The sequence below is a fragment of the Pleurodeles waltl genome, chromosome 3_1 (assembly GCF_031143425.1).
Source record: "Pleurodeles waltl isolate 20211129_DDA chromosome 3_1, aPleWal1.hap1.20221129, whole genome shotgun sequence".
NCBI classification, from domain to species: domain Eukaryota; kingdom Metazoa; phylum Chordata; class Amphibia; order Caudata; family Salamandridae; genus Pleurodeles; species Pleurodeles waltl.
Genome location: NC_090440.1, coordinates 890,729,134 through 891,017,491, shown reverse-complemented (window position 1 = coordinate 891,017,491; position 288,358 = coordinate 890,729,134).

Sequence of the window (288,358 nt, the reverse complement as noted above, 5' to 3'; positions counted from 1 at the left end):
CAAGAAGACACAGCAGATTCTTCAGCTCCAGCCAAAGGATCCTGAACGCGGCTGATGCAGCCTCCCCAGGGACCGCACATGACTCCAGAAAGTCATGTCTACAGCCATCAGTATTTTAATTTGGACTTTCCCCTTGAGGTATCTTGTAATCACACCCGACGGCCATGCACAGAAGTGCTTTGTGATTCTTTGGGACTGGGTCGCGTGGTCCACCCTTTCATTGAAAGTGCCACTCTTGCCTTAATCTATTGATCCATGATTCCTTGTGATCTAATGATCAGAATGTTCTCATTTTGAGTGCAACTACCGCCTTTACCTTAATCAATTGAACAGTGATACCTTATGATCTATTAGTTGTAATATTATCATTTTGGTCTCCTGCTATAAAGATAAATACTTTCTATTTTGTCACACAGTATGGAGTCTTTTATGGTGTGTTCAATGTATTGCTGTATGAGAGACTGCACAGGTATTTTACACATTGCCTTTTAGGTTAGGCTTACCTGCTCCACGCCAAGCTACAAAGGGTGAGCACAGCATAATTTAGGTTGTGTGGAGACCTACCCTGGGTAGAATTCTGGTCCCTACTTGGACAGGGTGCATTCCTCTGCCAACTAGAGACCACGGTTGCTAACATGGTATATAACACATTCCCATTTGTCAAAGAGTTTACCAAGTTCAAAGGTCAACTAACTCTAATTGTACAAGAGTCACCCTTCTACTTCATCACCTAACATTATTGGTGTATGTTCTTCAAGACATGTCCATGACATTATGTTGTTTATCAAAAAATGTGCCTAAATCAAATCTATTTGTGTCGTGCATTCCAATGTATAATGTGTTCATAAGAAACCTTCGCAATTAAAGGAAATTTATTCACTTCAATGCTGCTGTTAATGGACATCCAACTCACTATGGAGGTCCATCAAAGCCCCCTTCCACACCCTTTCCTGCAATGTGGTGAGTCAGGAATGGTGTTTGTCGCAGGAATTGGGGACCTCCCCATTTCATCCTGGGCCTTTATCCGCAGCAAGTGGTACAGGTCCTCCCAGCACTTGCTTACTTCCCTAGTAGTTTTCATTACAATCTTCAATGCAGAGTACTTCCTAGTGATCTTTTTCTATTTCACCAGGTGCCCATTATGAACCTGTTAGGTATGAGCACTACCATAAAGCTGAGGTGCTGAACCTTTTGGGTACATCTCCTCGATCTGCACTTCTTCCTCCACAAAGTCAAAGGCCACATCAGGTCCCTTCTCATACATTTTCAGGGTGGGTGTAAGTGTCAAGAGCAACAGTATTGAGGTGGACCTATTTGATGTGATGGCTTAGAAATTACTGGTTTGGCACATCTGGTATTTGGCATTTGGACACGTGCAGGTGACGGATTAATGACAAAGATGCATGAACATACATTGTGTAGTATCTGAGAAAAAGCAGAATCAGATGTCCTAAAAATTGACGGATGCCACATGTCTTTCAAGCTTGAGGAATCCCCAGGGATAACACAGAGTGACTCCCCCCAACTAATGCTTGTTAGTACGTAGGTCAGATTTTTAATGGAAGTTTGTTTACGTATACATTAGGTGTAGTATTCCACACAAGATATGGATCAAATTTTAGGCACAAATTAGCCTTACTAATGCGCTTGATATACATGACAGAAATTATTCTCTGCATATTAAATTTCTCTTTTGGAACGTGTTTTCACATGTCTCTGTGTAGCTATAACATCACGACAGAGAAAACAGCAGTCTCTTAGTATCGTGATCAAAATGTCATCATTGACTTGACAGTGTCCTACCACCGTGATGCATTTACCCCACATGTATCTCGGGTATAATATGAAGTTTGATTGGAATGCTCATAGTGGTGGGTTATGCTCTGTATTTATTCCCTTCCGCAAAAAGATTGTGAAACACACAACAGGTGAGGATGTTCTTGTACGATACTTAAGTGGAACACATAAGCGGTCCCGAGCAATGAGTTTACCTGAGGTTTGATTTGAGAATGCCAATTGTGCTCTCTCTGATGCCTCGTGTCTGAGTGTGCTTTCTTATAACTTTTTTTGAGGGCGAGTAGTAAGACATCTGAAGTCAGTGAGTAGATGATGAAAGAGGCCGTATGCACTTTCACCTGCAAATAAGACATGGTTAAGTAAATTGGAGTTGCTATATGTTTTCTCCTCTTCACAGTTCCTTCAGGAATGTACTGTCAACTTTCACTAGAGGTGAAGTTGCGAAGAGTGCTGTGAGGAGTGTCAGGCGAAATTATGCATTCTCCGTGTATTTAAAGCACTGAATAAGCAGAAACATTTTGCCATAAAATGAAGTTGTTGTGTGTTAGACCAGGAAAGGCAGTGTACAAATACGTAAAGAGCTCCCAGACATTTACACTGATGAAATGCCACAGGTGTTGAATATGATAATGGTGTCCCCTTCGTCAGTTTTACAGGTGTGCAGTCGATGGGGCAGTGAATGAGACTTTTGCACGCATCCCACCCATCACCTTTTGTTGCATTAAAGTGATGCTGAAGTTGCAATGGATATGTTCAGATATTAGCCCGGTCCTGGCTGTTATAAAATCTAATCTGTACCCCACTGATGAATCCCAAAAAGTCTAAACCCCGAGACTCACTTGTACATGGTTGCTCCCTCGGCAGGAGTTTGTCACCGAAATCCATACGCAATAATAAGCAGAAGGGCAAACCCCCTGAAATTAATTACATGGTCAACCGTTAGGACATGGTCAGAACCGGCTAGTATAAAAGAAAGAACATTGGCTAATTGGATCGGCTAGACCACTAATCACCGTTAGGGTGGGACTTCCCAGAATGAGGGCCGTTTCTGTGGCACCTTTAAAGACTGATCTGTGTCTGGCAACATCTTGTGGTTGCATTGGCTTTTCTACATTTCGTGCACTAAGCATCCTTACCTTATTTTGTTCTCCATTTTCAGCTCCCTTTCGGTTCCCACAGCGCTGATATCCTGGGAGATCACTGGTCTCAGCACAGCAACATCTATTGCAAAGCAGGGTTAGAGCAGTATCTTCATATTTATTATACCTTAATGTACTCACATACCTTGATGCAAATTTTTCGCTACTTACAATTCCTATCCAAAGCTCACATCCCCATCACCCCCTCGGGCCAATAGTTTACTCTTTACAAGTTGACACCCATCCAGGCTGAGTTGCACCATTACCATTCTCCAACAGCAACAGCTCTGAGGTCTCTTCTCCCTTTCTCCATTCACCCTAACTTTTGTGTTTAGGGTTGTGAGTTAGAAACACATCATAGAGATTAGGGAGAAACTGGGATTCACAGCAAGTCCATGTAACATACTGCATTCCTGTCTGCAGTGGTTCAGGTGTCAAAAACACTATGAACTGGAGCATAGCACAAGTAATTGTAAGTGAAGAATCTTCCTTAACTTTCCTTGTTTTTTTAATATAAAACCTTAGAGGGTTGTGCATGCACAAGCACGCAGTACTTTGCTCGCTATGCAATAGAATCCAAAATGCACCTCACGGATAAGGCCCAGAATGACTGTTTTGAGCAAGTGTTGCTTTCGTTCCTACTCAATGGGCACAATGACAGTTTTGAGCATTCCTATTGGAGCAGGACCAATACTGAATGGCACGAAGCTGGTACCTGTTGGGAGTGCTGCTGGGAAAACAGTGTACTGGAATGGAGCTTGCACAGTCACCAAAGGCTGAGACCTTTCCAGTTTCCACCCATTACATTATGTATTTATTAATGTAGGCACCTTGTATGCCTGTGAAATTCCAGTTATGTTCCCACTAGTCCTCTCGAATAATGCAATAGATAGGAAGTGGATTGAACTGAGTACTCTTACATGGGCACGGATTGAATGGGAGCAACCTACTGGCGATGGCAGCGTCTGCTTCTAATTTGAAACCATTGGTGAGGATTACATTTGTGTACTATTATCTCCTTAAACTACCTCGTACTCAGACTAAATAATACAGTGATCCTATGTGTCTGTAAGTCATCTCTTTCCTCCCCAAATAGTTTTTTCTTGAAGCGGCATGCAATGCCACAAACGCTGTTGATGTGTATGAGCTCATCATGTCTTGCTTAATATCTGGAAATATACTTTTCATATGTGTTAGACTTTTCATCCTTGGCATGGTCTCCCTTAACCTTTTGCCTCTGTTACCCAGGTTGTTGATGTGTGCTGGACTCTGTTTTTGCTGTTTTTGTTACTCTGGGCACTTTACTAAGGCTATCCAGTGCTAAAGTGCAAGTGCTCCATTACAAAATGGGTATGTAATTGGTTGATCCATGATTGGCATATTTGATTTATTAGTATGTCCCTAGTGCAGTGCACTAGAGGTGCCCAGGGCCTGTAAATCAAATGCTACTAGTGGGCCTGCACCACTGGCTGTGCCACCCACAGAAGTAGCTCTGTAATCATGCCTCAGACCTGCCACTTCAGTGTCTGTATGTTCAGTTTTAACTGTAAATTCGACTTGGCAAGTGTACCCACTTGCCAGGCCTACACCTTCCCTTTTCTTACATGTAAGGACCCCCTAAGGTAGGCCCTAGGTAGCCCCAAGGGCAGGGTGCAGTGTATGGTTAAGGTAGGACATATAGTAATGTGTTTTGTATGTCCTGACAGTGAAATGTTGCTAAATTCGTATTTCACTGTTGCAAGGCCTGTCCCTCTCTTAGGTTAACATGGGGGCTACCTTTAGATCTGATTAAAGTGTAGATTTCCTTTGGGAGCGGATGGACATGTGGAGTTTGGAGTCTCTGAGCTCACAATTTAAAAATACATCTTTTAGTGAAGTTGATTTTAAGATTGTGTGTTTGAAAATGCCACTTTAAGAAAGTGAGCATTTTCTTGCTAATACCATTTCTGTGAGTCTGCCTGTTTGTGGATTCCCTGTCTGGGTCAGTTTGACAGTTGGGCTGGTTGCACCTCACACTAGACAGTGACACAAAGGGAGCTGGGGTGTAGTCTGCATTTCCTGATGAGCCATCTGTTCTAGGAGGGAGGGGAGGAGTGGCCACTTACACCTGAAAGGGCTGTGCCTGCCCTCACACAATGCAGTCTCCAACCCCCTGATGAGTGTCTGGGGCCTGGTCTGGGCAAAGCAGGATTTCACATTCAAGAGAGGCCTACTTCAAAGGAGAAATTGGGTATAAGAAAGGCACCTAAAACCACAGACTTTGGAACACTTCTGGAAACCAAGAGGAACCTCTGCCTGGAGAAGATCTGAAGAGCTGAGAAAGAAGAGCTGCCCTGCCTGTGACTGTGCTTTGTGGAGCTATCCTGTAGTTGCTGCTTCTGCCAGAATAAGAGGGCAAAGACTGGACTTTGTGTGCCTCCCATCTTGTGAAGATCTCCAAGGGCTTGATTTAGAGCTTGCCTCCTGTTGTTTGAAGTTTCAAGGACAGCAAAGACTTCTCCCTGCCATTACCTGGAGTCTATGGAGAGACTACTACTCTGCCAAGTGGTGCCCATCCAGTTCCTGGGACCCAGAAAGGAGAAGCTAGCAGTCTAAGAGGAAGAAATCCACGCACAAAACGCCGTGCAGGAAAAAGATTGACACAACTCCGATCTGTGGCTGAAAAATCGACACGCCGCCAGCTTTGCGTCTGAGAATAAACACTCACCTGTAATACGACCGAACAATCAACACACAGAGCTGGAGAAACGACGCACAGCATCGCTGACGGACGCTGGTGAGATCACAACCCGCGCTGCGTGGTTTTCGTATCATCGTCTGGCTGGATTTCGAACGCAAGTATTGCTGGGCGTGTAAAAAACAACGCAAGGCCTGCCCGGACCCGAGAATGCTGACCGGATTGACGCATTGCTCTCCTGCGGAGAGAAGAAATGACGCGCCCGACCCGACAAAAGGAGAAACGATGCAAGGTCTTGCTTGTGAATGAAATTGACGCATCGCAAGTCCTTTTTGACGCACACTCACCTGTGCAGGATTATTTTTGATGTACCCAAGGTACATTTTCACGCTAACAGTGTTAGTGTATGTTTAAAATTAAATGAAGACTCTTTTTGCATTTTTTGTGATAACTCGACTTGTGTATTGTGGATTTTTGTCATTTTGATCTTGTTTTGATAAATATTTTCCATTTTTCGAAACCTGTGTTGTGTCATTTTGTAGTGTTTTCATTAAGTTACTGTGTGTGTTGGTACAAATACTTTACACCTAGCACTCTGGAGTCAAGCCTATTGCTCGTGCCAAGCTACCAAGAGGGTATGCAGGGGTTAGCTGAGGATGATTCTCTTTTACCCTGACTAGAGAGAGGGTCCTTGCTTGAACAGGGGGGGTAACCTGACTGTCAACCAAAGACCCCATTTCTAAGAATATGTATGATCTTTTCTTTCATGCACATTTTTGGGTACTGTGTATTGTATTGAAGCCTGTTTTTATGTTTATGCAACTAGCCACTGTGTTTATTCGTGTATTATGGAGTGCAGTATGTGCACATCAGTGTTATGCAATAGTGCATATTAATTATTTTCTTTGCCTACCTTGTGAGTGTATTTACCTTAGTGATGAAAAGTTCCTGTGTACAATTGCAGCAGTGGCCTTTTTACCACATTCTAATAGCATTCTTTCCTACTTTTATTGATTTATTTGTGATAACTTTGCAGTTCCTTAAGAGTGGTGTGGTGCGGGACCCATTTCAAGGACAGAATTGATTAATGTTGAGCTTGTTTTTCCTACAGTACTACTTAAGTAGATGTGGACTGAGCTAGCACATGGGTCCCCAACTTCTACTGTAACAAGAGCAGCTTAAGTTGAATGAAACTCTTCAAGAGCTGCTAATATTATTTATCAGTGTTGTAATAGTTACCACATCGGACAAGATTACATTAGTGGCCACCGACTGCAAGATCACTATCGGTAATTACCTCAGTGCATCAAGCATGGTTGCCAGCAGTATTGTAAACATGCTTTGTCAGTTTGAAATGTCTCTACATAGGTAAAATATAACAGCAATAGCTGCGATGTCTCCGATCTGTGGCTGAAAAATCGACACGCCGCCAGCTTTGCGTCTGAGGATAAACACTCGCCTGCAATACGACCGAACAAACAACACACAGAGCTGGAGAAACGACGCACAGCATCGCTGACGGACGCTGGTGAGATCACAACCCGCGCTGCGTGGTTTTCGTATCATCGTCTGTCTGGATTTCGAACGCAAGTATTGCTGGGCGTGTAAAAAACAACGCAAGGCCTGCCCGGACCCGAGAATGCTGACCGGATTGATGCATTGCTCTCCTGCGGAGAGAAGAAATGACGCGCCCGACCCGACAAAAGGAGAAACGATGCAAGGTCTTGCTTGTGAGTGAAATTGACGCATCGCAAGTCCTTTTTGACGCACACTCGCCCGTGCAGGGTTATTTTTGATGTACCCAAGGTACATTTTCACGCTAACAGTGTTAGTGTATGTTTAAAATTAAATGAAGACTCTTTTTGCATTTTTAGTGATAACTTGACTTGTGTATTGTGGATTTTTGTCATTTTGGTCTTGTTTTGTTTAGATAAATATTTTCCATTTTTCGAAACCTGTGTTGTGTCATTTTGTAGTATTTTCATTAAGTTACTGTGTGTGTTGGTACAAATACTTTACACCTAGCACTCTGGAGTCAAGCCTACTGCTCGTGCCAAGCTACCAAGAGGGTATGCAGGGGTTAGCTGAGGATGATTCTCTTTTACCCTGACTAGAGTGAGGCTCCTTGCTTGAACAGGGGGGGTAACCTGACTGTCAACCAAAGACCCCATTTCTAAGAATATGTATGATCTTTTCGTTCATGCACATTTTTGAGTACTGTGTATTGTATTGAAGCCTGTTTTTATGTTTATGCAACTAGCCACTGTGTTTATTCGTGTATTATGGAGTGCAGTATGTGCACATCAGTGTTATGCAATAGTGCATATTAATTATTTTCTTTGCCTACCTTGTGAGTGTATTTACCTTAGTGATGAAAAGTGCCTGTGTACAATTGCAGCAGTGGCCTTTTTACCACATTCTAATAGCATTCTTTCCTACTTTTATTCATTTATTTGTGATAACTTTGCAGTTCCTTAAGAGTGGTGTGGTGCGGGACCCATTTCAAGGACAGAATTGATTAATGTTGAGCTTGTTTTTCCTACAGTACTACTTAAGTAGATGTGGACTGAGCTAGCACATGGGTCCCCAACTTCTACTGTAACAAGAGCAGCTTAAGTTGAATGAAACTCATCAAGAGCTGCTAATATTATTTATCAGTGTTGTAATAGTTACCACATCGGACAAGATTACATTAGTGGCCCGTCTGCAAGATCACTATCGGTAATTACCTCAGTGCATCAAGCATGGTTGCCAGCAGTATTGTAAACATGCTTTGTCAGTTTGGAATGTCTCTACATAGGTAAAATATAACAGCAATAGCTGCGATGTCTTTGGCAACAAGGTAATTGATTTTGTAAAAAGCCACATGATTTATCACTCAAAAATCAGCTTTAAAAATATTTTGGAAATACAGGATTTCTCTCCAAGTATCAGCTAATGAGTTCTGAAAAACACAGTTTAGTCTCAAATACACACTTACAATTTTGGAATATGTATGTTAATTGAACAAAGCAAAGCGTCTAATTTATTAGGCTGGGCTGCACATAGGAGAGCTACTTAAAGGTAGTTTGAGAGTCACCAGTTGCTCACAAGCTATTTGTTGGGGGATCATGGACTAGAGTGTGGGGACAAGTTTTGTTATCTCCCTTGCACCTCTCATTTCGGAAAATATATTTTCATTTTTTGTCTCCCACCTGGCTAGAACTGAATTTACAAATCTGCTGTGCATATTATTCACCACTCAAAAATATAGAAACTACCTTTACATGTGGTTCTGACTGGGCCTTTGTAAATTGCCTTTGAGTGTCCATAGAATTTACATGGGCACATTATTTTAGCTCTGGGAATGTGGTCTGTGCCCTTTCACCTATTTAAATTTCATTTTAGGAGATGTTTTATTATTGTTATTAGTTGCCCTTCTATTCAGAATTTATTATTCATCTCTTTGCACAACTTTTTCATCCTCTGCTCAGCCCAAGGCTGCACATGATAGTTTTCCGGGTATTGCCGCTACAAAGAGTACAATGTCTACCCTACACAGAAAATACATGTTGTCACATCTGGTCAGTTCTTAGAACATCCATTGTTTTATTATAAAACATCACACTGCCCCCACCACCTTAGAGAAGACATTCCATCCAGTTTGCCATGTCATGCTGCACATTTTTGTCACAGTTTCTACTGAAACTCTCTGCCTTCTCTTCATCCACGTTTGAGGACTCCTAGCATACCACCAGACCTCTTCTCTATCTATTGCACAGGTATGGGCATCGATTTTCCTTCCGAGGACTAGACGGGCAGATTTGGGCTGACACTGATATTGCTCTCATGTAGAATCTTAGTAGTGCAGACAGGGATTTTAGAATCACTGTTGTGACAGTATTGTGGGACTTTTCCTCTGTTTCCCTTTTCTAGTTACAGCTCTAATTATGTTAAGCTTCATTATCCTAATAATCTCAGTTCATTCCTTTTTACATAGAATGCAGTTGCTTCAATAAAACGCATTGAACTAAATCCTGCTTCTGTTTGTCTTTGCATGTATGAGACATGTTTAAGTGAGAGGAAGGGGTAAGCTCTGCTCCTCCATGACTTCCCTGAGGAGTCTTTAAGTGTCATGCGATAGACTGCCACAAATCACCTTTACTCTTGGGTTCTAGTGAGGTACTGCTAGCTAGCTGAAAGGGTTAGGTTGACAGCTGTCACACGGTATGGGATTAGACCTAATGCTCAGCACTCATCCCTCCAACAAGAGTCCTGCAACGTGATTATACCATGGCGTTGCTGCTGTTGTACTATTTCTCATGGTCAAAAGTGGCTTTATGAATCAGGCTCACAGAATTAAAAAACACCTTTTACAAAAGCATAGAAACCAAAACAAAGAATGTGGAAGTTTCACTTACCTAAATAGGTACATATAAACATTTCTACCCATATTTAGTTTCTAACTCTAGCCAAATTCACTTCCCACTTGTTAGGACTTGCTTAATTCACTGTTCCAGTACTTGACTGTGTTAGGGAAGGTGTTTGATCGTGGGCCTATGTGCAAGTCGACGTTTTGGGTGAGAGATGTTTTAGGTAGGATCTTGTTAAACTATGTTTTGGAAGTAGACTGTGATTTTGCAAAAACACATTTGTGCAGTCCACTTTCAGCACTGTACCCCAAAATTAGTACTTAGCCCTACAAGTGCAAACTTTCTTACTTAATCAGATACACTTTTATTCCACAACAGTGTACACTGAGTACAGGTTTAGTATAAAGAGGTTAAGAGAAGCAACTGAAATGTCATCAAATAAAACAATGAATATGTGTCATGCAACTTTCATTGTGCCACAGGATGGGGATATGGTCTATTAGTGTAAGATGCAGAACTATGAATCCGCAGGCTGACAAGTGGCATTCTTGACATCCCTGCTGAGCTAGAGCCACCTAACTTTTGGTCACATCCTAAATCTTAAGGTCTAGATGGTGTTCACACTCCTTGAATCAGAAGCCCATGAATACCTTCGTCCTTGTACACAATTGAGAGAGTTGTGGAAAAGGCCATCAATGCACCTTGCATTTATTTTCTGAATATTAGTATTTCTATGCCACTTTAGAGTGCCCTAGCTGTTCCTGGTGCTAGGGTATGCCAAGCTACCCAACTAAAATTTGAATTTGCACATTTAGGACTGGAAATGGTCAGGCCCTTTCTGCTAGTGAACAGGGACATAGCTACTTTTGGTACAGCAGGTGCAGTGATACCGGGGCCCAGAGCCCAATAGGGCCCACTGAATCTTGAAAATTGCTGTAGTTTACTACCCCAACAACAGCCAAAGTGACAATTTTTCTTTATTTGCTCTAGGGCCAGTGGCATCTTTGCTATTGTACCGCTAGTGAATTCCCACTGAAATGCAATAATTGGCCAGCAGACATGATCCTGGTATTGTACAAGGTTGAGGCTATGTTGAGGCATAAGGACATAGCTATTTAAGGTCTTCTGCATTGGCTCAAGGAGGGGCATGCCCAATTACACTGGGTCAAACACGCCTAGAAAGTTTTGGCATAAGCACAACTAAGCCTTCAGTGGTGGATCCTGGGGTACTTGTCTGACATAACTTTGTACGTGCCGTATTCCTAGGGATCGGGCCTTTAATGTCCGGTATAGCCCAGCTACAGCAGTCTATACCAAACATTGAGAGTAGACCATTCTAATTAAAAAGTACAAAGACCTCTACAAGCCGGAGGAGGTTGAATTCCCCCCCCCTGGGCTCCGAAGCCTTTGAATCACAGCAGTTGCTGCAAATGTTATACAGCTAACAGCACACACATGACCAAAGCTGTTAACTGTTGAACAATCACAGGGTATGCAGATAAAATATCAAATTTAAAATATTGAGACACAGAAATATCGAGTTTTAAATATCATGATCCACAAATATCATGATGCAGGAATATCGTTGACAAGAATATCGATTTTAGAGGTAAGTAATATCGATGTTAAAAATATCTATGTCGTTAATATCATTCACAAAAATGTTTATTTTAGTATATGTTTTAATTGTATATGTTATACATTTTTTGTATAAATATGGTTAATGCTTTTTAATGTAATTGGTAAATTTGTTGTTGTTTCTTAATTTAATTTAATTGTTTATTGTCATTTTTAGTGTCATGGCAGATTGTGGGTTTTGTTGGGGTATAGAGTTGGAAGTAATTTATTTATAAATAAGTAATAATTACTTTGTGATTATTAGTCATTATTTAATTGATATTTAATTATGTAAATTCTCTAATCAAATTCTTTTTTCAGTTAAGTTTTAGGCATGGGTTGTGGGTTTTGTTGAGGCATAGGGTGGTAAGTAACTTAATAATAATTAATTATTTTTGAATGATTAATAATGATTTAATTGATAACTGATAATGTATATTCTTTCATTAATTACTTTTTCAGTTGTTTTAGGTGTGGGTTATGGGTTTTGTAGGCGTTTAGGGTGGGAAATAATTTAATTATAATTAATTACATTTAATTATAAATGTATTACTCAAATTCTCTAATTAATTTATTTTTTCAGTTAAGTATTAGGTGAGGGCTGTGGATTTTGTAGGGGTATGTGGGAAGTAATTTAATTATAATTCATTATTAATTAATTTGTAATTATTAATTATACAATTGATAATTCATTTTGTAAATTCCCTAATTTATTTGTTTATGTTATGTTTTAGGTGCAGGTTGTGGGGTTCACAAGGGTACATGGTGGGGAGTAAATTAATTGTCATCAATTAATAATTTGAATTACTATTAATTATTTAATTGATAATCAGTAATGTAAATTGTGAAATGATGATATTTTTTAGATTATGTTTGGGTGTGTGTTGTGTTTTTAGGGTTAAAAGTTAATTAATAAATAATGTAGTGATTTATGAATACTTTAATATTTATTTTTTAATTGATAATGATGGCACGTTATATTGTAGGTGTCTGTTGTTTAGTTTGCAAAGTAATTGGGGAAGGTATTTAAATAATTATAAATGTAAAAAAGTTTTTTTTTTTTTAAATGTCTTTTTGAATTATTTCATAGGTTAATTGTCTTATGTTTATTTTGATTACATTTTAATTGTTGATTGTTATGTTTTTGGGAATATAGTGTGGTATTTTCATTATATTTATGATATTTATGTCAATTGATAATAATTATTCACATTTGTAATAGCTATAGTATTTTTTAATTTTTTACATTTTTGTTAAAATTAAGAGATTTAGGGCCCTATTATGAGTTCGGTGGTTGAACCGCCCAAACTCCAATATGGCAGTGGGGAGGCAGCCACCAAGCCAGAGGCCTGACCACTGTCGTATTACTGTGCTTCCGCCAGGTTGACCTGTGGAAACTCCCCATTAGGACATTCCCATCGGTCAGCCTGGCAGAAATAGTGTGGGGGTATTGGCCTCAGCATGGTCGTCAGCAGTGTAGGGGCTCCCGCTGTGGCTCCAACTCTGCCTTTCTGCCAGCCTTTTCATGGCAGGGACCCCACCATGAAAAGGCTAGCGTACAGGAAAGTGTGATCAGCACGAAGGTGCTGAACTCAACACTGTTGTGGCTGACCGCAACTTCCACCATCATCAACCGATCAGGACCCTTGATCCTGGGAGTGGCAGCGGCTTCCTAGTTGTCCGACCGCCAGAATCACAATCTGGCTGTTAGACCACCAGGATTGTGATGGTCCGACTGCTCGAGTGAGTTTTGGCAGTCTTAGGACCACCAAACTCATAATCAGGACCTCCATTTTTTTAATTAGAAGTTTACATTTGTGCTTCTTTATACTGTGCCAGTGAGTGGGGTAAGAATAGTAAATTTTACCTTTTCTGAGTCTAATGTTTTCTATACTGTTGCATTGACTGAAGTGGGAATAGTGAATTTTACCCCTCTTAAGTCCAATCCTTTCCCTACTGTTGCATACACCGTAGTAGGAATAGTACATTTTACCCTACTGATTACAACGCTTTCCTTACTGTTGCACTTACTGGAGTGGGAAGAACAAATTTACTTTTTCCTGAGTCCAACAGTATCCCTACTGTTGCACACACTGGAGTGGGAATAGTAAATCTAACTTTCCTGAGTCATATGCTTTTCCTACTGTTGCACACAGTGGAGTAGGAATAGTAATTTTCACCTCCTGAGTCCAACACTTTCCCTAATGTTGCACTTACTGGAGTGGGAATAATAAATCAAACTTCTCCTGAGTCCAACAGTTTCCGTACTGTTGCACACACTGGAGTGGGAATAGTAAATTTAACTCTCCTGAGTCCAGCACTTTCTCTACTGTTGTACATATTGAAGTGTAAGTAGTAAATGTAATCCTTCCAGAGACCAACATTTTCCCTACTGTTGAACTCACCGGATTGGGAATAGTAAATTTAAACCCTCCTGAATCTAACAGTTGCCTAGGGTTGCACACACTGGAGTGGGAATAGTTAATTTGACCTGTCCTGAGTCCTAGACTTTTCCTACTGTTGCACACACTGGAGTGGGAATAGTACATTTTGCCTCTTTTGAGTTCAATGCTTTCCCTACTGTTGCACATTTACATTTACATTCTGCCAACCTCAGCCTGGCTATAGTTCCCGAGTGAGGAGAACCAGAGTGGCGGGTCGTCATTTTGTGCCCTGGCTCCTCTCTGGAATGCACTTCCTTGTACTATGAGAAACACTCAGGGGCAGATTTACAAGAAACTGGTGCATCAGCACTGATGCATCAGTTTTCTTGCATCATCCATGCCCCATCTAATGACACCATGGGTGTGCCGTATTTACAATATGGCGCACCAAGGCGCATGTTAGGCAAATAGCACCGAAATGTTTGATGCTATTGTGGCACTTTGCTGAATACATTTTTTTTATGCTAGTGTGACAAAGTGCAAGAAGGCACAATAATTAAAATGGGTGCATAACTTTAACGCCTTCTTTGAGCAGGAGTTAAAAATTATGCCAATAATGGCGCAGTAAAATCTTGTAGATTTCACTGCGCCATTTTTGTGGGTCTCCTAGCGCAGGAATGTACCCTTTGCATACCTCATGTCTGGCACAGGTATAATGAGACACAAGGGTTTGCAAAGTGGCACAATTAGCATAAAGAAATGACACTAGTGTGACACAAGAAGGTGCTAGGGCCTTCCATATCTGGCCCTCAGAATAATTTCCTCTTTAGGAAGTCCTTTATGACTTGGCTGTTTTCCATCTAGTCTCCCCCTCCTGGGTCACAGTTTCAGCAGCAATTCGTGTATTTAGGCCAGTGCTAGGAAGTCCCTTTGTTGGGGCAGCTATGCACTTCACAGATCTGTTAACATAACAAAACATTAGTCTGAGGATAGGGTAAAGAGATTGGAAAAGTATTTTTTCCAAGCTTCCAAATTTGGTTATGTAGCATCTTCCCCAACCAGGAGCACCTGCCAATAACTACACCACACACCTAGCTGTGTATTACAGGAACTTGTTCCTCTGCGTGTAACCGTGAACTCAACATTCTACAGCTGCATTCACTTCATTAAGTTCTAACACTTACGTCATTCATAACTCACACAGCAATACATCTCCCTCTCTGTTAAATAAAAAACTGCAATTCTTTTACAAATTATACACAATCATAACTCTTCAATGAGCTTTCAAGGCACTCTAATCACTCATCCCATTTGTGCCTTTGGAAACTGAGAAACGGCAATAGAAATAGAAATTATCTGCATTGGCGATGCAGGAGCAACAGCAGTCTGGGGTTTGTTAATTGTCCTTTCTGAACCAGTCTCTATGTGGACATCAGTTTGTGATGAGTGGTCGGCCAAGTTTAAAAAGAAAATAATCTTGTGTAATGGATTTCACAGTTGGGCAATCACCATGTGTCCTTTGGTGGTTATGACATAAAATGGCTCAGCATCACAAGGAGCATCAGACTTATGTTTTTTTAGCTGACAGACAAGCACTCAATCTCTTCTTACAAAAACACATACTGTGGCAAGGTGCCACTTGTCTGAATAGGCCTTCATTTTCTTTTTACGATCCAAGTTTTTGGTAAGGGTTTCTTCCTTAGTATATGATCTTACGTTGTTCTATTGAGGTAACATGCCCGACTTGCTCTCCCACACACCAAAATTGCTGGCCTTTCACCTGTGGTTGAGTGATGAGTTGAATGGTAGGCTTGTAGGGTAGATATCAAGACAGTGTTAAGATTGAGCTTTTCCAATACGGCACACTAAACAGTTTTCTTTAATTTAATCATGAAATATTCGACAAGGCCATTTGCCTGTGCCCAAAGATCTTCTGATGCTTCACATTAACATGTCTGAGAAAAACTCTGAATTGTAGACTGTTGTTGCAGCAATGCCGTCTAATCTCTCAATGACTCTCTCTTGAGTGATAGATGAGAGATCTTGTACCAATGGAAAACAGGAGTATTAATCAATAATCATCATCAGGTGATGTCCATTGTCAAGAGGACCAAAGAAGTCAACAGCAATTCTTTCCCATGCATGTTTTGGCAACTCTAACATGCTTAAGCGGTGTTGCATGCTTCTCGATGGGAGGCAGTTGCACGGATGTCAGGTGTTCAACTCTCTTTTAACCCTTTCACCGAGTTAAGGAAGCCAAACTTGGTCTCGGAGAGTTCACTTTGTAGCAGCGATTCCACTATGTCCTTAATGGGCCACTTCAATTATCTGTTATCAGAGCCTCTCCAGGATAACAATTATTGAACTTCTCGGGATAATGCCTTCTTGAGTCACTGACAGTTCATCTTTGATATCATTGAGCGTCTGGTATTCACTGTTACTGGCAAGAGGTTGAGAGCGTTGGTTCAAGTACTGATGTGTGAAAATGTCTTTTAGTTTTAACGTGTCTCTATTTTGTTTCTTGGCAGTGATTTTTCTCTAACACTATGGCAGCTGGTGGGTTTGATTTTACAATGAAGTTTATGTGAGCTCCATGACACTGCATAGGCTCCCTGGAGAAAAAGTCAAAAGAAGTTTAATCCTTCCTTGGACGATGCACAATTGTGTAGTTGTACTCTTTTCATCGTTGAACCTAATGTTCAATGCAAGGAGGCATATTGGCTTTTAGAGAGCCAAAAATGGTCAACACTGCTTGATGATCTGTCACAAGCATAAAACTATTTTTATAGAAGAACATGTGGAAATATTCACAAGTCCAAACCACTGCTAAACCTTGTTTTTAGGTTGTAAATAAGCATGTTCAGTTTTGGGTAAACCTTTGCTTGCATATGCCACAATTTGTCTTGGAGCATTTGGTTGACTGCAGTGCTGTGTAAGGGTTGTGCCTAACCTGGCTGGGCTAGCACCAACAATTACTTCAGTGTGGAGCTTTGGATCAAAATATGCCATTTTAGTAGCGACTCAATAGCTTGTTCGATTCTCTTAATGTTTTGCTCACATTCATCTGAAATTAAACACTCTTTTCTACCAAGTCTCTCAATGGAGAGCTCACAGTGGCAAAGTCTTCTATGTATCTGGAACAGTACCTGGCCATGCCAAGGAATGAACGTAACATGGAAACATCTTGTGGAGGACTTGCTGTTCACAACGCTTGTACTTTAGCGGGATCAGGTGTCATACCTCCATCAGAAAAGATATGGCCAGAAAAATTTAGCTTTGGCTTATTGAATTTGCATTTCTCAGAATTCAAAGTTAAATTGTCATCAACCAATAAATGACACACTTGCTTGAGAACTTTATTGTGCTCCTTCTGTGTAGCTCGAAAATTAATATGACATCAATATAGTTGAAACCATTCATACAGGCTGCATGATATGTAGATTGATATCTTGAAAAATCTCTGAAGCTGATGCACACCATAACTTAGGGCCTGATTTGGATTTTGGCAGTCTGGTCTCGCCATCGCTATTGCATCAGTTTCCTAGTATGACTATTAGGCAGTCCATCCGCTCTATTTACATGCTGGTTTCGTCGATGAACAAAAGCCCTGCTGAGTGCTGCCATCTCTGTCAGAATTTTCCTCCTGCGTCAACACCGCCATAGGCAAAAGCAGTTGTTGGAAGGAGTACAGCCAGTTTTTCCATCAGGCCAATCATGATGTGCCTTCCTCTGACATAACTGTAGTGGATAAACCTCCATACCTGAGTTGGTGGATTAGAAAGGATATACGCTTGAATTTAAGTTTTTCTCATTTTGAATTCACTTGTCATTATGGACCTGTTCAACAAAGTCCTTTCTTTGGTCCTGCAACTTGACCACAAAGCAAATCAACCCTGTTGTCCCCAGAAATGAAAGTAAGTGTCATTCTTACCTGTTACCTTGTGAGTTGTATGTTTACATTAGCTCTGGACTCATGCATTTTTACTTCACACTTGCAAACTATATTTTAGATGTGCAATGCTTAGGTGAATAATAAGGTTGTTTAGGAAATTTAAAGAAACACATTTGTATAATTTTGTTTCATTTACAAACCTGGTGCAAGCTGCCTTCATGCTAATGGATTCCTACACAAAAAGTGACATTAATCACAAATTCAAACTGTTTACATACAGGTGTGTTTAATCATGTGTTGTAAACTATCAAATCATATACATATCTATTACAATTTTTTTTAATAATACAGATTTAATGAAATGTAGAAATTGTACAAGACAAAGGGGGTCATTCCAACCTTGGCGGTCGGTGTTAAAGCGGTGGCTAAACCGCCAACAGTCTGGCGGTAAAAAAAATTGAATTCCAACCCTGGCGGAAACCGCCAACAGAGACCGCCACTTCAACACACCGCCCACCACGGCGGGACAAACAAACAGCGCGGCGGTCACCGCCATCAGACAGGCGAGAGTCAATGTACCGCCCACCCCATCACAACCTACCAATCTGCCACCTTTTCCGGGGCGGTAGCCCAGCCGATAAAAACACGGCGGAAACAGCCATTTCTAACGGAAAACGCTCACCTCCATACACCCCACGAGGAATCTGGACAGCATGGAACCCGAACTCCACATCCTCCCAGCGATTGTCTTCCTGCTCCTCTACCAGGAGCACGAACGCCGGCGCAGAAGACAACGGTGAGTACTGCACCTACGACACAGGGGAGGGGGGATGGAAAAAATTACGGGGACACACATACGCGACACACCCACCCCCACCCTCACCCACTACAACACACACATCAATGCATAGCAACATCTCAGAGTTACACCCCCCAAACCCTCCGGAAGAATGCAAAGACAAAAGGAAATGATTCTAAACATCGGAATATATTGTATCACTGGCTTAAAAATATATCACACATCTAAAACCTTTATATACATAAATTTTAAAGTCCGATCATTGTAGCAGGCATTGTCCGTGGACCACTGGGCCCAAATCACATGGGCAAAGCCCACACAGGATACCTGACTCCAACGGAGAGAACACTGCAGGGGCATCAGATAGCAAAACTACAGGCACCTCAGGGGGAAGGGAAGGGTGGGCACCTCAGCCAGATGAGTCCACGACGCCAGATCCACGAGGGGCCTCCATGGCCACTGTTCCATCCTGGGGAGTGCAAAGCCACAGTCTCTCAAGTCTCTACATTGGGTGGTTTGCCCACTGTTACATCCTGGGGAGTGCAAAGCCACAGTCTCTCAAGTCTCTCCAGTGGGTGGGTTGCCCACTGTTACATCCTGGGGAGTGCAAAGCCACAGTCTCACAAGTGGATAACAGTCTCCACTGGTTCTGGAGGGGGACTGGTGCCCAGAGTGCTTCGTGCAGCTCTGCCCGACACAGAGGCGGGCCTGCCCCTTTTGCCAATGGGCCAGCGGTGCTTGAGACGGCGGTGCCCTGTTCAGCGGTGCTTGAGATGAAGGGCCCAGTTCAGCGGTGCTTGAGACGGCGGTGCCCTGTTCAGCGGTGCTTGAGATGAAGGGCCCAGTTCAGCGGTGCTTGAGATGAAGGGCCCAGTTCAGTTCTGCTTGAGACGGCGGCGCCCTGTTCAGCGGTGCTTGAGACGGCGGTGCCCAGTTCAGTGGTGCTTGAGACGGCGGTGCCCTGTTCAGCGGTGCTTGAGATGAAGGGCCCAGTTCAGCGGTGCTTAAGATGAAGGGCCCAGTTCAGCGGTGCTTGAGATGAAGGGCCCAGTTCAGCGGTGCTTGAGACGGCGGTGCCCTGTTCAGCGGTGCTTGAGACGGCGGTGCCCAGTTCAGCGGTGCTTGTGACGGCGGTGCCCAGTTCAGCAGTGCTTGAGACGGCGGTGCCCAGTGCAGCGGTGCATCGGATGAGTGTCCAGCTCAGCGGATCCGGCCATGGCATGGAGGTCATTCGCCACCTGACCTGTGGCTGGCGGTGCCTTCCTGCCCATCTGTCGTGTGGCTGGCGGGGCCCTCCTGGGCTGCAGTACCGGGCCTGTGGTTGTCCTCCTGCCCACCTGGGATGGGGCTTGCGGGGCCCTCCTGGGCTGCAGTACCGGGCCTGTGGGTGTCCTCCTGCCCACCTGGGATGGGGCTGGCGGGGCCCTCCTGGCCAGCTGGGCTGCTGGCGGACTTGTAGGGCGTGCTGCCCTTCCCAGCCTTCCCTGTTCGCCTGTGGCCCTTCCCCACCTTTGGCGTTGTGCCAGGTTGCACCACACTTCCTGCCGAGCCATGGTAGGGATTTTGGTCCCTGGTGTCTTCGGCCTCTCGCGCTGGCCACTGACAATGTTCGGATGTTTTACCGGGGGTGGGCTGGCCGTGCCTTGACTCCTTACTGAACTGGCTGCCCTTGAGGGTGGGGGACTCCACAGCCCATGGCACACTGTCATTACAGGTCCCGCTTTTGTGGTGGCTGAGGTGCTGACTGGAGTCCTATGAGATGGACAGGGTGGGGGAGTTGTTGGAAAGAGGTCAAGTTTGGAAAGGAAAAGCAATTTAGGAACAGAGGGACGGGTAGGTGTAGTGGGTATGGGAGTGGAGGAAGAGGTTGTGGTTGTAGGAGTCTTCAGTCTGGTGTCTTTGGGTGCAGGTGCTTGGGCTGGATGCTGTCGTGAGGTGGATGGCTGTTGGGTGGGTGGCTGCCTGCGTTTGTGTAGCTTGGAAGAGTGGGTCACAGACACAGTGGGAGAGGACACAGGGGACGTGTAAATGGTAGTGGGGGTGGTGACTGCACGTGTGCGGGGGTTCTGGTGGGTGTGCTGGTGATGGACGTAGTGGCTGAAGATGTTGTGCTTGCAGGTGTGAGTGGAGACGTGACAGGGAGGGAGGAGGGAGACGAGGAGGAGGGGGACACAGTTGAGGCAGTGGGTGTTGGTATGTCTGTATGTGGATGTTGCTTGTGTGAATGCTTGTGTGATGTGTGGTGCTTATGTCTGGATGAGCTTCTCTTGGGTGTTGAGGTGTGTGCAGGCTGGTCTGATGGTGTGTCTGGGATAGGCAGAGGTACAGGTGATAGGGTATGGGTGGAGGAAGTTGGAGGGGGGAGGCTAGAGACAGGGACAATTGCTGCCATCAGTGCTGAGGCCAGAGTGTTGAACGATCGCTGATGGGCAGCCTGACCAGAATGAATGCCCTCCAGGTATGCATTACTCTGGTGCACCTCCCTTTCTACACCCTGGATGGCATGCAAAAGGGTAGACTGCCCAACAATGAGCATCCTCAGGAGGTCAATGACCTCCTCACTGAGGGCAGCAGGGGTGACAGGGGCAGGGCCTGAGGTGCCTGGGGCGAAGGAGATGCCCACCTTCCTGGGTGAGCAGGCACGGGGCAAACCCTGAGGGGCTGCTGGGAGGGCAGTGCTGGTGCGCTGGGTGGGGGCTGTACCTGTTGGTGCGGGGGGCACGGATGTTGCCGCCACCACAAGGAAGCTCCCTTCAGAGGACGAGTCCGTGTCACTAATGTCTGCACAAGTCCCCGCTGTGGAGCTCCCCTCGCCCTCCGTCCCACTGGTGTATTCGGAATCCGTTGCATGGCCCTCCAGGGCCATGTGGGATGCAGCTCCCTCGTGCTCCGATGCCACTTCTCCTCCGCCTGATGATGCTAATGCACACATGAACAGGAAGACCACAAAAAAGGGGGGGGGGAATAAAGACATGTTGAGTGCATGCATTGGCGACACCGTTGGCGGAGAGGACAGACACAGAAGCCCCCTGCACTGCGCCGCGCACTTGGGGTCCACTACTCAATCCGTGGGACATGGCCTACAAGCCTATGGACGACAACTGCACACATAGATGACACAGGGCCATGGATAACTGTACTTGGCACCCTACATAGGTGGGGGGTGGGGGCACAGGGCCATGCCTTACGGAGGGGCCCAGCCTACAGAAATCGCCTTGGCCTAGGGATACCCACAGCCCTCCTCCCCCACCCAGACACCTCCACTGCGCGCAAAGTCAGCAGAATGAGGTTGTACTCACCCCCTTGTGTCTGCTGTGATGTCCTCACGCGCCCATCCAAATCGGGGTAGGCCACCGCCAGGATCCGGGACATCAGGGGGGTCAAAGTACGACTGGCAACCCTCCCACGTTGGGAGGCCATCCCCAGCTGAGCCTCCGCCGTCTTCCTGCTCCAGCGTCGGTTGTCCTCCCATCTCTTCCGGCAGTGGGTGCCCCGTCTTTGGTGGACCCCCAGGGCCCGGACTTCCTTGGCGATGGCACGCCAAATGTCTATCTTCTGGTGGGCGCTGACCTATGTGAAATGTACAGGGGGAGAAAAAGAGTCATCACCTTCTGCACCCTCAATGTGAGTGGCCCCCCATCCCTACCCTTGCCATGTGGCACATCCTGTCATCCGTCATCTGATGCATGCCTCATTCGCTCCCCTCCCCACCATCTTTCATCCACCCGACTCAACACAGGCATTGGCCACAAAGCATGGTCCCAGTGTACTTACCTGTTGGTCTGGAGGACCGTAGAGTAGCGCATACTGGGGGAGGACCCCATCCACGAGTTTCTCCAATTCCTGAGCAGTGAAGGCAGGGACCCTTTCCCCAGTCGCATGAGCCATTGTCTCTTCCAGACCGAGGTCACAGCAGCACTTGCAGTGTAGGTCCTCTCCTGTCAAAGATCAGGTATCGAGTGATTAAGCAGGTAGAAAATGTCGGTCACGCCCGCGGCGGTGCGTACCGCGGCGGTGCGTACCACGACAGCCGGCGCTCATCGTCATTGGCTCCTGAGACCCATAGGGTTCAATGTTAACCAATGTTGCTTTGCGCCGCGGTCTTCGACCGCCTTCCGCCACGGCGTGCAACGCCAGCGCATTGACCTCACATCCCATTGTCACACTTCACAGGTCAGGCAGCCGCCATTTCAAGGGCCCACATGGCTTACTTTTAACTGCGTCACACATACCTAGGCCTTGCATCAACACTCCTACAAACCATTCAATGCATTGGGAATTGTGTTTTGTGCAAACTGTGGTTACGTGCCTGTGGGCTGATTGACTCTGTGCTCGCTGTTGTCCTACATATGCACCGTCCGCTGGGACATGCGAGGAGATGGAGGAATCTTCCTGTGTACAGACCGCTGGTAGACCTGTCAACAATGGAGGAAAGACATGTCATACTGACATACAGGCTTGACCGAGCCAATATTCAGGAACTGTGTGCCCAGCTGGAGCCAGACCTGATGTCACCCATCCGCCAACCCACAGGGATCCCACCTCTAGTGCAGGTGCTGTCAGTACTCCATTTCTTTGCAAGTGGGTCATTTCAAACAACAGTGTCCATATCATCAGGGATGTCCCAGCCTATGTTTTCCAAGGTGTTGTCCAGAGTGTTGTCTGCCCTTCTGAAATACATGCGGAGCTACATTGTTTTCCCTGAGGTGGAGGATTTGCCTACAGTGAAAGGTGACTTCTATGCCCTTGGACATATCCCCAACATCATAGGTGCCATTGATGGGACACATGTGGCTTTAGTACCCCCCAGCAGGAGTGAACAAGTGTACAGAAACAGAAAGAGTTATCATTCGATGAATGTACAGATGGTGTGTTTGGCAGACCAGTACATCTCCCATGTTAATGCCAAGTTCCCTGGCTCTGTGCATGACGCCTACATCATGCGGAATAGCAGCATCCCTTATGTGATGGGTCAACTCCAGAGGCACCGTGTGTGGCTAATTGGAGACTCTGGTTACCCCAACCTGTCCTGGCTACTGACCCCAGTGAGGAATCCCCGCGACAAGAGCAGAGGAACGGTACGGGAAACATCCTTTTTTACGACTTTTTTATTACGAAAGTCGTGGTTAACGAAAGCGTAACAACGCTTTTTTTAACCACGACTTCGGATTTTTGTGCCTTAACTACGTATGTTCTGAACAACGAACATGCGTGGTTAAGGTACAAAGAAGGGAGTTGGCGAAGGTAAGTGGTGGGTTTAGGTTTTGGGGTGGGGTTAGGGGGGTGGGGCGTTTTTGGTTTTGGGGAGGGGTGGGGGTTAGGGGGTTTTAGGTTTTGGGGTGGGGTGGGGTTGGGGGGGTCGGGCGTTTTTGGTTTTGGGGAGGGGGTGGGGGGTTAGGGAGTTTTAGGTTTTGGGGTGGGGTTGGGGGGGTGGGGCGTTTTTGGTTTTGGGGAGGGGGTCAGGGAGTTTTCGGTTTTGGGGTGGGGTTGGGGGGGTGGGGTGAGGGATGTAGGGTGAATGGTGCCTATTGCTAATGATTTTATCAGGAATGCCTTTACAACGAAATATCGTTGTTAAGGCATTCGTGGTAAAATCATTAGTAGTAAGGACGAGGTCGGTGTTCCGACCTCGTTGTTAAGGTTAGTAGTTGTTTTTAATTCGGTGTTCCGTCATATAATCGAACGGTACAATGAGGCCCAAGGGAGAACTAGAAGGTTGATCGAGCGGACCTTCGGCCTTCTGAAGGCCAGGTTCCGCTGCCTCCATATGACAGGTGGATCCCTATTGTACTCACCAAAGAAGGTGTGCCAGATCATCGTGGCCTGCTGTATGCTTCACAACCTGGCTTTGCGACACCAGGTGCCTTTTCTGCAGGAGGATGGTCCAGATGGTGGTGTTGTAGCAGCTGTGGAGCCTGTGGAGAGTGAAGAAGAGGAAGCCGAAGAGGACGACATAGACAACAGGAACACAGTAATATAGCAGTATTTTCAATGACACACAGGTAAGAGTCCAACCCATCATATTACATATGCTTAACCCCTACTACCTCTCTACTGTCTGACCTTTTCCCCCTGTGTATGGTAACTGAGTTGTGACTTTCCCTTCCAATTTCAGAGATGTGGGCCATACTGCGTGACATCTGCTTTATTTCCCCATGGACTACAGCTGTGGGACAGTGGTATGTTGGCATCACAATGTAAATATGCATTTTGGGACGGTAATGTCTAATACATTAGTACAAAATCACAGCCAGACTCCTGATTGTTTTGTCGAATAACTGTTTATTTCAGTGTCCTATATTGGTGGGTGGTTGCAAGTCGGTGAGGGGTGATGGTGGAGGATTGTCCATGGCAGAGTCCAGACTATTAGTCTCACAGGTGCAATGTCCAAATGCCTGTGGAAAATTGAACATGGGCAGTATAAGAATGGACAGGGTGTCAATGTGGGACAGTGGGATGACAATCAGGGAGGTATCCTTTCCTGGCGGGGGTCTAGGCATCTTACTCTGTCTTCTTCCTGGATCTCAGGGCTCGCTTGCGGGGTGGTTCTCCTTCTGCAGGGGGTGGGGTGCTGGTGGCCTGTTGGTCCTGTGGCGGGGCCTCCTGTCCACTAGCGCCGGCGGAGGTGGTAGGCAGTTCCTGGTCCATGCTAGTGTCAGGGGCCCTTTGTCCTGCCACAGTGTCCCGCAATGTGGTCACTACCTGATTCAGAGCCCCTACTATGGTGGCCAGGGCGGAACTGATGTTTCGTAGTTCCTCCCTGAACCCCAAATACTGTTCCTTCAGCAGAAGCTGGATCTCCAGAAACCTGGCCAGGACCGCCGCCATCGTCTCCTGGGAGTGGTGGTAGGCTCCCATGATGGAGGAGAAGGCCTCGTGAAAAATGGGTTCCCTGGGCCTGTCCCCCCCTGTCGCACAGCAGCCCTCCCAGTTCCCCTGTTTCCCCGTGCCTCTGTCCCCTGGACCGTGTGCCCACTACCACTGCCCCCAGCTCCCTGTTGTTGGGGTGGGGGGTTAACCTGGGTGCCCTGTAGTGGTGGACACACCGCTGATTGACGTGTCCTGGGGACTGAGGGATGGGCCCGCTGGGTGGGTGCTGTGCTGGTGTTGCCAGAGGGGGGAAGGTCTGCTATAGGCTGTGGCTGTCTGAGGGGAACCGACTGTCCTGAGGTCCCCGATGGGCCGGGCTGGTCATCTAGATCCAGGTCGACAGAGGTGCTGTCCTCACTGTGGGCCTCTTCTGGGGGTGGAGTGGACATTTGTGGACCCTCCTGCGCGGTGACGTGGCGTTCGGGTCCTGCAGGGGTATAAAAGTATGGTTATTGCATTTGTGTGTGCCATAGCGTGTAATGGGTGGGTGCCCTTGTACCCCAGTGCTGACATTCCCGTGTGGGGGCTTTTGTGACGGTGATTTGGTGGGGGATGGGTATGTGCAGTGGGCATGCTTTGGTGATGGGTGTCCATGCTTTGTGGTCGCATGCAGGGCTTGGTGTCGGGATGGGTGGGCTGTGATGTGGAGACATTTGCAAGGAGCAGGATGTGATGGGGGTGAGGGTGGGGGTATGAGTTGGCATGCTGGTGGGGTGGGGGGGATGAAGTAGTGAAGATGAGACTTACCAGAGTCCATTCCTCCGCCTACTCCTGCGAGGCCCTCAGGATGCAGAATCGGCAAGACTTGCTCCTCCCATGTTGTAAATTCTGGGGGAGGAGGTGGTGGTCCACCGCCAGTCCGCTGCACTGCGATGTTGTGCCTGGATACCATTGAACGCACCTTCCCCCGTAGGTCGTTCCACCGCTTCCTGATGTCGTCCCTATTTCTTGGGTGCTGTCCCACAGCGTTGACCCTATCGACTATTCTGCTCCATAGCTCCATCTTCCTGGCAATGGTGGTGTGCTGCACCTGTGTCCTGAAGAGCTGTGGCTCTACCTGTACAATTTCCTCCACCATGACCCTGAGTTCATCCTCGGAGAACCTGGGGTGTCTTTGCGGTGCCATGGGGTGGTGTGGGTGATGTGTGGGGTGGATTGTGTGGTGATGTGTATTGGTGTGTTGTGTGAAGTGCATGGAAATATTGCTGGGTGAAAGTAAAATGCGCGTCTGGGTGCTCAGTTCTCTTTTTCTCAGTGCGTGGTCCCGATTCTGTAGAAGTGGTGGTTTGTGGGTGATGTGGGTGTGTGTTTTATATTGTGTTGGGTGTGTGGGAGTGGTGTGTGTATGTGTATCAGGTGTGTGTTTTTCGATTTGTCCAATGTGGATGTGTTTTGTAAATGTGTGTGTATTTTGAGCGCGGCGGTGTGTACCGCCAATGGATTACCGCGGTTGAAAGACCGCCGCGTGGATTCGTGGTTCGTGATAGTGTGGGCGTATTTCTGTTGGCGTGACGGTGGAGGTTTGGTCATCGCCAGTTTCTCGCTGGCCTTTGGTGTGACGGACTTTTGTGGATGTCTGCATTTTGGCGGTTTGCCTGTTGTGGGTCAGAATGACCGTGGCCGTTTACCGCGGCGGTATGTTGGCGGTCTTCTGACAGCGGTAAGCGGCTTTTACCGCCAAGGTTGGAATGACCCCCAAAATGTTTTAAAATAAATGTAAAATCAGTGTTTGTGCAAAACCTAAAGCTTCTTATATATTTATTCATGTCACATTTCCCCTAATCTAGTGTATTTTCTGTATATAAATATATTTTCATTTACTCTTAGTTTTTATTTTTTATTTGTGTTGTGCATATGTGTTTATTCTACCACTTATTAATTTAATTTATTTAACTGTTTCATCTACAATAGTGTGAAACAATACACATAAGCAATGAAAGAACTTAGTTTACAAATAAAATCAATTAATCATTATTTAAAAAAAGCAAAGCAGCAGCAAACAACTCCACACAGGCAATTCATTAATCATAGAACCACATCTATCTGTGCAAATAAGGACCCACCATTTACAACTATAAAAATAACAACCCCCATGCCAAAAACTTTGCTAAAGGGATCCCGAGAAAAAGTGCTTGTTGAAATAGCAATTACTAATGAGATACAGCAATTTTATTGCAGCGAGGAATTACATAAGGCTATAAAAGCCAGCACCACTTACGTAGATGGAAGTAAGCAGTCCCATCTCACAAGCATGAAATTGGGGCCTTATTAGATCTTAAAGTTCAGTCAACTCCAGTTTAGTTGGTAGCTCCCTCAAGCACTGATGTCATCCGGCCTTGCACAAAGTGCAAATGCAGTTTTGGTGCATCTCGCTCCATTAGATCTAAAAAATAGGGTACAGTCACCCAAGCCGCGCCAAGTCAAATTTCCTGCAGAACAGGGTAAAGTGGGCAACATATTCTACCTCCCCAGGACTACAGTCGCAGAGCTCCAGTCCAGCCGCCAGCCTATGGATACGTACCAGATAGCCTCCTAGAGGCAGCACAAGCAACCTGTATTTTATATACAGAGAGCGGTCAATTTGGGGTACAACAGGCCCAGATAATCTTGGAGGGCAGGGTCATAGACAATGTTAAAGTAATAGCTTGTAATTGAATCAGGCCTAACTTCCTGGCATACCCACGTCTTATTGAATTCCCAATAACAGTTCTTTACCTGACCCACAGTTACCTGTTTGACTCTACCCGGATCCACAGACAGAGCCTTTAGATGGAGATTTCCTAGAGTCTTTTCAATGTATGTCCCCACGTGCGCTCCCCATATCCACTCACAGTGACCTCTTCAAGAGTTTCCAAATACACTGCTGCCTTGGGGTTGCGTACTAACCTTACCCAATATAATACTGGCCTTAGGACATCTAGGGCCAGATGTAGCAAGACGTTTGCATGTCGCAAACTGCGAAAATTGCAGTTTGCGCCATGCAAACAGCCTAACGCGATGGTCATTCCCAAATTGCGAGTCGGTACCGATTCGCAATTTGGGAATGCGACTCGCAAATTGGAAGGGGTGTTCCCTTACTATTTGCGACTCACATCGCAATTCAGAATTGAACTCGCAAAGCAACTCGCAGTTACCACCAGTGCCACACTCATTCGCAAAAGGGAAGGGGTCCCCATGGGTCCCCTTCCCCTTTGTGAATGTCGACAAAAAATGTTTTCAGAGTAGGCAGTGGTCCTATGTACCACTGCCTACCCTGAAAAAACGAAACCAAATGGTTTCGGTATTTTTTTCATTTTGCAACTCGTTTTCCTTTAAGGAAAATGGGCTGAAAAATGAAAAAAAAAACTGCTTTATTTAAAAAGCAGTCACAGACATGGAGGTCTGCTGACTTCAGCAGGCCACCATCCCTGTGAATGCAGGGACTCGCTATGGGGTCGCAAAATGCGACCCACCTCATGAATATTGATGAGGTGGGTCTTTGCGACCCCATAGCGAGTCGCAGACGGTGTCTGAGACACCGTTCTGTATCCGAGATTGCGACTCGGAAATTGCGAGTCGGACAGACTCGCAATTTCCGAGTCGCAATCTCGGACCTACCTACATCTGGCCCCTAGTTCTGATATTGGTACCAGGCTGAGCTCTGTGAAGAAAGCCTTCAAGGGGGTTCCCGGCCCTAACCCCAATAAAGTTCTCAGGATGTTATTCTCACCTACCTGCAGCACACAACTGTTTGCGTATCCCCAGAGCTCTGCCACTTAGAGTGCTGCAGCTACTGCTTTTTGGGCATCTAATTTCAGGATAGTGCTGATACTTCTAGCTCCAGCCTTATGCTTAAACCTCAGTATTGCCCCCGCTGCTTGCTTGAGGACTATAGCTGCCTTCTGTACATGGCTGTCCCAATTTAGGTTATCTGAAAACTGCATGACCAGGTAGTCAAAGCGCTTAGTGACATCAATTGGTACATCATTAATTGCAAATTTTCGCCGGAGGCTGGGAGATGGCCGCAAGGTCATCCCCATGGTCTTACTACAATTATGGCCAGTGACTTTTCCTCACAGTATTTTGCAAACCAACCAAGTAGCCTATGGGCTGCATTTTCTGTACGTGCCGTAAGCACAGCATCATCTGCAAATAATAAAATTGGGACCCTCCTCTGGCTACAACAGGAACATCTAACTGTTCTGCTAGGAAGTAATAAAACACGCCATTCAGAAAGAGATGGAAGAGTAGGGGTGCCAGCACATAGCCTTGCCGGACAACTTTTTGTACCTGGAAAGGATCTGTACACTCCCCACCCATCCCGCACCTCACTCTGGCCGTGTTATATGAGCGCAGTGCTAGTATAGCTTTTACTATGTAAGCACCAGCCCCTAAACCCAGCAAAGACCTCTACTGAATCGAAAGCAGCTTTTAGGTCTATAAATGCCAAATACAGTGAGAACCTCCTAATTACTGTGAATTTATATGAAATCATGTGAAGTCGGATGGCCTGGTCAACAGTTCCCACGCAAGAACGAAAGCCAGCTTGCACTTCTGCCAACACATCCTTGACGTCTGCCCACCCCTGCAGGCAATTAAGTAAGGCTTTCCCTAGAACCTCCCTGGCTCCAATGAGGAGGGAGTTAAGCCAATAGTTAGCGGGGCAGCCTCAAGCACCCTTCTTGTAGATCGGGACAATAATGGCAGAGCTCCAGGACTGGGGTCCTGCATCTCCCCTCAAGGGCTGCATTAAACACCTTAGTGAGAAGTCTAGTCCAATAATAAGGTGCCTCGCAATAAAGGTCCACAGGCACCAGATCGGGGCTAGGAGCCTTTTGCTTCTTCATAGCTCACAATGCTCTAGTTACTTCCACGATTAATATTCCTATTGCATTGGGAGAGGTGGGCAGGACATCTTACGTCTGCTTGGAATCCAAGGAACTAACTGAAGCAGTGTTATATAGGATACTAAAATGATGAACCCAAACAGCTGGACCTTTGCAGGTTTCTACAGCAGTCACTGTCCCCTTCCCCACTCTGGCTTCCAATTCCCAGAATTTCTTAGAATTATTCTGAGCTGCGGCCCTTCTCAGTATTTTGATACAGCCGTTTCATGGCAGCCAAAAGGCACTTATAATCTCTTCTATACTCTGAATTTCTCTTCACTAGTGCAGCTATCATGGAGCCGTATGAAGGCATGCAAAACATCTCTTTGCTCTCATACACTTCTTATCAAACCAGCATTTACCCTGACCCCCCCTTCTGCTATTACCAGCTAACTTAGATGCTGCAGGTTTAGACCACAGGGCCCTCAACTCCCCTTTGATCATGTTATAAGTAGCTAGAATCAAAGGACTATCGTTGGCCAGACATTTATAATAGATTGCCCGTAGTTAGCCATTATATATTCAAGTTGCAGGAGTTCCTGCAGGTACTTCTCACCATCCCACCTTATTCTCCTACAATTAGACAGAGCAATCTTGTATTCATAGAACCCTGAGGCCCAGCTTGTCACATTTTCTAACCCCCATTGCTCATACTGAGGACAAATGGGTTTTGGCCGCTCTCCACTCTGTTGACCACAGCCATATCAAGAATGGATTTCCATGCTTCCAAGTTTACAATTACATAATCAATAACTGAGGAGCATCTTCCATTGTGGAAGGTTGCCTTAGCAGCACCATCTGACTTGGTACGTCCATTGGCAAAGCGGAGACAGTTATTTAACAGAAGATCAGTAAAAGCCTCAGCCTTTTTTGTGGGCTTGAAACAGCTCATAGGTGTCTCAGGGATTCCTAAACTGTGATCTTCCATCAAGATTTCACTATTATTGATGGCATCACAGGATGGTGTGTTGAAATCTCCACAGATCAGCATCACATTCCTGCCTCTTTCATCCCTCCAAATTAGTTTATCACCTGTCATACCCCTTCTAACTCTTCCAATATATGCAGAACACTATTTCAAGAGTGCCTGGATCTCTGGGGACCATCCTGGCAGGATGTATACATTCAGGAAGTCAACCACCCCCACGTTATCACCCCCAGACCTGAGTCTCACATGCTGAATATTGGCAGAAACCAACAAGGGTAGCAAATCTACTTGCTCTACTTTGCAATTTAATTTACACAAAACCCATATTGAAAGACCACCAGTTTGCCACCTCTTCCTAGAGCTGGCGGCCAGCGTATTAAACCCCAAGAACCCAGTGGTACATATTTCACCTACAACCTGGGTTTCTTGGAAGCAGCAAATATCATATAGGCTAACAAATTTTAACCAATCATTATCTTCCATTTTACTAACAAGGCCTGCTATGTTCAAAGTCTGAATTTGTAATCAGTCCCCCTTTGAGTTATTACAAGTGGGATCTGTGGGAACGATGTGTACAGAGGGAGTGGCAGAATAGATGGGGTGTTCCTTTAAACTCAGTCAAATTTCACTCTGAGAGGGGCTCCTGAGTCTCCAGCCAATACAGCTGCTACTCATGACCAGTCCTCGCAATCGTTCCCTTTTTTCTTCTTGTTGTAATTGGGGATCCTAATTTGCCTGCTGCTCTTAAGGGTAGTGATGGTCAGGGTTTCACACACTCTATTACCATAGCCTGAAGTCTTCCACTTTTTCCCCCACGATGCAGATCCGTGTCCATATGTGTTACCAGTGCTTGACATATCTGTATTACTCCTGCACTGCTCATCCAAGCCAATTTCCTCTTGATTGAGGTCATGGCAGCACATCAACCCACATTACATGGAAACAGTCTGCATGATTGAGGATATGTCTAGCTATACCGGCAGGGCAAATTCAACTAAAGTTGAGGGACAGGAGATGACAGGACCACTTTGGAAGGCAACGGGGTGGGCCCACCTCCTACCATGGTCAAACCCCTGTTGCTTACTCCCCAACTTCACTAGTTTCACATCGCTGGAAGAAATGACTCTCAGCTCTGGTACAGCGTAAAATCGACCTAATAGCTGTGATCTGTTTAAAGGTTGATTTAACACAACATCAGGGAAAAGAACAACAAACTCCAGGCAATGGCCACTGTTCCTTCTTTCAGGAATGGTGCCAAGAGGGGCAGCAATGCTGTCATAACACAAATCAAAATCTCCTCGGCTGTCTCTGCGTCTAATTCCTGGGGGCACAATAAATGGTAGGGCGTCTGGGTTCAGACCGGAAAGCAGCCTCAGTTTACTAGGGATACATGCATCTTCCTGATCAATTTGGGCTGTCATCATCTCCTGAGTGCAAGGCGAAGGGCTACAAGCCTTAGCTTCTTTTTTTACCCCCTCCTCTCAGCCGTTCTCTTTCTAGAGCCTTTTTTATTTTTTCTAGGCATCCTTGCCAATGAGGGGTACTCATTTATTACTAATGTGTGCACTGAATGAATATGTTATTTAAAAAGGTTTTTGTGTTCACTGTCATAAATGTAAATAAGTTTATGTATCTCACATTTTCATAATCAATATTTTTTATTAGAGAATGACTTGTAAAGAAATAATAATGTCAGAACAAACTTTGTGAAAAGAAAATAATTTCACTAAAAAATGAGATACCTCTCAGAAAATCTTTCTAACAATGAAACATAATTTTGAATGCAAACATGTTTTACAGCATCAACTTGTGGGATTTTAGGCCAGAACTTCCCTCCTTCATAGAATGCCAATGGGTAACCTCCTCAGGAAGTGGCATCTAGTGGACACAAGGCAGGCATCTCAAGGATCCTTCTTGCAAGGGTTGGGTATGGGTTTCATAGGGGCCAGGGACAGGTAAGATGTCAATCCAGGTAGGGGAGTATGGGTAGGAAGGGTGGGAGGGGATTGGGTTTGGGAGGCAGAGGAAGCTGGAGTGGATAATGAATATGTGTGTATGTGTGTGTGTGTATTTCTGTTGTGGAGTTGTATGTGGCTCTGGTGTATGTTGTGAATGTTTGCATGTGCATTTTTGGAAGGTGTTTTTTGTTCGGTGAGTTTGTTAGTTTTCATGTTTGATTGGTATTGTTGTGGGTGGGCTTTTGTGTGAGTGTCTTTGGGTGTGTGTGCTGTTGAGGGGGTTACTGTGCTTGTGGTGGCAGTTGTGGTGCTTGTGGGTGTGGTGCCTGTGGGTATTGTGTCAATAGTGTGTGTATGTTGTTGTTTCTTTAAGGGTTTGTGTTTATGTGTGTGTGAGAGTGTGCTGCTTATGTCTGTTAGAGTGGATGCATGCAAAGAAGTTAGTGTACTTGGGTAAGGGTGGGACTTAGGATGAGGGAGGGACCTAAGTTGGGGCTGGTTGGGGGGGCTGGGGGGATGGGGAGGGAATTTTAGCAAGTGATCTCTGCATGCCAGACACCAAACTATGAAAGTCATCTAGAAAAGCAACCATTTATTTCATTTGGCAACTGTATGGCCTACAGAGATGCCACATAGGAGGTTAATAGCCTCCTAACTCAGCACCACTGGGGGGCCAAGAGCAGGGGGTGTGGTGCCTGCAGCGACAGAGATCTCAACCCCCTTTTGGGAGGGTTCTGGTTTGGCAAACAACTTCAGAAATCATTTTGTCACCGTTTTTTTCCTTTCCCATTATTCCTCCCATATTATTTATAAGTATTTTTCTAAATCATTTACATTTTTCCCTAGGAATTGTTTAATTCCCCTGAATGGTTAAAATTAATTGTTTTGAATAGTGAACGTATGTCACAAAAATCAATATCAATCAAAAAAACCTTTGTGCAATGTCCATGTAGAAAGGTCCCTTTAATTAATCTCTTTTTCTTCAATATTTACTTATCATCTAGACATAACAAATGACATAAAAAAGTTGCTTTGGGGTATGTCACCAATGTGTACACAGTCCTGTCTGTTTAAATAAAAAATAATTGCCTTTCAAATTCATTTTTCCAAAAACAAACTGGCTTAGATGCAAATTCACTTGTAACATAAATTAAAAAGTATTTGCTAGGAAAAAGCATTATTGTAATAGGTTTTTACAAAACATCTTGCCATTTATTCTCATGTTTCGAGACTTTAGGCTCACATGTTCACTATTGTTTCTTTATAATATGAACTCACCAATGTAATGTTTGGAACATCCACTGTATCATAACTGCATTTCTGCTATGTCGCCTGGGGAGGGCCAACATAACCTCCTTCACAAGGAGCATCACACCAGACAAAATCATAAATTGTGGCATGTTTGGTACAACTGTCCCTTTCAACATCAAACAAACTCATGTACCTTTTTTTGCTTAGTTAGGCATATGTCTGCTCAGAAGAGTTCTTTGATAGTGATCATAAATAGAGTGTCATCATGTTCAACAAAAAAATATACAAAACACATCATCATATAACTTATAAACTTATATCTCCCAGTAGTCCTCTTGTGTGTTGGACGTGTGTCAAACTTTATGTTGATGCCATAATTTGTTGCTGTAACAAAAAATAGTCATTTAAAAAAAAAAATTACCCTCTTGCTGTTGCTTTTGGGCTCTCAACTGCCCATTAAGTTGCGGATAGGCCACCGCAAGTATAAGGACCACTAGGGGGTCAGGGTGTGGTGCACGTGCTTCCCATGTTGCGGGGATTGGCTGAGCTAGAGTTCTGCTGACATCTTGGTCCAGCATCATAGATGATCTAATCTTTTGCAACAATGGATGCTGCCCCACTTATAGACCCCAGAGTCCGCACCTTCTTTGCAATGGCCTTTCGGATGGTTTCCTTCTGATCGGCATTGACCAGTATGGATATGAAAAATGGAATAAAAAAATGTTTTGTGAGTTTTTGTTTGTATTGATGTAAAACAATTTTAGAATAAAATCACAAACACTTTGAACAACTTTTAACAGCATAATCATTTCTTATTTTCTCTTACATAAAACCTAAAATTTGTAGTGACCTGTTGAGTGCCCTCATCCCGCCTCATGTCTTTATTTTAATAATCTAGGCCACTTGCACCATCTAGGCCTGGGGTCTCCACCATTTTTTGTTGTGAGAGCTACTTTCGATAAGTGAAAACTCACTGTGAGCTACTGAGGAGAAAACAACTTGCACATTGTTACCAGACACCCCCACTCCCAGTTTCAAAGACTTTGATCCTAGTGCCCCTACAGCCAGGCACTATGGTTTGTACCTAATACTATGACTAAGGGCACTACGAAAAGGCTGCCATGTGTGTCATTAAGAATGTGGTCTTGGGAAATGTATGAACATGTGTGTATGAATTGGATATATTTTTGCAGATGACTGATAGCCTGTGTTGTATGTACTTCCAGCACTAGACATACCCTTCCCCAAATGTGGCACAATTACATGTATTTTTTCAAATGGGAGAAAATTAAAGTGCAGAAGATATTTTATAAAAAAATTCATGATACTGAAAATTTTTCTGCACTTAAAATTTGTATCATTAAAAAAAGGTTGTATTTTTCCCTTATACTTATGGCACAGATCATTTTTTCAACTTTTATTGCAAATATAATGTATTTAAAAAATGACATAATTTTAATTTAGTAGATTTCACATTAAAATGTTAGATATAAACATATATATAGAACTACACACCAAAACAAAACAGGACACCTAACACCTACTTTCCTGAGCATGTGGCTCCCAGAGGTTGGAAACAGTAGCAGAAGTGGAGGTGGTGTTGTTGGCTGCAGTGTTAGGAGGCATGTGAGCTTTTACACCGCATACATCTACACGAGGTGCGCGATAAATAATGGAGACAGGCACACCCAGTGGCTTTCATATATTGCTGTCACACATACTAGCCTATCACTGTGACCATTGTGGAGTTTACACCCGCTACCTTGTGAACTTTTGCAGACGGAAATGTCCTGATGGCAAGGTCAGGCACCCACCATTTTAGACTGTGAAATAGTGTGTTTATGCATGTTAAATGTGTCACCACCACTCAAAATGGTGGCTAGTTTGTTTATATAGACTAAATGCTAATATTACTTGTTTTTTAAGTGCGTTACTGTGGTTACATGCAATAGTTGTGAGGTTTTGTTTATACTTCGATTGATGGAATTTTTGTAAAAAAAAATGTACAAAAATATAATGTGTACATGATACATTTAAAATGTATTATTTACACATTTCTAAAAAAAAGTAATAGACATTTCAAAAACGTTATCTGAAATTGAATAATCACTAATAAATGTTTTGTACAGAAATATTAAGAAACCAAATAGCTTTTTTGAAATAAATGACATTTGTGTTGAATATCAAATAGAGGGTTGCAAATGTTCCTAAATATTTTTCTAATTTTCTAATGCAGACATATGAACCGAGGAAGAGGAAGAATACAACAGCCTCAAGTGTTTCTACCATTTCCAGACCACCAGGGAAGAACAACATCTTATAAAAAATGTCAGAAAGTACTTATTATAGCACACGATTGAAAGTTGTTTGCGACATTCCAGCAGATACTGCCACAGTGTATGGGAATGATCCGGTGGTCACAAAATGGAGTACTTCCATGATTTTCACTAATAATTTTATTGATGTGGGATTCCTATTGTGAGGCACATGTTCTGGCTCCAGCTGATGACAAAATTCAAGATTAGTTTTCCTATGAAATCTGTGATTTTTCTTAATATCCTGTTCTTCCATGGTGTCAAGGTATGGATCTGTACAGGTAAATATAGCCTGAATTATTGTGATGCTGCATAGATAATAATGTGTTTGGATGATTTGGAAACATAAAATTAATTATAATTTAATCAAACAATTTCTTATGATGTGTGACTTTTGTCTTTGATTTATCATCAGGGAGCAAAGCATTATCTACATGTTATCTCATGTTGCATTCAAAATATCTTTTATGGGTTCTTTTCAAAATGTATGCTGAAACATGCAAAAAAGAACAAATTAAACAAATTAGTATAGCACCAGTCTTTGAATATGTGATTTTTTTTACTGAAAACCAACAATAGGTATTAGTGAGGAAAAAGGCAAAAAGAAAACAAATAAATCATAAAATCATTTGTGGTGGATGAGATAAGTATTGTAGAGCTTACATTGTTTGAAGTCCAATGTCTAAAATAAAACTGGCATCAAAAAGGCAAATATGTCCATATAATTGTCCACAGAGTGAATGGTGGTCACACACTGGAGGAATTTAGGCCCTGTCTCTGTTGCTGCTGGAGGTCTTGCCTACCTCTCCTCCTGGTCCAGATGAAAGTCTGTTCCTGAGAGTAACAGGACCTCCATGACTATGACTGAGGCAGATGTAGTTTGGCCAGATGTTGACGGACCACAGACAGGGGAAGATGGTACTTTGAAAAATCCAGCACATATGGTCATAACAATCCTGCACCACCCCATTTAAAGAGCCCAAATTAGAGTTCAGATTTTCCATCTCATAATTGTGCTCCCTCTGCTTCATCTCTCGGAGCTCAGTGACGACTTGGCCCATCATGTTTTAGGACGTATTGATAGCTCCCAAGACTTGGTCCGTGGTGGTCTGGGTGACAGTGAAGCCAGTGGCCTCACTTTGCTGGCTCACAGATTTTCTCTCACAGACCCTACCCCCACTACCCTGTGCCCTTGATCCAGTGTGCCCCATCCCACTGGGCCCTGACTGAACTGGAGGTGGTGGTGATTGTGTTGCCTAAACAGCAGCCAGGACTGGGGTGCACACAATTGGTGTTGCAGTGATTTGGGCACAGGAGGTGGTATCCAAGGCCTGTGATGGAACAGCTGAAGGAGTGGTGTAGGTGTGGGCTGAGTGAAACTCACTGGAGCTGTCTGTCCAGGCAGACCAGATGGACTGGGCTGCTCCTCATCATCCCGACTTGCAGGAGTAATAGCCTCACTGAAGGCTTGGTACTGGTCTGGAGTGTAGGTATCCTCTGGTGTTGGCACAGATGATGTCCAAGTGTTATTTGCATTGGACCTATGATTAAGTGAACAGTAAAAATAATTTAGAAGTCTGGATTGTACATCATGGACCATATTTATAGGAAAAAGACGGAGCGCAACGCTGTTCCAAAATTGCAGCGCTGCACTCCGTCATTTTCACAATGCAGGGATGTACTGTATTTAATTGAATACAGTGAAACCATGTTGTTACCTTAACTGGCGCTAATTTTAGCTACCAGCACCAACGCAGGCGGTCTTGTAACATTGTGCAAGGATGTCTGCATTGAGGGGTTTGATTGGTTATGTGTGGGAAGGTGTCCCTTCCTGCACATAAACAATCAATAATGGTGATTTGGCACTTCAGAATGCAGCACACACAGAAGTGCAAAAGCGTTATTTTGAAATTATTGTTTATGTGACACCTTCCTGCACATAAACAATCATGTCTGGCATTTTGCTCTTTCTATGGATGCTGCGGAATGGTGCATGTATTAGGAAAGCAAACAATGAGGCAAAATAAAAGTAGTCCTCCTCATTGTGCCTTGCTTACGTCACCCCTGGGGTAGTGTTAGAGTTTGGCGCTGCCTCAGGTTTACGTAAATCTGAAGCAGTGTCAAAATGCAGCACCAATTGCACGCCTCTTCCATGCAAAGGGCTGCGTGTGATGGGGTCATATTTACAAGGTGGCGTTAATCCACAAAATGTGGCTTAATGCCCCCTTGTAAATACGACAAAGGGCATAGCACCACTGGAGCATCACAAAAAGTAACTGCTAAACTTACAGGGAGGATGCCACTGCCATGGTGGTGGCATCTCCCCTGAGCGGATTACAATGTTCCTGCCAGGCTGACCGGCAGGTAAATTGTAGCACATGATTCCCTTCGGGCTGACCGCTGGGAACAGTACTACGATATTGGTCTTACCTCCCTTATGGAAGCCAAGGCCAATAAGGTAGCACACAGCACTCTTGGAATGCACACTATCTGCAAAGCAGACAGTGCTCATCCCTACAGTGCTAGGCAAGGGGTCCCTGCACTGCCTAGGCACCCATGCCATGGGCATGGTTAGTGCATGGCCCTGCTGGGGCCCCCAGCACTGGCTTTCCATCAACCTTTCCATGGTGGGGTCTCCACCATGGAGATGCTGGTGGAAAGCTGAGTTGTAATCAGTAATCAGCCAGGCAGCACTGAGGTCACTGCCACAATGACTGAGTGCAATTCAGACCTCTGTCAGCCTGTTGGGAACAATGTTCCTAAAAGGGACAGTGTTCCCCTGGTGGCTCCGCCTGTCAGTGTTTAATGTGGCGGTCAGACTGTCTGGAGTGCGGCGGTCCTCAACCTCCACACTTGTAATGAGGCCCTAAGAGTTTCTCTCAGCATTGGTCATCTGAATGCATCCATCAATACCTTAAAGACGTGTTGCTTCCTCATCCTTAAGTTCAATAAACCTACATTGTTTGATGAATGTATCCAGTCTCTCAGAAAATTAGACTTGGCTTCACCAACTCTGTTGTCCTTGACTAGAAATGTATCTTTCATATATTGGACATTAGTCATTGGATTGAACTTGAGATTCAAGGTTTCTTTAACTTGACAGCCTGCAGCTTGCAGCATTTTCTTTATGACTTCTTTTACACCTTCACCTGCAAGATTCTTGACGTATTTGATATTCTTCGTGTCATCTGTTTCTTCTAGTGCATCAATGAAATCATCAAACGTCTCTATCCTAGCAGTCAATCTATAACCAATATTTTGCTGGAGTTGGTTTCAGGAGGGCATCAGCATTATAACTGCCTATGGGACTGGCTGACACTAAAAATTAACTTCTCTCCAACACTGTCTGCTGTCCTATAAGACCCAATTTCTCCATGCCAGCTCTAAGGCCCTGGGATGTGCGGGCCTCTGAGTCATCTTAGACAGACTGTGGAACTGTAACCTCTTTCTTAATCTCCATTGGAGCCCTTCCCTTTTCTGGAAACTTTTGGAGTTGTGTTGAGCTGCTTCTTGGCAGCTTTGGTGGTGCGCTGCTTTAGCTCAATAAGCATAAGCCCTGTGCTTCTTCTTGGTTCTCCTTACGTAGTGCTGAGGTCACAGAGCTTTTCTTCTCAAGGCTCTGGTAAGTGTAACATCAGTTTACTTTATTATTAATTGTTCTCTCAGCTAATGCTTTTATGTATCCTACTCACATTTGAGTATGGTAGTTTCAGCCACTCTTAGCTGTATCTGTTTGTGGCTGCCTTTAGCATTATCACTCCCTCTGATGTATAGCTTTCTGTTGCATAGAAGTGCAGTGCCTCTCTTTATGTTTTTGCCAGTAGGTTCTTAGCCACTGATGTACAGAACTATAAGTGGATCTCTCTTTATCTTCACACCAGCTGGAGCTGCACTTTGACTCCACATAGGCCACATGTCGACTCTGCACTTTGACGGAGGCACATATAGCACGCAGTAGCAGTTTGCTTGGACCACAGCAAAATCTCTAGGAGAGCACTGTAGATTTTAGGTTACTTATGCTCTATCTCGTCACTAGTTGTATGGTACCAGGGATAACCGCCAATAACTACGTCACACACGGAGCTGTGTATTACACATCTTTAACCGCAAACTCAACATTCTAAATCTGCATTCACTTCACTAAGTTCTAACACTCACGTCACAGTTCTATGGAGTCCTTCAGGCGACAAAAGGGTTCTGTCATTCATAACTCACACAACACTACAAGTGGACATGCATTTGTTTTGAGAGACCAATTGCCTTCAGAGTCACTAGATATGTATGTAGCCTAATTACATGTGCAATCAGCCAAATGTGAATATGCAAACTTCCCAGATAAATTGATTAGAGACCAATTAGTAACTCGTGCCACAATAAAAAATATGAGAAAGGCTGATTTTCTGTAAAACTTGCCATTTAACGAAGCTATAGAAATAGCTAACATCATTCAGGGCTCAAAACAATCTGACAAAGAACTTAACAAGATGGATGACTCAGTTTTGCTAGTTAAAGAAAAAAAACTAATATGAACAAACCCGGACAAGAGAAGAACCTTTGACTCTGGAAATATTTATTATCAGTGTGGATGTAAATTTCCCATAGCTTCTTCCAAACAGTGTCCAACAGTCGTTAAAGAATGCAATAAATGTGGGGTTACTGATTAATTTGCTAGAATGTATCACACCAATACTAAGAAAGGTAGTGTGAATCTTTTGTGTTAGGACAGTGACCAGAAGTTGACTTATAACATGAATAGGTGATTACTAGGTATGAAAGTACACGAGAATCACATATATAAATCCAAAGATTTAGTGGAAGATTTAAAGTGTGAGGGGTGTGAAGTATCTAATGTTATGAACAGCTAATTGTTATATGTGAGGGTACATGAGGTTGATGTACCCAAATCTGATGATCCTGTGGAGGAATTCAAAATTGGAGAGGTTATATTACTTTGCTAACAGACTCTGGACCCAAATTCACCATTATATCTAAAGACACGTGTCTTAGTAGCAAGATAAAAGATATTCTGCTGCCACCTGATGTCACTCCTTAGGGATATAATGGTATTCCAATTGATTTGGTGTTTTATTTAACTGTAATCCATTTTAAAGGTCGTGAGGTGCAGGGGAAATTTTATGCCTCACTCTGTGGGACGGATATTTTAGGTTGGCATCATCAGACTATTGTTGAAAGTGATGAAATGAAAATTTATAATATACATTTTCTGTTAGTGCTCAGAGTTGGCGCTTTTGCTTTTAAGCATCAGTTCTATCGACACTTTTAAAATTACATACTTCTGAATCTATAAATTGAATTTTTGTTATTTTGGTGTCAAATAATATTTTACATTTTAAATTGGTGGGGGATATTTCTTGTGTTGTGGTTTCGCTTTATTATTGTCCGTGTGCTATATAAATACTTTACACATTGCCTCTAAGTTAAGCCAGACTGCTTTTGTGTCAAAACACCAGAAGGTTAAGCACAGGTTAGTTTGGGGGTGTGCTCACGTTTCACCCTGACAAGAATTGTGGTTGCTGCCTGGTAGGGGTTCACCCTCCTCCACCAGTAAACCAATTGCCTATACTAATCTAATCATAAGTGAACTTACTGACATAATGAAACTCCATGTCAGTGTTATAGGAATGCTCATGATAATTGATCAACCAATCAGCCAATCAGCATTTCAACAGCACAGCACTATCAACCTTAGGGGCATCTGGGCCCGGGGGTGTGAGGTCTCTGTCTAAGAGCCAGGTATTGAGTTTCTTCATGAAGTCTGCCAAGGAGCGTGCAGTTAGGGCATGGGGGCAGGTTGTTCAAAGCTTTGTCTGTGATGTAGGAGAAGGAGTGACCACCCATGTAGATGTGCCACATACAGAGGATGTGTGTGAAGGTCAGTAAGGAGGACTGCAGATGTCTGGTAGGTTTGTGGAAGCACAGTTGATGATTGATGTAAGCTGGTCCTTGATCATGTAGGTCATTGAAGGCGTGCATGAAAATCTTAAACTGGCATCTCATCTGGATGGGGAGGCAGTGGAGGTTTCTGATGAGGGGGTGGTGTGGGCCCATTTAGGGAGGTCCAGATCGAGTCTGGCTGCTCCGTTCTGTAGTCTTGTCTGGAGTCTTTTGAGGAGTTCAATTGAGATGCCAGTGTACAGTTCTTTGCCTATGAGGACCTGAGTGAAGGTTTTCCTGGTTTTGACTGGGATCCACCTGAAGAGTCTGCAGAGCATCTGCTAGATGTGGAAGCAGGAGGAGGAGACTGCCTTGATCTGTTGCTTCATGGTCAGTTCGCTGTAGAGGAGGATGCTGAGATTGCATGTATGGTCTATGGGCATGGGAGTGGGTCTGAGTTTGGCTGGCCACCAGCTGTGGTCCCATGTGGATGTGTATCCCCCGAAAATCTGTATTTATGTTTTGTTTGAGTTGAGTTTGAGGCAGTTTGCTCTCATCCAGTTGGCTACATATGTCATGACATTGTGGAAGTTTTTTCTGGTGGGAGAGGAGTCTTTGGTGAGCAAGAGGATGAGCTGTCTGCTGTCTGCATAGGAGATGATGTTGAGAATGTGTGATTTGACAATGTCTGCAAGGGGGTTCATGTAGGTATTGAATAACGTGGGGCTGAGGGATGATCCTTGGGGCATGTCGCATAGGACTTTCTTAGTTTCAGAGGTGAATGGAGGTGGCCCAGTCAGGAAGGAGGTGATCCCTTTGAGGGCATTCTTTGGTATGGCAATGTTATGGAGTCTGTTGATGAGGGTGTGGTGGGATACAGTGTTGAATGCAGTTGAAAGAGTGGGGAGGATCAGGGCATCAGTCTTTCCTTAATTGAGAAGTGTTCTGATGTCATCTGTGATAGTGATGAGTGCAGTCTCAGTGCTGTGGTTGCTGTGGAATACTGACTGTGAGATGTCACGTGGGTTGTTTCATTCCAGGTACATGGGGAGCTGTTGATTGATGGCCTTCTCTAGTACATTGACAGGGTATGGGAGCAAAGTGGTCCAAGAGGGTGTTGCAGAGTTCCTGGGAAGGGTTGATAGTGTTCTCTGTGGCCAACAGGTTTGAATATTCTATGACTTTTTTTAATAGTCCTTTGTGCGGTCGGCTGCTGTGTCGTTGCATGCTATGATGGCTGCCCTCCTGGCTTCCTTGATTTGCGCCACTTTGTAACCCCTTGCGCTACATTATGCCTGCACCAGGCATAATGTATGCAAGGGGGGCATTCTCAATGCCTGCACAGAGCAGGGATTTAAAAGGGGCAAACCATTATTTTAAATGGTCCTCTATGTGCTTTGCAGGATTAGCATCAACATTTTTGACACTAATCCTGCAAAGCGCCAAACTAGCATCAAAAAGTTTGACGTGAGTTCTCTAACTACTGCCATGGTGCACCGTATCTTAAATATGGAGCACACATGGTGGCATTAGGGGGGCTCTAAGAGGAGCAAGAAAAGTGGCACTGCATTGGATGCAGCGCCACTTTTCTGAAATCTGCCCCTAACTTTCTTACCTTGGAGCCTCCCGATCTGCTTTTTTGGAAACTGCACTGGTATAGTATTAAACAGGAAAGTCACTGTCTGGAGAATCATGATCTTTATGAGATGTACCCTACCATGCATACTCAATTGTAGATTCTCTCACTGTTGAAGTAAGCCTCAGCAAGGCCTACTAGTGCAAGGGGTTCACCTTTCTCTGCACAAAGTCCTCAGACCATGTAGGAAGAAGTTGGCACAGAAACTGGAATAAAAGACAAAAGTTTATTAACCTCATGAGGTGGTACTACAGTTCAGACAGCACCCTTGGGTAATGTCTGAAGTAGCACACTGAACTGAGAGAGCATGGTCCTTTTATACCCACACAGGGGCTAAAAGGAAATGGTACAATTATGGAAACAAGACTTGTATACATGTAAGGTCATGTGGAAAATGCAGTCGACAGGTAGGAGGAGCTAACAGTTTCCAAGGACTAACAGCTGCAGACCTTACTGAGCATGTGCGAAAGTAAGAGATGCTAAATATAACTTGTCACTAGGCAGATTTCAAGAGCAGTTAACAGAAAGGTAGGACAGAGCACATGGCGAGCACATGGCAGCATGTAGCAGAGAAAATGGCTGCCATGAATACAAAATGGATTCCGCAAAATGTTCACTATAGTTACTAAATACAAGATGTCCTCCGCTAATGCTTAATCTAATCACTGCTAAATTACAACAGACGACCCTTTCAGCATTAGCTGAAGACATTCGTCTTTCTGGGATAATCTAAATATTGATCCTGTATATTTATGCTCATCATTTCAGCTATTTCCTTATCTAACATATGTTGTGCCTTCATTTCTGTAATATTTCTTTTGGTAGGCATACAAGCAGTAATACACCTGGAGCAGAACATTGGACCACACTGAATACAGATACAGCATGTAAAAAATATTGCAATTATTACACACAGGACCTTCCAACAGGTAGTTGGTAATATCCATAGTTACCACAAACAAAATATGTATTATGTGAAGCTGTAAAACTACTATTATTTACACCCTCAATAGTTAAAATCAAGGTACAATCGCTTATCCCTACTGGAATTCGTCCAATGCTTCATATACATAAATCTGCTTTAGTTTTTGTAATAGAAATCACAAATTGTTCTTTCTTGTCAGAGTCTCGTATATTTGTGAAGACATATGGTATTGAAACATTGTCCGGTTGATACTCTTCCGATTCCCATTAAGTTCCTTTAGCTTGGGGATACCCATCTTTGTCTTGGTAGCATACTTTATTAAGGCGAAAAAGAAGTCCGCCCTCTGTACATTTTCCAGATGCAAACAAAAGCATGAACCAAGCTTGACAAGAACCATTGTGTGAAAAAGGAAGAGGAATGAAAGGTGTTCCTCCTTTCTTTTAATGCGCAGGTATCATTCCACATACCCAACAGTTAGTAGTATTTGTAGCATTATGAGTATGATGCAACATCTGAATGAAAGTATTATTGAAGTACGATTGACAGTGCTTCTGCTCCTGATAGGGAAGCGTAAAGTAATAGTGATCCTCTGGTACTGGAGTAGTGGCAACAAAAAACTCACGAGCAGGAGACTTCTTTTCAATAAACCAGGTGATTGTTGCTGTAACCACCAAAACAACAACAAACCCCATAATACTAATGATCAATTTGGTATTCATTTTAGCAACAGTGATAATCGACCCTTTCAGAAATGAATTAAAAACAATCGTTGGAGCTCTTATCCCTGGGCAGCCGCTGATTTCTTCACCACGGGCCAAGACGGGTGTCACTACTCTAATGCACGGCTGATCCACCCCCCTTGCCACATTGGCTCTCCGTTTCACTAACCCAGGGCGGTAGCTCAACCAGTCTTTTCAAAACAATTTTCAGATTCTTTCCTTGGTCTCAAATTATATCGCAATACTCCAGAAGTCGTATGGTCCGGGAAGACCTCTGCAGATTCGTCAGGTGATATAGCACGGCCTTTCTCCGTAGTCAAAATCTCTCGATGATCGGTCAGCACAGCAGGTTCCACCAAGGTAGGTAGCACTCTCTTGCAGTGAGTACTATGGACCCAATTCTTTCGGTTCGTCACTCGAACTTCTGTCCTTGTCGCAAGGAGCACCTGTTCTGGGCCTCGCCACCTTGGTTCCAAGCTGCTTGATCTTTCAAAAGACTTAGGGGGTCATTCTAAGTCTGGCGGGCGGCGGAGGCCGCCCGCCAGACTTCCCACTCCGAAATACCGCTACCGCGGAGGGTATTCTAAGTTTTTCCCTGGGCTGGCGGGCGGTCGCCAAAAGACCGCCCGCCAGCCCAGGGAAAAACTCCCTTCCCACGAGGATGCCGGCTCGTAATCGAGCCGGCGGAGTGGGAAGGTGCGACGGGTGCTGTTGCACCCGTCGCGTATTTCACTGTCTGCCAAGCAGACAGTGAAATACTTGTAGGGGCCCTCTTACGGGGCAGTGGCATGGGCACTGCAGGGGCCCCCAGGGGCCCCGCGACCCCCCCTACCGCCATCCGGTTCCCGGCGGGCGGACCGCCGGGATCTGGATGGCGGTAGGGGGGGTCGGAATCCCCTCGGCGGCGCAGCTAGCTGCGCCGTCTTGGAGGATTCAATAGGGCGGCGGTACACTGGCGGGAGACCGCCAGTGTTGCCGGTCTGACCGCGGCTTTACCGCCGCGGTCAGAATGCCCTGCGGGGCACCGCCGGCCTGTCGGCGGTGCTCCCGCCGACCCTGGCCCCGGCGGTCTAAGACCGCCGGGGTCAGAATGACCCCCTTAATCATCACCTGGTCACCAGGTCGGAGTTCATGGCCTTCACCTGTAGATCTGTCAGGAAGTGCTTCTCGAACCTGTTGATGAATAGAAACCAAATTGTCGGTTAACTGTGCCAAATAATCATTCATCAGGACACAAGGTACATCATATACAGATTTTGGTTTAGGAACTCCCCAAATATTCATTGGTCTCCCAAATACTACTTCTTAGGGGCTAAGGCCAAGTCGGGAGTGTGGCACTGACCTAATAGACAATAATGCCAATGGTAATGCATCCGGCCAAGTTAAGGATGTGGAAGCCTGTATCTTTGCTAACTTCAGCTTCAATGTAGCATTATACCTTTCTATCAACCCTGCTGATTGTTGGTGGAAAACCGCATGGAACTTCTGTTTGATCCCTAATCCTTTCAGGACATACTTAATAACTTCCCCAACAAACTGAGGTCCGTTATCACTCCATAAAAGTCTGCAAACACCAAACCTAGGGAAAAATTCTTTCAAAAGCACCTTTGCTGTGGTAATGGCAGTATTATCCTTTGTGGGGTACGCCTCTATCCATTTACTGAAGGCACAAACCACCACCAAGACATACTTTGAATTGTTGCAGTGTTCAAGCTGAATATAATCCATTTGTAGAACTTCAAAAGGTGCAGTTGGTGTAGCAAACCCTCCTGCAGGAGTACGTGTCCCTTTTCCACGATTGTATTGTAAGCAGATCAAACAAGACTGTACTATTCTCTTAGCTGTACTGGAAATTTCTGGATGCTCCCAAACTTGTGTAAGCAACTTCGTTATTGTTGAAGCTCCAACATGTGCCAGCCCATGTGCCATCTCAACCATAGGTTGTACAAAAGCTATAGGCAATTTCCATTTTTCCATCTGCTTATTCCACCAACAGCCCTCATCATCCAATTCTCCATCTTTAGACCATTGCTCACGTTCTTTCACAGAAGCAGATTTCTGTATATCTAATACGTCTTGTCTAGAATTATGCCAACGTTCAGCTTGTGACTTCACTACATACATAGAAGTAGTACTTCGCTGCATCGCAGTCTCACGTGCTACACAGTCTGCAAGAGCATTACCTTGCCCTTTCTTATCGGTCACTTTCTTATGTGCACTACATTTCACAATAGCTAGTTTATTTGGATATGTCAATGCAGTCAAGAGGTTATGCACTAATTCTCCGTGCATTATCTGCATCCCGTGGGATGTGAGAAAACCTCTCTCCTTCCAAAGCAAACCAAAATCATGAGCCACTCCAAAAGCATAGCGGCTGTCTGTGTAAATGTTCACACTTAAATCAGTACTAAGCTCACATGCTCGTGTCAAAGCTATTAGTTCAGCTGCTTGAGCTGACTTCTGCGGTATACGAGCTGTCTCCACTACCGTGTGTATTGTGGTGATTGCATATGCAGCTGAGGTCGTACCATCTGGCAACTTCAAACAAGACCCATCAACCCACAGTTCCCTGTCTACATCTAAAAGGGGCGTATCTTGTAAATCAACACAACCCTTTGTCTGTTCTTCGGTAAGGAATATACAATCATGTGTTTCTTGTGACTGAGGCTGAGTCACCGGATATGGCAACAAAGTAGCTGGATTTAGTGTTGCACATCTCTTCAGTGTAATGTGAGGAGCCAACAATGTCAACTCATAACCTGTCATACGGGCGCTAGTTAAATGTTGTGTCATTGTTTGATTTAAAAGAGCATCAACCGCATGGGGTACTAGCACCAACAGCTTATGTGACAAAACTATCCCTTCAATCTGACGTATTGAGACAGCTGTTGCGGCAACTGAACGAAAACACCCAGGCAACGCTTGAGCGACAGGATCAAGTACTGCTGAAAAATATGCACAGGGACGCTGCTTATTGCCATGTGTCTGTACTAAAACTGACAATGCACATCCATCTTTCTCGTGTACGTAAAGTGCAAAAGGCTTCATGTAATCTGGAGTACCTAACACTGGTGCAGAACAAAGGGCTTGTCGCAGCTGCCGGAAAGCAGTCTCACATTCATCTGTCCATGGGAGGGGCATTGGAGTATCTTTAGTCAAAAGTGCTAGCAAAGGTTTGGCAATGTGTGAAAACCCTAATATCCATTGCCTACAAAAAGAAGTAAGACCAAGGAATGCACAAACATCTTTCTGAGTAGAGGGTACTGGTGTGTCTAAAATTGCTTGAATATGATCTGATGTAAGTGCATGGCCCTCCTTAGACAAAAGGTGACCTAAATAGGTTACCTTTGGTCTACAATATTGTAATTTCTTTCGTGACACTTTATGATGGTGTGAAGCAAGAAAAGAAAGTAAGGACAAAGTGCACTTTTCACATAGCTCCGGGGTATCAGCTGCCAACAAAATATCATCAACATATTGTATGAGAGCCACACCTTCAGGTAAAACAAAAGAATCAAGGTGTCCAAAGTCATAGTACAAGAACTAATTGCTCCCTCAACTTCCTCATAAAAGGCGGCTGGATTTTTCCGCGGGTCAGGTAATGCTGTTTTAACTGCCATTACATCTGCCCTATTCCAAGGAGTATACACCCAATTATAAATAAAATAACCCTTAGCATCAACAGAAGTTTTATCATCACTTGTACCCAATCCTTTAGGAGGAACATACAAAGGCACGGCCTCCCGCATTGGTTTCGTGTGAACTATCATAATCTTATCTGTTTCAAAGATGGAAGCTTGCGCCCCTTCGGTCTGAGATGCTCGTGCAACTGCATCCGCAGCCCTTTTCTCTTCTTGCAAACGGACTGCCACAATACGTAATTTCATTAAAAGCCTGATTGCATCAGCCACCTGGGAGAAAACAAAAAGACCATCACGCATTTGCTTATGATCAGCTGCTACATCATCGGGCTCTAACTCATCAGAATATTTCCGATATAGTTCAATAACTTCTGAGCCAAATGCCTCAGTAAAATATAGCTGCTCCTTTTCCGTCCACCCTTTCATGTTTTTTCAGAAGCAGAAACAACGCTACGAATTGTTTTACGAGCAATAGATCTAAGCTCCGACGCACGGTCAGCAGGCAGCATAGAGCGACTGTCCCGCATCTTCTGTTGCTCCGAACTGGGGACTTTAGGTAACTCATGAGGGGCAGAAGGGACGACATACGGAGGTGGAGGGCGATCTAGTAACAATAAATCATCATGTGGTTTATTAAGGATAGGATAGAGAGGTTGCCTAACAGTGTATTGGCCAGTTACCTGTAGCTTACGTTCTTTCTCTTCTAGCTCCTTTAAGTAATTTATTTCTTTCTTTCTCATTTCCAATGCTTTCACATATACATTCTTCCGCTGCTCTTTCTCAAGCAAGGCTTGCTCACGCTTCACTCGTCCACGCGCTTCTTTCTCCCACATTCGTACACAGTCAAAACATATCTTGCCTAGACTTTCGCTTACACATACATTGTTCCACATACTCAATCTTTCGCAAATCAAATGACCCATGCATAGGCCAACGTAACTCAGGATCCGCGCGGGTGTATTTATTCCATAATGTGCCGTACATTATAGAAGAAAGACCATGTTTAACATACATATCTCTATTTGGCGTCCCCTCTAGGGGTGCCGGTTACAATTCTTCCAGTCTCAAATTGGTACCATTACAAAAGCAACACATCCTACGAAGTGCGCTAAAAACAGGCATGCCAAAAATAGTGCAGAATATGCAATATTATAATCAAAGTAGCACTTAAGGTGCCGTTCAAATCAAAATTAAATTGGAGAAAATTCTCCTCATTACCTGCCTATATAAATTGCAATTTAAATATCAAATCCAAAGAATACAAATTGACTAGTCACCCAAATCACGAAAGCCACAGTAAGTAGTGCTAAACTACATTACCAAACACAGGCATCAAAACCCACAGCAAGTGCCGTAAAATGGCTCTTACCAATCACAGGGTGTCCAGGTTCCAACTGCCAAGTTCTAAAATCGACCAAATGGTCACTGCATGACGAATGAACAAAAAGGATCTCAGTCGAGGACCGGCGCCACCTGGATGGTCAAGTCAGAAGGAAGGGAAAAACGCTGTGGTTGCAAAGACTAGGGTCTCCTCAGGCATTGATCATCCACAGCGAGATCCCAATCCTTCGTCGCGACCAATCCGTTGGGCATCCGAGTCGCCGATGAGTCCCTGTTCGGGCGCCAATTTGTTGAAGTAAGCCTCAGCAAGCCCTACTAGTGCAAGGGGTTCACCTTTCTCTGCACAAAGTCCTCAGACCATGTAGGAAGAAGTTGGCACAGAAATTGGAATAAAAGACAAAAGTTTATTAACCTCATGAGGTGGTACTACAGTTCAGACAGCACCCTTGGGTAATGTCTGAAGTAGCACACTGAACTGAGAGAGCATGGTCCTTTTATACCCACACAGGGTCTAAAAGGAAATGGTACAGTTATGGAAACAAGACTTGTATACATGTAAGGTCATGTGGAAAATGCACAGTCGACAGGTAGGAGGAGCTAACAGTTTCCAAGGACTAACAGCTGCAGACCTTACTGAGCATGTGCGAAAGTAAGAGATGCTAAATATAACTTGTCACTAGGCAGATTTCAAGAGCAGTTAACAGAAAGGTAGGACAGAGCACATGGTGAGCACATGGCAGCATGTAGCAGAGAAAATGGCTGCCATGAATACAAAATGGATTCCGCAAAATGTTCACAATAGTTACTAAATACAAGGGGGCATATTTATACTCCGTTTGCGCCGAATTAGCGTCGTTTTTTTCGACGCAAATTCGGCGCAAAACTAACGCCATATTTATACTTTGGCGCTAGACGTGTCTAGCGCCAAAGTATGAGTAAAGAGCGTCATTTTTTAGCGTGAACGCCTTCCTTGCGTTAATGAGATGCAAGGTAGGCGTTCCCGTCCCAAAAAATGACTGCGACGCAAATGCGTCGTATTTATACTCCCGGGCAAAAATCACGCCCGGGAGTTGGCGGGACAGAAAACCCCGCATTTGCGCCACTTTTTAACGCCTGGGTCAGGGCAGGCGTTAAGGGACCTGTGGGCTCAAAATGAGCCCACAGCTGCCCTCCCATGCCCCCAGGGACCCCCCCTGCCACCCTTGCCCACCCCAGGAGGACACCCAAAGATGGAGGGACCCACCCCAGGGACATTCAGGTAAGTTCAGGTAAGTATAAATATTTTTTTTTTAAATATTTTTTTGTGGCATAGGGGGGCCTGATTTGTGCCCCCCTACATGCCTCAATGCCCAATGACCATGCCCAGGGGACATAAGTCCCCTGGGCATGGCCATTGGGCAAGGGGGCATGACTCCTGTCTTTACTAAGACAGGAGTCATGTAAATGGCGTCTGGGCGTCGTTAAAAATGGCGCAAATCGGGTGGAGGCGATTTTTTGCGTCAACCTGACTTGCACCATTTTTAAGACGCCCTAGCGCCATTTTTCCCTACGCCGGCGCTGCCTCGTGTACGTGTTTTTTTTCCACGCACACCAGGCAGCGCCGGTCTGCTTGCGCCGGCTAACGCCATTCAATAAATACGGCGCCCGCATGGTGCTTCAGAATGGCGTTAGCCGGCGCAAAATTTTTTGACGCTAAACTGCGTTAGCGCAGTTTAGCATCAAAAAGTATAAATACGGGCCAAGATGTCTTCCGCTAATGCTTAATCTAATCACTGCTAAATTACAACACCACTTTCTCAATAACCTATCTATTTCTTTACATGATTTGGCTAGGTTTTGACGCGCAATTCATCCATACCTTGATTGATTTGGACTGCTAGATATCTAGTCTGATCCTTTAATTGAAGGTTCGAACTTGCACTTGCCCACGTCATCACCTCCGTCTTGTCCTTGTTGATCGGATACCCTGATAACTCCCCAAATCGCTCAGCATGCTACTCAAGCTGTGGGATTGAATGTTCTGGATTGGTCATGTACATGATTCATTTGTCCACATACAGTGCAAGCCTAATGGAAAGCTCATGATGCCTAAAGGGGAGCATGGATCTATCTTGTCTGATTGCCTGTGACAAGGGTTCTATATAAAGGTTAAAGAGTACTGGCAAGAGAAGGCACCCTAATCTAGTGCACCTCATAAGTGGGAAAGGGCATTTAAGTTCCCCAAAAAACAACACCAAAGCTATAGGGGCCTTAACTAGCAACTGAATGGTCTTCACCCAATTCATAGTGAACCCGAAAACCTCTAACACCTCCGAGAGATATTTCCAGTTAACTTGATCAAACCGTTTTGCTGGATCCATTGTGGCTGCAGTCAATGAGGATGTTAGAAATTGGGTGTCTAGCTTGCAGAGGTATACACCCTTGTCCAAGTAGGGACTGCAATTCTAGTCAGGGTAAGTCACTACCCAACCTAAATTATCCTGTGCTCGCCTTCTGGTAGCTTGGCACAACGCAGGCAGGCTTAACTTAGAAGGCAATGTGTAAAGTATTTGTGCAAAAACTCAGACAGTAGCACAGTGATAATACCACAAAAACACCACAAAAAATCCTACACCAGTTTAAGAAAATAGATAATATTTATCTGAATAAAATAAGACCAAATCAATATAAATACAATTCACACAAGTCAAGATACCACTTTTTAAAGGTTTAACTCATGTATCAAGCCTTAAGAATCAGTGGTTGTACCCTTTCAACACACAGTACTTGGGATGAGTCAAAAATAAAGATGCATACAGGCTGCAGAGGAGAAGATGCATTGAAAAGTAAGGTGATGTGTCACATTTTCCTGTGCAGCAAAGAGATGAGTTGTTTCTTTCCACGCTACATGTCAATTTTCAGGAGCACAGCCTTGGTTCGTCACTGAGATTTGGGTATATTTTGATTCCCAGGGACAATGTGTTGAAAATCAAGAATGTGCTGGTAGGAAGGAGCAGGCGCTGCACAATCTGGTAGGCAATGCAGTGATTTTCTAACCACGAGGCAGGTGCTGTGCCAATTACTTCAGGTGTTGCATAAAATGTATCCATGCACAGGGATTTTCTTATCTTTGGTGAAGTTTTGTTGGCTCTAAAACTTCAGAACAGGAGGCAAGCTCAATCCAATCCCTTGGACAGCACTTGTGGAGAAAATCAGAGTCCTTCAAGCAGAGTCAGGGGAAAGCAAGCAGCAGGGCAACAGGCAGGAGAGCAGCCCTTTTAGCAAAGCAGTCTAGATGCATCCTTTGGGCAGCCAGGCACTCTCTCTGACAGATTTATTTTGCAGTTCCATGAGTGTCTGATTTGGTAGTGTCACAGACCCAGTATATATACCCAAATGTGCCTTTAACCCCTTTGCTGCCAGGCCTTTTCCCCCTCCTGTCCCGAGCCTTTTTTTGGCTATTTGGGGCAGTTCGCGCTTAGGCTTCATAACTTTTTGTTCACATAAGCTACCCACGCCAAATTTGCGTCCTTTTTTTCCAACATCCTAGGGATTCTAGAGGTACCCAGACTTTGTGGGTTCCCCAGAAGGAGGCCAAGAAATTAGCCAAAATACAGTGAAAATTTAGTTTTTTTCAAAACAATGGGAAAAAGGGGCTGCAGAAGAAGGCTTGTGGTTTTTTCCCTGAAAATGGTATCAACAAAGGGTTTGCGGTGCTAAAATCACCAGCTTCCCAGCTTTCAGGAACAGGCAGACTTGAATCAGAAAACCCAATTTTTCAACACAATTTTGCCATTTTACTGGGACATACCACATTTTTTCGATTTTTTGTGCTTTCAGCCTCCTTCCAGTCAGTGACAGAAATGGACATGAAACCAATGCTGGATCCCAGAAACTGAAACATTTCTAAAAAGTAGACAGAATTCTGAATTCAGCAAGGGGTAATTTGTGTAGATCCTACAAGGGTTTCCTACAGAAAATAACAACTGAACAAAAAATATTGACATTGATCTGCAATTTTTCTCTACGTTTTACTCTGTAACTTTTTCCTGCAATGTCAGATTTTTTAAAGCAATATACCGTTACGTCTGCTGGACTCTTCTGGTTGTGGGGATATATAGGGCTTGTAGGTTCATCAAGAACTCTAGGTACCCAGAGCCAATAAAGGACCTGCACCCTGCCTTGGGTTTTCATTCAATACCGGGTATACAGCAATTCATTTGCTGAAATATAAAGAGTAAAAAATAGCTATCAAGAAAACCTTTGAATTTCCAAAATTGGCACAAGATAAGGTGTTGAGGAGCAGTGGTTATTTGCACATCTCTGAATTCCGGGGTGCCCATACTAGCGTGTGAATTACTGGGCATTTCTCAAATAGACGTCTTTTTTACACACTCTCCTATATTTGGAAGGAAAAAATGTAGAGAAAGACAAGGGGCAATAACACTTGTTTTGCTACTCTATGTTCGTCCAAGTCTCCCGATAAAAATGATACCTCACTTGTGTGGGTAGGCCTAGCACCCGTGGCAGGAAATGCCCCATAACACAACGTGGACACATCCCATTTTTTGACAGAAAACAGAGGTGTTTTTTGCAAAGTGCCTACCTGTAGATTTTGGCCTCTAGCTCAGCCGGCACCTAGGGAAACCTACCAAACCTGTGCATTTTAGAAAACTATAGACCTAGGGGAATCAAAGATGGGGTGACTTGTGGGGCTCTGACCAGGTTCTGTTACCCAGAAAGTTCTGGAATCTGAGAGGAGCCACAAATTTTCTTCCACCTAGCGTTCCCCCAAGACTCCTGATAAAAATGGTACCTCACTTGTGTGGGTAGGCCTAGCGCCCACAAAAGGAAATGGCCCAAAACACAACATGGACACATCACATTTTTTCTCAGAAAACAGTGCCTACCTGTGGATTTTGGCCTGTAGCTCACCCGGCACCTAGGGAAACCTAGCAAACCAGCACATTTCTGAAAACTAGACACCTAGGGGAATCCAAGATGGGGTGACTTGTGGGGCTCTGACCAGGTTCTGTTACCCAGAATCCTTTGCAAACCTCAAAATTTGGCCAAAAAAACACTTTTTCCTCTCATTTCGGTGACAGAAAGTTCTGGAATCTGAGAGGAGCCACAAATGTCCTTTCACCCAGCATTCCCCCAAGTCTCCCCATAAAAATGGTACCTCACTTGTGTGGGTTGGCCTAGCACCCACGAAAGGAAATGGCCCAAAACACAACGTGGACAAATCACATTTTTTCACAGAAAACAGAGGTGTTTTTTGCAAAGTGCCTACCTGTGGATTTTGGCCTCTAGCTCAGCCGCCCTCAGGGGGGGCAGAAATGGCCTAAAATAAATTTGCCCCCCGTCCCCCAAGGGAGCGACCCTTGCCTACGGGGTTGCTCCCTTGGTGTGACGGCGCCAAAAAAAAATCCCCAGTGCTTAGTGGTTTCTGCCCCCCTTGGGGGCAGATTCACCTAAAATCGTTCGATTTGCCCTCAAGGGGGGCAGAAATGGTCTAAATACAATTTGCCCCTACAGGGGAGCAACCCTTGCCCAAGGGTCGCTTCCCATCTCTAATAAAACAAACAAACAAAAAAAACAAAAAAACAAATTAGCCCCGGCGCCTAGAGGTTTCTGACCCCCCGGGGGCAGATCGCCTAATAACAATAGGCCGATCTGCCCCCGGGGGGGCAGAAATGGCCTAAAATAAATTTGCTTCCTCCACCCCCCGTGGGGAGCGACCCTTGCCTACGGGGTCGCTCCCCATGCGTGACGGCGCACAAAAAAAGATCCCTGGTGCCTAGTGGTTTCTGTCCCCCTTTGGGGCAGATTGACCTAAAATCGGCTGATCTGCCCCCAAAGCGGTCAGAAATGGCCTAAATACAATTTGCCCCTCCAGGGCAGCGACCCTTGCCTAAGGGGTCGCTCCCCATCTCTAAAAAAAAATAAAAAAAAAATTAAAAAAATTAGCCCCGGCGCCTAGAGGTTTCTGACCCCCCGGGGGCAGATCGCCTAATACCAATAGGCCGATCTGCCCCCGGGGGTGCAGAAATGGCCGAAAATAAATCCCCCCCCACACCCCCCGGGGAGCGACCATTGCCTACAAGGTCGCTCCCCATGCGTGACGGCGCAAAAAAAATGATCCCTGGTAGCTAGTGGTTTCTGCCCCCCTTGGGGTCAGATTGAACTAAAATCGGCCGATCTGCCCCCAAAGGGGGCAGAAATGGCCTAAATACAATTTGCCCCTCCATGGGAGCGACCCTTGCCTAAGGGGTCGCTCCCCATCTGTAAAACAACAACAACAACAACAAAAAACCGGTGCCTAGTGGTTTCTGCCCTCCTTGGGGGCAGATCGGCCTAATTAAAATAGGCTGATCTGCCCCCCTGGGGGCAGAAACGGCCTAAAATAAATTTGCCCCCCAGGGGAACGACCCTTGCCTTACGTGAAATTCACGAACAAAAAAAAAAACTCTCTGGTGTCTAGTGGTTTCTGCCCCCCTTGGGGGCAGATTGGCCTCATAAAAATAGGCCAATCTGCTCCCAAGGGGAGCAGAAATGGCCTAAATATAATTTGCCCCCTATGGGAGCGACCCACACCTAAAACAAAAAACGAAACAAAAACAAAACAAAACAAAAAAAAAAAAAAATCCCTGGTGCCTAGAAGTTTCTGCCCCCCCCCCGGGGGCAGATAGGCCAAATAATAGGCCAATGGGGCAGAAAAGGCCTTAAAATAAAAAGCCCCACCTGGGTGCGACCCTTGCCCAAGGGGTCGCTCCCTCATGCCAATTTCATTTTTACAAAAGACATCCCTGGTGTCTAGTGGGCGTTTTGACAGCCGGATTGCTTTCAATCCGGCTGCCAAAACGCAGAGAGAGACTTCAAAGGAAATAAATAAATTTCCTTCCCTTTGAAGCCTCTCTCGGCCTCCCCCACGTGATCCCATTGCGCTGGAAGCTGAGCTTCCAGCGCGATGCGGGAGGCTCTGTGACAATCAGCGTACGCTCGCACGCGCTGACGTCACGGAGGTGGGGGGTCGGGGGTGGAAGGGCTTCCCCTTCCATCCCTGACTTGGGGGGGTGGGGTGGAACCCCACAGATGGAGCGCTAGCGCTCCCTCTGGGCTGTGTGCCCAGGACGTAATGGTTACGTCCTGGGCACAGCAGCACTGTGCCGCAGAACGTAACCATTACGTCCGCGGCACAGAAGGGGTTAAAGTGGAACAAACTTCAGAGTGGTTTCGAAAGGCACAAGTTCTCCTTTCAACCCAGCCATATCGGCCAGGAGCCCTGTGGGGGTTATCAGTCCTTTGTGTGAGGGCAGGCCACTGGCCTTTGAAGTGTAAGAGAGAATCCCTCCATCCTTCCTGCCCAGAGAAACCCATCTCTATGCAGATGAATACAGATGCAGATGAGTGTCATGTGGTCATGGCTGTCTGGGTAGAATGCACAAAGGGAGCTGCTAACCAGCACAGATCAGCTGTGGATTGGAAACAGGCTGTAAGACACATTTGGCCGTAAATGCAAAGAAATGCATCCTTTCTAAAAGTGGCATTTCTGAAATAGTGATGTAAAATCCAACTTCACCAGTAAGTAGGATTTCTTACTACCATTCAGACCATACACCATATGACAAGCCTATTCCTCTCAGATCAGGAATTACCACTCAAAAGCATATAAAGGGATGAATGAATGAATGAATGACAGAGTTTTATAGAGCGCAGCAGTCGCTCCTAAGGGAGCATCCTGGTGCTATAAGAGCAACTAGTGCAGTTTGTGACTGGGAAGAAGAAACCCTACATTAGATCATACAAGAGTAACAAAGTGTGTCGGACAGATCAAAGATCCAGGTTTTCAGCTGTTTTCTAAAACTGTCCTCAGATTCAATCATCCAAAAATGTGTGGGCATACAATTCCATACCTTGGCTTCTCAAACTGTGAACAATTTGCCTCCTTTGGTTTTAAATTTAAATGAGGGCACCTTGATAAGATTAGCCTTTGATGACCTTAATGCACGTGCTGGGATACAATCAGAGAGTTCTAGTAGATAGATATTCAGTCTGGGTCTGTAGGCTCTGAAAACTGAAAAGAGGTTCTTAAAAAGGACTCTTTTATAGGCTGGTATCCAGTGTAACATTCTCAGAGCTCGAGAAGCTGAGGCCTGATGAGGAAGTTTCAGGACCAATCTGGCTGCAGCATGTTGGACTACCTGAAGCTTCTGGATGGTGAGTTTGGAAGATCCGGCATACAAGCTATTACAGTAGTCCAGCCATGATGTAATTAACCGGTTCTGTGCCTTGGACGAGATGATCTCGTCCAAGGCTACAGTTCCCCTGTGCCTTGGACGAGATCATCTCGTCCTAGGCACAGGGGAACTTGGGGGAGCGCTAGCGGGGGGTGCGAAAACCACTAGACACCAGGGATGTTATGTTTTATGTGTATTTTGGGGGCGACCCCTTGGACAATTTTTTTTTGTATTTCGCCCCCCCCCCCCCCCCGGGGTTAGATCTGCCGATTTTTCGGCGGATCTGCCCCCAGGGGGGGGCGAAAACCACTAGACACCAGGGATTTTATTATTTGTGTGTATTTTGGGGGCAACCCCTTGGGCAAGGGTCGCCCCCCCAGGGGCAATTTTTTTTTGTATTTCGCCCCCCCCCCCCTGGGGGCAGATCTGCCGATTTTCGGCGGATCTGCCCCCCGGGGGGGGGGGGGGGGCGAAAACCACTAGACACCAGGGATGTTATATTTTGTGTATATTTTTTTTTGTATTTCGCCCCCCCCGGGGGTAGATCTGCCGATTTTTCGGCAGATCTGCCCCCAGGGGGGGGCGAAAACCACTAGACACCAGGGATTTTATTATTTGTGTGTATTTTGGGGGCGACCCCTTGGGCAGGGGTCGCCCACCCCGGGGGCAATTTCTTTTTGTATTTCGCCCCCCCCTGGGGGCAGATCTGCCGATTTTCGGCGGATCTGCCCCCGGGGGGGGGGGCGAAAACCACTAGACACCAGGGATTTATTTTTATTGTAAAGTTTTTTTGGGGGGCGACCCCTTGGGCAAGGGGCGCCCCACTGGGGGGCTATTTTTTTTGTATTTCGCCCCCCCACCCTGGGGGCAGATTGCCAATATTTGGGCTGATCTGCCGCCGGGGGGGGGAGCTATTTTTTTTTTCTGTTTCGGCCCCCCGATGGCAGACCAGCCATTTTTTGGATGATCTGGCCCTGGGGGGGTGGAAGCACACTAGGCGCCAGGGATTGTGTGGTGTGTGTGCGTGTGTGTGTGTGTGTGGTGTGTGTTTGGGGGCACCCCTTGGGAAACGGTTGCCCCCCTAAGGTGGGGACAATTCGTATTGGCCATCTCTGCCCCTAATTTTGTAGGCCCATCTGCCCCCAAGGAGGGCAGAAACCACCAATACGGCAGGGATTTTTTTGTTTTGTTTTGTGTTGTGCTGGGGGTGCCCCCTTTGGGAAGGGTCGCCCCCTAAAAGGGGGCACAGAGGTGTTGCCCATTTCTGCCCCCCCTTGGGGGCAGATTGGCCAATTTTTTTACGCCCATCTACCCCCGAGGGGGGCAGGATCCACTTAGGTACCAGGGACAACTTCTAAGCTCTTGGTGGTGGGGTGTTTGTCAACTGGCAAAGTATTTGTATTTGTGATTATAACAATTTATTTCTTCTTTTTCTTCTAGTTCAACGCTTTTGCTTCCTTTGCTGTGGATCTTTGCGGTTTTGGCAGTAGTTGTCATGTGGTTTGCATAGTTGCATGTTTTAGGTAAGTGAAAGCAATTTACTCCAAAGGAGTATTGTTGACATGCATGAATGACATGTTTGTAGGTGGTGTACTAAATGCAGTATTGTGTGTTTGACATTGTCCTTAGATTTGAGCACAGTGATGTTTGTGTTGTCATATGTCTAATTTGCTTTTTTCTTTTTTCTTTTTAGTGGGATATCATTGGTGGTTGCTGTGTCTGTGCAGAGTAGTTGCTTGGTGAGTAGCTATTTCAGGCAACTGAGTGGTATAGTTTTTTGTAGTACATAACTCTTTGTGATAAAGCTACACTATGTTTATTACTTATTTTAGTGCTAGTTGTTGTTAGGATCATGGCTAGCCGCAAATTGACCGCTCAGCAGGTTGTTCGCATGCTCTTTGAGTTGTCTTCAGACCATGATTACGACACTGACTCTGCATCTGAGGCAGAGGAGGAAGCAGGAGATTCTGGAAGTGAGTTTTCTGTCCAAGAGTATTCTTCTGATGAGGAAGCTACTCTCAGTGCAGATGAAGGGCCTGTGTTAGAGGAGGACATTGATGTGCCAAGAGTGCAGCAGCCTGGGGCTGAAGGGTTTCCCATTGGAAGACCTGACACCTGGATTGCCCCAAACATGGAGCAGCCACAGTTACCTGCATTTACTGGTCTCCCAGGGTGTAGATTTAATACGGAAAACTTTCTGCCTGTCCATTTCTTTCACTTGTTTATGGACGATGTATTTTTGGAAGAGATTGTGGAGCAGACAAATGTGTATGCAGAGCAATATTTGCGGGACAACGCTGCCAGACTTAAGCCTCAGTCTAGAGCTACTCATTGGGTTCCCACATATCTGGAGGTGATGAAAAGGTTTTTAGGTTTGTCTTTTTTGATGGGGTTGATCAGGAAGCCGTCACTGGCTTCTTATTGGTCTACTAGTCCCTTGATGGCAACTGCTATATTTCCTGCAACTATGACACCTAATCGGTATTTGCTTCTTCTTCGTATGCTGCATTTTGTAGACAATGCTTTAGCCTTGCCACGAGATCACCCTGATTGTGACCGCCTTTTTAAGATTAGGCCTGTCCTTGATCATTTTGTGGATCGGTTTTCAGAGGTCTATGTTCCAGGCAAAGAAATAAGTGTGGACGAGTCTTTGGTCCTTTTCAAGGGGCGTTTAGTTTTTAAGCAGTACATTCCTAGTAAGAGGGCATGGTTTGGGATTAAATTGTATCTGCTGTCAGAAAGCAGTACAGGATATGTGTATAATTTCCGGGTCTACACTGGTAGGGATTCCAGTATTGACCCTCCTGGTTGTCCGGCCACTTTTGGAGTTAGCGAAAAAATTGTGTGGGAACTTGCTAGACGGCTGTTTAACAAAGGTCACCATTTGTACGTAGATAATTTCTACACTGGAGTGCAGTTGTTCAAGGAGTTGTTTAGGGTGGACACTATTGCTTGTGGCACAATCCGTTCTAACAGGAAAGGCTATCCAAGGGAGCTTGTCTGTAAAAAACTTGAGAGGGGACAGTGCAGTGCCTTACGGAATAATGAGCTGCTAGCTCTGAAATTTTCAGACAGGAGGGATGTGTACATGCTATCGACCATCCATGATGAGAGTACTCCCCCTGTGGCTGTTTGGGGTCAGGTTGCGGAAGTGCGCAAACCTGCGTGCATTTTGGACTACAATAGGCACATGGGTGGTGTTGATAGAGTAGATCAGAGGTTGGAACCTTACACTGCTTTTCGTAAGTCTTATGTGTGGTATAAAAAGTTGGCCCTACATTTATTTCATTTGGCAACGTTTAATGCCTTTATTGTATACAAGGATTGTTCACCTGAGTCAAGGATGACATTTGTTAAATTTCAGGAGTCGGTGATAGAAAGCCTTATTGTGGTTGAACCGGCAAGAGTTCCTAGAGTAGAAGTGGTGGAGGATGTGGCTAGATTGAAAGATCGGCACTTTCCAGATCACATTCCTCCCACTCCCAAAAAAGACATGCCCACAAAGAAATGTAGAGTATGTGCCCGGAGATTAATCTGGAGGGAGAGCCGGATGTACTGCCCCGAATGCCCTTCAAAGCCTGGGCTGTGTGTGCCCGGCTGTTACAGAAGTTACCATACCCCAAAAAAATTCTGTGAAATACCTTGAGCGTAAGCTGTCTGTTTTACATTTTCATATGTTTCACGGTTGGCATCTCTGTCATGTATTTAGTTCGAGCTTTTGTGTTTGTAGTTTTGTGCTTATTTTATAATTAGTGGTTTCTTTGTTGTTTATAAACAAAAAAAGTGATGGTGGTGTGCTTGGGGTGGCGCTTGGCTGGCGGTGTGCTTGGGGTGGCGCTTGGCTGGCGGTGTGCTTGGGGTGGCGCTTGGCTGGCGGTGTGCTTGGGGTGGCGCTTGGCTGGCGGTGTGCTTGGGGTGGCGCTTGGCTGGCGGTGTGCTTGGGGTGGCGCTTGGCTGGCGGTGTGCGTGGGGTGGCGCTTGGCTGGCGGTGCCAGCCAAACGCCAGTCCACACTCCCATCAGCTGGTGTGATTCTTGTATCAGGCATGTGGGCGTATGTAAGTGATGGGCCCTTGAGTGGCGCGGTCTGTCGATGTGAGTGTTGTAATGTGCTGGGCCCGTGGCTGGCGGTGCACAGGTTTGGTAGGTTTCCCTAGGTGCCGGCTGAGCTAGAGGCCAAAATCTACAGGTAGGCACTTCGCAAAAAACACCTCTGTTTTCTTCAAAAAATTTGGATGTGTCCACGTTGCGCTTTGGGGCGTTTCCTGTCGCGGGCGCTAGGCCTACCCACACAAGTGAGGTATCATTTTTATCGGGAGACTTGGGTGAATGCTGTGTGGAAGGAAATTTGTGGCGCCTCTCATATTCCAGAACTTTCTGCCACAGAAATGTGAGGAACATGTGTTTTTTTAGCCACATTTTGAGGTTTGCAAAGGATTCTGGGTAACAGAACCTGGTCCGAGCCCCGCAAGTCACCCCATCTTGAATTCCCCTAGGTCTCTAGTTTTCAGAAATGCACAGGTTTGGTAGGTTTCCCTAGGTGCCGGCTGAGCTAGAGGCCAAAATCTGCAGGTAGGCACTTCGCAAAAAACATCTCTGTTTTCTTTCAAAAAAATGGGATGTGTCCACGTTGCGTTTTGGGGCGTTTCCTGATGCGGGCGCTAGGCCTACCCACACAAGTGAGGTATCATTTTTATCGGGAGACTTGGCGGAACATAGATTAGCAAAACAAGTGCTATTGCCCCTTGTCTTTCTCTACATTTTTTCCTTTCCTTCCAAATATAGGAGAGTGTGTAAAAAAGACATCTATTTGAGAAATTCCCTGTAATTCACATGCTAGTATGGTCACCCCGGAATTCAGAGATGTGCAAATAACCACTGCTCCTCAACACCTTATCTTGTGCCCTTTTTGGAAATGCAAAGGTTTTCTTGATAGCAATTTTTTACTCGTTATATTTCAGCAAATGAATTGCTGTATACCCGGTATAGAATGAAAACGCACTGCAGGGTGCAGCTCATTTATTGGCTCTGGGTTCCTCGGGTTCTTGATGAACCTACAAGCCCTATATATCCCCGCAACCAGAGGAGTCCAGCAGACGAAACGGTATATTGCTTTCGATAATCTGACATTGCAGGGAAAAGTTACAGAGTAAAACGTAGAGAAAAATTGATGGTTTTTTCACCTCAATTTCAATATTGTTCTTTTTCAGCTGTTATTTTCTGTAGGAAACCCTTGTAGGATCTACACAAATGACCCCTTGCTGAATTCAGAATGTTGTCTACTTTTCAGAAATGTTTAGGTTTCTGGGATCCAGCATTGGTTTCATGCCCATTCCTGTAACTGACTGGAAAGAGGCTGAAAGCACAAACAATTGCAAAAATGGGGTATGCCCCAGTAAAATGCCAAAATTGTGTTGAAAAATTGGGTTTTCTGATTCAAGTCTGCCTGTTCCTAAAAGCTGGGAAGCTGCTGAGTTTAGCACTGCAAACCCTTTGTTGATGCCATTTTCAGGTGGAAATCCACAAGCTTTCTTCTGCAGCCACTTTTTCCAATTTATTTGAAAAAAACTAAATTTTCACTGTATTTTGGCCAATTTCTTGGCCTCCTTCAGGGGAACCCACAAAGTCTGGGTACCTCTAGAATCCCTAGGATGTTGGAAAAAAAGGACGCAAATTTGGCTTGGTTAGCTTATGTGGACAAAAAGTTATGAGGGCCTAAGCGCGAACTGTCCCAAATAGGCAAAAAAAGGCCTGGCACAGGAGGGGGAAAAGGCCTGGCAGCGAAGGGGTTAAAACCGTAATAGTTGTTTTTCTGGCTGCTAAATGGAGCAAGTCAAAAATCAGAGTTTTCAGAAGGCCAAAACAGGTACCGGCTACCATGGTTATTTGAGGCAAAAAAGAAAGAGCTGAATCAAATTTAACTCCTAAATTGGGATCAAAGGTATTAGAAATTCCAAAGAGCAGAATCTCAGTATTGTTGGTGTTTCAGGTGGTTAGCTTGTATCCACCGAATAATTTCAGTCAAACAACATTTTATATTAACCTCAGAGCCCAAAGAAGACTTGTCTAGGGATAACATAAGTTGCGTATCATTGGCATATGAAAAAAGATCCATACCGAACAATTAAATTAAAGTGATTAAAGGGCCATATAATTATTAAATAAGGCAGGACTTAGGCGGTCATTCTGACCGCGGCGGGCGGCGGTAGCCGCCCGCCATGCGGTCACCGCCATTTGGCCGCTCTGCAGTCAAAAGACCGCGGAGGCCATTCTGGCTTTCCCGCTGGGCCGGTGGGCGCCCGCCAAAGGAGCGCCCGCCGGGCCAGCAGGAAAGGCCCTGCAACATAGAAGCCGGCTCCGAATGGAGCCGGCGGTGTTGCTGGGGTGCGACGGGTGCAGTTGCACCCGTCGCGATTTTCACTGTCTGCTATGCAGACAGTGAAAATCATGCTGGGCCCCTGCACTGCCCATGCCAGTGCCATGGGCAGTGCAGGGGCCCCCAGGGGCCCCACGACACCCGTTCCCGCCATCCTGTTCCTGGCGTTCAAAACCGATTCTCCCAGCCGGGGGAAATCCGGCAGGAAACCGCCGGACCCTGCTGGGCGACCGCGGCTTTACAGCCGCGGTCGGAAACCCAAAGGAAGCACCGCCAGCCTGTTGGCGGTGCTTCCGTGGTCATCCACCCTGGCGGTCGATGACCGCCAGGGTTGGAATGACCCCCTTAGTGAGGAACTTTGGGGCACCCATGAGTTAAGCGCCTTTTCCTGGGAGAAAAGGGATCCTAACATGACAGTCTGTCTACAATTGGATAAAAATGATTGGATCCAAGCCAGAAACAGATGAGAAATAACACAATTGCAAGCTCGTTGTAATAGTATGTGTGAAGTAATGTTAAACACTGCAGATAAGTCTAGTAAAATCAGCACTGGGATCACTAATGCTGGCTTATGAGATGAGCAGGCTTCACAGTAGTAAAAAATGACTTTGGGAGTTTTTTCACTACCAGGACATGTAAAACATAAAAGTACATGTCCTGCCTTTTACTTACATAGCAGCCTGCCCTATGGGTCAACTAGGTCCTTCCCAGGGCCTACCTTAGGGGTAACTTATATGGATGAAATGGGACCTTTTAGGGCTTGGTAAGTAGTTTTTAAATTTCAAGTCAAAGTGGCAGTGAAACTGCACACAAAGGCTTAGCAATGGAGGACCTGAGCGATGGTAAAGGGGCTACTTATTTGGGGGTCACAATCAGTGCTGCAGGCCCACTAGTAGCATTTAATTTACAGGCTCTGGGCACATCTAGTGCTCTTTAATCGCGAGGTATGGGTGAATTAATGATGCCATGAGTAGGAGCCAATGTTACGATGTTTAGGGGAGAGTGAACACTGGTCAGCAGTGGTAAAGTGCCCAGAGTCCTAAAATCAGCAAAAAGGAGATCAGAAAAATGAAGGGGGGCAGGCAAATAAGTTGTGGGAAGGCCAACCTAAGGCTGTCAGGTCTAACAGGGAATTTAAAGGGTTCTGCTAAATCAGTTTCCCCTATAAGCAGGTAGATTAACTCATGGAGATGTCTACCAGGAATAAAGCCTTTTTGACCACTGTATGGATGACCTTAGACGTTCTCTGTGCAACAATTCCTGAGATAATCTTTTAATTGCAGTTCAATAGCGATATTGGTCTATCTGATTCTGCTTTTTTAGGGTCTTTTTCTGGTTTTACTATCAGGAAGGAGGGACCTCTTTACTGCCTAGATAACTCTGATGAAATAAGGATTTCAAATCTGGGACCAAGCTTTCAACTAAACGTTTATATAGTTCTACAGGGAGTCCTCCGGGGCCTGATGCTTTACCATTCTCCATACTAGCCACTTTGAGCCTCATTTCCACCTCACTTATCTCAGACCGCAGACCTACGATATAAGGGGAGGGGAATTGTACCACCTAATGTTCTAAGAAATTTAGAAAGCTAGGATAATCACAGTTGGGGCCATAAAACCCTGCGCACAACCACTCATAACCTTCCTTTTCTAAGGTAGCTAGGACCCATCTACTAGATCCATCCACCTTATAATGTACAACTTTAATTCCGCAGTTTTTCTTGACAAGTCTGGCCACACGCTTAGTATTACAAGATTGATCCGAGGATACCGCTTCCTGCACCCACAAGCATCTTGAAAATCCTGAAAACCGTCTAGCTTACTTAGGTGGGTTTCCTGCAATATATAGCATCCTTTAACATCTCCTGTGCCAATCGTAATATTTTCTTAGTTATTAAGCCATTAACGTCACAGGTTATTATTTCTACCACTGACCGCTGCATCTATACTGCTTATTTATTAAGCTTTTATTGGGTATATTGTGGTTTAGTAAATGGAGGACAATAATTGTTCAGCTTTTTTCCCTCATGCCTCCAAACCATGAGGGAAAAAAGCTTCCTGAGGAACCCTGGCATTGTCATCACACCTTTAGGGCCTCCCTGGGCAAACCCATGAACCCACTGACTCTCTCCCTATTCTATCCCAGAAACATTGTCCCCCTTGGGATATCTGTATAGTGACTTATAATGTGCTATAATGTGTAATGCCTAACCCCTTATCCCTTACACTACAACACCTACTACCTCTAAGGAAGCACTTAAAGATCAATACTAAGGATGGGCATTTTCCAGCATTTAGTGGCTTGTTAAATCCTTTACACATCACCCACTACTGCTAGGAATTTCCAAAAGCTTTAATTTTCTTTATTAGATCATCTGCTTTATAGATTTCCCTCACATTGTACATTTCGTTCCTCTTCATCATTTGCAAAGCTGCTGGGAGCCTTAACTCAACTGTGGCATCAAGATCTCACAGCTCCTTCATCTTCCCCCAGACCCAACTTAATAATTCACTAGATACCTACCAAAAAAGCAGAAGAAAACTGTATATAACATCACAATTACTAATCCTCCACCACAAATTACTTACCTTCTAACAGGTGCTGGATAACCAAAATAACCAAACAAATAAATCAACTCTATAGAATACTTACCTCAAACCAGGAAATAGACACCCATTAAAAACCAAAATAACTATTCTAACACCATTAAATAATTATATAGTAATTAATAACTTAGTAAACATTTTTTCTCTTTTTCTATTATTTACAGACTCTCAAAAAATTGCATCATAAGGTGAAGCGAGGTATGTGACATCACGCATAGGACACCAACTCCTGAAATTCAAAGGATATCTTTATTGCAGAGATAGAACTCATCAAAACAGAAGTCTTTGGAGGTGTGTACAATACTTCTCTTAAAATTGCAGAGGCAGAGCATCAACTCTAGAAAATATCATCATTAGAACAACACAACATAACCACTCTGCCTCTGTAATGGAAATAGAAGTACAAGAAAATATATAAAAAATAAAACAGTTGGCACACACCTCCAATGAATCCTGTGGAAAGGTCCTAAGGGCAGTAGTGCAATCAATTCCTGAACAGGTTTCAGGTAGCATGCCTTCAATACAAAACCTTAGACGAATGTACCAACGAGAAAAACAAGCACGTAACCCCCAATATGTTACACCACAACCCTATGCAGATATAAACATCACACCAGAACTAAAACTTACCTTTTCAAAAGAAGAATTCCTAATATACGAAATATCCGTCAAAAAAGAATTTGAATCTTTAGTACAAACCGTAACTTACTAATCCTACAAAATAGTGAAATTTGGATGATGGACGGAACATTTAAATCAACACCACATCCATTCAACCAAATTTACAGTATACATGCTACAAAAAATAACACCACAATCCCCCTAGTACATGCATTACTACCTGACAAAAATTCCTCTACTTACAATAAATTATTAACAATAATCAGAACCAAAACAATAAATAAAACACCTAGAAAAGCAATAATTGACTTTGAACTTGCAATGATAAACACAATCATAAAAATATATCCTAAAACACAATTACAAGCATTTTATTTTCACTTTTCACAAGCCTATTGGCGTAGAATACAAAAATCATCCTCAAGTACAGAATATTTTTCTGACTGCATAGTCCAATTTCAATTAAGAAAACTAACAGCATTATGCTTTGTACCACCTGATAATGTAGATCAATATTACACAACAATCACAGAATCTAACTATTACACAAGAAACAAAGACAAATTATCACCATTACTAAATTATTTTGGAGAAACATGGATAGGACACCTACACAGATCAGGCCGCAGAAGAAAGCCAAGATATCCTATACAGGGGTGGAACTGCTACACAACCTGTTTAGAAGGTGGAACAAAAACTAATAATGCCATTGAAGGATGGCACAACTCCTTCAATAAAGCAATAGGAAAACCCCACCCAAACCTATATCATTTCCTGGAAATTGTAAAAAAGGAACAAAGTTTCCAAGATATGAGGCTTGCTCAATCACTAGCATGTGGCCTAAACCCACACACAACCCAAAAAAGCAAACAAATGTCAGAAAAGATATTAGCAAAAATACAAGAATTCCCTTTAGTGGAACCTTTAGACTACCTAGACAATCTAGCATATATACTAGCTTACTAATAACAATAAACAAACTCACCATTACTTGGCAATTAACCAAACACCAATAATCAAATCAAAAATAATTAAAATTCTATAACACCAAAATAATCCTAAAACACAAAGGCTCCTACCTTAAGGTGGTTTCTTGTCTTAATATAAAAATAAGACAATTTCTGCATCTCTCCCTGTAGAAATATTGATCTTCTTTCAAATAAATAATTAATTTTAACCTGCAGAGAAGAAAATAAATAAATCAATAACCCCAAAAATTACCATGCATAATACAAAATGTATGATAAGAAATAAACATATATACCCAATAATAAATGTAATACATTTTTTTATAAAAGACTTTTTATCCAATTATAAAATAGGTGAAGGGCAATATTCCATATAATCATTGAAAAAAACATTTTTTCCCTAAAACAAATCGAACAAGCATAAATAACATACTAAATATATATTAATTTAATAAAAAGTACAGCATAAACACAAGAAAACAAATGAAAAAATTAAAAAAATTACAAAGAAACAAATACGATTAACAGTAATGCACAATAAATTAACATTTTTATCAAAAAAACACCGCCAACTCCATCTATCAATGATACACAACATAAATCAGCATCACAAATTTTTAACATTCACATTACAAATATTACTAAACCAAAAAATACTAAACAACTTTATAAATAAAACCGCAATCGATAACTAACCTGTACAGGAAAAAAGCATAAAAATTATCAACAGACGCCACTTCGAAACGCTACTCCCTAACTTAAAATTACCTCCGATACCTATCTCTGTAACAAAAATATCCTAAAACATATATTAAAAATATTTTAAGTTAACTTCCCGAAGCAAAGGTTTCCTCTTCCATCCATTCTTGACCGCGACGCTCCCCGGAATGGAGAAACAGGTGCATGACCTACATAACCAGAAGAAGACACCAAAAATAGAAAACGGACTATTGCTTCCATAGGAAATAATGGAATAAATAGAGTAATACCACTAAAAAAGTAAACAAAAATAGAAATAATATCTGTAAAAAATTCAAAAAATTGGTTAAAATTAATTTATATTTAAAAATAATTTTCTGCATTTTTTAAACATTTATTTGGTGAAAAATAAACATTTTCAAAAGTTGTGATTATGTGTTTTTTTATTTTTTTTAAATCTGCTTACATGTAAAAAAAGTAACAAATGGTGCTAAATTTTTCTAAATTATAACACAATAATAAAAAAAAAAAAAAAAATAAGATATCTTCTGTAACTATATTTAAAAAAATAATTAAATGTAAAAAATACATACATTTTACTTTCATAAATATATTAAATTGATATTTAATAAGAAAATAAATTCTAACATATTAAACACATATATAAATATACATATTACCCCAAAAATATATAATTTCCAGTGTAAAATATTTTACCAAAAATTAAATATAAAAATAATTCTCAACAATTACAACATATATAACCACTAAAAAATAAAACAATACTACAATGAAATAATAAAAAAAAAAACTGAATAACAATTTTCAATACATTTTACATATTAACTAACTAATAAAAATGTCAACATTACAATAAAACATAATTATATACATTTTTAAAAAACTAACCATATATGTTTAATTAAAATACACAAAAAAAATTCAAAAATTAAATTAAATAATACAACACAAATATTACTTATAAACCTTAAATATAAATTATAATTTCTAACCATAAAAAACAAATACCATATAACCTATCCTATTTACCTCAAAATATTTTAGAAACAAATTATAAACCAAAAAACATAACGTAATTTTATAATTTAATACAAAACCATCAACACAAATCCCTACTAAAAATCCCTAAATCCCATATATTCCCAACCAAAAATGAAAGAATGGGTATTTTTATTCATAAAACAAAGCCACTATAAAAAACAATTCAACATAAAAAAAAAGTAACACCTGAGTACTACTACTCTTCCCCTCCCATAAGGTGTACATCCCAAACAACCAACCCCTTACTTCACAAAATAAATTTTTATATATAACAAAATACAAAACATTAAACTAAATACCCAAGTATTAATACACTTCCCCATCCACAAACCCTCTATCCCATACATCCCACTCCTTAGCCCAATACATATTAATACACTTCCCCACCCACAACCCCTAAATCCCAAATATCCCAGCACTAATTCAAAACCAACATTTATTCCTGTAAGGGACAATAAATAATAATAATAATAATAATAATAATAATACCCACGTCTTTTTATAAATGCCTAAGTATTGATACATTCCCCCACCCATAACCCCTCTATCCCATACATCCCACTCCTTAACCCAATACACATTAATACACTTCCCCAACCATAACCCCTCCGTCTCATTCATCCCATTCCTTAACCCAATACAAATTAATACACTCCCCCACCCACAACCCCTGAATCCCAAACACCCTCCCACTATTTCTAAACAAAAATTTATTCCTATAAGAAAAAAAAAATCAAAACAATACTAACAATACAAAAATACCCAAATATTTTATTAATACCTAAGTATTATTAAACTCCCCCACCCATAACCTCTCTATCCCATACATCCCACTCCTTAACCCAATACACATTAATACACTTCCGCACCCACAACCCCTAAATCCCAAATATCCTGCCACTAATTCTAAACCAACATTTATTCCCTTAATCATCAAAAAACAATAATAATAAAAATAATACCCAAGTACTTAAATCAATACCCAGGTATTAATATACGTCCCCATCCATAACCCCTACATCCCATACATCCCGCTACCTAAACAAATACATATAAATACAATCCCTTACCCATAAGCCCTATATACCATATATACCACCCCTAAATCCACTACATTCCTCATTTAATGCTCAAGTATTAAAATTAATACCTGAGTATTAACACACGTCCCCTCACATAACCCCTACATGGAACATATATCCCATGCCTTAATGTACAGCATTCAAACCATATATACAACAATATTTTAAAAAATGCATATATATATATATATATATATATATATATATAAAAATATAAACATGAAAATAAATATATATATATTAACGTAACATATAAACATTATATTAACAAAACTAAAAAAACAAATTCTTACCTGAAAATTCTTTCTTCCACCATAAAAATTGTTGTTGCAGCACTCATTCTTTAGAATAAATCGTTCTTAAGACAGTAGTTACTCTGTACCTCGTGGTACAGACTAACTAGTGGTTTAAGAATCGTTGTTAAGGCAGGTCGGGCTTAACAACTCGTTGTTAAGGGTGTTTCCCACTGTACCCACCCTCACTTATATTTCAAAGGGTGTTTATAGAGCACACCCAAAGCGAACTGACACCAAGCCTGCCCTGCCTTTTGTCACCCCGGACAGTTTAGAGCCTTGACCAAGGAAAGGGGAAAACCTTTCCAAGACCAGTGCTGGGGTAGGTCCCCACACACAATATGGCACCAAGTATAAATATTGGACCTCCTGAGCCTCTCTTCAGAACACTCCTGGAACTCCAGAAGTTGCAGAAAAAGGTCTGCCCTATTGATAGAGAACCACATTACTGAGAAGGAAGACTGGACCCGCTTGCCTTCATCCCAGGTTACCCAGAGTGACATCAAGGGTTAGTCAGCTGCCCTACAGGGAAACAACAAGGTTCAGATGCCTCCATTCAGCTAGCTGATCTGCTGCAATTGGACCTGCCTGAACCTGCAACTAGACCTGTCTGTGCCCCTCTGCTGGCCTCTGCTGGAGTGAGTCCCTGATCTTCAAGAGGTGCCCCTCCATTGATGGACACTTGGCTGGCTTCAGGGTTACTTCTCTTAAAGAAAAGGTTAAAATCCTGAAGTTTGGGCTTTTCCCAAATGTGCCCTTTTGTGCCAAGACTCTGCCGTCCACGATGACTGTCAACACAAACTCAATGGCAATCCATGGAGACTGACAGAGCAAGCCCTGCACTTTGCACTACAGCAATGACAGCCTGCAACGGCCACAAACATGTAGCTACAGCAACATCTGTGCAGAAAACTTGACTAGCTCTTCGCACTACAGCGAGGATCACAGGTTCAACAAACATCGATTGCCAGGAAAATGCAGTTGTGGCAAAGGATAGTCGACAGGGCCAGCTCAGTAGGCAACCATCCAGGCACAAGGGAGGACATCAGGAAGAGGTGAAATGACCTACGGGGGAAGTTGTGTTCCATGGCATCATGCCGCCAGATCACTGTGCACAAGACTGACGTTGGGCCCCCACCTGTAACGCCACGCTCTGTCGCGGCGTCTCTTTCTGTCCTCGCGGGTGGAACACGCTACCGATATTTGGAGCGCCGTTCTCTGCGTTTTTTGACTATGCTTTCTGGGAAGCATATATTTCGCTCCCGGTCGCGCTACACTTACTTGTAGCCTTTTTTCTTCTTTTATTGTTGGTGGTGGGTTTTTTGTTGGGCCTTTTGCCTGTCTCTATCCATGTTGTGTCCATCTTGTCTTCTTCGTGTTTTTGTCCCAGCATGCTCTGCTTTCTTTTATACTACTTCCTTTTTCCTATACTGGTCTATGGGCTTTTCCCAATCCAAGATGGTGTTACTTCCCTTTCCTGTGATGTCACTTCCCTTTTCTCAGTATATAAGTCAGTCAGTCTTGTTCCTCCTTGCGTTGCAAACACTTCCTTCTGGTTGTGCTGTTCGCTCCTGTTCTTTGTTCCTACTTTTTTGCCTTGGGAGATTTTTGCCTGTTCTTTGTTCCTGCTTTTGCCTTGGGAGATTTTTGCCTGTTCTTTTGTTCCTGCTTTTGCCTTGGGATATTTTTTCCTGTTCCTTTTTTCCTGCCTTGTACCCTGGATATTGCCTATTTTTGTTTCCTGTTGTCAAGTCCTGTTTTTTTTCTTGTTTTCCTTCAGGAGTTCCTGTCAGAGGTTTTTTCCCCAGTGTTGGGGTTTTTTCCCTCTGGGACTCCTTCTGGAGGATACGGTCTGCTTTGGCGTAGCCTGTCAAGCGGCACCGTGGCTACTAGAAGGGGTCGCCCTTATCTGGGAACATCCAGGACCTGTAGAAGACTTGGTGTATTCGCCAATCCGAAATCCAGAGGTGAGAAGTCCAGCGCAGTACGTGACACCACCCTCTCTCCCACAATTCACATCTTGGAGTAGAAAGTCTTGGACATACTGCATCCGGAGGGCCTGATTGGAATACCTGGGAGACTGAAGTCTGGTAAGTAACTACAACAGTCTTTTCACACCATTGTATTGTCTTGCATGCCTCCTCACCACCCAAATACCCCCTAATTCACTTTGTTAGAAATTAGGTCTTTGGTTGACAGTCAGGTTAACCCCTGTCCAAGCAAAGGCCCACACTCTAGTCAGGTCAAAGAAAAAACACACATGGTTAACTCACACTCACCCTCTTGGTAGCTTGCCATGAGCAGGGAGGATTAACTCAGGAGCAATGTGTAAAGTATTCGTACCAACACATACAATAATACAGTGAAAACACTAAAAAATTGACACTACACCAGTTTAGAAAAATAGGCAATATTTAGCTAAATCAAACAAGATCAAAACAACAACAATCCAACATACACAAGTTAAAATATTAATTTTCAAAAGAATAAGAGTCTTACTCCATAGAAAACAATGAAAACAATGATTTTTCACAAAATACCTGGTTTGCGTCAAAAATAAAGCCGCAAGGGCAAGCGTGCATCGGATGAGTCAGCGGTGCATCAATTCCTTCCTCGCAAGGGAGGTCGTGCATAATTTCTTCTCCAGTTGGGTCGGCGATGCTTCAATCTCCCAGCCATGATGCAGGTGTAGAATTGATTTTAGCTTCAAAGCCGGCAGTGTATCATTTATCAGAAGCGTTGCAGATGGTGCATCAAAAAAGTCCCTGCACTGTGTTCTGTGCATGAATTTTCAGTTCTTGTTCTCACAACTTCACCTTTCAAGGGCTCAGGGATTCGATAGGGTACCACTTGGAAGGGCAAGAGTCTCAGTAGAGATTCTAGGTGCTGGCAGAGGAAGTCTTCGATGACCCTCAGACTTCAAAAGAGGAAGAAAGCTCAGTTCAAGCCCTTGGAGATTCTTCATAAAGTCCAGTCTTTGTCTCCTTTCACAGGCAGAAGTAGAAGCTGCAAGATAGCCAAACAAACACAGTCATAGGCAGGGGCAGCACTCCTCCTCAGCTCCTCTTCTTGGTTCAGAAGTAATCTTGAAGAAATCTGAAGTCTGGGGTTTCGGGTCCACTACTTATGCCACTTTCTGCCTTTGAAGTTGATAAAATTTAAAGTGAAGTCTCTCTTGTTTAGAGGATCCTTCCTTGCCCAGGCCAGGCCCCAGACACACACCAGGGGGTTGGAGACTGCATTGTAAGAGGGCAGGCACAGCCCATTCCGGTATAAATAACCACTCCTCCCTCCACTCTGGAAAAGATGACTTCACAGGATATGCAGGCCACATCCCAGCTCCCTTTGTCTCATTGTCTAGAGGGGATTCACAAACAGCCCAACTGTCAAACTGTCAGGGAATCCACAAACAGGCAGAGTCATGGAATGGTTTAAGCAAGAAAATTCCTACTTTCTAAAAGTGGCATTTTCAAACTAAGGGGCATATTTATACTCCGTTTGCGCCGGAATTGCGTCATTTTTTTTTACGCAATTCCGACGCAAAACTAACTCCATATTTATACTTTGGCGTTAGATGCGTCTAGCGCCAAAGTCCATGGAGTTAGCGTAATTTTTTAGCGTGGACACCTACTTTGCGTTAATTATATGCAAGGTAGGCGTTCCCGTCTAAAAAATCGACTCCGAGGCATGTGCGTCGGATTTATACTCCCGGGCAAAATTCAAGCCCGGGAGTGGGCGGGTCAAAATAAATGACGTATGGCCGCTTTTGCGCAGTTTTTTAGCGCCTGCAAAAGGCAGGCGTTAAGGGACCTGTGGGCTCTGAAGGAGCCCAGAGGTACCCTCCCATGCCCCCAGGAACACCCCCTGTCACCCTTGCCCACCCCAGGAGGACACCCAAGGCTGGAGGGACCCATCCCAGGGACATTAAGGTAAGTTCAGGTAAGTGTTTTTTTTTTTTTTTTTTTGTGGCATAGGGGGGCCTGATTTGTGCCCCCCTACATGCCACTATGCCCAATGACCATGCCCAGGGGACAGAAGTCCCCTGGGCATGGCCATTGGGCAAGGGGGCATGACTCCTGTCTTTGCTAAGACAGGAGTCATTTCTATGGGGGTTGGGAGTGAAAAAAAATGGCGCAAATCGGGCTGAGGCGAAAAAATTGCCTCAACCTGACTTGCCCCATTTCTTGACGCCCAAGCCCCATATCCCCCTACACCGGCGCTGCCTGGTGTACGTCGTTTTTTTTAACGCACACCAGACGGCGCCGGCGGCTAACACCGGCTAACGTCATTCGATAAATACGGCACCCGCATGGCGCTTCAGAATGGCGTTAGCCGGCGCTAATTTTTTTGACGCAAAACTGCGTTAGCGCAGTTTTGCGGCAAAAAGTATAAATATGGGCCTAACAATCTAAAAACCAACTTAACTAACAGATGTATTTTTTAATTGTGAGTTCAGAGACCCCAAGCTCCATGTTTCTATTGGCTCTCAAAAGGAATCTGCACTTTAAGAATATTTAAAGGCAGCCACCATATTGACCTATGAGAGAGATTGCCCTTGCACTGTGAAAGCCAAATTTGGCAGTATTTCACTGTTAGGGCATGTAAAACACATTAGTGCATGTCCTACCTTTATCATACACCACACCCTGCCCATGGGTCTACCTAGGGCTTACCTTAGGTGTGCCTTACATGTATAAAAAGGGAAGGTTTGGTCCTGACAAGTGAGTACGCTTTCCATGTCTAATTGGCAGTGCAAGACTGCACACACAGACACTCAGTGGCAGGTCTGAGCCATGTTTACAGGGCTACTAATGTGGGTGGCAAAACCAGTGCTGTAGGCCCACTAGCAGCATTTGACTTACAGGCCCTAAGCACTTCTAGTGCAATTTACTAGGAATTTACTATTAAATAAAATATGCTAACCAGGGATAAAACAATCACCAATGCAATTTACACAGAGAGCATATGCACTTTAGCTCTTGTTAGCAGTGGTGAAGTGCCCAGAGTCCTAAAGCCAACAAAAACCTGTCAGAAAAAATAGGATGAAGGAGGCAGAATGATTGGGGATGACCCTGCAAAAAGGGCCAGGTCCAACACAACCCCCACCAGCCTAAAGCCAGGGGAGACCAATCAATACCATGATGGACTTTCCTGATTGGGGCGAAGAACAGGGACCCTGGATAGAACAGCAGGGACATGTTCCAGTTCTACAGCTTCCTGAATTCAGTTGGATCCTTCTGCCCATAATGTCAGGGCCCACTAAGCTAACCCATGGGGAACCGTTCCCCTCACCTGTAGATACCATCTGTACAGCACCTAACCTTACTTTGGTCACAGATGTATTCCACGGGGCAGATAGTAACATCATGGCCAACACAGTGGTGTGGCCCACTCCACCTGGTGTTGGTATAGCTCTGGAAAACTGCACATATACTCTCCAGCAGTCACATCACACTGCCCCTCACATGTGTTAACCAAACTACCCTTCACTGAACTATCCAGTACTTTAGCCTTGAAAAAGTTCCCCACATCACCCTCCTGAGACTGGTGAGACAGCACCTGACTGTCTCTGACTGTCACTGACACTCAACCCACACTCTTCAGGGGTGTCTTTGCACTACACAACCAGGACTTCTACCTGGGGGATCCCACCTCCCTGTCACCCTCACCTAGAGCCAGTAGAGTGCCCCTCCCACTAAAAGGAATATGACACCCCATACCAGTTCCCCAATCCAACTCAGGGACCCTGCACACCCCTGGAGCTAGCTCATATCCCTGAACCTCCTGTTGTAAGTTAACCCCCTCCTTCAAGTGGGGCACCATGTCTCTGGGGATGTGCACTTCTTCATCAGCAATGAGCATATTACTTCTGCTGCCACCATCTGAACTGGACTCAGCCCTCATGGCTTCCAGCTTTAACTCTTCACAGCTCAGTTCCTGAGCTACAAACATGTTTTTTCCGTCGGCTAAGGATCTCTCAGCTTCAGCCCTCTGAAGCTCTTTATCTAGCACTCTCAGCCACTGCTCACAAGCTAGACTTCATTACTCTCTCTCTGGTTCCCTTTCAGGGCCACTACCTGCCAGCATTTCACCTCAAAACAAAACAGGGCTGTCTCAAGATCCTCCCTTCTGGACCTCTTCTTCACAGCCAGTACCGTTTCTTTGCAGAAAACTTTAGCTCCCTCGTTGTGTAGAGGAATAAGTGCCAGAAGTTGATTTCCATTCTGCCAAGGTCTTACTGGTGCAACCCGTAACCAGAGTCCAAGTATCAACAATATATCCAGGAGGACACCAGAGAACAAAAAGGAAAAAACAGTAAGTGGTTATGTAAAGGTCTGCAATGAAAACAGTAGTGTACACTTAATCACTGTATGTCAAGAACAAATACAAGTTCAATCCTCACCGGTGGTCACCAATGTTAAAAATAGGGTCTTTGGTTGGCAGTCAGGTTATCCCCTGTCCAAGCAAGGACCCTCACTGTAGTCAGAGCAAAGGAGAAACACACCTTGTAGATGGTGTGTGAAAAATATGACATCTCCCTACATGGAGTATGGAAACGGAAACCAAGTCACAGTGTAGTATTTGCAGCAAAGGTATGCTGTGCAGCATCTGTCAATGTAATTGTATGAAATCATGTACAGACACTGTCATGCATCTCTGGAAGAGATAATCTAAGACACATCCCAGCCTGAACTCTGTGTCTCACCCCCTCCACAGGTAACCCAGTCATTGCCACCATGGAGAGGATACCAGACACTGCCAGTCCCCCTCAGCATGAAGGACCTAGTGAGGACAATACACCTGGATGTCTGGACAACGACAAACAACCTGGCCCATCTAGGACACCTGGTCAGTCCACAAATTCCTGCCTCACCCTGCCCATATCAACACCCCCCCACCACTGTTGCAACAACATCACAAGCAACCATTCACCTCCCCACTGTGTCCCAAGGCCAGTTCAATCTATTGTGTGCCACACAGTACAGGGACCTGGGTCGAACCTTGACATCCCAGACAATGAAGACCCTGCTACCACTGGAAGTGGCACACCATGCCAGGGGACACAGGTACCTGGGGGAGGGTGCATGGGAGGGATGCTGTAGCCAGAGGGTGGGGCCCCAAAAGGACTACACTGACCAGGAAACATGGGGCCCCAAAAGGACTACACTGACCAGGGAACTATCTCCCAAGTCCTGTGAGCATATGCAAGTTCCCAGGACAGGCTGGGCCAAATTGTCACCATGTTGGGGAGAATCAAAGGCTGCAGAGGGAATACTCCCACGGGGTCATGTAGCAGTAGCAGGCACACAGTGCCACCATGGGTTCCATTGCAGAGGTGCTGAGGGACATCAACACCACCTGCCTGGTTCCTCAACATACCATCAGGCCCCTTCCACTAATAACATAACATCTGGCCCATCTACATCTGCTGCAGCTAGTGGAATGGAGACCCTTCCAGGGAATCACAAGCCTCAGACATTCTTCCCTCTGTAGCTGAAGAACTATCACGCAAATATGGATGTCCACCCAGACAATCCGGCTGTAGCAGATGCCAAGAATAAACCCTCCGCCAGGAAGTGAACATCACCTGAAAGGTCACCCTCGTGTGCCACTGAGATGCCCTGTAGACTGTCCTGAGACATGACTCAATTTTCCCTTGGTACAAGGACACTGGCCCAGTGAAACCAACTGGTATAGCTGCTACTCTGATGATTCCTTCTACCATGACCTACCTCATCAACACTTTTCACATTTTACCCCTTTTTTTTTTTCCCTTATACATCAAGATATGCACAATAAACCACAATTTAGAACAGCTACTGCATATGTGTCTTTATTAATACCTCAACAATTGCCATGCTTACCAACTGTGGTGAGGTAATTCCCCCCTGCATCGAACAGCCAGTGTAATGATCATCAGACGAAGCCTCCCACGGCATAAGACATATTGCAAAAGAGATGTCACAGAAGTTGCAATTCAGGCTAACACCATAGTATACTCTGTAATCCAATCAACAATTAAAGCCTGAAAGAGAGTATCATAAGGATGGAAGGCATGGTGGCAAACAATGCACAAATACAGGTATCATAACTCAAGCCCATGGTAACCTACCTACAAAGCAGGGGCAGCCAGTATGGACCTACATATTACCAGGTACAGATTCATCACTTACACATAACATAGGTACATGATGAGATATCCCAAGGAACACACATATGACATCACCAAGGACCCAGTACTTTGACCATACACAAACATAGGGCATTTATCTGGGGTATTCTTCTGACTGTTTTCTCACTATACAGTTATCTGCACCTTGTACAGCTACTTCAGAATACAGACACAGCTAGGCTCCATGGTCATCACAAACTACTCCAACCACTGTGTACCTGGAGGCCATGATCTATTCTTCACACAAGTGCCACATACTTCAACTGACATGAACAATACCATTTCACATCCCCCCAAGCCCACTGGTATTTAGAAGGGATGAAGCAGTGACATTTCCACATGTATGAATGGAGTACAAACAAGTTCACATCCTCCTGTAACTATATCTAAATTAGCTGCTATCTGTCATTAACAATTAACAACTGTCATATACAAACATTGGCTACTGACAATGAACACCACAAGCCATAGGTTGCAGAGGCAAACAGGGAAATTACAGTTCAGTGAGTGGAGGGAAAGGAGGATAGGGTAACAAAAGAAACATAGCTCAATACTGGATAGTTGATTCCAGACCAGAATGCAAGGATCAGATGTAACTATACATGTTAGAGCTGACCATCTATAACTGGACACCTTACAATCTATCAGTCAGCTTCCTCAAGTCACATATTGGCATTGGAGCTCATAACAACAACACTGATGAATCTAGTCATGTGGTGTTATGGCAGCCATCCACATCAAAATGCACACATTCAACAAATGTTAAGGTCCACTCCACATATGTGGATGTCAGTGGAAGTACTGATTGATGAGCTCTGACCTACAGTCAGCTGCTCCTTCTTCCCCTGGCTCTCCATCACTTGCCATATCAACATCACCAGCCACTGGACCTGCTGCCTCCCTCTCATCTGCTATCAATGGCATCTGACGTCTCAGGGCTAGATTATGGAGTATGCAGCAGGCAATAATTATTTGGCAGGCCTTTTGAGGCGAGTAGAGGAGGGCACCTCCGGATAGTTTCAGGCACCTGAAACTGTTTGCTCGATTACACACATTGTCCTCCCATGGGCCTAATTTAAACTGAGTTCCCCTGGCGTGGCTGGGTACCTCACTGGTATCAACAGCCAAGGAAGGTTAGGGCAGCCTGAGTTACCTGTGTACACAATGGTAGAACAAAACATAATTAGCGTTCATCAACTGCCAATGATGTGATGGCAGGTGACACAACACAGAAACACACAAAACTATTCAGACCTACAAAGCAACCAGGCCCTCTCTGTTTGTAGTTGTGCCATCAGATGTGGGACATTGCTGTTCCGCATTATGTAGGAATCATGCACTGATCCAGGAAACTTGGCTGTGACTTGTGAGATGTACTGGTCTGCAAGACACACCACCTGTACTTTGATTGAGTGGAAGTTCTTCCTGTTCCTAGACACCTGTTCATTGGCACTGGGAGGGACCAAGGCTACATGGGTGCCATCAATTGCTCCTACCACATGAGGAATGTGTCCCATCTCATAAAAGTTTGTCTTCACAAACGCCAAATTCGCTCTTTGGCGGAAACTGATATAGCTGTTAAGGTGCTTCAAAAGTGCACACTGTACATCTTCCAACACCAGACTGAATATGGTCTGAGACATCCCTGATGTTAAGGCCACAGTACTCTGAGAGGACCCTGTGGCCAGGAAGTGTAGCACTGACATGACTTGACAATGGTAGGTATGCAATAGGGATTACGAATGGACGACATCAGATCTGGCTCCAGCTGTGTACATAGATCTATGATGGTATGGGGATTTAGACGATATGCTGGATGACATGTCTGTCCTCCATGGTGGCCAGATCAACTAGTGGACGGTACACTGGTGGTTGTCTCACTCTCCTCATGGCAGGATAACTATGTTGAGAGAAGAGAATGTACAATGAGGTATGCAGTATGCACACATCACCAACACATTGTATATTATCTGATACCTAACATTTGTAAAGGTGGAGTAGGACTGCTGGCATATATAATGCAAAACACAGATTTGTACCACTTTAACCCTCATTGCTGCAAATTGCCTTACATGTAAATGAGAATGTATCTATGAAACATATGTCATTGTACTTGTATGGGTAACTTTGCTGACATGGACTCATTACACATATGTTTAGGTATTTACCCATACCTAGCTATGACCTATGTACCACTGAGTCGCTTTACATTGTTCTCAACATTTAGACAGCCTGAACACGTCATTGTGTAAAGATAGTCACAATGGTGGTCATTACAACCCTGGCGGTCGGTGTTAAAGCGGCGGTAAAACTGCCAACAGGCCGGCTATAAAAAAAATTGAATCACGACCGTGGCGGAAACCGCCAACATAGACAGCCACTCTAACACTCCGACCGCCACGGTGGTACAAACAAACACCGCAGCAGTAAACGCAAACAGACAGGCGGAGGACAAAGTAACGCCCACAGTATTACAACAGTCCAATCTGCCACCTTTTCCGGGGAGGATTCACCGCGTACAAAAACACGGCGGAAACAGGACTTGGAAGGGAAAACGCTCACCTCTACACACCCCACGAGGAACCAGGACGCCATGGAACGGGAACTCCACATACTCCCTGCCTTTGTCTTCCTGCTCCTCTACCAGGAGCACGAACGCAGGCAGCGAAGACCACGGTGAGTACTGCACCTACGACACAGGGGAGGGGGGAAGGAAAACAGAGTGACACACACACGCAACACCCCCACCCTCACCCACAACAACACACACACTAATACATCATGATACATTACAGTTACACCCCCCAACCCCCCCGGAAGAATGTAAAAACAAAAGGAAATGAGGTGAACGATTGTATACCTTGGACTTATATTATTGGTGTATATATTTGTTAATAGTGGATATATATTTTTTGAATACTGAATTAAAAAATATATATATCTACTATTAACAAATATATACACCAATAATATAAGTCCAAGGTACTCCACCATTAAAGTCCATGGACCACTGGGCCCAAAATGCATGGGCGAGGCCCACACAAGCTACCCGATCAAAACGGAGAGAACACTGCTGGGGCATCTGTTTGAAATACAACAGGCACCTCAGGGGGAAGGGAAAGGGGGGCACCTCAGCTGGATGAGTGCACGACGCCAGATCCACAAGGGGGCTCCATGCCCATTGATGTATCCTGGGGAGTGCAAAGCCACAGTCTCACAAGTCTCTCAAGGGGGTGGTTTGCCCACTGATTTATCCTGGGGAGTGCAAAGCCACAGTCTCACAAGTCTCTCAAGTGGGTGGTTTGCCCACTGCTTTATCCTGGGGACTGCAAAGCCACAGTCTCACAAGTCTCTCAAGTGGGTGGTTTGCCCACTGCTTTATCCTGGGGAGTGCAAACCACAGTCTCACAAGTCTCTACAGTGGGTGGTTTGCCCACTGCTTTATCATGGGGAGTGCAAATCCACAGTCTGCCAAGTGGATAACAGTCTCCACTGGTTCAGGAGGGGGCTTTGTGCCCAGAGTGGTTCATCCTGCCAAGGACAGAAGTAGTGGATGTATCTCTCCACTGATTCTGGAGGGGGCTTTGTGCCCTGAGTGCTTCAACCTGCCAAGGACTGAGGTAGTGGATGTATCTCACCACTGGTTCTGGAGGGGGCTTTGTGCCCAGGGTACTTCATCCTGCCAAGGACTGAGGTAGTGGCTGTATCTCTCCACTGGTTCTGGAGGGGGCTTTGTGCCCAGAGTGCTTCATCCTGCCAAGGACTGAGGTAGTGGATGTATCTCTCCACTGGTTCTGGAGGGGGCTTTGTGCCCAGAGTGCTTCATCCTGCCAAGGACTGAGGTAGTGGATGGGATACACCACTGGTTCTGGAGGGGGCTTTGTGCCCAGAGTGCTTCATCCTGCCAGGGACTGAGGAGGTGGATGTATCTCTCCACTGGTTCTGGAGGGGGCTTTGTGCCCAGAGTGCTTCATCCTGCTCGTGGTGGCCCCAGCAGCGTCGGAGCTTTTGGCGCTCATTTGCCTGCGGTGCTTGTGGTGGCGGTGTCCTGTGAAGTGGTGCTTGTGGTGGTGGTGTCCTTGGCAGCGGTGTCCTTGACAGCGGTGCTTGTGGCGGCAGTGTCCTTGGCAGTGGTTCTTGTGGCGGCGGTGTCCTGTGAAGTGGTGCTTGTGGCGGCGGTGTCCTTGGCATCAGTGCTTGTGGTGGCGGTGTCCTTTGCAGTGGTGCTGGTGGCGGCGGTGTCTTTGGCAGCGGTGGTGGAGGTGGTCTTGTCCACCCTGCAGGTTTTCGGCAACTTGCCTTTCTTTCTGTGCCCCTTCCCCACCTTGGATGGTGGCGCAGCTGTCTTCCCACTCCCAACTGTACTCCTGGGAGAGGCTTTGGTGGTAGATGTTTTGCCTTTCTCCCGCCGGGCACTGGCCAACCTTTTATGCTTTTGAGGTAAGGGACTGTCCGTGGCCTGGCTCCTTAGCACACTGGCTGCCCTGCTGCTTGGCGCACTCCAGAAGCCGGTTACTGCTGGCACCACTGTGCCCAGTGATGTGGTGGCTGAGGTGCTGGGTTGGGACCTGGAAAGGCGGGCCCTAGGGGACTGAAGGGGTGTGGGATGTGAGGGGAAGAGATCAAGGTTGGACAGGAAAAGTTTTTTGGACACAGTGGGACGGATAGATGGAGGGGGTTTGGGAGTGGAGGAAGAGGTAGTGGTTGTAGGAGGTGTATGTTTGCTGACTTTGGGTGAAGGTGCATGGGCTGGAGGCTGTCGTGAGGTGGATGGCTGTTGGGTGGGTGTGTGGCTGCGTTTGTGTACTTTGGGAGGTGGGCTCACAGACACTCTGGGACAGGACACAAGGGATGTGTGAATGGTAGTGGGGGTGGGGAGTGCAAGTGAGCGGGTGTGGTGATGGGTGTGCTGGTGATGGACGTAGTGCATGAAGATGTAGTGCATGCAGGTGTGAGTGGAGATGAGACTGGGAGGGAGGAGGGAGACGTGGAGGAGGGGGACACAGTGGAGGCAGTGGATGTTGGTATGAGTCCATGGGTATGATGCTTGTGTGAGTGCCTGTGGGATGTGTGGTGCTTATGTTTGCCAGAGCTTCCCTTGTGTGTTGAGGTGTGTGCATGCTGGTGTGATGGTGTGCTTGGGATAGGCTGAGATACAGGGGTTTGAGTCTGGGTAGAGGAAGTTGGAGGGGGGAGGCTGGACACAGGGACAATGGCTGCCATCAGTGCTGAGGCCAGAGTCTGAAAAGCTCGCTGTTGGGCTGCCTCACCAGAATGAATGCCCTCCTGGTATGCATTGGTCTGTTGCAACTGCCTCTCTACACCCTGGATGGCATTCAAAATGGTAGACTGCCCAACAGTGAGGGATCTGAGGAGGTCAACGACCTCCTCACTGAGGGCAGCAGGGCTGACAGGGGCAGGGCCTGAGGTGCCTGGGGCAAACGAGATGCCCACCCTCCTGGGTGAGCGGCCAAGGGGCACACGCTGAGGGGTAGAGGGGGTGGCGGCTATACCTATTGTTGCAGTGGGCACAGAGGTGCCCGCCACTGCAAGGGATCTCCCATCAGAGGAGGAGTCCATGTGGCTGGTCTCAGCTCCTGTCCCCGCCGTGGAGCTCCCCTCGCCCTCCGTCCCACTGGTGCCTTCAGACTCCGTTATCTCGCCCTCCAGGGCCATGTGGGATGCAGCTCCCTCCTGCTCCGGTGGCACTGCTCCTCTGCCTGATGATGCTAATGTACACAAGAACAGGGAGACCACAAAAAGGGGGGGGGAGACAGAAGAAAGACATGTTGAGTACATGCAATACTGCTACCGTTGGAGGACACTACAGACACAGAAGGCCCCTGCACTACGCCGTGCACTTTGAGTTCCCTAATTAATCACAGGGACATGGGTTACAAGGCCTATGCCCGATTGCTGCACACATGGAAGTCACGGGAGCCTGATTAGGTGTAGTTGGCTCTGAACACAGGTGGAGTGGGGTGCCACATGGCCTGCCTTACAGCGGGACCTTGCCTACTAAACTCGCCCTGGCCTAGGGGAACTCATAGCCCACCTCCCCCACCCGGACTCCTCCACTGCGCACAGAATCAGCTGAATGTGACCGCACTCACCCCCTTGTGGGTGCTGTGATGCCCTCAAGCGCCCATCCAGCTCCGGATACGTCACCGCCAGGATCCGGAAATCAGGAGGTCATGGTGCGACGGGTACCCTTCTCACGTTGGGAGGCCATCCCCAGCTGGGCATCCGCCGTCTTCTTGCTCCAGCGGGGAATATCCTCCCATCTTTTCCAGCAGTGGGTGCTCCATCTGTGGTGGACCCCCAAAGCCCGGACTTCCTTGGCGATGGCACGGCAAATATCCTTCTTCTGGTGGGCGCTGACCTAAAGGAATAGTACAAGGGAAAAGGAGAAGATATAGCCATCCGCACCGTCACAGTCATTGGCCCGCATCACTACCCTTGCCATGACGCACATGCACTCACCATCGTTTCATGCACGCCTCATTCTCCCCCCCCCCTATTTTCCATCCACACCACTCCACACAGGCATTGCCCATTCGGCATGCTCACAGTGTACTTACCTGTTTGTCTGGAGGACCGTAGAGTAGCGTGTAGTGGGGGAGGACCCCATCCACTAGTTTCTCCAACTCCTCCGTGCTGAAGGTAGGGGCCTTTTCCCCAGACACATGAGCCATTGTCTCTTCCATTCTGAGGTCACAGCAGCACTTGCAGTGTAGGTCCTCTCCTGTCAAAGATCAGGTATCAAGTGGTTGCACAGAGAGAAAATGGCGGTCACGTCCACGGCGGTGCGTACCGTCACCGCCGGCATACATCGTCATTGGCTCCTCGTACCCATAGGGTCCAATGTTAACCAATGCAGGATTGCGCCGCAGTCTACGACCGCCTACCGCGATTGTGTACAACGCCAGCGCAGTTACCTCATATCCCCTTGTCCCACATTACAGATCAGGCAGCCGCCATTTCAGGGGGTCTCATGGCATTAATTTTAAATGTGTCACACATATCTAGGCCTTGCATATACACTAATACAGGCACATAGTGGTTTAAAAAAATTGAGGAATAAAGTTGTATTAACGTACCTCAGTGTTGGTTGACTCTCTGCTCGCTGTTCTCATCCATAGAGCATGTCCGCTGGGGCAGATGAGGAGGTGGCGGCATCCTCCCGTGTACAGACCGCTGGTGGACCTGTCGTCAATGGAGGAAAGAGATGTGATCATCACCTACAGGCTTGATCGTGCCACAATCCAGAAACTGTGTGCCCAGTTGGAGCCAGACCTGATGTCAGCTATCCGCCATCCCACAGGAATCTCCCCTCTAGTGCAGGTGCTGTCAGTACTCCATTTCCTGGCAAGTGGGTCTTTTCAAATGACAGTGGCCATAGCATCAGGGATGTCCCAGCCTATGTTTTCCAATGTGTTGTCCAGAGTGTTGTCTGCCCTGCTGAAACACATTTGCAGCTACATCGTTTTCCCTCAGGTGGAGGATTTGCCTACAGTGAAAGGTGACTTCTATGTCCTGGGACATATCCCCAACATCATAGGTGCCATTGATGGGACACATGAGGCCTTGGTACAGGTGTACAGAAGCTGGAAGAGTTACCATTCAATGAATGTGCAGATGGTGTGTTTGGCTGACCAGTACATCTCCCATGTGAATGACAAGTTTCCTGGATCAGTGCATGACGCTTACATTTTGAGGAATAGCAGCATCCCTTATGTGATGGGGCAACTCCAGAGGCACTGTGTGTGGCTATTAGGTGAGGACATGGAGCCTATACAGTGTGACTAGGTGTCTGGGTCTGGGGATGTCCCTAAGAGTTAGTGTGTGTCTAACAGATTTCCCTCGGCATTTGCAGGTGACTCTGGCTACCCCAACCTGACATAGCTACTGACCCCAGTGAGGAATCCCAGGACAAAGGCAGAGGAACACTACAATGAGGCCCATGGGCGAACTAGGAGGGTTATAGAGAGGACCTTCGGCCTCCTGAAGGCCAGGTTCATGTGCCTCCATCTGACAGGTGGTTCCTTATTCTACTCACCAAAGAAGGTGTGCCAGATCATCGTGGCCTGCTGTATGCTTCACAACTTGGCTTTGCGACGACAGGTGCCTTTTCTGCAGGAGGTTGGTCCAGATGAAGGTCTTGTGGCAGCTGTGGAGCCTGTGGACAGTGAAGGAGAGGAAGCAGAAGAAGAGGACATTGACAACAGAAACACGGTGATTCATCAACATTTCCAGTGAGACACAGGTAAGAAGACATCACTGCCTGCTACATCTGATATAATTGTTCGACCTCTCATCTATATGTCACCTTCACCCAGTGTATGGACCCTGAGTTGTCACTTTCCCTTTCAATTTCACAGATGTGGGTCCCACTGTGTGACATCTGCTTTGTTTCCTCATGAACTAGAGCTGTGTGACATAGGTATGTTGACAATACAATGGATATATAATTTTTACAAAGTTATTGCAAATGCACATTTTCAAAAGCACAGACTGACTCCAGATTGTTTTGTGCTTTAAGGGTGTTTATTTAAGTGCAAAGTAGTGGAGGGGGTTGGAAAATGGTCAGGGGTGATGGTGGAGGAATGTCCATGGCAGAGTCCATTCTATTTGTCTCACAGGTGCGTTGTCCAAAGGGGCATAGGAAGTGGAGCTAGGGCAGTTTAAGGATGGACAGGGTGACAAATTGGGACAGAGGATGACAATCAGGGTGGTCTGATTTCTTGGCGGGAGTCTTGGCATTGTTCTCTGTCTTTGTCCTGGATCTCAGGGACCGCTTGCAGGGTGGTTCTCCATCTGCAGGGGGTGGGGTGCTGGTGTCATGGTCCTGAGGCGGTGCCTCCTGTCCACTAGCGCCGGCAGAGGTGGTGGGCAGTTCATCATCCAGGCTAGTGTCAGGGGCCCCTTGTTGTGCCACAGTGTCCCTCCTGGTGTTCACGAGGTCCTTCAGCACCCCTACAATGGTGCCCAGGGTGGCATTGATGGATTTGAGTTCCTCCCTGAACCCCAAATACTGCTCCTCCTGCAGACGCTGGGTCACCCGAAACTTGGCCAGTATCGTTGCCATCGTCTCCTGGGAATGATAATAGGCTCCCATGATGTTGGAGAGGGCCTCGTGGAGAGTGGGTTCCCTGGGCCTGTCTTCCCCCTGTCGCAGAGCAGCCCTCCCAGTTCCCCTGTCTTCCTGGGCCTCTGTCCCCTGAACCGTGTGCCCACTACCACTGCCCCCAGGTCCCTGGTGTTGTTGGGGTGGTGGGTTAGCCTGGGCTCCCTGTAGTGGTGACCACACTGCTGCTTGACATGTGCTGGGGACAGAGGTATAGGCCCACTGGGTGGGTGCTGTGCTGGTGTTTCCTGAGGGGGGAGGCTCTGTGGTGGCCTGTGACTGGGTGAGGGGAACCGACTGTCCTGATGTCCCAGATGGGCCGGGCTGGTCATCTAGATCTAGTTGGACAGAGCTGTTGTTATCACTGTGGGCCTCTTCTGTGGGTGGAGTGGACATGTCTGGAACCTCCTGTCCGGTGACGTTGGGTAGGGGTCCTGCAGGGGTGTAAAGGCATGATTATTGCATCTGTGTGTGCCTTGGTGTGCAATGGGTGGGTGACCCTGTACCCCAGTGCTTCCATTCCTGTGTAGGACCTTGTGTGATAATTGTTTAGGGGTCTGTGTGGGTATGTGTAGAGGGCATGCATTGGTGATGGGTGTCAATGCTTTGTTGTTGCATGCAGGACTTGGTGTTGGGATGTGTGGTTTGTGATAGCGGGACATATGTGAAGAGTTGGAGTGATGGGGGTGAGGGCGAGAGTGGGGGTATGTGATAGCATGCAGGTAGGGTAGGGGATGAAGTAGTTAAAGATTTAACCTACCAGAGTCCATTCCTCCGGCTACTCCTGCGAGGCCCTCAGGATGCAGTATAGCCAAGACCCGCTACTCCCATGTTGTTAGTTGTGGGGGAGGAGGTCGGGGTCCGCCGCCAGTCCTCTGAACCCCAATGTGGTGTCTTGAGACCACGGAACGCACCTTCCCCCGTAGGTCGTTCCACCTCTTCCTGATGTCATCCTGTGTTCTTGGGTGCTTTCCCACTGCGTTGACCCTGTCCACGATTCTGCGCCATAGCTCCATCTTCCTAGCTATGATGGTGTGCTGCACCTGTGATCCGAATAGCTGTGGCTCTACCCGGATGATTTCCTCCACCATGACCCTGAGCTCCTCCTCAGAAAACCTGGGGTTTCTTTGCGGTGCCATGGGGGAGTGGTGTGGGTGATGTGTGGTGTGATGTTTAGGGGCGTGTGGTGTTTTGTGCGTGGATGTGTATGTGTGATGGTGTTGTGTGCCTCAGTATGCTGGTGTTGTCTTTGCTTTGCTGTCTCTCTGGCCTTCTTCAAATGTTTGGGTAGTAAGGGTTTGTGGGTAATGTGGGTGTGTGTTTTATATTGTATTGGGTGAGTGGGAGTGGTGTGTGTATCAGGTGTGTGTATTTGGATTTGTCCAATGTGGTAGTGTTTTGTAAATGTGTGTGTATTTTGAGCGCGGCGATGTGTACTGCCAATGGAATACCGCGGTTGAAAGACCGCCGCATGGATTCGTGGGTCGTGATAGTGTGGGTGTGTTCCTGTTGCCGTGACGGTGGAGGTTTTGTTATTGTCAGTTTATCACTGACCTTTGGTGCAGCGGACTTGTGTGGGTGTCTAAATTTTGGCGGATTCTGAGCTATGGGTCGAATTCTACGGCCACGGCGGTGTGTTGGCGGTCTTCTGCACGGCGGTAAGCGGCATTTACCGCCAATGTTGTAATTACCCCCAATATGTTGCACAACCATGCAGGGCCAACATTCGGTTACACTGCAAATAGGGGGAGTAAGTGACTGACCTACTGTAGTGGATGTTTGGAAGTGATCAAAGTCCGCTGGCAGAAGTCATTATAGCGATAGGTGGTCGCAACCGCTGTGCTACTAGTCATTGGTTAACATTGCTGCCTTTGGTGGACTGAGGCCAATAGGCATGACTGCCGGTGGTGACGGTACAGTGTGTGGCACCCGTGACAGCCATTTTCTGCTAATATTCTCTCTTGACTCCTGAAACTATTGCTGGCAAGACCTCCACGAGGTAAGCTGCTGTGTACCCTCTGGAAGCCATCATGCCACTTTCCTCAGGTGATTGGGCCCCTGCCTTGACACCCGAAGAGCTCAAAAAGCTTCTGGAGGAGGTCCTACCCATGTATGGAAAGCTATATGGCTCACCAGTGGAACGGGTGAGTACAGTGGCCAGGCATGTGTGATAGGTGTTGTGTGTGACGTTTATCCGAGCATGTGAACTAGAGAGTGTGTTGATGCATGCTAATGCCTTCTTGAGAATGCGTCTTAGCAGAGAGGATGGGTATGTGTGCCTACTTGCAGTGACAGATGTGTACTGACCAATCCTGTTGCCAGGTGCATGTATAAATGACCTTTTGTCTGTGTCATCAATGCAGGTAAACGCCCATCAGATGAAGGGGATATGGGGTGCCATTGCCAAGTAAATGCAGACCCTGGTGGTCCACTGCCGGCAGAGCACCCATTGTCCCAATCGGTGGGAAGACCTGAGACGCTGGGCTCGGATGATCGCGGAGGCCAAGATGGGGATGACCTCCCAATGAGGAAAAGGTGCTGGTCAGATCCTGACACCCCCAATGGCCAGCATCTTGATGGTGGACTACCCTGAGGTGGATGGGCGTTTGAGGTCAGCACAGCAGCCACAAGGGGGTAAGTGCTGACTGTATCCTTGTACTTGGCAATGACACTATGGTGTTTGTAGTCACACTGTTGCAGCTGTGACAATGTTGTAGGTGCTACAGGTATGTAGATTAGGGGAACACATTGTACCCACATTGCCTGACCATTAGATGTAGATCTGGCATTAATGGTTTGCTTAGTATGTGTTTATTTCACCTGTCTCAAGACATATCCATGACTTCTTGAGGAGCTGCTCAGATGACAATGCCACATGTGTAAGTTCACCCAGCCATGTTATGACTGTAAGTAGCAGTTTCATGCTACCCATAGAGTATGTCCTGGTTCATCCTTCAGCATTCGTGCTCTGGTAGCTGTAAGGTGTCTGAGCACTCCCATCTGTCTTGATCACCTGTATTAGCCCCTGGGTGCCTGACATGATTTGTAAAGGGGCCATGTCACATTTTTCATGCTACAGGTATTGACTCAATGTGAGGCAGACCTCTCCATCACTGCACAGATATGGCCAGGATAAACCTGTACATATGGGTCTGTAAATGTATCCCCATTGCCCCATCTTCTTCAAACTATGGGATATGTGCAGGTAGTAAGGAAAGACTATTCAACTGTGAGAGTCTGAATATGTCTATTTGTCCTTTACAAGCATGTCCATAGTATTGCCATATGGGCATATCACATTTAGCCCAAAGGATTTGTTTTCCCTAGGTGATAGGTGGCTAGACAGTGCTACTGTATCACTGTATGCGATATCCATCCAATGTGTGCCAATCCTCTACAAATTACAGTGACACATATGTTATTATCTGCCTACATCATGTCCTAATGGTTACTTGGGGTCACAGGTAATAGAGTGGGTTAATCATTACTACCCTCTGCCTTAAAGATGTAGACAGTTTTTGCAGGATTTGTCACAGATTGACTTATGATTTCATAGTATGATGGTTTAGCTGTACTACCATTTCTAAGACAGGTGTTGCTGTGGGATATGTTGTCAGTGCAACTGCAGTTATGTAATTCCATGTGTACATCATGTGTTCATACCTCTTCAGCTGGATATGTGTGTTGTGTGCACTTGTGGACAGCTAATCACATGTCAGGATTGGTGTGAGTGGTGCTGCTTCAATCATGTAGTCATGGGGTGGAACTGTAAGAGCATGTCAGGTGGTTTGTAAGCTGCCCTATGAATTTTTCATGGCTGGCTATACTTTGTGTCCTTACACTGCACTGAGTGATTGATAGTGGATGTCACATGTGTGCTATGTAGCCTACTGTGGCTACATATGCATGTATGAAGTGGTGTGGTGTATCTGTGTACAGTGTCTGCAGAGGTTCCTTTGGAATTTGGTGCATGTGGACACATGACTGTTCTCCAGACATGTATTATACACACCAGCAGTCACCTGTGTGGTAGTGCCTCAGGTTGTGGCTATCTCAATGATAGTTTCCATTATGACATATATGTACGGAGGGTCCAGTCAGGCATGTGATCTGAATGGCGGGTGCTGCGGGGTCTGTGAATTGAGTTTATTTACTATCATGGGTCTTTACTTAAAGGACATGGACTGGTCAGGTGTAGATCCAATTTATGCATGTTATGTTGTTATTACTGAACTGTTTTGACTACAGATAATAGGAGTATGGAGAGTTATGCTCCAGATAATGACAAATTTACTACTTCAGCAAGGGCATGATCAGCATGCTGACATACATTTTCAGGTGATTTCTTAGAATTCTCCAGTCATGCTATCACATTTGGGTTAGGATGTGGTGGAAGGGATAACCATTATGGAATTGATAGGAGTAACATGTTGGGACTTGATGAAGATTATGTGGGTTAACAGATGACATAGCCTAGCCCGGAGATGTATACCTACAGTTGTCTTTGTTCTAATGTGTGTATGTGAAGAATGTGATGACCATCTCTCTCCATCTCTATCTGTCCCTCCATCTATCTCTAATTGTGTGGTTCAGCATTGACAGGCAAATGAGATGGGGCACAGGAGAGTGGGAATCTGCTGGCCATGGGGTCTGGAGTGCTGATACCACTGACAGCGAGGGACCCAGTTTCTGGGAGGGCGAGGGGAGTGCCACAGAGGAGACTACATCATCTGCTTCATCATTGTCTAAATACACCTCCAGTGGACACTCCCAGGCGGTGGCAGACCCTTCTGGGCCCACCCCAGCACCATATTTGTCCAATAACCCCCTTACTACAACCACCCTCCTTGTAGAACCCCACCCAGTAGTCTATGCCCACTCCACTCACCCAGGACGGTGGGTGCCTCATTTGCCACAGGCACCTCTGCCCCTGCCAGCCCCGCTGCCCTCGGTGGGGAGGCCATTGACCTCCTGAGATCGATCTCTGTGGGTCAGTAGACCATCCTTAATGCCGTCCAGGGACTGGCAACTCAAGTCCAGAAGAGTAATGTGCTCCTGGAGAGCATTCAAGGTGCACTCGATGGCCTACAGAGATCCTTTCAGGCTCTGGCCTCCACACTGACAGACACCAGTCACCCTTTGTCTTCCACCCCTCCTGCACCTTCCTCTTCCCAGTCCCAAACCCCTCTTCCCCATCCGAGCCACACTGCACAGACAGACAAGAATGCATCCACCTCAACATCCATGGGTACCACTGACAAACACAAATACCACAAGACCCACCACTGGCATGTACACAGACAACACCCACCTGCAGACACACCAATACTCACTACCTGCACTTCCTCCCCCATCATCCTCACCTTCACAGACAGTACACCAAACACACCTGCAGACACCACACCCACATTCACCAATACAGCTACAACTCCTATCCTACCCACAGTCACCACCCCACATCCACAGCCACCACAACCACAAACACGACTACATGCAGCACAACCACCATCCTAACAGACCCATCCACCACACCATCTCCCAGCACCTCCACCCCTCTTAAAACACATAAACGCCCACACTCACCCACCCAACAGACACCCAGCACACACAAGCGTACCTCACACACACACATGCACCCAAAACATCCCCCAAAAAACCTCTCACCACCCCTTCCTCTACCTCAACTCCCAAACCCTTTTGCCATTACCGTCACTTTGTGTCTTAGACTTTTTTCCTCTCAGAGTTGAACCTGTTCTCTACTCACCTCCCACTCTGTGTGACCCCCGAAGATCTGTGTTCCTCCCTGTGTCCAGCCTTTCCACCTTCAAATTCTCCTCTGGCCCCCATGCAGGTACCCATGCCCCTCATCTGGCCAAGAAGTCAACCCCTCCCAAGGGTTCCTAGCCCTCTCCTAAGCTTCGACCTATGCCTCTCCCTCCCAAGCCAAAGCCCAGGAATCCACCTCCCAAACCCAAATCCCCCCTCAGCTGTCCCCATCTCCTGAGCTGCTGGCATGGCCCCTTGATGCTCCTACCTGTGGAGGTTGTGTGGTAGTCAGGAATCAAGTAGGGACACTGGAATGTGCTATCTGTACATGCTGCACATATTTTCTTGGACTGGCAGATGGCCTAATTATATTGTACATAGCTATGTTTTTTTATGTTTATTTATTCCCATACATCTGGACCAACCGGTTGTTGGTTCCAAAGGTACTTTTTTGTCCTGCCTTTCATTCCTTATGGCTGTTTTGGTCCTGCCTGCTTAAGTCTGTGTGTGAGTATGTTTTGTGTGTGTGTTGATAGTGCTACAAGTTGTGTGCATTCAGCGTGCGTGAGCATTGCATTTGTCTCGCTAAGATGGCTGTGTGTTGTGTGATGGGCTTGTATGAGCTTGGGACATAGATTAATGTTGATGCTGTATGTAGTTATTGTGTTGAAGTGTTATTTCGAGTGTTGTGTGCCCTTGTGTGATTCTACTGTGTGTGTTGATTGTTATGGCTGATCCGTTGTGATGTGCTTTGGCAGGATTTGATGTATGGCTTGTTGTATGGATGTTTGATAGTGTGTGTTGGTTTTCTGGTATTGTTAGGTTGTGCTGTATGTATGACTTGTCAAGTGGAGGTGTGTATTGTGGATGTATGAAGGTGATTTTGTGGTTTTGCATTTGTTGTTTTGTTATGTCATTTGGTTGTGTTGTGTGTTGTGTGTTGTAGTGTTAGACTATGCCAGTGCTGTGTATCTGGGTGTTGGTGTGTGTTTTGAAAGTGTGTGTGTTGGCCGAAGTGTGTGCAATATGTATGTGCATGTATGAGGCTTTGTGTGGGATGTGCATGTCAGTGTGAGAGGTACATGTGTCACCACCTCGACCCGTTAAGGGTGTGTATGTTGTGTACGCGTTTATACATTGACTTTGTGCAATTTTGCCAGGTAAGTGTGTGTACTCACGGTTGCTGTCGTTGTCACTGGTTCCGAAGTCAATAGGTGAGCAGAAACAGTGGGAAGATGTGTAGTTCAGGTTCCAGGGTGGCTCCCACCAGGGTTTCTGTGGTGGTGCGACCCCAGCAGAAACTGTGGCAGTGTGCAGCCTCGTAATCTGTCCCAGCTGGAACATGCGATCCGCTGACCTGAAGGTGACTGCCATCATCTTTGGCAGCCTGATCGCACTGGCGGTGCCGGCGGTGGATTGGCTATATTCTGTTGGGAAGACCGTCATGGTCATAATTTAGTGGTCTTCTCTGCCAACCTGTTGGCGGTACAACTGCCACCGCCAACAAGCGGTTCATGAGACCGCCAAGCTCGCAATGACCCCCTATATGTTGGAAACATCCCAGGGAAAAGACGGGAGGCTGGTACATAGCAAATTGTTTTATTTTTAAATGCAGCCTAAAAACATGTGTCCTTGTTCACATGTAAATGCAGCTATGCAATCCCTAAATGAAAAGTTTGCCTCATTACATGGTGTTAGAAATGGGGTCTTTGGTTGGCAGTCAGGTTACCCTCTGTCCAAGCAAGGACCCTCACTCTAGTCAGTGTAAAGGAAAATCATCCTCAGCTAACCCCCGCTCACCCCCTTAGTAGCTTGGCACGAGCAGCAGGCTCAACTTCAGAGTGCTAGGTGTAAAATATTTGTACCAACACACACAGTAACTTAATGAAAACACTACAAAATGACACAACACAGGTTTAGAAAAATAGAAAATATTTCTTTGAACAAAACAAGACCAAAACGACAAAAACACACAATTCACAAGTCAAGTTATCAATTAAAAAGCAAAAAGAGTCTTCATGTAGTTTTAAACACAACGCTAATGCTGCTAGCGTGGAAATGTACCCGAGTGTGTCAAAAATAACCCCGCACGGGCAAGTGTGTGTCAAAAAGGGCTTGTGATGCGTCAATATCACTCACTCACGAGACCTTGCATCGTTTCTCCTTCAGTTGACTCGGCGTGCGTTGTTTCTTCTCTCTGCAGGAGAGCGATGCGTTGATTCGATCCGCATTCTCGGGTCCGGACAGGCCTTGCAAAGTTTTTGCATGCCCGCCGATGTTTACATCAGAAATCCTGCTGCCCAATGATCTGAAAAACACGCAGCGCGGGTTGCGACCTCACCAGTCTCCGTCAGCCATATTGCGCATCGTTTCTCCAGCTGCGGGCATTGATCTTCTAGTCGCGTTGCAGGTGAGCATTGATTTTCAGCAGCGAAGCTGGCGGCGCGGCAATCTTTCAGCCGCATATCGGAGTTGCATCAATCTTTTCCCCGCACGGCGGTCGGTGCGTGGATTTCTCACTCTTGGGCTGCCAGCTTCTCTTTTCAGGGCCCCAGGAACTGGATGGACATGACTTGGCAGAGTAGGAGTCTCTCCAGAGGCTCCAAGTGCTGGCAGAAAGAAGTCTGTGCTGTCCCTGAGACGTCAAACAACAGGAGGCAAGCTCTAAATCAAGCCCTTGGAGAGTTCTTCACAAGAAGGAAGGCAACACAAAGTCCAGTCTTTGTCCTCTGGCACAGGCAGAAGCAGCAACTGCAGGAGGGCTCCACAAAGCACAGGCAGGGCAGCTCTTCTTCCTCAGCTCTTCAGCTCTTCTCCAAGCAGAGTTTCCTCTTGGTTTCCAGAAGTGATCCGAAAGTCAGTGGTTTTGGGTCCCCTTCTTATACCCATTTTGTCTTTGAAGTAGGCTTACTTCAAGGAAAAGTCTCTCTTGTTTGCTAAATCCTGCCTTGCCCAGTCCAGGCCCCAGACACTCACCAGGGGGTCGGAGACTGCATTGTGTGAGGACAGGCACAGCCCTTTCAGGTGTGAGTGACCACTTTTCCCCTCCCTCCGAGCACGGATGTCTCATCAGGAAATGCAGACTACACTCCTGCTCCTTTTATGTCACTGTCTAGTGAGAGGTGCAACCAGCCCAACTGTCAAACTGACTCAGACAGGGAATCCACAAACATGCAGAGTCACACAGATGGTTTAAGCAAGAAAATGCTCACTTTCTAAAAGTGGCATTTTCAAACACACAATCTTAAAATCAACTTTACTAAAAGATGTATTTTTAAATTGTGAGCTCAGAGACCCCTAACTCCATAAGTCTGTCGACTCCAAAAGGGAATTTACACTTTAATCATATTTAAAGGTAGCCCGCATGTTAACCTATGAGAGGGACAGGCCTTGCAACAGTGAAAAACTAATTTAGCAGTATTTCACTATCAGGACATATAAAACACATTACTATATGACCTACCTTAACCATACACTGCACCCTGCCCTTGGGGCTGCCTAGGGCCTTCCTTAGGGGTGTCTTACATGTAAGAAAAGGGAAGGTTTAGGCCTGGCAAGTGGGTACCCTTGCCAAGTCGAATTTACAGTTGAAAACTGCACAGACAGACACTGCCGTGACAGGTCCAAGCCATGTTTGCAGAGCTACTAATGTGGGTGGCACAACCATTGCTGCAGGCCCACTAGTAGCATTTGATTTACAGGCCCTGGTCACCTCTAGTGCACTGTACTAGGGACATACTAGTAAATCAAATATGCCAATCATGTATGAACCAATTACATACACATTTTGTATAGGAATACTTACACTTTAGCACTGGTTAACAGTGGTAAAGTGCCCAGAGTAACAAAAACAACAAAAACAGAGTGCAGCACATATCAACAACCTGGGAAACAAAGGCAAAATGTTAAGGAAGAACACACCAAGGATGAAAAGTCTAACACATGGCCATTACAATCCTTAAAAAATTAAAGTTAAAGAAAGTTGTGAAACATGTGGAACCAATTTGCATCGGGTCTCAATATTTAATATTGGGGTGTAAGGTGGGGGTCAAGAAGTACAGAATACATACCAGATAAGTCGAATACCCAACATCTACCTAAAATAAATCTATTGACATAAATGTCCCCATTTTCAGTACTTTTGTTCTCCACCATCCCATCCAAGCCACTGGCGTAACAATAGCCCCTACAGCCCCCATGGTGTTTGGGCCCCCAGAGCTTCAGGGTGCCCCCTCACTGTGTATAGGCGGCGGACCCCTGGCCTGAGAGCTTCTGACTGGGTGGGTGGGCCGCTGACCCTGATTCAGGATTGCAACTGGTATGAAATAACTCACACTTCTGATTTTTGCACCACATGATTTGAGCAATATAAACTATGGTGGAATGAGTACAGAGAGAAAACACAAGTATCCTGTGATCCACGCCTTGTAATCCTAAAAATAAGCAGTACTACCACACTAAGCTGGAGCACAACTCTCAGTGATACAATAATGCCAACCCCATTCAGGGTTGGTTTTAACTGCCCCAAGCAGAATGAGTCTTTAAGTGTAAGTAAACTGTGTCATACCTTTTTTGCAGTTTTATATTGTGCAATCTACCAAAAAGTATTGCAGCGCTTTACATGAGCACTAGTTACCTTATACAAGAACACATTCATTCTTGTGTTTTTAAGGCACAGGGAGATTTAAGGACATATTTATCAAAGTTTTGCTTTACCCCTGAACCATGCAAGCTATCACAAGGGTGACACAAAACATAGATGAGACGTAGCAAGCCACACAAGGCCACCTTGATTGGCCCTGCGGTGCTAGGTAAATCTCGAGTAACAGAAGACAGTGCAAGTTGCTGCCTTGTGTTACTCTGCCCCGGGGAGCCACTTCGTGGGTGGAGTGTGTGTGTTCCCATGCACTCACCCACGGATGTTGGCACATTCCCAGATTTACCATGACCTGGGAATACGTCAAAATGCTACGAATTCCCAGGGAAGGTGCAACGGGGAGAAATATATTTATATCTCCTCATTTTTCCTCTTTCTATGTGTGGTGCACAAAGCCTCAAAGTATTGTTTTTGTGCAGGATGGTGTCCCTTCCTGCATAAAACGCATCCTGCCAGGAACACATGCACCCTTGCTCCCTGGTGCAAGGGTGACTGGGTTGGCCCTAGATTGCCAAAAGTGCATCAGTGCAAGGACAAAGCAAGACTGTGCCATATATTGAAAGATGTGGCTCATTCCTTCCCTCTCCTTTTCACGCAGCACAGCACAGTAAGAAGTCTTGCGGCATTGTGTGGAAAAATATTTATAAATATGTCCCTTAATGAATTGCCCTGAATCAGAGAATAATGAGCCGACAGGGAGACTCGAACCTAGTTCCTCAATGTAGATATTTAAAAAAAAATCTGATATGAATCCGGCCTTCCTGAACTTAGGGTGGACACCATTCATACAACTGTGGATGCTGGATTTGTATCTTGCCTACATTTTAAAGAGGTCTGTGTTCATAGTCTTTTATGCTTTGTTTCTTCTAATACAACATCTGCCAGAAGCAAAGATCTCATGTCTTCTATTCCCTCTCTTTTTTTGTTTCTTCGAGACCTGCCTTAGCAGCGTTATGGATTACACCTCATGGGCAGTGCAGTAGAAAATATTGCAACTGCTTCATTTACAAATAGATTGGAGGGCCAGAAGTCTATAAGGGGGGAAACTGTGCTTTATCTACAGAGAATCACCGCCCAAAGCTGCCGAGATTTTTACACTTGGCACTGAGCTCCTAAAAATGAATTCCACACATCTGTCAAGACCACATCAGGGGCACAAAGGAGAACTGTGATGAGCGGGCTCACCTCTGAATACCAATGAGGCTCCTAGGTTCATTTCGAAATCTCATTTTCGAACAGCGGGCTCTTAACTTGCACTGACATTTTGCACTGCCTGAGCTCTCAGTAGCTTTATTACAGATGATTTTATTTCATTGTCGGGGTGGAGGAGCTGGGCCCTTCGAAGGAGCCGTGGTTTGCAACCCAATGTGTGGCAAAAAAAAGGTAACTGTTTCACTGATAACAGGTCTTAATTTATGACAAAAAGGACAACTTTTAAAAAGGTGCCCGAGAGGGCTGGATCTGTGCCACAATTAGGGATATCCGTCAGCTTTGCAAATTATCCCGAATTCTATTGAGCGAGAGAGAGAGAGTGTATATATAAATATATATATGTTCAAATGGGTATTCCATGCACTTAACATGTATCTATTCCTTTTGGGTGAGCTATGAATACTTCATTCAAAACAGCTGGCTACCTTTTAGCTGCTCAGGATATTTCAAGTTACAGCTCCTTCGCTTTCTATTGATGACCTTCTAAGGTTCACACGAAGGTGCACCTCCGTAAAGAGTGCAACGCTATGTCATTAACAAAAGTGAACAGAGCTATACAATGTGCATAACATAACACTGGCATCAACCAAGAAAACGTGTATAAGTTGCAATAAAGATCCAGATAAAATAAGGGTATTGTTCCTACAACTATGCTATAAATTCTTCATTTGATAGCATTTATTTTAGTGAATTCTAGGACTTAGTCAGATAATCGTGCCATCACTTCATAGCTGCTTAATTGGGACAGATGTGGACAAATGATTGAGTATCAATGCGCCTCATTTATTTGCCCATTCTTCACTATTTTTAATTTGAGTGCTCCTAGAAGCAGGTCGTTCTCCACTGTGTGCTGCGCCACTGCCTACCTGCATTGTGAAACGCAGACAATTTCCTGATGCTTCTTCACTACAGATAGTGACCCTTATTTTGTGAATTGTCTTACCTAAGTTAAAGGGCAAGACATGCTTGTAGTCCTCATACGTCCCTCGTGAAATGTTTTAATTTGTGAAAGAAACTTTTTTAATGCCCTCTTTTCACACAGACAAGCCAGCACAATTGACAGTGCTTGTTCCCATCACCGTAATGTTATCCTAAATGGATTTATAGTACTGCACAGATGCAGACGCCTCAGCTCACCTCTGAAACTCAGTATAACTTTGACCTGTAAAGTCAAATTTTTCAAACAATGCACAACTCATCCAGCATGAGGGAAGAAGAAGCAAAAAAATTATTTAGCGAAAGGAAACAGGAAGCTGCATCTAATAAAATAAAACAATGAAATCGGCCAGACGTATTCATTAGAAATCCGAACTCAATAAACATTGACAGGATGCATGTGAATCTTTTGTTTTACCACGTTTATATTTCACTAGATATTTGTAGCTCTTTGCTCTGAGAATATGTGGTTCACTGAATGATAAACAGGTCCCAAGGGAAAAACTGCGAGATGACGGATGCATGCGATGAACTCAAAATCAGTTAACTCCTTTCTCTTTTACTGAAACACCTTCCCTGAAATCCATTTTCCATGAAACCACACATTGAGGTCAAGTATCTACCTCTCAAATGCATCTGTGTCTAACACATGCATAATGTAAAGGTTGAAGCCTCCCACTAGAGGTATAGGGCTGTAAATAGAATAGGAATTGATGTAGTAATTTGATGTAGACATGCGGCCGCCAGGGGCGAAGAAGTGAGGGAGAAGCAAAGCTGGTCCAGAAGGGTTTCTAATAATACAATGAGCTTGGCAAAGTGGTAAACTGGATTTCCTAACACCCCTTACACAGAGTAGAGCAGAAACTACCACAGCTAGATTGTGTCTCTGAATGGTGGCACCTTATGTCAAATGAAACAAGCATTATAGAAAGCAGTGTTTTTCCACTGTGATGATGACAATGTTTTTACCAAGACTCACTACCGCACATCGAAGGTACGGAATGGACAACGGCACGGCAAACCTCGGGAAGGAAGGTTATAAGACAGGTAAATAAAGTAATGACCACCTCGCATAGGCACATTGAACAAGCACAACACGCTTAGCAGCAGGGCACACTTTCTCACATACACCCACATATCAGGAATGCAAGGTTCTCTCACAAATGCCACGGTAAATAAGAATATGTGTGTGTGAATGGTGGTGTGTTAGGCTGGGGCAAAATGTAAATTATTCCACAAAAAGTTCCCAGATTTGTTGATATGTGAAATTCATGAAATTTCAATATGTGATTTTTAATAATATTTCCCGCATGCGACAGGTTCAAATATGGCTCCAGTTTCTTTTTTTTCTTATTTTCAATGTAAGAGTCCTACTCCCACCTCCTGATCACCTTGAACCATGAGCATCTCTTCATCCCTTGTCTTATCTTTTTATTTTTCTTGATCGTTGTAATTGGAGTAAAGCATTCAGAAATGTGTTGTTTTCATTTCAGGTGTTGTTGTGATGTAGACAGGATGACCTGGAAGAGATGCTACTGCTGGAAGCAGTTCTAGATTGGCACTATGTATATGTGTGTGTGTGTGTGTGTACACACACATATTCATATACTTATGTGTGTGTGTTTTTATATATATTACCCAGTACAGTCACTCCTAGGTAGTTATAGTTAGCACCTAGATTCCATGTGATTTTTTTTTTTTCGACTTGCCTATATCTTTGGCGCCAGCTGATGAATCTTCACAAAAGTTTCCTAAAAAAATTGGCGCTAACTTCAACTGCTGTCTGGAAAGTTTCAGGGTGATCCGTTAAGCGGGGGCTGAGAACAAAGGTGGTTCCCAAAATGTGTTTTGCCTATATTAATTCCCATAGGGCTTTTGAACACAATAACAGCCCTAACTACTGTGTGGAATTACACCACATTTGGCAGAATGGTAGACTTGGTCCAGAAAGTGCCCTTTTTCTTATTTGGTGTAAATCGGTTCAGTTGTTTTTGAGTTATTGAAAGAAAACCAAATTTATTTATATAGGAAGGCGGACCCTCTGGGGATCCTTCTTGGATTTGCAAATCCACACGCCAACATCAGTGCATGATTGGCTGGCCATAACCTGAGAGGAGAGATGCAGCCTCCATTTTTTGTTAATCGGGACTTGGTTACCAGCAGGGAAAATAAAGATAAAAAGTGATAGAGGGGATCAGTGTAGAGGTACCCAGACCCCATGGAAGTCATGGAGGGGTATGTTAGTGACCCCTTATGTGCAGGAAATTGTCCAAAAAACCTTTTTTTTACTATGGGAGGGGCCATGGATCCTCCCTGGATCCCCATGAATTCAGGTGGATTCGGGGAGGATTCAGGGTTCCAGGCCCCAATTGAAAAAAAGATAAACTCGCTCACAGATCCACACACCTACTCACACACTCACTCACACACTCACAGACCCACTTACACACCTACACATCCATACAGCCACTAACACACCCACTCACAGACCCACAAAAGCACTCACACAGCCACTCACACACCCACACAGACACTCACACACCCACTCATGCAGCCACTCACACACTCAAAGACCCTTAAAACCTCACACACACACCGACTCACAGACCCACACAGCTTTCACACACGCGCTCACATACCCACTTACACACCCACACAACCACTCACATACCCACTAATGTACCCATACAGCCACTCACACACCCACTCACAGACCCTCAAAACCCCTCACGTACCCAATAACAGAGCCACACATCTTTACCCCACCCACTCACACACCCACTTTCATACCCACACAACCAATCCCACACTGACTCACAGACCCACAAAGTCACACACCCACCACACACTCACACACCCACTTACACACCCACACTACCACTCACAAATCCACTCATACACCCCCTCAAACCTCTTGATATCAGGAACATTATAGTTAGGAAATAACATTTTAAAACCATAGAAATTCACAGAAAAAAAACAAAGGTAAAAGGGATGTTATAGATAGGAAATAAAATGAAAAAAACCTTAATAATTCACTGAAAAAAGGCTACAAATACATTATAGTTAGGCTTAGATTTCACTTGGACGAAACCGTTGAAATTGAGCACTTATATTTAGAATTATCTCAAGTAACTATAATTCATGCCCTAAGGTAACCATAACTCACCCTTACCATGCACTGCTAATTACCCCATAGATTACATCAGTCATGACTTCTTCCATAACATCTTTGATATTATCACTGCAGCATTTGCTGTAAAATTATTGATGAGAAAACTGTGCATGTTGAGGGCGTGAGTTACTTAAAATTAAAAAAACAAAGGTTATAGGCATGTAAGGAAACAACATTTAATAATGTCCCTTGAAATTTGCTGAAAAAAACCAAAGTTAGACTCACATTTCACTCGTACAAACCTAGTGAAATTCAGCAGTTGTAGCTACCTGAGATAACTATAACATGCCGCCGCAATGCAGTGCTTATGACCTCACATACTGCATCATTTATGACATGGTCAGTGACATCACTGATGGCATCACTGATGACATCATCCAGTGAGTGTGAATGTTTTCTAAATGTTTATGAATCTTAAGCGTAAATACCAAGGTACTACAAAAGATAAGTAGAATCCTTTCTGTACTACTAATGAGTGATTCTGTTTCTAACATATATTATGTGAGTGGCTGTGTGACTGTGTATACATGTGTGAGTGGGTGTGTGAGTGCCTGTATGGCGTGAGTTGGTGTGTGACTGCCTGTATGGGTGTATAAGTAAATATATAAGTAGCTGTGTGGGTGAGTGAGTGGCTGTTTAGGTGACTATATTGGAAAGTGAGTGGGTGTGTCAGTGGCCATATGGGTGAGTGAGTGGCTGTGTGAGTGGCTGAATGGGTGGGTGAGTGGGTGTGTAAGTGACTATATTTGAGTGAGTGGATGTCTGTAGGGCTGTGTAAGTGAATGGCTGTTTAAGTGGCTGTATAGGAGAGTGAGCAGCTGTTTGAGTGGCTGTTTGGTTAAGTGAGTTGGTGTGTGAGTGGCTGTATTGTAGAGTAAATGACTGTGTGAATGGATGTATGGGTGAGTGAGCAGATGTGTGAGTGCTTGTATGGATGTGTGAATGGGTATGTACGTGGTTGTGTGGGTGTAGGAATGAGTGTGTAAATGCATGGGAAAGTGACTGGTTGTATGAGTAGCTGTATGGGTTTGTGAGTGGGTGTGAGTACTTGAATGGGTCTGTGAATGGGTATGAGTGGTTGTGTGGGTGCGTGAGTGGGTCTATGAGAGATTGTATCGGGTGTGAGTGAGTGTGTGAATGCTTCTGTGGAGAATACCATCAGTGATGTTATTTGAGATCTCATCAGTGATGTCACTGACCATGTCAAGAGTGATGTAGCATGTGAGGTCATAAGCAGCGCTTTGGGGGCATAAGTTATAGCTTGCTCAGGTAACTATAACCGCTGAATTTCACTGGTTTTGTATAAGTGGAGTGTGAGCCTAACTATAACATCCCCATAACCCTTTTTTTTCAAGGTTTTCTTTATTCTATTTCCTAACTATAACGTCCCTGTAAACTTGTTTTTTTGCAGTGAATTTCTAAGGTTATTTTTAATGATTCCTAATTATACCATTCCTGTAACCTCTATTTTTTTAGTGAATTTCTAAGGTTTTTTATTTCCTAACTGTAACCATCAATCTTTGACAATGAGTGTGTGAGTGCATTCGTGCCTCAGTAGGTCTGTGAGTGGGTGCGTGAGTCTCTGATTGGGTCTGTGAGTGGGTGTATGAGTCTGAGTGGGTCTGTTAATGGGTGCATGAAAGTCTGAGAAGATCTATGAGTTGGTACGTGAGTGAATGAGTGTCTGAGTGAGTGTCTGAGGGTGTTTGTGAGTGGGTGTGTGAGTGTCTGTGTGGGTGTGTCAGTAGCTGTGTGAGTGTCTCGGCCAGGAAGGAACCTCATGTGCCCTTTTATCAGGCAAGCGTCCACAGTTTTGCACAAAATATCTACCTAAGTAGAGTTCTTTCTGCTTTCTTGGGGAAATGCCTCCCCAGGTAAATATCTAGTATGTATTCTACACTACAGTTGCGTAATAGAGGACAAGGAAATGCCACCAGTGACCTTGTGTGTGTTTTGGCAATATGATTGTTCCTGGAGCATCTTTACCCAGAAATATGTGATAACATGAATTCTGCCATAGAAAGGGCAATGAGACTACAAAGATGTAAATCTCCACCATACCAGTGTTCTTCCTGTTATCCATATGATGTAAGTGCTTCTTTGTTTTGTGGAGATGTCCTGATATTTCTCGGATTTAAGAATGCTCCACCAAAATCAGCGGGGAACGCACTGGGGGGGGGGTTCTTTGGTAAGCTGTCCATCATCCTGGCAAAAGGGGGAAAACCTTTGCATGCTACTAAGGTAGAGGGGGCGGGGCCAAGTAGGCAGAGCTTCCAGGTGATTTGCACATTTCCATGCTATTAGCAATTTAAAGGGCGAACCATGGACCAGGAGAGGACAAGAAAGAAACCACTCTTCATAGTCACATGCAGTTTGGATCTCAATAGATTAGATTAATGATGCATTCACCTTCACAAATGACTTTGGATCATTTTTCAATATGGAATTGCTGAGAAAACACACTTGATTTGCCTTCACCAAGACCAAGAGTTAGGATAATTTCTCCTTACAGCAGTGGAGTGTCTACGGGAGCAACAGCTATGTTTTATATTTGTAAGTGCTTCCTTTTGAGGTTTAATTTAAGTGAAATGAGCAACAGAGCCAGAACGGTGCAGGGCCACCATCCGCTGGGGTCTGGCCACAACTTAATGGGAGAGGCTCATCTTCAATGGGCCCATCTTTGCCCCGGGGACCCCATTCCCTGGGGTTTGGCCTTCTTTGAATAGTGGAGCGGGGCTGCGAGGCCCCCTCCCTGGGCCAATTTTGATCCCAGGAAACCCATCCCCTGGGGCCCACTCTTTAAATATTTATATATTTTAGTGGGGGAGGGAGGCTGTCCAGCCCTACTCCTTGGACGATTTTGGCCTTGGGGGCCCCATTCCCTAGGGCCTGGCCATGTCTACAAATTTGCAAATGTCTTGAATTTGTACCAAATGTTTTTTTAGAAGAATGCTTTCCTTACCCTGGTGTTGTCCGTTTGGGACACCTTGACCAAGTCTAGAAGGTTAGGGTATTCAAACCCTGCTCCCTTTAAGATTTTTCCTGCATTTTTGTTTTGGGACATGGCTGAAGCCAAGTCTCAAGATGGTTACCAACACTTCCTGGTTGAAATGTTGTCAGCCAATCGGAGCATTGCATTTCACTGCACAAGCTTGTTATTCTTTGCATAGTCATTGTGAAGGAACTACGGCCCTAGATACACAAATTTGGATTTCCTTAAATTTCTCAACAACTACTGAATGGATTTACATTAAAAAGCAAAAAGCATAATCTGTGGAAGAAATTCTACATTTCTGCTAAATGTGGTGTAATTCATATGTATATATTCACATATATATATATATATATATATATATATATAGCCTTGAAAAACCAAAGGTTACAGGGATGTTATAGTTAGGCTCAAATTTTAAATGCACAAAACCATAGAAATTCTGTGGTTATAGTTAGAGTTACCTCAAATAACTACAATTTGTGCCCTAAGGTAACTATAACTTGCGCCCCCGCCATGCACAGATATGTGATCAATTATTTTCCTGCGGATGCTACAGTGACTTTATCAATGATGTTATCAAAGATGTCATAAGTGCCGTAACTTGTAGGGTAGTTAGCAGTGCATGACGAGGGCACGAGTTATTGTTACCTTAGGACACGAGTTATAGTTACTTGAGGTAACTCTAAATATAACTGTTTTTTTAAGTGAATTTCTATGTTTTGTTTTATTCTATTACCTAACTGCAATGTCCCTGTAACCTTTGTTTTTTCAGTGAAATTCTATGTTTTTTTAAACGTATAGTAATGTTAATTTCTTTACGTTAACCCAACCGTCGCAGCGCACAACGTCCAGCTGTGCACGGCTGCAGTTGGCCACAGGGCATGGCGTTCGTGACCCCCAGGGCTAATAGAAGCCCTAGAAGGGGTGGCCTCATGTGCCCCCCCCTACATTATCAATCCCCCAATACCTCTGGGACCTTGCCCTCCTGGGAGAAAAATAAAAAAAAGTCCAGAGTTCCATGATGGCTGCCAAGACTTCCTTGTTTAAGTGTTGGCAGCGAATCAGATATCAGCACTGGGACAGTTGGACTTGCAGAGGATCCTGGCATCTAGATAGCTATATTTTTTAATCAGTAATTGCTCCAAAACTACTGAATGGGTTGACCTCAAATCACAAAAAGCACACTTTCTGAACCAAGAGCTAGTTTTCTGTCAAATTTGGTTTAATTCTGTCCAGCGGCTCGGGCTGTACTCTTGTTCCAAATCCCTATAGGAAAATGCTTGCGGAAAATGTGTTTTCGGACACACCTTTTTCTCAGCCCACAGTAGACTAATCACAGCAAAACTTTCAAGACAGCAGCTGAACCCATTGAAGTATAAGTTTTGAACATTTAGTGAAGATTCGTCAAGTGGTGCCAAGTTATAAGCAAAACAAAAAACACTTTCTATAAATGTGTTTGTGTGTGTGTGTTTGTGCGTGAGTGTGTAATGTAGCTTTTTCTTTACTGGCTCGGGGTACATTTAGTACCACTAACTAGGGACATATAGCAAAATAAATGTAGTAATTAGGTGTAAACAAATGTGATCATGTTTAAAGGAAATAGAGCACAGGCAATTTAGCAGTGGTTAGCAGTGGAAAAGTGCACAGAGCCCTAATTCCAACAAAAATGAAACAGGAGGGGAAAGGGCAAATGTATGGGGGAAAACCACAAAAACAACTTCTTGCTGTCTGAAGAAAGACTGGGCCTGCTCACCTTCATCCCAAGCTACCCAGAGTGCCTCCATGTGTCAGGTGGCTGACCTTCTGTGTGAGCTACACAGACACAACAAGGGGCATATTTATACTCTTTGCACGGGATTTGTGTCATTTTTTAACGCAAATCTGATGCAAACGTAACTTCATGGTGCAAAATTATAATCTGTTTGAGCTGGATTTGCGTCATTTTATTTTTTACACAAATTAACTCCACATTTATATTTTGCCGCCAGACATGTCAAGGGCCAAAATATTGGAGTTAAAGTCAATTTTTGCCTGCAGAGAACTACCTTGCGTCAAAGAGATGCAAGGTAGGCGTTCCCGGGCAAAAAATGACTCTAAGGCCCTACTACCTTATTTATCCTCCCTTGAAAAAAATCATGCACGGGGGAGGAGGGGTCAAAAAATGGTGCAAATCTTGCTTTGCACCAGTTGTTAATGCCTGGGTGAGGGCAGGCGTTAGGAGACATGTGGGCCTATTTCCATGGTGAAACACCATGGAATAAGCCCACAGGTGCCCTCCCCAGGCCCCAGTGACACCCCCAGCCACACCAGAGGGACAGCGGAGGATGGGGGACCCCATCCCAAGTAGGTATAGGTAAGTACAGGTGAGGTTTTTTTTTCTTCAAGTGCCATTGGGGGCCCTGAAGTGGGCCCTGCTACATGGCACTGGGTGCAATGGCCATGCCCAGGGGACCCTGGTCCCCTGTGCTGGCCATTGTTGTGGTGGGTATGACTCCCGTCTTTTCTAAGACAGGTGTCATGTGGTATGGATGGTTATGCATCAGAAAATGACTCTAGGCATGTTAGAGTCATTTTGTTTTTACTCTAACCTACCTAATGCCATTTTTTGGTGCAAAGCCCCCTTCTTCCATACCGCCAGCCCCACCTGACTAATGTCATTATTTTTTACGCTAGACTACCCTTTGCACCAGCTTGCACCATTCCATACATATGGTGCCTGGCTGGTGCACAGAAATGGTGCAAGCCGGTGCTAAACTTTTTGGTGCAAAACTGTGTTAGTGCAGTTTTGCACCAAAAAGTATAAATCAGGTCCCAAGTTTCCAGAGACCTCCCTGTTTCTGCACAGTTGGCCAGCTGCAACTGGGCCTGTCTTGATCTGACTGGACCTGCTGTTGGACTCTGGTGAAGTGAGTCCTGAACCACAAGAGGTGCCTCCCAGAACCTCAAACCTTGGCTGGCATCAGTGGAAGCTCCTCAAAGATGAAAAAGTGGCAAATCCGGAAGTTGGGCTCCTTGTGCCTCTTCCAAAGCAAGTGGACTTCTCCAGGTTGGACTTCAGAAGGTAACTTTTCATTGGGACTAATCTGGCCCGAACAGCACTTCCTGGTGGTCAGCCTGAACTTGTGACTTTTCTCCAGTCTAGATAAGCACAAGTGGTGTTTTGTGCTTTTGGGTGCTATTTTCACTACAAAATGAATAGCCCTGGTTCTAGTGATTGGAATTTCGTGATTCTGATCATTTTATTTATTAAAATGTACTGCCTCGAAATTAAGCCTGATTGCGTTTGTTCTAAGTTACCAAAGGGATAAGCACAGATCAATTTGGTGACTTTTGTGGCATACCATGACAAGGATTGTGGTTGTTGCCTGAGTGGGGCTTCCACCCTCCTCAACCAACAATCCAAGGATCAACATATTTAACATGTAACTGAATGAACAACATAGAAACAATGCAGTGGCAAGGATGCACTGAGAAATTCAAATGGTGATAATAATGAAATAAAAAGAAGCTATGAAGTTATATCTCATGAATCACAAAAGAAATCCTGTCACATTGTAGTGTCCTCTGGTGTTATATAAGTGGGATTTGCTGTATGTAACAATAAATTGTAGACAAGATTACCAAGAATGCTCCATTATTAGTAGACTTTGGAATTAATGTAAGTGTACACTGAATAAGGACTGATTAGCCCTGGCAAAGACTGTGTTGTGTTATCTTGCTCCTAATTTGTGTTATTAAAAGTAAGTAATCCAAGTCCAGATTGACCACGTATCACAAAATACACAGCACTTATGTACTTGGATTTTTGTTTGAACAGATTTTATTAGTATCAGGTGCTACAAATTGTGATATCAAATAAATGGTACCACAATATCGTCATTGTCTCACAGTATTAAGGCAATTACATGCTTATAACAATACATCATCAATATAGTAATGTTAACTCAACAATTTTCCTCCTGGTCCCCTTCCAAACCCCCCCCTGAGTCAGTGGCTCGTTCATAGTAGAGTTTGTGACTGTGGCTTTCTCATTTCAGGTCGCTTGCATCGGACATGGTGCACCAGGATTGTTCACATCTTAGTAGCCTGCCGGTGAGGAAGGGGAAGTCCCCCTTAGAGTGCTGGTGGCAGGGTGCCAAGTAACCAGGTGATCTCTCAAGTCAATTACTACTTGCATTAGGACCTGTCCGGGGTGCCATCAAGTGATCTACTGTTTAGTCCTTTCATGCTGTCTACCAGGGACTTCATGCTTCCGCTATGTCTAGGAGGCTTGGGGTCAGATGTAGCAAAACTAGGTTTTGCGACTCGGAAATTGCGACTCGGAGCGACTCGCAATTTCCAAGTCGCAAAACCATATGCAGAATGGTCTCTCAGACACCTTCTGTGAGTCGCTATGGGGTCGCAAAGACCCACCACATTAATATTAATGAGGTGGGTCGCATTTTGTGACCCCATAGCGAGTCCCTACACTCACAGGGATGGTGGCCTGCTGAAGACAGCAGACCTCCATGTCTGTGACTGCTTTTTAAATAAAGCAGTTTTTAAAAATTATTTTGCAGCCCGTTTTCCTTAAAGGAAAACGAGTTGCAAAATAAAAAAAATAACGAAACATTTTGGTTTCGGTTTTTCAGAGTAGGCAGTGGTCCATCGGACCACTGCCTGCTCTGAAAAACCCTTTTTGGCAACATTCACAAAGGGGAAGGGGTCCCATAGGGACCCCTTCCCTTTTGCGAATGGGTTACCACCAGTGTGACACTGGTGGTAACTGCGAATTGCTTTGCGACCACATTCGTGGTCACAAAGCAATTTAGCATAGCGATGTGAGTCGCAAATAGGAAGGGAACACCCCTTCCTATTTGCGAGTCGCATTCACAATTTGCGAGTCGGTACCGACTCGCAAATTGTGAATGAGCATCGCAAACGGCATTTTGCATGGCGCAAACTGCGATTTTCGCTGTTTGCACCACACAAAATGCTTGCTACATCTGGCCCTTAATCCTTTCTTGGCTTCCCTGAAGAGGGAGTGTTGTCCATAAGTCGCCCACTCACCAGTTCCCTGCACCATGTATCCACACTTGGCCCCCTTGGGTTTTTCCAATTCATGGTGATTTCTCGCTTGGCATGACATAAGCCAAATCGTGGAATCTATTGGTCACTTTAGTCTAAGGCGTATGGGGAAACTATCCCAGTAGGCAATGGCCCATTGTACATGGGATTTCCCAGTCTATGATCTCTGCAACTGTGTGCGTTAAATCCTCATATGTTCCCAAGGAAGGGCAGTCGCACAAAATATGCTTGAGTTCTGCCCCCACTCCTCTGCTTCATGGGCAAGCCGCCTCTGGCACATAGAAATGCCTGTTGATTGTCCCCGGAGTGAGGTATGCCCTATGAAGTAGAAAAAAATGCATTAACTTAAATACAGCATTTCTTGAGACTTTTGAGCTTCTGTCTATTATATATTCCCATGCCATTGGTGGAATTGGGATGCCCAGCTACTCTTCCCACTGAAGGGATATGTCTGCGTGTATTTTACTTTAGAGGAGTGTAACTGCCCTGAAGGTACCTGATGAGCCTGATACATATTGGCTATTGTTTGTGACTGAGGCTCGTCCAGGCCAGCTCCCAGTTTTGTCTAACAGCTGCCACAACTTCCCCATGCAGCAGAAAATGCCCCCGGTAAGTCAAATTCAAGCCTAAAGTCTTAGAATGGAGCAGTGCCCTGCTTCATCCCAGATATCAAGGCCCTCCCAGTTACCCCTTTACGGCAACACTCTCAGAAAATATATGTGGAAGTCTGGGGAATAAGGGTTTTTTCTTTATTATTATTAATATTAAATTGTATGCATCTAGGGCTATGCGATGTTGCATCCCCCCACTTGTATCCCCTCATATTCCCAACCTCCATGTGCCACTGCCACCAGTGGTTCCATAGACAGAGCGAGCAGTAACGGGGACAGGGGGCAGCCCTGCTTTGTGCCTCTCTTCACTGCATAGCCCTCTGAGATCACACGTCCTGTGCGAACTCTGGACGTTGGGGCAGCATAAAGCAGCTGGACCTACGATATATAATCTATCCTGAGTCCCATCTTATGTATAGCTTTACATAGAAAGCTGCATTCAAGGCTTTGGAATGCCATCGTCTCAATATCCAATGCTAGCACCCCTGCTATGAGCCGGCGGACATTTGTACCCGTGTTATGGCCTGGGATGAAGCCCACCTGGTCAGGGCGGATCAGCATTGTCATTTAGGGGAGGAATCACATTGCTAATATTTTGCTAAGGATCTTACAATCCAAATTCAGCATGGATAGGGGGTCTATATGCTCCACAGTCCATTGATGATTTATCAGGTTTTAATAATGGGATGATTAGTGCCTCTCGAGTCGTAGGTGGGAGCACTCCCTCTTTCTTTGTGGCTTGGTACAAGGCTACTAATTTCAGAGCCAAGAGGTCAGGGTATGTAGCATGGAACTCTACTGGGAACCCGTCTGTGCCCCACGTCTTTTCCCTGACAAGGTCTTTGATCACCCCTCTAATTTCTTGTACTGTGATATCACCTCCCAGTGCCTCTGCTTCCTCCCGTGTGAGTACTGAAAGCCGCGAAGGATCCAGGAATACCTAAGTGGCCACTGCATCATAGTGAGTGATCTTTTATATAAGTGTTCGTAATACTGCTTAAAGTGGGCATTAATTTCTGCCTGCCTGTATATGCTAGTCCCATCCGTTGTCTGCATCTTTTCTATAGTTGAGCCCCTTAAAGTTTGTGATGCCAGTCGTGCCAGCAGTGTCCCCGCCTTGTCTCTCTCAGCATGGGCCCAAGACATATATGTCTTATAATCAAAGCAACTGAGCCATTCTACATGACTCGCTACCGTCTCTTTCAACTCTAGTAGTTTTGGCTGGAGCTCTGGATGCCTCGAGTGATTTTCTTCTTCTTCCCGCTGTTTATCTTCTGTCTCTAGCATCTCTTTCAATAGAGTTCGCCGTACTGCCACTGATTTTGCTATACATCTCCCCGTCATCACAACCTTGAAGGCGTCCCATTCTATGAGTGTATTGCTAGCGTGTTAGTGTTTTCAGTGAAATAATCAGCTATGTTTTGCCTTACTGCTGCTTGATAGTGTGAGTCCTCTAGTGATTTGGGTTTCAACTTCAATGTTGGGATGCAGGCATTGATGCAGCCCCACTGCATGTGTAATTTTGTATTGGATTATGGTCTGAAATAGTGTGGGATAAATATTCTGTCTCGTGCACAAGGGAGATCATATGTGGGGTGCAGAGAAAGATGTCAAGGTGCACAAGTAAGTCATGTAGGGGAGAGACATATGAATATTCACACCCTTTGGGTTATCTCTGATACCAGGCATCAATCAACCCCCACTGCGGCTGCCAGGTTGCAAAGTGTTGAGCCGCCCTAGTTATTAGGGAATTGTGCAATAGAGAGAGGGAATGGTCAATGCTTGGTTGAGCCCCGCAATTAAAGATGCCTCACATCACTATGGACTGCATGGGTTGTGGAGCCAGTCGCACTGTGAGCTTTCCAGAGAAAGACCCTTGCTCTGTGTTAGGTGCATACACATTCATTAACAACAAGTCTTGGCCCTATAATCTGCCCCTCATTGCCTCATACCACCCTTCTAGGTCAATAAAATGTTCAATGTGCTAAAAGGGTGCCCCCACCCTTATCCTGATTAGTGTTCTTCTGGCAGAAGCCGAGTAGGTCGTGAAATATGCCTGGCCTCTCCACCGTCTCTTCTGTGTCCTCCCCTCTGCTGCTGTCAAATGGGATTCCTGAAGCAGTGCTAAATGTACTCTCCTTCTTAGTAGGTAAATAAAAAACACCTTATACCTTTTGGCCATTGTGTGCATTCCCCAAATGTTCCATGATATAATCTCGTAAGATTCAAGTCTAGCCATATTCCCTCTGCATGCGCCTCTCTCTCCCACTACACCACCCCGCCACCCGCAGAGCCAGCACACCACATCAATTTTGGGAACTGCATCTCAACAGGGCATGACTCAGGGTCCCAACTACAAACAAACCAAAGTAAAACTACCCAACTCCCCTTCCCCAGGTCAGGGTATCTGAAACCCCTCATCCAAACAGTAAATTATCAATTAGCCTCTCTTATGCTGTGGAGGGCCTTCCATTCTAATGTACAGGTGTCTATGCCATGACCCCACCGGATTTCCCCACCCAATCTTACTTCAGCTATTATCTGTTGTTGTCCTCCATGGGCCCATATCTTAGAGCATTGTATTGAGCCCATGCCAGGGACTAAGGTGTTCCTGAAATCAAGTTGGTCTCTAGCTGCCAGAGTCCAGAAAGTGCCCGCAGTCTAGGAGACGAGGGTCAGATAATGTTGTCTGATATTCCAGGCGTCACCAATGTCATGGCGTCCTCCGATGGGTGTGTGGTTAAAGAGTCCCAGTCCTATCCCAATTTGTCTCCATCCTCACCTTCTTCATTCGTTGAGGAGGGGCTCTGCACCCCACCACTCAGTCAGGCCACAGCCTCCATTACCTTCTGGTGTTCCTGCAGAGTTTCAGCTTTGGAGGGACCAGCCTTCTTGCTTTTTGATCGAGGCTGTGGCTTGTTGGGGTTACGCTGAGATCTTCTGTGGAGCTGCGAGCCTGTGTCGTCCAAGGGGCAGGCGTCAATCCATTGCCACACTGCCTCTGGTGTGTGGAAGAATTGGGCTCCCTCAGATGTCATCACTCTGAGATGAGCAAGAAACCTTATGCCATAGGGGACCCCCATTTGTCTTAGTTTTGCCTTGGCTTCTCTGAAGGTGGACCTTGGCTTTTTTACTGCTCGTGAAAAGTCTGGGAATATTCGAACCAGTCTCCATTTTTCTGTACTTGCTCCAGAATATAATCTCTGTCCCTGTAATGCAAAAGTCTTGCTATGACTGATCTTGGGGGGGTCTGGTGGAGGAGGGCATAAGGGTACCCTATGCGCCCCCCTTCAAGTGCAAAAAACTGTGATAGGCCTTCTCCTGTTGATGTCTCTCAGAGCAAACATTCAAGCTAGTCTACCATATTTTTCCCTCTGTTTCTTCTGGCACCCTTTTTATTCGGAGATTATTACACTTGGAACTGTTTTCAGCATCGTTTGCTCTCAGTTCTAAAGTATGAATTTTTCATTCCAGCGTGCACAGTTTTTCGGTCATGTCTGATAATGTTGTCAGGAAACAGAGATGAAATGCTTAAGGAAGCAGGGAGTTGCTGTTAAAGCAGATCCTTGCTTCCTGAAGCAATGACACCATGAGGGAAGCCTTAACCGCTTCTGTGCCTTGGACGAGATGATCTCGTCCAAGGCTACAGTTCCCCTGTGCCTTGGACGAGATCATCTCGTCCAAGGCACAGGGGAACTTGGGGGAGCGCTAGCGCGCCCCCCGTGCACCCCCCTCCCCCCCAAGGCGGGGATGGAAGGGGAACACCTTCCCCTTCCACCCCCACACCCCCACCCCCCCCTGTGACGTCAGCGCGCGAGCGTGCGCTGATTTGTCACAGGGGCCTCCCCCATCGCGCTGGAAGCATTGAAAGAGAAATGCAAAAACATTTCTCTTTCAATCACTGGGGGAGGCCCGGAGGGGCTTCAAAGGGAAGGAAAAGTATTTCCTTCCCTTTGAAGTCTCTCCGAGGGTTTCAAAAGCTGGATTGCTTGCAATCCGGCTTTTGAAACACCACTAGACACCAGGGATTATTATTTTTTTACTGAAATTTCCATAAGGGAGCGACCCCTTGGGCAAGGGTCGCTCCCATGGGGGGCATTTTTTCGGGAAGGCCGATCTGCCCCCATGGGGGGCAGAAACCTCTAGGCACCAGGGACCATTTTTTTTTTGTTTTGTTTTTAATGTTTCATTTTATTTTTTTAGGTGGGAAGCGACCCCTTAGGCAAGGGTCACTCCCCTTGGGGGAAAATTATATTTAGGCCATTTCGGCCCCCCTTGGGGGCAGATTGGCCTATTTTGATGAGGCCAATCTGCCCCCAAGGGGGGCAGAAACTACTAGACACCAGGGAGTTTTTTCTTTGCGTGAATTTCACGCAAGGGGAGCGACCCCTTAGGCAAGGGTCGCTCCCTGGGGGGGGCAAATTGTATTTAGACCATTTCTGCCCCCCCTGGGGGCAGATTGGCCGAGTTTAGGTCAATCTGCCCCTAAGGGGGCAGAAACCACTAGGCACCGGGGATTTGTTTTTTGGCGCCAATGTCACGCAGGGGGAGCGACCCCATAGGCAAGGGTCGCTCCCGGGGGGGGGGCTAGGGGCAATTTATTTTAGGCCATTTCTGCCCCCAGGGGGGGCAGAAACCTCTAGGCGCCAGGGGATTTTTTTTTTTTTGTTTAGTTTTTTTGTTTGTTTGTTTTTTTTTAGATGGGGAGCGACCCATCAGGCAAGGGTTGCTGCCCTGGGGGGCAAATTGTATTTAGGCCATTTCTGCCCCCTTGGGGGCAGATTGGCCGATGTTAGGTCAATCTGCCCCCAAGGGGGCAGAAACGACTAGGCACCTGGGATTTGTTTTTTGGCGCCAATGTCACGCAGGGAGAGCGACCCTGTAGGCAAGGGTCGCTCCCGGGGGGGGTGGGGGTTGGTGGGGGGATTTATTTTAGGCCATTTCTGCCCCCCCTGGGGGCAGATCGGCCTATTGTTAGGCCGATCTGACCCCGGGGGGGCAGAAACCTCTAGGCGCCAGGGGATTATTTATTTTTTTGTTTTTGTTTTTTTGTTTGTTTGTTTTTTTAAAGATGGGGAGCGACCCATCAGGCATTTTCTGTGTCCCCCCCCCGGGCCGGCTGAGCTACAGGCCAAACTCCACAGGTAGGCAACTTGCAAAAAACACCTCTGTTTTCTGTGAAAAAATATGTTGTGTCCACGTTGTGTTTTGGGCCATTTCCTTTCGTGGGCGCTAGGCCTACCCACAAAAGTGAGGTACCATTTTTATCGAGAGACTTAGGGGAACGCTGGGTGGAAGGAAATTTGTGGCTCCTCTCAGATTCCAGAACTTTCTGTCACTGAAATGAGAGGAAAAAGTGTTTTTTGGGCCAAATTTTGATGTTTGCAAAGGATTCTGGGTAACATAACCTGGTCAGAGCCCCGCAAGTCACCCCATCTTGGATTCCCCTGGGTTTCTAGTTTTCAAAAATGCGCTGGTTTGCTAGGTTTCCCCAGGTGCCGGCTGAGCTACAGGCCAAAATCCACAGGTAGGCACTGCTTTTTATAAAAAAAGTGATGTGTCCACGTTGTGTTTTCGGCCCTTTCCTTTCGTGGGCGCTAGTCCTACCCACACAAGTGAGGTATCATTTTTATTGGGAGACTTGGGGGAACGCTGGGTGGAAGGAAATTTGTGGCTCCTCTCAGATTCCAGAACTTTCTGCCACAGAAATTTGAGGAACATGTGTTTTTTTAGCCAAATTTTGAGGTTTGCAAAGGATTCTGGGTAACAGAACCTGGTCCGAGCCCCGCAAGTCACCCCATCTTGGATTCCCCTAGGTCTCTAGTTTTCAGAAATGCACAGGTTTGGTAGGTTTCCCTAGGTGGCGGCTGAGCTAGAGGCCAAAATCTACAGGTAGGCACTTCGCAAAAAACACCTCTGTTTTCTTCCAAAAATTTGGATGTGTCCACGTTGCGCCCTGGGGCGTTTCCTGTCGCGGGCGCTAGGCCTACCCACACAAGTGAGGTATCATTTTTATCGGGAGACTTGGGTGAACGCTGTGTGGAAGGAAATTTGTGGCTCCTCTCAGATTCCAGAACTTTCTGCCACAGAAATGTGAGGAACATGTGTTTTTTTTAGCCAAATTTTGAGGTTTGCAAAGGATTCTGGGTAACAGAACCTGGTCCGAGCCCCGCAAGTCACCCCTCCTTGGATTCCCCTAGGTCTCTAGTTTTCAGAAATGCACAGGTTTGGTAGGTTTCCCTAGGTGCCGGCTGAGCTAGAGGCCAAAATCTACAGGTAGGCACTTCGCAAAAAACACCTCTGTTTTCTTCCAAAAATTTGGATGTGTCCACGTTGCGCTTTGGGGCGTTTCCTGTCGCGGGCGCTAGGCCTACCCACACAAGTGAGATATCATTTTTATCGGGAGACTTGGGGGAACGCTGGGTGGAAGGACATTTGTGACTCTTCTCAGATTCCAGAACTTTCTGCCACAGAAATGTGAGGAACATGTGTTTTTTTAGCCAAATTTTGAGGTTTGCAAAGGATTCTGGGTAACAGAACCTGGTCCGAGCACCGCAAGTCACCCCTCCTCGGATTCCCCTAGGTCTCTAGTTTTCAGAAATGCACAGGTTTGGTAGGTTTCCCTAGGTGCCGGCTGAGCTAGAGGCCAAAATCTACAGGTAGGCACTTCGCAAAAAACACCTCTGTTTTCTTCCAAAAATTTGGATGTGTCCACGTTGCGCTTTGGGGCGTTTCCTGTCGCGGGCGCTAGGCCTACCCACACAAGTGAGGTATCATTTTTATCAGGAGACTTATCCTCCCTATCCTTATCTTGTGCCCTTTTTGGAAATACAAAGGTTTTCTTGATAGCAATTTTTTACTCTTTAAATTTCAGCAAATGAATTGCTGTATACCCGTTATAGAATGAAAACGCACTGCAGGGTGCAGCTCATTTATTGGCTCTGGGTTCCTTGGGTTCTTATTGAACCTACAAGCCCTATATATCCCCGCAACCAGAGGAGTCCAGCAGACGTAACGGTATATTGCTTTCGATAATCTGACATTGCAGGGAAAAGTTACAGAGTAAAACGTAGAGAAACATCTATGTTTTTTTCACCTCAATTTCAATATTTTTCTTTTTCAGTTGTTATTTTCTGTAGGAAACCCTTGTAGGATCTACACAAATGACCCCTTGCTGAATTCAGAATTTTGTCTACTTTTCAGAAATATTTAGGTTTCTGGGATCCAGCATTGGTTTCATGCCCATTTCTGTCACTGACTGGAAGGAGGCTGAAAGCACAACAAATTGCAAAAATGGGGTATGTCCCAGTAAAATGCCAAAATTGTGTGGAAAAATTGGGTTTTCTGATTCAAGTCTGCCTGTTCCTGAAAGCTGGGAAGCTGCTGAGTTTAGCACCGTAAACCCTTTGTTGATGCCATTTTCAGGGGAAAAACCTCAAGCCTTCTTCTGCAGCCACTTTTTCCAATTTTTTTGAAAAAACAAAAGTTTCCCTGTATTTTGGCCAATTTCTTGGCCTCCTTCAGGGGAACCCACAAAGTCTGGGTACCTCTGGAATCCCTAGGATGTTGGAAAAAAAGGACGCAAATTTGGTTTGGTTAGCTTATGTGGACAAAAAGTTATGAGGGCCTAAGCGCGAACTGCCCCAAATAGGCAAAAAAAGGCCTGGCACAGGAGGGGGAAAAGCCCTGGCAGCGAAGGGTTTAAGGCCGCCCCCATGGTGCCAGATAGCTTGTAATGGGCATTTTGAAAATATAACGAAACATTAATAAATAAATGTGTTAGGGCTGCAGGGAACCCTTGAAGGCTCCCTCACAGTCCCAGATAGCCCATAAAGGGCTAAAAAAAATCGAAAAAAAAGAAATCCATAGCTCAGTGTGAAGGTCACAGACCTTCACACTGAGCATTCAGGATTTGAATCCAGCCAGATTCACTTCTTTTTTTTTTCTTCATTTTTGGTAGAAATTATTTTAATTATTTAAAAATGACAGGTACGGTTTCTAATCTAAATTGTGCAAAAATATCTCATTCTAAGTATATGATACACCAAAGCCTATAAAACTCACTATCTCTGTACCTCTCACTATCTCTATCTTTCTCTCTCTCTCCGTCTCTCTTTCAATCAAACTCTCCCACTCAGACACTATGAACCCATTCACAGACCACCCAGACACTCACGCACCCACCCAGAGCCTTGTGCACCCACTCACAGACCCATATAGACACTGACACATACACTCATAGACCCACTCAAACACTGATGCACCCACTCACAGACCCATTCAAACCCTCTTGCACCCACTCACAGACACACTCACACATTGATGCACCTACTCACAGACCCAGTGAGAGACTAATCCACCCTCACGCAGATGCACTGAGACACTCATACACCCACTCACAGACCACTCAGAGCCTCATGCATCCACTTACAGACCCACTCAGACACTGAAGCACCCACTCACGGACCCGCTCAGACCCTCACACACCCAGTCACAGACCCACTCAGACACTCCCACTCCCACTCACTGACCCACTCAGACACTGACACACCCAATCAAGGACCCACTCAGACAGTGACACATGCACTTACAGACCCACTTGGACACTAATGCACCCACTCAGACCCTCACTCACCCACTCACAGATCCCCACAGACATTGACACATCCACTCACAGACTCACTCAGCCTCTGATGCACCCTCTCACAGACCCATTCAGACACTGACACACCCACTCAGAGACCCCTTGAGACCCTCACACACCCATTCACAAACCCACTCAGACACTGACACATCCACTCACAGACCCACTGAGACCCTCATGCATCCTCTCACAGACCTATTGAGACCCTCACACACCCACAAATCCACTCAGACCATCATGCACCCACTCTCAGTCACACTCAGACACTGTTGCACCCACTCATATACCCACTCAGACCATCACACACCCATTCACAGACCCACACAGAGGTAAAAGGAACGTTATAGTTAGGAAATAGAATTTTTTTTAAAACCTTAGAAATTCACTGATAAAAACACAGGTTACAGTGACGTTATATTTAGATTCTGAGTTTACTCATACAAAACCATAGAAATTCAAAATTCAGCAGTTATAGTTGGAGTTCCTTCAAGCAACTAAACCTTGTGCCCTAAGGTAACTACAACTTGTGCACCCACCATGCACAGTTTCTTCTTCAATAATTTGATTGATAATGTTTCATTTATATTTTTGATGATGTTATAGCAGTTGTCATGAGTGCTGTAATATATGGGGTAATTAGCAGGGCATGGCGAGGGTGCGAATTATATTTAACTTAGGGCACGAGTACAAAACAACACTAGCACTTATCTGGTCACACTAGACTGGGGAAAAGTCACATGTTCAGGCTGACCAGGATAGAGTGTTGCCCGGACCAGGTTAGTTCCAATTAATAGTTATCTTCTCAAGTCTAAGCCAGAGAGTTCCATTTGCATTGGAAGAGGCACAAGGAGTTCAACTTCAGTATTTTCCTATTTTTTCTTCTTTGAGGATCTTTCACTGATGTCATCCAAAGGTTGAGGGTCTGTGGGGCACATCTTGGGGATCAGGACTCACTCCACCAGAGGCCAACAGCAGAGCCCAGTCAGGTCCAGACAGGTCCAGTTGCAGCTGGCCAACTGGGCAATTGCAGGGAGGTCTCTGGAAGTTTGTTGTGTCTGTGTAGCTCACACAGGAGGTCAGCCACCTGTCACTTGGAGGCACTCTGGGTAGCCTGGGATGAAGGTGAGCAGGTCCAGTCCTTTATCAGACAGCAAGACGTTTTTAAACCTGACATAGCTCATGTTGTTTCCCCATACTTTTTGCCTTTTCCTCTCCTGTTTCTGAGTTTCATTTTTGCTGCCATTAAGACTCTGTGCATTTTTCCACTGCTAACCAGTGCTAAAGTGCCTGTGCTCTATTTCCTTTAAACATGATTTAATTTGCTGTTGTCCCTAGTAAGTGATACTACACGTACCCAGGAGCAGTGAAGTAAAAGCTACTAGTATGCCTGGAGCACTTATTGTGCCATACACTAAAGTAGCCCTTTAATACCTGACTAAGTAGGTATAAACTCAACCTGATAAAAAAAGCCCTGTGTTAGGATTAAAACTTCCTTGTTAATACACATGTCACCTCAAGGTAGGCTATAAACAGTGCAGATTGCAGGGTGCATTGTATCTAATAAGTAGGGCATGATTTTTTAAGTTTTTTATGTCCTGGTTGTGAGAACCCCCAATTACTTTTTCACTACTGTAAGACCTACCTTTCCTATCAGGGTACATTGGATTACCTTATCATAGCTAGTAAGTGCTAATATTTGATCGAGAACAGGTAGGAATGTCATGTTTGGTCTCAAATAGATTGTAATTTAAAATCATCTTTATTGGAAAATATGGACTTTAAGTCACAATTCTGAAAATACCACTTTTTGAAAATTGGCATTTTTTTGCCCTCACCATTTAGTGCAGAAAGCCTACATTCTGGGTCACATCAATGTGAATAGCTTGGCAATTGGCCTTTGTGTATTCTTAACAGAAAGTTAGCGAAAGGGGGATTAGGGTTTTGCAGAATGCCCCCCCGCCAGGTGGGTGGGTTGGAGCTATTCCCTGCTTCAACTACATTTTAAAGAGCTGCCTCCAGCACACGCACAAAGAAACAACATCAGTGTTTGATTTCCCTGGATTATTTGGAATGTGGGCAGGGGAAGGAAGGAACTTTCCATAATCAGAGATGGGGGTAGCCAAAATGTTTCCCCGACTTCAAAGGCTTGCACCAGTTGTAAATATTAGACCCTCAGATCAACTCTTGACTTTTGACCCTGCAGAGGACATCAAAAGGACTGCCTTGGACCCTAGAGGACTGCCCTGCAGCTTCAGGCCTGCTTTGTACCTCAGAGAATTGCCCTGCTGCTTGAGGCATGCCTTGTACCCTCAGAGGATTGCCCTGCTGATTGGTGCCTGCCTTGCTGCTTGAACCCAGGACTACCAGAGTGACTCCAAGACCTAGTTGGCTGGTCTCCTATGTAAGTTACATGGACATGGCAAGCTCCAGAGAGCTTGAACGCTGCACCTAGCCTCTGCTGGAGTGAACCCTGATCCTCCAAGTGGTGCTCCTCTAGTCCTGGACACTTAGTGGTAAAGGTGCTGCCCCTGAAAAATCCTAAAGCTTGGGATTTAGAAAACTTTTCAGCAAAAGGTACTCTAAGAACCAACAGAAGAATGGAACCTGCCTGCTCAAGGATCCACTCACGTTGCATTGCCAGTCAGATCCTTCTATGTTCTCCTCTTCACCATTAAGACCTGTTCAGCTGGACCTTTCACTGAAGGTATCTGGCCTCATGGAGCCCTCTTCCACTACAACCAGCAGCTTTATTCCAGTGGAGAGTTTCAACTTCCAAAAATGTGACAAAGTTCAAACATAGAAATATTCAGTGTAACTCTGTCCAGTGGCTTCCAGACACTGATTACTTCTCCTCAGACACCGCAGGCTGCCTTGTCCCACCTAACTTTACATTGTCATGAACTTTTCTTTGAAATTTCTTCTAACTCCGAAGGTAAGTCAAGAGTGGACCCAATCCACCTAGTTTAGATGAACCATGCTCCTTTGCAGTCAGTCTTGTGTTGTGTTTTTACTTTTTTAGTATTTGCATGCTGCATAGCCTCTGTTAAGCCTGACTGCAGTTGTGCGAAGCTACCAGTGGGATAAGCACAGGCTAATTTAGTGACATTTGTAGTTCACCCTAACAAGGAGTATGGCTGTTGATTGACAAGGGTTCTGATCCCCCTCAATTAATAACCCAATTTCCTATAGCAGTCCTTCGAGCAGTAAGGAAGTCCTTCAAGCAGAAAGGCAGGGCAGTTCACGTGCCCATGATTGTACAGGAGAAGGTTCCTGAAGGTTCTATTTTTATTCTTGCCAATGTGTGAGGGGACTGGTTCTAGAAAGTTCTTCCCATTTCCCTGGTCAGGGCTTCCAACTGTCTGGGGTATCAAAAGGCAGGCCTGGCCTTTTGTGAGGTTCCACTGTGTGTGCTGGAGGCAAAGCTCTTTGAAGTGTAACTGGGGCAGGGTACAACTTTATTCCAGCCATCCTGTCAGGAAGGCCCTTCCCAGATTCATCAAGGTCCTATTGTTCACTGTATGGATCCTATATGCATTCTTAATGGAGGAACCACTAACAGGGTAAGGCAGCTATAAAGTCCTAGGAGGCCTCGGATTCCTTTAGGCAGGATAACCCTAACTTTCTGAAAGTGGCATTTTCAAAACAGTGATCTAAAATCCAACTTCACCATGGAAGAGGATTTTAAATGACAGTTCATTTGAGTGTGAATAGCATGTCCCTAGTTGCTTCTAATCCAAAGTTGTTAATTGAAATAAGGAAGCTCATTGTTAGCCGATGGGAGCGATAGAACTTACAGTAGGAAAAAAATGACTTTAGGATTATTCACTGCAAGGACACGTAAAATGTAACTCCACATGGCCTACATTTTATATACCATGCACTCTACCCTATGGACCTATGGGGCCTACCTCAGTGGTGACTTATGAGTAATAATAATAACAAGGAGATTAGGCCTGGCAAAAAGTTTAGTTTGCCAGGTCAAAATGGCAGTTTAAAACTGCACTCCATGCTGTAAATCAAGCCTAAGACAGGTTTTAAAGAGCTACTTTGGTGGTGGCACAATGAGTGTTGCAGGCTCACTAGTAGCATTTCATTTACAGTGCCTGGGTACATGTATTACCATATGCTTGGGAATTCCATGAAAATTAAAAGTGCCATTAAGATGTAGGTCAATTGTATCAGGTTTTAGGAAGAGGGCACAAACTCTTTAGCACTTGTTAGCAGTGGTAAAGTGCACAGAGTCCTAAAAGCCAATAAAACATGTTCAGCCAAACAGGAGGGATGAAGACAAAATATTTGGGGTACCTCTGCAGAAAGGGCCAAGTCAATTGTGATCTATTATTTAATTAATGTTGGAATGTAAAAGTGAGCTGCTTGGTAATGGACATGTACCAATTGGTCAGAGCCCGTGTATGACGCGAGGCAGCAACCCCGTCTTTAAGTAGGAGCCGCTGTTCAGAATTTTACCATGCTGATCGGGCTTGAACACATGGACTGTGAGTTGCGATGTCCTAGGAGGGGTCACTAAGAGCACCCAGGCTGCAACTTGTTCTGCCCCTGCCAGAGAAGAAAGGATGCCCTTGGGAGCACCTTCCCACCATCACCCAGGTGAGGGACCCCAGACAGGATTGTCATAGCCACCCACCATCGGGAAACGTACCAAACACTTACCCAACAGGAGGAGCCATAGAAAGCCTCCGGTTACTGCCAGAGCGTGACAGCAAGTAAGAGACTCTGCACCTGCTAAGTGCTACCACATGGTCCACATGTAGCTGAGTCACTTGAACTCAGATACAGCCACTGCAAGCACCCACAGATGGGGTGCACTCAGGAACTCTGAACCTTTCATACTTGCTAGTGTGGGTAAGACTGCTTTTGGGCCTGTTGGCCCCAGGGAAACTTGTTGCTAAATTAGCGAGGTAGTGCTTGAACACTACTGGCTTTAAGTTAGAGTCATGTTGGGCTCTTGAGACTCGGACTACTATTGGAGCATACCTTGGATGTTACCAATAGTGAATGGAGAAATAACTGCAATCACTAATGCAAGGAGTGAGTGAGACAGGGAACCACCAAAGAAATAATAGCACCACAACCTCAGAGGATGATTGTGTGATTGTTTGTGAATGTCTTATTTCTGCTCTGCTCTGATGGAGGTAGAAAATAAAATACTTCTCTTTTTTTACAAAATTGAGTATTTAGCTGGACAACGATTTATTGCTTCTGCTGTGCACATTGTGAGCCCACATCCACTATCCTCTATCCACCTTTCCCCCGAGGGAGCCTTGGACTGCTCAGACTATGCTAACCTGAGAGTCAAGTACAGAGGGGGTACTGAATCCAGCTGTCCAGGATTCATAGATGGTCGGGCCCCTGGAGATCAGAAGTAAATTACCTCAAACCCCGCCATTGGCCCCAGTAGACCATACATGCACTGTGGCCCCCTGAAAGGGTTCTGACCCACCATTGCCACTTGAGTAGTCTAATTCAATAGTTGTCATCAAACATACAGAATGTTTAGCTAGATTTCTGGTTTTATCACTCATAACAGTTGAATAAAAAATGGTCATATTTTCTGTAGTCCTACTCACATCTCTTTGCAGTCTCTATATACACTCATTCCTAAATCCACAAGTGGTAGAGACAAAAAAACTTTAGCCAATTAAAGGTGTACATGCAGCTCTTTGTCATTTTTCTGGTCATAAAAATGTCTTGTTCTTGTGCATATGCTATATTTTGCCCCCAATTGTCACAGTTGGTGATTGCCTTCTTCTTCGTTTTTCACAACAATGTCAATGTCAATGTTCATATAGTGTTTTCCATTGAATATACTGGACCATTAGTTAGCACACCTCTTATATGTTCTAAAATGTGTCTCACTAGTGGGCATATTGTACTTCTGCTTTATTTTAGTCCACATTTACACAATAGAATATACATGGCATATTATGATTCATAGGGCATCCTTTTATTAATCTTATTCACTTTGTTATCCTTGTCTTTGAAAAACTGTTATATTTTGACAAGTCTTGCAAGCCTTGCATGATTTGCATTTAATTAAATCTTTCAGTAATTCCTTCAGCCGGTTTTGCTCCTTTGTGAAGGTGAATTGACTTCTAACTTGTTTATCCTTAATCAAAGGTGTTTTTCTTAAAGTTGTAGTTGGTGTTTTGTCTATCTTTGAACCCATATCTATTTGCTTCTGTAATAAATTCCAGTGTTTGTAGAATATTTTCTTTGGTATAAGTTAGTATTAGTCTTATCTGGTCATCCTTTGTTTCCTCCATTTTGGCTTTAGTGGTAACCAAGGCTTCTAAACTTTGGATGCCTCCAATCTTCTTTCAGTATCTTGTTTATGATATCCTCTTTTAAGATAGCTCTGTTTTACTTCCCAGGTCCTTTGTTCCATGTATTGTTCAATAGAGCAAATTCATTTAATCCTTAGAAATTCACCATAAGGAATAATTTTGAACAGTGGAATAAGGTAGTTTCTATTTGTTTGTTTCTTATTTAAATCCAATAGGTTATCTTGTTCTTTGTTGTGCAAGATTTAAGAACAACTTTTTTATCGTTTCAGCTTGCAAAATAGTTTTTTGATTTCATTTCCGATCCACTCCAAATAATATCTGGTCCACAGTGTCATTTTCTCTCAGAATTGAGCATTTGTTTCACCCCGTGCTAACTCCTTCTCCCACCAACCCACCAACCCATCACGGTGAGCAAGACTCATGTGGAGTTAAAACGCATTGGTGGTTGCTATTCTTATCAATAAATCTGCCTAAAAGAACTTTGGAGTGCGGTAAATTACTTTTTGGACACAAAATATCTTTTGAGGGTGGTCTCCTTTGTTACCGGCACCAGAAGCTGAGTGAGCATTTAAGAAAATGACTCTGACCATTTGGGTAAAAAAAAAAAAATATATATATATATATATATATATATATATATATATATATATAGTTTGATTAATTGTACAACATTTCATATGGTTATTAAATGATACTATTATATTAGAAAAGTATTTTAAAAATAATATAAAGCATAATAATTCATTAAAAAAAAAAAAAAATTATATTAATTCACCACATAACTGTCACCAAATTGTAATAAATATTTAATAAAAATATAATGGTACTGCAGGTGTGATTTATTTTATGAATCCTTTAAAAAATAGTATGTATTACTTAAACAACTATATATTCAATAATTATTAATTACACATTCAACTTAATGAGATAATATGCTGCAACATTTTATTTTATTCTTGCTGTTAATAGGATTTAAGTATTTCACATTTATATTTTATTATTAAAAAATGTTAGTAATTATTTTAAGAATAATACATTTTAACCATTTTCCTTATATGTTTCCATTGGGAGATCTCTGCCATTGTGGCAGAGATTTTCATCTGCATACCCGTAGTAACTTTTCACTTGTAAAGACTGTAGTGGGTTAAGCCACCAGGGGTGGAGACATGTAAATCTACACTTCGGTGTAAATCTACAATTGTGAAAGGACAAAATGCAAAAACATATGATTTACACCAAGGTGTTGTATTAGATTTACACATGAGTAAATTAGCATGTGTAAATTTAGCTTTGTGAATGGGCCCCATAACATGTTGAGATTTCTCATAGTTTCAGATCTGTACAGCAGACCTATGAAGGTGGGCCCAGTTAAAAATAGGGCAATGGACAAAAAGCAGTCATTTTCCAATAAATTTAGTAAAAATCTATGGGCCTTCTTACGAGTCTGGCAGTCCAAGGACTGCCAGACTCGCGGTGACAGTTGGCCCGCCACATTCTAGGTGGTCCGACCACCACATTACATCCTTGGCGGTCGGACAACCAGAATACCACCATCACCACTGGGAACATGGTTCCTGATGGGCTGATGGCAGTCGGGGTTGTGCTTAGCCACGGTGGCGCAGAACCCAGTGCCATCATGCTTGTCACAACCCCACTTACCTCCAGTCTTTCCATAGCGGGGACCCCTGAATGGAAAGACTGGTGGTAAGCCAGTGCTGGGGGCTACAGGGGAGCCCCTGCAATGTCGATGGAATGGGCAGTGCAGGGGTCCCTCTTCCCAGCACTGTTGAAAAGCACACTGTCTGCTTTGCAGACAGTGCACATTAAAAGGGTGCTGGGGTGCTTTGGTATTTGCCTCTGCTCCATTAAGGGAGCTGAGGCCAATACCATAACACTGTTCCCACCGCTCAGCCAGCAGGAACATTGTAATATAATGTTCCCGCCGGAGAGCCCGGCGGAAGCATTGTAGTACAACGGGGGATGCACTGGCATGACATCAGCGTCCCCTCCCCACAGCTTTGGTGCACCCGTAGTGGGACCACAAAAGTCATAATCAGGTCCTATGTCTAGAATCAATATACATTTTGGCAGAATCTTCAAAGGACTTGGTCTCTATTTTTGTGTCAATATATCAGGTGTGGGGAAAAGCTGAAGGGGGCAATGCAACTTTTATTTGCTTATAACTTTGGTGCTGTTTGATGAATCTGCATCAAGTGTGGCTGACTGTTAACAAGTTATATCTAGTGCAGGTATTTCAGTATCCATGAAGTTCCAAATGTGTGTTAAAGTGGACGTCAAAACATGTTTTATTTACTAGTAAATTTGGCACTGTTTGATGGTTCTGCAAAGAATTTGGGAGAGACTTTGCTTATTTGGCTTCTCTTGGTTTTCTGATTTTCAAGCAAGTGCATTGAGGGGTACTGAATTCAAATGGGGCGGGCCATGGAAATATTCATTTTCTAAAAAATATGGCACTGTATGATGCATCTACAATACATTAAGTTGACAGTTACCATATTTAGCTCTATATTGGTTATGGCAAGTGTTGAGCTGATCCACTGGAGAAGGGTGAAGACAACCAGGGCATAAAAAGCTTAATTTGCTAATAACTTTCTCACAGTTTGATGAATCTGCATGAAATTTGACATCTATCACATTAAACTCAGTGCAAGGCCAAGCAGGACCAAATCTCACTGTCCAAGTCTGAAATGAACTGAGTGCTGGACTTGACCCAAGGCTGTGCACAGTGCAGAATAGGTACATTGCAGGGGAATGGGGTACATCATACAAAAATCATTGTTTTTACTGAAAAGAAAAGTTGTCATTTCCCTAAAGGAACGGTTGTTAAATTGTGAGCAGAATTTTGTTCCCACTGTCCATGCACCAGTACTGCTGCAGGCAGTGATTACTACACATCAAGCCTGATTTTAAATATATTACACTAGTAGTGAAAGTGCCAGTGTAGTTATAGGTAGGTCTAACTTTCCATAAGAAAGACATGTTTAGATTTCCGAATAAGTTTGGCAAATCTGCATGAAACATTCTAATAATTAGGTTCATCAACTGTCTTCACAGAACGTTTTGCATTGATCTGACAAGCAAGAGCAAAGAATAAAGGGGTTGGATTCAAAAAGGCAATTTCACGTGTTAATTCCCATAAGAAGTTTTGCTTTCTCATATAGCAGTTTTCGAGATATTTGCTTGTTAAAAAGTGCTTGGTGTGGGCATTAATGTGTTAAAAAGATTGCGGTACCTGGACAGTTGGTCCACAAACGATACATGGATCCAAAAAATAAAACAATATAGAAATCATATTGACTCAGCCAGTTTTTGGGCCAGATCTGAAAAGATCGGATTGGCTGGAGAAAACACCAGAAAACTTTTTGTTTTTGCAGTTGCCACTGCAGGTCTCAGGAGCCCAGTCGCTGACTCCTAAAAACTAAACTAAAAGTACACATAAGGGGAATGGTGGCCACATCATGACTCCAAGCCCATATGCAAGAGACATTTCCTTTGTTTAAAAGTTAAGAAAAATTGAAAAATTTGTTGTGTGATCTGTAGATCGTATGCTTGATTCCATGTATCCCAGCAGGGTCCTTCCATGTGGATCCATCGACCCTCCCTGGTTCCGAAATATTTTTTAAAGAAAGGTAGAAGTGTCTGGGCAAGACCAAACCCCGAGGCCAACCACCATCGCATAGGCTATGCAGTAGGGTTGACCATCTTTTAAAATATGGTCACATGGCCTGGTATTGGCCATGTGCAGTAGGGGGTTGCTGCCCATGAAGAGTTGAGCGCAGAATCTACTTATAAATTAGCCATCAACAGAGAACAGGTAAAACAAATCAATTTAGTATGTAATCAAAAAACATATAAATTCACAAAAAAATCTAAATGTTGAAGCACCATTACAATTAGGTTTAGTAATAAGAGCCCTGGATTTCACTGAAAAATACAGTTAGCAAGCAGCTATGATTTCCAAAACAAAACCTGAAAACCAATGAAATGTGCTAGCTGCAGTACAGTGTACTAACTATAACTTGTGTCTCCTGCTTATTTCTTCACATATTACATCACATATGACATGTTAAATTACATTATTGATGACATCACTGTGTACTTCTCAAATTACATAATTGATGGCTTCACTGATACCATCATCCACTAATTCTGCTCTTTAGTTCATAAACTCGGAAGTGCTATAGACTTTGTGGACTGGGAGGAATTTAACAAGTTACATTTCTGTCCAATCTTCTATAAGCAGTCACATATATACGGTTTAGATTTCCATTCTGATAGCACAATGTTAGAGCTCTAATAACATCATGAAGTCATCAATACTCTTTGAATTAAAGCTTTTCCTGTTTTCTAGGTTTATCCCTCAATTGGTGTCTGCATTAGTAGGAATCTAATTTCCACTCCTTCCTTCTGCCTAGTGAGGCCCAGAAATAACACACCAGAATGCAAAGTTCCAAATGATAATTCAGGAAAAACAAATGACCAAACATTAACAAGAATTATTTGGCTGTTCGTATTTGCCCAATTATTTTATCTGAGGACGCATGAGTGCTGGATCACTTTACAAGGAACCTTATTGAAGTGTTACAATTCAAATTGTCACCTACAAAAGGTGGGTGATGTATGCGACCTTTGAATTTCATGATGTTAAGAAGTGTATGCACTTTGTCCTACTTACCCTCGGGCAAGGTAATATTTACAGTGGGGTTTCGCTTATGTAACTTTTTAGCAGCTACATTTGATGCAAAGTTTATTCTAATCTATGTATACGTATATGACATTTTGCAGTATCCATAGCCATTTTGTCATCACGTTGTCAACCGTGAAAGTCGGTTTCCACTTAATTTCATATTTACAAGTGTCTGACGTTAGAGGTTGGAGAGCTGTTCTTTATAGTTTAGGGTCAATGTCGCCTAGTTGCATCGTACCCGGTCTCCGTGCTATTTGCTGGCTCTATTCGTGGTACATTTTGTGCTTAGTAATAACTGGCTGAATGCTACTCAAATGACAGGAGTCAATTTGCTCAAAGGCTGGTTCACTTTGACTTGTCTGGTTTGATAAGCTCTATATTACGGCGATTTTCTCAGCTCTGTTCCTGCCCCTTTACTTTACTTCATCTGTAGAAAGAATCCGCAGGACGGGAAAATCTTTTCAGGCATAATGGCCTTATAACAGAATGAGATATCTTTCCAAATGCTGTCTGTACTTTATATGGTACGTAATGACCTCGTGCACCAATTTTGTTACGAGACGTTGATTTCCACTGCACGTTAATGGTCCAGTCAAAATCCGCAGAAGAGCTTGGGCTTCCCAGTAGTCCAAGGTGTCCTAGATGAAATAGACAATAGATGTCCGAGACTGACTTGGAACAACAGTTTCTGATTTTTATATAAAGTGGAAAACACAGAGACACGCAGTGATGAACTAATGATTGTATCCTTTCGGGTATTGTTACGCTACGATTTGAAGGGTTTTTAGGTATCGCATTGTGTACCCTCTTTTCAATGTCAGAGGGCCTAAGGGTAGGTTATCCTATTGGAGTAGTTTTCTGCCGCTTGATCTTCCACCTCAGCCCATGTCTGTGTTTTCACACCTTGTTATATACTGGGTTTGGACCGTTCAGGTGTTTATCCCTATTAAATGTATGTTTTCTGCTCGCCTTGTCCCTGACTTTTTAGGTGGATCATACATATTCATTCTCGTGCGCCGTCTACTTCTTTGCCTTTGCTTAGTGACACCAGGTTGGGAAGATGACCTCTATGGGTGTCTGCATAGCGGTTTGGTGAATTGTAATGTGTGTATCTGTCTCATCCGGTTCTTGGAAGAGCCAGAGTGGAAATCAAAGACAACCGTAGAAAGAAATGTTCAGACTAGCCCCACACTGCAGGAAGCCACGACTAGAATGGGACAATGGGGGCAGGGTTGGGTCTCCGCCACGCAGCTGTGAAAACACCGTCCGAGCAGCCCACGGAAATGCAAAAGCGGCACAATGGTCAGTCTTGCTCCAGTTCTTTGATCGTACTGTTGAATATTGTGCCAGTTTAGCTCGAAACATGGAAAAGAACATCACTCGTAAGAACAGGGAGGCAGTTTATGAAGCCATACTGGAGGTTTTAACACAGGACTGTTAGACATTGGTTCTCTAGTTGGCAGAAATTATGCACCCTGTTCAAGTAAGGGCCACGATCCTAGTCAGGGTAAGTCAATTACACTCTTTAAATTAACCTGTGCTGACCCGCTGGTGGCTTGGCATAGAGCAGGCAGGTTTAACTTCTATGTTATATGTAAAGTATTTGTGCAATACTTCCAACAGTAAAATAGTGAACACACCACACAAGAAGATACCACACCTGGTTAGAAAATGAAGGCCTAATCTAAAAAACAAAACAAGACCATAATTACAAAGATCCAATAAGCACAAGTTGACATATGTATTGTTATAGACTAAATAAAACTGTGGTGCTTAGAAACATAAAGCGCCAACCAAGGGCATCCGGTCATGCTAGTCTGGGTCACATCTGAAAAGTTCAGGCCAACTGCAATGGAATATGGCACGGATACAGGGACCAGCCTTGGCCTGCTGAAATCAATACCTTGGTTTGGGGTTGCTTTGGTGTCGAGGGAGGATGTGAGGAGTGATACGAGGATCAGTTGAGTCAATGCGTCATCGATCTTGGCAATATAGCCGATGCATGGTTTCTGAACTGCACAATCAGGGATGCGTCACTGCAGAACCCCTTGCGTGTAGGCGATGCATTACCATCGAGCCGTGCAGCTGGCGAATTGACATCTCTTGAAGCGGTGATGCATCAGCATATAGAAGGAGATGCGTTGGTTCCAACTGGCGCAATGACGGTGGTGCATGGATTTTGGTAGTTGCAGCATTTTATACCCACTTTGGCAGGGCAAGACTTGCAGAAAGGAAAGCCTAGGTGCTGTTGGGGGCTGTGTTGTAAGTCTTTAGTGACCAAGAGGCTTTAGAAGAACAGGAAGCTAGCCAGCAAGAGACAATGTGGGTTCAAGTGACATGGTTTCAGTCCTTCTGCAGCAATTCAGCACAGCAAAAAAGCAACTCTTCCAAAGCAGCAGTCCAGAGTGGCAGTCCTTGTAGCAGCACAGCAATCCTTCTTCCTGTCAGAGTTCTTGACAGGTCCAGAAGTGAACTGATTTAGTAGGGTAATTGCTCCAGTTCTTATACCCAGTTGTGCCTTTAAAGTGGGGGAGACTTCAAAGATGGGTCTTTGAAGTGCAAGAGGTCCTCCCTTCCTGTCCTGGCTCCAGACTCACTACTGGGGGTTAAGCTGCCCTTTGTGTGGGAGCAGGACACTGCCTATTCAGGTGTAAATGTCAGCCCCTCCCTCCCATCCTGCCCAGGATGGCACATCAACATGCAGATAGCCACTCAGTCACACCTACCCTTTGTTTGTGTGAGGCTGTCTAGAAGGAACCCAGCTGTCATCCCAGCCAAGACGTGTATTGGACCCAGACTGCAAGCACACAGGGCTACGAACAGGAAAATGCCAACTTTCTAAAAGTGAAATTTTCAAATTTTTAACAGTAAATCCAACTTTACCATTAAGGAAGATTTATTATTACAATCCTATTGGCAATAAGCATGGCAGGTCTACTGCCTCTATCAGGAATTACACATATTATTAAACATAATAAGGAATCCCCTATGTTACCCAATGGGGGGGGTAGGCCTCACAATAGTGAAAAATGAAGTCGGGAGCTTTTCAATACCAGGACTTGTAAAACTTAAAAGTATATATTCTACCTTCTAATGACATAGCACCCTGCCCTATGGGTTACTTAAGGCCTACCTCAGGGATGACTTGTATGTAATACAAAGGAAGTTGAAGGATGTGGCAAGGGTTTTTTAAATGTTTAGTTGACATGGCAGTCAAACTGCACACATAGGCTCATCAGTGTCAGGCTTTAAAGGCCTACTTAAGTGGGTTGCATCATCAGTGCTAAAGTCTCCTGTAGCATTTAATTTACAGGCCCTAGGCACAGATAGTGGACTTTACTAGGGATTTATAAGTACATTAAATATGCTAGTTGTGGATACATGCATGTTATCATGTTTTAGGGGATTGAGCACATGCACTTTAGCACTGGTTAGTAGTGGTAAAGTGCCCAAAGTCCTGGGGCCAACAAAAACACATCAGCAAAAGTGAGGCAAATCAGGCAAAATGTTTGGAGGAAGAACACAATAAGGCTTGCAGGTATGACAAGGATGTTAAGTGATGCACTGATGTGGCTCTTTCCTGCTCAATTGGACTCAGATGATGGGAAACAGGAATTGTGTAGTGTATGTTATATGGCAAGTGGTCACCTGGACATAGCTTCTCTCTATTCAATGGACAGTGCACAACGGGGTGGGGTTAAGCTCAGAAACAAGCATTGTGGTTCAAGGACACTGAAGGGGAAGGGAGCAGTGAGAAGCCTGACCTCAGCTGACAAAGAGGAAGGAAATTCACCTATACAAGACATGATTTCAAAGGGGGAGGGAGCATGATATTTGACCAGTTGATGAGGATGTGATGAGGAAGATCAGAGATCCTATCATCCAGCTGCACCGTCTATTAAGAAGATTTGTACAGCAATAAAAACTACATTAGAGGTGTAGGTATCATCAGTACAGCATATTCTATGCCTACTTGACCTAGGTTTTGAGGGGCGCTCTGCACCGCAATTATGGCTGTTCTTCACTATTTAGCCAGAGGACTAATAGCTAATTTGGTCCTCATGCATCTTTGCTCCCATACTATTTTAGTTGCCATCCCCTGAATACAGAGAAGTGGATCTTCCAAAGAATCCTTGCAGAAGAACAGAGAACTCATCTGTGCTTTTCAGTGGACCCCAACTATTAGAACTGGTACAGGCATGAAAGTGATCGCATCCAACACAAGCCATCAGCTCCAGCTCAGGGCCAAGCTGTAAAATAGCCCTGCTTTAAACCAAAACTAACCTAAGCATGAACACAAAGAGTTGTCCATTATTTTCTTTCAGCAACAAGTACCTCAGTAATATGATTGTAGAGAATGTGGACAAGATTTTGTTCTCAAAGAATGACAGGACAGCCCATTGAGTTGGGATGAATCAGAGAAGCCAATCACAGAAAGGAAGGAACAAACAATCTGTGCAAATAGGTCATCCTTGCTCATAGAATGCCTATCAGTGTTCTGCGAGTTACTGATAATAAATGGTGCTATATGATAATAAAGGAAGTGCTCTTTGACCTTATCAGTATGAGCCTGCCTTGAAAACATGGATGGCTTGCATCATTGGAGATTCAAGATAACCTTACAAATCAAGGAGGAAACCATCCTGAACTAAGTTGGGGTCCTGCTCAACCTTCCAATAATATTCATAGTAGGAAGAGGTAACCTGCATCTGTGAAAATGTTAACCAAGACAGGTAAAGGAAAAACATACAAGACTAGTGGAAGGACACTGCATTCCAGTCAGATTTTCTGGGAAACAGACAGCCCACAGAATACAACACCAAGAGGGGAATAAGTAATGACAAACAGAAGTTCAGACCAATACCATGTAGGCAGGTCACACTATAACATTGTGGCCACTTAAAACCTCAACCTAGAAGGAACATCACCAGAACCTTCTAGTTGATTGAAGGCACTAGAAAAGCAGTACCTTCCACTAATTCTGCATAGGCATGTCCCTGTTTTTTATAGAAATAATGTGTATATACTACATAGATCCAGAATTGTTACATTTAGCCTATGCTCAGATGGTGCCAGTATTACACTGGAATTCAGGCCAGGGACTGAGATGATCACACCACTCCTTCTCTTTCAGTTGTCGCGTAGGATCTCATTATTCTAATGAGACTACTGGATTTTGAGCAGCAAGATCGTCCACGGTGTGGGAGACTGAGTCTGACCCACTGTGGGTGACATCTGTCTCCCTAAATCCGGGTTTTGCTCCGGCTAACTAGCAGTGTCTCATCTCTACCAGAAGATAGGTATAATTGGGCAACCGAGCGCATGACATATTAGGCTTCTCAGGGAAGTCGTGGTCACTCAGGTCGCATCCGGTTCTCTCATTCACAATTCGATCTCATATAGAAATGACAATAAGAAGCAGTATAAGTTTTAATGACTAGTTTAATAAAACAACTGCATTTTAGAAAGCAAAGCGTGAGCTGCAATAACCAGGACGACACAACATGACAGTATTAAAATGGTGACGAGGAGAGTGAAGCATAAGAATAACGCTATCATATTGTCACTAGGAGTGATGGACTATTTCCGATCTAGGCTATAGTCTGAGCACACCATGTTGAGCTCTAATTCTGACTTTCAGGTTCCCCTGGGAGGATATCAACCCTCATACCTGAGCAAAGGCCTGTAGTCTACATTAGCATCTGCAGCGAAGCATTCAGCAATCAGCATACAGTCGTGGTTCCCTGGCTGGAATCTCCCTCTTAACGTGTAATGGGACTAGGAAGTGTTTTTATAATAACACAGCTGATGTTGTAAGAAAATGTCCCTATGTAAGGATGTGTATTTTCCACGAATGTTGGAGACTAAACTTCTACCACATTCACCGGCAATGTACCAAACTGTAGCCTTGACTGAAGCACAAAGTGATCAAGAATGTCTTGTTTGAGAACACAGTGCAGGGCTAAGCAAAAACAGTTAGATGGATGAAAATAAAACAAGACCGTAAAACTGGTTATTGTAAAAATAACAATGCAAAGCCAAATAAAATACATCTAGATCAAAGTGCACAGTGGCCTAGTGTGTTAAACTAATGTGCATGGAGCTATAACTAAAATGGCTACACAACACCCTCCCCTTGTCGGTTGAAAGTGGTACAAAGCCAAAACTAAAATTTCATTGCTAAAAAGCACAACCTAAGATATATATATATAAAAACCAGGTCAATTTTGACAAGTTAAAAGGACACACAAGCATACTACATGGCAATTTAAAACATGAGCATGTGACTTATAACCAAATTCAAAAGACATGTCAATTTGGAAAAGTTCCAAACTAAGTACGAGCCATGGAGAACAGGAGATCTTCCACTTCGGCAGGTGTCAGAACCGGAAAGTCCATGCCAAAAATGATCAAGGACCAAGTGTGTTCCATAGCCCCAGTGTTAAACAAGGCGACATCCCGTGGAGTGCCCATTGATGAGTTGTCGGCAACTCCCTCCAGGAAGGGTAACTCATAATTAGCTTCACATAGCAAACGCAACCTCAGTGTGCATGTTTAGTAATGAACCCTCGGCGAGAACATCAACAGATCAGCATTTATTGCTGGGGGGCGCTGCTGTGAAAGACACACTTCCAGTGCATGTTCGAAAGAGCATCAGAGGCACCGAAACACTTGCTGCACGCAATACAGAACCTTTCTGAGTGACAAAGACCAGTCACACTCCAATTGCTCCAGGAGTGTTGCTCCAAAATGCTGCATCATATGCTCACCACACAGCTGCACTGATGGGAGCACTGTCATTTCTCCTTGTTGCGGCGGGACAGCCATTGCTCATAAACCACAGCAACAGCAGGATGCCAGCTAATAAAGCCAAAGTTATCGGAACTCCCCCAAAAATACTACAGAAAATTGAGTGGATAGCTGAAGGTATCAAACCGAATATGGAGGAGAAGGTGTGAACGGAACCAGAAGCAACAGCTTTGAAAAAATTTGCGATGCCAGTCATGCTGGACGCAATAAATATTCGTCTCACGAGTTCACCAAGTGTCTCGGAAAGTTTGTATTTAACAGGGACTGTATTTCTACTGATGCCCTTGCCAAGTGCATAGGTCTCGTGCACAGATGTAAGGGACACATGATTTTGAAACAGTAAAGCCTTGAGCCTACTCAACTTGTCAAAATTCACGTTTGAAGTAGCAATGTAAGGCCAAACATCAGCTACCTCCTTAAATTTAGTGGGGTGAAACAGTACATTCCCGCAGCATGTAACGACCTTAGAGACCGAAACAACATAAACTATTCCGGCCCGCATGCCACAACAGCCTTCACTATTGAGAAGGACGTAGCTGCCGTTTGAAAGCACCTGGAACGTAGGTCTAGTCAAAGGGACTGGGACTCCCTTCAGATAACAAGCCAAGTTTGCAGCTGAGGTGTTCCACGCCCCATGCAAGGACAGCTGTTTACAAATTATCGAATGGTTGACCGAAGTCTTGCATTCACTACCGCTAAGAAAGCCCTCTTTCATGCCATTCAAGCATTTGTATGAGAAGGGAAGCTCCCACACCTCATAGATGTAACTATCTCCCAGCTGTTCATATCTGCCTAGTGGAATGTGTTTTAAACAGGAGATGAATTGTAGTGTGGAAATAGGCAGATTAATTACTCCATGTATAAACCACTCAGCCGATGGTATTTAGGCCATTGTAAAAGGCAACTTTTTTAATTTCTCAATGTTAAGCATGACATAAGTCGCTTCCTTCTTAGCCATTAGTTGTGGTTGTTGCGTTAGATTAAAAGAAGAAAATATCTCCCTTACATTGACGTGCTGCCATGGAACGCGACTCGCCTTCAATGTTTGAAGCATCCAAACCAACTGCATAATGGACCTGATCTGACTCTGTCCATGGTGTAAGGAAGACATATCCGATCGTATAATGCCTATAGCAGAAGAGACAATATTATTAATGGTATATATCCGGTCAGACAAAGTGTTAATCCCATTATCCACAACAGCTAATGATTTTTTTAAATTGTCCTGATCTATTTGCCTTAACTGGGCAGCAGCATCTTGTTGGGAAAGTTTCCAAATCTCATTGTATACTGCATATAAAAAACGCTTCTTACGTGGTGTTCTAGGGCCTGACAAGAAATCTTGTAAGTTAGTGGAGTTAAACAGGAGATTGAGGTGTTCTCTCGCCGCGTTCAGTGAGGATGATTTTAGCCACTGTTGGCATAATTTTCCCACACTATATATTGTAATTATGTCTGCATGCTCTGGTGATATATAGCGAGGGTCTTGCCTACTCGTCCTAAAACCCCCGAGGAGTTAATAAAATGTTGATGACACCTATTGGTATCTATTGGCCACAGTAACCACCCACCAGGACATGTCAGTGCATTCATATATTTTTGCCATTTGTAGAATTTTGCGGGGACAGGTATACTGGGCATGTTTAATTCCCTGATTGTTGCTAAGCCTAAACAACTCGTTTGCTGCACTGTTTCATTTAAAAAGATAATTTGTACAGGAATGAGGCATGCTCTAAACAATGTTTCTTTTCCCTTAATTTGCCAATTTTTTGTTCCCCAGACACTTTTCAGATCAATTGATTTGGACCAATATTCATAGCCTTCTATCGATAACCGGGAAACAAAGGATTCCGAATATATAAATTTCGTATTGGTCAATAACATGTGTATATCCTTAGTAGGTGGTATCTCATAATAATATGACTCAGCATTCTTTTGATTGTGCGCAGAAAAATATGCAAACTTTTCAGAATATGTTTTGGAACTCCCTTGGAGGGGAGTTGGGCAATGTTCCCTTTGGGTGTAATTAAATACAGTTTTGGGACTGCTCGCTCTATGTATGAAATGGTGCCCATAGTAATTATAGCAAAACATATCACCATAATTATCTTTAAATTGGTAAACATCTTCGTTTTCAAAGACAATCTAATATTGCAATTCAATCATCATAGAATCAACTGTTTTCACATCCCAATCATCAGACACAATGCCTGGTATCACTATTTCATTCATTGATTATTTGACCACATACGGTATTTGAATAACTTCTGTGGGACCATATATATCAAACATTACTTTGTCCCAAACAATCCCATTAGGAATTGGTACTGCGGAAATGTTCACAAGGGATAAGTCTCTTCGGACTTTATGTGAAGAAAATGTGGTTTCAAAACCTCTTTCACCAGTCCAACTGACGATCTTTCAGGTAAAAAATGACCATGTATTAACAAGAAAAAGGTAACAACAAAATCAATCTAAAGTAGAAAGGCTAGGACAGTCAAAGAGAGCCATAGATAATTCCATGGAAAAATAAAATACGTTTCTTTAAGCCAGTTTGTTAGCTCACGTGTACTTGACAATTCAGCTGTCGAAGAGGCGAATGAATCTGAGAAATCATCGTTGAAGTCAGCAAAATAACCAGAGGCAGTTCGTGCAAATGGCAGAGCCGTTGTCAGTGGTGGAGTTGGTGTTTCCTGCGGTGGCACACTATAGACAGCACCAACCCGCTTGACTTGAAGTCAAGTTGACTTGGTCAAATGTTTCTAAATTAGTTGAAGTTAGTGGAACTAATGCAAGAACATCTTCCACCCTCCCCATGCTTCGAGAGGTGTCGGTGTTGGTGTAAACAACTTCGCCAGTAGTGATAGGGATTCTGGAACTACTGGATGTTCCTCTTGGTCAGCTGTGCAGGATCGGCCACATGGTGTAGTTTGACATTGTCAATAGAGACAAAATGATTTTCTTTGGCACCTGCCAACGGTGGTAGAATGACAGTTCTGGAACCGTGTATCCCTAGTACAGGGACTGGTGCTCGATAAGAAGGGCCAAATTCCTTTTTCACTGTGACTTTTACACGTACAAGATCCCCAACTCTGGGAATCCAGCCGGTAGATGTTACAGGCACATCCTTTTTCCTGTGGAGGCGGCACTTTTGGAAGAATTATCATCATGGAACTGTTGCAATTCCTGTAAGACAGTGACATGTTCATTTATGTCAAAAGGTGTTTCTGCTGCCTCCACGCCAGGACCATCAAGATCCGGAACATACATTTGAGTTCCGAACAGGCACTCATATGAAGTATGACCCCCCAGGGACCTTCTAGGCAGGTTATTTAGTGCTCTCTAGACTCCATACAGGTCATTAAGCCAACTATCACCCATACCTAAGACTCTGGCTGTTAAGGATTGCTTTAAATCACGGTTTAATTGCTCCATTACACTATTTCCCTCGGGATGAAATGGAGACGAGTACTGGAGTTGGACCCCCAATGAAGCCATGGCGTCCCTGAATGCCCTTGAGGCGAAAGCAGGGCCCTGGTCCGAATGGAAAGCCGCAACTGCATATGTACCGATAAAGATTTGCAAATCTTTAATAACAGTCCGAGCGTCATCCGAGCATTGTGGCCACACCCATACAAATCTGGAGCATGAATCAACAGCGACTAAGATATATTTGTACGCACTATCGGGTGTTAAGGGACCACAGTGGTCCAAGTACACACATTGTAATGGTTTGTTTGAAATTAGGAGGGGTGTCTGCGGCGGGCGCTTGGCTGTGGAAACTTTGATTTGTTGACAGATGTCACAACAAAGGACATACAGCTTAGTCTCTTTGTAGAGACCTGGCCACCAATAGCGGGCTTGCAAGATCGAAATTGTAGCCACCACACCAGAATGGGCAGATGCCACCCCTTCATCCGCTGCTTTAATCAATTGTGATCTTATGTCTTTGTTGGGGATGTCTTGTACACCTACACATGGTATCTTATCCTCAGCGTTCAGCATACCTCCCATACGATAGTGATATTTGTTAGAAAATCCTTTAGGATAGGGCGTACCATCAGCCGTAGCTGTCATGGCAGCCCAGATGTCTGCGGCCGGTTTTGAACTCAAACGAGTCACTGCAGCTACAGCGGCCACAGCCACTGCTGACTTTGCAGCTTCATCAGCCAGTGTATTTCCAGCAACATGTATTCCAACGCGCTGGTGTCCAAGTGTGTGTACAACATGGACATTCGGTAGCGTCTCTTTCAGGTCAGCTACTTTCCCCCACAGTAGTCTGTGTTTAATGGTGTTGCCTCTGGAATCTCTGAACCCATTCTGGCGCCAATAATGCAGGTATTCATTAAAGGACTGGACACAGTAATATGTATCACAAACAATCAGCGTAGGCTGTGCAGGAACCGTGTGTTCCAGTGCCATCAGCAGAGCTTTTAGCTCAACCAATTGTGCTGTACAATCCCCTAAGGTCTGTGTAAAGGTATGTAGAGGACAAAATGTATCACCCTCCATATAGCTACTTACGACTGAGCAAGCAGCAGAATATTGATGTATAGTTCCAATTGCAGTTTGTGCAGAGCCATCGGTGTACATGACTCTATGATACTGATCAATAGGCAAAGTATTTGCTGGAACTGGATATTCTATTTCAAATTGTAGAAATCCCTGAGTTTGTAGCTTTGGGTCAAAAATGTAGTCTACATCAGTGGCTGTCAGAGACGTAGCCCATTGTATCCAACGGCGATGTAATGCTTTTCCGTTTGGAATGCTAGCTTTTGTAACAGCCTCTAGGGCTTGGACTGGAGAAATGACAATAATGCGTTTTCCTTGGGCAAGAGGTCTTTCTTTAATGACAGCCATCTGTACAGCAGTGAGAATCTTCTCTGTGGGAGCAAAACGTTGTTCTGCTGCTGAGTCCAAATGTGATTTGTATGCAATCGGGACTGTCTCACCTTCATTAAACGTCACATAGGTGAAACCCATGGCCCCAGCTATTACTCTGATGACCAAATGTGTTTTGTTGTCCCTTGTGTGTAAATGTTGTGCTGCAAGCATGTCTGTCTGCAACTCTCGAAGAATGCGTGTATGTTCAATTGTCCAGAATTTACTTGAAAAATCAGGACGGATTAAGTCATTGAAGGTTTTATGCGTGTAGCATAATCTAGAATGTAGGTTCTGCCAAAATTTAAGAAACAAAATAATGATTGGAGTTATAAATCGTATTCGGTGGTTGTAACTGTGCGCACTTCTCTAAGAATTGAGGCGCTTGGCTCTTCCCTTCACTTGACAGCTCATATCCTAGGAACAGGACGCTGAGGAAGGCTATTTTTGTTTTTTTTAAGTTAAATTTGTAGCCAAATTTTGCAAACCCTACAACAATGCGGGCTACCCGTCTTAAATGTTGTAGTATTTCATCATCCGTGAGATATATATCATCTACATAGGACAATGCTTCAGGGACAATCTCGTGCAACATAGCAGTGACACGAGCTGCGAACAGTCCTGGGCTGTTTTTATACCCCTGAGGTAAACAACAGAATTTTTTCTGGGAGCCCAGGGTGCTGAAACTTGTTAAGTCTCTACTCTCAGGTGCTATATTCTGGCAGAAAAGCCCATTGGAAATGTCTAGTGTTGTTTTGTATTTTTTACGCACTATGTTGCTCATTAGTGCTGTGCTATGCGAATTTTGGATAGCATAGGTACGTGTATGACTGTTTAAATGCCTGTAGTCTAAGACTATTCTGTAAGAATGGTCTGGTTTAGCTACGGGGAATAATGGGTGATTCATTGGTGAGACACAGGGTTCAATCACACCCTGGTACTCTAATTGCGTTAGTATTTGTCTCACTGGTTCTTTTGCTTCTTGTTTTATAGGATACTGCTGTTGTGGCTGAGGTTAGTTTTTAATTGGGATTACATGGTAGGGGGATTCTTTATCCCATCCCACATGATTTTTGTATAATGCAGGTGCTTGTGCCAAAGCCCATTCAATGGAATAGGATTCAGCGAGTTCCTCTGGAACAAGGGGTGATAAAGAAGGCTTAATCACATCTTCTCCATATGGGCAGGTACGGACCAAGTCAGGTGGCCAATCTTGTTCGGCCAACAAGACATCATATACTTTTACTATGTGATCCCAAAAGATTGCGTCTATTGTGCGTTCAATGTCTCCTTCTAACTGTAGAGTTACTTTGTACACCCTAACAGGCGTGGAGACACGCATGTCCGCAGTTTCTACCTGTATATAGTCATCAGTTGCTTTAACCTCCAGAATCTCTAGAAGATTCCAGCGAACTATTGTGACCTCTGCCGCGCTGTCTAGCAAGGCTAGAGCCCAATTCTTGTTCTTCAAGAGGACCCTCTTCCTGTGTGGCATGTCGGACTGTGACTGCTGCCACTTTTTTATTTTTAAATTGTTGTTTTTGTTGGGTGGGTTTCTCTTCCTTTTTAACGGAAACTTTCGAAGAGCATTGTGATTCCTTTCTCGGTTTCACGTACTCTGTTCTTAGCTCTGATTGCCCACCTCTCTCATTTCTTTTTTCCGATGAGTCCTGAAAGGAACGAAATTGGTGTGTTTCAGTATATTGATATCTATCAGGCGTTTTTATATTATCTCTGTTTCTCAGATTATACCTATTTTGTGGGGTCTCAATATGCGGAGATTCTCCCCTCTCTTTCTTAGGAATTTGTTGCTTTTTATCCCAGCGTTTCTTATTACCCTCAGGTGCTTGCTTGGGGGTATCTTTGTTTGGTTTACCCTGAAATTTAGGTTTTTGTTGTCTGGCCCCTAAGCTATCTCGACCAATACTTGAATAGGTCTCTGCTATTATTTTAGGCAGCTCTCGTTCATTATCATGCTGTGGAACGTCACGAAGCCGCATGCACACTGCAAGTGCGACTGCTTCCCCCTTAAGGTTACCTAAAATGATTGAGGATACTGTGGCAAAATTGCCCATCAATTGCATCCCCAAATCTTGGGCCGGGGCAGCCCCATATTCATCTTGAATTTGTTTCAACACTTCCGGTAAATTGTCAAGTGTCGGTGTAACGTGTGCGGTTGTGTAGAGCGTGCCCCAAGTATTACAGTTTTCTACTGTAGGGACCATCCCAAAGGTCAAGCACATCGTTAACATTCTATGTTTATCCTGACGTCCCGTATGGGGAAACACTGCCTCCAGCGTATTAATTTTCTGTGCTAACCAAAACTGAGTTTCCTCTCGTTTGGTGGGTACCTTCTCCATAATCGAATGTACAGTCGCAGGATTTATACCTGGTGTTACTGCATGTGGATGTGCTGGGATGTGGATGTGCTGGAGCAGCACGTGCTGGGGTTGTATTTAGTGTTTGCATCACAAACTGTACTAATCGTCTATATATTGCTATTAATTCAATATATAAGTGACGAACCTCAGCTACTGCTAAATTTGCAACCGCAGGATGTGGTGTATAGGGGGCCAATAAAGGCCAGGTAGGACCGTCATTACTTAGTGGACCTAACCTTACTGGTAATATTGTGTGGGGTAGCGCGCCATCAAGCCAATTATTATGTTCTTGATAAGATAGACGCATCTCTAAATATGCGTATGCTCTGTATTGTCCAGGCGCATTTGCAGGTGTATATTGGTGAAATGTATTTGTGTTCCCATCATCTGCTGGAAATGTGACCCAAGAGTAAAAAAGTTCTGTTCTATAAGCTGCATGGGCGTCCACCACGAATGTGACTGGACCTCCCAGGGCCATTAGGCCATTTGCTAGTAAGTGTGCTGTTAGAGGTTGTCTCATATTAACAGCTATTTGTACCTGTTAGGGATTCGCCATGATAGTAACACTATGAGTTCAGAGAAGGCACACCAAAATGGGGTTTCCTTTTAAAGTTCAAGCTTGAACAACCGCCATTTGTAGTAGGATTACCTACACAGCTGTGGTGGAAATTCTCAGCACCACGGACGTCTCCGCATACGGCATTGAGGTGTCATTATATATAATGAGACAGAGATACTCAGGAGGACCCGAAAATTAGAGCCTGACCAAACATTGGTTGGGCCATGTTGCGGAGGCTCTCATTATTCTAATGAGACTGCAATAACCAGGACGACACAACATGACAGTATTAAAATGGTGACGAGGAGAGTGAAGCATAAGAATAACGCTATCATATTGTCACTAGGAGTGATGGACTATTTCCTACCTAGGCTATAATCTGAGCACAGCATGTTGAGCTCTAATTCTGCCTTTCAGGTTCCCCCGGGAGCACATCAACCCTCATACCTGAGCAAAGGCCTGTAGTCTGCATTAGCATCTGCAGCGAAGCATTCAGCAGTCAGCAGTCAGCATACAGTTGTGGTTCCCTGGTTGGAATCTCCCTCTTAACCTGTAATGGGACTAGGAAGTGTTTTTATAATAACACAGCTGATGTTCTGAGAAAATGTCCCTACTTAAGGATGTGTATTTTCTACGAATGTTGGAGACTCACTTATACCACATTCACCGGCAATGTACCAAACTGTAGCCTTGACTGAAGCATAAAGTGATCAATAATGTCTTGTTTGAGAACACAGTGCTGGGCTAAGTAAAAACAGTTAGATAGATGAAAATAAAACAAGACCGTAAAACTGGTAATTGTAAAAATAACAATGCAAAGCCGAATAAAATATATCTAGATCTAAGTGCACAGCGGCCTAATGTGTTAAACTAACGTGCATGGAGCTATAACTAAAATGGCTACACAACACAGTCCAATATGATCTGTGGTGAATTCCGGAATCAGGAGTGACTAGGAGGAGGGGGTGGGGGATAAAGAAGGTAGAGAGAAAAGAAACTCTAGTATGCATCTCGGCTACTGACCTTGGGAATACAGGAGGGTGGAAAGCATGCAGCAAGTACCGTTGGTCTACAGTGGACTGACTGGCTACTACTGTAATCCTATACACAAAGTTCCATTAGTTTAAATATAGTAGTCCACAGCAGGAGACAACTTCTTGGGAGTGACAGTAGAAGATGGAAGCAGAGATCTCAGGAACACCACTTGGGGGGTCACGACCAACTCCAGCAGAAGCCAACAGAAGTGTACAGGGCAGGACCTGTTGTGCACGGTCAGCTGGGCTGTACAGTAATAGGGCTTCTAGCAGATTGTTGTGTCCCTTTTATTTAACAGGACAGCCAACTGACACATGGAGTCCATTTCTTTGTCCTTCTGGAGCAGGTCCAGCCTGCGGGTCTCCATCCAGGTTTAAACAACAGGAGCAGTCTTTTGTAAGTCTTTGACAGGTCCAGTGGTTTTCTTAAGAGGGTGCCTAAAGGTGCCACATTCATGCCTGGCACCAGCCTGTGAGTGGGGGTGACACCTGGCCACTCCCAAACTGATAAGAAAAAATATCCCAGGTGTAACCCTAACCACCTTTGCAGCTGTTCCTGTATGCCCTACTGCAAACAATCCCACAGTCTCCCTCTCTACCTAAATCCAGCACAACATTATGTTTCTTCCCCTGTGCAGAGCTCCTGTTCCCACCCTTGAGGTGTGGCCAAGAAAATGAGCAACCCTCCTCCCTTTGGTCACTCAAAACCCGTTCCTGTGGCAGCTCTTCTCCCACTGGCATTGGGCCTGGCGTACTAAAGGGATGAAGGAAGGAACAGGTCCAAGTGTTAGCTACATCTGCCTATGACATGGTAGGTGTATTTCAAGTTGATTAAGTTCTTGGACACAGCCCATATGGTTTTCTGCCAGAGGAACACAACACCTCCCCTCATCAAAGGCCTTTGGCTCAGTTCTAGAAGCAAGTTCACACATCATCAAGTGGCCTATTCAGCACTATGGGTGACAGTTGGAACTTCATGCCAATGGGTTTAGGCAGGGAGGGAGGTGACTTGCTAAAAGCACCTCTTCTAAAATAGTTATTACAAATCCAACTTTATTGGTGATTTGAGCTTTTAATAAATATTTTAAAAAGTCCAAGAATAATGTTTACATGTGTTTCCTAATTGGTGATAACATTATTACATTTAGTATTGTATCTCAATGCTATCCTAGGTGACAGCTAACCCTGCTACAGAGAAAATAGCTTTTGGGGCCTCGTCACTATAAGGCTACATTCAACATTAGACTTTTACATATCTTACTTGCAAATACTATGCACTCTGCTTTATGAGCATTAGAGCTTACTTAGAGGTGACTTAATAATATTTAAAAGGAGAGTTTAGACCTGTTAAAGGGGGTTATTTTAGCAGATTGAATTGGCAGTTTTTAATACTGCACAGTCAGCGTACAATGGTAGGCTTGTAGTCATGTTTGCAGTGTCAGTGTAGTGAGTGGCACCATATGTGCTGCATTCCACTAGTGTCATTTACCTTACAGAGCCTAGGTACAGTCAGTACCATATACTAGGGACTTTGAGGTAAGTTAAATATGCTAATCAGAAGTATAGTGAATTTCAACATGTTTTAGGCATAAGAGCACATACTTAGGTTCTGGGTAGCAGAGTCCAAGTGCGCAAAAGAACAAACAAAAAAATAAATGAAACAGAAGCATCATCCCGAAAATGTGGAAAAGCGTGCAACAAGATGCATTTTCCTACACCACCTAGATAGCAATTTAGAATATAGCCATTCTTTTCAAATGATCATGAAAATTATTTGAAACTAGATGGGCAGAAATTGGCTGAAGGGCTGGAAAAATGGTAATACTGATTGTGAACTACAATTATAAAAAAGGACAATGCAGAGTTTCGTATGGACGGCCAATATTTTCCGCTAATTGTATCTTGTCTACTGTTGATGGTTCAGCATGTTTACTATGTTGAGTATGATCACCGGGTTAACATGTGCAGTGCACCTAAAAGTTTTTCAAGAGGTGACATTTTTAAAAGAAACATTTTGTATTAATTTTGCTGCTTGTTTCATAAGCTAGGGATTGAATGTGATTTGCACCAAAACCTCACCAGGAAACTATAATGTATGCATTTACACTAAGATTTTAATAAAGCAGATTGATTGTACACACTCTGTACTGCTTTCATTTCTTTTTTCGCCCCAATTTCCAGTTGTGAATGATCTTACTAAATATAGGGCAAGATCAAATTGATATTTCATTATTCCACTTGAAACAAGAAATAGGAAAATGCATTGTGCTTTCATTTTTCAAGTCCTACTGCAATTGGGTCTTAGTTCTGTGAATCGCCGGTTTGGTGTAAAATGACTCAGTAAATTAAATACTCACCACTGAGGTAATCAGGTAGATGTTGTGATCTCAAAAGGTGACAAGGCTAACCGAGCTTTCCACTTTTTCGAAATATTTAAAATGATTGCAACTTGAGGCATTATTTCAACATAAATAATTATTATACAGGGAGAAAATGATGCAGATTCTATTTCCAACTAGCAGCAACATATGCTGTAGCATGGTTCACGGAATCTTTTCAAAAGTTTTAGTAGCAGCAACCTGAGCACCAGAGCATAAACCTACTTCAGGAGCATTCATTGGTGTAGTTGTAGGGGTGAGTTACAGAGCCATTCATGCTGGCATACAAAAATGGGAAGGAGGAGAGGAATAGCGCCCTCACGTTAGCCTATGATGGGCATACAACCTACATTCACAGAATATTCTCCTTTCTGGGCTTTATCAGGCTTTCATTAGAAGTAATTGGTTGCAGTGATAAACTAGCTAAGCTATATTTCATACAGTTGCAAGACATTTCTCGTTCAGTTGTCTGCACGGACATTCTTGATATCATTAGGCAAATAACTGGAAGTCTGTAACTCGGTTGCAAAATGAAGAGTAAAATAGTACGTCTATGTGGTTATTGGTATCCGAGTTGCTTTCGCGCCTCAGTTTTGTGTGTATGAAGGTATTCAAGGAGAACTGTATATTAACTGCTCAGAATATTACACCGAAGAAGATTCTTATCAGGCGAGCTCATAGCAGAGACACAATGATGTAGCTGGAATTGTACCAGCAGCTTCACTAAATGTATTTTACTAGACGAATAAAATGGTTTCCATGTTCATATCGTTCGCTGCTTTATCTCCCCGTCTCTTCCAGTTTAATGTACGAGATGAAACACATTCTAATACAGAATTTAAAATGGCCGCCCGCACTATTTATATTGAGTGAAAAGCAGAATAAATGCTTTCTTGAAAGTAAGTAAAATGCATACATTTACTCACTGATAATATGAATTTGTTTTCTATACAGTGATGTTGGGCATGGGTAATAAAATTTTATCATCGTACGCTCCCTCCATTCCCGTCAACAGTTGCACCGACTAGATTTCTACAGTGTATTTTACTTGTGTTTCACTTTATTGTGCCTATGATGCTGTTTTGCCATGATAATACAAATGTAGAGTGCATCAGAATAGCATTCTGTAGGTGTAATTTGATATAATACCATATGTATTTGTTCAGAAACCGGAATGGTACTAAATCCAGTGGCATTTTGTGTTGTTTTTTATTTTGTAGCCAATTTGCAACTTGTGTTAATGGTTAAAGGTAGTGGGCACCGGCAATCATGTTTTGGGGAAGGATGTATTTTTCTTATCGGACTTGAACCAAGGGAGAGAAAGGTCCTGGACTTTCGCAAGCCTGTCATGTGGTGGGGCTGAGGTTGTGTGCCTAAGGAAAGGTTTTGGGCCCAGCACTCATGCATTTTTCTATTTACGTTTTTACGAAATTAAACATTATTCTGGCCACACTGGTTATTTACCATCTATCATGCAATTTGGTGTGGATTGATTTCATCAATTTTTCCTCTCAAAGCACATTTTACCTACATTGCCTTGTACCAAAGTAGTTCATATTCAGTGCAGTACAGTAAAACTAGCATAATGCTATAGGTGAAATATTTTAGTAACTCGTACCGAATGAAGCAGAAAAAGAAAGACTAACAAATATTCATATAGCATGTAACAAAATCATATAAGGTAGTGTGATTTTAGCAAAGAAAAATAATGTATGTGGGAAAATGTGCCAACGAGGTAGTTTGCCATTATTATAAACGAGCTTAATTAATCATGAAGAATTGATAATGTAGTAATCCGTCATAATTGCAGATGTATTCCATGATTTTCTTGTTAAAACTGTTTTATGCTTAGCTTAAATTTAGCAGAGGCTGTGGGCTAGTTGCCTGGTCTCAAATTTAATTGCGTGGTTTTCACTTGTATTAACAAAAACGTATTTTAACTTTAAGGTTGTATTTTTCCAGTAGGAATGACTTATACACTTATCTCAAGGTTTCGTGCTAGGCAAGTTTCATCCCCTTTGAAGCAAGGTCAGTTTCTGCAGGTGCAGACAATAAAGACACTGATACAGAAATAATTGGCAAACTTTGTTGCTACTTGTGTTCCAAGGCTCCAAGGACACCTTATGCATAAATGAGTACTAAGATAAAGACACTATTCATTGGTCAAAAGGAAGCCAACCTATGAACCCTCCAATGGAAGACCATGAAGAATTTGGAAAGTTTCTTACTTAAACGCACCAGACAAAGAGAAGTCAGCCATTTTCTTTGATGCCATTTTGAAGCCAGATTCAAGACGCCATTTTAGATGACACTTTGATGCCTTTTCTCTGTCGCAGAGAAAGAGACTTTAAGAATTCTCACCCTAGAGACTTTAACTTTAATTTTGCCCCGTTTTGTCCATGCAATAACTTTTGCCCCATTTTCCTTGCTGCCGCAAGGAAATTTGCCTTAACTTTGCCCCTTTGAAATCTGCCCCATGCTGATCGAACCAGTACCTGAAGGACGAAGACTTTTCCTTGAATGCTGATTGTATTTGGTAATTATGAAAGGATAATTGTATTATGCATTGTGTTTTTCCTTCTTAGGTACCAACTGCTTATTTTGAAAGAGCCTAAGCTAGAACTTTTCTAAATTTATGTTGACTAAATTCGTTTTTGCATGAAGCCCCACATGCCAATGCTAACTAGAGGTTAGTTGAGGTATTCATTTGATGCACCATGCTAAACTGAAATCTTGTTATGCTGACCGATGTATGTAATTAGTCAAATTCAGTTGCTTGTATTAGTGATTTGCATTGCTATAACCGAGTGCATTATAATCCAGATTTTGCGTAGATTGCGTTTCTTCCGTCGTTATGGACAGCTAGTAATGTTCGTATATGTATACCATTTGATTTTAAGACTTACTTATATTGTGTTAGCTTTGTTAATATAGGGAAATAAACTCATTAACCTTTAATAAACAGGTGTGGTTATTCATGACTGAAAGGTCATGGTGTGTCTAATTACTGATTTTTCTGTTTAATAAATTTGTTGTTTGATCTATTAATTGAGTATTGGGTATTGATTATAATGGTTATTGATTATTGATTTGAGTGATCCGACTATTCTTGGATGAGGAGAACCCAACTCGGTCAAAAGGTTCACCGACCTCCGGCGTGTCCAAGTACAAGTAATTTATAAAGACTGGACGCGCTATCAGTAGATGGTAGCAGAGATTGATGGTTTCGCCCTTTGGGACCCCATCCGAACAATAGACGAATTCAAGTTAGAATTTTCTTTGATAAAACAAGTTGGAGAGATGATGATGCTCTAAATCCCCAATGACTTTCCCGGAACCTCGGAGCTTGCGAATGGAGGAAATGGAGGTGTGAGAATGTTTTTGGCGTTTCTAGTGACAGTATGAGTGAAGTTAGGGTTTCGCGCTTGCACAGCTTATGCCGCAGATGAATTGTGAAGTTTGTGAGGACTTTAGTGGGTTACGAACTCCAATCAAAAATTTTAGAGGAGTGATACTCCAAAGTGTGAGAGTAGGAAAGTCGTCGAACTTCATATGTGTGTAGCGCTTTGTGCAGAGAAAAAAAAATTGTCCACGTGGTTGTTGATGTTGAGACGGGCCCTGCGAGGTCAAGAGACTCCGGAGTATGTTGAAAAGTGTATGAGACACTTGATTGATGTTGTAATTTGTTCGGTTTAATAGGTTGATCGGGCGTTGTCAACAAGTCAGTACGAATGTTGAGGAATAAAAGAAAATTTTCGACTTTGAGATTTGACGAATTCTAAGGCGCGCTAGAATAGTTCATTGATCAGTTGAGAGTAAAGTTTGCAGGTCAAATTTTGCTTGCGAAAGTGGGAAACTGAGAAAGATGGAATAACTGCAGAGGCTAGTGAAAAATCTCTAAGGTTTCTGAAGCGATTGTATTACCCTTCCTGTAGTAAACCAAAAGATTTGTTTTCCTCTTTTTGGTTAGTGCTCGTGATATATTGCAGAAATTAGTTTTGAGTGAAGCTAAATGAAGGAGGACAAGCCGCAAGACTTTGTCAGCCGCAGTGTGCGGGTGTGACGTCACTAGGAGCCGCGCTGGGATAGGTTGGTTGGTGAGAAGGGTCGCGCACGTATTGGACGCAGTCCGTGAGGCGCAATTGGTGGGGAAAGGCAAGCGAAGAGTATTCCGGGAATTAAAGTCACTGATTGATTACATTTTTTAAGAAAATAAAAGACGGAAAGATGAAATTTTTCAAAGCACTTAAGAGTGCCTTGAGGGGAGATGTATATATTAAAGGAAATGTAGGAGAAGAAACACCGCCAGAGTGTACACCAGCTTACATCGTGATTGAAGAAAAGGGTGTCGCACCATGTCTTTGGTTAAAGCAATGGTGCAAATTAACAGAAAAGCATGGAAGTGTAGCGTTCCCTATCCACGGGTCGTTTAATCTAAGAGTTTTGGAGAATCTAAGATTTGCGCTATACGACATGAAGGTACCTCCAACACCAGCACAGTTTGAAGCATTAGCAATTTGGGAGCAAATGGCTAGAAGGCAACTACAAAAGAAATTTGAAACAAGAGTGAGAAAAGTAGAAAAGACACTATCGGATGCTAGATGGGATAGTACTCAAAAGGTTTGGAGATCAGATATGTTGCAGGGAATTAAATTGTTTCCAGCAATTACTGACGAAGCAGAGACGGAAGGAAGGAAAGCTACCTATAAAACAAACAGGAGTAAGTCCGGAGCTAGAGAAAACAATAGAAATTCGAAAAGGTCAGACGAATCAGACGATGAGGAGTTCATTCTGCAATTGCTAAATGACCGCCCGCCACCATATGTGGAAAGCGAAAATGGCCCAAGCACTAGTACTGTGCCTCCAGAACCAATACAGGGTACTGTAACACCGAATTTGAGAATATTGCAGAGGCAAAGTAGTCCCGATATGTCTTTTACACCAGAAATACCACAAGTTCAGAGAATATATCCCAACGTGCCTAAATTGAAACCTGTCAATGATTATCAACCACAGGTTCAGAGGCGCTATTATGATGACCATAATTTGGAAGTGACTTCTAATTTAATGGCGCATGGCGGACAGAATTACCAAAGACCGACATTGATTCAAGCCGAATCAACACAAATTTTGATGCCTCAAAAGCAGATGCAAGAAGTGCTGAACTATATTCAAATGGCAGAAAACCAGTTAGACATGTCAGCAATGATGAACCATAATGTGGGAATTAACATGCCACAGAATTTGGGGAACAGACAGAATCCGGATGCAATATCCTTGCCTATCACTGTAGGTCCGCCAGTGCCATTGTATATACAGGCAAAGCCGAATGTATGCGACCAAGGGGTAATGACACAAAATGAGACAGGAAGGAGATGCATAGAAAATACTCAAGAAACAACTCCGGTATGAACGCCACCAAATAGATCTGGGTCTTTGTTGGAAGTTAGTCCAATTCCAGCTTGTGCTCCGTCAACTGTGGTAAGGTCAGGTCCACCACTAATAGTACCGCTAACTTCAAAAACAGAAATGTTACAGAAACAATCAGTAGCAGTCGATGTAAGTGCTACATTGATGGGACTCAACGCGCAACAGTTGACACAATGGTTGAACAGCCTGAACTCCCCACAGAGTACACCCAGCGGGAAGGGAGAAGAGTATTTGAATAAAATAAGATTGGGCATGGAAGTAGATGAACTAGTAGAGGGAATGATGGGTCTGAACAGATTAGAATCATACACAGAAGAAGAGCTGAGATACATTTGCCCTAGAATCACAAGAGAAGTAAACAGCATACATAGGAGGTTACAAGAAATTGCAGATAGATACAAAGCAGACATAGGTAAAACCAAACACTTGAGCAAAAGTTACAGGTTAGACTTTGAGACAAAAGATTTTGAACACATACGGTCTGCAGGAATGAAAACACACCTTAAAGAGATACTGCAAAGCGCGCAGGTTTGTAGATGTCTAGACAAGTGGGAGAGGAGGTGGGTTAAGAAAAAGGATAAGAAGAAAGAAAGTACCCGGGATCGGAATGAGAAAGCACAACAGAATGATGATCTTATAACGATGTTACCAATGAGAGAAACAGCAGGGGGAAAGCTTGTCCATGTACCATGGCACAGGTGTGATATTCCATCCTTTACGGATGACTTCCCTAAATTAAGAGAGAAACCGATCGGATGGTAGCAACAAACAGATAGATTTGTGAAACTCGCAAAATGTCTTTGGGAAGACCTGAATACTTTATTCAAAATTGAAGTTCCGGCAGATTTGTGGGAAGATTGTAAAAGGGCTGTAGGTTGGCCTACAAGTGAACAAGAAAGAGATAGAGACACAGGTGCACCATCGCCTACGGTAATGAGTTTATACCACAAGGTGATTGAGCATTTAAAAACAAAAGTTGCGTCGAAAAATGTGGATTGGCAGAGAATTGACAGAACAGGACAAGAAGTTAAAGAGTTGATACATGTATACTATGAGAGATTGTTGAAAGCATTTAAAAAATTACAGTGGCACGGAAAGGATTGAGGCAAAGGACATGCTCCATTTTGTGTTCAGATTTGTGGAAGGATTGAGACCCGAAATCAGCCAGATGATTAAAATGCATTTGATTTGTTGGCAGTCAAAATTGATCGATGAGGTGTTGACCTATGCAAAATACTGCAGTGATGAGATGGAGACAAAACAGAAAAGGTTGAAAGAAAAAGTGATGGTGATGCAGATTAGAGCAGCTCAGACAGGTTTGCAAGGTTTGTAAGGTTTGCAAGTTTTCCAACAACAGTTGCCGCAGCAGCAACAGCTGGGAAATGCTATGTTTCAGCCACAGATGAGAGGCAGAGGCCGAGGAGGTTTTGTGAATAATGGTCCTGATTTAAATACTGTTGTGATTCCAAATGGTATACAGGCAATGAAGAAGGTGATGCCATGTCACACGTGCGGAATCGTTGGGCATTGGAAACGGGAGTGCCCAATGTTGGTGCAGGAAGGTGTAGGTCAGCAAAACAATGATGTCAACACATTTCAGAATATAAGAGGACCGAAATTGAGAGGTCCAAATCCAAATTTCCAAAATAATGTAAATCAGATGCAGGGTTTACAACCTATACAACAACAGCAGGTGCAAATGCCCCGTGTATAAATGGCACAGTTGCAGCCAATGCAACAGCAGTTTCCTATGGTACCTAATCAGCAAATGCAAATACCCTTAGCACCAATAAATCAGCAACAAGTAATGCTTCCTCAACAGGTCACGGGTCAAGGAATGAATCAAAATGACACAGTACACCAATTCCCATTACACAGTGAGAATTGAATAAACAATGTATGGGAGAGTGAAAGTTCAGATGAGGAGGGAAATTGTATGCTTGCCGCATCTTTGGTAGTTGATCAAAAGGGACCGTATGTGGAAGGAAGAGTTATGGGTCACAGAGTTTAATTTCTGGTTGACACAGGAGCTACACGCTCTACAGTTAAAAGTACCGAAGTACCAAATTTGCCACTTTCAGGGAGAACAGTTCAAGTAGTGGGAGTAGCAAATAGGTATCTGACAAACCCAATCACAGATCCAGTGCAAGTCAGATTTGGTAACTTTCAAGGGTCACATAAATTTGTGGTGTGTGACTCGAGTCCGATATCCCTATTAGGGAGAGATTTATTGTGGAAATTGGGATGCTCGATTATGTGCTCAAATGATGGAATTAAAATTCAGACAAACAGTGATGAGGAAGAAGAGGACAGTTTAGGAGGGGACGAAGTGGAAGCTCTCGATGAAGCGCATCCCCTGATTACTCTTTATCCATTGCTCACTGAAGCAGATATTCTTGCTGAATTACAGGAAACAGTTGAAAAGGGAGTGTGGGATATTACAGGGAAGGAAGTAGGATTGGTCAAAGGAGCGGAACCAGTGAAAGTGACTGTAAAACCCAATGTAAATTTTCCTCAGACTCCACAATACCATATGTCACAAGACACTCTCATGAAAGTCGCCCAACTCATTGATGAGTTTGTGAAACAGGGAGTACTGAAAGAAGTACTAAGTAGCCCCTGTAATTCACTAATCATGGGACTAATAAAACCGAGTGGAAAGGTCCGGATTGTTCAAGATTTGAGAAAAATAAATGACATAATAGTCAAATGTTGTCCCGTAGTGCCAAATCCAGCTGTGATAATGTTTCAAATTCCCTGTGATGCAGAGTGGTTCTCAGTCATCAACTTGTCACAAGCATTCTTTTCTGTGCCTCTTCATGAGGACAGCCAATTTCTCTTTTGCTTCAAATTCCTAGACAGAGTCTACAGTTGGTGTCGAATTCCTCAAGGGTTTTGGCGGGCGGCGGACGCAGAGCCATGAGACTTCCAGCAGTTCCTGCAAATGCTCTTGTAAATATTACCGATGATATGGTATTGGACTACTGCAAAGGTCTGGCTGATGTGGTACGCTCTTTTTCTCACCAGGTGGAGGCAACCACCTTGCCACCGATCCAAGGTCCAGGACACGCCCTGAAAGCAGGTGACTGGGTCGTGATAAAGAAGCACATGAGGAAGTCGTGTCTGGAACCCCGTTGGAAAGGACCTTTTCAAGTGATTCTGACAACTACCACCGCTGTGAAGTGTGCGGGAGTTCCCAACTGGATTAATGCCAGTCACACGAAAAGGGTGACGTGTCCCACGGAAGAGGAAATTGAAGCGCCGAAATTACCAGCAACTGACAGGAAAGTACCAGGCACTGAGACAGAACAAAGAGAGCCTGAAAGTGAATGAGAAGAAATCGAGACAGAAGAAATATTTTCTGAAGAAGACGCAGTCGATCCTTTTGAGGACAACAGAGAACAAGCCTCAGGAAGTGACAAAGATCCTGGAGGTGACAAAGATCCTATCTCAGGTGAAGAAGCAGGGGAGCCTAATAAGAGGAGGGCTTTTCCAGAAGCAGACGATACAGAAAAAGAAGAAGAAACCCTGATTGACCTCCTAGGGGAAGGAGACAAGACAGAGCAGAATTAAATTGTTCAAATTCTTCCAGAACCGGTTGCAGGTCCATCAGGTGAAAATAGCGCGAAACAGAGACAAAGCATATCGCTAGTGAAGTCAAAGACTAAAGAATCATTAAAAGAGAATGAAGGGCCAAAGTTGAAGGAGAAAAGAAAATAAGTTTCTATCGTAATAACAACACCGAATGAAGATAAAGACAAAGCCAAAGAACAAGACATAAGCGAAAGAGAATCGAAAGGAGATGCAAAATTGAAAAGGAAAAGAATACAGAGTAGAAGATATTCTGGTCCAGAGTGGGCATACACAGCCACTAACGATTGGCTGGACGAATTTCTATCTCTCAGTCTTGAAAACGAAGAAGCAGAACGACACTTTGGTACTTGAAAAGTGAAATTTCATGAACATTACTGAATAAGACATTGACAACCTGATTGAGTTTTGAACCGGATAAGACATTGATAACTTGATTCACTTTGAAACCAATTTTGAGACAAAGCTGCTAATCCGATAAGAGACTAAACTGCAAAAGAAAACTGTTTGAACATTGAACTCGTTCAGCTTTATATATATATTTGCAAATTTGATTTGATAGGGTGTCTTCAACTTTCTGATTCTATATAGATCATGCCAGGCAGTACTACAACGGGACATAAAATGAAGTGTTGTAAATATATATGTATAGGTCTAATAACTGCATGTGTACTAATAATTATAGCAATAGTTCTTGGAATGCATGGAGAGAATGAAAGGGACGCAAATTATGCTTTGACTTCTAAAATCACTACTAAATTAACTCCTTTGCAGAAACTCGAACAAGATGAGAAATATTTACACGACAAGAAAGAACTCTCTTCCAAAGTCTTCTATCGCTTGCTGAATGAGTATGTTGAGACAATGGATGCGAACGATTGTTATGTGTGCACACAAATACCTACCTCAGTAATAGAAGGAGTGACATATCATAGCATGCCTCTTACATATGGAATATCATGCAGCTTGTTACTGACCAGATTTTATGGCCAGGAGTCTATTCAATACTTCTATTCCAATCATGATGTCATGTTTTCATATGTCCCCATAATAGAGTACTTAAGTAAAGTAGCAAGAGATTATTATATAAAAATAGTTAGGGGTTTCTTTGAACCACTATCACCTTTTTCCACAGCTCAAGCTCATAGAGAAAACCTTACATGCTTGCTTTCACCGGTAGAGAAAAGCTTTTTAGATCACACTGAAGATAGAAGGAAAATGGTAAAGGAGAAATTAGAAAAGGAATTACACAAAAGGACATCCGTAGATAACTATGCTTTTGCCGCAATAAAGAAACAAGGGAAATTAGCTTTAGATGCAATACACGTAGGAAAGCTTTGTATATATAGACCTAAATCATATTATGACACAATCTTTGTGGGAACGAGTGAATGTAAACACGCGTTTTTGTTTCAGGCTAACTGGACGTTCATGTTAAATGGCCTAGATCCAGCTACTCCAGGAGTATACTATATTTGTGGACTCAATGCCTATTATCACCTTCCAAAAGGATGGTATGGGAGATGTTACTTGGGAATAGTATTTCCAAAGATTTTTCAACTGGACGACTTAAAGAAATTTCCAAAGCTGTCTGAATTACATCGCATTCAGAAAAGGGAGACAGTTTCTGGTGTGGTAGGAGATATATTTGGAGCAATGATTCCTTCTGTAGGAGTTATACTGAATTCAATTAAGATACGAAAGTTGTCTACTATTGTGGATAACATGCTGACAAAATTCTCCATGATCCTGATTGATGCTGAACTTGCTGCAGAAAGGGCTATGACTCTTTGAAACCAGTTTGCTTTAGACATTCTTTTAGCAAAGAATGGCGGCGTTTGCAAGATGCTTAGTGCACGTCACTGTTGTTCTTATATACCGGACAACAGTGGGCAAATTAATAAAATGCTTACAAATTTAACTAACGAGAGTGCAGATTTGAAAGAATTAAAGGAACCAGGAGTATGGGAAAAGGTTGCAAAAGGATTTGCTTCCATGGGAAATTGGCTCAGCAACATTTGGAACGGACTATTACTGAAAATTGTAAAAGGATTATTAATAACATTAATTTGCTTATTAGGTATTTGGGGAATATGGGAAGCTATTAAAATATTGAAATCAAGAAGCAAGAGGAGAAGAGAAGAGAAAGAACAAAATAAAATAGTAGAAATATACAGAGAAAAATCAAAGGGAACAAAAAGGAAGAGGGAATTGACTGAAGTGCCAAATTACTAAAACAGAATTTTAATGAAATAAAATTTGTGGTGGAAGATTTGATTTGATGATATAATTAGTCATCAGAGGAGGGATTGATGAAGCAGAAAAAGAAAGACTAACAAATATTCATATAGCATGTAACAAAATCATATAAGGTAGTGTGATTTGAGCAAAGAAAAATAATGTATGTGGGAAAATGTGCCATGAGGTAGTTCGCCATTATTATAAACGAGCTTAATTAATCATGAAGAATTGATAATGTAGTAATGCGTCATAATTGGAGATGTATTCCATGATTTTCTTGTTGAAACTGTTTTATGCTTAGCTTAAATTTAGCAGAGGCTTTGGCCTAGTTGCCTGGTCTCAAATTTAACTGTGTGGTTTTCACTTGTATTAACAAAAACGTATTTTAACTTTAAGGTTGTATTTTTCCAGTAGGAATGACTAATACACTTATCTCAAGGTTTCGTGCTAGGCAAGTTTCATCCCCTTTGAAGCAAGGTCAGTTTCTGCAGGTGCAGACAATAAAGACACTGATACAGAAATAATTGGCAAACTTTGTTGCTACTTGTGTTCCAAGGCTCCAAGGACACCTTATGCATAAATGAGTACTAAGAGAAAGACACTATTCATTGGTCAAAAGGAAGCCACCCTATGAACCCTCCAATGGAAGACCCTGAAGAATTTGGAACGTTTCTTACTTAAACCCACCGGACAAAGAGAAGTCAGCCATTTTCTTTGATGCCATTTTGAAGCCAGATTCAAGACACCATTTTAGATGACACTTTGATGCCTTTTCTCTGTTGCAGAGAAAGAGACTTTAAGAATTCTCACCCTAGAGACTTTAACTTTAATTTTGCCCCGTTTTGTCCATGCAATAACTTTTGCCCCATTTTCCTTGCTGCCGCAGGGACATTTGCCTTAACTTTGCCCCTTTGAAATCTGCCCCATGCTGATCGAACCGGTACCTGAAGGACGAAGGCTTTTCCTTCAATGCTGATTGTATTTGGTAATTATGAAAGGATAATTGCATTATGCATTGTGTTTTTCCTTCTTAGGTACCAACTGCTTATTTTGACAGAGCCTAAGCTAGAACTTTTCTAAATTTATGTTGACTAAATTCGTTTTTGCATGAAGCCCCACATGCCAATGCTAATTAGAGGTTAGTTGAGGTATTCATTTGATGCACCATGCTAAATTGAAATCTTGTTATGCTGACCGATGTATGTAATTAGTCAAATTCAGTTGCTTGTATTAGTGATTTGCATTGCTATAACCGAGTACATTATAATCCAGATTTTGCGTAGATTGCGTTTCTTCCGTCGTTATGGACAGCTAGTAATGTTCGTATATGTATACCATTTGATTTTAAGACTTACTTATATTGTGTTAGCTTTGTTAATATAGGGAAATAAACTTATTAACCTTTAATAATCAGGTGTGGTTATTCATGACTGAAAGGTTATGGTGTGTCTAATTACTGATTTTTCTGTTTAATAAATTTGTTGTTTGATCTATTAATTGAGTATTGGGTATTGATTATAATGGTTATTGATTATTGATTTGAGTGATCCGACTATTCTTGGATGAGGAGAACCCAACTCGGTCAAAAGGTTCACCGACCTCCGGCGTGTCCAAGTGCAAGTAATTTATAAAGACTGGACGCGCTATCATACCTGACGCAGCTTGTAATCCCCAAGAGTCACACTCAATTAATGTAAGTAGTTGCAAAGTTTTTTTCTAGAGTTGCAAAAGGGAAGTTGGTTCCCTGGACAGATTGCCCTTTTTTGGGTCGAGCGCACAAGCGCTTTGTTCCTGTTATACTCTCTCTGTGGGTTTGTAGCCACGCCCATGTCACGTCCATCAGTTTGATTGGTTTGTGGGTGTGCCTTTTAAAATTTGCTTGCTTTCATTAGTGAAAGACATGCTTCTGTCACGCCTTTTCCGGTGTTTAGCCCTACTCGAGAGCACCAGTAAACTACTGAAAACATACAAGTCTCCGTGTTGTAAGCATCACTTCTAGACAGCCTTTTCTTTTTATTTCCTACTCAGCGTGATCTCGCTTGGCAGTTGTCGAGCCCTTTGCATGACATTGACCTTGTTACATGGATAATTGCATAACTGTCGATACGTTTGACTGCAAGCGAACATCTCTTTCCTTTTGCCTTTTGTGTGGTCCTTCACGCTCATGCTTTTTAAATCGTCTGGGTTATTTCAAATTGTATTACTTTAAATTTTTTTTAACTTGTCAACAAAGACCAGCGCAGCACTACGGCAACGTGTTATGCTCAGTAGTTACAGACCAAAGCAACAACTGCTTTTAAATTACCAGCCACATAAGACCTGCCTCTCCTCCACTTCACCTTTAGCCAAGGTATTTTTTTGCCAGTGTGCACCAAAACAAAGATTATGTTTAAATGAATCCAACTAAACGCCTTTCATGACTTTCAGAATATTGTTTATAATCAGTGATATGGTATCTTGGCAAATACTGACCATCTACCTCTTGCCAGCAAATAATTTTAGTCATAAAATAATTGCATTATTTCTGGCCGGCGTTCCATTCACCTCTTGATAGGACACATGCTCCAGCGGAAAAGTAAAAAGAGTTATTGACCAGAAATGAACAATGTTTAAAGTTTTATACTTGTTGCTTTTCTCGCTAAATTGCACAGTTTAAACAAAAATAATTTGTAAAATTGTGTCTACATCATCAGCAATGGCTGTTGGATGCAAGGTGAAATAAACACTTGACATCACTTGCACCACGCGACCTGCTTGCAAGCAACAGTATCAGCTAAACCACTGCGTGATATATGGGGCAGCCGGTCCATTTTAAAACTACACGTGCCTGCACTTTATAATATGTCCTTGGACTCTGACTTCGGCCACGTGACATCACTGAACACAGCCTGACACTCACTCGCTGACTGAAGCAAAACTAAAGGTCATCCAGCAGCATGCTACATATGAAAACCCCTTTATTCCAAAGCATGCATGACTAGCAGCAAATACACCATCCCTAGTCCTCTAAGGCCTCATTACAGGAGCTGTGTTAGGTTTTTTAACACTCTAACCAAATAGCATTTTTCTATTGGTGCACTCAAAATGCGCTTTATTGTAAACTGACTATAACTAGTGCTTATGTCCTCAGGTTGATGGTGTTACCTGACCGTACAGAAGCACCAGCCCTGCTACCACTCACCTAAACGTCATACCTATGGAAATTGGTTCTGGAGAGGGTATGGAGTGGTGCTCTAAAACATCAGGACAATGAGTGCACCCAGAGCCTTCAACTGCTTTCCACTTAGTTGATTCTTTTCAGGCAAAAGTGGACATGTTCATGCAGGAAATTGCACCATGCAGCGATGTAGTATGCCCTAAAAAAGAGAGTTTTCAGCTCCTTTGTGAAAGTGTATGAGGGTTAGAATGCTTCTGATGTAGACAGGGTTGTCGACCCAGGAGTGCAGATGAGCAGTGTCTCTCTTCTGATGTTCTTTTGTTGGACTTTATTAGTTTCCATCCTTTCAGTGTAGCACTGTTCACCTGAGGTTGATAGTTTTCCACGCATATATATTCAGGGGTGCTGTGTCTGGAGGTCTTGTATGCCACACAGCTGATCTTGAAGATGATACAAAGTTGGGGAGCAAAAGAAGTTCCTTCAAGGTTGGGGTGATGTGCGTGAATGTCTTAAGGCCTTCAATGAAAAATGCTTCAGCATATAGCATGTCTTTCGGGGGTCCAGGGTGGTTAAATCAAGGTATGTATGCAATGTATTTCTATAGTGCAAACCCAACCTAAAAGCAGAATAGTGCAGTACGTCAAAGACAAAATCAGTGAGTGATATGAGTGGCAGTTGGGTAGTGGACGCCCGATGCATTGTAATGTGGTGGTCTCTAAAGAGGTGCATCATTTACTCTTTCGTACATTGCAGCAGTGATGGATACATAGCTATTCTTCCAGATCCTGTGTGCATACATGCAAAAGTAACACGAAAGGATGATAGACAGAGTGCTGAAGCTTTTCATACACTCACCCCTCAGTCACAGATCTGGGTTAAATCCACCGTTAAATTTACATTTGTCCCTCCTTGGGGCAGTTTTGTTACCGCCTTGGCCATCAACCCTGTTCCATGGATAATTGCGTGATTGCTGATACTTTTGACTGTGAGCGAACTTCTTTTTCTTTTTGTGTCTCTCCTTCATGCTCATGGCAGCCGAAGCACTTTGAACCGACTTGCTTATGTCAAATGTTTTACTTTTCATTTTCATTTATGTGGCTAGGTAACTCCAGTTAGGAATTTACAAAGCTAATAGCGCTAACTCGAGCAAACTTGAGACTCATTGCATTACAAATGCTCATTTAATCATGTGGTGTGGTATGTGGGGTGGAGACACTGTGGTCCCGAAGACCACTGCGTGCTCTTACACCCTTTTTAAAGCTGTTTATGGTTCTTTTAAGGAACATGGGATGCTTAAATAAAAGATTCCCATTTGGGAATGCAAAGATTAGGATGGTAGCTAGATGTTCCTTGCACATCAAAATATATTTTTTTGCAGCCAATCATAGGGTTTCAAATAGTGATATGCCTATTTAAACTGTGTTAACCAGCACATTCTGTGATACCCCGTGCCTGGAGATTTTATGAAACGACCTATTACTACTTAAGGCACATAGCAAAACTATAGCCTGAACTCAAATTGAGTGAACAATTTGTGAGCACTTTGTTGCTACCCATCTGTATGTACATCTGATCTCTAGTTCCCATTACTAAAATATACAACAACTCAATGGCCTGTTTTGTGTAAAGTGATCAGCAGCGGCTCCTCTGCTGTGGCGGAGGAGTTTCACCCCGCCAGCAGCAGCTGCAAACCTTTTACAATAAAACAATAATAATAAACTATGTTTATTGTCGTTTTATTGTAAAAGGGGGGGCATAGGGCTGACTGTGACAGAGGAGGAGAGCACAGCACTCCCCTTACTGCACATGTATGTTTGGCCAGCTGTCTCAGGCACTGGGCTTTCTCCAACCCAGCACTGTGTTGCCGGATTGGAGACAGCAGGCAGAGGCTCCCACTCTGCCTCAGAGCGCCAAGCTAGGGAGCTCTGGCCAATCCTAATGCAGGTTTCATGCTGCCAGCAGCATGAAAGCAGGGTTAGGATTGGCCGTAGGGAAGGATGGGAGCCTGTGCCTGCTGTGAGGACAGAAAAGTGGTGCAGGAGAAGTGGCTAAGAAGGTAAGTTTATCTTTTTCATTATTGTTTTTTTTTGGCCTACCCTGCCACGCACCACCCCTCCCCCCGATAACCACGGAAGAAAGTGATTAAAAGTAGCACTAGTCCACTCAGTGTCAGAAGGTTTCACAATGACTCCCTCTCCCGTACAGGCACATTTCTATGTGATAGCCCATAACGTGCGGCATAAAACTAGAATACCCATTCGGTTCATTGAAAATATTTATTTCTGAAATCCTTGCGATTTATCATCTGCCCATAAGGATATCAAATTAAATTAATGATCCCAAAAGATAATTAAAGAAGTAATCAGTGCTTGCTGGGAGAGGTGGGGACATTCACCATAAGAAACCTATTGTTAGAAGGATTTTCATTGAACCAGGAAGTACTGTTTTTTATAAGTAAATTGAGAGACAAAGATAGTGAAGAGAACGAGAACAAGAAAACGTGTTTTTGAAAGGGATAATATGACAACCTGCTTTTATGGAGTATCCTAATATTATAGAGTAGGATTGAAAAGACATATGTAAAGAAACAAAATAAAGTGCAATGTGGGATTGTGTAAATTTTGCTGACACAAGTCACCATTTACAATGTTTATTTTCACACATTGGGACCCTTAGGCACACTGAAATAAAAAAGGCTGTTTTAAATGCGTTATTTGTTTACAGAAGCTAATTAACCTGCAACTTAACTCAGCTCTGTAAGTTACTGGAAATAATTCACAGTGAGACCTCTTGTCTGGGAACTACAAGCTTTGAAACCACTGACAAACATTCAGCAAGAAGGCTGGCGGTCACCAGCAGTTAGTTATAGTTAGCATCTAGTTTCCATAGGAAAAGTATATATTGTTTTGCTAATAGCTTTGGTGCTGTTTGACGAATCTTCACAAACTTTTCAAAACTACTCTACCACTCACCTCAGCTGCTGTCTGGAAATGTTAAGAGTGATTCATCAAGCAGGGGCCGAGAAAATGGGAGGGAGTCCCAAAACATGTTTTCGCCATACAATTTACCATATGAATTTTAGACACTACTAAAGTCTGAACCATTGATCGGAATTACACCACATTTGGCAGAAAGCTACATCTTGGTCCAGAAAGAGTGAATAATGTAATTTGTTGTAAAGCTGTTCAGTAATTTTTGGAGTTATTCAAGAAAAAAGTTTTCTGTAGATCTATAGACTCGGATCCACTGTGGTGGATCCATGGATCCACGCGTCAACAGCAATGCCGTAGTTGGCTGACTGCAACCTGAGACAAAATTTGTGGTCAACTGGGACATGGTTTTGGGGGGGAATAAAAGTTAAAAGTGATAGAAGGGGTCAGGGTAGTGTTACCATGACCCCATGGGACTGATTGAGAGGTCTGTGTGGGACACCTCATGAGCAAGAAATTGTCCAAAAATGTTTTTTTGGGGCACACGAGGACCTGTGGATTGTCCGTGGAGCTCAGCGCGGCCTCCTCTTGTGATTCTGAGACAGATCTGGAGCCAAATAAAAAATAAAAATACACCTACTCACACACTCACTCACACACCTCTTCACACACTTACACACCCAATAACAGACCCACAAAACCACTATCAAAGCCAGTCACACACCCACACAGCTGCTCACACACCTACTCACACAGACACCCACTTACACACCCACACAACCACTGACACACCCACTCACACACTAATACAGCCACATCACACACCCACTCACAGACCGACAAAACCACTTGCACACCGATTCAAAGACTCACACAGCCACTCATACACCCTCACACACACCAGTTCACACACCCACTTATACACTCACACAACCAGTCACACACCCACTAACACACCCATATAGCCTACTCACACACCCATTCACAGACCAACAAAACCATTCATACACCTATTCACAGACCCATAGAGCCACTCACACATGCATTCACACACTCACTCATACACACAGACCCACTCACACATTCATGCAACCACACACACCCACTCACACACACACACCCACAGCATAGTGTTGGCTGCATTTGTGGGGTTGGCCTCAGGGCCTGGCTGCAGGTCAGGCCCTTCTGCCAATCCCCCTGTGCACACTGCATAAGGTTGTACACAGCAGCACTTCAATTAACGTATAGTAATTAAATATTACTTTATGTAAAAAAACTCTAGACATTCACTGAAAAAAACAAAGGTTGCAGGGATGTTATAGTTAGGTTCAGATTTTACACACACAAATTTGTGGAAATGCAGATGTTATAGCTATACTTATCTCAAGAAACTATAGCTCTTGCCTTAATATAACTATAACTCATGCACATGCCATGCACTGCTAATTGACCCACATATTACATCAGTCATGACATAGTTTATGACATAATTGATAATATAAATGCAGCATTTGCAGTAAAAGTATTGATGAGAAATCTGTGCATGGTGGGGCATGAGTTATAGTCACTTTAGGGCACAAGTTATAATTTCCTTCTTTGCTTTAATACCAGGAGAGAGGTGGGGCACCCCTTACCACTAGCCTTTACAGAGCATAGGAAGGCCACCACCGGAGCTGAAAATTAAAACATATGGGGAGGGGGGACCTATGGCCTCTTCTCCTCAAGCCATCACTCGCCTCAGAGAGCCAACCCGTAGAGCTGAAAACATTTTATATGGAGGGGGGACATGTGGCCCCCTTTATGGAGCCTCAAAATATTGTATCTGGAGAGGGTGGATGTGCGGCACCGCTCCCTCAGCCAGAAATCATTGAATACGTTTGAGGGCTGAGTGGCCCCCCTCCCGAGCCATGACAGATCTCAGGGCGCTCACCCCACAGCCAAAGTTTTTTTAAAATGGGGAGTGGGTCCATACAGCCTCCCTCTGGAGCCTCTAAAAGGGCCTTCGGAACCCATCCCCCAGGGCCAGCTCTTATGCTATGTTCCGGAGCGGCCACCCCTGGGACATAGCAGTTTCTCTGCCTGCACCAGTGCGGGCAGGGAAATGTGTGTTTGCTCCTTCTCTGCGGGAAGGTTTTTGAATCTCCTGCTAAGCAGGAGCAAACACAAAATCTGCTCCCAGCTGGTGGGAGCTTTAAAATGCTCCTATCAGCTAGCAGCAGGCCTTTGATCTGATTAAAAAAGGGCACTGGGAAAGGGGGCCCAAGGGCCTACTAAGGCTCAGGGAGAGGGACGAAGTGACCTCTCTCCGCTTTCAATAATAAAAGACCCTGAGGAACGGGGTCCCTAGGACCGAACTAGACTCAGGGAGGAGGACCACCTGATTAACTCATCCTTCTTCGAAAAAAAGGCCCTCAGGATGGGGACCAAAGGGATTAAGAAGGCATGGTGAGGTGGGCCACGCAGACCCTTTTCTCTTTAATAAAAAAAAAAAAAAAGAAAACAGCAGAGTGGAATGTGGTTCCCAGGGTCTTGTGCCCCCTCCCTTTTAATTTTAGTGGCATTTCTGGGGATAAGGTCTTGTAATGAACAAGACGATGAGAACAAAGACTTACCTGAAATTCTACAGTGGTCAACTGCGATGGCTCAAACACCTGAAAGGGATGAGAAAACAAAGGTTAAAACCGGAATCAGAATAGTAGAAACAAGAGTAAAGAATGAAAAAACGAAGGAAGGACTTCTTGTTTTTCAGGTGATAAACAGGGGAGGAGATGTCAAAGGACAAAAGACTGAACAAGAGGAGTTATTGGGGGCTGATGGAGGAATCAGGAGGAAGCTGTTTGTCCTACCAATGGAGATCCGAGTAGCGAATGAGAACGTAGAGCAAAGGTGCAGCGAGAATGACAGAGCCTCTGAAGCTGCAGAACTGAAAGCCTCACAGGAACTGGACCGTGACAAGGAACACCAATTCACGTCCGAAGCCGTCATAGCAGGGAAGATGCTGAATAGTGCCATCAGACAGTCAGCTGAATCAATGTCCATGTGAGCCAAATTCTTGAAGTCCCAAAATGGTGAGAGCCTTCGGAGAGGCCATCGGAACCACCACGTTCCAGTGGGAGCGTGGCAGTACCAGGTGCATGAGAAAGTATTGGGGTGAGGGGCAGGAAAGGGAAATGCAGGATAAAACCAGGAGAGGTATAGAGCAGGCCTTCAAAATTAATAAATTCTTTGAATTTGTTTCTTTTTTGTTTAACCTGTTTATCATTTGAGGAGTCAAATAAGAAAGAGAGCTAAGAAATGAAAAGATTTTATGAAAACAGGACAAGTAGTTCAATATATTTAGTTATTTTTTTCCTTCCTTTATATTTTCTTTCCTTTCCTTCCCATTCTTGCACTCTGAGAATATGAGACAAGATTTAACAAATTAGAGATAGAACTCAGAAAAGGAGTAAACTAAGAAAACAAAGAAACTAAAGAAATAGAGACAGTTTCTCTCATATTCTAATAGGAAATAGTATTAAAGTATATAGTTGTTAAAAGTGAACAACGGACAGAAAGTAAAACAGAGCAAGAAAAAACATAGGAGGAATGAGAGATGAATGAATGTTAAAGAGATTCTTCTATGTAAAGGGAAATAAGACTTACCTGTGCCTTTATTTTGTGAGGGCTCTGGAGGAAAGTACCACTGAACATCTAAACAAAAAGATACACAAAGAAAGACCATCAATCAAGCAGTTGTCAACCGTGGCTGACATTGTAAGTAGTCCAAAAGCACGGGACATTTCAGTGCAGCCTGAACTTTTATTAATTTCACTTTCGTATGAATAACCATAACGATATAAACGAGAAAAGAACCCATACCCATAAACTGGTGTTTCTTTTTCATGGAGTCTAAAGTGACATGTCTCCAGGGTCTAATAAAGGCTCAGAAAAGTGGGCCACTTTAACTTAAAAATAATTGGCCCTGGGTGATGGGCTTCCTAGCACCTAACAAGGCTCATAGAGGGGTGCCACTTGGTCCCCCTCCCTTTACAAACACAAGGCCCTAGGAGATGAGGTTCCCAGGGTCGAATGAGACTTGGAGGAGCACAAGATCCCCCTCCCCTTAAAAAAAGGCCTGAGTGGAATGGATCCCTGGGGCCTAAAAAGGATAAGGTAGGAGGGACACTTGCGGGGCCTCCTTCCATTTAAAAAAATAATAAACTGGGGATGGGGTCTCCAGTGCCTAATGAGGCTTGGGGAGGGGGTCATGTGCCCCCATCCCCTTTAAAAAACATAAGGCCCTAAGGTCAGATATATATGCATATTCACTGAAAGTTCCTTGGAGTTGTCATATGGGAAAAATTTAGCACAAGGCATACTGGGAACAGTCAAGCAGAAGACAGTGAGGTGAGGAGCTTCGACGTGGTGCCTATGGCAGCATCCACAGACTTGTGAAATTGGAGGCTACCCTGGTGTGGGTCTAGGATTGAGGCTTCCTGTTCCCCCTATCTTTCAGGAAGGTGGAGTGCAGGGAAGTGAGGAGTAAGTCAGACACATTAGGTGCTAATGCATTGGTGAGTGCTGCATCTGTGTGGAAACAGCTGACCTGGGAGTCAGTGCGGCTTCCAACCCCACCACACCCCTGCTCCACTTCCCTTCTGCTCCCTCTGAACCATGTTTCAGCTGCTTCATGCTCCATTCATACACAGAGCCTGCATTCATTATATTGCCAGTCTGTTCTGGATCCGGCATGTCACGCCTGACATCTGCCATTGCTGTATACTTGTTTCATTGTTATATCTCCATTCCAGCTCACCAGCCTGTCTAACTTTCCTCAACCCACAACACACAAATTGTTATAAATCTCATCCTCAGCCCTCAGCGAGGTCCATGGTGGGAGTCACATATCAGTGGAAAAGTTTGTGCACCAGTCTGAGTTGTAGTACACAGCATGTCAGCACACAGTGGGGTAGAAGGGTCCATAAGGAGCTTGCAAAAAATAGCTGCTAAAGATGGTAAAGTGCTCTGCTAGTGTTTGTGCTCTCTGGAGCTATCTGGGGTGGGTTCAGAGCACTGCAGTGTCCCTTAGGTCAGTTCAGCTCAGCTTTGCTAGCTTTACTCCAAAACGCACACACACAGTTCCATGCTATTAAATATAAACAATGAGAGGGGCAAAAAATTAAAGGTAATACAAGGAGGAAAAAACTCAAAGCCTCACTCTCATCAAACACACCAGAGACTCAAACCATAGAACCTTGTGTTTCTATTGAGTCTCGGCTATCGATTAGGGGGCCTGCAATCCCAAAGATATTAGCTGGTCAAGATGTTGGTATCAAAAAATTATTTCAAATGCAAACATAATGAAGAAAGTGATCTGGGGAGGGTTTAACCCTCTACTGCCCTCATTGATTTTGACTTTAGCGAGAACCCAGCACAGAATTTAAGTTTGTCAACCTTCTTGCCTCCAGAGTTAGCTACAATTACAAGGTCTGCAGATAAATTGCCTCCTCATGACAGGAATGCATCTTCAGGGGAGGTAGTAAACAAAGAGATACTCTTAACCAAGGACAATCATTCATTACGATCCTATTTGATGATGAGAGCTTGATACTTTTGGAAGAATTCATCGCCAATTCCAGAATTTCTATAGGGGTACAAGGAACAGAAATGGCACGTAGGCCCCGCTGTTCCGAGCATCAAACACAAAACATCTGCTAGGGGAAATGGGTGAGACTTCCCGGGGGCATTAAGGAGGGTTGAGCAACCTGGGAAGTCCACCCTGCAGTTGACCTTGGATTCCTTCCTGTAAACAAAGTTCCACTATTTCTGATGATGAAGGTCATCAGTGCCCATAATTCCTTGGCCGATCAGGCCAAATAGCTTACAATTTCACTGGAGACTGGAGTACACTACAACAAGGTCTCCAAACTCACCTATGAGCCAAAGTCTAGGCATGGATATTTCAACAGCAGCACAGTTTAGTCCAATAACCTTGGCAGATGATAATTTTCCATCCCAGTTTGGTGTTCAAGTAATATCTCTGGAGAAGAGATCCCTCGGCGGCAAAAAAATCTCATCAATAGAAAGACCATCTAAATTGCATGGAGAAAAATGGATATTCAAATTATGATCCTGCAAAACCTGTCAGACTACACCAAAGCCATAGATCAAAAATTATATGACCTACACTCCTTAATAACACAGGTGGAGTGATAAGCACCTGATACTGAGAGCACTTGTTTCTGTTCCAACCACTTAGAAAAACTGGCAGACCTCCCAGCAGTAATGACATCTATAACAGCAGATTTGAAAAAAGAGGATTACCACATACAACCTGGAAATATTGCTACTAGGACACCCGTTGATGACTTAGGGTAGACATGGATCCTGATTCATTAAACTGCCAAAGGAGTATTTAAAGCCGCAAATGAGAATCCCTATGCCCAAGAGGGGTTGATGGCATTAGCCATTAGTTCCACCACCAGTATGGAAAGACAACCACAAAGAATGATAAATGTGGAAGCATAGCTTGTTCTTTCTGAGCCCTCTATTCATAACACAACAGACACAGTATACAGTTCCAAACGTCACCAATTATATAAAGAATAACACTGAGGAAACTCTATTAAAAGGCAAAAAAGGGTCTTCATCAGAACAAAATTTGTTTAACATCTTTTTCAAAGCTGGGCAGCAGCAAGATGAACCTAACCTCATCCTGGGCTTAAAAATCATGAACAATGGCCAAAATTCCCCTAACATTACATCCCTTGTCTGGTTTGGAAAGCCCACAGAATAACTGCTTAAGGGACCTCGAAGGTCCCCAGAGAGCAACTTAAGGACCAGTACAGTTGATTCCAAAGGATGAGACACGAATAATGTCACATTATATCCTGAATATGCCTCATGTGGCAAATAAGACATACTAAATAGTGGAAATTTCCTAACTCTCTTTGTAGCTATTCAAAGCCTGAAAATGTTACCTTCAAAGGACACAGATTTTATTGCCTTCATAGAAGGTCTAAACAAAGAATGCAAAGAAAGTGCGAAATTCAGTTCTTTGACAAAGGCAAGATTCATTGCATCCATGAAAAAGGGAAAAGCTTGAGCAATGGGACATAAGGATTGCTGAACCTATCAGGGCCAAATATCCTCCAGTGTTTAACCTTACCAGACAGCCTACAAGGAACTATGATGCTACAAAGTGTACTCCTTCCTAGGATTCAGTTTTGTGAGGCGTCACTAGCTATTTTAATAGTAAATCATATCAAAATGATCTATTTATAATTAAAGATTTTTAGATCCAGCAGAAGAGCCTGTCAGTAAAAGACAGCTACTGCGGCTAATTGGAATGAGTTGTCAGGTTTTACTCCTTATTAACCCTAACATAAATCCAAGTAAACCTCCACAGTTGCAGCACATTTGGTCATGGAACATTAGGGGCTACAGTAATCTAACTTCTTCACCTGAATACTTAGATCATTTATGCTCTTTCAAAATACATTGTTTACAAGAGACCTTGCAATTTTCTTCAATGCCTTGGCTAGAGTACACTGAGTATTTTTCTCCAGCTATTTGATCCATTTAGGGTAGGTGTCCCTCAGTGGCATCTCAACATATGTCCTCAATCATTTAGGCTTTACCGTCACCACCCTGGACGAATTAAAAGGTGCTGTCATTATACTTAAACTTACTACATCAACTGGACAACATAGCCCTTTAAACTCCCTGGTGCTTGCAAACATACACATAAATCCAAATCCAGATAAAAAGGGAGTAATAATAGAATTTTTAATTGATATCTTGAACCATCTAAGACCGGAATAGCTAAAGTCTACATGACTACTAGTGGGTGACTTCAAAATAAATCTGCTAATGACCACAAATGAACAGTAATATCTTGACATTGAAAACAACCATGTTAATCTCCACCATTAAATACTCCTCAATCTATGAAATGTTCAAAGCTTTGTGACTCATTAGCTTCCATCTTGAATATTCTGGGTCTGCGCATTCTCTATGGTAGGAACACCACAGATCATGATGCTGCTTACACGCAAAGTTCATGCCAAAGATTGGCCGGACTGGGTTACCTGTGGGCAGCGATGCAAGATTTCTACTAGACCCCAGCTTTCAAAATTGAACACTCACTTTTTACCATTCATGCCATACTGTCTTGTTCTCTTCGTCTGGATGCCGTCCCTTTACACAAAGAAATCTTAGTAAGCCAACAAGCAGATATGGAACTGGTTAGTAGGTTTAAGTGGAAAAGCAAATCAGAAGCTCTGATGACAAAGCAAATACTAGCTTATCTGCTGGCTGTGGAAAAAGAACTTATAATGTCAATAGAAGACTGGTCAGAACTCACTAATGGCGTGTTAAAATCTTTAGTGCCACAGCAACCTGCACCACATGCTCCCTGCAACTATTGCCCAGGCCTTATTAACACTCAAGAATTGTTATTAACCCCTTCGCTGTCAGGCCTTTTCCCCACTTGTGCCGACCCTTTTTTTGGCTATTTGGGGCAGTTAGTGCTTAGGCCCTGATAATTTTTGGGCCAGATGAGCTATCCATGCCAAATTTGTGTACTTTTTCTCCAACATTCTAGGGTTTCTAAAGGTACCCAGAGTTTGTGGGTTCCCCTGGAGGAGACCAAGAAATTAGCCAAAATACAGCGAAAAGTTTTTATTTTTTGCAAAAAAATGAAAGAAAGTGCTGCAGGAGAAAGCATGTGTTTTTTCCCCTGAAAACAGCACCAGCAAAGGGTTTGCTGGGCTACAATCACCATCTTCCCAGCTTTCAGGAACAGGAAGACTTGAATCAGAAAACAACAGTTTTCAACACTATTTTGGCACTTTACTGGGACATACCCCATTTTTACTATTAGAGACAGATATTGGTGTAAAACCAAAGCTGGTCCCGAATAGCTAAACATTTCTGAAAAGTAGACATATTCTGAATTCAGCAAGGGGTCATTTGTGTAGATCCTACAAGATTTTCCTACAGAAAATAACAGCTGAAATAAAAAAATATTGAAAGTGAGGTAAAAAAAACAGCCATTTCTCTCGTTTGCTCTGTAACTCTTTCCTGTGATGTCAGATTTTCAAAAGCAATATACTGTTTTTTTCTGTTGGACTCATCTGGGTGCAGGGATATATAGGCCCTAGGTACCTAGAGCCAATAAAGGAGCTGCACCTTGCAATGGGTTTTTATTGTATACCAGGTAAATAGCAATAAATTTGGCGAAATATAAAGAGTGAAAAATAGGTATCAAGGAAACCTTTGAATTTCCAAAATGGGCAGAAGATAAGGTGTTGAGAAGCAGGGGTTATTTGCACATCTCTTAATTCCGGGGGCCCCATACTAGTATGTAAATTACAGGACATTTCACAAAAAGATGTCTTTTTTATACACTGTCATACATTTGTAAGAAAAAAATTTAAAGACAAGGGACAATAACACGTGTCCTTCTATTCTGTGTTCCCCCAAGTTCCCCAAATAAAATTGGTACCTCACTTGTGTGGGTAGGCCTAATGCCTGCAACAGGAAATACAAAATGAAGACATCACATTTTTACATTGAAATCTGATGTGTTTTTTTAAAGTGCCTAGCTGTGGATTTTGGCCTCTAGCACAGCTGTCAACTAGGGAAACCTACCAAACCTGTGCATTTTTTAAAACTAGACACCTAGGGGGAATCCAGGATGGTGTTACTTGTGGGACTCTCACTAGCTTCTGTTACCCAGAATCCTTTGCAAATCTCAACATTTAGAAAAAATATGCTCTTTGCTCACATTTTGGTGATAGAAAGTTCTGGAATCTGAGAAGAGTCACAAATTTCCTTATACCCAGTGTTAGAAATTGAGTCTTTGGTTCGCAGTCAGGCAAGCAAAGACCCTCACTCTAGTCAGGGTAAAGGAGAATCACCCTCAGCGAACCCCCACTCACCCCCTTGGTAGCTTGGCTCAAGCAGGCAGGCTTAGCTTCAGAGTTCTAGGTGTATAGTATTTGTACCAACACACACAGTAACTTAATTAAAACACTACAAAATTACACAACACAGGTTAAGAAAAATAGAAAATATGTATCTACACAAAACAAGACCAGAACGACAAAATTCCAACATACACAAGTCCAATTATTAATTTTAAAAGCAAAAGAGTCTTAAATCCTTTTGTAAACAGGTAAAACACTATTAGCGCTGAAAAGTACCTAGGTAGCATCACAAAAACATGCATGGTCGAGTGTGTGTTGAAAAAGGTAAGTGGTGCATCGATTTCTCACCCGCAAGCGAGATCATGCGTCATTTTTCCTTCTCCGGTTCACCGTGCATCAGTTTTCCTCTCCGCAGGAGAGCGATGCGTCGATCCGGGCAGCACTTGGGTCCTGGCAGGCGTTGCGTCGTTTTTCCGTGCCCAGCAAGGTTTGCATCGAAACTCCTGCAGCACGGTGATAGCAAAACTGCACTCTGTGGGTTGGGATGTTACCAGCCTCCATTAGCGATGCAGCACCTCGTTTCTCCAGCCGCGACCGTCGATCTTCCATCCGCACTGCAAGCACTGCATCGATTTCAGCCGTGGAGCTGGCGGTGTATCTTCAGCTGCGTCTAGGAAAGTTGCGTCAGAAATTTCCCCCCACCGCTGTCAGTGGGTGGATTATCAATCTTGGTCTGCCAGCTTCACCTATCAAGGTCCCAGGAACTGGATAGGGTACCACTTGGCAGGCAGGAGTCTCAGCAGAGAGAACAGGCGCTGGCAAGGGAAGACTTCAACAACAGGAGGCAAGCTCAGGACAAGTCCTTGGAGATTTCCAGTCTTTGTCCCCTTTCACCAAGCAGCAACTGCAGGATAGCTCCACAAAGGACAGTCGCAGGCAGGGTAGCACATCTCCTCAGCTCTTCAGCTCTTCTCCAGGCAGAGGTTCCTCTTGATGTCCAGAAGTGATCTAAAGTCTGTGGTTTTGGCTGCTCTTCTTATACTCATTTTGGCCTTTGAAGTAGGCTTTCTTGTTTGTGAAATCCTGCCTTGCCCAGGCCAGGCCTCAGACACACACCAGGGGGTTGGAGACTGCATTGTGTGAGGGCAGGTACAGCCTTTTCAGGTGTGAGTGACCACTCCTCCCATCCCTCCTAGAACAGATGGCTCATCAGGATATGCAGGCTACACCCCAGCTCCCTTTGTGTCACTGTCTAGAGAGAGGTACAAACAGCCCAACTGTCAAACTGACCCAGAAAGGGAATCCACAAACAGGCACAAACAGGCAGAGTCACAGCGTGAAAATGCTCACTTTCTAAAAGTGGCATTTTCAAACACACAATCTTAAAATCAACTTTACTAAAAGATGTATTTTTAAATCGTGAGCTCAGAGACCCCAAACTCCACATGTTTATCCGCTCCCAAAGGGAATCTACGCTTTATTCATATTTAAAGGCAGCCCTATGAGAGGGATTGGTCTTGCAACAGTGAAAACAGTATTTGGCAGTATTTCACTGTTAGGACTTATAAAACACATTAGCATATGTCCTACCTTAAACATACACTGCACCCTGCCAATGGGGCTACCTAGGGCCTACCTTAGGGGTGTCTTACATGTAAGAAAAGGGAAGGTTTAGGCCTGGCAAGTGGGTACACTTGATAAGTCGAATTGGCAGTTTAAAACTGAACACACAGACACTGCAGTGGCAGGCCTGGGCCATGTTTACAGAGCTACTATTGTGGGTGGCATAATCAGTGCTGCAGGCCACTAGTAGCATTAGTAGCATTTGATTTACAGGCCCTGGACACTCTAGTGCACTGTACTAGGGACTTACCAGTAAATCAAATATGCCAATCATGGATAAACCAATTACATACACATTTCGTATAGGAGCACTTGCACTTTATCATTGGATAGCAGTGGTAAAGTGCCCAGAGTAACAAAAACAGCAAAAACAGAGTCCAGCACACATAACAACCTGGGAAACTGAGGCAAAAAGTTAGGGGAGACCACACCAAGGATGCCAATTCTAACACCCAGCATTCCCCCAAGTCTCCCAATAAAAATGGTTCCTCACTTGTGTTGGTAGGCCTAGTGCCTGCGACAGGAAACAACCCAAAACACAACATGGACACATCAAATTTGTTCATTGTCAACTGATGTGTTTTTTGGAAAGTGTATAGCTGTGGATTTTGTGTGGGATTACAGCACCAGCTCAAAATTCCTACCACCCAATGTTGCCCTCAGTCTCCCTGTAAAAATGATACCTCACTTGTGTAGGTGGGCCAAGGCCTGTGACAGGAAAGAGCCCAAAACATGTTGAAATTAAAGGGGAACCAAAGAGGGTCCAAAATGGCAGTTTGAAAAAAAAACATTTTTAGGCTGACAAGTGGTGCAGAATTGTTATCGGTATAGATGTGACAATGCTGGGTAGTAGGAAGTTTGTGGATTCCTGCAGATTCTGGAAGGTTCCATCACAAAAATGTGGGGAAAATGTGTGATTTCAAGCAAAGTTGGAGGTTTGCAGGGCATTGTGAGTAAGAAAATCGTGTGGGGTGCATGTGAAGCACCCCACCCTGGACTCCCTCAGATGTTTAGTTTTCAGATGTGTCTAGGTCTCGTAGATTTTTCTACATGGCAGAGTCCCAAAGTCCAAAAAGTGTAGCCCTCACCATTCCAAGTGGGACAATTTTGAGAGTTAGACACGCTCTCATGGCCCAAATGTAAAACCAAAACCCAAAATATTCACATGTCCTCTTGCTTGCCATTGGATAAGATTGTTTAATATGCTGTGGAAGAACTGAAAGACTGTTATCCCTTTCAGTTGGGGTGGGGGCATAACCATGCCCATACAGGTTGGTAGCCACCACCTCACCATTTTTGCTTAATTCCATGGCATCTAGTAGGCTTTATTCCCCCCCAGGGAGTGGATCAGGGGTAATTGCCCCATTTGCCCACCAGTGGGCAGAACAACTTTGTCCCCATTTATTTTGGGGGGAGGGGGTACCCCACCCTCTTTTTTGAAAAAAATCTTACCTGGTGTCTGGTGGGCTTTCTGCCCCCCCTTTGGGGCAGATGGCCCTTACAAAAATAGGCCGATCTGTCCCCAAGGGTGGCAGAAATGGCCAACAGTAATGTGCCCCCATAGGGAGTGACCCTTGCCCAAGGGGCTGCCACCCCAAATAAAACACACACCAATCCCTGGTGCCTAAATGGTTTCTGCCCCCCCCGGGGGCAGATTGGCCTAATAGAAATAGGCTGATCTGCCCCCAAGGGGGGCAGCAATGGCCTAAAATAAATTTGCCTCCTGAGGGAGTGACTCTTTCCTAAGGGGTTGCTCCGATTGCGTGAAATTGGTAGAAAAAAATCCTGGTGTCTAGTGGTTTCTGCCCTCCTTTGGGGCAGATTGGCCTAAGAAAATAATATGCTGATCTGCCCCAAAGGTGGGCAGAAATTGCCTGAATAAAATTGCCCCCACAGGAGCAACCCTTGCCTAAGGGTTCGCTCACCATCTGTAAAAAAAAATGCGAAAAAAAAATCCCTGGTGCCTAGGAGTTTCTGCCCACCTTGGGGGAAGATCAGCCTAATTAAAATAGGCCGATCTACCCCCAAGGGGGACAGAAATGCCCTAAAATAAATGTGCCCCCCTCAGGGGAGCAACCCCTGCCTAAGGGGTCACTCCCCTTGCGTGAACCTGAGTTAAAAAATAAAATCCCTGGTATCTAGTGGTTTCTGAGGGCAGATTGGCCTAACAAAAATAGGCCGATCTGCCCCCAAAGGGGGCAGAAATGGCCCAAAACAATTTGCCCCCCCCAGGGGAGTGACCCTTGCCTAAGGGGTCGCTCCCCACTTGTAAATAAGAAAAAAAAATATCCCTGGTGTCTAGTGGCTTCTGGCCCCTGGTGGCAGATCAGCCTAATTAAAATAGGCCAATCAGCTCCCTGGGGGGCACAAATGGCCTAATTTAAAAATGCGTCCCAGGGGAGCGACCCTTGCCTAAGGGGTTGCTCCCCTTCATTGTTTATACAAAAAACACAAAGTCGCTAGAGTCTAGTGGGCATTCCTGTTGCCCAATCGCAGGAATGCTAAAAGAGACATTGAGGTAAAGGAAAACCCTTTCCTTTCCCCCAATACCTCTTTTTTAAGAATCCCCCCTGGCCGGAGGAGAAACTCACCTGTTTCTTCTAAGACACGCTGGAAGCAAATGGCTTCCAGTGCGATCGGCACCCTCTAATGATGTCAGCGTGCGATCGCGTGCTGACATCATTAAATGGGCGATCAGTGGCTTCCCCTTCTATCCCTGCCCTGGGGTTTAGGGTGAGGCCCATGGGGCTTGCCCGAGTGGTCCCCCCATGCTCCAGTGCCAGGATGTAATCATTACATTCTCGGCACAAGAGCACTGTGCCGCTCGACGTAAACATTATGTCTCCAGCACAGAAGCAGTTAAAGATAAGAAAGCTAACCAGAAACATCAAGGCTGGCCCCAACAAATATAGGCGGTCATTCTGACCGCGGCGGGCGGCGGTTGCCGCCCGCCATGCGGTCACTGCCGAATGACCGCCCCACGGTCAAAAGACCGCGGCGGCCATTCCAACTTTCCCGCTGGGCCGGCGGGCGCCCTCCAAAAGAGCGCCCGCCGGCCCAGCGGGAAAGCCCCTGCAACAATGAAGCCGGCTCCGAATGGAGCTGGCGGAGTTGAAGGGGTGCGATGGGTGCAGTGGCACCCGTCCTCATTTTCACTGTCTGCTAAGCAGACAGTGAAAATCTTTGTGGGGCCCTGTTAGGGGGCCCCTGCACTGCCCATGCCACTGGCATGGGCAGTGCAGGGGCCCCCAGGGGCCCCACAACACCCGTTCCCGCCAGCCTGGTTCTGGCGGTGAAAACCGCCAGAAACAGGCTGGCGGGAAGGGGGTCGGAATCCCCATGGCGGCGCTGCAAGCAGCGCCGCCATGGAGGATTCCCTGGGCCAGGGGAAAACCGGCGGGAAACCACCGGTTCCCCTTTTCTGACCGCGGCTTTACCGCCGCGGTCAGAATAGCCCAGGAAGCACCGCCAGCCTGTTGGCGGTGCTTCTGCTGCCCTCCGCCCTGGCGGTCAGAGACCGCCAGGGTTGGAATGAGGGCCATAGTTTTTAAAGAGTAAAGTAAACTGTTGCACAAGAATTATAGGCTTCACCTCTATGAAGAAAAGCAGTGTGTGCTGAATACTCAGTGAAAGGTAGTCTTTCTCACATTAAAAGCCAGAGACTCTAAACAATATTGGCTAATGGTTCACAACTTGTCTGAGAAGCAGAAAAAAGAGAATTATCCGTTGTCTCTGTATCTGGATGGATGCCATATATATACTTGTTTCACATTGACTCTACCCCTTAGCAGGTAGTGCCTATGGCAAGCCAAGACACAACTGAAATCCTTTGTGAAATATTGAACTTTGAATCACAGAAGAGATGGTCCAAAATACTTGGCCAACAATGTGCTTGGCAAGTGCCCCTGGCCACAATGGCCTCCTAGTCAGCATCTTCAGGGTGGCAAAAGAAGAAAGGTAAACTCGATTGACCCCACTCTTTAACACCTGTCTATCTAGTCAGGTCCTAGAGAGATGGTGGAGTTCCCTCCTAGTCCTAATCCATAACAAGGGTTCTCTTGATGAGCCAGAAAACATTTGACTCATTGCCCTTCTGGACTTGGAGGAGAAGTGTTTTGCAAAAATCCAGTATGAGGAACTTGAGGCATGGGAGCAATACAAAAATGTATCCCGGCCATGCAGACTGGATTCCGAAAGACCAATGGAATGGAGGTTAATTTGCTATGCACATAAGCCCTGATTAAACGTGCAACAAGAAAAGGTGAAGGTTCCCTTTACACTGCATTAATTTACTTCTCTATAGCCTTTGACAAAGTGGACAGAGGCTTGATGAGGGACAAACTAACAGCATGGGGCATTCTATCACATCTTTACTTGAATACAAGGGTCAAGGTAAGAGTGCCTACTGAGAGGTATACATCAGCAAACATTTTTACAAATAGAAGTCTCAGACAAGGCTGCATTCTGGCCCCATCTACTTTTCACCTTAAAACTAGCTAATTTGAGTGATAATAAAAGAATGGCCAACATTTTTCCACTAAAAATCATAGGCAGAAGTTAACACTTATTGGGATATGTTGAGACACGCTATTAATCGATCAAACAGCAATCGGGCTCCAAAGATCCTTGACCAGCCTCAGTGAATATTGTAAAATCAACAAAGTCAACATTAACACAACCAAAACCAAGATTCTAGTCTTTGATAAAAATAAATATCAAATATGGGGTCTGGTTTGTGAGTATGGCTAAATAACAGGGGCCTTCCAAATGTTCATGTTGAGGCTCTGGCGGTAAAAGTAAATGCTCTTACATTTTGCTTTACAGCGCCTGCTTAAGAACTTCTCAGGCCTGGATATTTCTGAAATTCACAGAATCATTGACTGTAAAACTGATGTCCACTCTTACATATGGCACCTTTGTTTACAAAACTTGTGGAACAAGCTGGCTGGATTAGATGTCATGCTAATGCTACAGGTGCCCATTTAAGTTACAGGGTTACACATTACAGGCAAAAATTTGCCTGGAGTTCAATTTAGCCCACCAAGAGTATGTTCTCAATGCAAATTTCTTTCTATCTCTACCAAGTTATCAGCAGCTGAGCCGGGGTCCTTAAAGCAGCTTTTGTGGGACATTCTCCAAGACAAATCATCAGATTTACACATGTTCAATCAGGCGAAAATTGATTAACTCGCCACTAAAGAGCTTTTGAGAGCCACTTTTCAAATATTCTGCTAAAATAAGCCAGGCTATTTGTCAGCCCAAGATGATTTACAAACCATACTTTCAAAATTGAATGCCAATTTAACATTGGGCTTATACCAACCATTAACTTTCCGGGCTTACCCATCGCGTCCAACACAACTTTGCATCAAGTTACAACTCCTGTGTTTGTGGCTTGGCCGATTACCACTTGAAACATATGAGTATGGCCATTTCAGAGGTGATCAGGATGGCTCATGCAGGGCCTGTGACACTACAAAGGAAACCTTTTTATACATCCTCTGCTAATGCCCCTTTTTGTCTTCTTTCAAACGCTATTGTCTTCCTCCCATCTTTAGCCAATTGAATATAAGGGTTTGAAAAGTGGCAGTAGAAGAATACTTGAAAGGGGAGTCAAGCTAATTAACAGCAAGATTTGTAAAAATAATGACGGCTGAATGACTGCTATTGATTATTGTGACATAGTGGAGTTAGCTAGGCGGTCCTTCTGCACTTTTTTTTTTCATTTGCCAGTGATTTGATAGATTGCATGGAGATGTCTGGATTGCATCTCTAGATCTGTGGTTCACCTCATTTTTTCTCAGGCAGTGGAGGCCACTGATTGCTCTATTGTTTATGAAGAGAACAACACTGAAATGCCCTGGCCCTTTAGATCTCAAAAGGTGCTTCTCCTTTATACACCTATAGCTCTTTTAACAGACTTAGGGAATGATCACTGCATGCGGAATGAAGCAAACAGTGCTGAACTGCACTGGCACTTCAGACTAAATGAGGGACCCACCTCTTTTTGCAGTTATATCACAATTAACAGAGTTAAGGCTTGATCACTGCAATCACTGCATGAATGCATTGCAGGGGGGACTCTGGGAGTGCACATCTGTGCTTGATGGGTTTTACAATGTATTGCACTTGCACTTTAGACACTAGGAGGGATCCCCCCTTTGCAGCCAGACTGCTGCATGCAGAATTTGAGGTAAACTACAAAGAATAATTTTAGCAATGTAGATTTGTTTTGGCCCTTCTTTCCCTTTATGCAGAAATTCTGCTCAATAACCTCTGAACAAAATAATTGACTTTAACTGAGTGTTCAGAAACCTCAGGTATACATCGGTGAGCACTGGCACTTTACCTGCTTGAGAGTGGAGTTGCTTTGTCCCATGGAACTAGTCGATTAGGCCATGATCTTGCAAGACACCTTTTGTCAAGCTTCAGGTACTGTGATACATAATTTGTCTTTGAGTCTCCATATCTGCGTATACAGTCTGCATGTATTGTTATTTGAACACTTGCTTTTTAACTCTAGATCCCCTGTAACTGCCCATAGCAGAGACTCCCATGACTGTTTTTTTAGGTATTATAGTTGTTATGATTTTATGATTTCTTTTTTTTTTTTTACTTGCTTGCACTTTTCTTGCAATTTGGCTTTTACTCTGTTCAGAATGGATAACACTTGCATGGTTTGAAATGATTTTAATTATTTGTGCAAATGAATAAAAACTTGAAACTTCATTGAAGAAAAACAAGGTTAAAGTAACTTTAAAGTTAGGTGTGATAGAAGTATCTGCTTTTTAAAAAAAAAAACTTGGAAATTCACTGAAAAAACAAAGGTTAAAGTAAGATTATAGTTAGATGAAATTGTCAGTGATAACAATAACCTTTTAAACTAAAATAACACAGGAATTCAGTGGATATAGTTAGCAGCACTAACTATAAATTGTGACTGCCATGGACTGCTTATGACCTCACATATAGCATCACTCATAGCATGTTCTCATAACATGTTCTACGGCATAATTTATGACATCACTGATGACATTTCAAATTATACCAGAGATAGGGCTTTTTTTGATTTGTGTAACTTTGCACCCATTTAAAACATGTGCCAAAAAGTTTGCAGACCTGATCCCTCTGTTTTTTTTAGGAGGACTGAGTGTTTTGCGGCATTAGTTCAAGGGGTGCAAAAAAAAAAGCAGAGCCCCAAAACATGCTTCAAATCCAAAGCATTTTCCATACACTTTGGTATTCCGCGTAGCACAAAAACAGTCAACAGGGTTTTTAGAAAATTTGGCAGCATTTCATATTAGGGTGCACATATGATTCAGTGGTATACTGCTAGTAAGTTGAGTAAGTAAATATTACGTTTTTTCAATTTAGTGATATCTTGTCGCATAATAATACTAAAAGTAGCGCGGAAGCCCAGAAGATGAACTAGACTCTATATGCAAAGTTTCCAGTTTACTACATGAACAACTGAAAGGCCAATTTATGCAAGATCATGGAAATCTGTTCACTAATTCATAACAAATAGAAGACATCTTCATCTACATAGGTTTTCTTTGCAAGCTCTCTGGATCACAAAATAAACTGGCCCAACAGGCCAAATAAAAAAACAACTTCCTTATGCAATCATGTGCAACAAAATGAAAAGTTGGCCTAACAGTGAGCCACAAAAACGACTATTTAGAGGGCATAATAACTGGCCACTAGTAAAAGAATAATCATCTAAATTTTTATAATAACAATGATTTACTTTCATTCAGTTTTGCCTTTATATGTAGAACACCCTACTAAAAATCGTCAGGGAGACTAAAAAAGTAAACTAGACTGCAAATGTAAAGTTTCATATTTAGTAAATGAATAGCTAAAAAACCCATATGTCCCATGCTAATGGAAACCTATAAACACATTGTAAGAAAACAGGCTTTTTGCAGGGTTCCCCCCATTTTTTGCCCACATTTGGACCGCTAGCTGTTGATTCTTGAATCTGAGAGTGCACTGAGGCCTCCTGTTCATACCTCAGTGAGTGTTCAGTCCTGTTACAAACGATAAGTTGAATTAGATGTCCCCAGTTGACAAGAACTGACTTACTTATAAGTCCGTAGTATACCCAGGGCATGTAAGGCAGAGTGTCCACTCAAGGCACACTGTTGTGCCGCCCTGCATGTGACAAAGTACAAAATGGCTTTAAGCCTGCCACTGCAGAGTGGCGTGACAGTGTTTACACTGCTAGTTCAACTTTGCCATCCACTTCAATGGCAAAGCCACCCTATCCCTTAAAATACATGTAAGTCTACCCTGAAGAAGGCCTATAGAGCCATATGGCAGGGAGCTGTACTTTGTTAAGGAGCAAATATATTTTTAATATTTATTAACAGCAGCCCTTCTAAATTGAAATTTTACTGTGGATAAAAGTAGTGCCCCATCGACTAATACAGGGTTACTGGCTGGCATCCCAACCTGGCTAAGTCCTAAATAGGAATACCTAACTGGGTCATGTAAGGTATCAAATTAATTGTGATATTAAATGTGACTTGATGATGAAGTCAACGTTACATCACGTTTAAAGTTAGACAACTTTTAGAAAGTTGACACTCTGTGCCCCAGCTAGTCCAGTGACCTCACAAAGGCTCTGGCACACAAACAGCTCCTGACCGCCTGGGGAGACATGTGATGAACTCCCAGGCTCAGGAACAAAAGAAGTTGCCTTAGACAGAGGTGTGATTTCCTCCCCCAGGCTAGCCACTCAGAGTGATATCCCAAAAGGCAAGCTTCAAAGGGGAAGTCACTTTTGAAGGGCAAATAGTGATAACACTCCTGGGCAGGCTGCTTTTTGTTCTTGTAGACAGGTGGAGACACAGAGGAAATCCCATTGCCAGACCTGGTTTCCCCCTGGGCTTGTAGACCTTTGGTAGCCACATCCCTGAGCTGGGCTGCAATGCTCCTGACAACCAGGCAGGAATTTCATCATCCAAAAGGAGGGGATCGACCAGCCCACACCACATTGTCCCCTCTGGGGACTTTTTGGGGATAAAAATGGAACCCCTGGTACACTACATTTCAGTACACTCTGGATTTGGAGAAAGGACCAAAGGTTGCCAAAAGGGGAAGACATAGACACATGAGTGGCTGGCATTCTATGAGAAGGTTCTGAGATTGAGAAGAGTGAGTGCACAACATCGGGCAGGCCTTTTGGGGGAATTGTTACCAACAGCGGGGAGAGATAGATTACATACACTCAAAGATGGGGTGGCAGAATTTTACACCCACATGAAAGGGTCACTCATTGAGCTTTTTGGTCTTACACCAGGAGTACGGACTTAAAATGAGGAACACACCAAAGGAGTCAACACAGACATGGGTGGACTTTCTGGATGCATCTCGGAAGTCACTGGATGGCTAGATAATGGGTAACAAGGCTGATACTCATGAGGGCTTATACAATTTGATGATGAATGAATGTATTCTTACAAATTGTGTCTCTGAGAAGTTACATCAGCATCTGGCAGATTCAAAGCTCTCTAGTCCTAGAGAGTTGGGCAAGAGGGATGGTGAGTGGGTAAGGACTAGAGTACCCCAAAAAAACTCTAGGGAGGGGTTTGATCCCAAGAAGTGGGGTTAGGCCTACAGAAAGAAAAGGAGGGAGGTGACATGTCCATCAAAGAGAATTTCTCAGAGCCCCAGAACTCTAAAATAGAGGGGATCAGGACCCACTCCATCTCTAGTAAACTGAGTAGTGGGGACTCAGGGCTTATAAAAGTCTTTGAGAGTAGGTCCTCCCTTGATTTTCAGTAGGCAGGGCTCTATAGAGAGAATGCAACTTTTTCCAAGAGAAAGGATACCACTGGACGTGCCAGTGTATCCTTAGATGAGCATCCTTGTGATGAGCATATCCTAGTTGCTCTTAACTCAGAAAAGGACCCAGAAGATGAGGTAGTGATTCCTAAAGACAGTAGGCACTTTGGGACATATGTACAAACACATTTTCCCATAGACACAGAATAGCTAAAACCCTTTGGTACATCTCGCCCTTTCTTCTCATAAAGATGAATGGAATCTCAATTACTGTCCCGAGAGACATGTGTGCCAGTCACACCATTATTCTTGACAGGTTTAGTCTTCCCACACCAGTATTTGCCTTTTGAAACAAAAAGAGTAGGGGCTAACCCAGATAGAGTTACTACAATGCCTGTGGCAACTTTAGGGATAGGTAGTTCCCTTAGTTGACATAGAGTGGTAGTCAATAGAGAACTTCCCTTAGATTGTCTCCTTGGAAATGACCTCCCAGAAGTTGGTCTGAGCACAAAGTAGGTAGATATCCAATGTACTACCTTTCCAAACTTATCATGCAGGCACTGTCCCTAAAGTTAGGAATAGTAGGCCGCAGAGGAAAGGCAAGATAAAGAAAGTTAGGGAAAGGAAGGCAGCTCTTAGAAAGAGACCCAGTGAACAAAGGGAATTCTATCCAGCCCAGCAAGGGAGAACGTTGGCATTGGCAAGAAGCCTTGCCTGTTCCCCAAGAAGTCCTAAAGTCTCAGGCAGATGAGTTTAAGGGTGACACCTCTGAACTGTCAGAAGGATGACTGGAAGGAGGGTGTCTGTCATATGATGTCATAATCTCCCACTCAGAAAAAGCAGAAGGGCACCCTGAACACAAAGCAGCCCATGCTGTAGCATATCTACCTGTCACTGGAGAGCTAAGAGTGTGATACTAGGTACTGACAACTGTCAGTAGCCTCTGCTGGGTGTTTACCTTTATGGCAGCATTGTCCCTAGCAAGACAGTTAGCAAGGCAGGCCCCTTGACACTGTTGGTCATGGTGGGGTTACCCCAGTGTTCAATAACCTCTGTGGGTAAGCTAGGTGCTGCCCTGGGTAAATTAGAATTAAAGGAGGTAATTACTTCACTGTACCAAGTTATGGTAAAGGATGAGGGAAACACAGAGAAAGCTAACCTCCTGTTTAGGATGTGTCCTGTGAGGGATGAGGTAGATCAGTTTCCCAGTGGGAATTACCCTGACAGAAGGATGTGAGGCAGAGTGGCTCTGTAATAGGACAGACAGTTTCCTACATGCTTTCTCACTGAATGGTCAGGGAGACTCACCAAGAGTGTGGTTGAGGTTTGCCAGATGCATTAGCAGGTAGGGGTTGTCATGAAAAGAAACAGGCTTTTTGCAGTGTTCCCACATCTTGTTGAACCCATTTGGACTACTAGATGATGGGTTATTACTCAGAGTGCATTGATGTCTGCTGTCTAGACTTTAGTGACAGTGTTCAGTCCCTTTATAAAAGTTATGTTGAGTTGGGTGTCCCTGGGTGGCAAGGACTGACTTACTCTATAAGTCCCTAGCATACGTTACCAAGGGAACCTATGGCATGCACGGCAGAGTGCCCACTCAGGGCTGCAGCACAATTAGTACCACCCCATGTGCAACAAAGTACAATATTGCTCCCAGCCCCCTACTGCAGAGTGGAAGGACAGTGTTTACGCTGCTAGTTTGGCTTTGCCATTCACTCACTTCATAGAGCCCTATTGCAGGGAGCTGTATTTTGTTAAATATGACATACATTTTCAATATGTCTTAAAAGCAGCACTTCTAAATTGTTGTTTTGTTGTGTTTAAAGTTAGTAGCTCCATTGGCTAACACAGGGTTACTGGCTGGCACCCCAGCCTTACAAAAATTGGAATGAGATTATGTAACTGGTTCATGTGAAGTATCAAATTAATTTTGAAATTAAATGTGACTTGATGGGTACATCGTTGTTTATATCACTTTTGAAGTCAAGCAACTTTTCGAAAGTTGCCACACTGTGCCTCAGCTAGTCCAGTGGCCTCACAAAGGTCTTGGCATAGAGACAGCTTTCGACTTCCTGGGGATATGTGTGAATGACTCCAAGCCTCAGGAACAAAGGCAGTTGCAGAAGAGTGAGGTGTGATCTTCTTCTATTGAATGGCAACTCAGCGCATTATCCCAAAAGGTAAGCTTCAAAGGGGATGCCACCTTTGAAAGGGAAATTGGTGATAACACTCCTGAGCAGGCTGTCTTTTGCTCCTGTAGACTGGTTGGAGAGAGCAACAGAGATGGAAACCCAGTACCAGAACCAGTTTTACCATAGGCATGTAGCCCTTCATTGGCCACACCTCTGAGGTAGGCTACAATGCTCCTGATGACCAAGGAAGGGTTGTGCCATCTTTGAAAGGAAAAGAGTGTGGCACTCTGGGATAGCCAGATGCCACACCAGACAGGAACCTCATCACGTAGGAGGAGGGGACGCACTAGCCCATTTGCTATTGACAACATTGTCTCCTTGGGGCACTTTCCTGGGGTAAATATGGCACCCCTAGCACCCTAGACTTCAGAACACCATTGGTTTGGAGAATGGACTGAAGGAGAACCATCCTGCTGGTTTTGAAAGTGCACAAAGAGAGGCTCCTGCACTTTGGGCCAATAAAGTTTGGATTGTGCCTGTGGTTCCTGGCTCAGGGAAAAGTTAATTCCCAGACCTAGATCAAAGCAGTGACTGCAAGGGTCATTCAGCTGGCCTCATGGAACATCATCAGAGGCATTAAAGTTGGAACAGCCCAAATCGCCAAGTTGGTAATCACCGCTGAAATGTTCCTGTTTCAAGAGACTGTTTTGAGATAGCTGAAAGTTGCACCTTGGTCTGCTAGACCCAAGGGTTTTGCCTAGCCTTGGATACATTGCCCAAGTGGGATAGTAGTCCTCACTAGTGATTTGCAGCCTGACCGCTGTGCTGCAATAACTGAATGCCTGCTGCAGCAGCCCTTCTGCCATTTCAAAAGGACATTTGGGGACCCCCAAGGTCAGTGGGCATACTAACTGCACCTCACCCAGAGACTGAGAGATCACCCAGAACGTACCCCTGATGACTCTACAGTATGGGGAGCATGCTTGAGCATCTTTTCCTCCTGTGTTTCCATCATCAGGAACACTCCATTGTCATCCATGGCAGTCACATCCTGAAGGCTATAATTGGACTGAAAAAGGCTCTGGTGGCCAGGTCACTGTCCCAAGTTCCAACTAGACCTCTGCTCTGCCAGAATTGGTTGCCCAATTTGGGTTGAGGTTGCCGGACTAAGGCCCTCATTATGGACTTGGCGGTCTGGGCTGCCATGCCGGCAGTGGTGGGAAATCCCGCCATCCGGTATGGTGGCCCAGACCGCCTCATAATGAAGACAGGGAGGGCCGCCTCCACCGCCTGGCTGCCTCCGACAGGCAGCCTGGCGGTGGACGGCATCATTAGCCGACAGGGCAGCGCTGCTGCCCCTTGGATAATGATCTAATTTCCACCAGTCTTTCCCTGGTGGGTTTCCCCGCCAGGGAAAGGCTGGCAGAAGGGGTGCTCCGGGGCCCCTGTGCAGTGCACCATCACGCAGGTCACTGCCCGATTCACGGGCAGTGATCTGCACAAAGGGTGCAGCTACATCCTCCGCACAGAGGCATTGACGGCAGCTCCACATGGAGCAGCTGGCAATGTCCCGGCCAGGGATTCTGCTGGGCCGGCAGACGGAAACAATGTTTCCACCCGCCGGCCTAGCAGAATGTTTATAATACGGCCAGCGGGGTTCCCAGGGGGATGGCGGTCACTGGAAAGACCACCATCATGAATACGGCGGTGTATCCTTTCAGACCCCTTCCCATTTTTGGTAAACCTCAGATGGGGCAGGCAACGCCCCACTATACCCACATGATGGCTGCAGATGGAGACAGTCTCCGACCCACTCTTCAGAGAGGACCTGACACAATGCATTGTACAGTATTTTGACCACGGTCACTGCTTGGTGTCCGCATGGGGAATATGGTACCGTTTAAACAGCAACCTCACCACTGTTGAACAGGAACTGATGTGCCTTGAGGTGAGGATGGCCACTTGAGGAGACTGTTGAACAACTCCAGAATCTGCACAAGCAGCATGCTGACTCTGAAGCACTTTTGAGCAAACATGATTACAATCATACCACAGCCCTCCAAAATGCAGAGGGGGATCACTCAGGCAAATTACTGGTGTGGCTCATGAAGGAGCAACTCTGCAGTGCTCTGATTGGGGTGAGCTGCCTTGATGATGGCACAGTCATCTCCCAACCTGTTTTCAGGAATATTGCTGCTTTTCAGGAATATTACCACACACTTTTTTGTGTAACCTCTTAATAGAGAAGCTAAACCCACTGCAATGGGCTGATCTAGACAAACCTATATGCTTAAACAGAATACACATCACCATTTTGCAAATTGTTTGCAATAAGTCCCTGGGCACTGACGGGTTGCAGATAGAGTATTACGCACCATGCCCACTCAATTATCTCAACACTTGCTGGATATGTTCACTGAAGCCTAAATGCTAGGGCGTGTTCTCGCCTTGCTTTGTGAGGCCCTAATCATAGTCCTTCCAAAACAGGGCAGGGACCCCCTTGATGTCTGCTCTTACTGCCCTTTTTCCTTGCTAAGTCTAGCCTGTAAAGTCCTGGGCAGAGTACTGACGAATTGGCCCCACCTAATAATAACTGCTCTGGTTTATGTTGATCAGTCGGGATTCATACCAGAGCAAAGCACTTTTACCAACAAATGCTGCCTCTTTCTCCTCATGCATGATACCCCAGCCAATACCTTCTGATAAATGGCTGTTTCGATGGGCATCAAGAAAGCATTCAACACACTAACTCGGACTTTCTCCTCCTCAAATTTGATTCCAAGGGGGTTTGCCTGGGCTTCTTGAGATGGGTTTGCACGTTATACTATCCTAGTGAACTGGTCAAACTCATGCCTGTTTCCACTGACACCACTCCCCTCCTCACCTCCTCTCGGCTCTTCTCCAGTTGTGCTATTACACCTTTAAATAGCCAGTTGCTAAGATCTATCATTCAGAGGGAGACCTCAAGAGGGGTAAATTAAACAGCTCCAATCCAACAGTTCCCACCTTTCTGGCAGTCATTGACCTTGTCCCAGCTGCTGCATGGTAATTTCCAAAATGTTGGTGTACCCTCGCTTACTGTATTTCTTTGCTGCACTCCCAAAAATGTTTCCAAGGAACTTTTTTCACAAACTGCATGGCTTATTGCTTTAGTTTATCTGGAGTGAGGGACGTCGATGGGTTGCTCTTACCATCCTTCAATGTCTACTGACAGAAAGCCACGTAGGTGCACCCAACTTTGAGTTTTACTGCAACAGCAGCTTAGTTGCAGTGGCTGCTAGTTCAGGACATGTGGGTATGCACAACCAACATAGCACCTATCCCGGGGCTCCTGTGCAACTTTAGCATTAACACATGGCTGCCTGAAGTCAAAGCCCACTCTTGTTGTGAGACTCACCAAATGGGGGTGCTCCTCTCTTGCTGGTGCATGTTAGTGCACGCCAAAGCTGCTCACATCCCCTATTCACCGGGTATAGTGATCTGGGACCTTCCCCAGCTTCGAGGAGTGGGACAGCAGCTCAACAGGACTCCTCGGGATGAAGCAGGAGTTGAACAGGTGGGGGAAATCCATGCAGGGGGGGCTCCATTATGTCCTTTCTGGAAGTCATGGACATCTATGGTATAGGGTCTGGCCAGTTTTTAATATTCCACATGATGCAAAGGGTGCTGCGTGCTACATGGGATGCGGTGATGCCGCGCACCCCATCTCCAGTATGTTGCACATTCTCCTAAATCCAGATAGCGTGCGCTATGCAATCACTACCCTCTACATTTCTCTTATTTCCACCCCAACATATTATGCTGCAGGAGCATGTGCCAGATGGGGCGCAGTACTCCTGCAACCCCTGCCAAATGCCCTGCACCCCTCAAGCGGTGAAAGACATGTTCCGTAATGCTAGTTTTCACTTCACACAATTCAGCTACGTACACCAAGCATACCTTTCCCCTGCAGTGCATCAAAAGCATGTACCTGGCCCTCTTTCCTGAATACCCCGCTGTAAACAGCAGGATTCTGGCTTCAACTACATGGGGTAGGATTGTCCAAAGTTACGGCCTGTGTGGCAGGAGATCACCATCACGATGTTTGAAGTGTCTGAATATGCTCTCGCACCCACGCCCAGACCTGATTCCTGAGTACTGGGACCAAGCATCTGCAAGATAGATGACAGACATCTCCATAGGTTAATTGATCTTGCTTTTGTGCTATTTAAAGGGCTGATAACCATGACATGAAAGGCGCCCACTCCTCTTGATCCCCAGCATTCACTTCCTATACTGCTGACATGGACACGAGCAGAGGCGAACACCATGCTGCGAGTTATAAATACCTTAGGGCGAGAGCTGTAGTTACTTGAAGAAATCTAACTGTAACTGCTGAATTTCTTTGCTTTTGTACGTAGTAACCTAACTATAATGTCCCTGTAACCTTTGTTTTTTTTCAGTCAATTTCTATGGTTTTTTTAACGCAAATGCTAATATTTGTGTCAGGTTGTGGCAAGTTTTTCCCAAGGATCCAAGGAGAATCAATTGAGGATCTGAGGAGGATCCACAAATCCACAGATTGGCCCAAAAAAGTAGGCAATTTTTGCCCATGAGGGGTCCATAAGGAACCCCTCCATGTGCACTTTGGGGGTCAGGATACTTGTACCCTGACCCTTTATATGTTTTTACACAGTTTTTTCCACTCCCCTGGCAATGCAAGAAACAAAATGGCAGCTTTTTGTGTCAGGGAGCGGCCAGCCAATCAGGTCCTTGCTTTTTCTCTGAATCCACAGGGGATCCGAGGAGACTCCAAGGAGGATCAGCGTCCCTATATATACAAATTTGTTTTCCAGTTAATTACAAGAAAACCACTGAACAGATTCACACCAAATCACAAAAAGGTTGCTTTCTGAACAGGGACCTACCTTTCTTCCAAGCTTGATGTAATTCTGTTCAGTAGTTTTGGCGCTATTGCTGTTCAAAATCCATATGGAAAACTTATTAGAGAAATAGCATTTTATGACTCCCCCCCCCTTTTTCTCAGCAATCCCGTTGACTGATCACCTCAAACCTTTCCAGACAGCAGCTGACATGGCTTGCAAATCTTTTTAGAAAATTGCCAGAAGATTTGTCAACCGGCGCCAAAGATATAGGTAAGTAAACAAATGGCTTTTTCTATAGAAACTAGGACCTAACTATAACTACCTAGTGGCGACCACCACTAAGTAATGGATAGATAGATAGATAGATAGATAGATAGATAGATAGATAGATAGATAGATAGATAGATAGATAGATAGATAGATAGATAGATTGAGGGAGAGATGGATCAATTACCTACTGGCGGTCACCAGTAGGTAGTAATAATTAGGACCATGTATCACAGAAACAGCATTTTTGAGTTTGCCTATATCTCTGGCACCATTTAATGAATCTTCATGAAATTTCCAATAAAAGTGTGAGGGTGAATATTGCTGCACACGAAATGTTTTGGGGTGATCTGTCATGTGCGGGCTGAGAAAAAGGAGGGCTCAAAAAACGTGTTTTCCCTATGTTAATCCCATAGGAGTTTTGTACACGACTACAGCCCGAACCGCTGGACTGAATTGCACCAAATTTGGCAGAAAGGTAGCTTGCTGGACGCAGATTACACTTTTTGCTATTTGGTGTAAATCCATTCAATAGTTGTTGGAAAGATAAGGAAATCCAAATTTGTATATCTGTGGCCGTGACAATTTCCCGAAGAATGATGAATTGTGAAGAGATCTTCAGAGCTCTAATTGGCGGCCAACACTTCACTCAGTAAGTTTTGGCAGCCATCTTGGCTTCAGACGAGTCCTAGAAATGAATAAAGGAAAAGAAAAGGGGACAGGTTAGGGGCACCCTTAACCCTTAGCTCTGGTGCTGGTGTTCCACAGGGGCCCTACTAGGGCTAAAAAGCACTTTAAAAAAATTGCAGCAAATTTGTAATGTCACAAATTCACAGCAACTTTTTTTTTAAACAAACAAGTGCACTTGTTTTCATGAAGGCCCCAGGTGGTCCAGGTCACGGGGCATGTTCAAATGAAGAAGGGGAGTGCACAGGCCCCCTTCCTAGGGCATTTTTATGTCCTCCCCGGTGCTTATAGTTATTATGCAGGCAGGACATGGGGAGCCGGCTAGTAACACTGGGGCCTTCAGGCTCCACCCACGGCCCTGTCACTCTCTCTCTCTTTCGCTTCCATCCTATAACGGGATGGAAGAAAGAGAGAGAGATTGTTACAGCAATGGTCTCTCCATACAATGACTTCAAAGAGTCAAACTAGCAAGATGTTTGGTACAAATGTTAATGTTACATTTGGATGCAGAGCAGAGCAGTTACTTCTGGCCAAATGGTCAAGTCTTGTGCTGGTACTTAATAGGCTGAAGGTTCAAATCCTAGTATTGCTTGGCAGTGTATTTGTTTATTTACTAATGTTTTGACTGCTAACCTTTACCATTGAGGGAACATTCACAAACCTTCCAATCATATGCGTGGGTTGACTGTCATAGGTAAGTCTGGAAGCATTACAGTAATTAGTCACCTATGGTGTAAAGGTTAAGGTCACAGTCACTCACACTAAAAGGTGAAGGTTGTACTCCAGGTGTGTCCGTGGTCAGTTTCCTTCTCCAATTTCTTTTAAACTTGAAAAGTTTAAGGTTCATACTGAAGGGTGATCTTACTCACTATAGAACACAAATACACTTTCATTTTTAATTTGTCCTAAAATATCTTTTTCTACGTTTATCATTCATCAAAGGCTAAAAAATGCTCTCTCACTCTCTCTCAACTTCTATCTGTCAATCTCTTTCTCTTAATGTGTCTCCCTCTCTCTCAGTCTCTCACTTTCTGTCTCTGTTTCTGTCTCTCTCTTCCATCCCATATAGAGATCGAAGAGAGAGATTGTTATTGCAATAGGTTCTACACACAATGACTTCAAAGTGTCATACCAACAAGATGATTGGTCCGAATGGTATAGTGATGTTTTAATACACAGCACAACAGAGTCACTCCTGACCTACTGGTAAAGTTCTTAGACTGTCAATCAGTCGGTTCAATGTTTAAAGCCTGGTATCTCATGGTAATGTGTCCACTTTATTTAGTAGTTTTTTAATATTAAGCATTCCTAGTGATGGAACATTTACGTCTTCTTCCCCATAAAAATCTTTGCTTTGAATGTCTATAGTTATCTCTGGAAACTGCATCGTAGGGTGTTGTCATGCCTTGAGTAGTACCACACACTGAGAGGTACTAGGCATACTTGACATTCCCTGAGTAATATTGCGCCTTATGAACAGCATACAGTTTTGAGTGATGCTAACAACTCATTGTAAGCACTGTAATGCTGTTCATCATGAGTCAAATGTGTAATGCTTTTTTTCACATGTGCACTTACAGTGCATCATGGCCATTTCAGATTGTCTCCTGTACGCAGCAGCGTCACATTTTTACTGCCAAACATGTACCTAAGAGTATACTGATCCCACGTTGTCAACCGTTAGTTATGCAAACAGGAGTACCATTGGCTTTCATTGTTGATGAGCCATTACCACCCTACTTGTGCCCTTCTGCACCTGGTCCCGAACAAATATAAAACCTTCCTGCAGAGTTCAGCCCCCTGCTTAGTCTTGTTTGGACTGGCAGCAGCACTTAACTGATTCCAGTTTCCTCATCAGCGGCAGTCATCCCTTCTAAGCAGTAGTCTTCTGTGTCCTCCTCTTTGGATCCCATCCTTATCCACAGCTCTGCCTTCAGCTACTGTGGTACTTGGAAAGGCAAAGCAACATGTTAGAGTTTCCCTCATCTCTCTTCCATCGCACCATGAGTGCAAAGAAAAGCAAGAAACACACATAAGAGGTAAAACAAACCGGTTTATTCTTTCAGGTTTGCAAAGGCAGTGTTTGAACTCTCTAGTTTTTCTTGGAACAATTCTGTCAATTTGGTGAAGGTGAATTACAGGAAAGTCATATTTCCTGTAGTAGCTCCTTATTCAGAATTTGGTTTAGACCGTTGGCAATTTAGGATTCTGAACTGTGAAGCAACCGCTCACCAACACTAAAACAGACTTGAAAGACTGTTGGCACTCTGGTGAACTATTTGGATAAGTGTCTTAAAACTTCATTGCATCACACAAAAACATTGACAAATCAAGACCTGAAGCTCCTATGAGGTTGCTGAAGCTAGCTAGCTTCTAGAAATCGCATTTGCAATATATGGGCAGTATGTTGTTTTAAGTATTTAAATCTGAGTCATTTATGAATTGCATATTAAGAATATAGTAGTTTGTGCTGTAGGTATGTTGAATTGGCATTTGAGTTATGTCAGAATCTATGTGTTGAATGTATTTTAATGGGTGCATTTCATTGCAGGAAATTAAAGTCCAGACCATACCATTGGACCCAAAATCCTGAATCCAAAGCCTTTTATACACCAGTGGTGCCCGTAGCAGGAAAAGACGAAATCTCAGGAGTCCTGGTATTTCTCTCTCTCTCTCATTCCATCCCCTTTCCTTTGGGAACGTCCTGGATGCAGTGCATCCTTCATTGATACCCTGTCAGTTCTTATTGGGATTTGGGAAATATCATAGCCCCATATTAACCACAGGGACTTCAGGTGAGTGGTTTGCAAAAGAAAGGCTAAGTCAAAAAAAATTGTGTTCTCTTGCGGCGATGACATCAGCATGGAAGAGCTACTCCAAGGCTTAACAGTGACCTCTTCCAAGTCTATACAGGTAACAAATATTATACGCACACTACAGGTAGAAATGCAACAGCTTAAGGAGAAAAATGTAGGAGCTAACAAGAGGTAAACCTGACCTCTCAGTGGAAGGATGCAACACACAAAGCGTTATGTCCCCTCTTAAGTCCACCTAAATTTGGGAATCCTTATAAATGGCCCATTGATTATCCCTCTACTCCACAGTCAGATCATAATGTGCATTTTACTGTCATGACACCTAGACCCATTCCTCTGGGCAACCTGGAAAGTTTTCATGGAGACAGTGCATGGTTCACGGTATTCATGAGCCAGTGCCAGTTACATTTTATTTCTAAACCTCAGATTTTCAAGACTGGTGCAGCTAAGTTCACCTTTATTATTTCGTATTTGGGTGGCATGGCCACCAATTGGTCCATTCCTTTGATTGAATTTGAGGATCACATTCTATACAACTACACAGCCTTTAAGACAGTGATGACTTGGTTGTTTGCACAAATTGTTTTCATTCAATACAGTGACAATGAGTTACTGAATTTGCAGCAGCGTTTTAAAGACCTGTTAACTTACATCACAAATTTCAATCTCCTCATTGAGGATACACATTGGCCCAAAGAGAACATACACTTATCTGTTTAGTAGAGGCCTCAAGGATGACCTAAAGGACTCATTGGCACATATAGTAGAACTACCAGAGGGCTGTATGGAATATATTGATCTGGTAGTAAAACTGGGCCATAGACTAGTTCTGAAGAAAGATAAGAAGGACACAGCTGACAAGGTATTTAGCACCGAGCCCATGCAAATTGGAGGGATCAAGGGGCCTTTGTCAGCAGGAGAAAAAGACAGGTGATGCAAAACAAATATCTGTCTCTATTGCAGGAGACCTGATCACTTTGTACTGCCAAACCTCAACAGAAAATGACTGAGGCTAGTATTGAAATAGCAGATGCAGTAAAGGAAGTCTAACACTCTGGAAGAATAAAGAGGTTGCCTCTTCGAGAGTCACAGCTCATCAGATATGTGACTAACGTCATTGATCGAATCCTGAGACACATGACCACTAGAATGACGTTTATTGAATCCCCACAAAAAATACAAAATCATCCCATGCTCATTGACTCAGGAGCGCATGGGAATTTTCTTGACTTGTCCCTGCCTGACAGAATTGGGTATTCTTGACTAATAAAGGCCGAACCAGAGCCAGTGTGAGCTGTGGATAGTTCTACCCTTTTGTTGGACTCATTCACTTCAAAACCACACCATTGACCTTGTTTTGAGATAACTGTCACTCAAAACAAATTACTTTTGATCTTATTGACGCACCAACTTTTGATGTTATCCTAGGCATACCATGGTTAGAATACCACAACCCAAAAACCATTACCTTGGATTCTTCCCTTTATAGGATGACATGTTACGAATCAGCAAAATACCCAGTCACATCAATTCATTGTGCTGTCACATAGAGACCATATCTTGGTTCATTATCCCTGGAGTACCATGACTTTTCTGATGTTTTGTCCCTACAAAGACTACCCAGTAACCACTCCACAGGTTATATAATTGTAGGATTGATTACATTCCTGGGACAGTATTTCCATTCAGTAGGGTCTACACTCTCACTGAGCTAGAAACCCAACATCTGCATAAATATCTAGACAAAAGCTTAGCATTAAGATTCATAAGACATTCCACCTCACCTGTTTCTTCATTCCTCTTTTTTGTTCTGAAAAGAATGGGGAATTACAGGTCTGAATCAACTATTGAGCATTCAACAAAGCCACAATTAAAAATTGTTACCATTACCACTAATTCCTGTACTATTAGATCAGGTCCGTGGCTCCACCATCTACACAAAACTATATTTACGCAGTGCTTATCACCACATATGTGTAAAATATGGCAACGAGTGGAAAACAGCCTTTAGAATTACATTTGGCCTTAAATATACTGTGATGCTGTTCGGTCTCCGTAATGCCCCAGCGGCATTTCAATATTCTATGAATAAGGTTCTTCGTGACTTCCCAGGTGGTTGTGCTATTGTCTATCTGGATGATGTTCTGTTATTTTTCAAAACCGAGCAAGATCATATCCAATATATAAGAGCCACCCTACAGCGACTAAGAGAGCACTCTTTGTACACTAAGTTAGAGAAGTATACCTTTCATTCTCATTCAGTGGAATTTCTTGGTTACCAGTTATTACCTAATGGCATTACGATAGCTTCACAATAAGTGGAAGCCATTGTTAATTGCCCATCACCCACCAAATTTAAAGAGGTCCAAAGGGTTCTTGGCTTTGCAAAACCTATAGGAGATATATTGCTGGTTTCTCAGACATAGTGATTCCAATTACCCAGTTGCTAAAAAAAAGAACAATCATTTTTGTGGTTAGAAGCAGCCGAGCAGGCTTTTCAAACCTTAAAGCATAAATTCACTACAGACCCTCATCAGCCATTTTTTGTTGACATGAATAGCTCACATATGGCTATTGGGGGTGTTATCTCAGAAGAATCCCAAGACTGCTCACCTACCCCCTCTTAGCATACTATTCTCGAAAGATACTCCCTGTTGAACAAAATTATACAGTAGCAGAGAGAGAATTGTTGGCCATACGGCAGTCTTCACAGAATGGTGTCATCATTTGTTGGGGCGAAACACACCATCACAATTTTCACAGGCCATAAGAATCTACAGCTCTTCACTTCAGTTAATGCTGTCACACCTTGTCAAATGTGTTGGCTACACTATTTTAGTGATTTTGACTTATTGCTTATTGCCCAGGAATAAAACAACTACAATGAGACATTTTGTCTAGGTTAGGGCAGGTAATAGACAAAGGAAACTCTTCTCCACCCCCTGGTGTCATACCCACTGAGAAGATTGTAGCAGTGACTGTAGGAAAGTAGCCTCTTTTTGGCATGGTTACCCCAACCTTTTACCTACTGTCAGTCTGTTTTGACTGTCCTCTCTCCCTCTGGATTTGTTTCACTCTAACTTTTTATACCCCACAACTGGCATACTGGTGCCCCATATAAGTCCCTAGTATATGGTACCTATGTACCCCGGGCATTGGGGTACCGGGGGTTCCTCATGAGCTGCAGCATGTATTATGCCACCCATGGGAGCCCATGCAAAAGGTGTCTGCAGGGTTGCCATTGCAGCTTTCATGGAAAGGTGCATGCACCTTTTCCCTACAGGTCACTGCACCATGTCACTGTAAGCACCTGTGTGTGAGGGTACCCATGCATGACCAGAGGTGCCCCCATCAACTCCAGCTCCATTTTCCTGGAATTTGTGAGTGCAGGAAAGTCATTTTATCTGTGCACTGGCCACAGGTCACTACCTATGTCCATCTACATAATGGTAACTCCAAACCATGCATGTTTCTTATCAAACATGTCAGAATCATACCCCAATACTGTTGCCAGTATTGTTTGTATAGTTCCATGCACTCTGGGGGCTCCATAGAGGACCCTCAGTTTTGTTCCTACCAGTTTTCAGGGTTTTCCGGGGCAGCCCACGCTACTACCATACTACAGACGGGTTTCTGCCCTCCTGCTGCATGAACAGCTTGAGCCCAGGAAGGCAGAAAAAAAGGTGTTCCTTTTGGGAGAGGGAGGCAACACCCTCTCCCTTTGGAAATAGGTGTCACATAGCTTGTGCGGGGTAGCCTGCCCAAGCCATTGGTATGCTTTGAAGGGAACATTTGATGCCCTCCTTGCATAAACCAGTCTGCACCAGTTCAGGGACTGCCAGTCCCTGCTCTGGCACAAAACTGGACAATGGAATGGGGAGTAATCCCTCTCCTGTCCATCACCACCCCAGGGGTGGTACACAGAGCTTCTCCAGGTGGTCACTTAATTCTGCCATCTTGAATCCAAGGTAGGCAGAGGCCTCTGGGAGCATCTGAGTGGCCAGGTCAGACAGATGCCATCATAGCTCCTTCCTGATCAGTGGTCACCCTGCTAGGTGACAAATCCCACTTTTAGGGCTAGATAGGTTCTCCCTCTTGGGTGGGTCCTCAGATTTGACAGGCAAGATTCTAGAATGAATCCTCTGCAATGTTTACTTTGACTTTTGGCAACTGGACCCACAACTGGACTTCACAGGAACCTAAAATCTTCAGCTCCAGTGACGACTTGGCTCTGCAACATTGTTTCTCCAGCTCCTTCCAGCAACGGCAACATTTCCCCAGCTGTGCATCCTCGGAGTGTAGCAAGTCTTCAGTCTGCACCAAGAAGCAGGAAGGAATCTCCCTTGGAGTGATGGAGTCACTCCCCTACATCCGCAGGCACCAATTGCAATGAGACCTGCTGTGTGGGTCCTCTATCTTGCAACTTGAATCTATGTATTTCCTGTAGCAGCACCTTATTGATGATTTGGTTTAGAATTTTGAAATGTGGAGCAACCACTCACCAAAACTAAAACAGACTTAAGAGAGACTGTTGGTACTCTGGTGAACTACTCAGACAAGAGTCTTAAAACTTTATTGCATTGCACAAAAAACATTGACAAATTTAGACTTGAAACTCCTATAAGGTTGCTGAAGCTGGCTAGCTTCTGAGAATTGTCTTTGCGATATTTCCAGTACGTTGTTGTGAGGGAGACATGTACTTGTCACTCCCGAAGGTCTGGATACCGTATGTGAACACCTTAAGTAATGCTATTTTGAGAAAAGAGGGCATTCCCCTGCCGTGGCGGGAAGCAACAAGGGCTCCAATTGACTTACCCCAAGGGTACCTGATAGTGCAGAAATTGTTAATAAGAAGAACAGAGAGGTTTCGGGCTCAGGTTGTAAATAATACAACTAAGTAGAGAGAGGACAGTCATCGATGGAGGCCAAGGATCAGGGGCCATGTGGGAGGGCCTTGTCCTGCCTCTTCCTGGCATGCATGGGCCCGCCCTTGGCCCAGACTTCATATGGGTGTGGCCCGCGCACGTCCTGCACCTTGGTAGAGGAGCAGCGCTAAGTAGCGCTTGATGGCAAGCTCCTCCCCCTCAGGCAGTGCCTCCTAGCGCAAGGCAGTATGGTCCCTGAAGTCCCCTCAATCAGGGCAGTGTCAGTACAATCGACCATGGGGGAGGGAAGGGTGAAAATTCATGCACACAGGGCAGGCAGGAGAGCAAGCAGCATCACAATGGGCCATGGAGTACAGGGGGGGGAATGGGTAGCACATGGACAACAGAAGGCAGGGGGAGGGGTGCAGGAGCAGTAGTAGGTGGGAGGGGCAGTTGAAGCACAACAGACCATGGACAGCAGGAGGGAGAGGTTAGAGGCATGCACAAATGCTCAAACGCAATGAAGGGTAGGTGGGGGGTCAAGGGTAGATTAGCAAGTTGACCACATTGGGCAGGTGGGCGGGGCAGTGGCAGGAGAACAGACCATGGTGGGCAAGAGGGAAGCAGCAGCAGCATGCACAAAGGACCTTGGAGAGCAGAGCGGGGTGGCTATAGGCTGGATTCAGAGAACAGGGGGTGGGGGGAAGTGGACAAGAGCAGGGACAGCAGGCTGGCCATGCAGCTCTGGCATGAGGGGCAGTGGCAGCACAGCCGACCATGCAGGTCAGGCAGGAGATGCAAAGGCAGCATAATGGACCACAGAGGCAGGAGGGAAGGGCTGGACAATGGACCATAGATGCCAGTTGAGAGAGGATAGGGGCAGGGACTCAGACAATGGAAGGCAGGATAAGGAGCAGTGTCTGTGGCAGCAAGCTGGGCAGGTGGGAGGGGCAGTGGCAGCAAATCAACTCAGCAGGGCAGGTAGGAGGTACACTGGAAGCTCAAAGGACCATGGAAACCAGGAAGGGGGGAGGCAGCAAACTAACCACCAGAGGGGAGGTGGGAAAGGCAGTGGCAGCACAATGGACCACCCAGGGCTGGAGTCAAGAGATAAGGGCATAGACATAAACAGCAGAGGGCAGAGAAGGGGGCAGGGATAACAAGCAAACCACAGAAGGCAAGCAGGATGGGTAGTTGCATCACATTGCACCATGAAGGGCAGGTGGGAGGGGGCAAGGGCATGGACTCGGATAACAGAGTGAAGGAAGGAAGTGGGTAGGAATAGCAATGAAAGCAGAGAGGGAAAGTGGGAGGTGCAGTGGCAGAAAAAACAATGATGCAGGGCAGGAGGGAGGGGACAGGGAACAGATTTGGACAAAGGTAGGCAGGGAGGAGGTAACCAAGGGCAGCAAGCTGATCACAGGAGGGCAGGAGGAAGGGTCACAGGTGAACAGTGGGAGAACAAATGGCAGGGAGGAAGGGGAAGGAGCAGGGGCAGCAAGGTGACCACGTTGGGCAGGCCGTCATGGACAGGGGCAGTGAGCTGATCACAGAGGGCTAAAGGGATGGTGTGAAGGTACACAGATGTTGAGTTCAGAACTGCAGAAGGGGGCACGGGCAGCAATATGACCACGGTAAGCAGGCTGGCATAGGCAGGATCTGCACAATGGGTCATGAAAGGGAGTGACATGGTCATGCACATGACAAATGGAGGGAAGGGGTAGCAAGTTGTCAACAGAGGGCAAGTTGGCATGGGCAGGGACAGCACAGAGGGAAGATGAGAGGAGTCAGGGGCATATGCATGGAGAATGGAGCACAGGGGCCAGTGAGGCAGAGATGCGAAAAACGCCGTTTGCGAGGCGCAAAAGCCTCTTTGCTATGCAGAAATGCATTTTGCGAGTCGGATCCGACTCGCAAAATGCATTTCCGACTCGCAAATAGGAAGGGGTGTTCCCTTCCTATTTGCGACTCGCAATGCGATTCAATTTCATTTGCGACCGCGAAAGCAGTGGATGGTAACCCAGTCGCAAACGGGAATGGGACCCCTTCCCCTTTGTGATTGGAAGGAAAAATATTTTTTCAGGGCAGGCAGTGGTCCAATGGACCACTGCCTGCCCTGAAAAAAAACGAAACTAAAGGTTTCGGTTATTTTACCAAGTGCAGCTCGCTTTCCTTTAAGGAAAACGGGCTGTAGATGGAAAAAAAAAACTGCTTTATTAAAAAGCAGTCACGGACATGGTGGTTTGCTGACTCCAGCAGGCCACCATCCCCGTGAGTGCCCATACTCGCAATGGGGTCGCAAACTGCGACCCACCACATTAATATTAATGAGGTGTGTCTTTGCGACCCCATTGCGAGTTGCAGAAGGTGTCTGAGACATCTTTCTGCATACCAAATTGCGACTTGCAATTTGCGAGTCGCACGGACTCGCAAATTGCAAGTCACAATTTGGTTTCTTGCTACATCTGGCCCTTAAATTCCCCTCCTGCGGGAGCGCGCTAGTTGATAGGGAAAAGCAGTGTCCCAGTGGGTGGGTTCCCAGGACACTACTGCCATCAGCCTCGAGGAATGGGGTCCTCGGGACCAATGGATGGCAAGAGGAGGTTGGTCTCACCCACTCCCCCATAAAATGCATGAGGGATAAGGTCCAAAGGGCCCATACAAGGCCCAGGGAGGGGGGCCTCACACCCCACCCCAAAAACAAAAGAAAACAAAAAGAAATGGTCCTGTGATGGAGTACCCAGGGTCCTTAAGAGGCTCAGAGAGAGGGATATTAGCCCCCTTTCCTTTAGAAAAAGAAATTGACCCCAGAGGATAAGGTTCTCAGGGTCTTTAAAAGGCATGGGGAGGGTGGCTCACTGCTAATTCACTCACATATTACATGACTCATAACATGTTCCATGACATCTTTGATAAAAATCCCTGTAACATCCAAAATGACATCATTGACAACAACACTGTGCATGGCAGGGGTGCAAATGATATATACTTATGGGCTTGAGAAATTGGGCCAGATGTAGCAATGTCCGATTTTGCAATTTCCGAGTCGCAAAATCGGATGCAGAGCGGTGTCTCAGACACCGTCTGGGAACGCTATGGGGTCGCAAAGACCCACCTCATTAATATTAATGATGTGGGTCGCATTTTGCGACCCCATAGTGATTCCCTGCACTCACAGGGATGGTGGCCTGCTGGGGACAGCAGACCTCCATGTCTGTGACTGCCTTCTAAATAAAGCATTTTTTATTTTTTTGCATTGCAGCCCGTTTTCCTTAAAGGAAAACGAGGTGCAATACAAAAAAAATACCTAAACTATTTGGTTTCATTTTTTCCGAGTAGGCAGTGGTCCATTGGACCACTGGCTGCTCTGAAAAAACATTTCTGGCAACATTCACAAAGGGGGGGACCCCTTCCCTTTTGCGAATGGGTTACCACCAGTGTGACACTGGTGGTAACTGCGAACTGCTTTGCGACCACGCTCACAAAGCAATTTAGCATCGTGGGACGAGTCGCAAATAGGAAGGGGACGCCCCTTCCTATTTGCGAGTCGCATTCCCATTTTGCGAGTCGGTACTGACTCGCAAAATGGCAATGAGCATCGCGATGTGCATTTTGCATGGAGCAAACTGCGATTTCGCAGTTTGCGCCATGCAAAATGCTACCTACATCTGGCCCATAGTTACTTGAGATCACTGTAACTGATGGATTTGTTTGTTTAAAATGGTGTGTTTTGACTGACATTTTCACCAAAACATAACGTCCCAATAACCTTCGTTTTTTATATAGTGAGTTACTTAAAGGTTAACAATGAATCAACTAGTTAAGGTTATCACTTATGTTAATGTTACATTCTGTCCTTATATGCTTTATAAGAACAACTGTCTCAGCATATCTCAAAACTGTGACTCATCACTTCTTAACTGAAACTTTTGCTATTCTTTCCAGTCAAATTCTTTTGAACAGAGTAGATTATCAAAGGGGTTAGGAGATGTGTTTACCTTATAACAAATCAAATAATATTTATCACTGACATAATAATTACACATATATACAACAACACATTAAGGATAGCACTTAGGCAAAACCATAACACATCACTGCTGGTAAAACAACAAACCTTTTTTCCTTAAGTACACCGTCTATGAATTTACCACTGTTTGTACTATCCACTGCATTTTAACAGATCGAGTGGCACAGCCTTTTAGTGTAGATGAACAAGCTCCTCTTTTTAATCTCAACCAATTAAGTTACTGTGTAAATAAAAACTTCAGCCCTAAGAAAATCCTAGGCCTAATGTCACACAGAATGAAACACGTGGTAGCTGAAGCTTGAAAACCCACTAAGTTAATGAAGCACAATGAAAGATGGAAATATACAATATCCCTAGAGAAAACAGAGTACTGTACTGTGTTTTAGAATGCATTAATCACCATAATCGAAAATAAAAATTATATTTTGTGCTTGAAGGGTGCATATGACATACAATGAGGTTTTGTCATAGGTATGTTGCAGGAAAAAGACCCTTATCACTGTTGAAGCATACATTTGAGTAATGCTTTTAGTGCAGTAGACATCAATAGCAAGTAACATTTGATTCATGTCTAAAATGTCTAACCTAGAGAGCTGCACTTACAGACATTTTAAAAGTGTTCATATTTATATTTGTGACAGAACTGTGCCTACAATGCAGATGTTGTGCCTACCAGAACTGATAAAGAGCTAACATGATTGAACTATGTTGAAATATTTTAATCATTAGAATGAATATTATTCATTATTAGTAGAGATGAATATGATTTATGATATATGATTATTTATTTTAAAGTTACATGTGTGCAGAAAAATGAATGCACATCTCTGTCGTACTTAGGCCATATTTATACTTTTTTAGCACCTCATTTGCATCAGTTTTTGATGCAAAAGGGGCACAAACTTACAAAATACGATTGTATTTTGTAAGTTTGAACCGCTTTTGCGTTAAAAAGAGGCACAAATGCAGTGCTAAAAAAGTATAAATATGGGCCTTAATATGATGTTTTAACAAAGATGACCATTACTAATACAATGTTTTTGTATATTTTGATGATATATTATCAGTGCTGAATTTATAGGTTTTCATTTTATGTGTGTTTTAATAATGACAATATTAATGTATTATATTTTTTTGTGTTAGAATATTTAGGCCTGAAGTTTTCATATGTGCAGCAGCATAAAATGTTAATTCATTTCTTTTTCTTTAACATTAATGTTTCCATTAGGTTGTTTCTCACAATTAGTAAAGAGTCCTATTGTATTATGTGTCAGTGTTGCATCTCATTGACCTTGGATATTTCAATATTGGAACATGATGACTGGAAGGAGAGTAATAACATTGTTGGAGAGACCTGTTCCCATGAGAAAGGAGAACATCATCTTGTGTCATGAGAAGGAACATGGATTGCAACAAGTAATGTACAAATTGTTAAATTTACACACAGAAAATGGAGCTGACACCAGACCAAAGGTGTGAAACTGCTGTGATGTTGCAAACTTGATTTTTGCCAAGGGACAGAATGGATATTGCCCCTTTTGTGTAAGGTTGACTCATCGAATTGACCAATGGAACTATTTTGAATACTACCACGTAGGGATGGTCTTTCTAACTTTGAGGCAGTCCCTTCTTGAATCTTTTTTGTGTTAACTTACCCCCTTGGATGTTCCTGAATTCCATGTGTAGCCTGTGTTCTGCACTTTTCCCCCTGATGGTGTTTCTAACAGACTTTGTTGATAATTCACATGCTTTGCTGAAGAAACAATATTGAATGCTGAACCCAGGAAGGGTATATTTTAATGCAAATGTTTCCCTGACCTGCTTTTATGAGTAGAGTTAACATGCCTTTCATTTTTCTTAGCTAGTTTAACTCAGCCTGAGATCGATGCTTTTTCAAATTATCTTTGGCGGTCATTCTGACCGTGGCGGTCGGCGGTCGCCGCCCGCCAAGCGGTTCCCGCCGAAAGACCGCGGCGGCCATTCCGGCTTTCCCGCTGGCCCGGCGGGCGACCGCCAGAAGACCGCCGGCCGGCCCAGCGGGAAAGCCCCTTCAACAATGAAGCCGGCTCCGAATGGAGCCGGCGGAGTTGCAGGGGTGCGACGGGTGCAGTGGCACCCGTCGCGATTTTCACTGTCTGCAAAGCTGCACACAAAACCTCCAGCAATCAGCTAAGTTATTTGGAAATTGTACCACAAAATGAATACTTTGGCCCCATTTTTAAACTTTTCTCAGAGGAAGATCTCTACACCACGTTCTTGTGGGAGCTCACAAACTGGGTGCACATTGGCTCTCATTGTCCCCTTACTGAAATCCTGTTCACTTATTTAATCCCATCATTGGAAGAACTCACTTGCTACCTCGGGCCAGATTTATTAATGTTTTGTGCTGCCCTTGCACCATGCTAGGGGATGCAAGGGCGACACAACACCTAAGTTGTGATTTATCAAGCCACTCAAGGCCACCTTGCATGGCCCTACATGGCTTTATAAACCTAGAGTAGCACATGGGAGCACAAATCGCTGCCTTCCATTATTCTGCAGCTGGGAGGCATTCCATGGATTCGTTGTGGGTGTTCTCACTCAACTACCTATGGACTTTGGCGCATTCCCATATTTACCATTATTGGTAGACCTGGGAATGCATCAAAATGCTACTCCTCCCCAGGTGAGTCATAACTAGAAGAAATCTTTGCATTTCCTTATTTTTTCCTCTTTCTACATTTGCTGCATTCTTGTGGGAGGTCACAATTTGTAGTATGTAAAATATGGTGCATTCCTGCCTATTCCCTTTAATGCAGCGCAGTGCAGCATGGTGGCTTGTTGCACTGCTTTGTGTAAAAAGAGTGATAAATATGCTTCCACATTTTTTTAAAAAGCTATTGATTCAACTTGAATTAAAAGTTAGGAACTAGGAAAAAAAACAACTTTTTCAATTAAATCCTTTTAACTTAAATCCTCAGCTAGCAACGTTTCAGAATTCAAGCAATGTTTACTAAGATGCACATATCCATGGTTCATTCTGTCCAAGAGAAACAGACAAAGGACCTCATTAAGAGTTTGGCGGTCTGATGGGCATTCCTCCATGGTGGCAGCCGTCAAAAGACCGCCATATTGGTGGTCATACAGACTGCCATATTATCAGTTACACAGCCAGGCCTGCCAAATGGCAGCTAAAATCCCGACACTGGCAGGACCCGGGCAGGAGGGAAAGAGGCGGCCCGAAACCGGCACCACCAGCCTGTCAACCAACCCCTGAACCTATTACAAGTCGTAAATCACCATGGCGGTCTTGCCATGGTGGTCTTTCAACATTGGTGTTATGAGCCGCGGCTGTACCCACAGTAATACACTACATTACTGCTGCATTTGAAAACAACACATCAGCCACACATTCACACACTCAATATACCTACCAACCACACTATAAAATACACACCTACATACATCACAATCCTTTGCATCTCCCATTCCAAACCCAGGAGCCAGACCAACTACAGAGCAAACCACACCATAGATTAGGCAACTCACCATCTCTCACAAAGCACATATCACACGTTCTCACAACACCCCCAATGCACTGGTTTGCACCCTATCATACTAGCAACTCCCGTCACCCCAGATCACACAGCACCTACAAATCATTAATTTGCATCACTTCTTTACCACCACCATGTCAGCATGAAAACATCCTCATTTCACAGATGACGCATTAAGAGTCATGGTGGATGAAATCATTAGAGTAGAGTCACATCTATTTACAACCTAAATCCAGCACACTACTATCCCAATGAAAATGAAATGTGGCAAAGGAATAGTTGACAGAATGAATTCTGTAGGCAGCTACCTGTGCACAAGGGAAAACATCAGGAAGCGGTGGAATGACCTCAGGGGGAAGGTACTTTCCATGGCATCCAGGCACCAACTGGTGGTACACAAGACTGGTGGTGGTCCCCCACCTCCTTCTCCACAGTTTACGTTATCGGAGGATAAGGGATTGGCCATCTTGCATGCTAAGGGCCTGATAGGAATATCTGTGGGAGTCAAGTAGGGTAAGTCACAGCAACAAATTTAGCTCACAATTTTGTCTTTGCATGCATGCTCACTTAGCACCTTTCCCCATCTACAATGTCACCCCACTCAACAGTCCAGTGTCCACCTGTTCATAAACCACTATATGGCCTCCAACATGCCAATCAACTGCACTTAGGGGAACAACATCTCTTTATAGTGGGTGCAGTACAGGGGTTGACAGGACTACAAATCCCACCAGGCACTGTCCTACAATTACTAATTACCAGAACAGTGTAGGCCAGTCCAAATTACCCCTCTGTGAACTCCACATTGGAGTGTACCCAACTGAGGGATTTTAAACTGCACAGTGTGTGGGTGGGACAGGCAAAGACAGTAATGCAAATGTCGGCAGGCACTGGCAATGTCACTGCAACCAGCCAATACTGTGTTCTCTGCTATTAGGACAATTCTTCCTCTACTCAGCCTTTGCCAGGTACTCACCTATGGGGATATCAACTGTATTGCATGTGGGGGGATAGGCAAAGACATCAATGCCAAGGTCAGCAGTCACTGGTAGTGTCACTACAACCAACCAATTCCGTGTTCTCTACTACTGGAACAATTCTCCTTCTTCTCAGCCTTTGCCAGGTAGTTAGCTATGAGGATATCAACTGTATTGTGTGTGGATAGGACAGAGACAGCAATGCAAGGTCTGCAGGCACTGTCTACTCAAAGGAAAACACCTGCTCACTGTGCTTGTGTCCTAACATCCTTGTACATCAACTCACTATGAAGGTCTACTCATCTGAGAGGATGACATTTATGCTGTGCGTAGTACTTGCTGTAACTAGGCATAAACGGAGTTTATCGAGTTCAACTTCGTGGAATTCTGTGGAGTTAATCAAAAACTCTCTGTGGAATTCCGTGGAGGCAAAGTTCTGTGACTCGCAGAGCCCTGAATGCACCCGATCTTAGAAGCACTAAGCAGACTCGACCTTGATTAGCACGTCTGAGATCAGGTGCATTCAGGAGTGGGCCACAGGCAGTGAAAGCTGAAGTATCAGGCTTTTTGTGCACCAGCCAGTCTGCACAGTCCCGCACTGCACTGACCTGAATTCACTCACTCTGACCACATCGACTCTTTCCAGCCCTGTTGCATCAACATCTCTGGCAACAAGTCACCATCAAACCTGTGCCCCAAGGACAGATTCTACAATCTTGTACCCCCCAGTACAGGTACCGGAATCACATCTAGACACCTCTGACAATGATGGACCTGGACCTAGTGGTAGGGCCAAACTCTGTCAAGGGCACAGGCACGTGGGGGTACGGTGTGTGGAAGGGATGGTGTGGACCAGCAGCATGAGGCTGCTGGTGATGGGTTTGGCCAGGACACCATCACCCAAGTCTTGGAAGCCTACCATCAATCCCAGGGTGTGATGGGCCACATACTCATGGAGCTCAGATCAAGAAGCTGCAGAGGAATAACCACCATAAAATATTGCTACAGTGGGAATAAGCTTACAATGCCACCTTGGCCTCCCTAACAGGGGTGCTAAGGGACATCAACACTACCTTGATTAGAGATTGAGAATAACATCAAACGCCTTCCATTGGCCCTGTAACATCAGCCCTTTCAACCTCTGTGGCAGCCAGTGGAAGTGAGGCCCTGCAGCGGAAGGGCCTGTCTCAGACACCCCTGCCTCTGTAGTTAATGAACCCTCCCACAAGTGGGGACATTCACCTAAACATTTAGGAGGTGCCGATGCCAAGACCTCAACCACTACCAGGAAGTGAGCTCTTCCTGATTGAGCCCCTTTGTGTAACACAGATTTACCCTGCTGACTGCTCCTCAAACACTAACCATTTCCAGAATAGTAGGACACTGGAATTCGGAATTCAAATGTTGTGGCAGCTACTCTAATGATTACATCCACCATGACTGATCCCTTCTATGTTTGACTTCTCTTTTTGACTTAACTTCCACCTTGATGTTCTGCGCACATGTGAATAAAGACAACTAGCACACAATCAATGCCTAAATTTGATTACTCGTCACTGTGGGATGTAGAATGTGAAAATCATGTGATGCAAATGAGGCACTACTAGGATGGTAATGTACAAAGGGATATGTCACAGGCAGTGTCAGGCTGAGGATTACTAGCAACGCAACAACACATGTGGTCACTCACACCAAAATGTTTATTTACACTGTACAGCCCATAGGCAGCAACAATGTCTGGACTGTCATTGTCAAGAATGAGAAAACATTATTGTTTATCGATAGAATAGTACCACCCCACTAGCCACAGGAGAAAGGGCTAAGGCAGAACCTGTATAGTATAGGCAAAAAGATTGCTGGATGTTGTCATCAGCTTGACCCTTATCACATACCAAATCCAGGTCCATCAAAGTTTACATACCCCCTGACACAGACCGAAGGCTGTACAAAAGTCCCTTGTCAGAAACCCATCCTTTCACAATGGTTAGGCATCTAGTGGCATGTTGCACACCTGTGTCAGAGATGTGGCAATTGCACTATGGCCTGCAATGAAGAAACACATCAACAGCTACATACAGGATCATTAGCAACACAATGTGAAGGGAGAATGGATGGACTGCACAGGATTACATGTTACAAAGCCACATTATCACACACATGAAACCATTGAACCAATATACCAGAGCTAATCTGTAGCTCAGCTTACTGCCCTCCCACTCTCCCGGCAGCCTGGGCACGGAACTCACACAATCCAAATTTGTGAGAAACAGTACCTGAATCAATTCCATGACCCTTCACATGTCAGACCAGCTACAACCACCTGCCAGTGACACAACTCTGAAATGCCCACATGAGGATCGCATGGTGTAGTGTCCTGGAAGAAAAAAGTCACATACAAGGAGGTTAGGCAGGCAAAGGCATACATGAGACATTAAACTCATTTTACATTTTGTTATTTCTCTGTGCAATAAGACTGTCCCAAACAAAGGAGACACTCAACAGAGTCACAACCTGAAGTCTGATGTAGCCAGCAAACCTAGGCTGTATGATGCATGTCCAGTCTCATGATGACAGAGATACACTTCTCATGAAATCTTGACCCCTACAATACCCCATGCAGTCACAGTAATAGATATGCCTGCATCTCTCCACCTTCATCCTCATCACTGTCATCCTCATTTGGCATTTCAGGATTCTCACCCGGTGGCACTGCCAGCTATCCCTCATCAGGGATGTATGGGATATTTCTTCTCAGGGCAAGGTTATGGAGCATGCAGCAGGCCACAATGATCTTACACATTTTTGTGGGTGAGTAGAGGAGGGCTCTACCTGATTTGTCTATGCTGCAGATTCTTGCCTTCAGGAGCCCAAAAGCCCCCTCCACAACATGGCGTGTTCATCCATGTGCCTTGTTGAAGCAAACTTGCCCTTCCGTAGTTGGGTTCCTCACTGGTATCAGCAACCAGGGATAATCTCGGTAGGCAGAATCCCCTGGAAGGAAAAGCAACATACATGCAACCATCAGTCCAGAGTACTGTCTAACTAGCAGCAGACATAGCATACAACACTCATGACATATGTGACTTATCAACCAACCAGGCCATCTCTGGTACAGTTGTGTCAACAGCTGGGGAATAACGCTGTTCTGCATGATGAAGGCATCATGGACTGAACCCGGGTACTGGGCACATACTTGGGAAATGTAGAGGTCCACCAAACATACTACTTGGACATTGATGGAATGTAAGTTCTTGCTGTTCCAATAGACCTGTCCATTGCCATGGGGAGGAATGAGGGCTACATGGGTACCATCAATGGCTCCCACAACATGTGGGATGTGTGCCAAAATACAGAACTCTGCTTTCATATGGGCAGAATCCTCACGTTGAGGAAAATAAATGTAGCCTGAGAGAACATCCTTCAACACCAAACTGAACATAGGCTGTGACATCCCAGCATCCAGGGCCACTGTATATTGGAAGGATCCTGTGGCCACAAAGTGCAACACTGACGTCACTTGTACTATGGCGATATGCTGTTTGGATGACATATGGCTGGCATCAGATCTGGCTCCAACTGATGACATAGATCCATGATTGTCTGCCTATCCAGGTGGTAAATCTGAATAACATGTCAGATTTCCATGCTCTGCAAGTCTGCTAGCGGACGGTACAAAGGAGGGTGTCTGACTCTCCTCCACCCAGGATAACTATACGGGCCAAAAGAAACAAAGGCAGTCACTCAATATGTCCCTGGCAATGTACATTCTACATGTCAATTATGATATGTGACGTGTCATGTGAGTCACTGTTAACATGATACACAACACACACCAGATCTAACACATGCACAATTGGTAAAGTTTACCACATTGCTTATGTACACATGTGTACAAAACATCTATCTGGACAGCAAGCTCATGACCAATTAACTCCATATCCTTGATTACATGTGGGGGAGAGAATGGTGGTTGTACCCCTAATAATGTTGTCACATCTGATGAACCACATACCTACATGGTGACAAATATGATTGACCTACGTGACACGACTAGGCCAGCCCCCAATATTCGCCAGGAAATCATTTGTATTATTGTGATCCATCCAAATATTTAATTTAATAGCACTGTGTGCCTCTAAAATGGCTACTGCCTGACCTACTCCCCTGGATATTGGGAACAGCCCACAACAACCGGGAGACGTCATCATGGTGGTAGGCGGATGCCACCATGGCAGACACTGGCATAGGATAACATTGTTGCCTGTGGCACATCTTTGCACAACGGCAGTGTCCGCCGGTGGTGACGGTCGCTTATGTGGCAGATGTCACTGCCATTTTCTACAGAACTCTCACTTGACTCCTGACACAGCTGCCAACAAGACCTCCATGACCTGAGCTGCTGTGTACCTGCCTCTGGGAGCTATCATGCCACGTGAAGATAGGGCCCCTGTCTTCTCACCCAAAAAGCTGTAGAAACTGGTGGAGGAGGAGGACCTATACCTGTATAAACAGCTCCATGATGCACCAGAGGAGCAGGTAAGTGCACCATGTGCACAGTCTACTCTGTGCCTCTACTTATTTTAGCTTTAGTCATCCTAGGTTTAAACTCAGTTTTTGTGGTTGTGTCTGCAAAGCCCTGTAGGTCCTGTCAATGTGCATTGAAGATTGAGTCAATGGGCATGTATCAATGTCAAGTGACAGGTTTGTAGTCCTGAGATAATGTGGTGAGTGTGCTTTCAGTGTTCCCAAAACCAGCTTGCATTTGAATAACTAGGTCAGCTGTAGAGTCAGCCATACCCAAGGTAATCTTGCCACTAGATGTTTGTAATATGTAGTCACATGTGGTTGCATGACAGCAGGAGGGTTGAATGCATGTTGTATGTGTTGGTTGGCCACCATTTGAGCTCTTTCTGTGTTTGCACAGTGATCTCTGGCCACATCTGTCCTTGTTGGACTGTTGTTGTGAAGCCAGGTAATGACTCACTATGCCTCTCAGCTCTGCACATAGACGTCCACTGTTAGTTGGCTGTAGACTACATAATGTACTGTGATGCAAACTATTTAGTGACACGGTGTATTGTGTAGGTATGTCTGCTCAGCCTGCATAGAAGGGGGACTGTTTATTGTCACTCACTCTATTTCTGGACATCTGGGCTTGTATTAATACCCTTTTCCACTACAAGTGTGACACTGTGCCTACTCCATGTATTCCTGGGCAGCATGTGATGGTGCCACATCCTGCCTCACTGCCATTAAGCCGCTTTTTGAGCCCATGTCTAATGAATACTATGGGAATTGCTTTGGGGCAGGCTCATAATCTGAATGAAATGCTCACATCATCTCTGACAATGTGTCACATAGCCTTGACAGATCCCTTAATCACACAGCCTTGTTGTCTCTTTCATCCAGTTCTGATGTGTCAAGTGCAGGCACCTTTTAATTTGGCTATGCACACCTGCGGGCAGTGTGCTATTGAGTAATGTGTCATGAGTTGCAACTCAGTGCTTATGGTCATGAAGCTGAACGTGTACAATGACCGCCAGGTTTCTCTTTCAGTACCATAGGTTTTCTGAACACCTGTGTGGATGTTGTGTAGCTTAATGTTGATGTGACACACGGACCACCACACCAGAAGTAGCAGGTGCCTGGATCTAAATCTGCACTTCTCCACACATGGACAGGCGTGCCTCTTTTTGTGCTCAAAATGTCACTCCCTGCATTATGTTCGAAGCACAATGGGTCCCTATGTAGACTTCCTGTGACATGTCAGGACTGTGTGGAGCAGGTGACATTTAGTGGTGATAGATGTTTCTGTCCATTGTATGCAGTGTGCTTTACCTGCCACCTGCCACTTTGTGAGATGTATGCCATTGTGTTCCTAGTCAATGTAAAGTGATTGTGTCATGTCCCACCAAAGTCACAGCTTTTCTACCTGGTCAGTGCAGGACCTGAGCTGGAGGGTGTGTAGTGCACCCTAAAGGGGACTGTTTCACAGTCACGCCCCTGTGTCCAAAGCATGCTATGTTCCACGGGTGGACAGGATGGTCAGGACAGGATGTCATTAGCTAGGTGCTTTGACATGTATTTGAGTCAGCCATTTTGTATGGGAATTGTGGACATAACAGTCTGTCTTGTCATTTGCATCCACATAGAAGAAGGGGATTTGGTGAGCCATCGCCAAGAAGGTGTGGACCCTAGGGGTCTACAGCTAGGGGAGGGCCCACTGTCGGAAGAGATGGGATGACCTGAAATGCTGGGCTCAGAAGATTGCAGAGGCCCAGCTGAGGATGTCCTCCCAATGAGGACATTGGACCATGACCCCCTTATTGCACAAGTATTGGTGGTGGCCTACCCATCTTTGGATGTGCGTTTGATGTCAACACAAGAGGCACAAGGGGGTGAGTACATGACAAAATCATGATTGGACCTTGAGCAGTGTGATTGAAAGGGGAACAGACTGCTCCATCTGACAATGTGGTATGTGTCATCTGCCACATATCTTCTGTGATCAAATGGGTGTAGGCAGGCCATGTGTTTCCAAAGGTTGTGCTTATCACTTTGGAGGTAAGACCTGGGACTAAACTAAGGTGAATCCTAAGTCCAATGGCCTGGCATGGAGCAGAAATGACTGTGTTCACATTAACTGTTTTAACTGCCCTGGTGATTGTTAAGTTCCATAAAGAAAGTTACAGTCCAAAGATAAGTAGGATATGGGTCACTGTCCTCTGTCATGTGTCTGGGGACATGTGTAGGGATTTCAGCAAACCAGGTGCAGTTTTCTCCATTGTGTTTTGGGTGCTGGTGCCTCACAGCAGTCTGTGATACATGAGTGTCCATCATACATGTGACATGACGTACATAGCTAAATCTTGGCAGCTGTAGCATACTACTTTCCCTTTTTAATTGGTAAATGTTCATTGTCAAGGGTGATGTGTCATCAGTGTAGCAAACATACCTTGTGCCAACTTGTCTGTATGTGGTCCATTCCCACTAGGATACATGTCTATGCAGTAGATGTAGGCCTGTGCTAGCCATGCAGATGGGTAAATGTTGAGAAACTCCTACATATATGTTCAAGGGGTTCTTGAGTCATTATGATACATCTGCAATGGTTGTTCAGTTACTTTAATGCCCCAGAGAGGACTGTGTCACCATCATATATAGTCAGACAGAAACAATCATGCCTCATAGTATGTCATTAGTCATATGTAACTGCATTAGCTACGATGGGCATGACAGGTAGGGACAGGGTGTTGATCCACTTGATGATGATTTGTACCCTTGGTGTGAAATGATGGTTGTAGGTCCACAACACCTGTGTGTTGTTTGGGAATGGTGCCCTGACTGCATGGATGCATCATCGATTGCCTTGCAGTGATATCTGTATCATATGTGTTTTGGGGTCAGTGATTCATCCACAGGCAGATGCCATGCTTGTCATGTCTGAAATGTGCGTAGTGATGTTGTGTTTCACTGTTGAACAATTTGGTTTCCTCCTGATAGTGATAGCAATGCCCCTCCTGCCTGCATGGTACAGGTATTTACTACAACCAACTCATAAGTAAACATGTAAATGGGTGTGAGACATTGGTGGGGGATATCCTGGGCCTAACAGGACCATTCATATGTGTAACCCAAATGCATCTCTCCATGACATTTGCAACCATATCTGGGTGACCGTTGCTACTACCTTGACACATTTTGGAAAGGTATTACTTGTGGAGCAGTACATTGTTGTGAGGTGTTCATAGTGACATGGATGCTCCGATGTAACCTATTCCAGGAATGGCACGTTTCAACCAGTGTGGTCTGCCTTTCCTTACCAACATCACTTGTTGTTGAGACATCATATTGGTGCATGTTAGATGTGTGACTGGGCATGTATCAGTTAAACTGACAGGGTACCTTACTAAGGAATCAAATTGTTTGGTATTGGTTCACTGGGGTTTGCTATATGTGGCATAGTTTTGGAGTGGAGAGGTCACCTAGTTGTGTTATGGTTAGTGTGGTAGCCTAAATTCATCCATACTATTGTGGTTATCTGAGGACATGATTTGCTCATGTGTTACTTTTGGGATTCCTATATGGCATGCATGGTTTTGTATTGGCACATGATGTTGCCACTTTGCTGTCAGCTCATGCGGTGGGCAACTTGACATGGTGGTATGTTAGGACTCCCAGAGTTGTGATTAATGTGTCATCATTTACATGTCATGACCTTACTCCACTTTCTTTTCACAGCATGAGCATCAGCAGGTGAAGGAGATGGGGCTGAGCCAAGTGAGGAAGCATCTGGCCACTGGACCTCAGGTCACAAGACCACCAACAGTGAGGGACCCAGAGGATGAGGGGAGTGCAATGTGGGGACCTGATCTGACTCTACATCATCAGATTCCTCCTCCAGCGGCCACTCCCTAGTGGTGGCGGACCCATCAGAGACTTCCCCAGTACCATTTATGTCTGCCATTACTCATTCTATCATCACCCTCCCTGTTGCTCCCCACCCAGTTGGCAGTGCCGGCTCACCCAAGATGGTGGGCGTCTACTTTGCCGCAGGCACCTCTGCCCCAGTTAGCCCTGCTGCCCTCAGGGAGGAGGCTATTGACCTCCTCAGGTTGATCGTGAATGCCATCCAGGGACTGACAACCCTAGGGCAGCAAAGCAATGTGTTTCTGGAGGGCATTGATGGTGCAATCTCTGGCCTATCAAGATCTCTTCATGCTCTGGCCTCCACACTGATGGCAGCCAGTCACCCCTTGTCTTCTGCCCCCCCCTCCACCTTTCTCTTCTCAGTCCAGAACTCCCCTTCCCCAGACCCACCCAAAGCACACCGACAGACTTGCCTACATCCATCTCAGCAGACAAGGCTAATGCACACAAACGTAAGCACCACAAGACACACCACAGGCACGCAGAAAGACAACATCCACATGCAGACACAGCAACAGTCATGACTTCCCCTGATACACCTTCGTCCCCAACATTGCACACACAACATCTTGCACATCTGCAGACACTGCATTAACAGTCACTGATCCAGACACCTCACCTAACATACTTGCCGACACCACCCAAAAAGCAGACCCTCAGACATCCCCCAGTCACCATACCTGCAGACACCACAAGCATAGACACACCTGCATGCAGCACATCCACCATACCTGCAGTCACTACCTCAACAGACACCCACCCACACACCACGGTGTTCTCCGCACCTCCAACTCCCTCAGCCCAAAACACATAAATGCCCTCATTCACCCACCCAACAAACACTGACTACACACAATCATACCTTCCACCGACACGCACCCTAGCCATCCACACCTACACGTCATACAACCACTCCCTCAACCTTCAAATCTTGACCTATTATTTCAACTTCCAAATCCTGACCCACAAAGTTTTTCTTTGTGCCCTTGACCTTATCCCTGTTTTCACCACCCCCAAAAAGTCAGTTTCCTTCCCCCAAGGCATCTCCTGCCCCACTGCATGCACTCATGCCCCTCCCCTGCCAAGAAAAAGTCGACCCCTCCAAAGGTTTACCCTCTGCCCAAACACCCCCTTAAAAACGCCAACACCTTCCCCCTCCCAGATCATCCATGAAGTGCCTGCCTGGCCCCTTGATGGACCTACTGTGGAGGTTTCTTGGCAGTCAGGAGTTACGTTTGGGGCCCTGGACTGTGCCTTTAGCCCTTGGATTGTAAGGACTGGCCTAAGGCCTTGGACTTTGCAACTCTGCACAATTGTTATATTTATTAAAACCCAACCTGTTGGAAAAACCTTTGTCCTGTTTTTCCTTCCCTACGTTTCTGCTCAGGACGTTATTGCAGAGGTATTGGGGGCCTACCAACATACCCAAGACAGGCTGGCACAGATTGTGTTCACCCTGGAGCAAAGTCAGAGGATGCAGCAGCAACAACACTAACAGGCCATGGAGCAGTGGAAAGAGCACAATGCCACAATGGCCACCATTGCTGGAGCACTTCTGCAGTTGGTAAAAAAACAGTCTGACACCCACACCGGACAAGAGGCCCCCACAACATCCCTGGACAACCAGCATCTGATGACCCAAGCAGCAGAAACATCCCAGGAAATACCCTCCCAGGAAACACAAGGGCCAACCATGCTTCCCCAAGAAGCTCCAGAGCAGGCGCCTAAATGTACACTTAGGCCAAGATATGGCACTTGAAACCCAGCTAAGAACAAGGGCCCCTCAAACAATTGACTCTGCTATTAATGCAAAGCAACCATCCCACCCATTCACCAACAACACTTAGCTGAGGGCAATATGAAGAACTGTTCGACAAAATGGACCCATCTAAACCATCCAACAAGGCTGCCACCAAGTTAGTTTTTGAGGACACCCAACCCTTACGACTCCCATCACTGTATATAGCACAATTCACTCAATTCTACCAATGAAACACATTTCACACCTTTAACACTGTCCCCTGTCTTAAATTGTGAACAAAGTTGAGTATGGATGCAACTGGCAGAGAACAACTTTATTGTCAATTTGTGCTTGATGGTGGCACAGTGTGCCCAAATGGCGTCAAGGAGGGAATGCATTTATTTTCTGTCAGTACCATACAGAAGTGATCCATGTATCGCCTATCATGACCAATCCTGGCCTATACGACAGAGCACACTGACAGTATTAGTCACTAACCCCAATGACAGGCTTAAGTCCCACACAGTTATTGGACGTAGAGTTGTATCAGTTGGTTCCTGGAATTGACATCTTCCCCTTCCTCATCATCACCATCACTCTCCTCACCTCTCTGAGGTAGCTGATCAGGACCTATAGCAACCTCCACCTCCAAGAGGGGGATAGAATGTCTCACTGCCACGTTGTGCAGCATGCAGCAGGCCACCACTATTCTACAGACCTTATCAGGCCCATAGGCCAGGGAACCCCAGATACATGTAGACACCGGAATCTAGCCATCAGGAGACCTATAGTAAGCTCTATTACCCTCCTAGTACGTCCATGGGCCTCATTGTATTTCTTCTCTGCATCCGTCCTGGGATTCCTCACTGGTGTCAGGAGCCAACACATGTTTGGATAGCCACAATCACCTCCAAAATGGTTCAATACAGACTCGTCATTGTTATGTTCCTTAGTCAGACAGGCTGGTTTTCAGCAATGTGTCAGTTATTGACAGGCAAACTTACCTATGATCCACCCTCTGTCCTCTTGTAGTTGTTCCATCTTCTGTGGCACACTACTGTTCCTCAACACAAATGAATCATGGACTGAACCTGGAAACATGGCACTCACATGTGAAATGTACTTGTCTGCAGTACACACCAATTGGATGTTCATGGAGTGAAAGTTCTTCCTGTTTCTGTACACCGGTTCACTCACTCTTGGGGGGATGATGGGCATGTGTGTACCATCGATGGCACCTATGACATGGGGAATGTTTGCAAAGGCATAGAAGTCAGACTTGATGGCAGGGAGGTCAGTACTTTGGGGAAACCGCACATAGGATTGCAGATGTTGTACAAATGCATTCAGAAATCTTGTCAGTACCTGGCTGAACATTGGCAGTGAGAAACCAGCACCCATGCCCACTGTCACTTGAAATGAGCCTGTGGATTAGGAAATGGAGTGCGGAGAGCACCTGCACTTCAGTTGGATTGGCATGCTGATTACGATTTCCCAGAGTTAGTGCAGTATCCAGTAATGCACAAAGGTTCTGAATAGTTGCACGTGTGAGTCTGTAAGTGATTATGATCTGACGCTCCACCATGGTCCCCATATCCACAAGTGGTCTGTACACTGATGGTGCCCTTCCTCGCCACAAGGGTCGGTACCTACGAGGGTTTACAAAAGGAGTGATGAAGACACATACATAGGTACACTTCTCAACATTTCTGCACTGCATTGTTCATTGAAGTGTCTCTACAATAACTGCTACCTGACAGATATACATGTACATCACTAGGAGGGAACAGAGTAATTCATGAGTGCTAATATTAGGAATGGATAGAGGACTAGGTGCTTCATGTGGCTAGTAGGCCCTGCATTGTGAGTAGTATGAAATTCAAGATGCGTAGGTGATGGCAAAATGTCTGCCCACTTTAGATCTGCCCCTTTGTTGTGGAAGTGACCTCATACCACTAGCGGTTGACGTCACAGAGTAAGGCAGTGTTGACCGCTGTTCGCACCCTCATTGGCTAACATGGATGCCAATGGGGAATCCTGGTGTATCATGATCGCCGCCAGCGGTGACGGTGCATACTGCTGTGGAACGTACGAGCGTTCGTCATCGTTTGATCACTTGACTCCCTGATCTCGTGCGGACAGGTACTCCACTCTGTGTACTGCTGTGGCCTGCCTCTGGCTATGGATGTGACATGTGGTGCAGGTGAAAGGGACCCTGCCTTCACCCAGGAAGAACTGGAGATGCTAGTGGATGGGGTCCTGCCCCTGTACGGCAAACTCTATGGACGGCCAGATGTACAGGTGAGTCTGGGTTTGGAGGGCACTGTATGTGTAATGGATGGTGTGGATTGGACATATGTGTGCTCCTCTGAGCCGGCATGGGCCATGGTGCATGGAATACTGCGTGCGACTGTCCTGTATGTCTGAGAGTAATGTCTGTCCCATGTTGGACAATTTGCCAGCTGTTGCTATTGTGCAAGTGCCTGACCTCTGTGTTCCATTTCTGTGTCGCCCTTCCAGGTCAGCACCCACCAGAAGAGGGCACATTGGCATGCCATCACCAAGGTGGTGCAGACCCTGGTGGTCTACAACCGGCAGAGCACCCACTGTCGAAAGAGGTGGGAGGACCTGCGGCTCTGGACGCGAATGATCAGTGAGGCCCAGCTGGGGAAGTCCGCCCAACATGGAAGGGGTGCCCGTCGGGCACTGACCCCCCTCATGCGACAGATCCTGGCAGTGGTGTACCCAGATCTGGATGGGCGCTTGAAGGCTGCACAGCAGTCACAGGGGGGGGGAGTACTCATTGACCATACTGCAGCCTGGAAGGATGACTGGGTGTGCAATAGGGCTCCTGCTGCTTAGAGCAGGGAATTTGACTGGTGTCCATCTGCTGTATGTTCACCAAAGGGTGTAGGTGTGACCCTGTCAGGTTTCTCCTACCTCAGCTCCAAAATTATTTCAGGGGATGGGTGTAGAGCAGTATTCTTTTCAGTAGTCAGGAGCATGGCCATGGGTATAGTGTACGGTGCGTTTTCTGGGTGGGTCTATGTCTGGACATTCTGTATCGGCATTCAGCTATTTACAAGTGTCTCTCCTGTTTTGTCTCCCCATCCCTGTTCTCTTGTGTTGGTTTGGTATAGCATCAACATCAGGCGAGGGAGCTGAGGCACCGGCAAGTGGGGAGGCAGCGGCCCACGGATCCTCTGAGGCAGAAACAATGGGCGCTCAGGGGACCAGTGGGTGGGAGGGCAAGGGGACTTCCACAGGGGAGGCTACTACCACAGGAGGTAGTGACTCTGAGAACTCCTCCGATGGGGGTCCCCCGGCGGTGGCGAACCCTAGTACACACACCACTACTGTGAGATCGTCCGCCACCCCCCATACCATCACCGCCCTCCCTTTTGCTCCCCACCGAGTTGCCCTTGCCCGCCCACCTAGAAAGGTGGGCGTCTCCTTTGCCCCAGGCACCTCCTCCCCTGCCCCAGTCAGCCCTGCTGCCCTCACAGAGGAGGCTATTGACCTCCTGAGAACCATCTCTGTAGGGCAGACAACCATCGTCAATGCCATCCAGAGGCTAGCATCAGAGGTGCAGCAGACCAATGCCTATCTGGATGGCATTCACGGTGCAGTGTCTGCCCTACAGAGATCTTTTCAGGCTCTGGCCTCCTCTCGGACGTCAGCCAGTTTCCCTGGCCATTCCGTCCCTCCTCCAACCTCCTCTAGCCCTTCCAGCACCCCACTCCCTTCACCCGTCCAAAGCACACAATCAGACCCGCTGACAGGCACATCAACACACAAGAAGCACACTTCAAAACACAAGCACCACACCTCACACCACAAGCATTCACACAGCCAACAGACACCTGCACACACAACAACGTCCACTTCCCCCAGTGTGCCCACCTCTTCCCCCTCCCTGTCTGTCCCCTCTACATCCACACCCTCATGCACTGTACCTTCACCCACTGTTACTGCTCCTCTTCCTGCACTCACCACAATAGCAGACAGCCATACACGCACCCCACACACCACACCTGCACTCACCACCTCTACTGTAGTTGTCACATGCAGCACACTCACCAGACTTGCAAACACCCACCCAACATACATCCACACTAGCTGTCTGTCTTCTCCCACTTTGTCCACCCCCACCTCCCAAGACACACAAACGCACCAAGACACCCACCCATCAGACATCCACCACACAACAACATACAGGGCCATCACCTGCACCCACTACACGCACCACTACACCCCATAGATCCACTCCCTCTGCCTCCACGCCCTCATCCATGCCCACCCCAATTGCTCCCAAGAAAACTTTCCTCTCCTGTGCTGACCTATTCCAACCCACTGGCCCTCCCCGTCTTGTCCCCAAACGTGCCCAACTCCTTGCCCTTTCCGCTCCTTCCACATCACAGCCCACCCCGGTCCACCCTTCACATTCCCGTGCACCTTCCCCAGAGAAGAAGAAGGCCCGGTCAAAGCCTAGGCCATCCAGCTCCAACCGAGCCAAACAGCCCCCACCCCCTTCAAAGGAGAAGCCCACCCCTCCTCCACCCCCCACAAGAAAGTCAAAGGCCCACCCCCATCGAAAATCCACACCCCCACCACCCCTGCCCACCTTCCGTGAGGTGCCTGGATCCCCATAGGGTGCCTCGTTCTGTGGTTGACCCAGCACTTGAGGGAGTCAGGTGGAGCCCGTTGTAGCCCAATACAATTGGGATTTTACAGACTGGCCATTGGCCCTGTTTGCACTGTTTGGCTCAGTGAGCTTCTTATTAAAGTTTCTGTGTGGCCTGTGTTTGGGCTGCACACAGTTATACCCTGGTATTTGTTTGGATTTTTAATGGGTGTGGGGCTTTTGTATATACTGCGGTCAAGTTGCATTGGCCTTCGGTCGGGTACGTACCTCTTGGTGTGGGGTGTATGACTTGTGCTGCTGGGAATGGTTGGGGGCGTTGCCTGATGGGTGGAGTGGGTGGGTATGTAACTGTGCCCTTTCCTCCCTTGTGTCATAGATTGCAGTACTTACTGTCGTCGTCTTCGTCGGCGGTCTCGGTCATGTAGGTATATGGCAAGGAGCAGGGCCGGCATGATCTGAAGCTCTCTATCCATGGCTGCCGCTGCACGTTCTGTGGGACTCCAGTACGTGGTTCCTTATATTTGGTTCATTTCCACCTGGCTTTGTGTGGCGGTGTTTCCCGCCTCGGAACTGGCGGCGGAATGGTGGTTCCTAATTTGATGGGCGGGTTGGGCCTTTCCGAAGGCCTGTGGGCGGACTCTGCCAACGGCGGCGGGACTCCTCTCCTGGCGGTGGGTGGTTCGTGGGATGCACGTGTTTCGTTTGCATCATTATTTGGCGGTCTGGACCGCTCCTCTGTTGGCGGTTTCTACCTTCACCACCGGCGTAGCGGAACGGACCACCATGTTTGTAATGAGGGCCTTAGTGTCTAATCTGGTGATACCTAAATATTACAGTTTCAGAGAGGAAGTAAATTGCTTTTAACATCTCAAAGAATCTGATGCCTTCATCATGATGTAGCTCCGCAGTTTGATGCAACTTTGAAGAGTCTTAGATCCTTAGCTGATGAAAAGTTGAAGGTCCCAAGTGTTGGGCAACATTGATGATAAGAACATGGATGATCACAGTTTATGAGACCCAATCCCAAATCGTCATAGTAGCACTATATCCACTCAATGAGCGAAGTCTAAATGTATGTCTGATCCTAAACTTTGTCTCTGATATGATGTAGCAGGTCTTGGAAAATGTTTTGTAGGTATCTATCCTCAGCCCGATTCAGCAGCCCTCACGGATGTATATTATATATTTGTAAACAGTTCTCCAGGTCTCATAGCTTCTTTTCGTTTTGGTTCCAAAGTTCATTTATAAACTCCATAAATTGTTACTCAGACTGCTTTGTATGTGTCACTCTGACCACATTGACTCTTCCCAGCCCTGTTGCATCAACATCTCTGGCAACCAGTCACCCTCAAACCTGTGCCCCAAGGACAGATTCTACAATCTTGTGACCCCCAGTCCAGGTACCGGAATCACATTTAGACACCTCTGGCAATGATGGACCTAGACCCAGTGGTAGGGGCCAAACTCGGTCAATGGCACAGGCACATGGGGGTACGGTGTGTGGAAGGGATGGTGTGGACCAGCAGCATGAGGCTGCTGGTGATGGGTTTGGCCAGGACACCATCACCCAAGTCTTGGAAGCCTACCAACAATCCCAGGGTGTGATGGGCCACATACTCATGGAACTCAGGGAGATCAAGCAGCTGCAGAGGGATAACCACCATAAAATATTGCTACAGTGGGAATAAGCCTACAATGCCACCTTGGCCTCCCTAACAAGGGTGCTGAGGGACATCAACACTACCTTGAGTAGAGATTGAAAACAACACCAGACTCCTTCCATTGGCCCTGTAATATCAGCCCTTTCAACATCTGTGGCAGCCAGTGGAAAGGAGGCCCTGCAGCGGAAGGGCCTGCCTCAGACACCACTGCCTCTGTAGCTAATAAACCCTCCCACAAGTGGGGACATTCACCTAAACATCCAGGATGTGCCGATGCCAAGACCTCAACCACTACCAGGAAGTGAGCTCTTCCTGCTTGAGTCCCTTTGTGTGACACTGATTCACCCTGCTGACTGTTCCTCAAACACTTAACATTTCCAGGATAGTAGGACACTGGAATTCGGACTTCAAATGTTGTGGCAGCTGCTCTAATGATTACATCCACCATGACTGATCCCTTCAATGTTTGACTTCTCTTTTTGACTTAACTTCCACCTTTATGTCCTGCACACATACGAATAAAGACAAGTAGCACACAATCAATGCCTAAATTTGATTACTTGTCACTGTGGGATGTAGAATGTGAAAATCATGTGGTGCAAATGAGGTACTACTAGGATGGTAATGTACAGAGGGATATGTCACAGGCAGTGTCAGCCTGAGGATTACTAGCAACGCAACAACACATGATCATTCACACCAAAATGTTTATTTACACTGTACAGCCCATAGGAAGCAACAATGTCTGGACTGTCATTGTCAAGAATGAGAAAACATTATGGCTTATGGTTAGTATTGTCAAAGTACCACCCCACTGGCCACAGGAGAAAGGGCTAAGGCAGAACCTGTATAGTATAGGCAAAAGGATTGCTGGATGTTGTCATCAGCTTGACCCTTATCACATACCAAATTCAGGTCCATCCAAGTTTACATACCCCCTCACACAGACAGAAGGCTGTACAAAAGTTCCTCGTCAGAGACCCATCCTTTCATAATGGTTAGGCATCTAGTGGCATGTTGCACACCTGTGTCAGAGCTGTGGCAATTGCACTATGGCCTGCAATGAAGAAACACATCAACAGCTACATACAGGATCATTACCAACACAATGTGAAGGATTACATGTTACAAAGCCACCTGATCACACACATGAAACCATTGGACTAACATACCAGAGCTAATCTGTAGCTCAGCTCACTGCCCTCCCACTATCCAGGCAGCCTGGGCATGGAACTCACACAACCCAAATTTGTGAGAAACAGTACCTGAATCAATTCCATGTCCCCTTCACATGTCAGACCAGCTACAACCACCTGCCAATGGCACAACTCTGAAATGCCCACATGAGGATTGCATGGTGTAGTGTCCTGGAAGAAAAAAGTGACATTCAAGGAGGTTAGGTAGGTAAAGGCATACATGCGACATTAAACTTATTTTACATTTCTGTTGTTTCTCTGTGCAATGTGAGTGTCCCAAACAAAGGAGACACTCAACAGAGTCACACCTTGAAGTCTGAGGGCCTGTGCACGTTCCCACCATGTCCACCACTTGACAGCTCCAAAGCTCCGATAGAAATATCACAGAGCCTGAGAGAGTCCAAGTGGGGGGAAAGGGGATTAGGTAGGGAACAGCTGGGAAGGAGACCTGTAGGAAGCAAAAGGTTAAACAACACAATATCAAGATATAATCACATTGAGTTTCATAAAAACTCACTGTTGAATCTACGGTTCAATGAAACTCAGAACATGAAATAACACTCTGTTGAATCTAGGGTTCAATGATATTCGGAACATGAAATAACACTCTGTTGAATCTAGAGTTCAAAGATACTCGGAACATGAAATAACACTGTTGAATCTAGGGTTCAATGATACTCTGAACATGAAATAACACTGTTGAATCTAGGGTTCAATGATACTCAGAACATGAAATAACACTCTGTTGAATCTAGGGTTCAATGATACTCGGAACATGAAATAACACTCTGTTGAATCTAGGGTTCAATGATACTTGAAACATGAAATAACACTTAGACTGAAGGAACATGAATGGCCTAGAACTAGACTCTAACTAGGCCTCAAGAAATCTAGGTACCTGGAAAAAATCAAGAATGGGTTAATACAATGTTTCATATGAGCTTTATATGAAATGTCACATACAGTCTAGAAATACAAGAACTTTCTAGAATACTGTTTCAGAACAAACTTTGCATTTTTACATGAGGACAAAAAGCAATCTGAAACATTCCCTGGAAAACGATAGGAATTGTACTAGGGACTTAATATGCACAAAAAATGTAACAACTAGAATTTAGCATCTATGCAGAAAATCAAAAAGTCCCTGGATAAATGTGTGCACTTCAAGAAACACTACACATCAAAGTTTTGATTGCCATGAAATGATTGCGCACGCTTTTAGCGATCTGAACACCAAGTTTTACATGCGGGAAATGAATCACGCACACTGCCGATTCTAACAAGAATATGCAAATGCCATGAAATGATCGCGCACTCTGTTACGATCCGAACATCAAGGTTTAAATGCGGGAAATGAATCGCGCACACTGCCGATTCCAACAAGTACATGCAAATGCCATGAAATGATCGCGCACTCTGTTAGCGATCTGAACATCAAGGTTTAAATGCGGGAAATGAATCATGCACACTGCTGATTCCAATAAGTATATGCAAATGCCATGAAATGATCGCGCACTCTCTCAGCGATTTGAACACCAAGGTTTAAATGCAGGAAATGAATCGTGCAGACTGCCGATTCCAACAAGTATATGCAAATGCCATGAAATGATCGCACAAGCCTTTGCCGATCTGAACACCAAGATTTACATGCGGTAAATGAATTGCGCTCACTGCCAATTCCAACAAGAATATGCAAATGCCATGAAATGATCGGGCAAGCCTTTGCCAAGATTTACATGCGGTAAATGAATTGTGCACTCTGAAAGTTTCACGAGTAGGCCCAAAGCTCAAGAGTCTTTTAAAACGGGTTCGGGGGCCCAGCCCAACCTCCGTCTTACCACCCTGCTCAAGGATCACCAAGATAATGCGGGGCAGGCCTGGAACTTCACGGTAGGTGTCCGGAACAGGAGCTCAGGAAATTGCTGCTGCTCTGCACCGGGACCTCTGAATAGTGAGCACGTGGAGCTGGGCTGGCTCCCTTATATAGAGTCTGGCCCAGCCCACAAACCACACCCAGTCATGCTGCTGGGAAATCTTCTAGAAGGTCCTAGAAAGGGACCACACCCTGATACACTCTGTAAGCCTGCAGCAATACCGTGGAAATGAATATTATTTTCAAACATCATTAATAGTGGTTTCAAGGTAAAACTCTGCAATGCAAAAGGTTGACAAACTGCATTTAAACACAATGCATGAATTATGCTCTTGCATAAAGACTGGGTTTTTGCATTGTAGTCGCCCGTAGAGCGCGCACTGTCCTGATGTTGACAGTACCTTACTAAGGGATCAAATTGTTTGGTATTGGTTCACTGGGGTTTGCTATATGTGGCATAGTTTTGGAGTGGAGAGGTCACCTAGTTGTGTTATGGTTAGAGTGGTATCCTGAAATCATCCATGCTATTATGGTTACCTGAGGACATGATTTCCTCATGTGTTACTTTTGAGATTCCAGATGGCATGCATGGTTCTGTATTGGCACATGATGTTGCCACTTTGCTGTCAGCTCATGTGGTGGGCAACTTGACATGTTGGTATGTTAGGACTCCCAGAGTTGTGATTGATGTGTCATCATGTACATGTTATGACCTTACTCCACTTTCTTTTCACAGCATGAGCATCGGCAGGTGAAGGAGACGGGGCTGAGCCAAGTGAGGAAGCATCTGGCCACTGGACCTCAGGTCACAAGACCACCAACAGTGAGGGACCCAGTGGCCCAGAGGATGAGGGGAGTGCCATGTGGGGGACCCAATCTGCTCTCTACATCATCAGATTCCTACTCCAGTGGCCACTCCCTAGTGGTGGCGGACCCGTCGGAGACTTCCCTAGTACCATCTTTGTCTGCCATCCCCCATTCTATCATCACCCTCCCTGTTTCTCCCCACCCACTTGGCAGTGCTGGCTCACCCAAGATGGTGGGCGTCTCCTTTGCCGCAGGCACCTCTGCCCCAGTTAGCCCTGCTGCCCTCAGTGAGGAGACTAATGACCTCAGGTTGATCACTGTCGGTCAGATGGCCATCGTGAATGCCATCCAGGGACTGACAACCCTAGTGGAGCAAAGCAATGTGTTTCTGGAGGGCATTCATGGTGCGATCTCTTCATGCTCTGGCCTCCACACTGATGGCAGCCAGTCACCCCTTGTCTTCTGCCCCCCCTCCACCTTCCTCTTCTCAGTCCAGAACCCCCCTTCCCCGACCCACCCAAAGCACACAGACAGACCTGCCTACATCCACCTCAGCAGACAAGGCTAATGCACACAAACTTAAGCACGACAAGACACACCACAGGCATGCACAAAGACAACATCCACATGCAGACACAGCAACAGTCATGACTTCCCCTGACACCCCTTCACCCCCACCATTGCACACACAACATCTTGCACATCTACAGACACTGCATCAACAGTCACTGATCAAGCCACCTTACCTAACATACTTGCAGACACCACCCAATCAGACCCTCAGACACCCCCCAGTCACCATACCTGCAGACACCACAACCATAGACACACCTGCATGCAGCACATCTGCCATACCTGCAGTCACTACCCCAACAGACACCCACCCACACAACACGGCAGTCTCTGCACCTCCAACTCCCTCAGCCTAAAACACATAAATGCTCTCATTCGCTCACCTAACAGACACTGGCCACACACAATCACACCTTCCACCAACACTCACCAGAGCCATCCGCACCTACACGTCATACAACCACTCCCGCAACCTTCAAATCTTGACCCACTACTTCAACCTCCAAATCCTGACCCACAAAGTTTTTCTTTGTGCCCTTGACCTTATCCCTGTTTTCACCACCCCCAAAAGGTCAGTTTCCTTCCCCAAGGTATCTCCTGCGTCCCTGTATGCACCCATGCCCCTCCCCTGCCAAGAAAAAGTCGATCCCTCCAAAGGTTTACCCCCTGCCCAAACACCCACTTAAAAACTCCAACACCTTCCCCCACTCCCCAGATCGTCCATTTAGTGCCTGCCTGGCACCTTGATGGACCTACTGTGGAGGTTTCTTGGCAGTCAGGAGTTATGTTTGGGGCCCTGGACAGTGCCTTTTGGCCCTTGGATTGTAAGGACTGGCCTATGGCCTTCGACTTTGCAACTCTGCACAATTGTTATATTTATTAAAACCCACCCTGTTGGATAAACCTTTGTCCTGTTTTTCCTTCCCTAGGTTTCTGTTCTTTCTGGCTGGCATTGCTTGTGTGCCTGTAGTTGTATGTGTTTGTGCTGTTTGCTGCTCAATGGGGTGTTTTTAGAAGTATGTGAGTTTGTGTGCAGTGCTGGTGTCCCACAAGGGTAGGGTGTATGTTATATTATGAGCATGTGTATGTAGATGGTATGTTGGTATCTTGGCATTGGGTTGTGTTTGTAATAGTATTTTTCTTTTGTGTGGTGTGTTGTGGGCATGTATGGTGTCTGACTTGTCGCCTGATATGGCTATTGTCTACATGTGCTGTGTGTGTTCTTGAGTTTTGTGGTGCTTGCAGACCTGGAGTGTGTTGAGTTGTGGTTGTTTGCTTAGCATTTGGGTGCACATGTGTCCATTTATATGTGTGTCCTCACAGCTGTTTGGTGTAGGGGTATGTCCCATGGAGTGTGAGTTGTGTATGATTTGTTGCCTTGTCCTTCCCCCTTGTACGCCTGTGCATAGAAAATGATTTAGGTAATAATTGTCCCCGATGATCAATTATGATCAAGTGCTCTGCGCATGTTGTTTGTGGCCTTGTTCAACATGATATGTGTCCCAATGCAGTCTCCTTCCAAGTATGGTCCTGCTGTTGCTATCACAGATGTGTAGGTGTTCTTGTAATGGTGCACTTTGCGGGTTTTGTCTATTTGTATCTGTGTGCATTGGTGCATGGAATTTCTGTTGATTGTGCTGTGACTGTGTGTGATGCATGTTGATTGCAGTGCTGTATTTTGGTGGTGTTGTGTGTGTGCCATGGCAGATGGATGTATTTGTGTGTTTTATGTGTGGGCAGGCACTGGCCAGTGTGGGTGTGAGATTTTGGAATGTTTTTGTATATGTGCAGTAGTTGTGTTGTTGTTGCTGTGTGTGTGCTGTCTAACGTGTGCGTGTTGTGAATCTGTGGATGTCTGTGTTGCAGTGTATGAGTGTGTGTGTCTGGTATGATAGGTGTAGCTGCTGCCCTTAGCACTCCCCCTATATGATGTGTTTTGTGGCAGTGCGGTTTTGTTATCCATATTATTAATGCAGGTAGGTGTTAGTACTTACGGTTGATGTTGTCTACATCAGCATTGGATTTGTTGTCTTTCGACGAGCAGGAGCAGGAGCATGACATTCTGGAATGGCTCTGTGGTGGTTCTGGATGTGTAATGCTGTGTGCAGGTGAGTATCTCCCTTAACACTGCTTGTTTCTGCCTGCTGATCCATGGTAGTTGGACAGCAACGGTCACATTTGCAGTGTGCAATCTCATAATGAGTGGTGGTGGTGGACCACTGGCAGTCTTCTATTTCCTTGCCTGGCAAACTCTTAATGCGGCGGTCCGCTCTGCCAGACTGTTGGTGGATGGACTGCCACCGCCAACATGGCGGTCATGGGACTGCCAAACTCGTAATGGGCAGCAAAATGTCAATATTACCTTTAAACCACAAACCACAGCCTCCGTCCAGTCTCCCACTCAATGGGTGTGACAGTTTGAAAATCAATTCCTCAATTTAAAAGACAGAATTTCCCTATTTGACATTGATGTCTAGGTGGCTCAGCAGATCAGCCTATGTTGTGGCAGATGGGATACGTTTTAGGATGCTCAGGTACCTAGATCAGGAAATTTCCCTGAATTCTGTGCACATGTACCTCAGAAAAATCAACCAGTCTGAATCAAAGGAACTAGTCTACCATGTCAAAATTTCTATGATATTTTCCATCGCAAGCAGATCTCACAATCTATGTCTCCAAACACCCATGTCAAGAGGCCTGGCTTTCCCACACACTGGCATGATCAGTTGTTTTGCTTCTCATAGCGTAAGTGAGATCTATTTCCCCTAAATGAGTTCAATGGGAATATTTCTCTCATGGGAAGAGATAGTAAGGGAGTTTCAATCACATAAGCAATACAATCTAAAAGTTTTGACGAGAATGAGCATAATTTGGGGGTACTCTCAAAGGAGATTGAAGGGCATCCCAGTTTTCATGACAACCTCATCAGCACATTCCATCTATGAATTTTCAATAGTCTGTATTGTCAGTGCTCCATCGGTGGAGTCCCAGGAGTATGTCATTCAATTTCTTGTCAGTGATCACTCTACCCATTTTAGGTTCCCAGGGGATCTGACCACAGGAGTGTGTGTTTTAGTGAATTTACCACTGTTATTAAAGCTCTGAAATTGGATGTTTGTCATGGCTCTTTATTTAGATCAATTTCTCAAACTGAGTGGAGTGTCTAGAGTCCAGTCATCAGCCAGATTATTGCACCACCTAGTGTCTAATCTGGTGATACCTAAATATCACAGTTTCAGAGAGGAAGTAAATTGCTTTTAACATCTCAAAGAATCTGATGCCTTCATCATGATGTAGCTCCCCAGTATGATGCAACTTTGAAGAGTCCTAGATCCTTAGCTGATGAAAAGTTGAAGTTCCCAAGTGTTGGGCAACATTGATGATAAGAACATGGATAATCACAGTTTATGAGACCCAATCCCAAATTGTCATAGTAACACTTTATCCACTCAATGAGCGAAGCCTAAATGTATGTCTGATCCTAAACTTTGCCTCTGACATGATGCAGCAGGTGTTGGAAAAGGTTTTGTAGGTCTCTATCCTCAGCCCGATTCAGCAGCCTTCATGGATGTATATTATATATTTGTAAACAATTCTCCAGGTCTCATAGCTTCTCTTTGTTTTGGTTCCAAAGTTCATTTATAAACTCCATAAATTGTTACTCAGACTGTTCATCAGCCATTTCCTCTAAACTCAAGTGCTTAAAAAGGTCAAGTCTCAGTTGAGCTCCCTGAAGCACTACTTGAAGTCGATTCTCAGAGAGCACACGTCAAATTTTAATATCTGCTAGTACATGTTGTAAGAGGTTATTTGTAATAACAGATTTATCCAATGGTTACTGTGGTGTATTTGTTTAGGGGTGAGGGTGATTGAACTTTGAACATGTATATTTTACTCTTGGCTTGTCTGTGCTAACAAGTTCTTCATCACTGGTTCCCATATGTCCCTACTAATTGCCATCTCCACACTCTATAAGGCGAAGACAGAGGGCACTTGTCTCTCTGTTGGGGTGGCAACCTTCTTTGGTTGTAACAGTTGGGCAAGTATTCCTCTTCATAGCATTGCAATCTCAGTAGGCACTAACTGAGCAGGCACTGTTGGGTCCACCAATTGAAGCAAAATGTCTCTTCAACTATACAGCAGGTTACTGCAATGAGACCTTTGTAGCATTGAAGTCTTCTACATTCAGCTTCAAAATAATGAGTTTCCCCACCCGCTCTGTCAGTCTCTTCTTCACTGCCACTATCAACATGCACCACCATTTCTCTGGGTACCCTGGGATCAATGAAAGCACTTTGGACCTCAGTTCTATCCTTGTGCTGTTTTCTACCTACTCTTGAGTAAGTGTTGGATGTGCAGTTCTTCCTTATTCTTGTGCGGAAATTGTTAGCCATTTCTGTGATGCATGCACATCTCCTCATCCTCCTGTGTGTGTTCGCAATGCCCTAGCATAGGTCTTTCACTCTGCATGGCTGAGGTTTCTTGCTTTTTTACAGCTGAGTACACAAACTATCACTTCCAGGTTTGTTGTGGGGAACACCATAGACAATTTTCCGACTACGTGGCTTGCTCTCTCAACTCACTGGAATTACTTATCGCCATTCAGTAGGCTAACTGTGTTCCTCTGTTAGTCGAACCTAACTCAACCAAGTCACTTTACTGAACCAGGAGCCTCTGATGCGCCAATAAGCACCTTCAAATGGAGTTAGTAAAGTCTTATCAATGAGATACAGCTATTCCATTTCCTGGCTGGCAAAACCCCCAAGATTAAATTTTTGAATGTATGAATTGTTCAGAGGATCTCTAGTTTAATTTAAAATGATTGATAGGAATTGGTGGAATTTTGTTTTGGCAATCTAAGCACATAGTGAGCTGGACAATTAGGAATCAACCACAAATATTGTTATTTCTATTTTATAGTCAGCACAACTATAGTGAAGATGAAAAATGGTGGTACTGGAACAACGTGGTAGCAAGGGTGCCTCCATCAATATTACATCACTGAAGTCATAGGAATTTTGAAAAATACTACAATAAGTTTTGCAAATTAGTCACGCCCATTCAGCAGGAGAGTTGTAAGGGTGCAGCATGTAGCTGGTGGTGTATTTTGGAGAAAAGTATCCTAAATCTATTGCTTTTACAGACTGCATATTTTCCTTGGCCCCAAAATTTGCACTGAGATGCAGTTTTACTGACAAATCCATGGTGCACATATAATAATATGAGAAAATTGGATTGCAGCAAATATTTATTGTTTGCTGGTCACCAAGGGGCATACTTGTGCTGCAGAAGTGTTTTTTTTTTGGGAGGGTGCAAGCACGTCTCAACCATATCTATGAGGTCACGCAAAGCCTCTTTGTGTGGCTTTGCATGGCCTCGTAAATATGGAGTAAGACAAAGCAGCATAAGTTGCTGTGTTGTTTTACTCTGCGCCAGGGAGGCTTTTCATGGGCGTTGACTTTTCCCATGGCACACCCATGAATTTTGATGCTGCCCCAGACTTACAAATCCTTACACCTCACCAGAACAGGTGTAATGAAGAGAAATATTTTCCAATTTTGAGTTGTTAATGGAACATTTTCCAAGAAAATGGTATCAAATAATTACAATTGTTTCAGCAGTACTTGGCAACCAATAACCTAATTTCTTACATATAGGAGCATATTTAAGACCCCTTAGCACCATTCTAATGCCACATTAGCGTAATGTTTTTCTGCTAATATGGCATTAGAAGGCCATACATGCCAAGCCATATTTACAAAGTGGCGCAATGCATACATTGCACCACTTGGTAACCTTTTGCGCTACATTATGCCTCCATAAAGTATGCAAAGTGGCTGTTCCGGGCCGAAAAAATCTAACAGATTTCATTTTGTCATTTTTTAGGAACTTTTAATGCCTGCTAAGAGCAGGCATTAAAAAGGTGTTGTAATTTAGCAGTGATTAGATTAAGCATTAGCAGAAGACATCTTGTATTTAGTAACTATTGTGAACATTTTGCGGAATCCATTTTGTATTCATGGCAGCCATTTTCTCTGCTACATGCTGCCATGTGCTCACCATGTGCTCTGTCCTACCTTTCTGTTAACTGCTCTTAAAATCTGCCTGGTGACAAGTTCTATTTAGCATCTCTTACTTTTGCACATGCTCAGTAAGGTCTGCAGCTGTTAGTCCTTGGAAACTGTTAGCTCCTCCTACCTGTCGACTGTGCATTTTCCACATGACCTTACATGTATACAAGTCTTGTTTCCATAATTGTACCATCTCCTTTTAGCCCCTGTGTGGGTATAAAAGGACCATGCTCTCTCAGTTCAGTGTGCTACTTCAGACATTACCCAAGGGTGCTGTCTGAACTGTAGTACCACCTCATGAGGTTAATAAACTTTTGTCTTTTATTCCAGTTTCTGTGCCAACTTCTTCCTACATGGTCTGAGGACTTTGTGCAGAGAAAGGTGAACCCCTTGCACTAGTAGGCCTTGCTGAGGCTTACTTCAACAAATTGGCGCCCGAACAGGGACTCATCGGCGACTCGGATGCCCAACGGATTGGTCGCGACGAAGGATTGGAATCTCGCTGCGGACGATCAATGCCTGAGGAGACCCGAGTCTTGGCAACCACAGCGTTTTTCCCTTCTTTCTGATTTGACCTTCCAGGTGGCGCCGGTCCTCGACTGAGATCCTTTTTGTTCATTCGTCATGCAGTGACCATTTGGTCGATTTTAGAACTTGGCAGTTGGAACCTGGACATCCTGTGATTGGTAAGAGCCGTTTTACGGCACTTGCTGTGGGTTTTGATGCCTGTGTTTGGTAATGTAGTTTAGCACTACTTACTGTGGCTCTCATGATTTGGGTGACTAGTCAATTTGTATTCTTTGGATTTGATATATAAATTGAAATTTATATAGGCAGGTAATGAGGAGAATTTTCTCCAATTTAATTTTGATTTGAACGGCACCTTAAGTGCTACTTTGATTATAATATTGCATATTCTGCACTATTTTTGGCATGCCTGTTTTTAGCGCACTTCGTAGGATGTGTTGCTTTTGTAATGGTACCAATTTGAGACTGGAAGAATCGCAACCGGCACCCCCAGAGGGGACGCCAAATAGAGATATGTATGTTAAACATGGTCTTTCTTCTATAATGTACAGCACATTATGGAATAAATACACCCGCGCGGATCCTGAGTTACGTTGGCCTATGCATGGGCCATTTGATTTGAAAAAGATTGAATATGTTGAACAATGTATGTGTAAGTGAAGGTCTAGGCAAGATATGTTTGACTGTGTACGAATGTGGGAGAAAGAAGCGCGTGGACGAGTGAAGCGTGAGCAAGCCTTGTTCGAGAAAGAGCAGCGGAATAATGTATATGTGAAAGCATTGGAAATGAGAAAGAAAGAAAGAAATTATTTAAAAGAGCTAGAAGAGAAAGAACGTAAATTACAGGTAACTGGCCAATACACTGTTAAGCAACCTCTCTATCCTATCCTTAATAAACCACATGATGATTTATTGTTACTAGATCGCCCTCCACCTCCGTATGTCGTTCCTTCTGCCCCTCATGAGTTAGCTGAGGTCTCCAGTACGGAGCAACAGAAGATGCGGGACAGTCGCTCTATGCTGCCTGCTGACCGTGCGTCTGAGCTTAGATCTATTGCTCATAAAACAATTTGTAGCGTTGTTTCTGCTTCTGAACTTTTAGACAACATGAAAGGGTGGACGGAAAAGGAGCAGCTATATTTTACTGAGGCATTTGGCTCAGAAGTTATTGAACTATATCCAAAATTTTCTGATGAGTTAGAGCCCGATGATGTAGCAGCTGATCATAAGCAAATGCGTGATGGTCTTTTTGTTTTCTCCCAGGTGGCTGATGCAATCAGGCGTTTAATGAAATTACGTATTGTGGCAGTCCATTTGCAAGAAGAGAAAAGGGCTGCGGACGCAGTTGCACGAGCATCTCAGACCAAAGGGGCGCAAGCTTCCATCTTTGAAACAGGTAAGACTATGATAGTTCACGCGAAACCAATGCGGGAGGCCACGCCTTTGTATGTTCCTCCTAAAGGATTGGGTACAAATGATGATAAAACTTCTGTTGATGCTAAGGGTTATTTTATTTATAATTGGGTGTATACTCCTTGGAATAGGGCAGATGTAATGGCACTTAAAACAGCATTACCTGACCCGCGGAAAAATCCAGCCGCCTTTTATGAGGAAGTTGAGGGAGCAATTAGTTCTTGTACTATGACTTTGGACACCTTGATTCTTTTGTTTTACCTGAAGGTGTGGCTCTCATACAATATGTCGATGATATTTTGTTGGCAGCTGATACCCCGGAGCAATGTGAAAAGTGCACTTTGTCCTTACTTTCTTTTCTTGCTTCACACCATCATAAAGTGTCACGAAAGAAATAGCAATATTGTAGACCAAAGGTAACCTATTTAGGTCACCTTTTGTCTAAGGAGGGCCGTGCACTTACATCAGATCGTATTCAAGCAATTTTAGACACACCAGTACCCTCTATTCAGAAAGATGTTCGTGCATTCCTTGGTCTTACTTCTTTTTGTAGGCAATGGATATTAGGGATTTCACACATTGCCAAACCTTTGCTAGCACTTTTGACTAAAGATACTCCAATGCCCCTCCCATGGACAGATGAATGTGAGACTGCTTTCCGGCAGCTGCGACAAGCCCTTTGTTCTGCACCAGTGTTAGGTACTCCAGATTACATGAAGCCTTTTGCACTTTACGTACACGAGAAAGATGGATGTGCATTGTCAGTCTTAGTACAGACACATGGCGAAAAGCAGCGTCCCTGTGCATATTTTTCAGCAGTACTTGATCCTGTCGCTCGAGCGTTGCCCGGGTGTTTTTCGTTCAGTTGCCGCAACAGCTGTCTCAATACGTCAGAGTGAAGGGATAGTTTTGTCACATAAGCTGTTGGTGCTAGTACCCCATGCGGTTGATGCTCTTTTAAATCAAACAAAGACACAACATTTAACTAGCGCCCGTATGACAGGTTATGAGTTGACATTGTTGGCTCCTCACATTACACTGAAGAGATGTGCGACACTAAATCCAGCTACTTTGTTGCCATATCCGGTGACTCAGCCTCAGTCACAAGAAACACATGATTGTATATTCCTTACCGAAGAACAGACAAAGGGTCGTGTTGATTTACAAGATACGCCCCTTTTAGATGTAGACGGGGAACTGTGGGTTGATGGGTCTTGTTTGAAGTTGCCAGATGGTACGACCTCAGCTGCATATGCAATCACCACAATACACACAGTAGTGGAGACAGCTCGTATACCACAGAAGTCAGCTCAAGCAGCTGAACTAATAGCTTTGACATGAGCATGTGAGCTTAGTACTGATTTAAGTGTGAACATTTACACAGACAGCCGCTATGCTTTTGGAGTGGCTCATGATTTTGGTTTGCTTTGGAAGGAGAGAAGTTTTCTCACATCCCACGGGATGCAGATAATGCACGGAGAATTAGTGCATAACCTCTTGACTGCATTGACATATCCAAATAAACTAGCTATTGTGAAATGTAGTGCACATAAGAAAGTGACCGATAAGATAGGGCAAGGTAATGCTCTTGCAGACCGTGTAGCACGTGAGACTGCGATGCAGCGAAGTACTACTTCTATGTATGTAGTGAAGTCACAAGCTGAACGTTGGCATAATGCTAGACAAGACTTATTAGATATACAGAAATCTGCTTCTGTGAAAGAACGTGAGCAATGGTCTAAAGATGGAGAATTGGATGATGAGGGCTGTTGGCGGAATAAGCAGATGGATAAATGGAAATTGCCTATAGCTTTTGTACAACCTATGGTTCAGATGGCACATGGGCTGGCACATGTTGGAGCTTCAACAATAACTAAGTTGCTTATGCAAGTTTGGGAGCATCCAGAAATTTCCAGTACAGCTAAGAGAGTAGTACAGTCTTGTTTGATCTGCTTGCAATACAATCCTGGAAAAGGGACACGTACTCCTGCAGGAGGGTTTGCTACACCAACTGCACCTTTTGAAGTTCTACAAATGGATTATATTCATCTTGAACGCTGCAACAATTTAAAGTATGTCTTGGTGGTGGTTTGTGCCTTCAGTAAATGGATAGAGGCGTACCCCACAAAGGATAATACTGCCATTACCACAGCGAAGGTGCTTTTGAAAGAATTTTTCCCTAGGTTTGGTGTTTGCAGACTTTTATGGAGTGATAACGGACCTCATTTTGTTGGGGAAGTTATTAAGTATGTCCTGAAAGGATTAGGGATCGAACAGAAGTTCCATGCGGTTTTCCACCCACAATCAGCAGGGTTGGTGGAAAGGTATAATGCTACTTTGAAGCTGAAATTAGCGAAGATATAGGCTTCCACATCCTTAACTTGGCCGGATGCATTACCATTGGCATTATTGTCTATTAGGTCAGTGCCACACTCCCGACTTGGCCTTAGCCCCTATGAAATGGTATTCAGGAGGCCAATGAATATTTGGGGAGTTCCTAAACCAAAATCTGTATATGATGTACCTTGTGTCCTGATGAATGATTATTTGGCACAGTTAACCGACAATTTGGTTTCTATTCATCAACAGGTTCAAGAAGCACTTCCTGACAGATCTACGGGTGAAGGCCATGAACTCCGACCTGGTGACCAGGTGATGATTAAGTCTATTGAAAGATCAAGCAGCTTGGAACCAAGGTGGCGAGGCCCAGAACAGGTGCTCCTTGCAACAAGGACAGCAGTTCGAGTGACGAACCGAAAGAATTGGGTCCATAGTACTCACTGCAAGAGAGTGCTACCTACCTTGGTGGAACCTGCTGTGCTGACTGAGCATCGAGAGATTTTGACTACGGGGAAAGGCCGTGCTATATCACCTGACGAATCTGCAGAGGTCTTCCCGGACCATACGACTTCTGGAGTGTTGCGATATAATTTGAGACCAAGGAAAGAATCTGAAAATTGTTTTGAAAAGACTGGTTGAGCTACCGCCCTGGGTTAGTGAAACGGAGAGCCAATGTGGCAAGGGGGGTGGATCAGCCGTGCATTAGAGTAGTGACACCCGTCTTGGCCCGTGGTGAAGAAATCAGCGGCTGCCCAGGGATAAGAGCTCCAACGATTGTTTTCAATTCATTTCTGAAAGGGTCGATTATCACTGTTGCTAAAATGAATAACAAATTGACCATTAGTATTATGGGGTTTGTTGTTGTTTTGGTGGTTACAGCAACAATCACCTGGTTTATTGAAAAGAAGTCTCCTGCTCGTGAGTTTTTTGTTGCCACTACTCCAGTACCAGAGGATCACTATTACTTTACGCTTCCCTATCAGGAGCAGAAGCACCGTCAATCGTACTTCAATAATACTTTCATTCAGATGTTGCATCATACTCATAATGCTACAAATACTACTAACTGTTGGGTATGTGGAATGATACCTGCGCATCAAAAGAAAGGAGGAACACCTTTCATTCCTCTTCCTTTTTCACACAATGGTTCTTGTCAAGCTTGGTACATGCTTTTGTTTGCATCTGGAAAACGTACAGAGGGCGGACTTCTTTTTCGCCTTAATAAAGTGTGCTACCAAGACAAAGATGGGTACCCCAAGCTAAAGGAACTAAATGGGAATCGGAAGAGTATCAACCGGACAATGTTTCAATACCATATGTCTTCACAAATATACGAGACTCTGACAAGAAAGAACAATTTGTGATTTCTGTTACAAAAACTAAAGCAGATTTATGTATATGAAGCATTGGACGAATTCCAGTAGGGATAAGCGATTGTGCCTTGATTTTAACTATTGAGGGTGTAAATAATAGTAGTTTTACAGCTTCACATAATACATATTTTGTTTGTGGTTACTATGGATATTACCAACTACCTGTTGGAAGGTCATGTGTGTGTAATGATTGCAATATTTTTCACATGCTGTATCTGTTTTCAGTGTGGTCCAATGTTCTGCTCCATGTGTATTACTGCTTGTATGCCTACCAAAAGAAATATTACAGAAATGAAGGCACAACATATGTTAGATAAGGAAATAGCTGAAATGATGAGCATAAATATACAGGATGAATATTTAGATTATCCCAGAAAGACGAATGTCTTCAGCTAATGCTGAAAGGGTCGTCTGTTGTAATTTAGCAGTGATTAGATTAAGCATTAGAAGAAGACATCTTGTATTTAGTAACTATTGTGAACATTTTGCGGAATCCATTTTGTATTCATTGCAGCCATTTTCTCTGCTACATGCTGCCATGTGCTCACCATGTGCTCTGTCCTACCTTTCTGTTAACTGCTCTTGAAATCTGCCTAGTGACAAGTTATATTTAGCATCTCTTACTTTCGCACATGCTCAGTAAGGTCTGCAGCTGTTAGTCCTTGGAAACTGTTAGCTCCTCCTACCTGTCGACTGTGCATTTTCCACATGACAAGTCTTGTTTCCATAATTGTACCATCTCCTTTTAGCCCCTGTGTGGGTATAAAAGGACCATGCTCTCTCAGTTCAGTGTGCTACTTCAGACCTTACCCAAGGGTGCTGTCTGAACTGTAGTACCACCTCATGAGGTTAATAAACTTTTGTCTTTTATTCCAGTTTCTGTGCCAACTTCTTCCTACATGGTCTGAGGACTTTGTGCAGAGAAAGGTGAACCCTTTGCACTAGTAGGCCTTGCTGAGGCTTACTTCAACAATGGGGCGTGCCATTGAATATAATGGCCCCTATGTACTCTGCAGGAGTAGCGCCAACATTTTGGCGCTACTTCTGCTGAGTACATCAATAGTGTAAAAAACCCAAAAGTAACGCTATTGCTCCCTACTCTGTGCCATGGTGTGCCATATTTGAAATACAGTGCACAAATGGTGGCGGAAGAGGGGCGCTAAGGGGCGCAAGGAAAGTGATGCTTCCCCATAGTCTTTTGTAGATGAATATAATATCAGATGCCTATTTAGGAAAAAATATAGCTTAACACTGAAATGTGAAATTCACTTATGTTTCCCCTTAAACATTCATTACATAAAGCAGATAATACAAAGGCAGAACAACAATTACAGAACAGCGGCTTAACTCCGCCCATAAATGCCACACAATTCATTTTATTTCAGAAAAAGACATTAAGCGGCCTATTTATAGGCCCCTAACGCCACCTTGCGCCACATTAACATAATTTATTCTGACGTTAATGTGGCCCTCCTGGCCAAAATCCCCACACCGTATTTACAGGGTGGCGCAATGGACACATTGCACCACCATGTAACTCCTTGTGCTAGATTATGCCTGCACCAGGCATAATGTCTGCAAAGGGAGCGTTCCCCCGTTAGGAGAGCCGGAAAAATGGCATAAGGAAATCTATGCGATTCTTTAGAATGGGGCCCTATGTACTCTGCAGGAGTAGTGCCAGTATTTTGGAGCTACTACTGCAGAGTACCTCAATAACGTCATGAAAAATGAAACTATTGCCCCCTACCCTGCGCCATGGAGCATCGTATTTTAAATACGGCGCACACATAGCGGCGTGCTAAGGGGTGCAGGGAAAGTGGTGCTTCACTCGGTGCAGTACCACTTTCCATAAATCTGCCCCTATGCTTTTTAGGCTAAGCGCTGAATGAGTGCACTGGCATTACAACCCTACCGCTTGCGCAAACGTTCAGCATGGTCAGTAGTGAAATGCAGCCCTTCACAATTAATGGAGCTGGCTTAAAGACTATGGATTTTTCTGCTGGACGAGGCATGCCATTGATGAACAATGGCGCCTGATCTATATTGCTCCACTTCATGGATAATTCCAGGCTCTATGAGACAAAATCAGGTTCATTGACGGGTCTATTATAAATTCAACACAATGAGAAGAATGCCTCTTCAGGGCTAATGGTCCCTTTTCAAATTGCCTCTTATTTCGAGATTGTGTAGAGATTGTAGGACTACTTTTAAAGCAAAAGAAAAGTTGATTTGAAGAATATACCTACTTCCAGAAGTTCCTTTAGTAACCATTTCGCATCTGAGCGTTATCTGAGCGTTATCCTAATAATCATTGCAGTCGTGTTTTATACGGTTCTGGACATACATCATTCACAGCTGACAGAAAAGTTAAAATAGTACTTTCTGGAACATATGTATGTTTTTGACATTTCTGCAGCACAAAGCTAGCCTATCTAGCACAGCACTTTACAGGGTTCAGGATAAGCATGAAGTCAATGAGTAATAGTAAAGGTAGATGGTTATGGGACAGTTAATGCATTGTGATATAGTGTTCTTTAAAGGGGAAAGTCTAGCTTTTTCGTCACTTTGGAGCAATATTGGGTCTTTCTGATGATTACGATGTTGTTGTTTGAGCTCTTGGTGGATAAATCGAAAAGGTCAACTTTCTTTTTTTTTTCACATCCTAGTCTTAATATCAGCAATAAAAAAACATAGCTCCAAACTAAACATAAGTTAGAATGTTTATGAGGCTCTTTTAGAGGTTGACAGTAGCAGGGTAAGCGGTAGGTGACCAACTTAATGTTCGACAGTAGCTCCCCAGTCACAGGCCTTCTGCCAAAAGCCAAGCCAGCAGAGAGATGCAGGCTCAACAGTGTCAGAAGGCCCACCATGTTTAGAGGCATTCTTTATGAATGTGTTATGAATGAATATATGAGTACAACGTGCAGCTATTAACTAATGGGATACGATTACACATTTAGCTTCTTAAAATGTTTAATGATAGGTGAAAATTGTGAGCTGTTTTTTGTGTATAATACGCATAATGAACACTAGAATTAAATGCTTTACATGCAAGGTGCATTTTATAACATTGAGCCATATGCATGAAAATTGTAAATGAGGTAGGCAAGCACATACAAAAGGAATACAAGTCAGAAACTCAAAATAGTTTCAAAGGTAAAGCTGTCAACGTCTGCGTACACCTGCTGCCCAAATCTAGATCTAAAGATACACATTCTGCCCAAATCAGAAGCCATATTACATACAGTTCCCTGGGGCGAGGTGTACATTAGCACCCACTTTGTGCACCCCTCAGACACTTTGGTATTACAGAAGGGACAGCAGACACTTGTGTGCCCCCTTCTGTAATACAGATAGTGATGGCGCACATGCAGTGGCAGTGCTATCATGAGAGGATGTACCCAGATTTGCATGAGGGTGTGGACCAATGCTAATGAGGTAATCACTTTGCCTCTGCGCCCGTGCCATATTATGGATGTGCGTGAAGAGGAAAACATGCACTTAGGAGGAGTGCTAACAGTGTGTCACAAAAAGGTAGTGCACTTTGAGTGTACCTCTTAAAATTGGCTCTTTGGAGAGGAGAAAGGGGGTCCCGTAGATCCCCCTCCAGACATCTCTCTGCAGATGGGGCACCCAGTTACTGCACTCGCCTGCAAAGGGATCTCAATCCCCTTTTCAAATTGCAGGTGGCATGTGGCCTGAATTGTGAAACACAGTCCGGCTTTGAAGCAGTAAACATCTTTCACTTGAATGCGCTGCCCGAGGGGCAGTGCATGTTTTGCTGCTGCCCTGTCCCAGTTTGCATCGAGCTCATGTTTTGAAAGGTACACTGAGGCACAAACACAAAAATTGTACCATATACATAATACAGCCTCAAGTGTTACAACTGAAAATTATGCAAGCAGCATAAACAGAAGAAAAACAGAATTTACGTGGAATAAAGGTAAACCAATATCTAAGGTTTTAAGGATATTTTTTATCACCCTAAAAACTATCCAGTTGCTAATAATCAATTACTTCCAAATCCAAGCTAATGGTTCCTCATCAGACAGACTTGCTGTGATTCAAAGTGACTCTGCTTATATTCACGCTGACAAATTGACTAGGGGCTATATTATAGAAAGTGCCCTGGGGCGCCAAGGGCATGTGTGCCCACTCTGTGTGCCCCCAGGGCACTTTGATATTAATGACTTGTGTGGCCCCTTTTGTAATACAGATAGTGGTGGCACCCATATAGCACCAACGCTATCTCAAGAGATCGTTCCCTCATTTGCACGGGGCCTGGCCCATGCAAATGAGTGAATCTCTTTACATCTTCACCGGTGCTGCATTATGGATGCGAGTGCAAAGGGAAAGAAGATGTCAAGTGGCGCACTGTCAGTACACCCTCTGATGGCAGCCCTCTGGAGTGGGGCAAGGGAGTCCTATGGACCCCCAGACATCCCTATGAAGATGGGTGCAGTCTCTCACTGCACCTGCTTGCAAGTGGATATCTAATCCCTCCTAAAAGTGCAGGCAGGTTGCAGCTTGCACAATGAAACATGGAGAGGCTTTGAAGCAGCCGCTCTGCATTACACTTGAATGTGCTGCCATCAGGGAAGCACAAGTTTGCAGATGCCCTGAGGGCAGGGCATTCTCCATGGCAGGGCATACTTTCCCTGTTTGTCCATGGTAAACCTATTTAAAGGTGTGCTGTGGAGCAAACAGGAAAAGTGTGCCTATTTGTTATAAGGCCCCATGGGTCAATCCCTAACCGTTATTAAAATACCGAGAATAGACACTTTCGTCATGTGGCTGTCATATCTAGTGTCAATTCTAGACGAGTATTGGACAAAAACACCCAAGCTCAATTGTTTTCTGGCGATTGCTTGAAGATCAATTACCACAAGTATTCTCAGGAAGTAACTGAGTGGAAAATATGGATTTCTTGCAAAGGACGTTCCTAAGAAAAGTGTACCCATCTTCTACTACTGAAGATCTTCACTGAAACTGATCTAAATGCCAAATTCGTTCCTTTTATACCACATATGGCCAACACACACAAAATCCAATGTGTTAACAATGGCACTTTGATATCTATCGTACTTTATTTCCCTTTTTTGTAAACTTTTATATTTATGTTTTGCAGCATGTTATTTTGCAAAGAGTTTTTAAAAGCAAGAAAAAAAGTAAAATATAAACAAAAATGAGGACCAGCCTCCGGGACTTTTTATGCCAGACGGAAACCAGCTGCCATGAAGAGCCACTGAGGGCACTGGTGGGTTAATGTATATCTCCAGCCATTCACCCTTCCACTTACAATGGGCCCTCTGCTCTGCCATTGTCTACTCTATTGCCACTACCAATGATACTTGTTTACTTACCTGGCCTTTTATGGACCAGTCTGCCCCCAATGACTGCTACCATCCTCCCAGTCATCTCTTACTGGTGATGAAGGAAGGGAGCAGCTGCCATCCCACCATGTTTTGCTCCAAAATGAACCCCCTATAAGTTGCCCATTGAAATAAGGACATTTCAGCACACTTCACAAAGGCTACGTGGGATGAATACAAAAGATTACCCATCCCTAACAATAAGCTCTCTCATTTAAGCCGCATACATTTTTATTGTTTGGATTCCTCTCATTACGAAGCAATACACAGAAGGGTGCAGACACACCCTGCAGCTATACTTGACCATCACGATGATCACAACAGTGTGCATCTCTTACCAGATGGCATGCATCTTACACAGAGTATGCAACAGCATGTTACACGATCATTGCGTGCACACTCAACACAGCACAGAGATGACATATAGTTTAGTATCACTTTACTCACAGTATTGCATAGCTTTAATGACCCCTCACTCACAACATGCAGACCTTATCCAGAACATTGTACACCCATCCAATGGAGCATATATATTACACATAGCTGAGTAGCACCATTCTCAGAACACCACAATCCTCTGTACACTATACTATAACACAACACTTTTACAGAGCTCTGATGATTAATATTCAATAAAGTGGATATTAGAGCATCATTGGGACTGGGCTTGCCTATTAGCCACCATGGAATGTCAGTGACATTACTGACAACCAGAGTTACTCACAAAATAACATTAATTTCCACCCAAAACTCACTAAAGTTGACACACTTGCCTAACTTACCCTGCCTCCATACAGCCTTATTTATTTAGAACTTCAGGGAAGGGGACTAGTTCCCCAAGACCTGTAATGACTACCAGCAACATTTTTCTCATATTCCTGGCAGCCAATCAGAGCTCTCACTCTCAAGGAGTCTGACTCCTGTGGGAGCGAGATGACACAAGTAAATTAAAGCTCCCTGGGACAATCAGAACACTCTTTTTTTAAATTGGTGCTCCAAAAACTACTTAATGGATTTACACCAAATCACAAAAAGCACAATCTGTGGACCAGGCTCTAGCTTCCTGCCGAACTTAATGTAATTCCGTTCAATGGTTTTTACTGTAGCCTTTCTTAAAGAAGTCTATGTAAAATGCATGGGCATTTTGCGTTATTGGACAACCCCTTTTTTCAGTCCCCCCTTGATGGATCACCCTGAAACTTTTCATGCTCAAACTAATCAGAAAGTAGCACCTTTTGTTAAGTTTTGTGGAGATTCATCAAACGGTGACAAAGTTATTAGCAACACAATAACACTTTTCCTAATGAACAGCTGACCTAACTATACCCACATATATGTATAGATAGATAGATAGATAGATAAATAGACAATCTATCTATCTATCTATCTATCTATCTATCTATCTATCTATCTATCTATCTATCTATCTATCTATCTATCTATCTATTTATCTACTTACCTATCGCCTGTAGGTAGTTATAGTTAGGACCTAATTTCCATTGAAAAAGATTTTGAACACAACTACATTTTGTTATTTGATGTAAATCTGTGCAGTACTTTTTTGAAATATTAAAATAGAACCACATTTGTATAACTAGAGCTGCAAAGGTTTTCAGAATCCTGCTGATCTTCTGCAGAGATCTGGTTGGATTCCAACACTTCAACCAGTGTTGGTAGCCATTTTGAGACTCAGCTTCAAAGTAAAAAAAAAAAAAAAATGGGGGATTTACCTTAATCCCCTAGCCTTGGTACAGGGGTTCGCCTGAGAACCTGCTTGGGCAAAAAAACATTTTTTTTTTTTTAATTCACAGTTTAATTTGCAAATATGTGCAAATTTCGCAGTGAATAAAATAAAAAAAATTGAGGTCTTTGCTTTTAATTATGCCCCAAGGTGGGCCAGGTCCCGGCTGGCACACATATTTTTATTGTTAAGGAGAGGGGCGCATGTGACCAACCTCCTAGGACTTTTAAAAGCCCCAGGGATGACCACATTAAGGAGTCTACCCGTAAAAGCTTTGTCGGGGGCTGTGTGGACCCCCTTATGCCCCAGGGACCACCACCTCCCCAATACTAATAATAAAATATGTGTTGGGTGCCCTGTGGACCCTCCTGGGCCATGGGGACTATAACCTCCCTGGGACAAGAAAGAAGACAAATGTGGGAGGTTCAAGTGCATCCCCCCGGGCCCAGGGGACTGCCACCTCCCTGAGACAACAACAATATGCCTGATGTGGGGAGGCAGTGCTAACCTACCGAGGCCCCAGAGACTGCCACCTCCCCCATGCCATGATATAACATGATATGAGGGGAGCAACAGGGGCTCCCCAGACACTGGGGACCACCACCTCCCCATGACCAAATCACTTTTTAAAACAGGAGGGGGGCAACGCGCCCCATGCATAGTTTTAAAATATAGCCGCAGGGTGGAGGTGGTCCCCTTGACCTGGGGGCCCTCTGCAACATTCGCCTATTTTTTTAAATATTGTCCCAGGGAGGTGGTGGTCCCTGAGATGCTGGTGGTCTACTCACCCCCTCTAACTTTTCTTATAATGTAGCCCTGGGGAGGTGGTGGTCCTCGGGGCTCAGAGGTGTCTACACAGCCCCTCCATATAATCATAAAATATAGCCAAGGGGAGGTGGTGGGGCCCAGGGCAGTGAGGGTATCCATACCTATTTTTTAAAATTAAGTAGCCCCAGGGAGGCGAGTCTGCCCAGGCCACTGCTGATGTTTTAAATATAGTCTGGGGGTGGTGGTTGATTTTAATATGATGCCCCAGGGATTTTGGTTTCTTTGTGGCCTGGGGAGGGGTGTCCGCGCAGTCCCCTGCATAGTCTTAAAAGGCAGTCTCAGGGAGGTGGTGGTCCCCAGAGATTTTAAAAAGCTTATGAGGAGGTTTCCATGTGCCCCTTTCTTATTAATTATATTTGCTATGCCCCTGGCATGTGGCCCACTGGGGGTTAAAATCAAGAAACAGAGGGACTCCAGGACCAAGGCAAAGGTGTTAGGCTACATGTCCTCAGACCCCTTTTTTGTGTGTGCCAAAGGCCATACATAGCATGGGTTAGGGTGGTTCTGTTTCCTAACTATAATGTCCCCTTAGACTTTGGTATTTTAAGTGAATTTCTGTTTTTTTCGCATAAAGTAATTTTAATTACAATCAGAACACTCTATTTTTAAATTGGTGCTCCAAACTTCAGTTCAACTACTGCTGCGCACTGCCTTTGGCAGTGGGCTGCAGGGATTGGACTTGACAGCTCCTGTGAATCAAAAGCAAAAACTAACTTGTGAAAACTGCTCCTATTGGTTGGGAGCAGAGTTGTCATCTGTTTCCTTGCCCACTGCCATGCGGGCAGGGACAGAGATGAAAGGATTGCTCACACATGCAGTGAGCGGCATTTCTAGCAGCTCTCTGCATGCAGGGTCAATACCAGCTACCGCAGGAGGCAGGGAGCTAGCTGGGATAGCAGGGGGCCTTCAGGCTCACCCCACAGGCCTGTCACTTTATCTCTCTATCTCTCTCTCTTCCATCCTGATATGGGATGGAAGAGAGAGAGATTGTTATTGCAATGGTCTCTCCATACAATAACCTGAAGGCGTCACACTAGCAAGATGTTTGTTTGTAATGTTATATAGTTACGTTTTGATGCACAACAAAAGAGAGCCACTTCTGGCTTTGTGGTAAAGCTTTGGATTGCAGCTCATAAGGTTCAAATCCTTGTATCTCGTGGTAGTGCATCTGTATATTTACTAGTCTTTGGAATGTTAAATTTTAAAGTCATTTGTAGCCTAGTATTTAAGATCTCAGGACCTTACACTGAAGGATGAGGGATAAAGCCTAGGTGTGTCAGTAGTCATTTCATTGCTTTAATTTGTTTTCTACTTCAGATATTTAAGGTACATACCGAGAGGTGATCTCACTTTTGTGGTGCAGGTTTGGGTGCTTATTTAGGGTTGGCTGCAGGGCCTGTGCCCAACCACTAGCACGCAAGGTCATAGGGACGTGCGCCATGCAGAGTTGGGTGGATATAGGAGGCAGGCCCTGCACCAACCCCTGCTGCACATGGCATTATACCCTCACCTTGTGCTGCTAGTTACCCCACATCTTACATCACTTATGACAATCTTTGATAACATAATTCATAATATCGATGTAACATTTGCAGTAAAATTGTGAAGGCCAAAACTCTGCCTGGCTGGTCATGAGTTATAATTAACTTAGAGCACAAATTATAGTCACTTTAGCTAACCATAACTACAACTGCTGAAGTTTTATATATATATATATATATATATATATATATATGGAACAACAACAATTATCTGCACTAATTAGCAGAGAGAGCAACGCCGGCTTCGGGACAAGTCTCTTGGGCTTAGCCTGTGGAGATACTGCTCCCGCTCACCTCTGGCAGCTCTGAATGAGTGCTGGAGTCCCATCTACATGCTGAACTGGAATACAACCTAAAGCAACTGGTTAGGAGAGTGCATACCCAGCTGCGCTGTAAACCTTGAGGATAGGCCTACCGGGGAGAGATGCAGGTCCTGCTCGCCCGTAGCACCCCTGGGTGGCAGCTGAAGCCCCAGAGGTGCACTGGAGCAGAACACCATCAATAGCTGCAGGTTTGGGAGGCATATGTACAACCCACCCATACTACAGGCCCCAGGGAGCAACACGGTACCGTGGGGACGTACCAATGAAACGCAGTCCCTTGGTCTCCTGGCCGGGTCAAGTCATCACAGCCCACCGACCTAAACACAGTTAAGACCTGAGGGCCTGGAAAGCGGTGAGTACCTGTATAATTGAATGCCTGAGGGTAGGGAAAGGGCTAAATTTGGAGCGGCCGAGAGGTCTGAAGCACGCACAAGGAGACAAGTTGTCTCCGAACTGCAACCAGGATACTCGCATGTGGGGAGCAGAGACACCAAATTCCATCTGAGAGTGCTCCCAGCAGTAGTGATATCAGGAGACTGGAGGAATAACTGTACATTATAGCAAAGCCATTGAGACCACACAGGGTTATCGAGGGCAATGAATGCTGCGGCCTGTTCTGCTCCCACAGCACCCTTGACCAAAGAGGGAGAGAGAGTGACTGGCATGCTTGGCATTTAGAAAGCTACCTAGCTGGTTCCATCAGGGGATAGAAGGAAAAGGGTAAAAGGCTAAAAATAGACTGGGGCAAAAAAGAAAGACATTCAAAGGATCCAGGTGCCTGAAAGTTACCATTGCTTTCTGAAAAAGCCAGACCACCAGCAAAATAAGTGGAATCTCAAGTTGCAAACAGCAAACAGGTAGTCTTGTCTCATTCTGTAAGTTTCATCCTTGAAGCCTTAGAACCTCTAGCCTCAAGTCTCTATAGTAAGTTTTAGGCACTTCAGATGCAGCTTCGAATTGAAGGAAAAGGAGAGTTAAGGATCAGGACAAGGAGATCCTGGACATTACCTTTGGGAGGTGCCTTTTGAGAGTATTTTGTTGTAAGTACTGAAAGGCCTAGAGTGTGTTTCTTACCAACGGCATGGGAAAGCAGAAGATAGGGATCACTAAGCCAGCCCCTGTGGCAAACTGCACTACTATTGATTCCTTTTTAGCACGTGCAGTAGGTGTCATCTCCAAAGAAATTGACTTGGCGGAGAGTCGTCTTTCTTTGTGATTGGGTGGAACCATTTGTTACAGCTACATTGCTTCCAGATTGTGAAGACTCAGTTAACATTATGGAAGGTGAAGGTGAAGGGGAGTGCCTTAGACCAGGAAGGCTTGAAATTGTATTGGCAGAAATTCATGGGCTGCGTGAAAATCAACATCCTCCAGGTCCTACATTCAACACACCTACTTCAGCAAGGCTGTCGTTCACATAACTGAGACAATAGATGTGCCATCTGATTGTGTTAACTCTTCCTTAACTAATAGTCTATTGCAAAAAGCTAGTGTACTGTCCAATCAACTACAGGTGATTCGACTAAATCAATTTACCACCGGCCTGCTGCCTGCGTGTAGTAGTTTTGGTCACTGTCATACCGCTAAAAGTAGGGCAGGTAGAGATGCAAGGGAGTTTAACAAACAAAGTTGTGCACTGTCTACCCATCTTTTCCCCACAAAGAGAGCACACTAAGGCCCATATTTATACTTTTTGACGCAAAACTGCGCTAACGCAGTTTTGCACCAAAAAAATTAGCGTCGGCTAACGCCATTCTGAAGCGCCATGCGGGCGCCGTATTTATTGAATGGCGTTAGCCGGCGTTAGCCGACCGGCGCTGCCTGGTGTGCGTGAAAAAAAACCACGTACACCAGGCAGCGCCGGCGTAGGGAAAAAAGGCGTTTAGGCGTCTAAAAATGGGGCAAGTCAGGCTGAGGCAAAAAAAACGTCTTAACCCGATTTGCGCCATTTTTTTACGACGCCCATCCCCCATTGAAATGACTCCTGTCTTAGCAAAGACAGGAGTCATGCCCCCTTGCCCAATGGCCATGCCCAGGGGACTTCTGTCCCCTGGGCATGGTCATTGGGCATAGTGGCATGTAGGGGGGCACAAATCAGGCCCCCCTATGCCACACATTTTTTTTTTTAAAAATACTTACCTGGACTTACCTTCTCTTCCCTGGGGTGGGTCCCTCCATCCTTGGGTGTCCTCCTGGGGTGGGCAAGGGTGGCAGGGGGTGTTCCTGGGGGCTTGGGAGGGCACCTCTGGGCTCATTCTGAGCCCACAGGTCCCTTAACGCCTGCCCTGACTCAGGCGCTAAAATCCGGCGCAAATGCGGGTTTTTTTGACCCGCCCACTCCCGGGCGTAATTTTTGCCCGGGAATATAAATCCGACGCAATAGCATCGCAGTCATTTTTTTAGACGGGAACGCCTACCTTGCATATCATTAACGCAAGGAAGGTGTTCACGCAAAAAAATGACGCTAACTCCATGAACTTTGGCGCTAGACGCGTCTAACGCCAAAGTATAAATATGGAGTTAGTTTTGCGTCGAATTTGCGTCGAAAAAAATTACGCAAATTCGGCGCAAACGGAGTATAAATATGCCCCTAAATTTTACTTACAAGAAGAGTGGGGTAGGTGGATGGGTGGGCCTGAAAAATGTACCTGGTGACTGCGTTATTGTTAATTTTCATTGTCCTAGGTATGCAGGGGAAATCCTAGCTAGAGTAGCGCAATGTAATTTTGATGAAAATGCAATGACTCTTTGTCTGTTGGGTTTTTTCTACCGCCATCTACAACCCTGTGCCTCATTTTCTAAAGTAATTCCAAGCTCACAAAATTTATTTGAGGGTAGGTTTTTAATTCATCCTTCTTTGACAATAGACAACATGCACTTAGGCAAAAAAGAAAGAGGGTTGAAGACAGTAATTTTGTGGGGGCTACAATTGATGGTACTACCAAAGAGTCCCCAGTTGTTTCCATAGGCTCCAGTGGGAAGGTCAAATCAAAAGCCCCACCTATAGAGGATGGTAACAAGGTTAGCTTAAGTAATTTTCCTCAATCAAGAGATGAGGTCAGGGTTAATGACCTGTACCAGCATGGGCATTTGAGACTTGCTACATATAACGTAAGAGGATTATTAAATAAGATAGGGTCCAAGGATTGGGATAATATAATTAAGGATCTAGACATTATTTGCATCCAAAAAAACATGGTTTGTATCCCCACTACATGTACAGGGTTTCACATTCCATTTCCTTGGCGCTATGTCATCACAAGCTGGGAGAGCAAAAGGGGGGTTTATGGTCCTTATTTCCAACAACCTTCCTGTTAAATTGAAGAAATCTGATTTGGTGGACCAGTTTGACCAATTACTGTGGTTATCCTATTGGGGGGGTCGGGTGTTAATCAACTTTTATAATGCATTTTTGACATCACTCGTTACAGAGTTGTGCATGCCCTTGATCTGGGTTTAAGAAAGTTTGTAAAAACTATACACACTAACTTTATATTTATATGAGTAGGTAATTTTAATATACAAACCTACCCTTTACCAGATGCACAGGTTTGTGGATTTACAGACCTCGAAGGTGGGGGTATGGTACATTTTCCCCACAACGATTATGGAGAGGCTTTGAATACAACAATCTTAAGTCATGATCTTGAGTTGCTGAGGGGCAACTGTGGTGGAAATGGGGAGCCTATACTAATATTTACAAGGAGGGCCACGTCTTTGATTATTGATCATGTGCTGTCTCATCATCAGCAAAGGGGATGTGTGGCACACCTTATATCTTGCAGACCATAGTGAGTGACCATGACCCTATTATACTCCCTTTTACATTTTGAGGTTCGAGGCAGGCAGTTCCTGCCCAAATACGTTCCTTCCCAAACAACCCTATAAGCCAAATGGGGTATGGATTAAGGGGTTGACTTTGATCCTGAAGGTATTTTGAAGGAAATAGTGATGGGGAATTGGGTAGAATTGGGGCTTTGCCTTCAGGAAGAAGTTTCCCCAATAGTATTGTTAAGCTCTTTTGACCATATTGTTGATTCTATTAAGGTACCTTTGACATAGCAAATGAAGGGCAAGCAGGAAGACAGGTTGGTTTGATAGGGTTTATGATGATGCATGCGGGAGACTAAAGGAAGCCATCCGCAAGTCCCCTTGGGATCCTGCAGTTATTAAGTTAGTGCAAGTTGATTTCAAAGAGACAGTAAAATCCAGAGAAAAGGTGCTGCAGGAAGAAGCATGGGACAAGCTGGCCTTGGCCACGGAAGTCCATGATGTCAAGTTATTTTGGGAAATAGTTAATGCCCTTTGTTTGGCTAGTAAGGTGACCACGGATCCTGGTATGACTGTTGCAAGTGCTGCTTGGGTGGATAATTACTCTCAGATGTCTAAGCAAGTTTCTAGGGTTAGTGTTTGAGAGGATGATGTTATCATGAAGGATCTCCCTTCCCTGAACATCTATATTGAGGATGTTTTTCTGGCCCTATGAGATAGCGTGGGGGTAAGGTCCGGGGCCCCGATGGAGTGCCAGTCAATGTTTTTAAATCTGCCCCAAATTGTGGCGCCCGGCTCAAACCAGGGTGTTTAATGCTGCAATTGCAGCGGAGATACATTCGTCCTGGGCAGCTTCAATAATAATTCCAATTTATGAAAAGAGAGATAAGTCAGACCCTAAACATCATCGTCCAATATCACTCCGGGATTAATCACTTAAGCTGCTTAGCAGGATTTTACTGAGGTTGGATGAGTGGGTTCAGGAGTGTAATGTCCTATCTCCGGCACAATTTGGTTTTAGGAAGGGTCTGGGCACTATTGAGCAATGCATAAACTTAGATTTATTAATAGGAAAGTTATACCAGGGCCAAATCAGGTACCTTGTTTTTGTGTTTTGTGGATCTTAGTAGTGTCTTTGACCTTGTAGACCATGCTATTCTTTGGTCAACTCTAGTGGATGCTGGTGCTCCAAGGGAGATTAGTGTTTTTTTGGCCCGGATTTATGGTAATTTATCCAGCAGGATATGTTATGGTGCAGCAGGGTAATGTACACACCCTATTAAAGTAGGTAAGTGAATTTGCCAAGGTTGCATTTTAGCCCCATTATTGATCTTATTGTTTATAGGTTGATATACCCAGGGCGGCGGGTCGGGCTGTACCTGTGTTACTATATGCCAATGATGCTGTTCTGCTTTCCAGGACCCAATTGGGTTTACAGATTCTAATGAGTGCTTTTGCTGATTTTATTACATCGAGGGGAATGGTAATAAATAATACTAAAACTTAAATATAAACTTTGGTCTGTGGGCAAAAAGTGAAGAAGTGTAAAACCTTTAATATCCATAATACTCATATTAGTAATGTACATTTTTTTTAGTTATCTGGGGGTTATGTTCTCTAGTATTGGGTCCTTGGAACAGCAGATTTTAACAACCAAGGCTAAAATAAGTCAATGCTTAAATGGGATTTTTAGATTTTCTAGCAAACCTGGAATTCACCCTGTAATAGAGATAGTCAAATATATAAGGCTAGAGTGGTGACAATGGCCTCTTTTGGGGCGGGTCTCTGAGAGTATAGGTCGAGCATCTCCCTACAAGTAAAGGAAAATAATTTTTTGAAGAGGCTTCTATGTTTACCTACCTCTGCATTGACATGATTAAGTTATCAGGAAGCAGGGCTACAGTTTTTAAAGGATGTGCTCCTGGTAAGATCTTTGCTATTGTGGTATGAAGGTGCTATGAAATTTCTGCTTGCAATAAATGACCCGTATTTGTGTCATTATGTGGCAATTTATATTAAGAAGTGTATCTACATGAGGAAAAGTAATATAATCTACTAGGGTATGATGTAATGGACATTGGGAGTCATTACAACCCTGGCGGTCTTTTACCGCCAGGGTTGTTTTGACGGATTTCACAACCAACAGGTTGGCGGTGAAATCCTGGGGATTACGACCGTGGCAAAAGCGCTGCGGTCGCACCGCCGGGACCGGCGGTTGCCCGCCACTTTTGTCCCGGCGCTGCCCAGGGGATTACGAGTCCCCCTCCCGCCAGCCTTTTCATGGCGGTTTGCACTGCCATGAAAAGGCTGGCGGAAAGGGGAGTCGCGGGCCCCCTGCCACGGCCCGTGCTGAAAAGCGTGACGGGTGCAACTGCACCCGTCGCACAGCCGCAACACCGCCGGCTCCATTTGGAGCCTGCTCCTGTGTTGCGGCCGAGATCCCTGCTGGGCCGGCGGGGATCTCATAATGGCCATGGCGCCAGTGCGGCTGCATTGGCAGCCGCCCGGCAGTCAAACCTTGGTGGGTGGCTTCAGCCACCCGCCAAGGTTGTAATGACCCCCATTGTCTGGTAATTGATGTCTTTGGATTGGTCTTTTCTTTTCCTTTTAATTATTAATTATTTATTTTTATGTTTTATGTTTTAAATCTTGTGTGGTGCATGTTTTGTGATATTTTAGTTTTTTTTTGTACTTTGATGGTTATCAGCATATATGATGAATAAATTTATTAAACTGAAACTTAAATATAGATATCTAGAGGCGCAAAGGATTTGGAAAAAGTTTGTTCAGTGAAATGCACAGCTCTGATTGGCTGCCAACACTTCAACCAGAAAGTGTTGGCAGTCATCTTGGGACTTGGCATCAGCCGAGTCCCACAAAAAAAGTTGAAAAATAAGACAAGGGGCCAGGGTAGGAGCAACCTGACCCCTTAACTCTGGCGTGGGGTCCCAGAGGGCCCCCCAGGGCAAAACATACTTTAAAAAAAATGTTTGCTGCAAATTCACTACATATTTGTAAATTCACAGTAAACAATCTCCCCCCAAAAACAAGCACAATCTCTGCGCTTGTTAATTCTGAAGCCCCCAGGTGGACTGGGGGCATTATGTGGGTAAAAGGTCAACCTAACTGTAACGTCCCTGCAACCTTTGGATAAATTGACAGATAGATAGATAGATAGATAGATAGATAGATAGATAGATAGATAGATAGATAGATAGATAGATAGATAGATAGATAGGTAGATATCCCCAGTGAAAGGGCTTTTGTTCTCAGAGAACCCCGTTAGACCATTTTCTCTAATTCTACCAACTGCTTATCTCCATCTTCTCTAAATGATAGCTTACTTTTCCTGTGATGTGTCACAGCAGAGAACATAGAGCGCAGTTAGTGTACACTGTATTGGGAACTGCGTGGAGGTCTGGTAAGTCACTTTGAGTGCCTTAAACTAAATCTACTGAGAGACTGAACATTGTCACACTGTGTTAACTGTGGTTATTGACCAACTAATGATAGTCTAAGATTAGCCTGTTGATGATTTGTAATTGCAATAAGAGACTTAGAGCTTTTCCATAATAACATGCCGATCTCAGCCAAAATAATCTTAGGTCACTAAATAATTCTTATTCAGCCAACAAACTAAAAGAGATGGTCCCCCATCTGATCGACTGTTGACTTTCCCTGAAGTGAACTTACCAGGTGAGTGAGGTTATTGCACCTGCTACTGGAATCCTACCTGCTGGTTCTTTGAGCTTCAAGTGCTGATATCTCTGAAGGTCAGGGGCCTTATCTAGAGAAGTGCACAGGCCACTCTTTGAAGCCAAGAGTCTCCTGATTTGCACTGTGTGTCTTGCTATAGACAATAAAGGGGAGAGAGACTTTTAGACAAACAAATCCACTGATGTACTAGATCTTAAGGGATTCAGTCTGAAGATTCTTTCCTAATTTTCAGTATTCAGAATCCACTCACCACCATCTTTTGAATTTTAATGAGCAACCTAAGACGAATGCTCAGCTCCCCTTAGTTAAATCATTATATTCTAAATCAAAAGACATGTCAGAAGGACTAAAGTGACCACCTCCATATCCTTCACAAACATTTCACTTTGCTCAAACACAATCCTCTCCGACTTTTTCTGCCTATCATCCAAAGTTCTTAGATGTATTATTAGATTATTTTTCTGACCTTTGTGCAAGTTTTCATAAAATGGGCAAAGGCCATGTGCATTATGGGTTTGATACCTACAGTAAGAAGGATGCTTGGCCTGGCAACTGACCTGGCCCTTCAGACAAATTCTCTAGTGAAGACCAAAAGCTACATGCAGATGTGCTGATCACCCACAGAGGATTAAGAAAAGGCCTGGCTTTGGGCAGGCCCTTCCACCAACTCTCACAGTGCCTGACCAAAGGTCATGCACATCAGGGATTAGGAATAAAGTGTATCATAAAAGCCCTAGCGACTTAATGAATAGAAACACAGATAGAAACTGAGTGATAGTTCTGGCTCAGAATTGAAAAACATTGAGATTCTTCAGTTATGGAATGTAACACACACATGTCTAAACTCAGATACCCACTGTGCTCAAAACATCTATTTCCCAATGGCACAGGGAAAAAAAACAGTCTAGCAAGAGTAAAACGTGGAGGGTGACATGACTTTAAAATTGTGATTCAGAGTTACACAACTTCTGCCAGTCACATTTAAATTTTCTTTCAAATGTGATTGGCTGATTAATGGAATTAGGCACATGGACATCTGGCTTGTCACTTGTCTGTGGCTTCCAATTCCTGCTTGTACCAGACTGATCCAGTGACACCTCAGCTGCCTAGGCTTTCCCGATGGGGGTTTACAGAACGGGTTTTCTCAATCACTGTTCTTCCCACCAATGGAAGCCCTGCCCACCCCAGGATCTACCTAATGCAGGCCACATCCCTGGTATGCCAAAGGTGCACCAAAGGCAAGACTGTCTGTGCTGATCTGCACCTGGACTGTGCCTAGCACCATGACCACTGGTCCTAGCTCCCCCTGAAGATAAGTCCTACACCCTTGACCCTGGACTCTGCAACAAAAACTGCCACTGCATGACCCATGTTCCACGTTAGGACCTTTCACCTGCACCCGCTGCCACTTCACCTGCCACAGCAGACACGCTAGTCCACCGACTAGCCTCACCCGAACACATCACAGGTACCACCCTAACAAAAACACCAACTCACATGCACCTTCTCAACACACGCTCATCATGCAAGCATTGCATCAAATTATGAGACCTCATCACCACCCTCGCACCGATCATTGCCTTCCTCACTGAGACCTGGCTCAGGCCCACATCTGCCCCAGACATTGCCACAGCGATCCCTGATGGGTGTAAAATCACTCACCAGGTCTGCATCAACCAGCTGGGAGGAAGAACAGCCATCATTCACAAAGAGACCATACAGTGCACCACCCCCACCTCTAACAACACCACCGCCCAATGGAATATCTCAACTTCAAGCTCCACACTGATGACAAAACATTTATCAGAGGCACCCTGGCAAACTGATCCTCAGGCCCTCGTTCCAGCTTCTGCAACATCATTCTGCAACACTGCACACCTCCTCAGCAGTATGAGTTGCCTCAGATTTACCCAGATCATCCTCGACCCTACACATACCACAGCACATGTGCTGGACCCAATTTTCACCTTTAGCAACCATGTCAAATACAGCCATGTCACAGAACTCATATGGACCAATCAATCCATTGTCCACTTTAGCATCTCCAGCCCCCACACCTTCACCCCCAAGATGACCAGCGCCCGACACTGGAGGTAGAACAAAATCCCAGAGAATAGCTGGGTGGACACCCTCAGCACCTCAAACCCTGCTACTAACCTCGAATAGGGAGTGAAAAACTTAAACACCTGCATCAATTGCACAAACAGCATTGGCCCCATCAAGAGCAACATCCAGAGAAAAACCTCCAAAAAGGCCAGCTGATACACCCAAGAACTCAGAACAGTGAAACGAGACAGCAAACAGCTGGAGAGGAGATGCCGTGCCAGCAAGGACAGCACTAACAGAGCAGCCTTCAAGACCTCCCTCAACCTCTACCACTGCCTGTTGAGTGCAAGAAAGAAGACAGCCCTTGATGCACGCATGGAAACCGGTGCCAACAACCTAAAGGAAATTTTCAACATTGTTAAGGAATTCTCCAACCGGGCTGCCAACGAAAACAACATCACACCCTCACAGGAGCTGTGCGACAACCTCGCCCACTTCTTTTACAACAAGATCGCAACCATATACAAACGCTTTGAAATCCAACCCACACATACAGAGTTCCCCAACAGACATGCCACCACCGTAGCTGACACAAACCATACACTGACACCTGGAACAGCCTCCCCACCCAGGACCTCACCTCCACCATCCACTCTGTAGCTCCCTCAGACCCATGCCCTCACCACATCTTTAACCTTGGAAACCAAAGGATCAGCTCAACACCTCTATCACCACCATAATATTTCAGTATACCTTGAAACATGTCAAAGTCAGACCACTACTCAAAAAACCCTCTGCCGACACCATCAAATCAAAAAACAAAACTACCAGCCAATCTCCCTACACCCATTCCCAGTTAAGTTACTGGAAAAGATCATCAACATGCTAGCTGCTCATGATGACATACCTGCTCATCGTGAAATCACATATCAACGCTGTCTCCTCTGCCTCCTTCCTCACTTTGCGCAAGTTATATAGAATCCTCAAGTGGCCACCCCTACACAGGAGATTCACTGTGACACAGGCCCTCATCAACAGCTCACTGGACTACAGAAATGCATTTTACATAGGAATCCCAGCACACCTCTTACAGAGACTTTAGACCAATAGAATACCACAGCAAGAGTCATCCTTGGCCTTCCCTGACAAAACCACTTTACACCCCACCTTGGGCAACTTCACGGACTCCCAATACAGAAGAAATGCCAATTCAAGGTGCTGACCCACGCACACAAGGTTCTACTCAACCAACGGCAGCGTACATCAACCACCATCGGAGCTTCCACCAACAGTCGAGAAGAGTACACTCTGCCTTACTTTCACTTTCTCATTCTTCCTGCCATCTACCGAAGCAGAAGTAGAGGACTTTCCTTCTCTCACGTTGCAGCAAAAACCTAGTACAGCCTCTCCACGCACCTCCGGACTCTCACCTTGCTTCTAGAATTCTGTATGGCCCACAATACCTGGCTGTTTGAATAAGCCTCTGGGACATGCAAGGGCCTGGATACCCTATCGGGTGATTAGCCACCTTATATAAATCCAGATTGATTGATTGATTGAGACAATTCATTTTTTGCCATCTTTTTGAAAATGTATGATTGTGAAAGCAATCTCAATTTTCTTGAGTGAAAAAAAGAATACCACAGTCATGGGGAGCACCATAGCAGCTGACCCAAATGGACTGCTGGAGGGCACCCAGAGGAATTGAGAAATATCTCAAATAAGAAAAAAAATAGGCTCACTGTCATAAAATGATGATTTTAATAAAAACCTCTTTCATGCTGCTGCCTTTTTGTGAGCAGAAAAAAAGACAACTTTTTGTGCTGACAATCACTATTTGAATTAAAAGTGCGATCTTCAGCAAAAATAAAACTGGGTAAAAAATGGGAAAATAATTTTTCCATAAAAAATAGGGAAGAAAGCCCCTGTGTGCAGGCTAAGTACATATACAGCAGGGCTTGTTTTGTGGCCCGCATTTGCACACCCCCAGGGGGTGGGCAATTCACTGCATGTTGGTTAGCCATACAATGCTGCAAGCTGAGCTACACACAGATGAAAGTCAATGATGCAGGTGCTACCAGTCCATATCAGGTTTGTTGGTGGCCTGGCTACAGGCCAAGGCCTACTGTGCACTGCCAAAGGCTGTTCACAGCAGTGACTTTGGGTCTGTCACTCACAGCAGGTTGGGGTCAGGCCCTGGCCAAAGTCCATGCATATCAAAGATTGCAGGGATGGTTGCAGGGCATGGCTGTAGTCAGGCTTGGCAGCCAGCCCTACTGGGCTGAAGTCTTTAGGCAGTGGAGGTTGATAATAGGTTAAATTGTTCAACAAAAACAGCGAAATTCACTGAAAAACTGCATATTGAGGGTCTGATTTAGAATCAGGTAGAATGCTACTCCATCACACACATGACAGATATTATGTCCAGAATAAATAAATCATTCTGATTGGCCAAGAGTGATTTTTCACCCATCATTCCCTATGGCTCCAATCAGTCTGATTGGCTGACTGCAGTATCAACAGAAATATTCACACTCTCTTCAACAGGGACACAGTGCCTTTACCTAGGGGAGCCAAGGTTCCATCATGGCCTCAGCTCCATCTCATCAAGGCTCTCTTTAAGCCCAATCTGACCTCCTTTTAAAAGGCAAATTTCTCAATAAATGGCTCAATGGTTTTACAACAAAACACAAAAAGCAGGCTTTCTGAGTAAACTTCTAACTTTTTGCCAAATTTGGTGTAATTCCATTGAGCCATTTTTTCTGTATCCACAACATAGGTATGTAAAATCAATGTTTAGGGATGCACCCCTTTTCTTTTCAGGAAGGAGCTGAGGTTCATTAAACCCTATAAAAGTAACAACTACAATTCCTATCAGGGTGAAGTTACAAGCAATCCCAAATTAATCTGTGCTTCACCGTCTGAAAGCTTAGCACAAAAGCAGTCAGGCTTAACTTGAAGGGAATGTGTACAGTAATTATGCAGCACCTGAAACAGTGATAAAGTGAAAACACAACACAAGAAAAAACCCACAGCAATTTAGAAAAATAGATTAAAATGTAATGAATAATTTGAGCCCAAAACAAGAAAAATTCAATCAGTGGAAAAGGAGATATGCAATTGTAAATATTTAAGTGAAAATAGTGCTTAAAACTACAGAGCACCAACTGTGATGTCTGGTTACACAAACCAGGGCCACGTCACAGGTTCAGACTGACCACAATGGAGCATGGGCAAGATACAGGCACTCAGTTAGGCCCACAAAGTACTTCAAATCCAAGTTTTGGGCTGTTACAAGACCCCACTTGGAGTAAGTGTTGCTCAGCAATGATTCCGAGGTGTGCGGGCAGCAATGCAAGGTCTGGTATTGAAGATGCACCACACAGTGGTGGTTCCAGTGGCGCCGTCAATGAGGCTAACATTGAGAGTTCTTGTGTTGTCATCCAGGATGCTGTTGCCAGTGATGCAAGTCTTCTGGAATGCATCATGCATCAATACTTCTGATGAGCTGCAGACTGTGATGTGTGGTCATGCTTAAGGAATGTGTTGCACAGTGATGGTTCTGATGGGGAGATGAATTGTGCTGCATCAGTCCTGCCCAAGAGACCAAAGCTGGGCTGGTAGAGCATGTTCAGACCGACTTCCAAGAGCCCAGGCTTCTAGTGGCACCACTTTGGAGGCAGGACTCACATCACCCAGTGTCCAGAAGCTGGGTGTAAGGTGGTTGGAGCCTTTTCTCTCCCTGAGGGTATGTCCAGAAGGACAGCCAACTACCCCTTGGAATCACTGTGGTGGTCCTAGGTTCAAAGTGCAAGCCCAATTATTGTCATTCAGGCATTAGACATAAGTGCAGCAGATTAGCAAGGCAGCAAGGTAATTGTCCTTCTTGCAACAGAGCAGCACATCAGTCTTTCTGGGACTTCCACCGTTCCAGAGACGTACTCAAGACTTTGTCTTTGGTTCCAATATTTATACCTGGTCCCAGCTTTGAATTAGGAGAATGTTTTGGCTGTTTCCACCCCCAATGGTGTTTGGAATTTCCTGCCTCGCTGCCCTGGTCCCACCTTCTCTGGGGGGCACAAAAGACTGGTTTGAAACCCTTTGTGATGGGGCAGAGCCTTTGTAATGTACACTCTAAAAAATAGTGCAAAAATACAAAAGCATAAAAGGTCAACATCTGCTTGAGTTCTGTTCTTCCGTTCTTCATGTAAATTTCCACTAAATTATTACTGCAAATGGCACTTTCGTGGTACATTTTAAGATCAACAAGGGGATTTCACAATATGGCATAGTAGCATAATTTCAGGAATTTTTTTGGAACAAGAGTAAAATAAAATTACTGAAATTGTACTAATTATGCTGGCATAGTGCTACTTTCTCCCAGACCTAGAATCATCAATACAGTGTTGGTTTTTTGACTGAATTTTATATGCATTACTGCGACACAAATGGGTTTATGACAAAAATTAGAAAATACAAGGAAAATAAATGACAAAAATATATATTGCCTCTATTTCTCTTTCCCAAGTTTATCAACATATATTAGGGGCGTTTCCTTGAGCAATAGGGCGTCCTGACATGACAAGAGAACTGGTATCACTGATATAGAACTGTCCCTTAGGTAGTTTGGACTGTTAAACTATGCATTAGTCATAAACAGAGATTAACCATATTCTTCACATGTTCCAGCTGCTGGATCTCTGGAATTTGGAGCTAGTCAGGAAGATAATTTGAAAATCTACCCATTGGCTCAAGGAGAATGATTGCCAACTTATTAAATATCAAAGGCTGTGACACTTGACGTGATACACATTAGGCACGGTTGCACATATCACTGCGTAGGGCAACCACCCATCCTTCTGCTGTGCACTGCAATGTACTGTTCCTAAATGCCAATGAGTGTGTCTTCAGTATTCTTTTAAAGGATTGTAAGAGTCTTTGGGGCTAAATTAGAGTTCAGCTGAAGGAGTACTTTGTCACAATTGAGACAGATATCCCATCTGCCATACTACAAGTGTCATAGGATATAATGCTCTTGTAATACAATGCACGGGATATTTGTCAGGTTTGTGATGGAGTATCCTATCCACCAAACTCTAAATCAAGGCCTTTAACTGTATTGTCTGCACTCTTGTGCTATTTGCTGTTTATTCTTTGAATTTATATAACTTCTATGTGATATCAACTATGTTTTTATAATAGAGCTATGAATTATGACTGTTTATTAAATGAGATTATAACTGTATTTGGTGTGGGTATTTCTACTGGCCTACTTGGTCGTTCCTACTTTCCTGCATCTTAAAAACATGTTAGGCCAGGTGTTGACACATGAGCACAACTTTCCAAATCATTAGCATTGATGCATACCGACTGAAAACACATTACACACTTTGCAAAAATGATTACCATGAAAAAAACATAAAATAAAATCAACATATTGAAAATTCAACCACTCACCAAAAAGCGATCCTAAATATTCCACTTACAAAAGGAAAAGAAAATGATGACTTACAATTCTAATGACACTTTACAAGTAATATGTGGGGGAAGGGGTTTCCTTGCACCCAAATCCCTCTCTTTCTTAAAAAAATTAAACAAAACCTAAAAAGGTTGTCAGTGAACTTCAAAGAAAAAAAATAGGCATGGAATCCCCCATAAAAGTTATAAAAAATGCAACTTGTTTTACCAATATGCATTCCTATAGTTCTTAGTTAACACAAAATTCAATTGAGAAAGAACTATGGGCCAGATGTAGGAAGAAAATAATTTGTGAGTCGGAAATAGCGACTCCTTGCGAATCGATATTTCCGACTCGCAAAACAATATGCCAGTAAAAATCGCTATACCAAATAGCGAATCGCAGCAGAGTCGCACCGCACTTTGCGACCTCGCTTTTTGCGAGGTCACTCATTTGCGACTTCGCAAAAAGCGAGGTCACAAATTGCACGAAGGGTGTGGTCCGGTGTCGTAAATTGCGACTGACTCGCAAATTACACGCAGGTGAAAATTAAACTTTTGAAAAACCCCCTTCCTAGTTCTGAGTGATGACATCAGAACCAGGAAGTAACCCCATGGAACAGGGAGGAGCCCACCCAGCCCAAACTGCAGAGCCGCACCCAGGTGAGAGGAGCTGCAGCAACAATGGCTACCCAGGAGAAGGAGACACCCAGTGGAGGCAGAAAACGCAAACTTAAATTTTCTGAGAAGGAGTTGGAGGTACTCACCGAGGAGTGCTGCCTGCACCATGAGGAATTATTTGGTAAGGCAGCAATGAGTGTCCCTGACAGCCACAAAAAGAAGATCTGGCAGGACATCCAGAACAAAATTAATGCCATCGGTGTCAGCCACCGCACCCTGGATTAAATCCGCAAAAGGTGGTATGACCTTCGCTCCAGGACCAAGGAGAGGGTGGCGGAGCATATGAAGGGGATGCATGGCACTACAGCCATCGAAACCGAGGTGGAGACAACTCTGGAGCCGGAGGCTGTACTGGGCATTGGAGACCTAGACAGTTCTGCACCAGGAACATCAATAAGTAAGTACCAAAATTAATGTATTTACACCGGCCTATGCACTATGCACACAATCACAGTACACATCAGCAGGCACCTCCAGAGTAGCTCCATTCACAGTTTTGCAACCTATAGAACAGTGCATTATGAGCAATGTAGTACAGTAGTCCAAATATAGGGAAATGTTTATTTTGAGGCATCAAACATATGTGCGATACTGACAGTGTATCCCCTATGTCCCACAGGTCTCCCACAAGGCCCCCCCATCAGCGCCACTGTGCAGGGAGAGGAGCATGGCACAGGCACACAGGAGGAGGCTGCCACAGACACCACAGGGGAGTGCAGGACAACACCACCCATTCAATCGGCACAGGAGACCATGGACGATCCTGCTCTGGGTATGGAGGCAGCCATTGGGACACCAGGGCCAATGCCTAGGGAGAGCCAAACACGGGGATCATCAGGTGCGGTGCGTAGACGGCGACGCACAATGCAGTCTGTGCGTAGGGATGATGTTTCCGATGAGGATTGGTTGGGATTTGAGGCATCCTTATTGCAGAGTCAGCGCCTGCAAGATAGACAAATGCGGTTAATGAACCGTAACCAAGACTGCAGACCACTATCACGCATGGGCTGGCAAATGTGGACAACCAGTTCACTACAATGAACACTCACTTGGGTAACCTGACTACCTCCATAGACAATTTGGTCAGGGAACTGGTGGCTGACAGGGCACAGGCACGGCACAGGGAGCGCAACACTGCCGGCCGTTTAGACAGGCTAGGTGTGTCCATAGGGCGCCTGGCTAGCAACACAACCTGTCAAGGCACACTGTCAGCCTTCAAGTGGAACTAGGGCATTTTGCAGGAGATGTGGCTTGATGACTTGGCCGCATCAGCCATGTGGTGGACCTGCTGGAGACCAGACAGGCTGCAAGGGGCATTGGGGATACCCCGCAGGACAGTGAGGAGGTCTCCAGTGTGAGTAGTGTGTCTGCCATCGATGCATGTGTGTTGCAGAGTAGCACTGCATGGCAGTGCTCAGGGGACCAAGCTGGAGTGAGCCATGGTGGCCGCAGTTGCAGGAGGCTGTGAGCTACTGACATGTAGCGATACAGAGGCACATGGACATAATGTGTCAGATTACACTTTCTTTTTGCATACTGTAGTATAGTTAACAAATATTTCAACATTATAGTCCTGCAATAAAAGGATTCATTTGTTTAACTACACAACTGGGCAATGTGTGTCTTACATTAGTGAGTGTTGTCACGGTTGCTACGTACCTGCCAAAGTAGTGGGTTGCAATGTGGTTCCGTCTCTGTTTGCCCTCCATTGAGATGCTTCTATTCCCAGGCTGTCGGTGTGGTAGCTCTTGCTCCTCATTCTCTGAATCTGTGCAGTCAGGGGTGAGATATAGCCCAAGTCTGGTGGCAATGTTGTGTAGGATGGCACAGGTGGCAACTATCTTGCATGATGATTATGGGGCATACTGAAGTGCTCCTCCACTTTTGTGCAGACATCGGAATCGTGACTTCAACAAGCCAAAAGTCCTCTCAATTACAGTTCTGGTCCGCCAACGTGCAATGTTATATTGCCTCTCATTCTGATTGCCAGGTGTTAGGTATGGGGTGAGTATCCATGGTCTCAGGGCATATGCACTGTCACCTGTTTGACAAAAGAGGCAAATTTAGCAGGGCATCACAGGGTTACACAGTGACGTATGTAAGGCTTCAGAGTGTACTCGCCAGTACCTAATAAATATCCTTCTCCAAACTCCCCACGTTCTAGGCGTTGGTGTATCCCACTGTGCCTGAATATGTATGCATCGTGTGTACTCCCTGGATATTTAGCCACAATGTCAGTAATGACATTATGGGTGTCACATACCACCTAGATGTTTAGTGAGTGGGTACAATTCCTATTGCAGAACACATATTCTAGATTTACTGGTGGTCAAATTGGTATATGTGTCCCGTCCACACACCCTATTACATGGGGGAAGTTGGCAATTCTGTAGAAGACCAAATTGGTGCTGTTCATTTCTGCCTCATTTCTGGGAAGGTATATATATCTGGACATGTGTGCGAGTATGGCATCTAGGAAATGTCTGAAGAATCGTGAGAGTGCACTTTGGGATACCCCACCTGCCACTGCAATCACCCCCTGATAGCTACCCGAGGCCCAGAGGTGCAGTGGGCAAAGCACTTGCACATGCGTGGGGATGGCGCTGCCACGCATTGTCTGGCGTACGAGCTCAGGTTTCAGCAGTTCAATTATCACTCAGATAACAGCGCTGCTCACTCTGTATTTCTCATATATCTCCTCCTCAGTTTGTTGAAATAGTGTCTGCCTGGTTCGGTATATCCTCTCCTGTCTCTGCCTCCTCCTCCTCTGCTGGGCAGCCTGGACTCTCCTCCTCCATGCAATCACGTATATCGCAGCCACTTTGAGTAGCCCAGATGCCTTCTGGGTCTCTTTTTATACTTTGGTTTTGGTTACCACCTGCTCTGAATCAGTAGTAATCTTAGTGTGCAAAACGGGCTTTTGGCGACTAGTCGCAATTTACGATTGGCTTTTGCATACGGTTTGCTGCTCGCAATTTGCGACTTCCTGTTTGCGGGTTGCAAAATCAGGTTGCAAAGTTTGCGATTCAGTAATGGGTTGCATCGCTATTTGGTACTCCGAAATGGGATTTGAACATCCCATTTCGCATTTTGCTGGGTTGCAAATAGCGCTGCAACCCATTTGTGACTCGCAAACATTTGCTACATCTGGCCCTATGTAATTAATTCCACAAAAACGTTTTCGTAAAACACACTAATCCCTAAATACAACACACAAACATGTAAAGATAGGAGAACATTCCTCCAAAAAGTCTCTTTTTTGTTAAAAGGAAGACACACAAATCCAAAAGGTTTCCTTTTGAGAACTTGAAAAAAAGGTTACCAAGCTGCACATGCACATAGCCAAATACCCAACCCCCAAAATTGATACAAATGCCTCACTGCCCTAACCCAAAAAAAAATGTAAACAATCAATACACTAACCTTAGAAAAATACCCCCTATTGAAGTTAGAGATACACAATGAATGATATTTTTTTATAAACAATATGTTATATTAATAATCCAAAAAGTTCAAACAATAATTTTATGAAGTTTATTAAGTACCTGGCTCTGTAGACTGTTCCATCTACTTTCAGTGATGACTGTGTCCTGGAAATTGGATGTCACATAACAACCCGCAAAAAACTACACCAAAAGAACAAAGAACCTAAAATTAAGGACTCTTAGAAATTGGGTTCTTACTAGAGAGGGTTGAGAAACCACCTCAATTAATAATCGCAATCCTTGCAAGGTGACCCACAAAGGTCACAAAATAAGAGGCATATTTGTAAACCCCTTGTGCCCCCAAGCACCATCGTAGCATCATTTATTTTTATGCTAAGGCAGCGCTAAACAGCCCCTCACCCTGCACCATATTTACAAAGTGGCAAAATGCTAGCATTTTGTAATCCCTTGCACCACCTGCACCAGGCATAATGTATGCAAGTTTGGAGTTCCCTCTACGGAGGCCCAAAAAATGGAGCAGTGAAATTGACAAGATTGCAAATACAGCGGTACCACAGTGTCGTTAGGGGGGCGCAGCACAACGTATGGAAACTGGTGCATCACAACCGATGTGTCAGTTCCTTGTAAATATGCCCCCAAATCTGTGCTTAACCCTCTGGTGTACTGGCACACAATCTGTGAGGCTTAACTTGGAAGGCAATGTGTAAAGTATTTATGCAGCACTCAAACAGTAATAAACTGAAAACGCAACACAATAGCAATCCCAAACCAATTTAGAAAATAGAGTAGGTGTTAATAAATATATTGGCACTAAAAAATCCAATCAATAGAACCAGACCAAGACAAAGTCACACATTCATGCTGACCAGAATGGAGCAGGGGCCAGATAGAGGGCCAGATTTGGCCTACTGGAAATGTTATCTTCTGACTTTGATGGAATGGCTTTGAGGGGCGACCCTGAGGGACTATGGGGGTGATTCTCACCCTGGCGGGCGGCGGAGGCCGCCCGCCAGAGTTCCCCCCTCCAAAATACCGCTCCGCGGTCGAAAGACCGCTGAGGGTATTTTGGGATTTGCACTGGGCTGGCGGGCGACCGCCAAAAGGCCGCCCGCCAGCCCAGTGCAAATCATCCTTCCCACGTGGACGCCGGCTCAGAATTGAGCCGGCGGAGTGGGAAGGTGCGACGGGTGCAGTGGCACCCGTCGCGTGTTTCAGTGTCTGCAAGGCAGACAATGAAATACAAAGTGGGGCCCTCTTACGGGGGCCCCTGCAGTGCCCATGCCAATTGCATGGGCACTGCAGGGGCCCCCAGGGGCCCCACGACACCCCATACTGCCATCCTGTTCCTGGCGGGCGAACCACCAGGAACAGGATGGCGGTATGGGGTGTCAGAATCCCCCATGGCGGCGCAGCAAGATGCGCCGCCATGGGGGATTCCCAGGGCAGCGGAAAACCGGCGGGAGACCGCCGGTTTTCCCTTTCTGGCCGCGGCTGAACCGCCGCGGTCAGAATACCCTGTGGAGCACCGCCAGCCTGTTGGCGGTGCTCCCTCCAACCCTGGCCCCGGCGGTCCATGACCGCCGTGGTCACAATGACCCCCTATGTGTCTCTCTACGATGTATCTGGAGAGTCTTTCCATGCGGAGCTACTCGGTTCTGGAGGGCTCTTCATCACTTGGCAGTGGATTTGGAGATTCTTTGACAAGGAGCTGCAAGGCTTTGTTGGACATTGCATCACTCAGCATCAGTCCAGGTGAAGCCTTCGGGTTAGAGCTGCACAGCATCGGATCTGATTAAATCTTCTGTTAAGCAGGCAAAGTGACTTCTGCCAAGAGTCCAGGACCTTAAGGACAGCATTTGGGGGGCAGCACTTACTCCAATAAAGCCCAGCAGATGGACCCAGGTCAAGGCCAGTTGGATCTGATCAGCTGGAAAGGAGGAAAAGCCTCTGTAACTTTGTGTCCCTGTAGCTCAAACAGAAGGGCAACCAACTGAGTCATTAGATACACTTGTGGGTTCCTGGGTTCAAGACTACTAAGTTCAGTCTTCCTTCTTAAGATAGCAGGGAAGTCCTTCTTCTGAAATTCTCAGGTCTTATAACAGGTTCTGGGGATGACATTTGTATACACAGTGCCAGTCTCTGGGTGGTTGGCCCTTTTCTCTAATCCTAAAATTGGTTCTGGTCAGTTCCTCTCTTTCCTCTGGGTTTGGCTCCGATCTGTCTAGTGAAACAAAAGACAGGCAGGCCCACGCCTCAGCTGCATTTGCCAATGACACAGTAGGCATCTGAAGTCAGGAAGAGTATAGCCCTCAGGCTACCATTTGAAGTTTAGAAAGGGGCTGAGTAAAACCGTACAGGCCATCTTACTCAGGCGAGAAATACCCTTCCCCATACCCTGGGCCCTTTGTCTAGATTCTTGAAGGAATCAGCATCACACCAAAGGAGAGCCTTTAGCAGTCAGGTGACTGGTTGAAAGGCATATTTGTTTTAGGCAGGAAAATGCCAACCTTCTAAAACTGGCATTTTAAAATATTAATCTTAAATCTGCTTTGACTATGAGATTGTATTTTAAATTTCTAATAATTTGATTCCCAATTTGAAATTATGCATTATAAGGTGTTATAATGCAGCCTAGTGCTTCTATAGAGGAGAGCCAGCCTTGCTACAGGGGAAAACAACTTTAGAAGTTTTTCACTGCTGGGGCATGTAAAACTTGGCATATACAAATCTTAACAACCACCAACTCTGCCCTTTAAGCATTTAGGGACTTAGGGGGGACTCATAAGTATTAAAAAAGAAGGGTTAGGCCTAACAAATGATTTATTTGCCAAGGCAATTTGCAGTTTAAAATGGCACACAAGTTGCCATGGCAGGTCTGAGATGGTTTTCAGTGCTACTTCAGTGGGAGGACAATGGATGCTACAGCCCACTAGAAGCATTTAATTTACAGTTTACGGTTGTACCCTAGAATAGGGACTTACAATTAAAGTGAATGTACCAATTAGGGGTATATCGATTTTACCATATTTTGCAGGGATAGCACAAGCACTTCTCCACTTGTGTGTCAAGAGTAAAGTAGATAGAGTCCTAATGCTAACAAAATAGGTACAGCTACAGAAAGCAAAACTCTGGAGGAGTATCACTGAAAGATGGTGATTTTCAACGAGGACAATTCAACCCATAAGACTGTTTTGTAAAACAAATTTATTTGTTTAAAAATGCCTTCCTTAGTTAAAAAAATAATTTTCTATGTATTTTTAAATATTTATTTAAAATTATTTTGCATACCAAAACTTATTTTTAATTATATTTCAGAGATTAACAAATTATTTTCAATATCGCTTTTTAGCATGTTCAAATAAATGTATTATTGGTACTTAACCAAAATCCAAACTAAAGGCATCCAAAGTCATTGATTCCAACAAAATATGATTCTGACATGGTGGCCCTGAGAAAGAGATAATTTGAAATTGTGTCTCGTAATAATGGAGCTATAACTTTAAGATCCTGTTTAATTATCTGACGAGAATGCCATGATGAAATTTCATAAGTTTCACTGCTAGGAAGCTTTTCAAGCTGGGCAGTTTTTATGTGTTGCTGTATACATAATTGTGTATATCATGGTGTAGCTTCATATGCTTTTATTTATTTATTTTTATTTAACCTCTTAGCTGCTGGGCCTTCCCCCCCATGCTGAGCCCTTTTTTGGCTATTTGGGGTAGTTCACACTTAGGCCTTTATAACTTTTTGTCCACATAAGCTATCCACACCAACTTTGTGTCCTTTTTTTCCATCATCCTAGGATTCTGATGGTACCCAGAGTTTGTGGGTTCCCCTGGAGGAGACCAATAAATTAGCCAAAATACAGCAAACAAATCATTTTTTTTTAAAATTGGGAAAAAGGGCTCCCGAAGAAAGCTTGTGTTTTTTTTCCTGAAAACGGCATCAACAAAGAGTTTGCTGTGCTAAATTAACCATCATCCCAGCTTTCAGAAACAGGCAGACTTTAATCGGAAAACCACATTTTTCAACACAAATTTGGCATTTTACTGGGACATACCCTATTTTTACTATTTTGTGTGCTTTCGGCCTCCTTCCAGTTAGTGACAGGAATGGGTGTGAAAACCAATGCTAGAATCCGGACAACTAAACATTTCTGAAAAGTAGACAACATTCTGAATTCAGCAAGGGGTCATTTGTGTAAATCCTACAAGGTTCTCCTACAGAAAATGGCAGCTGAAATAAACAAATATTGAAATAGAGCTGAAAAAAACAGCCATTTTTCTCCACGTTTTACTCTGTAACTTTCTCCTGCAATGTCAGATTTTTTTAAGCAATATACTGTTACTTCTGCTGGACTCTTCTAGTTGCGGAGATATATAGAGCTTGAAGGTTCATCAAGATCCCTAGGTATTCAGAGCCAATAAATGAGCAGCACCTTGCAATGGGTTTTTATTCTATACCGGATATACAGCAATTCATTTACTGAAATATAAAAACTTAAAAAATAGGTATCAAGAAAACCTTTATATTTCCAAAATGGGCATAAGATAAGGTGTTGACAAGCAGTGGTTATTTGAACATATCTGAATTCCGGGGTGCCCATACTAGCATGGGAATTACAGGCCATTTCTCAAATGGATGTCTTTTTTACACTCTGTCTTACATTTGGAAGGAAGAAATGTAGAGAAAGACAAGCGGCAATAACACTTCTTTTGCTATTCTGTCTTCCCCCAAGTCTTCTGATAAAAATGGTACCTCACTTGCGTGGGTAGGCCTAATGCTCGTGACAGGAAACACAACATGGACAGATCACATTTTTACATTGAAATCTGATGTCTTTTTTGCAAAGTGCCTAGCTGTAGATTTTGGCCTCCAGCAACAGCAAATGCCCCAAAACACAACATGGACACATCACATTCTCCCGAAGAAAACAGTCCTGTTTTTTGCAAAGTGCCTAGCTGTGGATTTTGGTCTCTAGCTCAGCCGGGACCTAGGGAAACCTACCAAACCAGTTCATGTTTGAAAACTAGACACCTAGGGGAATCCAAGATGGGGTGACTTGTGGGGCTCTCATCAGGTTCTGTTACCCAGAATCCCTTGCAAACCTCAAAATGTGGCCAAAAAAACACTTTTTACTCATATTTCGGTGACAGAAAGTTCTGGAATCTGAGAGGAACCACAAATTTCCTTCCACCCAGCGTTCCCCCAAGTCTCCTGATAAAATGGTACCTCACTTGTATGGTTAGGCCTAGCGCCCGCAACAGGAAATGCCCCAAAACACAACGTGGACACATCACATTTTCCCAAAGAAAACAGACCTGTTTTTTGCAAAGTGCCTAGCTGTGGAGTTTGGCCTCTAGCTCCGCCGGCACCTAGGGAAACCTACCAAACCTGTGCATTTTTTAAAACTAGACACCTAGGGGAATCCAAGATGGGGTGACTTGTGGAGCTCTCACCAGGTTCTGTCACCCAGAATCCTTTGCAAACCTCAATAGTTGACAAAAAAACACTCATTCCTCATATTTCAGTGATAGAAAGTTCTGGAATCTGAGAGAAGCCACAAATTTACTTCCACCCAGCATGCCCTGAAGTCTCCAGATACAAATGGTACCTCACTTGTGTGGGTAGGCTTAGTGCCCGCAACAGGAATAGATCACACAACGGCCATGTTGGTCCTTACATGAGATAACTGTTGACCCTGGGGTGATCCATTCCTGACGCAGGCACTAGGTACAGGCACTCAAGTGGGGTAGTGTTTTTATCAGGACAGGTCAGGAATCACTGGGTGGTAGGAATTAAGTATATCCCATCATATTCCTGTAGTTTGTGTGACAGAAATACACAAAAAAATAGAGTTTTTATTCAACATTTCAGCTTTGCAGGGTATTCTGGGTAAGAAAACTTTGGGGAATCCACACAAGTCACACCTCTGTGGACTCCCCCAGATATCTTGTTTCCAGAAATGTCTGAGTTTAGTATGTGTCCCTATATGGCTGCTGAGCCCAGGACCAAAAACACAGGTGCCTGCCTTACAAAACCAGTTTGTTTTGTGATATATAATTTTGATGTCTTCACAATAAGATTTGGGCGGTGGAATTTGGGGCTGAACTAAATTGGTTCGCTCCCAAGAGAATACTCTCTCTCTGTGCTTGCCTCCACATTCACCTGCTCTCTGGGTTGGGCTAACCCGCTATTGTCCCGTTGCACAGACTGTGCTTGCAAAGGGATAGCTGGAAGAGGAGTTATCGAATGGGACTCCTCCGACTCAAAAATCACTGTCCTATCCCTCGGATGCTGTCTCAATATCTGCTGTCTCAGTCTCTGATCCTATGTCAGAGCTGTCCTCTATAACCCGAGTGAGGGCGTGAGCAGCAGTCATCCAACGAAATGCCATCTCTACTACTGGCTAAACTGTTGCTCTAAAACACTAGCCTCCATAGACAGTCACAAAATTGCTGGTGTGTGTGTGATACGTGCAACAGTAGAGGTTACCTTACCTTTGCTTCTTCCCTCAATCAGCACGTTCTTTCAAGACACTCAAATATCACCTTGTCACATACCAATAGTCACAGTCTTTAGCACCTCTAGAGCCCAGTCCAACAATCATTAATGGTGCTCCCACTCCCATGTCCTTCTCCTCAGATTCCCTCACTACCACCCAGCTAAAGTGTCCTTCATCTCTCCATAGCCGGATCCCCCACACATACATTTCATTTGTTTTATAGCGCAGGTAATGGCTGACTTTACTAATGTACTCAGTTATTTACATAAAATACAGATTTGCTCTTTGCCGTAGGCATATAAACCTTCTGCGCTTCTTTATGGCACCAAAACTGCCACTAGACAAAAGTCTGATCCTTTTGTAGCAGAAATATATTCACAAGACTTACGTGACTTTTTTACTGCTGCCTTAAAGCTACAGTTGAAACGCGTCAGTTGAAGTATGTGTCTTGCTTTGAAGACGCAAGCTGCAACTGCAAGACAACTGGTGCCAAATGTATATCTATCTATCTATCTATCTATCTATCTATCTATCTATCTATCTATCTATCTATCTATCTATCTATATATATATATAGATATATATAGATATATAGATTTATATATATATCATCACACAAAAAAGGCACTGCACTCCTGGGGGCTCCATGACAGCTTCATTTATTCAGACAGATTTTCAGACCCCACAACGTGTTTCGACAACCATGTCTTTCTCAAGTGGTATCGTCTGTTCCTTCCTGTCATCACACTATTTATATTGCATTCTGGGATTAATAGTCACATGTCTCTCACCTGTAAGATATTCAAACGTGATTGCTGTTAACACGATTCCTCTGCCATGGTTACACACCCTCTGATGCCCGATGGAGTAAGGCCTGTCGGAGACTGACCTGTATGTCAGCTCACCTAATTTAGATGTGTGGACATAAAGGTCAGTTTTCAATGCCTGTCACTTCCTGCAAGGAAAATCCTGGTGGCAAGAAGCATAAAAACTGCAAAATGATTCCTCCCAGCCATGGCCGATAACTTTCATGGTGACAGAGGCACTTTTTTACATATTTTCTTTATTTTAAAAAAACAAAATCCCATTTTAGGGGTTTGTTTTTGAAAATAGAAAACAAATGTAGCTGTGCTGTGCGGCTCGATCATGTTTGAAGGAGCCTGTCAATGCTTATAATGTCCACGGCCCAATGGACATTTCAAAAATTGGTTTCTGGAACCTCCTCCAGGGCAATGTAATACTTTACTCCATTTGCCCTCAAGCAGGATGGCCCAACTATCAAATCATAAATTGGGCCATAAGTTGTGAGTGTACTGTAATTTGATTTTCCAATATGATGCTAAATACGTTCTTACTCATAAAGCACCTTGAAGTCAGAAATGTACATTATTAGACTAGTCCTACATATAGTTACTGGACCTTGAGATTAGGAAGCTAAGATGCCCATATTTGATCTCTGTTTTACTCCCTCAGGTAAGTTACCCTGTTAAACTTTATAAACAAAATCAAATTAACAACTTAATGGAACAAACTCTAAGTGGGCATTGTGGTCTGCAGCCCCTCATTAGCATTACTAAAATTCAAGAAAAATTAATCAGAACACAGACAAGAAGCCACTTGAATCAGTCAGACATGTTTGCCGACTCAGTCTCATGAAAGCTGTCTTGAAGAGGACCATAATGTCTTAATCCTTGTAGTTGGCTCGGACCCAGGAAGGGGGTCTCAGGTATTATAGTCCTGGCCCCTGGATATACCACTATAAAAAAATTGCTGTCCAGAGATTTTCATTTTTGATTTGTGTTTTTGGATCATTAAAGGAGTTTATACTTCATTTTGGTTTTAAAACATAGGTTTGGTGGTCAAGTAGTCTTATAGAGACAGAAAATAACTCCTTAGATCACCCCTTCAACCATTTTCCAAAATAGTGGCTTTAAAATAATGCATTCTATCCATTATATTGGTAATTTATTTTAACCCCTTCGCTGCCAGGCCTTTTCCCCTCAGGTACAAGGCTTTTTTTTTGGCTATTTGGGGCAGTTCGCACTTAGGCCCTCATAACTTTATTTCCACTTAAGCTACCCCTGCCAAATTTGTATCCTTTTTACCAACATCTTAGGGATTCTAGAGGTACCCAGACTTTGTGGGTTCCCCCGAAAGAAGACCAAGAAATCAGCTAAAATACAGTGACAATTTTCTTTTTTCAAAACAATGGGAAAAAAGGCCTGCAGAAGAAGGCTTGTTGTTTTTTCCCTGAAAATGTCATCAGCAAAGGGTTTGCAGTGCTAAAATCACCACCTTCCCAGCTTTCAGGAACAGGCAGACTTGAATCAGAAAACCCAATCTTTCTACACAATTTTGGCATTTTACTGGGACATACCCCATTTTTACAATTTTGTGTGCATTCAGCCTTTCAGTTAGTGACAGAAATGGGTGTGAAATCAATGCTGGATCCCAGAATGCTAAACATTTCTGAAAAGTAGACGAAATTCTGAATTCAGCAAGGCTAATTTATGTAGATCTTACAAGGTTTTCCTACATGAAATAACAGCTGAAATAGAAAACATGTTGAAATTGAGGTAAAAAAACAGCCATTTTTCTCCACGTTCCACTCTGTAACTTGTTTGAAAGCAATATACAGTTATGTCTGCTGGACCCTTCTGGTTGCAGGGATATATAGGGCTTGTAGGTTCATCAAGAACCCTAGGTACCCAGAGCCAATAAATGAGCTGCACCTTGCAATGGGTTTTCATTATATACAGAGTATACAGCAATTCAGTTGCTGAAATATAAAGAGTGAAGAAAACCTTTGTATTTCCAAAATAGGCACAAGATAAGGTGTTGAGAAGCAGTGGTTATTTGCACATCTACAAATTCTGGGGTGTCCATACTAGCAAGTGAATTACAGGGCATTTCTCAAATAGAAGTCTTTTTTACACACTATCTTACATTTGGAAGGAAACAATGTAAAGACACACAAAGGGCAAGAACACTTGTTTTGCTCTTCTGTGTTCCCCCAAATCTCTTGATAAAAATGGCACAGGAAACACAACATGGACACATCACATTTTTACTTTGAAATCTGACATGTTTTTTGGAAAGTAGCTGTAGATTTTGGCCTCCAGCTCAGCTGGCACCTAGGGAAACCTACAAAACCTGAACATGTTTAAAAAATAGACACCAATGGAAATCCAAGATAGGGTGACTTGTGGGGGTCTCACCAGAATCCTTTGCAAACTTCAAAATTTGGCCCAAAAATACTTTTTCCTCACATTTCGGTGATAGAAAGTTCTGGAATCTGAGAGGAGCCACAAAGTTCCTTCCACCCAGCATTCCCCTAAGTCTCCTGATAAAAATGGTACCTCACTTGTGTGGGTAGGCCTAGCACCCGCAATAGGAAATGCCCCAAAACACAACGTGGACACATCACATTCTCCCAAAGAAAACTGCATAGCTGTGGATTGTGGCCTCTACCTCAGCTGCAACCTTAGGAAACATACCAAACCTGCACATTTTTGAAAACTAGACATCTAGGGGAATCCAAGAGGGGGTGACTTGTGGGGCTCCCACCAGATTCTGTTACCCAGAGTCCTTTGCAAACCTCAAAAAGTGGCCAAAAAACACTTTTCCTTCATATTTTGGTGACAGAAAGTTCTGGAATCTGAGAGGAGCCACAAGTTTACTTCTACCCAGCATTCCCCCAAGTGTCCCGATAAAAATGGTACCTCACTTGTGTGGTTAGGCATAGCGCCCGTGACAGGAAATGCCCCAAAACACAATGTGGACACATCACATTCTCCCAAAGAAAACAGACCTGTTTTTTGCAAACTGCCTAGCTGTGGATTTTGGCCTCTATCTCAGCCGGCACCTATGGAAACCTACCAAACCTGCACATTTTTTAAAACTAGACACCTAGGGGAATCCAAGAGGGGGTGACTTGTGGGGCACTCACGAGTTTCTGTTACCCAGAATCCTTTGCAAACCTCAAAATTTGGCCAAAGAAATACTTTTTCCTCACATTTCGGTGACAGAAAGTTCTGGTATCTGAGAGGAGGCACAAGTTTACTTCCACCCAGCTTTCAAGGTCTCCAGATAAAATTGGTACCTCTCTTGTGTGGGTAGGCCTAGTGCCCGTGAAAGGAAATGCCCCAAAACACTATCTGGACACATCAAAATTATCAAATAAAAAACTACCTGTTTTTGGGGAGGCACCTGTGTTTTTGGTCCTGGGCTCAGCAGCCATCTAGGGAAACCTACCAAACCTAGACATTTCTGAAACTTAGATACCCGAGGGAGTCCAGGGAGGTGTGACTTGCGTGGATCCCCCAATGTTTTCTTACCCAGAACAGCAAACCACAAATTTAGCTAAAAATCATATTTTTCCCACATTTCTGTGTGGGATCACCACATTGGGACAAATTTCCTACCACCCAACATTCCCCTCAGTCTCCCGGTAAAAATGATACCTCACTTGTGTAGGTGGGCCAAGTGCCTGTGACAGGGAAGAGCCAGAAACATGTTGAAATTGAGGAGGACACAAAGCGGGTCCAATAGGGCAGTTTGAAAAAAAAAAAGCATTTTTAGGCTGACAAGTGCAGCAACATTTTTATCTGTATAGATGAAATAATGGTGGGTGGTAGGAATGTTGTGGATTTCTGCAGATTCCAGAAGGTTCCATCACAAAAATGTGAGACAAATATGTGATTTCCGGCAAAGTTGGAGGTTTGCAGGGCATTGTGGGTAAGGAAGTGGTGCGGTGCATGTGAAGAACACTACCCTGGAATCACCCAGATGTTTAGTTTTCAGATGTGTCTAGGTCTTGTGGATTTTTCTACATGGCAGCGTCCCAAAGTCCAAAAAGTGCAGCCCTCACCATTCCAAGTGGGACGATTTTGAGAAGTAGCCAAGCTCTCATGGCCTAAATGTAAAACCAAAACCCAAAATAATCAAATCTCCTCTTTCTTGCTGTGGGATAAGAAGTTTTAGTGTGTGGTGGGAGAGCTGAAAGACTGTTACCCTCTTCAGTTGGGGAGGGGGCATAACCAGACCTGTACTGATTGGTAGCCGCCACCCAACTATTTTAT